The sequence below is a fragment of the Bos mutus genome, chromosome 1 (assembly GCF_027580195.1).
Source record: "Bos mutus isolate GX-2022 chromosome 1, NWIPB_WYAK_1.1, whole genome shotgun sequence".
Classification (NCBI taxonomy): domain Eukaryota; kingdom Metazoa; phylum Chordata; class Mammalia; order Artiodactyla; family Bovidae; genus Bos; species Bos mutus.
The window spans coordinates 52,411,308-52,669,791 of record NC_091617.1 but is presented as its reverse complement, the minus strand read 5'-3'; the positions used below and the strand labels follow the sequence as shown (position 1 = coordinate 52,669,791).

At 38.0% G+C, this 258,484-nt stretch overlaps 2 protein-coding genes across 9 annotated transcripts; one reads left to right on the top strand and one right to left on the bottom strand.

The window, feature by feature from the left end:
- Nucleotides 1-96,989: 96,989 nt before the first annotated feature.
- DZIP3 (DAZ interacting zinc finger protein 3) lies at nt 96,990-228,675 on the bottom strand. Of its 6 annotated transcripts, XM_070368853.1 has the most exons (35): nt 228,528-228,672; nt 224,142-224,209; nt 222,754-223,368; nt 216,344-216,493; nt 214,255-214,356; nt 210,403-210,472; nt 207,881-208,036; nt 200,426-200,542; nt 197,863-197,943; nt 196,509-196,633; nt 193,326-193,440; nt 185,857-185,976; nt 184,421-184,522; nt 182,903-182,995; nt 182,174-182,226; nt 159,855-159,931; nt 157,585-158,202; nt 155,705-155,737; nt 154,522-154,691; nt 153,649-153,693; nt 133,434-133,459; nt 128,601-128,766; nt 126,765-126,857; nt 126,514-126,641; nt 124,318-124,386; nt 121,751-121,847; nt 119,422-119,525; nt 116,978-117,065; nt 114,595-114,696; nt 109,657-109,782; nt 107,518-107,657; nt 103,398-103,518; nt 102,485-102,628; nt 102,304-102,399; nt 96,990-98,722 (listed from the first exon to the last, which is right to left on the bottom strand). In XM_070368853.1, the coding sequence occupies exons 5-35, from the start codon at nt 214,284-214,286 to the stop codon at nt 98,612-98,614; spliced, it is 3,618 nt and encodes a 1,205-aa protein (XP_070224954.1). In that variant the 5' UTR covers nt 214,287-214,356; nt 216,344-216,493; nt 222,754-223,368; nt 224,142-224,209; nt 228,528-228,672; the 3' UTR covers nt 96,990-98,611. The 6 variants fall into 6 exon arrangements, with proteins under 6 accessions (XP_070224954.1, XP_070224953.1, XP_005905981.2 ...); XM_070368852.1 differs by lacking the exons at nt 222,754-223,368; nt 224,142-224,209 and having other exon boundaries at nt 228,528-228,668; XM_005905919.3 differs by lacking the exons at nt 216,344-216,493; nt 222,754-223,368; nt 224,142-224,209 and having other exon boundaries at nt 228,528-228,674.
- Nucleotides 228,676-228,782: 107 nt separating this feature from the next.
- CIP2A (cellular inhibitor of PP2A) lies at nt 228,783-257,279 on the top strand. 3 transcript variants are annotated; one of them, XM_005905920.3, is made up of 21 exons: nt 228,783-229,118; nt 230,895-231,042; nt 232,131-232,243; nt 233,090-233,184; nt 234,426-234,522; nt 235,665-235,787; nt 235,933-236,078; nt 236,453-236,528; nt 239,571-239,789; nt 241,207-241,366; nt 242,603-242,744; nt 244,066-244,165; nt 245,667-245,785; nt 247,000-247,195; nt 247,873-247,947; nt 248,039-248,149; nt 249,532-249,728; nt 251,880-251,993; nt 252,234-252,316; nt 253,268-253,407; nt 254,622-257,279. In XM_005905920.3, the coding sequence occupies exons 1-21, from the start codon at nt 229,017-229,019 to the stop codon at nt 254,790-254,792; spliced, it is 2,727 nt and encodes a 908-aa protein (XP_005905982.2). In that variant the 5' UTR covers nt 228,783-229,016; the 3' UTR covers nt 254,793-257,279. The 3 variants fall into 3 exon arrangements, with proteins under 3 accessions (XP_005905982.2, XP_070224981.1, XP_070224986.1); XM_070368880.1 differs by lacking the exons at nt 228,783-229,118; nt 232,131-232,243 and having other exon boundaries at nt 230,903-231,042; XM_070368885.1 differs by lacking the exons at nt 228,783-229,118; nt 232,131-232,243; nt 233,090-233,184 and having other exon boundaries at nt 230,912-231,042.
- The last annotated feature ends 1,205 nt before the right edge of the window (nt 257,280-258,484 follow it).

Sequence of the window (258,484 nt, the reverse complement as noted above, 5' to 3'; positions counted from 1 at the left end):
AAGAAAGGTCAAGAGAATTTTTGAGTTTGTTCTGACATTCATGAGCCACTCAATAAAGCCACAAACCCATCTCTTGGTTTCTTGCTCTTTGAAGAAAATAACCCCTAATTACTTCAGTAGCTAAAATTGGATATTTTGCCACTGAAAGCAAAGCATAACCCAAACTGACCCAAGTTATATGCTAGAATGATGACTCTTGAAAATATATAGTTGATATACATGTGTGCATGTTTATCAAATTATGTTTTCAATAAGTTGGAAAACACCAAATACTGTATCATTCTCTGAGACTTCACACTGCATATTAGCATGAATGATATTAATTATTTGTATTAAGTATTCTGCCAGGGATAAACCTACTTCAACAAAGTTTATGCTACTTAAACATATTTGACAAAAAGTACCTTTTGAAACTTCACCTGTTCCTATGGAATGGATTGGGAAACATTATTTAGTATGGTTCTGATCTGTCATGATGCATTAACTTGCTCCCTTTTTCTAGGATTATTTTCTGCAATAATATTCCTTGGAACATCCAGTTGAAGTTGAATTAATCAAAAACAGTAAAACATGGTCATATTTTTTCTTATGCTTATGACTAGATTACTCAAGAAGGCAAACTGGCTCAAAAAAATCCATATGCTGAACTGTGTTTTAGGATGTGGTCAAAGCCCAAAAGATAAACATGTGTAGCAGCGCATTTGCAGGTTACAACTAACTTGCAAACTTTGTTTGCTGGTCACAATTAGCATCCTGTGTCTCTCTACCATGGTTATTTTTATCTGGCTGCAGTCAGCCCCCTTTCACTGCTGAGCTGGCTTGCTCATTGACAGTGCAGAAAGAGAAGTGCAGCTTCCCACGCTGGAGAAGGAGGTTGCCCTCTATTTTGAGACAGAAAGTACTGATTGTTGTGGCCACTTTAACAAAGGTCCTGAGTAACTTCACAGCCTGGCCTCTGTATGTGTGTAATGTATATATATCATGACGGGCTTTGGTACACTCCCTCCAAAGCCATTCTAGTGTGAATGACTGCATACTGGCCTTGCCTTTCTCTTTGACCTGGGTCAGCAATGGGCTGTTTTCCCTCAATTGTTATTTATTCAGGTATTCTTCTGTAGGATGACTCAGAGTGTCTCACAGACGTGTCAAACTAAAACTTTCTGAATCTGAACTTCTGATTTCTTATCCATCTTCCATATTCTGAGAACAGCACTATCACCACCAAGAAACGTAAAGCAAATCAGAAACCTAGAGCTCATCCTTGCTGCCTTGACATGTCTCTTACCCTCACATCTCATCCATTTTCATGTCCCAATTTGAAGGCTATGAACTCATGCACACCTTGGCCTGGAGGCCAAGCACCTCCATCTCTTGCCCAGACCACCACAAAGTACCTCCCTACTTCTACTCTGATGGTTTTATGATCTATCTGTTCTCTACACATCATCTAGAATATTTTAAAAACTAAATCAAGCAAAGTCACTCCTTTGCTTAGTGGGAACTTTCAATTGCTTTAGATTGCACTAATGATAAAATTCCAACTTCTTACTATGCCCTCGGCCCCACAAAATCTGGACTCTGCCGTGTTCCAGTTTCAACACATTTCTTTTGCTCTATAGTCCAGACCACAGCAGGGCTTCCCTCATAGCTGTCGGTAAAGAATCTGCCTGCCATGCAGGAGACCTGGGTTCAATTCCTCGGTCAGAAATATTCCCTGGAGACGGAAATGGCAACCCACTCCAGTATTTTTTTTTTTTTTTAATTTGTGAAGAAAGTTTTTATTTTGTTAACCAGAGTTTTCTATTCATTGTATTGTCGTGGGTTTTAACATTTAACAAGATTATCTTTCAGGAATCAAGAGTTAGGATTTACAGCATTGTGGCTCTAAAATTAAATACTGAGCTCCATGCTTATGAAGCGAATTGGCACATAAGGATCGATATAATGACATTTTAGTAATTCCAAATATTTATTTTACTTCATTATTCAAATTCTTTTGTTTGCCTTCAGGCTGAGACTTTACAGACTGTTTTGCAGCCCTCTGTATAAAATACGTTCCAAGATGGACACCTATGAAGGAAACCACAGCTACAAGAAGCCAGTTCTTTCTGATCCAACTGCTATTTTTCATCTCTTCTTTCTAGCTCAAGCTCTGACTCAGAGCTGCTTCTTTCTGAAACTTGCAAGCCTGCTACTTCCCTGGGAGGTGGTTCTTCTTAGGACTTGTAAGTGCCAGACTGTCTGGTTCAGAGAGGTTGTCCTTACTAGGAATTTGGAAAACAGGGCTGCTTTTGATCCTGTGCCACCCCAAATGTATGAACCCAATCAGAGGTACCATAACAACCAGAACTTTGTAGTCTTTCCAGAAGTTCTGAAAGCTCATAGTACTTCAGCATCAGTGTACCTGCCTGCCGGCCGCCACCCACAGCCCCCAAGGCTGCACCTCGAGCCGCCGCAGCTCCCGGAGTTCCACTCCAGTATTCTTGCCTGGAGAATCCCATGGACATATGGTCCTTGGGGTCACAAGAGTCAGACACAACTTAGCGACTAAACCACCACCACCTCCAGACCACGGCAAACTACAGCCCATGGGCCAAATCTACCCCATTGCCTGTTCTTGCCAAGTTTTACTGGAACACAGCCACACTCATTCATGAACGTCTATGGCTACTTTTGTGTTGTAGAACAGAGTTGAATTTTAACAGACAACACATGTCCTGAAAAGCCGAAAATATTTACTGCCAGAACCTTGAGAGAAAAAATGTGCCCACTCTTCCTCTAGAGTCTCATTAGCTTCCTTCCCCTCCCCTTGATCAAGATAAACTTTTAATTACCTCTAGCCTTTGAACTCATCCTCCTTTCTGCTTGGAGAGAGTAAAATGTTTCTTTACAAAGTGTCTTCCATCTTTTCCTCAAGGTCTCATCTCAAAACTTAAATATTCAGAAGAGCTTTCCTTTATAACTCTAAAGGAGGGCACCCATCTCCCCAGGTACACTCTACACTATCATATCCTGTTTCCTGCATTACACATTACAAGAGAAATGGTCTTGCTCATGTTTTTGTTTGCCTCCTTTCTTCCACAAGACACTAAGCTCCAGGAAGCCAGGTCCCATGTCTGTCTTCCTAAGCCCTGCTTCCCCACTGCCTAGAAAGTGACGGCACTTAGGATGTACTCAGCAAATGTTTGTTGATTAAAAAAAAAGAAAAGTAACTAGGATAGCTATCTTTGCTAAATGGCGTTTAGTCATTTAATTCCACATCTAATATAAATTTTCCACAAGAAATACTATGTTTCTTCTCCCCTCAAATCAGCCTAGAATACAAGAGAAGATAACAACAAACACTGTGATTGTAGCTTGAGCAGTTGTCTATTTGCTCTTTGTATTTATTCACACATTTGTTAACCCAGTGAGGCTTCCCTGGTGGCTCAGTGATAAAGAATCTGCTTGCAGTGCAGGAGACCTGGGTTCGATCCCTGGGTTGGGAATTTCCCCTGGAGGAGGACGTGGCAACCCACTCCAGTACTCTTGCCTGGAGAATTCCATGGACAGAGGATCTTGGTGGACTATAGTCCATAGGGTCACACAGAGTCAGACATGACTAAAGCGACTAAGCAGCAGCAGCATTCATCCAGCAAATATAGATTGATACCACCTGTGGGATGTGTGGGGCAAGACATGATTCGGTAGACTTGTCCGTTGGGCAGAAGCATGACTATCATTATCTTACTATGACTAAGAGATTTTGAAAATCAAAGGGATGCCTTCTGAGATTTCCCCAATGCACTACCCTACTTATCCTGAACCACCACCTCAAAGACTCAGCAAGAATTTTTCTGTTAACCCCAGGACAAGAACAGTCAGCACTGATCTTAAAAGCCCCAGTGGAAACTGCTCTGTAGAACTCAGCATGGTTAGATGTAGCTGAAGCATTCTATAGTGGGGATAAAGTAACGGGAGTTTCTTCTAGTGGCTGTGAGTCTGAACTAGGGAGAGGGAGAAGCAGGTTGGAATGGAGGACCTTTTTGGAGCTCAGTGAAATTGTACTTGGGCTTCCCTGGTGGCTCAGATGGTAAAGTGTCTGCCTGCAGTGTGGGAAACCTGGGTTCGAGCCCTGGGTTGGGAAGATCCCCTGTAGAAGGAAATGGCAATCCACTCCAGTACTCTTGCCTGGAAAATCCCATGGATGGAGGAGCCTGGTAGGCTACTGTCCAGCAAAGAGTTGGGCACAACTGAACGATTTCACATTCTGCAGTGGAGAGTTTCAGACAATGTTGTCACTGGGTATTTAATGAGCTAGACCAAATTTCATCTGACAGCTGAAGATAGAGTGAAGAAAAAAACAAAAATATAATTGTCCTCCTTTGAATATGTGTGTGTGTGCGCGCTTGGTCACTCAGTCATGTCTGACACTTTGTGATGCTATGGACTGTAGCCCACCAGGCTCCTCTGTCCATGGGATTCCCCAAGCAAGAATACTGGAGTGGGTTGCCATTTCCTACTGCAGGGATTTTCCCAACCCAGGGATCAAACCCACATCTCTCACATCTCCTGCACTGACAGGTAGGTTCTTTACTACTGAGCAAACTAGGAAGCCACTTTGAATATATGACACTGTAAATCATTTAATCACTTCTCTTTGGCCATGGCCACATCTTGCAGAGACTTACCTTATTTATCTTTGCAGCTCTAGAATGTCCAACTCAGAGATGTTTACACAGAATTTCTTAGATATTTGCTGAAGTAAATAGCAAGTATATTTTGAGAAAAGAGATTTTCCCTATGATTTCATTGGCAATGAATGCACCAGAAGCATTTGTGTGTTTTTGTTTGTTTGTTTGTTTTTTTACTACAGTAAAGTTGGTGTTCCATGCTACTAAATCCAGAGGTGGCTAATATTCAGTTTCTGAAACTTTCTGTAAATTTTACATACAGATAAATTTGCAGTGACAGTATTAAAAGATACTAAAGGTTTCTGGTGTTACAAGATAAAGTCGCCTGGCAGTTGTCATCCTGTTTGCAAATGGCAAATGATGGACTTCAGACTGATTAGCAAGCAGTGATTTCATTATCATGCCCTCCAAGTTAGTTTTACCATGAGCTGCAAGATGGATATCCTGAGGGAAATTACCACTCTACCTCAACCCTTTCTTTCCCACCACTAAGTCTTAACTGACATCATTTTATAATTTTCAAGGAATCTCTGCAGAGTTACTAAATAATAATAAAGTGATTATTTTTAAGCATCTACACTTCTAGACAAAAAGGGGAAAAGGAAGGGATGTATAAAGTTGCTATGTGTTTAGTCTTATTGAAGTATTTTGCATATATTGGTACAAATCTTTTCAATTTTAGCCTGTTCTCACTATAGAAAAGATTGTTTTTAAATGACTCTTTTGGCTATTTTCATTTTCACACTTGAGAGCTGCCCCTTGCTAAATTATTCCAGTAAATATTCATCCATATTTTTCCTATTAGCCACCATCTTTCTTACATCAGTGAGTCTTTGTATTAGAAACATCAAAATTAATCGCTAGCAATGATTATATTAATCCAAGTTAATAATCCTTTTAATTCAAATTAATTAATACAAAAGCTCAATATTGCCCTGTTATTAACAAAAGCAAAATTGTTAGGATGGAAGAGATCATAATATAGGGATTTCACTTTGCTTGGAAATCCAGGTCTTTATTTGATACCAAAAAGCCCAGGTTGAAGCCCTTAAAACCATCCAGATAAAAATAAGAAGCTAATAAATTATTTTGAGAATTGTGGCCAATGATAAATTTTTGTATTTCACAGCTTTTTAAGGAATTTTCATGTATTTGAACAACTGTGAATTAATTCTGACCAAAATAAAAATGAAAAAATAGTTTCCAGATAAGGAAATGCAGATAATTTTTTTTCTTTTTTTTTGATAAATTTTTAAAAATAAAACAATAATAGTATTCTAGCTCAATATCAATTGAGCCATCATGTGGTTGAGAAGAAACAACACTGTAGGCCCCCTTACAGGTGAAACATACAAACTCACTGTCCATCAAAACCTCGCAAGGCAAAGGTCCAATTTATTTCTGACTCTACTGTTATAAAATATCTGAATTTATAGAAAAGCATAAATGTTGCAGAAGTTGTAGTTAAAAAACTTCAGGCTGTATTTTGCAATCTTCTTAGGGCAGACTCTATTTCTTATGTATTTTTGTGATTTTTCCATAATGCCTAAAACAGTTCTACAAATATAGGAGATGCTCAATGCTCATTTATTAACAGAATGGAATTAGTGCTAAATCAAACTGGTAAACCTAGACAGTCCTAAATTATACAGTGACTTATCCACACTTTACACTTAAATATTATGAAAAGCCTCAATTTGTCGTGCATTTAAAACTTTTTAATCCCTCCTGAAAATTCAAATTCATATCAGTTCAGTTCAGTTGCTCAGTTGTGTTCAATATAAATGGATAAATTAACACCAGTTCTTAGTGAACAATAAGCAGATTTTATAGAAGACTAGTTTTTGAATTATTTATTCTATCAGCCTAATATATGGTTATGATTTATCATTCAGAGTAAGCTAAAGAGATGCTGTGATCTTTAAGATGCATATTTCAGAGCAGGTTTTCTTTCTAATTCAAAGATACTTTATATTGAACTGTCTTGCCTTATTTTTCATTCAAATAATTCATTATCCACCTTTTAAAATAAACTTGTAATTTTAGAACACTTTTCAGTTCAGTCACTCAGTTGTGTCCAACTTTTTGCGACCCCATGGACTGCAGCACACCAGGCCTTCCTGTCCATCACCAACTCCTGGAGTTTGCTCAAACTCATGTCCAGCATGTCTGTGATGCCATCCAACCATCTCATCCTCTGTCATCCCCTTCTCCTCCCGCCTTCAATCTTTCCCAGCATCAGGGTCTTTTCCAAGGAGTCAGTTCTTCACATCAGGTGGCCAAAGTATTGGAGTTTCAGCTTTGGCATCAGACCTTCCAATGAATATTCAGAACTGATTTCCTTTAGGATAGACTGGTTGGATCCCCTTGTAGTCCAAGGGACTCTCAGGAGTCTTCTCCAATGCCACAGTTCAAAAGCATCAATTCTTCGGTGCTTAGCTTTCTTTATAGTCCAACTCTCACATCCATACATGACTACTGGAAAACCCATAGCTTTGACTAGATGGACATTTGTTGACAAAGTAATGTCTCTGTTTTTTAATATGCTGACTAGGTTGGTCATAGCTTTTCTTCCAAGGAGGAAGCATCTTTTAATTTCATGGCTGCTGTCACCATCTGCAGTGATTTTGGAGCCCCCAGAAATAAAGTCTCTCACTGTTTCCATTGTTTCCCCATCTATTTGCCATGAAATGAAAGGACTGGATGCCATGATCTTAGTTTTTGAATGTTGAATTCAAAATTCAACATTGAATTTTGAATCTTAGTTTTGAATGTTGAGTTTTAAGCCAACTTTTTAGTTTTAGAATTACAGATTTATAATAAAGACAGGACAGAGAGCTCCCATATGCCCCATACCTGATTTCCCCTATTAACATCTTACATTACACTGGTTACACTTATCACAGTTAATGATGTATTTTTTCCTATCCCTTTACTTTTAACCTGTCAGTGTCTTTTATATTTAAAATGATTTCTTGTAAATCAGAAATACTTGGCTATTTTTAATCTACCCTGACAGTAGATTAAAATGCATCTTCTAATTAATGCATTTAAATTATTCACACTGAGAATGATTATTGATATATTTGGATTAATATCAACTAGTTTTAGAACTTTTAAAATTCATTTTTAATTGGTTTAAAATGTTGTATTGGTTTCTGTCATACATGAATCAGCCATAGGTATGCACATATGCTCTCCCTGTTAAACCTCCCTCCCACCTCTCATCCCATCCCCCCTCTCTAGGTTGTTACAGAGCACTGGGCTGAGCTCGCTGCTGTGTTATATAGCAGCTTATCGTTAGCTAGCTCAATTTCTTTTACATATGGTAATGTGTGTATTTCAGTGCTACTCTCAGTTCGCCCCACCCTCTCCTTCCCCTGCTGTGTCCATAAATCTGTTTTCTGTGTCTGTTTCTCTATTCCTGCCCTGCAAATATGTTCATCAGTTACCATTTTTCTAGATTCCATATATATATATGTTAATATATGATATTTGTTCTTCTCCTTCTGACTGACTTCACTCTGTACAACACACTCTAGGTTTCTCCACCTCACTACAGTCTGACTCAGATTCTGAAGTGTTTTCTATTAATTACTAGAAGCTTCTGTTTCTGTCTTCTCTGCTTCAGTCTTTTATAAGATTCCAGTTTCTCTCCTCTCTTAGCATGCCAATTATATTTTATACAAACAAAATTTACTGTTTGAGCTAGAGTTTCCAATATATATTTTTAACTAAGCCAACCTTCAATGAAACTATTCCACTTTGTAGTTTTATTGAACTACAGGAACTTTCTAACATTCCTCCTCACCCTTGTGACATTCGTTCATGCATTTATCCACTGTTATAATCACCCAATAGACTACCACTATTATTGCTCTAAATAGTTAATTTTTAGATCAACTATTTTTTTTAATTATCTTACCTACACTTATTCCTTCTCTAAAATTTGTCTCTTCTTTACCATTGATCTAAGTTTCTGGCCTATATCATTTTCCTTTTACCTGAAAAAAGTCGTGACATTTTTTGCACAGTAGGTTGGGTGGTGATGAATTCACCTCATTTCTGTTTGTCTGAGAATGACTTCGTTTCTCCTTTACTTTTGAAGGATAATTTCACATAGCATTTCACTGTAGAATTCTAGGTTGATAAGCTTTTTTCTTTCAAAACTTTAAGTGTTACAATTTCCTCTAGCTTGCTTCTTTTCTGACAAATCTGCTGTAACTCTTACACTTGTTCTTCCATAGGTAGGTGTTTTCTTTCCCCTGCTTGACTTCAAGAATTTTCTGTTGTCTTTGGTTCCATGCAGTTTGAAGATGGTCTATCTAGGTGTCCTTTTTTGATATTTATTGTGTTTTGTGTTCTCTGGACTTCCTGTATTTGTGGCTTGGTATTGTCATACTTTTGGGAAGTTCTCAGTGACATTATTTCAAATATTTCTGTTATTCTTTTCTCTATTTTCCTTTAGGTATTTCAATTGCATATACATATACATTGTATAAAAACTATCTTACAGTTCTTCTACATTCTGTTCCATTTTCTTTATCCTCTTTGCATTTCAGTTTGGGGATTTTCTATTGCCCTATCTTTAGGGACACTGATTTTCCAGCCATGTTGAGTTTTTTTAGCATTTCTTGTTGATTATCTTAGAATTTCTCTCTCTGCTTTTAATATCCATCTTTTCTTGCATGTCGTCTATGCTTTCCATTAGAGACCTTGACACATTCATCACGGCTATCCCTTTGTCTGATAACTTCAATGTCTGTGTCATATCTAAGTTGAGTTCTAATGATTTGTTTCTTCAGACTGTTTTTCCTTAATTTTTGCCACAGCTTGTTGATAGCCAGATAAGTTGTATTTGGAAACAGGAAGTCAGATACATAGGTCTCTGGTGGCTAGGAGTTGGGCTGTGTTTAATGTCTGCTGTAGCTATAGGCACAGAGGCTTCAAATTTCTCTAGTGTCCTCATTTTTACCTCCCATCTTACTCTGGGCTTCCTTAAGTATTCCTCTTCAGAGGGAATCAGTGTCCTGTAGGTCTTTCAGAGCTAATCCACTGTGACTGTACTGCTGCTGCTGCTAAGTCGCTTCAGTCGTGTCTGACTCTGCGACCCCATAGATGGCAGCCCACTAGGCTCCTCTGTCCCTGGGATTCTCCAGACAAGAATACTGGAGTGGGTTGCCATTTCCTTCTCCAATGCGTGAAAGTGAAAAGTGAAAGTGAAGTCACTCAGTCATGCCTGGCTCTTTAGCGACCCCATGGACTGCAGCCCAGCAGGCTCCTCCATCCATAGTATTTTCCAGGCAAGAGTACTGTGACTGTACTAGAACCTTGCTAATGTGAAGGTGAGGTGTATATGAGTGTTCATGGTGGGGGTAGGGTTTGAGGCAATTTATATCTTCCCACTAAATCTCAGCCTCTTCATGGGTCTATGTCACTGGGCTATGACTTTCATAAGGATTTTGTCTTTCATAGCTCTTCCCCACCTCCCTTAGGTGAGGCAGGATGGCTAGATGGGGCTGGGGTGAGGGGAATACATTTCTGCCATAGCTCTGGAGCAAGGCTCTGATGACGTCTTTCCCCATGAGAAGTAAGCCTTTGTTATGGGGGAGGCTTCAGGCAGATGAATTTCACAAGGATTACTCTCCTTCCCCCAAGCAGAGCTAGAAGGAATATTTTTTTATACCATCACCATGAGAACTTGTTGGGTTTCCTGGAGGTAAAGCTGACAAAGAGGGTGGGGTAACCTCTAAAGAATGCTCAAACTACCGCACAATTGCACTCATCTCACATGCTAGTAAAGTGTGCTTAAAATTCTGCAAGCCAGGCTTCAGCAATACATGAACCGTGAACTTCCAGATGTTCAAGCTGGTTTTAGAAAAGGCAGAGGAACCAGAGATCAAATTTCCAACATCCACTGGATCATAGAAAAAGCAAGAGAGTTCCAGAAAAACATCTATTTCTGCTTTATTGACTATGCCAAAGCCTTTGACTGTGTGGATCACAGTAAACTGTGGAAAATACTGAAAGAGATGGGAATACCACACCACCCAACCTGCCTCTTGAGAAACCTATTTGCAGGTCAGGAAGCAACAGTTAGAACTGGACATGAAACAACAGACTGGTTCCAAATAGGAAAAGGAGTATGTCAAGGCTGTATATTGTCACCCTGTTTATTTAACTCATATGCAGAGTACATCACGAGAAACGCTGGGCTGGAAGAAGCACAAGCTGGAATCCAGATTGCCGGGAGAAATACCAATAACCTCAGATATGCAGATGACACCACCCTTATGGCAGAAAGTGAAGAGGAACTAAAAAGCCTCTTGATGAAAGTGAAAGAGGAGAGTGAAAAAGTTGGCTTAAAGCTCAACATTCAGAAAATGAAGATCATGGCATCTGGTCCCATCACTTCATGGCAAATAGATGGGGAAACAGTGGAAACAGTATCAGACTTTATTTTTCTGGGCTCCAAAATCACTGCAGATGGTGATTGCAGCCATGAAATTAAAAGATGCTTACTCCTTGGAAGGAAAGTTATGACCAACCTAGATAGCATATTGAAAAACAGAGATATTATTTTGCCCACAAAGGTCCGTCTAGTCAAGGCTATGATTTTTCGTGTGGTCATGTATGGATGTGAGAGTTGGACTGTGAAGAAAGCTGAGCACCGAAGAATTGATGCTTTTGAACTGTGGTGTTGGAGAAGACTCTTGAGAGTCCCTTGGACTGCAAGGAGATCCAAGCAGTCCATTCTAAAGGAGATCAGTCCTGGGTGTTCACTGGAAGGACTGATGCTGAAGCTGAAACTCCAATACTTTGGCCACCTCATGCAAAGAGTTGACTCACTGGAAAAGACCCTGATGCTGGGAGGGATTGAAGGCAGGAGGAGAAGGGGGCGACAGATGAGATGGCTGGATGGCATCACTGACTCGATGGACATGAGTTTGAGCGAACTCTGGGAGTTGGTGATAGACAGGGAGGCCTGGCGTGCTGTGATTCATGGGGTCGCAAAGAGTCGGACATGACTGAGTGACTGAACTGAACTGAACCTCTAAAACTTAGACCCCCCCCACATCCAGGAGTTACTCTTATCCTAATCCATCAGCCATTCATCACAATTACCACTTAAGTTATTTCTATCAGTTTATACCTTCAGGGACTCTGTTCTAGGTAAGCAAATCTCACTGTGATCTTGGATTTACCTATCTCTCCAGATTTCAAGGCAGTGTTTTGCACTGGAAACTCAGTTCTCTAATGGATCAAAGAAATGGTGTTGATTTTTAGTTTGTGCAACTTGTTTTTATGGTAAGGATAGGAGTGATGACCTCTAAACTCTTTAAATATTGGAGCTGAAACCTGCATTAACTTTCACTGGCTGTCTTTTGCAGTTGAAAGTTTCATACTTAAATCTTAAAAACGTTTGTGCTTTTCTTCTTGACAATATATCAACTTTCGTTGATTTAGATTTTTATCACCAGCAGTAAAAAGACCACAGACCATTTTATATCTCCTGCTGCATGTTTTGCATCTACGATGCTTCCTTTTATTTTGCTGAAAATGCCTGGTTTTATATCCTTCAGTCACAAATCTAAAGTGTACAAATGAACATAAATTACTAATACATCAAATAGCCCATTTTGATGTACACATAGATGGCTTCCTTATGTTGCACTTTTTACCTTTTTAGTTTGAAATGGATACTTAAAAGAATGCACAAGACACACATATACAATTTAGAGAATGATTATAAAATCATACCACCCACGTTAAGAACAATATTGCTGGTTAGAAGCCTCTAATACAATGTGAAATAATTATGGAAAATGGGCATTCTTGCCTTGTTACTAATGTTATTGGGAAAGCTTCTGGAGTTTCTCCATTAAATAAAGTGATTACTTTTAAGTACCAAACTATATGCTTTTCATGTTAAGGATGTATCTCAATTACTATTTTATTCAGTGTTTTTCTCAGAAATGAATGTCCATTTATGTTCAAATATCTCTCAATAATGTATGGAGATATGCAAATTACTTTTCTCTTAAGTCTATTAATATGGTGAATTAAAATAACAAATTCCCTCTAATATTGAATAATCCTTATATTCTGGGGGTAAATCCTACTTGGTCATGACTTTTTTTACTGTGCTGGTAAATTCAAGTTGCTAATAGCCATTTCCTCAGTTTTTACAACTATTTATAATTGTTTATTATCAACTCATTGATAATACAGTTTTTAGTATGCTAACTATCAAGTTTGTGCTATAGTTTATCAAGTATAAACTCTGGATGTCAGAATTACACTTGCTTTATAAAAGGAAATTTGATAGCTTTTCCCTCTTTTCTCTGTACCTGGAGACAGTTTCATAGCATTGAAATTATCTGCTCTTTGAAAGGTTTGAACACTCCCTCCTGTGAAACTGTCTGCTCCTGGTATATCTGTGAAGTTGTCCTTTGATAACTTTCTCTATTTCTTCTATGAAAATTGTCCTATATAAGCTCTTAGAAGCAGACAGTAGAATATTTGCAAGGGGCTGACGGGGAGGAAAAAAATCCGGAGTTTCTGTTCAATGGGTATAGAGTTTCAGTCATGTAAGATGGAAAAGCTCTGGAGATCTGTGGTATAACTCTGTGTATATAATTAACAATATTGTACACCTAATATTTTGTTAATAAGGTAAATTTTATCTTATATGACTTTTATCCACAATAAAAATGAGGTTTTTGTCTATTTCTTTTGGCATCTTTTGTTTCTGCTTCATGAAAATGGTTGCTATGTTATCTGGCATATAAATAAATTTGCTGAATTCACTATATAAACAATCCATGTATTGCATTTAAATTTGGGGACTGAAATATATTTTTACCACCACAGCATTTCAAACTGCTTTATTAGTACATATATATAATATACATATATATATAATATATAAAACTTGGTAATACTTTGCCTATCTTTTAATTTTTAGCTTTTCTTAATCACTTTCTTTTAAAGGTAGCTTTTGTATATGGCACAGGGTTTTACCGGTAATTCAGTCTTATAATATTTTTGTTTTGATAGAGAATTGAAACAGTTTTGATCTACTGATATCACCAATATGTTTAATTCTTTCATTGGATTTTTATATTTACTCTTTGCAACACATTTATTATATGTTTTCCCTAAATGATTAGTTTATATACTTTAAAAAATATCTTTGGGGTTTTAGGAAGTTTTCTTTTCCTAGTGTTTAAATTTATACTTATTCCTTTATTTTTTATTTTTCAGAATGCCTTTTGTTTGTACTTTTTGGTGTTCCACTTTTAGATGATACACTTTGAGTCTCATTTATTATCTTTGCAGCAGTTGGTAAAATCACTCCTCTTCCTCCTTCTCTCGCCCTTCTCCACTCATTTTTTCCTTGTCATTTGACACAAGGTTGAATTTTCCAAAGTCTCTGCCTACTACTTTTACACTTTTCCTCTCATGTTGGTGTTTCATGTGGCCCTATAATTAAATGTACCTTTTGCTTACCATCCGTTCCTTTGCCAGTTTTCCCAGTCATCTTGTTGATGAATAATATTAATCCTCTGGCTGATTCTTCAAGTATAGCACCTTAGTACAGTAATCCCTGGATTACTTTATGTTTAAATTTTATTTCCCAGAGCCTTGAATGCTTGAAGAAAAGTTTCAACTCCTTGGCTACATTATTTTTTCCACTTGTGTTTCTTGAACATGTTGCTCCTCTGCTAACTTACATATATGTAGCAGCTGAAGATTAATAAAAATATGATTTTCTTTCCTTTTTAATTGACTTATACTTTTGTCAGATTCTTTTCTTCATCTTATCTATTTTTTCACTGATTTGTATTATTATACATATCATATATATTATACATATGTATATTTAAGTTATCCAGTCTGGGTCAATTTTCTTGCCAATGTGTCTTTTATTATAATCTTTCTGTTCTATTTTTTCCATGTTTTCCCCCCTCAGTGGTTTTTTTTTCTTTCATATCTGTAAATGCTTTTTTAAATGTGTTTAATTTAGGTGTACTGTTTTTACAATTTTTTTCTGCCTCATGTTTGTTATTAAGAAATTTTTTCAAAATGAAAGTTTTTATTCTCCTGGCAATGGACTTGGAACTTGAAAGGACCAAAGGTTATTAAGTTGGCAGAAATGGATTTGCTTTCCTCTTCCTGTGGCCTGGAAGCAGAATTATTCTAATGGAAATTTCTTTCAGCTTCTTGGATACATCATAGTATATTCTCTTTATAATATATTGACATTTGTTTCATAACACAAAAACAATGTTTAAAAAGGTGGCCAGAAGAAAAAGAGACTTTTGTGCACGTCTTCTTGTCTCACAAGTAAAATGCTGTGGCCCTCAGTGGTTCAGTTACTGAAAGCTATGAGTTGAGGAGAGAGAACACTGTGTTTGGAGTTTCCCTGGTGGCTCAACGGTAAAGAATCTGACTGCTATGCAGGAGACAAGGGTTCGATCCCTGGGTTGGGAAGATGCCCTGGAGGAGGGCATGGCAACCCACCCCAGTATTCTTGCCTGGAGAATTTCATGGACAAGAGGAGCATGGTGGGCTACAGTCCACGGGACCACAAAGAGTCAGAACAGTCCATAGAGTTGCAAAGAGTCAGACACGACTGAGCGAGTGAACAACAACAATAAATGAAATGAGTCCTAAGTGATTCATTTCGCTATCATTAAAATTCTTACCCACCTCTTAAACATTTCCTTGTTTGCATTTATCTTGTGCTAATAAATATCCACAGTGTACTCCACATATTATGTGTTGAAGGTTCAACACCAAAGAATAATCTGCTAAATAAGCTAAATTTATGAGTACAAATTTATTCCCAAAATGGTAAGTAAATTCATATGTTTCCCTATTTTACCTTTTGCCATGGTGGATTTTTCTTTTATTAATGAACGAAAAATAGAAATTCAATCTTCAGTTTGAAACTCTGACTAGCAACTTGTCCTGGCTAAGAAAACGTATATCTTTATAGCAAAATACTTTTTTAGAAAGTATGTAACTTTTTTAAGGGCTTTCTCAATGGCTCAGTGGATCAAAGAATCTGCCTGCAGTGCAGGAGACACAGGAGACATGGGTCCAATTCCTGGGTTGGGAAGATCCCCTGTAGAAGGAAATGGCAACCTGTTCCAGTATTCTTGCCTAGAAAATCCCATGGACAGTAGAGGCTGGCTGGCTACAGCCCAAAGAGTCACAAAGAGCTGGGCATGACTGAGTGACTTAACACACACGCTCTTCTTTGAAACTAATTATTTTTACCCCTCTCTTGGACATACAAAGGCAGACTTTGAGGCAAAGTGTCTTGCTGCTACATGTGAGAGATTTAATAGCCATGTGAGCATCCACTCTGGGATTCATGTTTCTTACATATTTGGCACCAATTTTCCCACATCTGTACATACATTCCATTCAATAATGGAATGCTTGATAAAACTGTTGCTAAAGTTTCATCAGTTATTTTACCATCAAGTACATGATAAATTAATCTGACATCAGACATTACTGGTATAAATGTAATTAAAAAAATAAAGTGATCATTCATGTCTGTATTTTCATCCAGCTCAATGATAATCAAGCAAAATTTTAAATCCAACCTTGTCTACAGCACAACGCTTCCTCAGATTTTCTCCCCTTTTACAAGGTCCACCTTCCAAAGTAATCACCAAAACTAAACTTGAGGAAAAATATCAGGCAATTTTATTCTGCTGCTTGATTGTGTGTTTTAGGGTATAATTCCTCATCAAGATTTCTTTTCTTTCTTTTAGTTTCAGAAAAATAGAAATTTTACTAATGAACAATTGACTAATTCATGAACATTCTCAATTTTCATTCTTAAGGATTCCAAAGATTTTTTGCATTTTAAGTCATCTCCTGGGCCCTCCTTGGTTCTAAAGAAATCAGTAATGAGGAGGGAACAGTGAGAAAGACCAATGGGAATTCCTCATTGGCGTGTCTAATATGGAATTAAAATGACACTAAGGTTGTGTACATTTGCTCTAAGAATTGGAGGCCAGTGGCAGTCGAGAGAGTTCAGCGTAAGAGAAAGAAATGAAGAAAACAGACACTTCTTGGGTGGAGGATACAGAGTGGAGAATGATGGTAAAAGAGGGTTTTTGAAGATCCTCACCTTGCTTTAGACTTTCCTCTTACAAGGTCCATTGAGAGACTGATTAAATTATCAAATCTTTTAAATTACCTTTTGGCTGCCAAACCAGACAGTGTGAGCTGCGGTATTGGATTGATTTCTACTTACATGACCTCAGGGCTTTCTAATACAAGAATCACAACAAAGAAGAATGACAAAGAACAAAGTCTTCCCAAGGATATGATTTGCCTACAGCAAGATTTTCTTCACCAGCTGGTTGACCTGTGACTACACCAAACCACCAAATTCCTTACTGTCCCAATAAGAAGATCCATTAGGCTTTCCCTGAAAAGCCTCCTTGGAGAAACCTTAGGAAGAGGTCATCTCAAGTTGGCCTTCCATAAACACTTCAGGGACAAAACAATTTCAACCTGTAGCTTGCTTTTGCTATCATGCTCCCTGTTTATTTTCCTCTTGTTTTGTGTCAGTTTCTTCATGGAAATTCCCATCGGTCACCACCATGACAGAGAAGAAAGCTCAGCAGATAAGCAGGGGATCCACACATGGGAACTGGAGAAGACCTGGCAAAGCACAAGTAGAGAAGTTTCTTCCTGCCTGCTGAGAGTGACAAATCACTTCTCAGAAGCTTCTCCAAACCCAGGGTGCTAGTTGTGACAAGCAAGCATTCAGGAGACGAATTTCCAACCCCACTTCCAGTGCCCCGTCCTCTGTTGGAGAGCAGAATCCAAGCCCAGCACACCCATAGACAGGGTACGCACTGCCCATTTCCTCCGGTGGGGGGCAGGGGGCATGGGGGTAGGAGTGCAATTGGGCCGGTTCATTCTCGGCTGCACAGACTGACTGGGAAGGGGTGTGGGTGGTGCACCTCAAACCACACTGGCTCATAAAGCAGAGCTGCCTGTGCCTAGAGGCCCGAGTGGCTTCTCTAGATACCGCGTTTTACTCAGGAGTGGGAATAACACCTTACCTTGTGGTTGGGCCTATATATATCCTCTCCTTGTCAACCCCAATCTTGAAATATCTTGAACCTACTTTGTTCTCCACTGTTGAGTTGCTTTTAACTTTTCTCTCTGATGCTATTTCCCTCACAGGTGGGAAATGATAGAGCACTTGAGGTGAGTGTATTGTTTTGAGAAGGAGTTAAATCATCTCAGTGTAACGGCTGCTACCGCCTCAAAGGGCCAGCCACTGCACAGACTGTGGTTTCCCTCAGCTCCGCTTCCCCTCCATTAATGGGCTCTCACAGATGGGAGAGACTATTTCCATTGCTGCCCCCACTTATACTGATAAAGTGGGCTGTACTCGCATTGCATTACTACCTTTTCTTTCACCACAGCCACCATATATTGTGCTAATAATGAGAATACAGAGATGAGATTACTGCTGCCTCTCTGATCTACCAGAACCCAGGCATGAACATAACCAGTCATACTAGAACATGCAGTGAAATAAGTGTAGGACAAAGGCATTTATAAGATGCCATGCTTAATCCAGGTAACAAGAAGACATCAATGAGAAATTGGCATTTGAGAAAGGACTTACAATGAGTAAATGGAGAAGGCAGGAAGGGGCTTTGTCACCAAATGGAACAGTATAACTTAAACCAGAGAGACATCAAAGAGCATGGCATCTACTTTAAATCACTTGGGTTAACTATTTTTCAAATCCTTTATATCCTTGTTATTGTCATTATCATTATTATTTTATCATTTGAAATGCTAAGCTCTGTAGAGGAGTTTGTCTTCTACTCTATTTTTCCCAATTTTCCTTTTATTTGTATTATTTTTTAAATTTCCTGTATTTTATGCTCTGTTAATCAGGATCTAAACTTTCACCACTATTTTATCTTTCTGATTGATTACATTTTTATTAATAAATTAAATTGTCATCTTTGTCTTATTTAGTGTTTGGGGCCTAAAGTTATACTTTTTTCTAATATATTACTTTCATTAAATAAAGTAGTTGAGTCTATAATAAAGGGACCTCAATCTTCTGCCTGGATCTTGAGAAGGAATAAAGCAATGAGAGATGATCCTAATTTTTGATATTGCAGCCTTGAGGGCAGTGATCAGGAAGACATGGTTTTGGTGTGTAGGAACTTGGGAAATAGCAGAAGGAAATTTTGTAAGAGTTCTGAGTCCTGGACATACACCAAAGCCAATACAGTTAATGTGACATTCATTTCTTTTTGGAAACCCAAACTGACTCCAACTCTTCTCATTTTAAGAGATGTAAGGCCCTATAGACTTGAGCTGTTGTCAGAGAGAAACCATTAATACTTCCTGGATGCCTGGCAACCTGCATGTTCTCTCCAGGGGAAAGAAATGTTCCTTCAATGAAACCATTCTACCATGGGACTAGAGGTGGGAAAATGGGAGGGAAGGTAGTGGGTTACATTTTATCTTTGTTCATAAATAAATAAATCCATTTATCATTTTGGTGGAATCACCTGAGCTAAGGAGGAGTGTCATTTATTTCAACTGGGCTGGAAGCCACTAGTCATTTTAACTCCTGTTCAAGAGACTTGGCTAGGAGGGCGATGAGATACCAGCAAAGTCAATCTGCAAGAAGCAGATAGCCCAGACACCACAGCTGCTGTCTGAGGAGCTCAGAATGGGAGCATGAAGACCCCGCCAAGTGCACACAGAGAAAGAGCCAGGTCCAGAGAGGACAAGTGTTCTTAGGACTGTGTTAAATGAAAACAGCCTGTCCCATTTTGCCTTTCTCCCCACCTGCATTGCCACTGCAGAGCGCTTAGGTGAACTTCGGGGGGAGGGCAGCAGTGGGGTGGAGGATATGGTAGAGTAGCTAGAAAAGGAGATCTGTTTTCAAGGAGTTGTACTTAAAGAACTGCACCCAGAGCTGAGGAGACATCCTCCCCTCACTGGATATAATGACAAGATCTGGATTTGGGGCTGATGAGACTTTGGAAGTAATTGTACGTCACATGTAAGAGTGATGTGAATTGTTGTATCTGGAGATAAGACTGTGACAATTTGTATTTTTCAAAGATGGATGTAATAAGATCTGTCTTCTTCCTAGGCACCTCTTGCTTCCTTGGTCCAGTCGCATGCTCAACTGTAATGTGACCTTGTCACTCCCCATCAGTTTTCCTCTGCTTGAATCTGATTTGACCTTTGTTACTTATTTTCCCAATAGAAGGTGGCAGGAGTGATGTTACACATTGCAGCTTCCTCCTCAGTCTCTTATAATACTTGGTTTTGTGAAACCCTTTTTACAAATCCAGCCACCATACTGAAGGAAGCCCAAGCTCATGAAAAAAAGGTACTGTCACAGTGAACAGTCCTATTTAAGCTCCCAGCCAATGGCTAGCAATGTGCGTGAGCCCTCCAGACCACCAGCCCAGCTGAGCCATTAGATGCCAACATCTGGCCACGAGTGCTTGAGTAACCCCAAGTGAGAACCATCCAGCTGAATGTGGAAGATAATAATAAATATACCTGGTATTCTTAGATTGTTTTAGTACTGAGCTTGTGGCCCCACAGATGATGAAACAATCTGCCTTTCCCTTTCCTTTTATGAACATCATAGATGCTCAAAATAAAAATGGCCCATCCCTTTTTGTCCCGCCTTCCTTCCTTAGAAAATTGATTTCTGCTATTCAAAGATTGTTTTCACTATCTGTGGTTTCTATTTACCTTTAGATTCTTGCTTAATTTCACTCTGATTCTAGGAAGTCATTGAAGATGTCTATTTCAATACAATATTATCATATAGGTTTGCAAAGCTCAAGAATTGAGCCTTGTAAACTCACTTACTTGTCAGTAGTGCAAGGATGAAGGGACAGCAGTTAAGTGGAATTATTTAAGTTGAAGTACTGCTTTTTAACAAAGTTTATAACATCCACTATTTTTTGATAGAACAAGCAAAATTTAATCCACTACAAATAATATGCCTATGCATGTACCATTAACTAATCATTCATAGGTTTAATTTAATGTAAAGTACTGCAGGAGTTGCCTCACTGTTCTTACCTTATTTGAAAATCCCTTTTTTTATTTTTATAGTGACAGGTAGAAGTTGGGTGACTTTAAAAATCAACTTTGAAGAAATGTTGATTGGCATTTTGAGAAAGCAGTTGAAAGCATATGAATTTTTCAACTAAATCCATCTGGTTGCGTAGTTTTCACGTGGACTTGAGTAAATCACAGAACCCTTTGAGACTGATACCTCCTTTTTAAAGTGGGGAATGAGGCCAGGCCTACTGTGAGTAATTCACTGAAGTACAAAGCATGCTGCAAGTTGTGAATCCCCAACCCCCTTTACATAGCTGGATTAGATGTCTCTCTGTGTACTTCCTCAGCCCCTATAACAAACTGTTTTTTGGTATTCCAGTTTGTCTGAGTTATTAGCTCTTATGCTCCTCAATGGCAGGGACTGTATATTGTTCACCATTATATGTCCAGTTCTTAGACACATTATCTAGGCCACACTGGGCTCTTAGCTAATGTTTCAATGAATGAATGAATGAGATATCCAAGCTTGCTCACTTCTCAGAATTTGTGTATTAGTAAAGGTATTTTGGGACAGTTCCATCATCCCAGAAACCTCTATTGGATGGTGCTGCAACAAATGCAGTATTAAACAGTAACCAGAAATAGTTCTGAGTGAAGAAGAGATTTTTACAGGAACAGTGCAACACTGCATGTTCTATTTATTTAAATATGTAACAATTATCTTCTGGGCATGTTGCAGACCCATTTATGTGACTTACTTAAATTCACTAACATAATATACAAACCACACCTATTTAATGCAAGTAACAATAAACTGTCTTTACAATGAATGTTAAAGAGGCTTCTTAGGTTTATGCAGGGCAATATATGTGACCAGACCAGGATTTTCTAGAACAAGTTGAATTGTAATACAGACACAATAGTAAATGTGACTGGGTGATAAGACTGCTCCAGCTGATCTCCTAGAAAACTCTACTTGTGAATAATTTTAAATCAAGGAGAAGGTTGGCCTAAATCTTCAGTGTCCTTCCTTCTTGGGGGAAAAAAAAAAGATTCTGTGATTACATTAATTAAATGTTTTAATGACAATCCTCAGGAGGACTGTATGATATGTGGCCAGACGAGAGATGCAAAGATGAGGATTTCCCAGTTAGGGAAAGACATACCAAAGTATTTTTCTAGGAGAGGAGGCAGACACTGAACCTGACCTTCAGATGTCTTGCTTGTGTTTATTCCTTTTAAGCAGTCAGAAAAGTCTATCCCACAGATTAAAGGATGTGAGAGCATTTGAAACTAATTTGGAATCTTTTTTCAGTTTTTGAGGATACTGTTTGCAACAGAGGGCTCCTAACTGCCCCCTCCTATCTCTGTGTCAGTATCCTCATATCCCTGTACGAGTGCTGTGCTGTGCTGTCCTTAGTCCTCAGTCATGTCTGACTCTGCGACCCCATGGACTGTAGCCTGCCAGGCTCCTCTGTCCATGGGGATTCTCCAGACAAGAATACTGGAGTGGGTTGCCGTGCCCTCCTCCAGGGGATCTTCCCAACCCAGGGATCGAACCCACATTGCAGGCCTCCCACATTGCAGGTGAATTCTTTACCATCTGAGCCATGAGAGCTACTTGGGTTGAAATTTACAGGCCACCACTTATTAAGCATAAATAGTTCATTATTTTATCTTCAAATTCTTGAAGTAACAGTGAAAGAATGCTTATGTCAGCAAATAAAGCACTCTTCTAATTTACTTTTCCATCCCAAAGCAACCATTGTATCCCTTTGGACATCCAGCCTGTTTGCTATTTTTGCTGTCCTGGTCCTGCAATCAGAACAAATCTTTATATATTTTTATTAAAGTATCTCATTAAACTTTATTACAGTGCATTATGAAAAAAGATGCCTCCTTCAAAATGTTACATACTGAGTTGCTTGCCTGGATAGCTCATCTAATCAATAGTAACTATGAATTTTTAATAAAAACACATTTCCTCCTGCTTTCCTCCAATAAGTTTCATGGACTGAAATCATATGTTGAAGTCCTCAGCCCCCAGGACCTCAGCATGTGACTGTATTTGGAGACAGGGCCTTGAAAGAGGAACTTGAGGTAAAATTAGACTATATGGGACTGGCATCCTTATAAGAACAGGAGATTAGGCTGTAGACATGTCCAAAGGAAAGAACATGTAAGACAGAGGAGAAGATGGCCATCTACCAAGGAAAGAAACCTCAGGAGAAACCCACCTTTCCTATTACTTTATCACAGACAGCTGGCCTCAAACTGTGAGAAAATCATTCTTGTTGTTTAAGCACTTTGTTATGGCAGCCTGAGCAAACTAATAAAGGCGTCAATCAACAGAAACACATTATTTCTGATGGCAGAGCTGAGACCTAGAGTGGAACTAAACATGTGAGCTCGAATTTAAAACTCAAATTCAAACCCAGGAAGCAGACTGAGGAGAGTGCATGACTTTAATCTTTTTCTCTTCCCCTGTGTTTGCTGCTGTTTCCTCATGACAACGAGGAGTCTAGAAACATAAAGAAATTCATCTGAGAGAAGCAGGGAAGAATAAGACCAAATGAGGAGAGTCTGGTTTTAACTAGGGAGTCTTATGAATAAGACAAAAAGCTAATTTTTAAGGTGACTAGAGCAATGACAGAAAAACTGAAGTAGGAATCAGCTTAATGACTGCCATTTCCAATACTGACTAATGCAGTAAACAATATGCGAGCGCGGAGGAAAGAGCTAAAAGCTAAATACGTGACTAGATTCTCCTGTTGTTTACACCGCAAGAATGTAAATACTGGGAACATTTTGTTTTAGCAATAATTTCTGAAACGAAAGACTGTCTTTGGGTATGAGGTTATTATTTCACTATAAGTTTGGGTGTGATTTATTAATTATCTCAGGCCTAGAGACATACCAGAATGAAATAACATTCTGAAGCTTCGTCTTTCAAACAAAGCTAGTTGCCTTGACAATGAAAAGAATTTGTTTCTCTATATTCAAAATAAGCCCATTCAGGTCCAAGAGCCTATTAACCAATATTTAGCTTATTGAAATTTGATTCAGAGGAGAAAAATAATGCACTAATATAATTTATTACTGGACATAATAATAACTAACAAACCACTGTAATTTTGTAAACATAGCCCACTTAATCCTCATCACAGCCCTTGAACCATTGTTTCCTCATTATGGTGAGGAGGAAACTAAGATCCTAAGCAGTTAAGTACCCCTTGTCTCACAGCCAGGAGAGTAGGAAGTGATGTCATCTCTTGAGGTTGAATTGAAGGTTATTTTGAGATTTGAGGCAGTGCAGGGAATTTAGGGCAGTCTTGAGGGACATGCCATAATTTACCAATAAGAAACAACTAAGAGCTCCAGGAAGATCAATAGAAGTTATTCAGCTTCAATATTTAGTAGATGAAGCAGCGTGTTCTTTTTTCTTTTTTTAATTTTGTCCAAAACCATCAGCAGCCAGAGAGAGAGACTGAGAAACACAAGACTAGAAATTGGCTAGGCAGACAGAATGGTCAGAGTGGGAGGAGAATGATGAGAAAGTACATGGGAGAATGGGAAACTAGGAAACAAATTTTTTTCATAGAAAGAAGTTTTGTGAATGTGGTATACTGGAAGATATACTGCAATGGCGTAGGAGCATGGCTGAGAGGAGCTACCCCACGTCCAAGGTCAGGGGCGGCGGCCAAGAGGAGCTACCCTACGTCCAAGGTAAGGAGCAGCAGCTGCACTTTGCTGGAGCAGCCACGAAGAGATACCCCACGTCCAAGGTAAGAGAAACCCAAGTAAGATGGTAGGCAATGAGAGAGGGCATCAGAGAACAGACAAACTGATACCACAGTCACAGACAACTAGCCAATCTGATCACATGGACCACAGCTTTGTCTAACTCAATGAAACTAAGCCATGCCATGTGGGGCCACCCAAGACAGACGAGTCATGGTGGAGAAGTCTGACAGAATGTGGTCCACTGGAGAAGGGAATGGAAAACCACTTCAGTATTCTTGCCTTGAGAACCTCATGAACAGTATGAAAAGGCAAAAGATAGAACACTGAAAGATGAACTCCCTAGGTCAATAGGTGCCCAATATGCTACTGGAGATCAGTGGAGAAATAATTCCAGAAAGAATGGATGGAGCCAAAGCAAAAACAATACCCAGTTGTGGATGGGACTGGTGATAGAAGCAAGGTTCGATGCTGTGAGAGCAACATTGCATAGGAACCTGGAATGTTAGATCCATGAATCAGGGAAAATTGGAAGTGGTCAAACAGAAAATGGCAAGAGCAAACATCAACATTATAGGAATCAGCGAACTAAGATGGACTGAAATTGGTGAATTTAACTCAGATGACCATTATATCAACCACTGTGGGCAGGAATCCCTTAGAAGAAATGGAGTGCCATCATAGTGAATAACAGAGTCTGAAACACAGTGCTGCTGCTAAGTCGCCTCAGTCGTGTCCGACTCTGTGCAACCCCATAGACGGCAGCCCACCAGGCTTCCCCATCCCTGGGATTCTCCAGGCAAGAACACTGGAGTGGCTTGCCATTTCCTTCTCCAATGTACGAAAGTGAAAAGTGAAAGTGAACTCGCTCAGTCGTGTCCGACCCTCAGCGACCCCATGGACTGAAGCCTACCAGGCTTCTCCATCCATGGGATTTGCCAGGCAAGAGTACTGGAGTGGGGTGCCATTGCCTTCTCCGCTGAAACACAGTACTTGGATGCAATCCCCAAAATGAGAGAATGATCTCTGTTCATTTCCAAGGCAAACCATTCAATATCATGGTAATCCAAGTCTATGCCCCGACCAGTAACACTGAAGAAGCTGAAGTTGAATAGTTTTATGAAGACCTACAAGACCTTCTAGAACTAACACCCCAAAAAGATGTCTTTTTCACTATAGGGGACTGTAATGCAAAAGTAGGAAGTCAAGAAACACCTGGAGTAACAGGCAAATTTGGCCTTGGAGTACAGAATGAAGCAGGGCAAAGGCTAATAGAGTTCTGCCAAGAGAACGCATTGGTCATAGCACACACCCTCTTCCAACAACACAAGAGAAGACTCTACACATGCACATCACCAGATGGTCAACACCGAAATCAGATTGATTATATTCTTTGCAGCCAAAGATGGAGAAGCTGTATACAGTCAGCAAAAACCAGACTGGGAGCTGACTGTGGCTCAGATCATGAACTCCTTATGGCCAAATTCAGACTGAAATTGAAGAAAGTGGGGAAAACCACTAGACCATTCATGTGTGACCTAAATCAAATCCCTTATGACTTATACAGTGCAAGTGAGAAATAGATTTAAGGGACTAGATCTGATAAGAGGAGTGCTTGATGAACTATGGATGGAGCTTTGTGACACTGTACAGGAGATGGATCAAGACCATCCCCAAGAAAAAGAAATGCAAAAAAGCAAAATGGCTGTCTGAGGAGGCCTTACAAATAGCTATGAAAAGAAGAGAAGCTAAAAGCAAAGGAGAAAAGGAAAATATACCCATTTATATGCAGAGTTCCAAAGAATAGCAAAGATAAGAAGGCCTTCCTCAGCAATCAATGCAAAGAAATAGAGGAAACCAATAGAATGGGAAAGACTAGAGATCTCTTCAAGAAAATTAGAGATACCAAGGGAACATTTCATGCAAAGATGTGTTCAATAAAGGACAGAAATGGTATGGAACAAATGGTTGGGACCTAACAGAAGCAGAAGATATTAAGAAGAGGTGGCAAGAATACACAGAAAAACTGTGCAAAAAAGATCTTCACGACGCAGATAATCACAATGGTGTGATCACTCACCTAGAGCCAGACATCTTGGAATGTGAAGTCAAGGGGGCCGTAAGAAGAATCACTACGAACAAAGCTAGTGGATGTGATGGAATTGCAGTTGAGCTATTCCAAATCCTGAAAGATGATGCTGTGAAAGTGCTGCACTCAATATGCCAGCAAATTTGGAAAACTCAGCAGGACTGGAAAAGTCAGTTTTCATTCCAATCCCAAAGAAAGGCAATGTCAAAGAATGCTCAAACTGCCACACACTTGCCCTCATCTCACATGCTAGTAAAGTAATGCTCAAAATTCTCCAAGCCAGGCTTCAGCAATATGTGAACTGTGAACTTTCTGATGTTCAAGCTGGTTTTAGAAAGGGCAGAGGAACCAGAGATCAAATTGCCAATATCTTCTGGATCATCGAAAAAGCTAGAGAGTTCCAGAAAAACATCTATTTCTGCCTTATTGACTATGCCAAAGCCTTTGGCTGTGTGGATCACAATAAACTGTGGAAAATTCTGAAAGAGATGGGAATACCAGACCACCTGACCTGCCTCTTGAGAAACCTGTATGCAGGTGAGGAAGCAACAGTTAGAACTGGACATGGAACAAGAGACTACATAGGGAAAGGAGTACATCAAGGCTGTATATTGTCACCCTGCTTATTTAACTTCTATGCAGAGTACATCATGAGAAATGCTGGGCTGGAAGAAGCACAAGCTGGAATCAAGATTGCTGGGAGAAATACCAATAACTTCAGATACGCAGATGACACCACCCTTATGGCAGAAAGTGAAGAGGAACTAAAGAGCCTCTTGATGAAAGTGAAAGAGAGTGAAAAAGTTGGCTTAAAGCTTAAATTCAGAAAACTTAGATCATGGCATCTGGCCACATCACTTCATTCAAATAGATGGGTAAACAGTGGAAATAGTGTCAGACTTTATTTTCTTGGGCTCCAAAATCACTGCAGATGGTGATTGCAGCCATGAAATTAAAAGATACTTATGCCTTGGAAGGAAAGTTATGCCCAAGTTAGACAGCATATTAAAAAGCACAGACATTACTTTGTCAACAAAGGTCCATCTAGTCAAGACTATGGTTTTTCCAGTGGTCATGTATGGATGTGAGCATTGGACTATAAAGAAAGCTGAGCACCAAAGAATTGATGCTTTTGAACTGTGGTGTTGGAGAAGACGCTTCAGAGTCCCTTAGACTGCAAGGGGATCCAACCAGTCCATCCTAAAGGAGATCAGTCCTGGGTGTTCCATTGGAAGGACTGATGTTGAAGCTGAAACTCCAATACTTTGGCCACCTGATTAGAAGAGCTGACTCATTTGCAAAGACCCTGATGCTGGGAAAGATTGAGGGCAGGAGGAGAAACAGACAAAAGAGGACGAGATGGTTGGATGGCATCACCGACCCAATGGACATGGGTTTGGGTGGACTCCGGGAGTCGGTGATGGACAGGGAGACCTGGTGTGCTGCAGTTCATGGGGTTACAAAGAGTTGGACACTAATGAGTGACTGAATTGAGCTGATACTGGAAGTGAGAGGGATTTAACAGGACAAGAGGAAAATGTGTAGAGATGTTACGTAAAGAGAAAGGTAAGAGATATACCTACTCTTATTTCCTATTTCCCACCTCTGAATCTCTGAGTTATTCCAAGTTAGGAGAAACAAAGTTACTGCAGAGATCCTGGCTTCCCTAGAACCTCAGGGTCTATCTGTAGCCTGAGAGAATAAAACACACCTATTTACGTGTTCAGCAGTCATGAGAAAGCCTTCACAGACCTCCCCCTCCAAGGAGTGGAATAGGAGAACCCCATTCACTAAGGAAATCCATCAGTGTGTCAGAGGTATCCTAAGTCACAGCCACCACCACCCTCACCCAGCTACTGGTCACCTCCCTGTTTCCTTTCCTCAGGCTTTGCCCCTAATAAAATCCTCATGACTGTATACCACAAAGTGTTTTCAGTTGAGTTCAGTTCAGTTGCTCAGTCACGTCCGACTCTTTGCAACCTTATGGACTGCAGCATGCCAACCTTCCCTATCCATCACCAACTCCCGGGGCTTGCTCAAACTCATTTCCATCGAGTCAGTGATGCCATCCAACCATCTCATCCTCTGTCGTTCCCTTCTCCTCTTGCCTTCAATCTTTCCCAGCATTAGTCTTTTCCAATGAGTCAGTTCTTCAGATCAGTGGCCAAAGTACTAGAGTTTCAGCTTCAGCATCAGTCTTTCCGATGAATATTCAGGACTGATTTTCTTTAGGATGGACCTGGTTGGATCTTCTTGCAGTCCAAGGGACTCTCAAAAGTCTATTCCAACACCATACTTCAAAAGCATCAATTCTCCGGTGCTCAGCTTTCTTTATAGTTCAACTCTTACATCCATACATGACTACTGGAAAAACCATAGCTTTGATTAGATGACCTCTGTTGGCAAAGCAATGTCTCTGCTTTTTAATATGCTGTCTAGGTTGGTCATAGCTTTTTCTACCAAGGAGCATGTGTCTTTTAATTTCATGGCTGCAATCACCATCTGCAGTGATTTTGGAGCCCAAAAATATAAAGTATCTCACTGTTTCCATTGTTTCCCCATCTATTTGTCATGAAGTGATGGGACTTGATGCCATGATCTTAGTTTTTCAATGTTGAGTGTTAAATCAACTTTTTCACTCTCCTCTTTCACTTTCATCAAGAGGCTCTTTAGTTCTTCTTCACTTTCTGCCATAAGGGTGGTGTCATCTGCATATTTGAGGTTATTGACATTTTTCCCAGCAATCTTGATTCCAGCATGTGCTTCATTCAGCCTGGCATTTTGCATGCTGTACTCTACATATAAGTTAAATAATCAGGGTGACAGTATATAACCTTGATGTGCTCCTTTCCCAATTAGGAACCTGTCTGCTGTTCCATGTCCAGTTCTAACTGCTGCTTCTTGACATGCATACAGGTTTCTCAAGAGGCAGGTCAGGTGGTCTGGTATTCCCATTTCTTTAAGAATTTTACGCAGTTTGTTGTGATCCACACAGTCAAAGGCTTTGGCATAGTCAATTAAGCAGAAATACATGTTTTTCTGGAATTCTTCTTGCTTTTTTGATGATCTGGCCGATGTTAGCAATTTGATCTCTGGTTCCTCTGCTTTTTCTAAATCCAGCTTGAACACATGGGATTTCACAGTTCACATACCATTGAAGCCTGTCTTGGATAATTTTGAGCATTACTTTGCTAGCATGTGAGATGAGGGCAAGTGTGTGGCAGCTTGAACATTCTTTGGCATTGGTTTTCTTTGGGATTGGAATGAAAACTGACCTTTTTCCAGTCCTGTGGCCACTGCTGAGTTTTCCAAACTTTCTGTCATATTGAGTGCAGCACTTTAACCGCATCATCTTTTAGGATTTGAAATAGTTCAACTGGAATTCCATCGTCTCCTTGGGTGTAATTGCAAAGTGTTTTAGTATTTTTCAAATGTGTAAGGGTAGTGATATAACAAACACAAACTCTAAAGGTATCACTAAATTCCTAAGAAGTTTCTGTTATTAATATTATGTATGTAGGTTTGCATCTCATATGTCTGCACTTCTTTCCACCCTCCTGCTGTCACCTTCCTCCAGACTTCATCTGTCCCCAAGGTTACTCTTCCTCCTAAGGGTCTCCCTGAAAGGACCCTTGCTCTTTTCTAAGCCATTCTCTGGGTGGTACCCAGGGAATGCTCCTTGGACGCAGATATTAACAAACAGAATCTTTCCTAATTCTTTTAGTGAATGAGTAGGAATTGACAAGCTAAAATCATCATGAAATTCTATTCTTTCTCCTGTGAACTGTCAACTCTGCTTTCTGTGCCTCAATGTTAGGAGGAAGTCTCAAGCAGGTCCTGTAGGCTTTCTGGTTACTCTTGAAAGAACCAAAAAGGCCCTTTGCTTTGGCATGTAAAATCCAGTTCCAGCCAATGGTTTCCTAACCAGGTGAGTTACATTTGAGTGAGTTTCCCTCCCGCCCCAGCCTGGCCTTCCCTGTGTGGAAATCTCTTGGGGGGAGGGGCTGCTTCCTGCTCTGGGCCTTTGCCTTCCCACCCCAGGACTAAGTTATACTCATCGTCAAGTCACACAGATGTCATTTCCACAGGGGAGATTCCTCTCTACTTTCTCATCCTGACTCCTAAATGGTGAGTATGTAGTTATTTCTGTGAGTCATTCTTTGAAAGTTAATGTTTTTATCCCCCACTAGACTATAATGTCTATGAAGGCAGTTGTTGTTCAGTCAACTCAGTCGTGTCTGACTCTTTGTGACCCCATGGACTGCAACACACCAGGCTTCACATTCCTTCACCATCTCCCAGAGCTTGCTCAAACTCATGCCCATTGAGTTGGTGATGCCATCCAACCATCTCATCCCTTCTTGTTGTCCCCTTCTCCTCCTACCTTCAATCTTTCCAAGCATCTGAGTCTTTTCTAATGAGTCAGCTCTTCACATCAGGTGGCCAAAATTTTGGAGCTTCAGCATCAGTCCTTCTAATGAATATTCAGGACTGACTTCATTTAAGATTGACTGGTTTGATCTCCTTTCAAGAGTCTTTCCCAACACCACAGTTCGAAAGCATCAGTTCTTTGGGGCTCAGCCTTCTGTATGGTCCAACTATCAGAGACTATGTTTATTTTGTTGGCAGTCCATATCCTGGACTCTTAATAGTCTCTCAATAAGATATTTTAAAAAATGAATACAAAAAACTTTTGTTACTGGATACTGGGAAGTCTGACCACTATCATGGAAGTGTAAGTGATATTTTAAAAAGGGCTCCTTTAAAAAATTTTTTGGAAAACCTGTTCTGGTTTCCCTACAATGGTGACACTAAGGTCAAACGTGGGCTTTCAAACATTATTTCTCCACCAAGATCAGGCTCAAGAGTGTGACTTGGAGGAAGGATTTGGGGGGGCAAAAAAATCATAGTATGAAACAGAAGCAGCATTAGAATGTCAGATAGTATTCTGTTTCTCAAGTTCTAGTCTTTGATTTAAATAATGAACCATTCCTCAGGAGAAAACTCAGAGGAAAGGATAATGTGTGTCCTATGTACTCCACCTCATGCTTTGTGAAGAAAACGGAAAATGAAGACCAAGAAATGCACACCTGAAATGAACATTTTCCTCTGGGATGAGCTAAGTGGTTGGAGAGAACTCTGGATGGGATTGTCTTACCTTCCCTGGGCCGGAGACCTACAGGGTGCTTCAAGAGGAGATGGGAATCTAGATTTGAAAATAAAATACCCTAGGGTTAAATGTGAACTGATTTAATTTTTTTTCAAAATGTTGTACAAGCCAAGCTCTTTTGCCTAAATTTGCCTTCTTTATATTATTAGATCTTCTTCATTTGCTCCTAGTCTTGTTCTTTTACCATTCACTTTTTCCCAGGGTCTGCTAAACTGCTGACCTCCTGGGTCCTGACTCTTAAGAACTGTGAACTACTGTCACATGCCCAAACCTGGCAGTTGTGTCTGTAGATTACAGTCAAGGAGTTGGTTCTGCTGAGGGACCCTCCTATTTCCTGCTTTACTTCCTCCCTGGTGTGAAGAATTTCTGGCCCAGAATTAAGGGGCCAGAATTTCTTGACCCTGATAAAAAAACAAACAAACAAACAAACAAAAAACTCTCCAAAAGCAAGGGTCAGCTTAGATTAGCAGGTTGCCAGCTCTTGATTCACATATTGCCCAGATCTCCAGACCTAGGCCCAGACCTCCAGGCCAGACCCCACAAAGAGCAAGTGGAAGGGCTCCATATCAACAAAGAGTGACAGCCGCTCCCCTACAATACATACAAATATTCTAGGCCCTTGCCAGATTTATGCAAGCATGAACTGTTGTCTTGCTGGCTGGCAGAATAGTGAGATGAGTGAGAAATAAAGGCTGTCAGGACTAAAGAAATCTCAGACATCACAGAGCTTTGTGCCAAACTTGATGCCAGTAGGGAGTGCTGAGGTGACACCCCAGATGTCTTGGTTGGCATCAGAAAGCTTCAGAAAGAGCTGGTGGCTTAAATTCTTCCCTTAATTCTGGGCCAGAAATTCTTCACACCAAGGAGGAAGTAAAGCAGGAAAGAGGAGGGCCCCTCAGCAGAACCAACCCCTTGACTCTAATCTACAGACACAACTGCCAGGTTTGGGCATGTGACAGTAGTTCATAGTCCTTGTATTTTCTGATATAGCTTTGAAACCTCGTACCTAGCACAGGGCTCTTGGGCAGGGCTTCGAATGGAAGAAACAAAATGATGATAACGGAGGTTGATAGCAGAGGAATATGTCAGTGAGTGTGACATCCATGAGGATTATGCCTAGGGGAGATGAACTGAGAAAAAACTGAATATTGAAACTAGCAGTTGTCAGAATTATTTTTCCCACATGCTCCTGCTTAGTTTTATAATAAATATCAATTACCCAGTAGGAGAGGAGAGAGACAACATCCATCACCAGGCATCTGGCTTTGGAAATACTTTGCTGGGAACACAACCTGTGAAACTGAAGCTGTGGAGTTTCACTCTCTGCTGGTCTCAGGCAGTCTTGCATCCAGAGAAAGAAACCCCTTTGCAATTTTATTTGATGGTTATATTTACAGGACTGCATAAAACTTTTTGGCTGCATAACTTTTTGGACCCCCATCTTTTATGACCTACAATCCCACTGAAATGTGAAATGTTCCTAAAATTAGCAAAGGCCACGTGTTTTATCCTACCTCTCAGATTTCACTGGGCTGGAATAAGTGGGACAACATCATATAAAGTGTAATGCAGAGGAGCAGAGAGACTTGGGTTTATTCCTAGCTCTTTGCCTGTGAGGTCACTTATTTATGACCAGAAGTAAGCTACCACAACTGTCTCAGTTTTAGACTGAGCTCTCTTTTGAACAGTGGGGTGAATTTGATCATCTCCAAGGGCCCTGGAGAGGGTATTTATTTCTATCCCTCTGGTGCTGAATTCAGGCTGACTTCTGAGACATTCATTGGCCTCATCCTTGAGCTTTCATTCCTGTAATGTATGTGGATCCCTAGGGGGTGGAGTGTTGGGAAGATATCTTGAAAATTTCCCCAAATAGACTTCAGAGGAACTAGGTAACAGAGATCTTTCTATCATTTCTGCTTAGTATTCCTAAGTATTACTATTCCTAAGTCATACTATTCTATTCCTAAGCATTACTATTACTATTCCTTAGTAATACTATTTCTTAAAGTATTCCTATTCATTTTGCTGGACAAGAAATAAAGACATTAAGAGTACCTACAAAAATAGTCCTTCTATACCCCTGGAGGCTCCAGTAGTAAGAAAGTTCTAAAGGAGACAAGGGAATATGGCCAGACACCCCCTCCAACAGCACCCATAGATAGGAAGGAGGATCCACGGAGTGAGCTGACAGCCAGGCCGAGGTGGGGGAGGAGTTGCAGCAGTGGGGGTAAGGGAGGGATCCTGTCCTGAGCCATCCACAGGCACTTTGGAGAAAGTGTGCTCTATCAGTGAGGAAAAGCTGCACACACACAAAAACATACTCACTCCTATTTGCTGGCCCATCATAGACTACCATCATCTTTTCTCACCAGACAACCTTTCAAAACACAAGCTGCACATGACTGCCATGAAGCTTCTATACAAACATCCGAGGTAATATTTTCAGGAAGTTATGGACAACCATAGCCAGCCTCAACTTCCTTTTTAAGATTAATGTTTATGCCACTGTTTCCGTGATCTCTTTCTGAGTTAACACCCCAACTGGTGCTTGAAACAACAGTATTTTTTATTTCTCACCTTAAGGGGTTGATGGGAAGGCTCTTTTGCCAGACTCACCTGGGCTCAGGCACCTCCCTGCATGCAGCTGGAGAGTTGACTGGCCTGGAAGGTCCTTGATGCCTTTCATGGTGTCTGGCACCTGGTCCCGACTGTTGGCTGGGGTACCTTGGTTCTCTTTTGTGAGGACTCCTTCCTTCCAGTAGGTTAGACTGACTTCCTTATGCGGTGGTTTCATGGCAGCACTTCAAGGGAACAAAATGGAAGCAACAAAGCTTCTAATGGCCTAGCCCCAAAAGTCGTACAGCATTATTTCTGTCACACCCACTGGTCAAATCAAGTCACAAGGTCAGATCAGATTTAGGAGGTGGGGGAATAGACTTTGCTATGTTTCCCATCAGTGAATGGACTCTAAGACAATTATACACAGAAATCAGAGGCCTGGTTGAATCCCTCTTCACCTCCATCTGTCACAGACACCTTTTAATAAGAGAATGAACCATTATAATTGTAGAAAAAGTAGAATATATCAATAATTATAAGTAAGAAAATGTCCAAAATCACCCTTAATACCACCACCCCAAGAGAATGACTGTTAATCTGATCAGCATAAGAACTCCCAGAATTTTCCTATACCTGTCTACATCAGGTCAAAAAATGCATACTGTGCCCTGATTTTCATAATGTGACAACAAACCCTAAATATAATATTATAATGTACATAATATCTCATGTATGTAACATGCTATAATTTATTTAAATATTTCAGATATTTTTACTACTATAAATAGTAATGAACTTTAAAAATATAAATCTTTGTGCATGTCTCTGATTTTTTTAAAAGATTAAGCCCATAAAGTGGAACTTCTAGGTCCAAAAAAATACATATTTTAAAGCTTTGAGATATTTTGCCAACTGACCTGCCATGAAAATGTACTAATGATTTCATGTTTTCAGCAGAAAAATACCCCAAGGAATTCTTGCTTTCCTTGTTTTCTTAACCCTGGAGAATCTGAGAGGTAAAAATTGATGTTCATAGCAATTTCCATTTGTATATCATTATTAATTAATAATGTTAAACAATTTCTTCACTTTCATCAGCTGCTGGCATTCTCTCACCCACTCAGTCTACCGCTTGCCTCTCCCTCTGGAAATATCAAGGAGAGAAAATGGAGAAGAAGATGTCTTAATGGAATGTCTGTCCTTAATTGTCACTATATTAGTCTCTTTTTCCTGTAGACAAGTAGTTAGCTATAAAAGTGCATGTTTAAAAGTGATAACAAGAACTATGGCTCACTAGTCAAAGAGACCAGAATTGGTGTGGCAGGGAGAAGAAAGAAGGAAGGGAGAAAAGTAGGATTGAAGGAAGCAAGGAAAATGAAAAGAGAGGGAGGGAAAGGAAAAGAAAGAAAAAAAAAGTTATTTGCTCAAAAGTCAGAGAAAGGTGGAAAAAGAAAACTAGAATTCATTTTATGAGCAGAGATGGATCAGAGAGGTTTAGAAAACTGCTTGCTAGATACCTCTATAGCGCTAGATGAAAATAACATGTAGTATAAGAATCAGGGAGACTGGACAACCCATTTATGCATCAGAGGAATGGTGGGGTTGACCCTTTTCAACCCAAACTTAGTGATTGTCCTTTAAAAAAAAATGACAAAGCATATGTTGGTATACTTCAACAGCATGAAAGACTCTAACTTGGCCCTCAAGTTGTCTCATGATAGAACCAGGGTCTATGGCCATACCACCCTGAATGCACCCGATCTCATCTGATCTCGGAAGCTAAGCAGGGTCAGACCTGGTTAGCACTTGGGTGGGAGAACCAGGAAGAAATATATAATAAGTTCTTAGGCCAAAATTCATCCACTTATTTATTCAACTAACCAACCAACAACTACTGACATCTGCCTTGTGCTAGACACCGTGAGTAATGGAGATAGAGAAGAATTAAGTAATGCTTCTGGCTTTTAAGCAGCTTAAAAATCTAGTAAGTCATCAACATTAGGGAAAAGAAACAAGTGAGCAGGGAAGAGATACCTGGTGTCTAATTATTTAGGCTTATGGATCTACGATGTGTTCATAGTTAGACCTTTAAACTCATTTGTGGCATTGTTTGTCTTACCACTAAGAATAAATGAGTCAGAAACATGATTTTGCTCCAAACTATATCTTAAACTTAAGCACCCCCAATCAAGAATCTCCCAAGTTTCTTATTATCAAATCACAGGCAATAAATACCAAAGAGGATTCCAGGCTTTTCCAGAACTAGTTTCAACTGTGAGCCTCTGATCCCTGGTGTGGAGCCCAGGTCATCCAGTCTAGACTCCCTCCTTCCTAATGGGCTCTCATTTGGGATCTTGGTGTCCTTTTGTGTTAACAGAACTCATTCACAACCATCTGAATCCTCAAACTTTGAGTCAAAAGAATCATCTTTGTCCTAAAAGTATGATTCTAGACATAAGGTTCTACAGAGTTTGAACTTGAAAGTGAATTGTTAGAGGCTCTATCCCTTTTCTCCCAGTAACCTCTTTGGCCCCTTTATAAACTTGGCTCCCTTCTCCCTGTGACCCAGCTCAGCACTCCAGGAATCTCAAGAAAAGAGTGAGTCAAATCCTAGCCAGATGTTTCCCAATCCCATGTTTTATTCCTGGGTACCTGAAGATGACTTATCAGTTAGGATTAAGCCAGTGATTATGATGTGAATTAGACAGAATCTGGTGTAAAGAAATGCTATCAACATGGACATTTATTATAGGTGGCCAAATATACAGAAAGTAAAACCATAAACCTGATTGGGCTCTGGAAAACCATATGTGTTAGTCATGTATGTCCACTCCTTATCATATATGACCAATTACCACACAGCACAACAATAATAATGTCATTAAAATGCATGTTAATCAATATTGTGGTAGATTTTTCTGTCTCTATATACATATCACTAAAGACAGAGAGAGATAGAGATACATGGACATGCTTAGGCCACCTAGCTTGTCCCTGACCAGCTCTGATCTCCTACACCTTCAAAGAATTAAAGGAAACTGCCTGAGTTATGGTGAATCTGCCTTCACCCTAACCCCCATTTTACTGGCAGAACAGGAGTTCTTTCACAACAGCAGCAGTTGGAGAGTCAAATGGGTAGGCATCCACTCGTAGGAATATGGCATGAATAATCCTACCTTTTGACCTTTTGACAACCCACTACTTCCTATTGCCTCCACTGAGGAAAGGGGCAGTTTCCACAGGTCTCTCTTCTTTTCAGGGGCTCTTGTTTATCTCCCCCTAGATCTATCTCCTTCCTGAATCATAGCCCTGGAATCCTCCATTACTTCTCTCTAGCCAGCAAACAGAGACAGAACAAGTGAGGAAGAGAGCACTGAGCTAGGATGGCTGCTATGGCACATGGTCCTAAGGTGAATTTGACCATGCAGACTTAATCTATGTCATCTTTAAATGACTCCAAGAAATGCTGTCTACTTCCAGAAAATCCATGTGCCTGTACCTCTTCTAGCCTCCGCCATGCTTGTCTTCTTTCTTTTGAATTCCTCTTCTCTATTTTCTTCCCTGGATGCTCTTCTTTCATTATTTCCTCCCCAGTGACTCTCTCTGTAATTATTCTCCACTCAGTATTTCTGTCTCTCTCCACAGTTCAGTCTGTTACCTAAGAGTGCCACAACTAACTTGATGATAGATAATGCCAAAAACATACTGCTGTCTTTATCAGAGGGACAACAGCTTTGGAAAAATCAATCCATCCAGCCATTCTAGGATATTTTTATATATTCTTTTTGGCCTCCAGAATACAAATTCTCTTCTTAGGGATGACTTGCACTTGATTGGAACCTTGATGAGAAGAGAAACTTTATGGTTTCACAGCTAATTGAAGGCATCAGCTCATCAAGTTTCACAGAACAAATTTTCCCCCTGCTTAATGATGTAGAACTCTGCAGTCTTACCTCTGCAGTGGTATCTCTGCAACCATTGAGCAGATTCCAAGATCATTTTTAAGGGACATTTTGCCCTATCTACAAGCAAATCTATGACTAATCTCTATTCACTGTGGATCAGCCTCTCAATTTTGATCAGCATCTCAGTTTTTAATCTCTAATATTGACTTGACTGATTTATCATGTCATATCTGAAGTATATGAATTCACAAGATGAAACTGCAGCATTTAAATGCCTCATCAGAGAGCTCTCCAACTCTAGCCAAAAATGGAGCTGAAACTTATCCTTGAGACCTGCAAACTTCCTGTGGTTCTTGGTATTTTTTTTTAAATACACCATGAGTTTTTAAAAATTAAGCATACATTTAAATGCATTTTAAAACTATAAACATGTAGTAAGATTATCTTTACCCTAAAACATATACAGACTGAAAATGTTTAAGATTGAGAATAAAATAAATATAGAAGCTCTGTTGTTTACTTCTTATAACTCAGTGGGTTATTTGGTATCCCTTTAGGGTTCTATATTCCACACTGAAAACTCCTGCACCCAGGTGAAAGGGGAGTCATAGGGAATCAGTGCTGTGCCTGAGTCCAACCTGTAACAGATGACCCTGTCTCAGCACCATCTTTCCTACCTTTACTTTTCCCAATTGTCCAGTTACACTTACTCAGATTTATGCCCCTGTTCTTTGCAGCCTCTGTCCTATGCTACCAACTTTTGCAACTTTTCTTTGCATTCTGTTTCATTTTATGTAAGTTCAGTTCAGTCGCTCTGTCATGTCCAACTCTTTGCGACCCCAAGGACTGCAGCACATCAGGCTTCCCTGTCCATCACCAACTCCCAGAGCTTGCTCAAACTCATGACCGTTGAGTCAGTGAGGCCTTCCAACCATCTCATTCTCTGTTGTCCCCTTCTCCTCCTGCCTTCAATCTTTCCCAGATCAGGGTCTTTTCCAATGAGTCCGTTCTTTGCATCAGGTGGCCAGCTTCAGCATCAGTCCTTCCAATGAATATTCAGGACTGATTTCATTTAGGATTGACAGGTTGGATATCCTTTAAGTCCAAGGGATGCTCAAGAGTCTTCTCCAGCACCACAGTTCAAAAGCATCAATTCTTTGGCACTCAGCTTTCTTTATAGTCCAACTCTCACATTCATATGTGACTACTGGAAAAACCATAGCTTTGACTAGATGGGCCTTTGTCAGCAAAGTAATGTCTCTGCTTTTTAATATGCTGTCTAGGTTGGTCGTAGCTTTTCTTCCAAGGAACAAGTGTCTTTTAATTTATGGCCTCAGTCACCATCTGCAGTGATTTTGAAGCCCAAGAAAATACTCTCACCGTTTCCATTGTTTCCCCATTTATTTGCCATGAAGTGATGGGACTGGATGCCATGATCTTAGTTTCTTGAAGGTAGAGTTTTAAGCCAGCTTTTTCACTCGCCTCTTTCACTTTCATCAGGAGGCTCTTTAGTTCTTCTTCACTTTCTGCCATAAGGGTGGTGTCATCTGCATATCCGAGGTTACTGATGTTTCTCCTGGTAATCTTGATTCCAACTCGTGCTTCATCCAGCCTGTCATTTCACACGATGTACTCTGCATAGAAGTTAAATAAGCAGGGTGACAGTACACAACTTTGACGTACTCCTTTCTCAACTTGGAACCAGCCCATTTTTCCATGTCCAGTTATAATTGTTGCTTCTTGACCTGCAGACAGGTTTCACATGAGGTAGGTAAGGTGGTCTGGTATTCTGTTCTATTTAAGAGTTTTACACAGTTTGTTGTGATCCACACAGTCAAAGACTTTAGCATAGTCAATGAAGAAGAAGTAGATGTTTTTCTGGAATTCTCTTGCTTTTTCGATGATCCAGCAGATGTTGGCAGTTTGATCTCTGGTTCCTCTCCCTTTTCTAAATCCAGCTTAAACATCTGGAAGTTTTCAGATCACATACCATTGAAGCTTCACTTAGAGAAATTTGAGCATTTCTTGGTTAGCATGTGAGATGAGTGCAATTGTGCACTAGTTTGAACATTCTTTGGTATTGCCTTTTTTGGGGATTGGAATGAAAACTGATCTTTCCAGTCCTGTGGCCACTGCTGACTTTTCCAAATTTGCTGGCATATTGGGTGCATCACTTTCACAGCATCATCTTCCAGGATTTGAAATAGCTCAGCTGGAATTCCATCACCTCCACAGCTTAGTTTGTAAGTGGCACTTCCTCAGGCCCACTTGACTTTGCAGTCTAGGATGTCTGGGTCCAGGTGAGTGATCACACCACCGTGGTTATCTGGGTCATGAAGATCTTTTTTGTATAGTTCTGTGTATTCTTGCCACCTCTTCTTAATATCTTCTGCTTCTGTTAGGTCCATACTGTTTCTGTCCTTTATTGTGCCCATCTTTGCATGAAATGTTCCCTTGGTATCTTGAAGAGATCTTTTTTCTTGAAGAGATCTCTAGTCTTTCCTATTCTATTGTTTTCCTCTATTTCTTTGCACTGATCACTGAGGAAGGCTTTCTTATGTCTCCTTGCTATTCTCTGGAATTCTGCATTCAGATGGGTGTATCTTTCCTTTTCTCCTTTGCCTTTAGCTTGTCTTCTTTTCTCAGATATTTGTAAGCCCTCCTCAGACAACCCCCTTGCCTTTTTGCATTTCTTTTTCTTGGAGATGGTCTTTATCCCTGCCTCCTGTACAATGTCAGAAACCTCTGACTATAGTTCTTCAGGCACTCTGTCTATCAGATATAATCCCTTGAATCTATTGTCACTTCCACCATACAAACATAAGGGATTTGACTTAGGTCATACCTGAATGGTCTAGTGGTTTTTCCTACTTTCTTCAATTTAAGTCGAATTTGGCAATAAGGAGTTCATGATCTGAGCCATAGTCAGCTCCTGGTATTGTTTTTGCTGACTGTATAGAGATTCTCCATCTTTGGCTACAAAGAATATAATCAATCTGATTTTGGTATTTTATATAAATAAACAGTGGAGAATTAAATAGATGGGGAAATCTGATAAGACAGATTAAAAATGTACCTCAAACTTTGAGCCACTGGGAAAGGAGTAAACTCTTAGGAAGAGGGTAGCTCTAAGGAGAAAAGAATATTAAAAGACTCTACTTAGTCTATGGATTGTGAAGGAGCAAAAACCTTTCTTCTACCCTCTCTGTGTATGTAGCATCTTCTGCCATTTTCCAAGAATGCTGAAATGGAAATTCTACCTTGTGGTGGCTGATTACAAGTAGTGTCTTCATACTATTAATATAAGCCATGAGTATCAAAGGTAGAGGCACAGGAAAGAAGCAGGATGCATTGTCTATAGAGAATTTAAAAACACTAATAAATCTCAATAAAAGTCAACTCAACTTCTGTTATCACCATATACATGCAATTCTAAATAGTCAGTGGTAAAATACTCCTCCTCCAACACATAATTTGTTAGGCTAAACAATGTTATGATTACTGTTGCTTTAATAAAATTTATGTAAACTTCAAATTAGCACAGTCTTATTACATATCTTTGAACAAGTGTTGTATTCTACATGGAAGTTAGTTCAGAGTACTTCCAATTACATCGTTGGCCCCATGTGTTGATACTTGGCTTCAGCTATATGCCTTCATTTTTAAAGTCAATTTGTAACAGTTAAAAAACATTTAAAGTTTGAGTGTGTGTCTACAATTCCTATCCTTCTATGTATTCCAGCAGGTAAACAGTAGAATCTAAATAAGCAATGACAGCCTGGTGATTGTTAAGACAAATTAAACAGAACTTGAATTATATCAATTTGGTTATTCTATATGATTATATTGAGTTTAATTGTGTTTTAAACTTAAATTCAGAGAGTGAAAACTGGGAGGTATAGTAATTTTGGTAAGTACAAATTTTAATTCACACAAAAGTACATACTGAATTTAAATAGCATCTTTAAAACTGACATTTGCTCCTCTTAATAGGTTTTGTTTTGTTTTAAAACTTTAGAATAGGTCAAGAAATAATGATTATTACTGATCATTACATAATTATTACTGGAAGTAATTTTTTATATAAAAAATGGGAGTGTTAAAGAACGATCCCCTATGGGGAAGGGTGTTGGGGGAAGGGCAAATGGGTAAAGGAGTCAATGTATGTTGATGAATGAAAAATAGGCTTTTGGTGGTGATCATGCTGCAGCATATTCAGAAGTCAAATTATAATGTCATATACATGAAACTTACATAATGTTATAGACCAATGTCGGAGAAGGCAATAGCACCCCACTCCAGTACTCTTGCCTGGAAAATCCCATGGACGGAGGAGCCTGGAAGGCTGCAGTCCATGGGGTCACTGAGGGTCTTCAGTGACTGAGCAACTTCACTTTCACTTTTCACTTTCATGCATTGGAGAAGGAAATGGCAACCCACTCCAGTGTTCTTGCCTGGAGAATCCCAGGGACGGGGGAGCCTGGTGGGCTGCCGTCTATGGGGTCGCACAGAGTCGGACACGACTGAAGTGACTTAGCATAGCATAGAGGAAGGGGATGGAAACTAGTAATAATGTAATATTTTTGACTATTAAATACAAGATTCACTTTATTTTTTTCACTTTAAAATCTATTTTTAATTTAAAAAATTGTGATAAGATACACATCACATAAAATTTACCACTTGAACCATCTTTAAGTGTACAGTTCAGTAGTGGTAAGTACATTCACACTGCTATGCAACCAGTCTCCAGAACGCTTTATCATACAAAACTGAAACTCTATACCCCATTAACAATTTTTAATCTGCCCCTCCTGCCAGCATCTGACCACTACCCTTCTACTTTCTGTCTCTTAAATTTGATCACTCTACATAGCCCACATAAGTGGAATCATACTGTATTAATACAAGCTTTACTTTTCCATTTTAAAAATAGGTGGTAGGTGTCAAATTGCCATGACAAATAGATTTCATTGCATATATTTTTAATAAGTGTTTTATTTTAAACTGATAAGCCTTTTGCTACTATTTACACTGATGACTTAAATTTCTGAAAATCAATTCAAAAGGTATAAGGCAATACATAGTTTTCTAAATTTCATTTAGGGAGTATGTGAATAGAAAAGATGCCCAGTGGTCCTAATTTGGTCTTTTGTGTTATACATGTGAGATTAAGTGATTTGCATACAGAGATCTAGTGCAGCAGAAGGAATCTAAGACCCCTGACACCTAAGAGCTCCCTGCAAGCCAAGATTCTGTTGTCCACAAATTTTATACATTTGTTTCCATTTTAAGGCCACTATTCACATATAATCTTATTTGTGAATACCTTGAACAGCCAAGAATCTTTTTAAATGAAAAGTAACCTATATCTTGGATTTCCCTGGTGGCTCAGTGGTAACGAATCACCTGCAATGCAGGAAATGTGGATTCGACCCCTGGGTTGAGAAGATCCTCGTGGAGGAGGAAATGGCAACCCACTGCAGTATTCTTGCCTTGAAAATCCCATGGACAGAGAAGCCTGGTGGGCTACAGTCCATGGGGTCACAAAGAGACATAACTTAGTGACTAAACTCTGTATCTCTAGTATGTCTGATTTTTATATAATAAACACAAATAGATAAACCTATATTTGGTAATATGGTTAATATTTTGTTTCAAGTAATATTAAGTATATTATTCTGGCTCGGTGGTAAAGAAACCACCAGCAATGCAGGAGACTTGACTTGTATATGTTGGAGAGGACCCAGAAGTCAGAAAATTACAGAAGAATACACTAAGGCACCATGCAGTAAATTGCCCCAAATAGCCTTCAGGGAATTCTGACCCATATTAAATGTTAAAGACATGAATTCTGTGACTATTCACAAATATTTCTTAGTCTTTTAAAAAGAGATCCTTTAAGAAACTTCAAAATACATGAATGGAATAAAAAATTACTAACTCCTCTGGGTGTCAGATGCACTCAACATGCCAATGACTGCAAGTGTTGCTCAGAGTGGGTGGTCACTCTCCCTGTTGTCAGGGCTCAACTTAACCCAAGAGCACTCTTGTGATCCTGGGTTCTCTTTTTTCCTCTGTCACTCTCAACAAACCCACTAGTCAATGCAATTCATATCATTAAATCAATGTTCGTCTGGGCAACCACTTTTCAGTTGCTTTCTTTACCTGATTCCCTCAAAAAAAAAAAAATCAGATTTCTCTTCTTTCATTAGATTATGCTATTATAGGTGGCACTAATGGTAAAGAGTCCACCTGCCAGTACAGGAGACGCAAGAGATACGATTTTGATCCCTAGGTCAGGAAGGATCCCCTAGAGTAGGAAATGGCACCCCATTCCAGTATTCTTGTCTGGAAAATTCAATGGGCCCAGGAGCCTGGCAGGCTACAGTCTATGGGGCAGACCTGACTGAGCAACTGAGCACATGCTCTTATATCATCTGTGGACTGATTACAGTCAGATTTGTATTTCTGACTCTCACCTTTCCTCTGAGCCCTAGACTTGTATTCCTGACTCCTTATACCAGAGCTCCACCTGAGTGTCTAATAGAGATATTAAATTGATCATAATCAAATATGATTGAATGTTTTGCTATACCTACTCTTCCCCCCAGGGGTCCTCAGTGCAGTCAAAGGTATCACTCTTCAACAAGTTGTTAAGAACATAATCTTGATCTTTCATTTCCTCACACACAGTCCATCAGGAAATCCTAAAGAGGCTCAACCTTCTCTGTATAATCAAACCCACCCAATTCTCACTCCTTCCTCAACCACCATCTGAGTTCTAGAACTCTGCTAAAGCCTCCTGCCTCATCTCCTTGTTAACCTGTTTTTCCTCCAATCTCTTTTCTACAACAATGGCCTTGGAAAGCTTTATAAAACATAAATCATCTTGTGCCACTCCCCTGAGCAAAACACTCCAGTAATTTCCTGTCAAATTTACAGTGAAACCCAGAGCCCTTACTTTGGCTCAGAAGTGCTGTATGATTGGGACTGGGCTGGGTTTTAGACTCTAATCTGACATTGCTTTCCCTTTATCATTTCACTCTCTTCAGTCACACCACTTTTGCTGCTAATTCCTTCAACACAACACCCATCTCCCTGCCTTGGGCTCTTGCTTGTCCCTCAGCCTGGAACATTCGTCCCAGCTCTGTCTATGGCTCACCCACACTTCTGTGGGTTTCTGTTTCCTGAGATACTTTGCCTGAACACACTGCATTGTATACAACAGCACAGAGGCACACTCAATTGTTTTTCTTTCTTTAGTTCTTTATCACAAAAAAATTTCAAGCATATTCAGAAATAGAATAATATCAACACCGAACTTCAGTACTCATCAGTACATGACTAATCTTATTCATTCATATCCATCAGCTCTTTCCTGCCTAATAGATTGTGTGTGTGCTCAATCCCAGCAGATTATTTTGAAGCAAACCCCTGATATTATATGATGTCATATTTCAGTGTGCATCCCTAAAAGGTCAAACCACTTAAAACGATTACAGTGTCATTATGATACCTAAAATAATTATCATAAATATTAGCAAATATTCAGTCAATATTTCCCTAATCGCCTTCTAAATTTTTAATGGCATTTTGTTGTTTAAATGAAGATCTATATAGGATCCATATTTTGAGAGTGGTTGAAATTGATTTCTTTTTCTTCAAGGCATTGTCCAATATCTGACATATTATATCTTTACCTCCCACATTAGAATGTCATCTCAAGAAGGCAAGGACCTCGTCTTCATTGCCCACTGATGAATCACCAAAGCTAAAGTTGGTACAGAGAAGCTCTATAAATAGTCACTGAATTAACAAATGAGTTAATCTACCCAACTTCAGACCAAATCTAAGCCTGTGCTCTCTCTTGCTCTCTATCACTTTTCCCTTTTCTCAAATTTCTGTCTGGTAATAAGGAAGAATCTCTGCCTCTTGCTGGCATCACTGAGCCCCACTCTCAAAGTTGCCTGAGAGGGAGAGATAAAGAACAAACAGCTGCTCACTAGAGAGCATCTCTAAGGAAGGGGCACTGAGGCTGGCCACAGTGGAAGCAGGGCCAGGCTTCCCCTCCTGACTGCCTCCAGTAGTTGTCATCCAACAGCCATTCTCTGCTTCTTCATCTTGCTCTTGAATCATGGGATTCCTCACAGTGATCATGTGCCGCATCTTGGAGGATGAATCATAGCACTCCTGCTCCTCTTGGCCATATACAAGTCCTCAACCACTATTCCAAAATCTAAAGGGCTCTATAAGCCTAAAGATGTTCCCCTGAGTTTGAGAATAATTCATTTGACAGCAAAACCTGCTATGGCCTGGTGTCAAGCTATTTATGATCTTTTCCCCATGTATTGTGAATATTCATGTTACTGCAGCAGAATATTAAGATGTTTCATTACAGGATGTTGCCCCAGATCCCTTAGTAATAAGTACAGCATAATATACAGAATTTGCATTCTCTTTCCTTCTAAAATCTGAAAATTTTTGGATTCTGAAACATGTCTGGGGCCCACTGATCTTGGATAAGGGATTGTGGAGCCTTATTCAATTGCTCAGCCACATAGGGTGGGAAGAGATGTCATGTGACCCAAAACTGAACAATGAAGTATAACAGGAAATCTGCTTGATCTTCTAGAGGAAATTCTTGCTTCTAAAATAAAGATGGAAAGCCTCCAAAGAGCATGGGCTTACCCTAATCCCTTCTTCCTGCTTTGGGTATCAGTGGAGGATGTGAGTCCTGATTTATGAACACGAGAAGACAAGATTAAGGATGAAGAGCCAATAAACTGAAGATGGTAGAGAAAAGGGGGGAAAGATCAGGCTGTTAATAACTCTGAGTTTCCTAAAGAACCCTGAACCAAGCACAATGTTTCTGGTGAAGTAAATAATAAATTTCTTGTTTATAAACCAGTGTTAAGCAGGTTTTCTGTTACTTTCCTACAGATGAGATTAGCCAAGGACAATAAAACAATGTCTAAACAGGTAACAAGTAGGGCCCTCACTTGGCAGACCATAAAGCCACCACTTCCCAATGAAGGATTAAACAAGAGGCCTATAATATGGGCCTCTCAACAAAGGCCCTGGTGCTGGCCTTGTCAGGTTGCCAAGAAGAAAGGAGAAGAAAGAACAGAAAGGCAGGAATTCTCTTCTTGGCAGAGAACCAGCATAAAGGAAGTCATTGCTCACCTTGGGCACACTGAAGTTATCAGTTTGTGTGCCACACCCCAGCAGATAGTTCTTTGAAAATTTACCAGGAAGTGTGTTTGTATGCGGGTGCAGACTTGTGTGTTAAGGGGATAAACCAGTCAATACTGCTATGCATAAAACATCTCTGCCTGACCAGTCTTTTCAGAACTTTTCTGACCTTTTTGGTGAGTGAGTCTGCTCTGCAGCTGTGCTCCCTGATTCTCCAAACTGCCTAGAGAGCCCCAGGCTCCTCTATCTTGACACGGACATTCTTTCATCTGTTCTCTATGGAGACTCCACATTCTCTCCTTTCTTCCTTCACAACCACAGCTCTGAGATCTCAGTTTCTTTCTGTCTTTCCTTCCAGGCCCAGGACACTGCCCTTCTACAGGATGAAGCCAACCTCTTGCTTCCTTCTCATCACCATCCCTCTTGAAGTGAAGTGAAGTGAAAGTCGTTCTGTCATGTCCGACTCTTTGTGACCCCATGGACTCTCCATGGAATTCTACAGGCCAGAATACTGGAGTGGGTAGCCTTTCCCTTCTCCAGGGGATCTTCCCAACCCAGGGATAGAACCCAGGTCTCCTGCATTGCAGGCAGATTCTTTACCAACTGAGCCACAAGGGAAGCCCAAGAACACTGGAGTGGGTAGCCTATCCCTTCTCCATGATAATCCCAGGGGGTGCTCCATACCCCTTAGACTCCATTATTGATAAAAATATAAAAAATGCTCTCATTGGTAACTGACTGGGGTCAGGCAGTCAGAGGGAGGGGCTGGGAGAGTAACCCCTGATTATAAACCTTAAAAGTTAGTGGGAGGCCTGATTATGAACACAGTGACACCTCTGGGTAGAAGGGGATTATGGGAGACAGAGATTATGGATAATGTCCCTTCTCCCCTGCTCAGAGCTCAAGCCTCTGCCACAGAGAAGATAAGCTCATGCTTCAGTGTCAAGAACTCAGGCAAACTGTCCTCCTGCCTTCCTCCCTCTCCAGGGAGGAATGGAGGGTGTGATGCCCCCATGCCCTCCCCTGTCTACCATAAGCACCTACCTCTTCCCTGATCTTGTGTTTCTGTTATCCTGGGGCTGATACATCACTCAGCTCCCAGAGATCCCTTCCCATTCTCATTTCCTGTGAGGATTCTACTGAGCGAGCTTGGGCATCTGCCTCTTCCCTTCCTGCCTCCCTTTCATGGCTGCTTATACCAGCCCTTCCTCTCTTCAGTGGTCCTGCTATGCTCATGCACTACCTCTCCCCTGTCTTTTGTCTTCCTTTCCCTGTTCTCCTGCTTTGGTTGTTAAAGGCCAGCACAGAGGTGTCTTTACCATGACCCTAAGAAAACAGAAATGCTCAGGCCACTCACTTTCACAGTCCTATGCCTAAATTTGTTTTAGTAGTTTTTATTAATTTTTTTTTCTTAAAGAAGACTTTCAACATTGAATTAGTTTTAGATCCCACAAACCCTAGATCTACCTCTGGGATGCATATGAATGAAAGGTAATTATGAGCGGACCTCCCCGCTCTCAAAATCAAAGAAATCTGATGTCTGTGTCTCATGTGCCCACACAGGGTCTGTTGTCACTGGCTGTAGCTTGTGGCAATACCTGTGGCTCCTGGGACACCTGGGGGAAATCCACGTGTCACAGCCAGTGCAACCCAGTAGACTGGACCCACTGCCTGCTGCTGCCATCTGACCTGAGAGGGAGGAGAATGAAAACCTCACTGTTTTGACTGTAATGAAACTATGATCCCAAATAGGACATCTGGGACAACATGTGATGGACACTCCAACCCCTAGTTCCCTCTTTATTTAATAAAACTTTGCTTGGATTGGAGGTACAAAGAGATGAAATAACAAATATGCTTTTATGAAGCCCAATGACTAGAATAGTGGCCAGACAGGCTTTGCAGCAAGTAGGCAGGCAAGGACAGCTTTGAAATAATCAATTTCTACATATAGACAGTGAAATATTACTAAGCAGCAAAAAAAAAAAAGAATAAAATAATGCCATTTGCAGCAACATGGATGGACCTAGAGATTATTGTCTTAAGTGAAAAAAGCCAGGGAAAGACAAATATCATAAGATATTGTTTACATGTGGAATCTAAAAAGATAGTACAAATGAACTTATTTACAAACAGAAACAGACCCACAGATATAGAAAATACACTGCTTACCAAAGGAGAAAGTGGGAGTGGGGAGGGATAAATTAGGAGTTTGGGATTAACATATACACAATACTGTATTCAAAATAGATAACTAAGAAGAACCTACTGTATAACACAGGGAACTATATTCAATATTTTATAATAACTTATAAATGAAAATAATTTGGAAAAGAATATATATATTTACCTCAACTACACTTTAATTTTTAAAAAGGAAAAAGAAAAGGCATCAATTTCTAGATTTTTGGCTTGCATGTGTACTCTTTCCTAAATTTACATGCCAGGCATCTGCTTTGTTCATAATAATGATTTGCCGTGTCTTCTCCCTTGGAAAAGCTATGACCAACCTAGATAGCATATTAAAAAGTAGAGACATTACTTTGCTGATAAAGGTCCATCTAGTCAAAGCTATGGTTTTTCTAGTAGTCATGTATGGATGTCAGATTTGGACTATAAAGAAAGCTGAGTGCCAAAGAATTGATACCTTTGAACTGTGGTGTTGGAGAAGACTCTTGAGAGTTTCTTGGACTGCAAGAAGATCCAACCTGTCAATTCTAAAGGAAATCAGTCCTGAATATTCATTGGAAGGACTGATGCTGGAGCAGAAACTCCAACACTCTGGCCACCTGATGCGAAGAACTGACTCATTTGAAAAGACCCTGCTGCTGGGAAAGATTGGAGGCAGGAGGAGAAGGGCATGACAGAGGAAGAGATGGTTGGATGGCATCACTGACTCAATGGACATGAGTTTGAGCAAGTTCTGGGAGTTGGTGATGGACAGGGAAGCATGGCATGCTGCAGTCCATGGGATGGCAAAGAGTCAGACACAACTGAGCAACTGAACTGAACTGAACTCCATTGGAACAAAAGAGAAACTCAGCCCTTTCCTGTCACTGAACCATTGCCCTGGAGTTTACAGCTTGGTAAACTACACTGGATGTTCGGTTCAGTTCAGGTCAGTTGCTCAGTCGTGTCCGACTCTTTGCGACCCCATGAATCGCAGCATGCCAGGCTTCCCTGTCCATCACCAACTCCCAGAGTTCACTCAAACTCATGTGCATCGAGTCGGTGATGCCATCCAGCTGTCTCATCCTCTGTCATCCCCTTCTCCTCCTGCCCCCAATCCCTCCCAGCATCAGAGTCTTTTCCAATGAGTCAACTCTTTGCATGAGGTGGCCAAAGTACTGGAGTTTCAGCTTTAGCATAAGTCCTTCCAAAGAACACCCAGGACTGATCTCCTTCAGAATGGACTGGTTGGATCTCCTTGCAGTCCAAGGGATGCTCAAGAGTCTTCTCCAACACCACAGTTCAAAAGCATCAGTTCTTGGGCACTCAGCTTTCCTCACATTCCAACTCTCACATCCATACATGACCACTGGAAAAACCATAGCCTTGACTAGATGGACCTTTGTTGAGAAAGTAATGTCTCTGCTTTTGAATATGCTATCTAGGTTGGTCATAACTTCCCTTCCAAGGAGTAAGCGTCTTTTAATTTCATGGCTGCAATCACTATCTGCAGTGATTTTGGAGCGCCCAAAAATAAACTCTGACACTGTTTCCACTGTTTCCCCATCTATTTCCCATGAAGTGATGGGACCAGATGCCATGATCTTCATTTTCGGAATGTTGAGCTTTTAGCCAACTTTTTCACTCTCCTCTTTCACTTTCATCAAGAGGCTTTTTAGTTCCTCTTCACTTTCTGCCATAAGGGTGGTGTCATCTGCATATCGGAGGTTATTGATATTTCTCCTGGCAATCTTGATTCCAGTTTGTGTTTCTTCCAGCCCAGTGTTTCTCATGATGTACTCATGTGGCCTCCTCTAAATAGAACCCCTATCCTTAAAAGTAGCATCCTTACATCCTAATAGTCATAATAATAGCTGTTTTAATTGTATGAAATACACATAATTTATGAAGACATTACAAGAATTTACTGATGTAATATTTTTTCAGTTCAATCAATACATTTTTGCTCTTAGTAATAACAGCTAGCTCTTCATTTTCTCATAGTTTCCCCACCCATTGAATTAATGGAGTCATTTCTTATATTTGAGTCTGAAAGCCAACTTCTTTGAATCCCTAAGGAGGAAATAATGTTTAAGATCAGGGTTCTCTGAAAGAAAAAATTTGAACTAAACTCAAAATTTTCCTTTTATAAAGAAAGCCAAAGTCTGATACTAGAGTCTTAACACAAGCTGATGTTCCATGAACAAGTTGTTCCAGAACAAGTCTGTTCTGCCATGGGAAAATCAAGCAGATACTGGTCTTATGGTTTAGGACATTGTCTAGTTGCTGATAACACTGATGTGTAAATCACATCATTCAAAGAACAAAGTTTCCACTAATAAAGTGCCAGTCTTTTCTTACACTAGGAAGAACTAGAGTGTAGGTTTGGGTCTGAGGACATCATCTGAGGGTTATCAGTTGGGGAGGGAAGTTATGACTGACTTCTCGTCTTTGATCTCCTCTCAGATCTTTTAAGGCATTTGTCCTTCCTTCTCTCTCTCATCTTCTGAACTCCTGACCATCGTTCAATGCCCTCTCCTCACATATCCCTCTCTTCCAGGTTATATTAGAAGTAGAGGGTTTAACCATCATAGAATTATTTCCTCCAAAAAAACAGACAGAAAACTGGGGATCTAATTCTTTAAATAACCCATGTCACTTAATAAGTCAAAACATTCTTCTAGCTGGGAAATAACCACCAACACAAAGTTACCCTGGGTTCATGATACATTTGGGGAATTATTAGGAATTTCTTCAGAAAACAAAAATCCTCAGTAAAGTAGGATTTACTTTAGACTGACTTGTTTTTCAAATCTCACCTATACATTTCAGTAATTATAAACATAAATTTTAAACATATGGTATAAATCTCTATAATGTCCTGATTTTGCTAAGGTCTCATAGAATGAAGACAGAGGATGAAGATTAAATATGAAAAAGTAAAAGTGAAAAAGGAAACCCAGGAAAGGAGTAAAAATATAGGTGGTACTTCTGGTCTAGACAATATGGCAGACTTATTTTTTTTCTGCTAAGTGAAGATATCAAGCCTGGAAATAATGTAAGAGGCAACTAAAGGAGAGCTCTTAATAGTAGAAACAGAAACTATGCCATGCCTGTGTGCTTAGTCGTGTCTGACTCCTTGCGACTCTTTGGACTGTAGCCCATCAAGTTCCTCTGTCCATGGGGTTTTCCAGGCAAGAATACTGGAGTAGGTTGCCATTTTCAGGGGGTCTTCCTGACCCAGTAATCGAACCCAAGTCTCCTGTGTCCCCTGGATTGCAGGCAGATTCTTTACCTGCTAAGCCACTGGGGAAGAGGAAGTTAAAACAGTTAGGAACCCCAGAGCTGGAGGAAACATGTAGTGGCAGTGTGTCTTACAACTCTCTCCTAACAGAAAGTCATGGACGTCTGGCATTTTTTATCTGAACCCAGTGATAGCAGGTGGTGTATGTAGGCTTATTCTTCTTCCCTAAAACTCTGGACAAGCCCAGCATCCTCAGCAAAAGGTATCATTTGGGAACCCCACTGACAGTAAGTAACCAAGGGGAAAACTTCTTTCCCCACTAGATCTGAGATGCCCCATCCCACAGAGAGACATCAGAAAACCAAGCAACAGTAGTAAGAGGGTTCCTGCCACAGGTAGCCCAAGTCAAGGCTACTCTGCCACAGTTACAGGCTAAATCAAATGGCTCAGTTGAGACACACTCCTTCTGTTCTCTCAGGCAAAACAGGCAGGGACCAGGAGGAGCGCCAGTGGCACCAAATGTGCCAAGCAGACCTAATCATCACTGTAAAAGCTCTGAAAATTAAATTTCATCAGAACCACAGCCCACAAAATAGGTCAGCATCTGCTTACAAAATGTAAATAGTGCAACTAACTATTATAATGACAGTTTTAAATGATATAGGATTTCTCACCTTAAACCAAGGAGGTCAAAAGGAAGTGTCACATTTTACCAGTGCTGAAAAAAGAGAACTGTCAACTTCAATCTCTATATCCAGAGACATTATCCTTCTGGAAACAAAATCATTCTCAGGTGAAAGAACATAAAAAGAATATAGTACTAGTTGACTACCCTTGAAATAATAGCTAAAGGAAGTTCTTCAAACAAAAGAGAAATGATAAAAAATGAATCTTCAAGCATCAGGAAAGAAGAAAAAAATGGAAAGAGCAGAAATACTGTATATTTAAAATAGACTATCCTGCCTATGAGGTTTATAAGTCTTATTTGGCTAGTAAACAAAAATTATAACACCAGTTGATACTTAGAACAATGATATTTTAAAATAAATGTACTACATGAAAAATATTCATACTTCATTTATAAAACATTAATATCAAAAGATTATAATGAATTACAGATATAGTGTAATATTCAGAGCAATCAGAAAGAAACTATGCAAAGAGATACATACAAAAACAATAAATAAAGATAAAATTTTAAAATATGTGTTTCAGTAACCAATAGGAAAATAAGAAAAGTAAAACCCAAGAACAAAAATATAGGAAAAAACAGTAAATAGTAAAATGGGAAAATTAAGTGTTAATTAACCACATATTTACCTTAAATTTTAATGGTCTAAATATAATTAAAATTAAGACATAACCTAACATAAAAAATACAACTCAAATGCTGTTTATAAAAAACTTACTTCAAATTCAATAGCATAGTCATCTTAAAAGTGTGGATAACAATAAATCATGTAAATACTAATTTTTTAAAAAGCAGGAGTTCAGTTCAGTTGCTCAGTCATGTCCTACTCTTTGTGACCCCATGAACTGCAGCATGCCAGGCTTCCCTGTCCATTACTAACTCCCGGAGCTTGCTCAAACTCATATCCATCGAGTTGGTGATGCCATCCAACCATCTCATCCTCTGTCATCCCCTTCTCCTCCCGCCCTCAATCTTTCCCAGCATTAGGGTCTTTTCCAATGAGTCAGTTCTTTGCATCAGGCAGCCAAAGTATTGGAACTTCAGCTTCAACATCAGTCCTTCCAATGAACATTTAGGACTGATTTCCTTTAGGATGGACTGGTTGGATCTCCTTGCAGTCCAAGGGACTCTCAAGACTTATCTCCAACACCACAGTTCAAAAGCAGCAATTTTTCAGTTCTTAGCTTTCTTTATGGTCCAACTGTCACATCTCACAACTCTCACATCTTACATCACATAAAACAGGAGAATCTACATTAATATCAAAGTAGACTTCAAAGCAAAGAAAATAATGTAAAAATGGCCATCACATAATGATAAAAGGGTCAATTCACCAGGAAGACACTAACTCTGTATATACCAAAAGAAAAAAAAAAAAAAAGCCCTAATATATGAAGTTAAAAATACAGGGGAAATAAGAAAGTATATGCTGCTGTTGCTAAGTCGCTTCAGTCCTGTCCGACTCTGTGCGACCCCATAGACGGCAGCCCACAAGGCTCCCCCGTCCCTGGGATTCTCCAGGCAAGAACACTGGAGTGGGTTGCCATTTCTTTCTCCAATGCATGAAAGTGAAAAGTGAAAGTGAAGTCGCTCTGTCATGCCCGACTCTTAGCAACCCCATGGACTGCAGCCTACCAGGCTCCTCTGTCCATGGGATTTTTCAGGCAAGAGTCCTGGAGTGGGGTGCCATTGCCTTCTCCGAAGAAAGTATATATCTAAGGCAAATTTTCAAAACCTAGTGTGCATACTCTATACACACAAGTGTTTGTCTTTTTGTAAGTTTAGAAGGGTATATTCTCCTGGGTTTTGGATTATAATTGGGGCTTCTTTCAGAAGGTACATGCACCTTTTCTCAGCACAGATACTCAAGAAGTATCAACAGAAGAATGTATTACCCTACTAGAACCTGCTGCCCTTTGACTTGTATATATAACCACAACTTCAATATTGGCCAACATTATCATGGTAGTAGCCATACCTATGCTCACCTGACTTTGGAAATCTAGCCACTAGTTGATTTTAGCATCTTTTCTCCACGTAACAGTGATAAGAAGAGTGATTCTTCACCTGTTTAAACAAAATTAAGTGTCTGGAAGCTATTTTGAGCAGTAGTATCCAGACCTCCAAGAACTATAAGTAATAATATCAACCTGAACAATTCTCTACTTGGCATCTCCAGAATATCATGAACTATAGAGTCATATATTTACTCCAGCCTCTAGCTTTACCTTCTTATTTGCTCTCTGGAGTTCAGAAGCCTTAAGAATTTCAATCATTTAGCAGCAACACAGAAAGTACTTAACAGAGCCCTGATAAGCCCTCTACCATCCATTGTGAGGTTCTAGTTTCCCTGGTGGCTCAGAGGTTAAAACATCTGCCTCCAATGCGGGAGACCTGGGTTTGATCCTTGGGTGGGGAAGATCCCTTGGAGAAGGAAATGGTAACCCACTCCAGTATTCTTGCCTGGAGAATCCCATGGACAGAGAAGCCTGGTAGGCTACAGTCCATAGGGTCACAAAGAGTCGGACACGACTGAGCGACTTCACTTCACTTCACTTTACTTCACTTCTTGTGATGTTCTATCTCCAGCTGACACATATGTCTATATTTTAATAAATGTCTTTTATGTTAAATATTTCTCTCTTCTTATTGAAATTATAAATAGTTGGATCTGTTGCTTTATCTTTTGGCAAGTCCTTAAGGAAGTTAATGGACATGGTCTGCAGGGACAGGAATATATATAAGTGACTAAGACCAGGACACAATTCCTTAGGTGCTAGTGAGAAATTAGAAGAGAAATCATTGTTTATGATGAAGCTGTCCTCTACAGTTATTGATGAAAGAGGCTACTGAAAAATAGCTCTCCACCTCCACAGTGGCAGCTCTTCTCTGAACAAAGATTAGTTCATGATCTTCCTTTAAGTGTTCTTATGTTTCATGGTAGGAATACAGCCGTTAGTTTAATTTGGCTAGGTCTAGAAGTCTCTGAGCCCTCTTAATTAAATACACATATCTACTTCGAACCTTATCAAACAACAGAATGTGTATAATAGGAAGGGTACTGGAATGCAACTTGAAAAAAAACATGAAGGTAAATTTTATTTATGTCACTATGTACTCTATTGTTTGTCATGGAGATGACCCTGGAGGGGAAAGGGAGAAAGAAAGAAAAATATGTCTATTAGCATAAGCTTCCTAAGAGGAGGTGCTCTAACAAAGGAGCCAATGAGAAGAAAAGGAAGGAAGTAAGGACGTGTTTCAGAGAAAAAGATTGGGGTAGTCAAGGTGCATTTAATGCTCTGGGGACTGACTGAGACTAAGTGTACATAAATGAATGTACCTAGATGAAAGGGTAGCTTTCCTCTACATACACGCTGAAGAAAACGCTCTACAGGAAATAGTCTGATGAGTGAGACTTATGTGAGGATATACAAAGCTTGAAAAATCATCAAACTCTATGAAGTCCCAAGTATCAGTGGGACAGACTAGAAATAGTACTCATGGGAGAAGGACCAGTAGAAGCTAAGTCTATACTCATCTGGAAGTAGACGTTTACTGGCAAAGGTTTAAAGTAAAAGTACCCTGGGAGACATGAGAAAATTCAACACTGGAATGGTAATTATGCAGATTTTTAACTAATCATAGAAACAATGTTTACACCTGAAAATCTTCCAACCTAGGTGTGAGGAACTTGCAGCCTTGGAACAATCTCTCACCTTTGGGTTACAAAACTGGGATCTGGGATCCATAGCGAGGCAATACACTTGAGGGCAGTATTTACTGAGCAAGATAAGAGATTTTCTATTGATACATTCTAAAACATTGACTTTACATGATAACAACAAAGAACATAGAGATTTGCTTTAAATCATAATGCTGTGAAAGCACTACACTCAATATGCCAGCAAATTTGGAAAAGTCAGCAGCGGCCACAGGACTGGAAAAGGTCAGTTTTCATTCTAATCCCAAAGAAAGGAAATGCCAAAGAATGTTCAAACTACCACACAATTGCACTCATCTCACACACTAGCACGGAAAAGGCAATGGCACCCCACTCCAGTACTCTTGCCTGGAAAATCCCAAGGATGGAGGAGCCTGGTAGACTGCAGTCCATGGGGTTACCAAGAGTTGGACACGACTGAGTGTCTTCACTTTCACTTTTCACTTTCATGCATTGGAGAAGGGAATGGCAACTCACTCCAGTGTTCTTGCCTGGAAAATCCCAGGGACAGGGGAGCCTGGTTGGCTGCTGTCTATGGGGTTGCACAGAGTCGGACACGACTGAAGCGACTTAGCAGCAGCAGCAGCAGCACACACTAGCAAAGTAATGCTCAAAATTCTCCAAGCCAGGCTTCAACAGTACGTCAACCATGAACTTCCAGATGTTCAAGGTGGTTTTAGAAAAGGCAGAGGAACCAGAGATCAAATTGCCAACATCTGCTGGATCATCAAAAAAGCAAGAGAGTTCCAGAAAAACATCTACTTCTGCTTTATTGACTATGCCAAAGCCTTTGACTGTGTGGATGAGAACAAGCTGTGGAAAATTCTTAAAGAGATGGAAATACCAGACCTTCTGACCTGCCTCCTGAGAAATATGTATGCAGGTCAAGAAGCCATAGTTAGAACTGGACATGAGACAACAGGCTGTTTCCAAATCAGGAAAGGAGTCTGTGAAGGTTGTATATTGTCACCCTGTTTATTTAACTTATATGCAGAGTACATCATGTGAAATGCCAGGCTGGATGAATCACATGCTGGAATCAAGATTGCCAGGAGAAATACCAACAACCTCAGATATGCAGATGATACCACCCTTGTGGCAGAAAGTCCTGAGTGTTCATTGGAAGGACTGATGCTGAAGGTGAAACTACAACACTTTGGCCACCTGATGCGAAGAACTGACTCATCACAAAAGTCCCTGATGCTGGGAAAGATTGAAGGTGAGAGAAGAAGGGGACAACAAAGGATGAGCTATTTGGATGGCATCACCAACTCAATGGACATGAGTTTGAGTAAGCTCTGGGAGTTGGTAATGGACAGGGAAGCCTGGTGTGCTGCAGTCCATGGGGTCGCAAAGAGTCAGACACAACTGAGCGGTTAAACTGAACTGAACTGATCTGTCGGGTAAGATGCAGGATTCATGTGCCCTTCACCTTAGCAAAGAAGAAGCCCTTTTGTACTAAGAAAATCTTGGAGAGATTCAGGTGGGATAGAACTTATACTATCTGCATTCCCAAGAAAAATGCCTATTATTAGGTATCATTAGATTGTCCTTATTACCCAGGTGGAGTAAGGATCTGTGTCCTGCCATGGTTCTGACAGGTGTACTCACCATTAACAAGTCCATCCTGCCCCTACTGCCTTGTATTCAGGAAGCACGAAGGGTTTAAAAACTTCATCAGATCAGATCAGATCAGTCGCTCAGTCGTGTCTGACTCTTTGCGACCCCATGAATCACAGCACGCCAGGCCTCCCTGTCCAACACCAACTCCCGGAGTTCACTGAGACTCACGTCCATCGAATCAGTGATGCCATCCAGCCATCTCATCCTCTGTTGTCCCCTTCTCCTCCTGCCCCCCATCCCTCCCAGCATCAGAGTCTTTTCCAATGAGTCAACTGTTCGAATGAGGTGGGCAAAGTACTGGAGTTTCAGCTTTAGCATCATTCCTTCCAAAGAAATCCCAGGGCTGATCTCCTTCAGAATGGACTGGTTGGATCTCCTTGCAGTCCAAGAGACTCTCAAGAGTCTTCTCCAACACCGCACTTCAGAAAGCATCAATTCTTCGGCGCTCAGCCTTCTCCACAGTCCAACTCTCACATCCATACATGACCACAGGAAAAACCATAGCCTTGACTAGACGAACCTTTGTTGGCAAAGTAATGTCTCTGTTTTTGAATATGCTATCTAGGTTGGTCATAACTTTCCTTCCAAGGAGTAAGCGTCTTTTAATTTCATGGCTGCAGTCACCATCTGTAGTGATTTTGGAGCCCAGAAAAATAAAGTCTGACACTGTTTCCACTGTTTCCCTATCTATTTCCCATGAAGTGGTGGGACCGGATGCCATGATCTTCGTTTTCTGAATGTTGAGCTTTAAGCCAACTTTTTCACTCTCCACTTTCACTTTCATCAAGAGGCTTTTGAGTTCCTCTTCACTTTCTGCCAAAAGGGTGGTGTCATCTGCATATCTGAGGTTATTGATATTTCTCCCGGCAATCTTGATTCCAGTTTGTGTTTCTTCCAGTCCAGCATTTCTCATGATGTACTCTGCATAGAAGTTAAATAAACAGGGTGACAATATACAGCCTTGACGAACTCCTTTTCCTATTTAGAACCAGTCTGTTGTTCCATGTCCAGTTCTAACTGTTGCTTCCTGACCTGTATACAAATTTCTCAAGAGGCAGATCAGGTGGTCTGGTATTCCCATCTCTTTCAGAATTTTCCACAGTTTATTGTGATCCACACAGTCAAAGGCTTTGGGATAGTCAATAAAGCAGAAATAGATGCTTTTCTGGAACTCTCTTGCTTTTTCCATGATCCAGCGGATGTTGGCAATTTGATCTCTGGTTCCTCTGACTTTTCTAAAACCAGCTTGAACATCAGGAAGTTCACGGTTCACATATTGCTGAAGCCTGGCTTGGAGAATTTTGAGCATTACTTTACTAGCGTGTAGATGAGTGCAATTGTGCGGTAGTTTGAGCATTCTTTGGCATTGCCTTTCTTTGAGATTGAAATGAAAACTGACCTTTTCCAGTCCTGTTGCCACTGCTGAGTTTTTCAAATTTGCTGGCATATTGAGTGCAGCACTTTCACAGCATCATCTTTCAGGATTTGGAATAGCTCAACTGGAATTCCATCACCTCCACTAGCTTTGTTCATAGTGATGCTTTCTAAGGCCCACTTGACTTCACATTCCAGGATGATTATCCTTCATTTCAGCCCTGACTGCTCTCTGTTGATGAAAGCTCATGTTAATATCTTCATTTCTATTCCACTGCCACATCCAAGCTCAGGCCCTTAGTCCTTTGAGGAGAATTCACACTAACTGACTAGCCCCTATGTCGGAAAAGGCAATGGCACCCCACTCTAGTACTCTTGCCTGGAAAATCCCATGGACGGAGGAGCCTGGTAGGCTGCAGTCCATGGGGTCGCTAAGAGTCGGACATGACTGAGCGACTTCACTTTCACTTTTCACTTTCATGCATTGGAGAAGGAAATGGCAATCCACTTCAATGTTCTTGCCTGGAGACTCCCACGGATGTGGGAGCCTGGTGGGTTGCCGTCTATGGGGTAGCACAGAGTCAGACAAGACTGAAGTGACTTAGCATAGCATAGCCCCTATGTGCCAGGTGCTTCAATAGGCATCTTACACATGGTATATTACTGAGTGTCACAAGAAGGGCAAATCCACTCATCTCATTGCTCAGGCCAAATATTTGGAGTCATTCCTGACCCTTCTTCTTTCATTACCTGGCATACAGGTAGTACTCAAATGTTTTAAAGAAGTCAAATAAATAATTCTGTGGTAAAGGTGTTATCTACATTTTACAGAACCAACTGAGCCTGTGGACCACTGAGGATCTTTCCTGAAATAACACAGTTGAGGAGAGCCAGAGTGGGGGGTCTTTAACTCTGGTTTGTGTTAACTCCAAAGCTATCCTTCCCCAGACCAGGCTACGTCCCATTGTGGACCTCCCCATGAGCCTCTGACTACTCTCTTTCTGACCTGGCCTCACCTGCTGTACCCAACTCTGCTCATCTGTATAAGTTCTTTCCTGAACTTGTCTGTTCAAATCACTCCCCTATGCAAAATGTTCACTGCCCCCATTGCCTACTGGACCCAGCTTACCATCCTCAGCTTTGCTCTGGTGCCCTCCACTATCATTTCCAATCTACCCTTCCAACCATATCCACTGCTATTCCCCTACAGGACCTTCATGCCATCATATGTTCCATTCTCAGCTCCCCTAGTTCACTCTCCAAACTTTTTTCCCTCTGTGCTTTGTTTCAATCCATTTCCTCTACCCAAAATGCCAGCCACACAGTTTCTTCCCCATATCCAAGTCCTGCCTATAGAAAGCCTACCTGTCCTTGAAAGTCAGAAACAGAAACCCTATCCCCACTGACCAACCTCAGCCCACTGTGACCACAACTTCCTCTTGGCCCCAGTATCTGTCTAAACCTTCATTTCACACTTGCAGGTTTCTTCCTGTGTTGTTGATTATCTCTTTATGTGTTGTGTCTCATTTCTCTTCTACTAGATTTTAAGTTTTCTGTGCAGCAGAGATTATGTCACATCCATCCTCCAAAGTGCTTAGGACAGAATTTTACATAGTGTAGTAGTTTAATTTCTGCTTCTTATAAGTATTGCTATTATCTGCCATTTAAATGATATATAACGAGATTCTGGAGTGAGCTACTCCATCTTATAGCTTTATTTCAGAGGTAGGAAGTCCATGCTGTGTACAGAGCATTGACTTTGTATTAGACAGATGGATCTTCACATCTCCTCACCTTCAAAGTCTGCATTGCATGATTTTGTCCTCTCTCTTCATGAGATTCATGATGTCTCTCGAATAATCTCAGCCTGAACTCAGTGAGTTCTCGCAGGCACTTGAGTGGATTAGGGTCTTTGATTCATCCCTCATTCTTTCCCATATAGGGTGTGTGACCCCAAAGTATATCTTTCCCATATTAGCATCAAAAGTCTCAGCTGACTATTCCTCACTGAGAATTTATCTGAAAGACCTCCTTCCCCCCAGTTCAGGCTACTCTGCCTTCCCCAAGCGCCTGTTTCACTGAGCACTAGCTCAGTGATCTGAGTCACTGTCCTTAACTCCTGTCCTCTCACCTCTGTTTCCTTGGAGGATGATGCTGATAGATTGCTGGTTGGTATCCCTTTTCTCTCCTGGCTATTAAGGCCTCTTCCATTCTTTCCTTCAGAGATATTTTGTCACTTGCTTATTTACAAGTCCATCCTTTCTGTCCTTTGGCTCCTCCTCACCTGCCTCTTATATGACACTTTCTGAACTGCCAAAGGTTTTGAAAGGATAGTCACAGGGTGAGGAAGGGTGAGCAAGAGTGAGGTAGAGTAGGTAGACGTAAGAATTCCTCCCTTTAGAAATTGAAGGACTCTGTCATTTCTGTCCCATTTACCATGCAAGGTACCTCATTACTGGTTGTACTTGTGTCTATGATGGTGGTTCGTGAATGTTCTATGGAAAACCATCTGTCACTATTCGTATGCCATCATAGGCTGGATCACTACTTGCTGCTGTAAAAGAAGAGACCTAAAGACGTTGCCCTTGTGAGCCCTAAGGAAACCTCAGCCCCAATCAGGAAACCTCACTAAGTAATCTGTAGTATGTCTTCTCCAGCCCAGTCCCCCCTGACAGTGACATCTGTTCCAAGAAATAATGGTCTCTGCATTTCTCTGCCTCTGTGTTTACCATTCCCCTAGGGAATAGTGGTTTAAAAGTGAAATACTTATTTCTATTTTCCCCATGCTTTTCCTCTCCTTTTATTTCAAACTGGTAGCCCAGTCTTACCAATCCTTGCTTCAGGGACTCTGGCTAGATAGAAGTAGTGCCAAGCACACAGCCTTTCCTGTGCCTATAGTGGTAATGTGTCATTGATGGGCAGGAGAGAAAGACACTTTCTGATAGTAAGGACAAGGAGGAGACACTTCCCTGGGCTGGCAATTGGAGAGAAGTCTAAGGGCTCTCCTAGTAGCAGGGCTGTTCATACCTCATCTTCATCACTCCATCTGAATGAGGTGAAAACACCTTAGAAGATGAGAACCCCATAGTTCTATATTCCAGCATCCAGAGTGCTCTGAACATAGTAAGGAAAGAGTAGAACTGATGTCCCCAAAGGGGCCATGGAGTTTGGAGAAGAGGGATCTCTGGTAAATGGCGGATCAAAAGGAATTTTCCTATTCCTTAGCTTTGTATAAGATGCTTACTCTAATGTGGATACCCCTGCAAAAGAATGAAGCTGAATTTCTTAAAAGCCTGGAAGAATGGGGACTATGAATCAAAATTCATAAAGACATATGGAACTTCTTACACAGCCCAGCTTGTGATCATGTAGAATGCCTCCAACCACACCTCCTGATTCCCAAGTGTTCTCATCTCATCTCAAGGGGAGTTGTGCTGTGAGAGCCAAGACAGACACCAGAGTCCCAGTCCCCTCATTATCCCAGAAACCTTTATTGGACTTTGTTCTGAGCACTATCTAGGCTTCAGAGGCATGAAGAGGCATATGAACTAGCCTTGCCCATTAGGTTCATGAAACTCAGTGCATCAGGACTTGTTTTATCACAGCTTTTGGCCTCCTGGTTTTGTTTGTTGCTGGTCACATCTGTGGCCTCATCATCACTTGCTTCCCTTTTTCAGACAGTCCTGGTCACAGGCTGGCTCATATTCTTCAGGGGAAGTCATGTGCCTGTCATCAGCTCACCATGTAGCCCTTTGGAAGGCACATAATTCTCATGTTGGGAGGATTTGAAAATGCCAAAAACACACAACAAAGACTCATCTGCCTCATCCTCAAGGATCAGAGTTTATCTCATATGTAGGAGGGACAAAAACAATGAAGAGACAGCCAGAAGAGGATGGGTAGCATTTTTATATCCTAGACAAAGAAAAAGTTGACCCAAAACAGAGATTATTTTCCTAACTTTATTTTTTTCCTTTGTGGGGAATAATTGAGACTTCATCCCAGGAAGCCATCATGAACTTTTAAAAGATTTCTTGATTAAAATATTCCTTAGCAAGCATTAATTTAGCAGCTATGGTGTACTCGACATTTTGGCAAGTTCTAGGTATGCAACTCAGCAGTAGCCATGAGACTGGGAAAGGTGGGACTCATTTCAATCCCAAAGAAAGGCAATGCCAAAGAATGTTCAAACTACCACACAATTGCATTCATCTCACACACTAGCAAAGTAATGCTAAAAATTCTCCAAGACAGGCTTCAACAGTACATGAACCATGAACTTTCAGATGTTCAAACTGGATTCAGAAAAGGCAGAGGAACCAGAGGTCAAATTGCCAACATCTGCTGGATCATCAAAAAAACAAGAGAGTTCCAGAAAAACACCTACTTCTTCTTTATTGACTATGCCAAAGCCTTTGACTGCGTGGATCAGAACAAACTGTGGAAAATTCTGAAAGAGATGGGAATACCATACCACCTGATCTGCCTCCTGAGAAATCTGTATGCAGGTCAAGAAGCCACAGTTAGAACTGGACATGAGACAACAGACTGGTTCCAAATTGGGAAAGGAGTCCTTGAAGGCTGTATATTGTCACCCTGCTTATTTAACTTATATGCAGAGTACATCATGGAAATGGCAACCCACTCCAGTAATCTTGCCTGGAGAATTCCATGGACAGAGGAGCCTGTCAGGCTACAGTCCATGGGGTTGCAAAGAGTCAGGCATGACTAAGCAACTATCACTCACTTACACATCATGCAAAATGCTGGGCTGGATGAAGCACAAGATGGAATTAAGATTGCCAGGAGAAATATCAATAACCTCAGATATGCAGATGATACCTCCCTTATGGCAGAAAGCCAAAAAGAACTAAAGAGCCTTTTGATGAAAGTGAAAGAGAAGAGAGAAAAAGTTGGCTTAAAACTCAACATTCAGGAGGGCGATCCTAAGATGGCAGAGAAACAGGATGGGGAGACCACTTTCTCCCGGACAAATTCATTTAAAGACGATTTGAACGCTGAGCAAATTCCACAGAAGAACTTCTGAATGCTGGCAAAGGACACCAGGCACCCAGAAAGGCAGCCCATTGCCTTCAATAGGAGGAGATACTTCGACAAAGTATAAAAGATAAAAAGAGAGACAAAAGAGTTAGCGACAGAGACCCATCCTGGGGAGAAAGTCGTGAAAGAGAAGTTTCCAAACACCAGGAAACCCTCTCACCAGCGGATCTGTGGGGAGTTTTGGAATCTTAGAGGGCAAGATACTGGGAGGGAAAAAATAAATAAATAAAACCTAGGTGCCTAACTGCAACTCCCAGTGGAGAAGTAGCCCAGATGCTTGTGTCTGCCACCAGCAAGCGGGGGCTGAACAGGGAGGCGCGGTCTGCATTGCTTAGGGTAAGGACCAGCCTGAATGCCCTGAGGACAATCTGAGGGAGCTAACATAATATAGCAACCCAAATTGTGGGATGGCCAGAGAGATAGAAAAAAAAGAGACAGAACTTTCCCACAAAAAGCTCTAACCTAAGGCACTGCCGCCCGCTCACAGAACAAAAGAGGACTGAGCAAACACCAGGGGAGAGCTAGCCGGCTGCAGACTGGCCCATCCCCCGCCGGAGGCAGAGAGGCAGGCGGGCGACAGGCAGAGCTGGAAGGCGAGGGGAAATTTTGGCCCCAGAAACGGCATTTTCCACCAAACTGCGAGCAGGCTCCCAGTTGCTAACCAATACTTCCTGGGACCCTGGACGGTTGACAACCGCCAGGAGGGTCTCAGCCAGAGATTAGCTCCCCAGAGGAGACACACGGCACACCTGAGATGGCGCTCCTGCTGCACACCCAGGAAACCAAGAGGCTGGGACCAGGGAAGTGATAAGATGCACCGCCCACCTGGGGAGAGTGTGCTCACCAAGCACTAGGTCACCAAAGCTGCTCGGACCTGGGAAGGGCACAAAACGCAGGCCCAATCAAGTCTGTGCCTTTGTGGAGTACCTGAGAACCTGAATCTGAGAGTCTTAGACCTGGAAAGTGCACACAACCCAGGGCCCGCTTTAGATGGTTCCCCTGCAGAGCAACCTGGAGCCTGAGCAGTGTAGACTAGGAAAGCACACACACCATGAGTGCAGGCAAACCCAGTGTGTCCCAGACACTGAGAACACTCCCCACACGCCAGTGATATTTGTTTGCAGTGTTCCTCCCTCCCCACAGGGCAACTGAGCAAGTGAGCCTAAATAAGTGACCACCTTCGCCCCCTTGTGTCAGGGCGGAAATTAGACACTGAAGAGACTTGCAAACAAAAGAAGCCAAAATAAACAGAGGGAACCACTTTGGAAGTGACAGATGCAACAGATTAAAACCCTGTAGTTAGCACCACTACATTGGAAGGGGCCTATAGACCTTGAGAAGAAGTATAAGCTGGAACAAGGAACTGACTGAAACTGAACTGACCCCACACTGTCCGCAACAGCTCCAGAGAAATTCCTAGATATAGTTTACTATTATCATGTTTTAAATTTAATTTTTTAATTTTTAAGTTTTTTTATTGCTCCTTTAATTTTCATTTTTATAACCTATTACCTTGCAAAAAAAAAAAAGACCGATTTTAAAAGCAAATTTCATATATATTTTTTATAATTTTTGTGATTTTGTTTTGTTTTTTAATATTGTATTTTTGAGAGTCTAACCTCTACTCTAGATTTTTAATCATTTGTTATCAATTTTGTACCTTTGGGAATCCAATCTTCAGTACCCATTTTTACTTGGGAATGTGATTACTGGCTTGATTGCCCTCTCCCCCTTTTGACTCTCCCTTTTCTCCCCCAGGTCAGTCATCTCTATCTCCTCCCTCCCCATTCTCTTCTCTACCCAACTCTGTGACTCTCTTTGTGTGTTCCAGGCTGTGGAGAACATTTAGGGAACTGATTACTGGCTAGCTCTGTCTCTCTCCTTTTGACTCCCCCTCTTCTCCACCTGGTTACCTCTATCTCCTTCCTCCCTCTTCTCTTCTCTATGTAACTCTGTGAACCTCTCTGGGTGTTCCATGCTGTGGAGAGCACATAGGGAATTGATTACTGGCTAGATTGTTCTCTCCCCTTTGATTCCCCCTCTTCTCCTCCTGTGGAGAAGGCGATGGTACCCCACTCCAGTACCCTTGCCTGGAAAATCCCATGGACGGAGGAGCCTGGTAGGCTGCAGTCCATGGGGTTGTGAAGAGTCGGACACTACTGAGTGACTTCACTTTCACGCATTGGAGAAGGAAATGGCAACCCACTCCAGTGTTCTTGCCTAGAGAATCGCAGGGACGGCTGGGAGCCCAGAGCCTGGTGGGCTGCCGTCTATGGGGTCGCACAGAGTCAGACACAACTGAAGCGACTTAGCAGCAGCAGCAGCTTCTCCTCCTGGTCATCTCTATCTTTCTCCCTCTTCTCTTCTTCATGTAACTCTGCAAACCTCTCTGGGTGTTCCTTACTATGGAGAATCTTTTCTCCATTAACCGAGATGTTTTATCATCCGTGCGGTATGGATGGAGAAGTCTTGAGGCTATTGTAAGAATAAGACTGAAGACCAGAAGCAGAAGGCTTAAATACAAAACTTGATAACACCAGAAAACTCCTGACTCCAGGGAACATTAATCAACAAGAGCTCATCCAAAAGCCTCCATACCTACACTGAAACCAAGCTCCACCCAAGAGCCAGCAAGTTCCAGAGCAACACATACCATGCTAATTCTCCACAACACAGAGGAAAACATAGGCAAAACACTCTCTGACATGAATCACAGCAGGATCCTCTATGACTCACCTCCCAGAGTAATGGAAATAAAAGCAAAAATAAACAAATGGGACCTAATTAAACTTAAAAGCTTTTGCACAATGAAGGAAACTATAACCAAGGTGAAAATGCAGCTTTCAGAATGGGAGAAAATAATAGCAAATGAAGCAACTGACAAAGAATTAATCTCAAAAATATACAAGCAGCTCCTGCAGCTCAATTCCAGAAAAATAAATGACCCAATCAAAAAATGGGCCAAAGAACTAAACAGACATTTCTCCAAAGAAGACATACAGATGGCTAACAAACACATGAAAAGATGCTCAACATCACTCATTATCAGAGAAATGCAAATCAAAACCACAATGATGTACCATCTTATGCCAATCAGAATGGCTATCAAAAAGTCTACAAACAATAAATGCTGGAGAGGGTGTGGAGAAAAGGGAACCCTCTTACACTGTTGGTGGGAATGCAAACTAGTACAGCCACTATGGAAAACAGTGTGGAGATTCCTTAAAAAACTGGAAATAGAACTGCCATACAACCCAGCAATCCCACTGCTGGGCATACACACCAAGGAAACCAGAATTGAAAGAGACACGTGTACCCCAGTGTTCATTGCAGCACTGTTTACAATAGCCAGGGCATGGAAGCAACCTAGATGTCCATCGGCAGACAAATGAATAAGAAAGCTGTGGTACATATACACAATGGAGTATTACTCAGACATTAAAAAGAATTCATTTGAATCAGTTCTAATGAGGTGGATGAAACTGGAGCCTATTATACAGAGTGAAGTAAGCCAGAAAGAAAAACACCAATGTAGTATACTAACACATATATACGGAATTTAGAAAGATGGTAACGATGACCCTATATGCAAGACAGCAAAAGAGATAGAGATGTAAAGAATAGTCTTTGGACTCTGTGGGAGAAGGCGAGGGTGGGATGATTTGAGAGAATAACATTGAAACATGTATATTATCATATGTGAAATAGATCGCCAGTCCAAGTTTGATGCATGAGACAGAGTGCTCAGGACTGGGGCCCTGGGATAACCCTGAGGCATCGGATGGGGAGGGAGTGGAGGGGGAGGGTTTCAGGATGGGGAACACACGTACATCCATGGCTGATTCATGTCAATGTATGGCAAAAACCACTAAAATATTGTAATCAGTCTCCAATTAAAATTAATTAATTTTTAAAAAAGCATCAACATACAGAAAACTAAGATCATGGCATCTGGTATCTCTTCATGGCAAATAGATGGGGAAACAATGGAAACGGTGAGAGACTTTATTTTGGGGGGCTCCAAAGTCACCGCAGATTGTGACTGCAGCCATGAAATTAAAAGACACTTGCTCCTTGGAAGAAAAGCTATGACCAACCTAGACAGCATATTAAAAAGCAGAGACATTACTTTACCAATAAAGGTCCATCTAGTCAAAGATATGGTTTTTCCAGTAGTGATGTATGGATGTGAGAGTTGGACTATAAAGAAAGCTGAGCGCCAAAGAATTGATACCTTTGAACTGTGGTGTTGTAGAAGCCTCTTGAGAGTCCCTTGGACTGCAAGGAGATATCCAACCAGTCCATCCTAAAGGGAGTCAGTCCTGGATATTCATTGGAAGGACTGATGCTGAAGCTGAAGCTCCAATACTTTGGCTACCTGATGCGAAGAACTGTCTCATTGGAAAAGACTCTGATCTGGGAAAGATTGAAGGTGGGAGGAGAAGGGGACGACAGACGATGAGATGGCTGGATGGCATTACCAACACGGTGGACATGAGTTTGAGTAGGCTCCAGGAGTTGGTGATGGAAAGGGAAGCCTGGCATGCTGCAGTCCAGGGGATCACAAAGAGTTGGACATGACTGAATGACTGAACTGACTGACTGAGGTATACAACAATGATAAAGAAATTGCTTCTGCTTTTTTAAGTCATCAAGTAGCTGGGAGACATCAATATAATTTCAAAAGAACGCAGTAAATGCTGGGTGGAAGGGGTGTCCCAGGTACAAGGACAGCAGGATTGCAACGTCTAACTCAGCATTGAGTTCACTACCTGAAAGGCATTGTGAGAATGAGAAGCAATTTCAGTCTAGGCACTGGTATAAAGCCTCTCATATGGTAGGCAGGTTCTCAGTGGACAGGAACACTTATTTTCTTATCAGATGGGCGGACTTGTGGGCACATGGGCCCAGATTTCAGATGATACTTGAAAATGGAATTTGTGCTTCCACTTTCAGTGCCTCTGTTATTCTTTTAAAGTGTTTTTAAAAATATTTGTAAAAGATTTTCTGTTTATTGATGAAAATGTAAATAGTCTCTGTGACACTTGTTTCCAAAGAAATGAGAGCTTTTGCCTTTTCTTGGACATTTTGGGGGATTTTGTGATGAAGTAATAGACAGGCAAAGGAGAAGTAACCACCATTTGCTTTAGTGACCAAGAACTAACCATTTTCCTCTGTGCTTTTTCTTATGTTCCTCTGTTCAGCAGTACTACCCAAAACTACTCTATAGCCAACATGAAGATTAAAAATCAAACATCTAAATGTTAAGAAAGAACATAAACATGAGATAGTTGCATAATGTCTCTATGGCTGTCTCATGTAGAAAATGGGCATAATAATACACAGCTCAGAAAGAAGTTGAAAAAATTAAACTATATGTAAAATACTATGTAAACATTAGCTTCAGTTATTTATATAATTAAATATATTTGAAATAAAAATTTCCAAAGTACCAGTTCAGGGCCTTGTATATATGAAGTGCTCTAGAAAAAAAAAAAAAAGTGCTCTAGAGTATTATTTATTTTGCCAAAGGTGTCACTTCTCCTCTGCTATTGACATTAATCTTTTCTTTCTTGTCTGCACCAGATCATTGCTTTTTCTACTACAAACAGTAGTGAATCTGGCAGAATAAGGGTTTCATCAAAAGCAAGGAGATCAAGCAAGGAGATGGGGAGCTGAGCCAGGGATCTGCCCATTTATCACTCTGGAAAAGATAAAGAAGACATTTCTGAAGCATTAACTTATGAGCCTAGAATTCTAAATTATATCACCTATAAATCTAAGCTCCCCCTAAGTGAGACTTATACCTGAGCTTGAGAGCTGAAGAATAATGGTGTTATTTATCTCCTAGGGCCCACTGGATGGCAGAGATCCCAGAATTAACATTGATAATCAAGACCACTGAAGAAGCCCTGACCACTCTAAATCAGTTCTGAGTGTTTTATCTGGTAACAATCTGTCTTATCATTCAGACAGGAAGTGAGGGTGCCATGGATGGAAAATTCTCTGGTCACAGTCTGTTTGTTGGCTTTGGGTGGTTCTCTGGGGATGAGGGCGGTTTTAGAGGGGAGTGGTATTTCCCCCCCTCCCCCTCAGGAAAAGTAAGTGTGATTATCAGGATTTTCTCTTTCCTCCTTCTTCAAGAATTTAACATTTCATGGTGGGTTAAAAGTAGGTTCTATTGTGTTAGAAGAATATTGGAGTTGCTTGCTAGTGTTGGTTATGCTACAAAAAAATTTTTTTTCATTTTATTAATAGATTAAGCAATTAGTGACTGGAAAGGAATGAGGTTTTTGTTTTGTTTTGTTTTAAAGCCATTGCTCTCTAAGGAGAAATACTATAGACTTTAATGATGGTAAAAGTAAAAATTAAAAAATCACCAAATGAAGCTCAGAACAAATTGAGTGCACTCCAAGTCACCTAGTGACTATTGAATGCCTCAACAGAAGGATAGAGAACTCATTTCCTTTAAATTTTAAAATAAAGCTATAGCATATAACAAATAATGTCCTAATGTTCTGATTAGAGAGGTTCTATGCAATCGACAAGGGCACAAACATTCTGAAACAAGATAACTGGAAATGTGCCTGACTTTTTATACTTTAAAAAGCAACCAGCTAGGAGATTTGTGAAGGGTCTCCCTCTATAGCCAGAGCAGAGGACACAGACACAGCGCCCCCCACCCAGGTTCCCCCCAACCCACCCCGCCACCCCCTCTCACTCCACTACCAGGCAAGTATTTATCAAAGGTTCTAGCCTGGAATAGCTCATTAGGCACAAGAGAAGGAAGGATCAGCAGAGGACAGCATGATTCCTTTTCTGGATGCACAAAAAATCAGTCCAACGGCAGTAATTACAGTGAAAAGTCAAGAGCAAGTTCAGAAATAAAGCCTTCACTTGGGTTCAGATCTGAGGTGACACAGATTATAGGAGGTAACAACAGAGTGACAGGAAGAGAGAAGACCCAAGTTCTAGCCTCCCACTCTGCCAACTAACTGCTTTCTGGCTTTGAACAAGTTACTTAAACTCCCTGGGCTCCTGGTCCCCGTAGCAGAGGGGTACAAGGTGGGAATGAAGCATGCGCACACCTGATGAAAGCAAATGTGGTCATCCTGCCGGGTGCCAGGAACTCTCTCCTCTCTTTTGATGTATTGCAAGCCATCCACACGTGACGATATACATGTCTTAGAACCTGAAAGAAAGCGGGACTTTTGGACATGATGAACAAAGTAAAAATGTCTCACCTAAGAGTCCACTGTCTTGTAGACAAGAAAAATGGTTAACAGTGAAGCACACTGAAGATGCATAACAAATGTCGAATTGAAAGTTACGTTGTGATTCATCCGAGTTCATTTCTGCTGCAATTGATGTACAAATAAGAATTCTGAAGAAATGACTACAAAATGGAAAAATACCTGCTTTGACAACAGGATTTCGGCCTCACTAATAATTAAAAGCAAATTAAAATACGATTTTGATTTACTAGACTGACAAAGATTAAAAGAATAAGATGATCTGGTGTCAGTGTGGTTGTGTAAGGAAACAGGAATCTTCATATAACTGCTATTAGGAGTGGGACTGATTTTGCTTTATCCAGAATAACAGTTTGGCAATTTAAAAAAGCTCTTTAAAAAGAGCTTTAAACCAGCTTACATTTTATATTCTTTAAACCAGCAGTCTGACTTCTAGAAATTTCTCCAGAGGAAAAAAATGGACAAGAGCCTCCAAAAATATGAGATTGTTCTGTAACACTATCTAAGGTAGTGGAAAATATAAACCTAAATATCCGTTAACAGATAATTGAAATAAGACCATACAAATACCACACACACAGACACTAAAAATAAAGATCAACATTAAATTATTTACAAGCCAACCTAGGTGCCTCTGCATTACTAAATTTGGGGGTGATTATAGATTTTTTTCCTTCTCAATTTTTTTAAATTTAATTTTATTTTTAAATTTTACATAATTGTATTAGTTTTGCCAAATATCAAAATGAATCTGCCACAGGTATACATGTGTTCCCCATCCTGAACCCTCCTCCCTCCTCCCTCCCCATACCATCCCTCTGGGTCATCCCAGTGCACTAGCCCCAAGCATCCAGTATCATGCATTGAACCTAGACTGGCATCTCGTTTCATACATGATATTTTACATGTTTCAATGCCATTCTCCCAAATCTTTCCACCCTCTCCCTCTCCCTCTCCCACAGAGTCCATAAGACTGTTCTATACATCAGTGTCTCTTTTGCTGTCTCGTACACAGGGTTATTGTTACCATCTTTCTAAATTCCATACATATGCGTTAGTATACTGTATTGGTGTTTTTCTCTCTGGCTTGCTTCAGTCTGTATAATAGGCTCCAGTTTCATCCACCTCATTAGAACTGATTCAAGTGTATTCTTTTTAATGGCTGTGTAATACTCCACTGTGTATATGTACCACTGCTTTCTTATCCATTCATCTGCTGATGGACATCTAGGTTGCTTCCATGTCCTGGCTATTATAAACAGTGCTGTGATGAACATTGGGGTACATGTGTCTCTTTCCCTTCTGGTTTCCTCAGTGTGTATGCCCAGCAGTGGGATTGCTGGATCATAAGGCAGTTCTATTTCCAGTTTTTTAAGGAATCTCCACACTGTTCTCCATAGTGGCTGTACTAGTTTGCATTCCCACCAACAGTGTAAGAGGGTTCCCTTTTCTCCACACCCTCTCCAGCATTTATTATTTGTAGACTTTTGGATCACAGCCATTCTGACTGGTGTGAAATGGTACCTCATAGTGGTTTTGATTTGCATTTCTCTGATAATGAGTGATGTTGAGCATCTTTTCATGTGTTTGTTAGCCATCTGTATGTCTTCTTTGGAGAAATGTCTATTTAGTTCTTTGGCCCATTTTTTGATTGGGTCATTTATTTTTCTGGAGTTGAGCTGTAGGAGTTGCTTGTATATTTTTGAGATTAGTTGTTTGTCAGTTGCTTCATTTGCTATTATTTTCTCCCATTCTGAAGGCTGCCTTTTCACCTTGCTAATAGTTACCTTTGATGTGCAGAAGCTTTTAAGGTTAATTAGGTCCCATTTGTTTTATTTTTCTTTTATTTCCGATATTCTGGGAGGTGGGTCATAGAGGATCCTGCTGTGATGTATGTCAGAGAGTGTTCTGCCTATGTTCTCCTCTAGGAGTTTTATAGTTTCTGGTCTTACGTTTAGATCTTTAATCCATTTTTTGAGTTTATTTTTGTGTATGGTGTTAGAAAGTGTTCTAGTTTCATTCTTTTACAAGTGGTTGACCAGATTTCCCAGCACCACTTGTTAAAGAGATTGTCTTTAATCCATTGTATATTCTTGCCTCCTTTGTCAAAGATAAGGTGTCCATATGTGCGTGGATTCATCTCTGGGCTTTCTATTTTGTTCCATTGATCTATATTTCTGTCTTTGTGCCAGTACCATACTGTCTTGATAACTGTGGCTTTGTAGTAGAGCCTGAAGTCAGGTAGGTTGATTCCTCCAGTTCCATTCTTCTTTCTCAAGATCCCTTTGGCTATTCAAGGTTTTTTGTATTTCCATACAAATTGTGAAATTATTTGTTCTAGCTCTGTGAAGAATACTGTTGGTAGCTTGATAGGGATTGCATTGAATCTATAAATTGCTTTGGGTAGTATACTCATTTTCACTATATTGATTCTTCCAATCCATGAACATGGTATATTTCTCCATCTGTTAGTGTCCTCTTTGATTTCTTTCACCAGTGTTTTATAGTTTTCTATATATAGGTCTTTAGTTTCTTTAGGTAGATATATTCCTAAGTATTTTATTCTTTCCGTTGCAATGGTGAATGGAATTTTTTCCTTAATTTCTCTTTCTGTTTTCTCATTATTAGTGTATAGGAATGCAAGGGATTTCTCTGTGTTGATTTTATATCCTGCAACTTTACTATAGTCATTGATTATTTCTAGTAATTTTCTGGTGGAGTCTTTAGGGTTTTCTATGTAGAGGATCATGTCATCTGCAAATAGTGAGAGTTTTACTTCTTCTTTTCCAATTTGGATTCCTTTTATTTCTTTTTCTGCTCTGATTGCTGTGGCCAAAACTTCCAAAACTATGTTGAATAGTAATGGTGAAAGTAGGCATCCTTGTCTTGTTCCTGACTTTAGGGGAAATGCTTTCAATTTTTCACCATTGAGGATAATGTTTGCTGTGGGTTTGTCATATATAGCTTTTATTATGTTGAGGTATGTTCCTTCTATTCCTGCTTTCTGGAGAGTTTTTATCATAAATGGATGTTGAATTTTGTCAGAGCTTTCTCTGCATCTATTGAGATAATCATATGGTTTTTATTTTTCAATTTGTTAATGTGGTGTATTACATTGATTGATTTGCGGATATTGAAGAATCCTTGCATCCCTGGGATAAAGCCCACTTGGTCATGGTGTATGATCTTTTTAATGTGTTGTTGGATTCTGATTGCTAGAATTTTGTTAAGGATTTTTGCATCTATGTTCATCAGTGATATTGGCCTGTAGTTTTCTTTTTTTGTGGGATCTTTGTCAGGTTTTGGTATTAGGGTGATGGTGGCCTCATAGAATGAGTTTGAAAGTTTACCTTCCTCTGCAATTTTTTGGAAGAGTTTGAGCAGGATAGGTGTTAGCTCTTCTCTAAATTTTTGGTAGAATTCAGCTGTGAAGCCATCTGGACCTGGGCTTTTGTTTGCTGGAAGATTTTTGACTACAGTTTCAATTTCCGTGCTTGTGATGGGTCTGTTAAGATTTTCTATTTCTTCCTGGTCCAGTTTTGGAAAGTTGTACTTTTCTAAGAATTTGTCCATTTCTTCCACGTTGTCCATTTTATTGGCATATAATTGTTGATAGTAGTCTCTTAAGATCCTTTGTATTTCTGTGTTGTCTGTTGTGATCTCTCCATTTTTGTTTCTAATTTTATTGATTTGATTTTTCTCCCTTTGTTTCTTGATGAGTCCGGCTAATGATTTGTCAATTTTATTTATCCTTTCAAAGAACCAGCTTTTGGTTTTGTTGATTTTTGCTATGGTCTCTTTTGTTTCTTTTGCATTTATTTCTGCCCTAATTTTTAAGATTTCTTTCCTTCTACTAACCCTGGGGTTCTTCATTTCTTCCTTTCTAGTTGCTTCAGGTATAGAGTTAGGTTATTTATTTGGCTTTTTCTTGTTTCTTGAGGTGTGCCTGTATTGCTATGAACTTTCCCCTTAGGACTGCTTTTACAGTGTCCCACAGGTTTTGGGTTGTTGTGTTTTCATTTTCATTCGTTTCTATGCAAATTTTGATTTCTTTTTGATTTCTTCTGTGATTTGTTGGTTATTCAGCAGCGTGTTGTTCAGCCTCCATATGTTGGAATTTTTAATCGTTTTTTCTCCTGTAATTGAGATCTAATCTTACTGCATTGTGGTCAGAAAAGATGCTTGGAATGATTTCTATTTTTTTGAATTTACCAAGGCTAGCTTTATGGCCCAGGATGTGATCTATCCTGGAGAAGGTTCCCATGCGCTTGAGAAAAAGGTGAAATTCATTGTTTTGGGATGAAATGTCCTATAGATATCAATTAGGTCTAACTGGTCTATTGTATCATTTAAAGTTTGTGTTTCCTTGTTAATTTTCTGTTTAGTTGATCTATCCATAGGTGTGAGTGGGGTATTAAAGTCTCCCACTATTATTGTGTTATTGTTAATTTCTCCTTTCATACTTGTTAGCATTTGTCTTACATACTGCGGTGCTCCCGTGTTGGGTGCATATATATTTATAATTGTTATATCTTCTTCTTGGATTGATCCTTTGATCATTAGGTAGTGACCTTCTTTGTCTCTTTTCACAGCCTTTGTTTTAAAGTCTATTTTATCTGATATGAGTATTGCTACTCCTGCTGTTTTTTTGGTCCCTATTTGCATGGAAAATCTTTTTCCAGCCCTTCACTTTCAGTCTGTATGTGTCCCCTGTTTTGAGGTGCGTCTCTTGTAGACAACATATGTAGGGGTCTTGTTTTTGTATCCATTCAGCCAGTCTTTGTCTTTTGGTTGGGGCATTCAACCCATTTACGTTTAAGGTAATTACTGATAAGTATGATCCCGTTGCCATTTACTTTATTGTTTTGGGTTCGAATTTATACACTGTTTTTGTGTTTCCTGTCTAGAGAATATCCTTTAGTATTTGTTGGAGAGCTGGTTTGGTGGTGCAGAATTCTCTCAGCTTTTGCTTGTCTGAAAAGCTTTTGATTTCTCCTTCATACTTGAATGAGATCCTTGCTGGGTACAATAATCTGGGCTGTAGGTTATTTTCTTTCATCACTTTAAGTATGTCTTGCCATTCCCTCCTGGCTTGAAGAGTTTCTATTGAAAGATCAGCTGTTATCCTTATGGGGATTCCCTTGTGTGTTATTTGTTGTTTTTCCCTTGCTGCTTTTAATATTTGTTCTTTGTGTTTGATCTTTGTTAATTTGATTAATATGTGTCTTGGGGTGTTTCGCCTTGGGTTTATCCTGATTGGGACTCTCTGGGTTTCTTGGACTTGGGTGATTATTTCCTTCCCCATTTTAGGGAAGTTTTCAACTATTATCTCCTCAAGTATTTTCTCATGGTCTTTCTTTTTTTGTCTTCTTCTTCTGGAACCCCTATGATTCGAATGTTGTAGCATTAAATATTGTCCTGGAGGTCTCTGAGATTGTCCTCATTTCTTTTAATTCGTTTTTCTTTTATCCTCTCTGATTCATCTATTTCTACCATTCTATCTTCTAATTCACTAATCCTATCTTCTGCCTCTGTTATTCTACTATTTGTTGCCTCCAGGGTGTTTTTAATTTCATTTATGGCATTATTCATTATATATTGACTCTTTTTTATTTCTTCTAGGTCCTTGTTAACCTTTCTTGCATCTTCTCAATCTTGTCTCCAGGCTATTTATCTGTGATTCCATTTTAATTTCAAGATTTTGGATCAATTTCACTATCATTATTTGGAATTCTTTATCAGGTAGGTTCCCTATCTCTTCCTCTTTTGTTTGGTTTGGTGGGCATTGATCCTGTTCCTTTATCTGCTGGGTATTCCTCTGTCTCTTCATCTTGTTTAAATTGCTGAGTTTGGGGTGTCCTTTCTGTATTCTGGCAGTTTGTGGAGTTCTCTTTATTATGGCGTTTCCTCACTGTGTGTGGGTTTGTACAGGTGGCTTGTCAAGGTTTCCTGATTAGGGAAGCTTGTGTTGGTGTTCTGGTGGGTGGAGCTGTATTTCTTCTCTCTCCTTTCGAAGAGTTGGGTTGCTTTTCTGGGTGCCTGATGTCTTCTGCCGGCATTCAGAAGTTGTTTTGTGGAATTTACTCGACGTTTAAATGCTCTTTTGATGAATTTGTGGGGGAGAAAGTGTTCTCCCCATCCTATTCCTCAGCCATCTTGGCTCCTCCTCCTCCTTCTCAATTTTTGAAATTTTCTAGTGGTTGACTGTGATCAATCATTAATCTAACCCCCCAAAGAGCTGTTTGATGGGGAATAATTTAAGGTGAGTGGTATAAAACCTTCCTTGTGGTAGGCTATCAACTGGCAGGAGCTCTTACAAGCATCTCATCAGTTAGGTGGACTTGAAGGCGCATGGGCGAAGGTCTCAAGAGATGATCGAAGATGAAATTTAAGCTTCCACTTTCAGTGCTTCTATTAAAGCATTTAAAAATATTTGTAGAAGATATTCTGATTATTGATAGAAACTTAAATAGCCTTAAATGTGATTATTGTTTCAAAGGAAATGAGAGCTTCTGCCACTTCTTGAACTTTATTTTTCTTCTTTTTGTAACGGGGTTATTGGCAGAAAAATGAGAGAACACCATCATTTGTCTCAGTGACCAAGAAATAACCATTTTTCTTTGTGTTTTTTCTTATCTGCTCAGATTCACTACCAGAAAGTCCTCTCTAGTCAATGTGAGGAGTACAAAGCACACACCTGAATGTTAGGGAAAAGCATGGTATTTGAAACTTACTTCCCTCTGTCTTAGAACTTTTATTAAGGAAGTTAAGAAACCACAAGTTTTTGTGTGATACATGAATCACATTCTAGAAATCTGTAATCTTCTGATAAAAATGGATTCCAGTGATATTTAACAAGGCCAATAGGTCACAGGACCATCATCTTTCTGCCTTCATCTGAGTTTCTTCAATAATCTGAAGGCAAATTATTATAGACAGGAGTATTAGCTTCATAGTCATTAAGAATCATTATGAGGGGTTGAATCTGTATCTTAAGTTTTCAAAGAATTGGATTCTACCCTACATTGCTCTTTCCTTCTTCGATTCTGTTACCTCTTTTCCTTTCTCCCAGCTCCTTCTAGTCTCCTAGTAAAGTGACCTGCAGTTGAGCCTACTTCTTTCTATGCAGTTCGCATATACAGTTGTCAGATAAGGACTGCATCATAGGTCATTCTTCACATCTGATCAGTCCTAGTCCGCCAAAATCACTGCAGATAGAAACTGCAGCCATGAAATTAAAAGATACTTGCTCCTTGGAAAGAAAGCTATGGCTTTTCCAGTAGTCATGTACAGATGTGAGAGTTGGACCATAAAGGGTGAGTGCCAAAGAATTGATGCTTTCCAACTGTGGTGCTGGAGACGACTCTTGTCAGTCCCTTGGACAGCAAAGAGAACAAACCAATCAGTACTAAAGGAAATCAACTCTGAATATTCAGTGGAAGGACTGAGGCTGAAGCTTCAACATTTTGACCACCTGATGTGAAGAGTCAACTCATTGGAAAAGATCCTGATGTTGGGAAAGATTGAAAGCAAAAGGAGAAGGCAGAAGCAGAGGATAAAATGGTTAGATAGCATTATCAACTCAATGGACATGAATTTGAGGAAACTCCGGGAGTAGTGAAGGACAGGGAAGCCTGGCATGCTGCAGCCCATGGGGTTGCAAAGGACACAACTTAGCAACTAAACAACAACAATTGATATTTTCTTTCCACCTAAGTAAAACACGTTAGTCATTAAAAAACTACAGTCAAGCAAAAATAGTGAAAATGAAAAGCATAAGTACTCTACCACTCAGAAAACCACAGTTACAGTTCAGAATATATCTTTTCAGTGTTTTGCTATGCATTCAAAAGAAATTTTTTACTAAAACTGGATCATAGTCTTACACGGTTTTCTAAACTGATTGCCTTTTTGATTAGCCACTGTATGAATCTTTCCATGTTAACCAAAATCCTAGGGCTTTTTTTTTCCATTTCAATTTAATAAACATTTCTTTAGAATGATACACAAGCTTACATTACCTGATAAAGACCAGAAGTGACCAGACAGGGACAACTTTGCTTGCAAGCACAAAACAAGCACAGATCAGGTGAGTGTAGGGAGGGGACGGACAGGGTGTTATAGAAGTAAATACCAGGAAATTAAACTTTGACCAGAGGCTGGGGAAGCGCTCCCAAGGAAGCACGTTTACCTCATAATCAGAATGCAGGTATTCCAAAATATAGCTGCACCAATAGACTTATCTGCTCATATTTGAGGTCTTCTCACCTGGCTAGGTCTACCAGATGTTTACAATGATTACAAAATTATGCTTCATAAATCCTATTAGCCATCTGTGTGTGGATGGTTTTGCTTCTTTGCTTCTGTCAATCAAGAGGGTATATGCATCAGTGGAAGCCTGGTGTCTCATAAATTCTCCAAGGGTGTCTTCTAGCCTGTGATTAAAAAAGGAGTCAGTTCAGTTCAGTAGCTCAGTTGTGTCCGACTCTTTATGACTCCATGGACTGCAGCATGCCAGGCTTCCCTGTCCATCACCAACTTCTGGAGGTGGCTCAAACTCATGTCCATCGAATCAGTGATGCCATCCAACCATCTCATCCTCTGTTGTCCCCTTCTCCTCCTGCCTTCAGTCTTTCCCAGCATCAGGGTCTTTTCCAATGAGTCCATTCTTTGCATCAGGTGGCCAAAATATTGGAGTTTCAGCATCAGTCCTTCCAATGGATATTCAGGACTAATTTCCTTTAGGATTGACTGATTTGATCTTCTTGCTGTCCAAGGGGCTCTCAAGTCTTCTCCAACACCACAGTTCAAAAGCATCAGTGGAAGCCTGGTGTCTTATAAATTCTCCTAGTTTCTAAGTGACTAGTGCTTTCCAGTCACCAAAGTGGTTTCCAGTTTGTTCCTAGCATCTCTTGATGGTGGTACCACCAACACAACCACCTCAGAGGCACAGGGTCACCTCCTGTCAGATTCCATACCATTTCCACCACCTTAAGGTTTTCCTTCTGACAAGGAACACTCAGGATAAAAGCACCAAGTATTCTTGACTTTAAGGAAGCCCTGGAATCCCTTACCCAAACCAGTTCTTTCACTATATATCCTGTTTGTTCCCTCCCTCTTCTTCCAGAAGAATCCAGGCCCATGATCTTTTTTCCATTTCTGCTGTTAGAGGTTGGGGCATCCTGTTTACATTATATATTTTCTCTGACAAAATTTGTCAGAGATACCGTTGTTTTTTTCTGTTTACTAAATATCCATCTTTGGTTTCATATTTAGAGAGAAAGTGTAGAATGAGGAAAAGAGTGATTTGCAATATTCAATTCAGGATAATATTCAGGATACCAAACTATATAGAAAGTCCCCAATGAAATATGTGAGCCAGCAAATCCTCTTACCTCTTTAAAAGGGAAAGAATATATTTGTAACTGTGATCATTAGAGTAAATGTTTTCCTGCTTTGATATGGAGATTTGGGAAAGCAGAAGAGTAGTTTTTAAAGAAAGTATTTTCTTGAGCAGCAAACAGCATATGCAACTTACAGTGTGGTGAACAATGCATCAAATAATATCTCCCAACATTACAGAAATGTCATAAGGTTCACATAATATTTGTGAAAGTAACTTACAAATGTTGAAAGTTCTGCAAAAGTTTATGAAGAACATATTAAAAAGCAGAGACATTACTTTGCCAACAAAGGTCCATCTAGTCAAAGCTATGTATGTATGCATCATGTATGCATGTGCTGCTGCTGCTGCTGCTAACTCACTTCAGTTGTGTCTGACTCTGTGCGACCCCATAGACGGCAGCCCACCAGACTCCGCCATCCCTGGGATTCTCCAGGCAAGAACACTGGAGTGTTCTCCAGGGTTGCCATTTCCTTCTCCAATGCATGAAAGTGAAAAGTGAAAGTGAAGTTGCTCAGTCGTGTCCAACTCTTTGCGACCCCATGGACTGCAGCCTACCAGGCTCCTCCATCCATCGGATTTTCCAGTCAAGAGTACTGGAGTGGGTTGCATTGCCTTCTCCAATGGATGTGAGAGTTGGACTATAAAGAAAGCTGAATGCCAAAGAATTGATGCTTTTAAACTGGGGTGTTGGAGAAGACTCTTGAGAGTCCCTGGGACTGCAAGGAGATCCAACCAGTCCATCCTAAAGGAAATCAGTTCTGAATATCCATTGGAAGGTCTGATGCTGAAGCTGAAACTCCAATACTTTGGCCACCATATGCGAAGAACTGATTCATTGGAAAAGACCCTGATGCTGGGAAAGACTGAAGGCAGGAGGAGAAGGGGACGATAGAGGATGAGACGGTTGGATGGCATCACCGATTCAATGGACATGAGTTTGAGCAAGCTCCGGAAGTTGGTGATGGACATGGAAGCCTGGCACTCTGCAGTTCATGGGGTCGCAAAGAGTTGGACACGACTGAGGGACTGAATTGAACTGATTATTATTTTTAAAATGAGCAGCGTCTTAAGTCAGTAAATATTGGGGAAGGAAAACATTTTCCTTCACCTCTTCTGGGTTCTTGTAGCTGGTCTAAGAATTAAATTGCTGTTAGACAGATGTACAGGAAAATATCAAATTTAGTTATGTATCTACAGGGGTCTGAAAGAAAAAAATGACACACTAGGACAAGTTAGAAAATTGAGGCTTATATGCCATCTGAGAGAAGAAGGGAGTAGGGTACTGGGACTTCAGAGGTGAGGAAGTAAATTCACATGCAGATGGAAAAGCAAAAGTTTGGTAACAAATATGTGCTGGAACACAGACAGGATTTGGGGCTCTAGGTGCTGCTGAGCTCCTCACACCACACGTAGCCCATAGTCTTTGTAGGTATCTCTGGGCATAGCACTCCTCCTGAACCAGGCTCTTTGTGTAAATTCTTTTAGGTAGTTAAGGCAGAGGTAATAAGGAAGACCTGCAACTACGATTCCTTAAAAAATAATCAGTCTAAAATAATCTTCATGCTAGAGAGACATATTTTGGGACAGCAACTTTGTTTCTCTAAGTAAGGCTGCCTTCAACAAAAGTAACAAATAATTAGGAAATAAAATATATTCTTTTTGAATTCATTTCATGTATTCCTGTTGCCAATTATTTCTAAGAAGTATATAGTAGTTACAAATTGATTTCACACAATTAGCTAAGAATATTGCAGAGATTTGGTTTCACTCATCAATGAAAGAGAGTTTCTGTGGGTTTATTTTTTTCAACCTTTCACGTTTTAGCATGAGTACTTCTGATGTTTCTCTGCAGAGTCAAGGCTGGGCACAGAAAGCAGATGGTGGGTACAACTGCTAAGAGCTGAAGTCTGGTGTCAGCAAAGCTGGAGTTATGGTGACAGCTCACTTCCATTGACCTGCAGGTGCTGCACCTGCTCTGTGAAAGCATTGTAGTGAAACAGGAGGAGCATGGGCTTTTGAGTCAGAGTGACCTGATTTTAAGGATTCAATGAGTCTTTTAACTTTAGTTTTCTTATCTTTAATATGTAGATGGTAATTCCTACCTTGCAGCATGTTTGAGGACTAAATAAGGTGAAGAATATTAAGTTCTGTAACAATCCTGGAACTTGAGAGATTAAAAAACAAAAAAAGATTCTTCTTCGGCTGATGCTCTGGTGTCTCTAGATGAGTTCCAGGTCACCCTGCTGCAGCAGTGATGGGGCAAGCTGGCACCAAGCTCAGTTGCAGCACATCCTTTCTCAGGGAAGGACCCTGAATTATATGACTGTTTCCTAGGTATGGTACTAATTGCTTGGCCTTATGGTATGTAGAAAAATGAATTCAAATCTGTGTCTTGATGAATGTCTGCTCATTGAATATGCACCTATTTATCACACGATGGCAATGACAATTTTTTCCAGAAAGAAATGTTTCTGATTTACATATGTGTGGCTGATGCATGAAGTGGGTTTTATAAATCACTATGTCATCATCACAAAAAAATGCCCTCTAGCCATATTAAAAAGAGCCCATGACAAGGAGCCTATCAAATTGAATGGAAAGGCCATAAAACCATCAGTTCATTTGACATAAAGCTGATATATTATGTGATAATGCTTCAAGTAGAACCTGGGACCCCATTCATCACACAGGCTGCTCCTCGGCTAGGTTCTGAGCTGTGTGTTAATGAAACCGTCACGCTCAACTCATGCTGCAGATTGCAGTTCCCAATCAGCACTGGAAACCTACACACCAGAAAATGTTTCTGTTGAATACAGGTTTCATTCAGTAATGAACTTTCCCGGCAGAAAGTTACATCAGGATAGAGGTCACACAGCTTCCTGGGGGCACAGTGTCCTCAAGTGTAAAAGGTCAACTGGATCCATTGTTCTTAGTAAGAGAAGCACATAGACTCATCTGGCTGACCTATGCAAGTGCAGGGGCTGGGGCCCCATCCCAGGGCAGGACCTGGGATTCCTCAGCTTTAAAAGATCCTTAGGTGATTCTGATGCTCAGCCAGAGTTCAGCCTCTTTATTCAAAGTGTCATCTGAGGATTAACAGCATCAGCATCGCTGAAAGCTTATTAGAAATGCAGAATCTCAAACCTTCAGAATAAGAATCTGAATTTTAACAAGATCCCAGGTGATTCAATGGACATTAACATTTGAGCAGCATTAGAACAGTGTTTCACAAACTTGGCCCCTTCTTAACATCTCTTGGGAAGCTTTTAAATATCCCAGTGCCCAGCTGCACCATAGAGTCAAATCAGAGCTTTTAGGGGTAGAACCCAGGCATCACATATTTTGCTACTTTTAATATCTCCCCAGAAGATTGTAATAAGTAGCAACATTTGAGACCCACTAACTTAGAACCTCATTTACAGTTTACACCTGAGGCTTTAGCTGGTGTCCCAAAAACACGTGATGATGCAAGCGCAGAATCACTGGCTTAAGGAGGGGGCTTCAAACAACAGCAGGAGGGCGAGGTATTCCATATTCACTTCTCTTCTGGCCAGGCACTGTCTCATCCTTTCATATGCGCCTTCAGGACAACCCTGACAGGTAAGAACTGTTACATATTTTTGAAATGAGAAAACTGCAGTTCAGAGAGATAAATTGATTTGCCTGAGGTTATGTAGCTAGTTCTGGAGGAGGGCATGGTGACCCACTCCAGTATTATTGCCTGGAGAATCCCCATGGACAGAGGAGCCTGGTGGGCTGCAGTCCATGGGGTTGCAAAGAGTTGATTATGACTGAGCAACTAAGCAGTCATGCATGTAGGTAGTTATGGGGCTTCCCTGGTGGCTCAGTGGTAAAGAATTTGTCTGCTAATGCTAGGGACATGGGTTTGATCTGTGGGTTAGGAAGATCCCCTGGAGAAGAAAATGGCAACCCACTCCAGTATTCTTGCCTAAAGAATCCCATTGCAGGAGTCTGGCAGGCTACAGCCCATGTAGTTGCAAAGAGTTGTATCCAACTCAGCACACACACACGTAGTATGTAGCTAGTAACTGGTGTTCATCCCATTTTGAAATTCATGCTCTGTTATAGTGCTGCCCGCATCTCAGGTACCATTGCCACCGCCCCCCACCCACCCTGCTGTGCCTCCCAGGGTAGATCAGATTTTTTTAAGTGAGAGCAGTGTCAGGAGTGATAGGTAGAAACAGGGTGATTGCCAATCCAGGGTCATTCTATGAGTATATTCAGAATGAAATGTGAGGAAAGATCCAAGAAGGCAACATAACCGGGAGAGAGAGAAAAAAAGAAAACAACAAAAAAAACCCCACAGAATACACACCTAACTACAACTGCAGAAAGGAGAATTTTCCCACGAAAGGCTCTAACTTAATAACCTAATGCATAGCCTGGCCATCTCACAGCACAGAACAAAGGATTGAGCAAATACCAAAGGAGAACTAGCCGGCTACCTACTGGCCCCTCCCCGCCCAGTGGCAGAGAGGCAGGCTTTCAACAGCCAGAGCCAGAAGGCAAGGGGCTGCTACTATCTCAGCCCCAGAGAGGGCATCTTCCACCAAACTGGGAGCAGGCTTGCAGCTGCTAACCATGTCTTCCTGAGATCCTGGATGGTTGACATCCACCAGAGGGTCATAGCCTGAGATCAGCTCTCCAGAGGAGACATGCTACACACCTGAGACAGTGCTCTCATGGCACACCGAGGAAACAAGTGGCCAGGATCAGGAACGTGATTAAGATGCACAGTCCACCTGGGACAGTGCGCATGCAAAGCACCTGGTCACCTGAGCTGCTCAGACCTGGAAATGGCATAAAACAAATGCTCAACCCACAGAGACTGTGCCAGAACTGTGTCTGAGTGTCTCCTATGGAGGTATGGGTCACCAGTGGTCTGCTGCAGGGGCTCTGGGTACAACAGACCTGGGTATGGCATAAGCCCTCTTGGAGGAGGTTGCCATTAACCCCACCATAGAACCACCAGAACTTACACAGGACTGGGGAAACAGACTCTTGGAGGAACAAACAAAACTTTGTGCACACCAGGACCCAGGAGATAGATGCAGTGACCCCACAAGAAACTGACCCAGACATGCCCATGAGTGTCTAGCAGCCTCCAGTGGAGGCGTGGGTCAGTGGTGGCTTGCTTCAGGGTCAGAGGCACTGAGTGTAGCAGTGCATGCATGGGACCTTTTGAAGGAGGTCTCCATTATCTTCCTTACCTCCACCATAGTTTGGCCTCAGGTCAAGCAACAGGGAGGAACACAGCCCTGCCCATCAACAGAAAACTGGACTAAAGATTTACTGAACATGGCCCCGCCCATCAGAACAAGACCCAGTTTCCACCCCCCCACCCCCCCAGGCAGTCTCTCCCACCAGGAAGACTGATAAGACTCCCATATACCTCTTATCCTTATCCATCAGAGGGCACACAGAATGAAACCACAATTACAGAAAACTAACCAAACTGATCAAATGGACCACAGCCTTGTCTAGCTCTATGAAACTATGACCCATGCCATGTAGGGCCACCCACGATGGAGGAATTATGGCCAAGAGTGCTGACAAAACGTGGTCCACTGGAGAAGGGAATGGAAAACCACTTCAGTATTCTTGCCTTGAGAACCCCATGAATCGTGTGAAAAGGCAAAAACGTATGACATTGAAAGATGAACTCCCCAGGTTGGTAGGTGCCCAATACACTGCTGGAGAAGATTGAAGAAATAACTCCAGAAAGAATGAAGAGACAGAGCCAAAGCAAAAACAACACCCAGTTGTGGATGTGACTGGTGATGGAAGTAAAGTCCGATGCTGTAAAGAGCAATATTGCATAGGAATGTAGAATGTTAGGTCCATGAATCAAGGCAAATTGGAAGTGGTCAAACAGATGGCAAGAGTGACCATCGATGTTTTAGGAAGCAGCGAACTAAAATGGACTGGAGTGGGTGAATTTAATTCAGATGACCATTATATCTACTATTGCGGGCAAGAATCCCTTAGAAGAAATGGAGTAGCCATCATAGTAAATAAAAGAGTCCAAAATGCAGTACTTGGATGCAATCCCCAAAATGACAGAATGATCTCTGTTCATTTCCAAGGCAAACATTTAATATCACAGTAATCCAAGTCTATGCCCTGACCAGTAATGCTGAAGAAGCTGAAGCTAAATGGTTCTATGAAGACCTACAAGACCTTCTAGAACTAACACCCAAAAAAGATGTCCTCTTCATTACAGGGGATTGGAATGCAAAAGTAGGAAGTCAAGAGATACTTGGAGTAACAGGCAAATTTGGCCTTGGAGTACAGAACGAAGCAGATCAAAGGCTAACAGAGTTCTGCCAAGAGAACGCACTGGTCATAGCAAACATGCTCTTCTAACAACACAAGAGAAGATTCTACACATGCACATCACCAGATAGTCAATACTGAAATCAGATTGATTATATTCTTTGCAGCCAAAGATGGAGAAGGTCTATACAGTCAGCAAAAACAAGACCCAGAGATGGCTGTGGCTCAGATCATGAACTCCTTATTGCCAAATTCAGACTTAAATTGAAGAAAGTGGGGGAAATCACTAGACCATTCAGATTTGACTTAAATCCCTTATGAATACATAGTGGAAGTGACAGATTCAAGGGATTAGATCTGATAGAGTCTGAAGAACTATAGATGGAGGTTAGTGACACTGTACAGGAGGTAGTGATCGAGACTATCCCCAAGAAAAATAAATGCAAAAAGGCAAAATGATTGTCTGATGAGACCTTACAAATAGCTGGGAAAGGAAGAGAAGCTAAAGGCAAAGGAGAAATAGAAAGATACACCCATTTGAATGCAGAGTTCCAAAGAATATCAAGGAGCGATAAGAAAGCCTTCCTCAGTGATCAGTGCAAAGAAATATAGGAAAACAATAGAATGGGAAAGAATAGAGATCTCTTCAAGAAAATTTGAGATGGTGTTGGAGAAGACTCTTGAGAGTCCTTGGGCTGCAAGGAGATCCAACCAGTCTATTCTGAAGGAGATCAGCCCTGGGATTTCTTTGGAAGGAATGATGCTAAAGCTGAAACTCCAGTACTTTGGCCACCTCATGCAAAGAGTTGACTCATTGGAAAAGACTCTGATGCTGGGAGGGATTGGGGGCAGGAGGAGAAGGGGACGACAGAGGATGAGATGGCTGGATGGCATCACTGACTCGATGGACATAAGTCTGAATGAACTCTGGGAGTTGGTGATGGACAGGGAGGCCTGGCATGCTGCGATTCATGGGGTCGCAAAGAGTCGGACACGACTGAGTGACTGAACTGACTGAAGGGAATATTTCATGCAAAGATGAGCACAATAAAGGACAGAAATGGTATGGACCTAAAAGAAGCAGAAGATATTAAGAAGAGGTGGCAAGAATACACAGAAGAACTATACAAAAAAGATCTTCAAGACTCATAACTATGATGGTGTGATCACCTAGAGCCAGACATCCTGGAATGCAAAGTCAAGTGGGCCTGAGGAAGCTTCACCATGAACAAAGCTATTGCGGGTGATGGAATTCCAGTTGAGCTATTTCAAATCCTCAAAGATGATGCTGTGAAAGTGCTGCACTCAATATGCCAGCAAATGGAAAACTCAGCAGTGGCCACAAGACTGGAAAAGATCAGTTGTCATTCCAATCCCAAAGAAAGGCAATGACAAAGAATGTTCAAACTACCGCACAATTGCATTCATCTCATACCCTAGTGAAGTAACGCTCAAAATTCTCCAAGCCAGGCTTCAACAGTACATGAACCGTGAACTTCCAGATGTTCCAGCTGGATTTAGAAAAGGCAGAGGAACCAGAGATCAAACCAGTATCCACTGAATCATTGAAAAAGAAAGAGAGCTCCAGAAAAAAACATATACTTCTGGTTTTTTGACTATGCCAAAATCTGTGTGGATCAGAACAAACTGTGGAAAATTCCTACAGAGATGGGAATACCAGACCACCTGACCTGCCTCCTGACAAATCAAGGTCAAGAAACAACAGTTAGACCTGGACATGGAACAACAGACTGGTTCCAGATTGGGAAAGGAGTATGTCAAGGCTCTATATTGTCACCCTGCTTATATAACTTATATGCAGAGTACATCATGAGAAATGCTGGATTGGATGACGCACAAGCTGGAATCAAGATTGCCGGAAGAAACATCAATAACCTCAGATATGCATATGACACCACCCTTATGGCAGAAAGTGAAGTAGAACTAAAGAGCCTCTTGATGAAAGTGAAAGAGGAGAGTGAAAAAGTTGGCTTAAAACTCAACATTCAGAAAACTAAGATCATGGCTTCTGGTCCCATCACTTCATGACAAATATAAGGGGAAACAACAGAAACAGTCAGAGACTTTATTTTGGGGGGCTCCAAAATCACTGCAGATGTTGACTCCAGCCACAAAATTAAAAGACGCTTGCTCCTTGGAAGAAAAGCCATGACCAACCTAGACAGCATATTAAAAAGCAGAGACATTAGTTTGCCAGCAAAGATCCATCTAGTCAAAGCCATGGTTTTTCCAATAGTCATGTCTGGATGTGAGAGTTGGACTACAAAGAAAGCTGAGCGCTGGAGAATTGATGCTTTTGAACTGGGGTGTTGGAGAAGACTCTTGAGAGTTCCTTGGACTGCAAGGAGATCCAACCTGTTAATCCTAAAGGAAATCAGTCCTGAATATTCATTGGAAGGATTGATGCTGAAGCTAAAACTCCAATACTTTGGCCACCTGATGCAAAGAACTGACTCACTGGAAAAGACCCTGATGCTGGGAAAGGTTGAAAGCGGGAGAAGAAGGGGACGATAGAGGAAGAGATGGTTGGATGGCATCAGCGACGCAATGGACATGAGTTTGAATAGGCTCCAGAGTTGGTGGTGGACAGGGAAGCCTGGCATGCCAAAGTCCATGGGGTTGCAGAGTCAGACACAACTGAGCAACTGAACTGAACTGAAGCTTTTTGGGGGAGAACATCAATAGAATATTAGTGGAGCTCAGATCTGCCCAGCTGGGTAGTGGTCCTTAGGAGGTCCTGGTCTTACTGTCTTACTCCAGTTGGCTAATGCAATCTCCTTAGGATGTAACAACCATAGTACTGTGTGAAATCCAGGACTCAAAAAAAAAAAAAAAAAAAAAACCCACACAGCTTAATTGAGATATAACTGACATACAATAAACTGTATGTATTTAAAGCATACAACTTGATAAGTATTGGTATAAATATGCTCTCAGGAAACTGTCATCACAATAATGATCATATTTTCCACCTCCCAAAGTTTTCCTTGTGTTCCTTCCTGTTCCTCCCTGCTCCCAGGTAACCACTGATGTGTTTTCTGTCAATATAGATAAGGTTTGGGGGGGACTTCCCTGGCAGTACAGTGGGTAAGACTCCATGCTTTCAATGCAGGGGGCACGGGTTTGATCCCTGGTGAGGAAACTAATATCCTGCATTCCACATGGTATGGCCAAAACAAAAAGTAGATGTTTTCATTTTCTAGAATTTTACAAGAATGGAATCATATAATATGTATTACATTTTTGTCTGGCTTCTTTCAATTAGCAGAATTATTTTGAAATTATCCAAATTGTTGTATGTATTATAAGATTTGTCCTTTTTATTATTATTTTTCTATTTACATAGTGAGGGGTTGTGATATAATGAGATATATATGTTTGGTCTTTGTCTCCAGGTCTACCCTGAGAATTGTCTGAATGATAAATTTCTCAGCATGCTAATGAGATGATTTGGCTGAGGGGTCCCTGGATAGCTTCAAGATAGGAGCTGGTCACCAGAAAGACATGTTGGAATTCTCAGTGTCCTGATCTCATTTCTTCAGGATGGGAAAGGGACTGGAGACTGAAGTACTCACCAATAACCAGTGATTTAATTAATCATGTGCATATAAAACCCCTTAAATAATAGGTTCAGAGAGCTGAGTTAGTGAACACAAGGTGCTAGGAGGGTACCACACCCAGAGAAGGCAGAGAAGCTCTGTTCTCCTCCTCCATGCTGCTGCTGCTAAATCACTTTAGTCGTGTCCGACTCTGTGCGACTCCCAGAGACGGCAGCCCACCAGGCTCCCCCGTCCCTGGGATTCTCCAGGCAAGAACACTGGAGTGGGTTGCCATTTCCTTCTCCAATGCATGAAAGTGAAAAGTGAAAGTGAAGTCGTGTCCGACTCTTAGCAACCCCATGGATACCTTGTGCTATTCATCTCTTCCGTCTAGCTATTCCTCAGTTGTGCTCTTTGCATCAGGTGGCCAAAGTACTGGAGTTTCAGCTTTAGCATCAGTCCTTCCAAAGAACACCAGGACTGATCTCCTTTAGGATGGACTGGTTGGATCTCCTTGCAGTCCAAGGGACTCTCAAGAGTCTTCTCCAACACCAGTTCAAAAGCATCAATTCTTTGGCACTCAGCTTTCCTCACAGTCCAACTCTCACATCCATACATGACTACTGGAAAAACCATAGCCTTGACTAGATGGACCTTTGTTGGCAAAGTAATGTCTCTGCTTTTCAACAGGCTATCTAGGTTGGTCATAATTTTCCTTCCAAGGAGTAAGCGTCTTTTAATTTCATGGCTGCAGTCACCATCTGCAGTGATTTTGGAGCCCCCAAAAATAAACTCTGACACTGTTTCCACTGTTTCCCCATCTATTTGCCATGAAGTGATGGGACCATGATCACTATTTGCCATGAAGTGATGGGACCAAGATGCCATAATCTTTCTAAATGTTGAGCTGTAAGCCAACTTTTCACTCTCCTATGGTGACTGTGCCATGAAATTAAAAGACGCTTACTCCTTGGAAGGAAAGTTATGACCAACCTAGATAGCATATTCAAAAGCAGAGACATTATTTGCCAACAAAGGTCCATCTAGTCAAGGCTATGGTTTTTCCTGTGGTCATGTATGGATGTGAGAGTTGGACTGTGAAGAAGGCCGAGCGCTGAAGAATTGATGCTTTTGAACTGTGGTGTTGGAGAAGACTCTTGAGAGACCCTTGGACTGCAAGGAGATCCAACCAGTCCATCCTAAAGGAGATCAGCCCTGGGATTTCTTTGGAAGGAATGATGCTAAAGCTGAAACTCCAGTACTTTGGCCACCTCATGTGAAGAGTTGACTCATTGGAAAAGACTCTGATGCTGGGAGAGATTGGGGGCAGGAGAAGGGGATGACAGAGGATGAGATGGCTGGATGGCATCACTGACTCGATGGACGTGAGTCTGAGTGAACTCTGGGAGTTGGTGATGGACAGGGAGGCCTGGTTTGCTGTGATTCATAGGGTCGCAAAGAGTCAGACACGACTGAGCAACTGAACTGAACTGAACTTTCATCAAGAGGCTTTTTAGTTCCTCTTTACTTTCTGCCATAAGGGTAGTGTCATCTGCATATCCGAGGTTATTGATATTTCTCTCGGCAAACGATTTCAGTCCTTAGAATTTCCAAATCAAATTTATAATCAGCTTGTAGATTTCTATGAAAAAAGTCTGTTGGGATTTTAACTAGGATTGTCTTGAATTTATAAATCAACTTGGGGAGAATTGAGACCTTGTATCAAGTGTTTCAATCCCCGAAGATGGTAGTTTTCTTCATATATTTATGTCTGTGTACTAAAAAGGTTTCACTTTTACCTTTCCAAGCTGAATGTCTTTCACTTCTATTTTTTTTTAAATTTCACTGGCTAGACCATTTAATACAATATTAAATTGAAGCTGTGATAGCAGACATTCTTGCCTCATTCCAGAACACAGTGGGAAAGTATTTAGTCTTTCACCACGGTTTTTAAAATAAGGTCATGTTGTGCTTTAGTTGCTCAGTCATGTCTGAATCTATGCGACCCCATGGATTGTAGCCCACCAGGCTCCTCTGTCCTGGGGATTCTCCAGGCAAGAATATTGCAGTGGGTTGCCATGCCCTCCTCCAGGGGATCTTCCCAACCCAGGGATTGAACCCAGGTCTCCCACATTGCAGGCAGATTCTTTACTGTCTGAGCCACCAGGGAAGCCCTAAATAAGGTTAGGTTCTTTAAGATTATTCTTATTTCCTGAGGTAAGGCTGTATTTAATATAAACTCAAAACTAACTGCTTTTGCTGCATCCCATAGGTTTTAGATAACTGGGTTTTTTGTTGTCATTTGTTTCTAGGTATTTTTTTATTTCCTTTTTGATTTCTTCAGCGACCCACTGGTGGTTTAACAACACATGGTTCAGCCCACATATGTTTGTGATTTTTACAGTTTTTTCTTGTAGTTGACTTCTAATCTAACAGTCTTGTGATCAGAAAAGATGCTTGATATAATTTCAATTTTCCTAAATTTACCAAGGCTCACGTTGTGGCCCAGTATGCAATTAGTTCCTGGAGAGTGTTCCATGTGCACTTGAGAATGATGTATATTCTGCTGCTTTTGGATAGAATGCTCTATAAATATCAGTTAAGTCCATCTGGTCTAATGCATCTTTTAAGGTCTGTTTCCTTACTCATTTTCTGTCTGGATGATGTGTCCATTGATGAAAATGGGGTGTTACAGTCACCCACTATTATTGTGTTAGTATTGATTTCTCCTTGATGGCTTTTAGCATTCGCCTTTTATATTGACATGCTCCTATGGTAGATACACACATATTTATAGTTGTTATATCTTCTTCTTGGATTATTGATCCCATGATCATTATGTAGTGTCCTTCTTCATCCGTTAGTCTTTATTCTAAATTCTATTTTGTCTGATGTGAGTACTGCTACTCCAGCTTTCTTCTGATTTCCATTTGCATGGAGTATCTTTTACTCTCCCCTCACTTTCAGTCTGTATGTGTCCTTGGATCTGAAGTGGGTCTCTTATAGACAGCATATATATAGGTCTTGTTTTTGTATCCATTCAGCCAATCTGTGTCTTCTGGTTGAAATATTTGATCCACTTTTGTTTAAGGTAATTACCAATTATATGTTCCTATTGCCATCTTATTAATTGTTTTGGATTTCTTTTGATAGGTATTTTATCTTCCCTCCCTCTTTTGTTCTCTTCTCTTGTGATTTGAGGATTATCTGTAGTGTTGTGTTTGGATTGCTTTTTTGTTTTTCATCTATTGTATATTTTTGGTTTGCAGTTACCATAAGGTTTTAATGTAGCAGGCTATATATAAAAATACACACACACACACACACACACACACAAGACTGTTTTAAGTTGATGGTCTTTTCATTTTAAATGCATTTCCAATATCCTGCACTTGCACTCTCTTCTCATGATTGTTGCTTTTTGTATCATATTTGCGTGTGGATGGTTCCCTACCTGAGAGGCTGTGTGTGTGGGTGATTCCTACCTGAGAGGCTCTGTGATAAGGGATTAAGGTATTCCAGGAGCATTTTATAAATGTAGAGTAGTTTTGCTAAATTTTGAATCTAGTAAAAAAAATTAACTATACAATAAAATTAATCATCTGTACTAGGACACTGTTGAGAGTAAAAGGGAGGACTATTAATATGTCAGGACAACAGGCATTAATTGGAACCATCCCAAGCAAACCAAGACATCTGAGGGAAAAGTCAAACTTTTCTTACCATATTGTATCACTATTACATATATTTTTATGTATTCAATACCATGTTCATAGCCCAAAATAATCAGATTTACCATTTGTTTCATTTTATTTTGAAGCATATTATTTAAAATAATTTGTGTATTTAGTCAGTCCAGAATGGGGAGACCACTATGAAGAACTGAAAGAGAGAACACCAGCTAAGGCACAGAGATTTGCATTCAAATCCCAGAATGCCACTTCACAGCTGTGACCTCAGACAAAGTATACCCTCTTAGTTGAGCCTCAGTTTCATCCTCTGCAAAATAAAAAGGATAGTATCCACTTTAAAGTTATTAGTGGATCAAACAAAGTAACATTTGGTCAAGGAAGGTATCCCATAAAAGCTGGAGAATGTTATTATACACATGGACAATGAATATAAAGGGAAACACTACAAGACATATCTGACAGCAGTTGCAGTGATGTTACATTACAGGAGGTGTACAGATTGTTTGTAAAGTAAATATTACTACTTCTCTCACTGAATTTATGTGCAGTATGGTGTTCTGGGTCTTTCAGCAGCCACAGGCATGACGGCAATCATTGTTTATCAAAGAATGAGCACTATGCTGCTGCTGCTGCTGCTAAGTCGCTTCAGTCGTGTCCGACTCTGTGCGACCCCATAGACGGCAGCCCACCAGGCTCTGCCATCCCTGGGATTCTCCAGTCAAGAACACTGGAGTGGGTTTCCATTTCCTTCTCCAAAGTATGAAAGTGTAAAGTGAAAGTGAAGTCACTTAGTTGTGTCCTACCCTTAGCGACGCCATGGACTGCAGCCTACCAGGCTCCTCCGTCCATGGGAGTTTCCAGGCAAGAGTACTGGAGTGGGGTGCCATTGCCTTCTCCGAATGACTGCTATAGTTGTCTTTATTGTTAAACATCAAAAAGAAAAAAAAATCCCATTACCTTTAGCATCTGCAGAGTTGGACATGACATTCAAGAGCATGTTCCCATTACATTCTCACTATGTATCAGCTACCCTGTTAAGTTCTCTGGCCCCATCTTTGGAGCTAAGAACAACAGGTCAGCACCAATACAGCCTTGCAGCTTGAGTTTATGGAGGAAACATGTGACTTACTGAGTATCAGGACTCTCTCAAGAATTAGGACTGGCTTAGCCACTATTTAACTGCATGATCTAGGGCAAACTGTTCCTATAAAATGAGGCAACAGACCAGAGGATCATTAAAGACCCTAAAAACTCTGACATTTTATGATTCTAAGATATTCTTGGTATTTTACAAGTATAAATGACTGACTTCTTGGATATTTTCCTCCCCTTTCTCACAAGAAAAGATAAAGTTTGAGCATAACTAAACAGAAAGAGATGTTTGAAAGAGATTTCAAGTAGTTTTAGGATACAGTTACAGTGATAAACACAAGTAAAATAATAGGCATTCAATTAAGAAACATTTATTCTTTCCCACATGAAAATGTAAATACAATTGTAAACATACACTAAAAAATGTTTTACAAGGTAATCTGCTATATGACCATGATCTTGAGGTGTTAGACGAGATAATTATTAAAGACCCTGTAAGTTCTGAACTGTATAATTCTAAGACTTTTTTGGCACTTAACAAATCTAGATGACTGCCTTCACTTTGGGGTATTTTCTTTCACATTGTCCAGTCTATTCTCATTACAGAAGAAAACAGCATATAATTTCAGAAATAGTAATTTTAAGTAGAGATTTAAAATAACTTCAAGATACATTTATAGTGAAATATAAAGGTAAAATAGTTGCTGAGTCAGGAAACACTTATTCACAGAATGAATTTCATTTATGGAAAATAATACGAACCAAGTAACATTTCTCTTACAAGATAACTGAATTCTTTTATTAATAATTCTGTAGCTAGAGACATGTATAACACAACATTTACACAGTACTAATTTCAAAATAATATTTTTGACCTCTAAGAATGAAAGTTCTCAGTGACAAGCTTTAAATGTGCCACTTAGCTCAGTGGGTGTCAACTCTGTCATAAGAGACAACTACACACAAACAGGGCACCACCCATGCGTGAGAAAGTGAAATTAGAAACTTTCAAGGCTGAAAAAAAAAATTCCTCCAAAGCATAAATGATTATGGTCCAAAGAGCATGTTTACAAATAAAGTTATTCAAATGAGCAAGTGACTTAATTTGCATGCTAATTTTCTTACTGCTTCCTGATTTCTGATTTGGAGGGCTATTTATGGTGTTATCTACTGTGCAAGACATTGAGAACAGTAAGAATCTTCAGGCACGGTCCCAGTGGTATGCTGGTAAATCTTTAATAACAAGCTCTTGGGGGGAAGGGAAAAAAAGCCCTTATCTATAGCATTCACCAATTTCTGTGGTATAAAATAGTCCCACTATACCAGATTTCATGCTAACAATAGTTTGAATAACTGTTTCACAAAATTCCTAAAACTAAGAATCATCTTTCACAAACCAGTACAGTATATAAGCCAGCTCCAAGACATCAGTGGTTGGTCCTCACCCTCATGTAGCTTATAATCTATTCACAGGTACATATTTTAGAGAATAGGAAAGAATGGGGAAGATAGAGATAAAATATAAATAAATAACATATATTTTATAAGTAATTTTAAAAGTTAAAAGGAACACTAAAATCTGAGGAATTTTCTTACTCTTGTTTACATTTAGTTCAGGAAATTAAAGTGTAGCATATTCAAGAGAAAGTAAAGGATGAGTGGAATAAGGAAAAGAGAAGACATCCTAAGATATATGGTAACAGTAATCACGTTTAAGTTGGAAGAAAATATCTACTAAAATAAGGGCAAATCTAATTTAACTTTCAAAATTTTTTCTTCTTTAAACCCTTTCAATTCAGTTCACAGTCCTGAAGATTTGTCCTCTCCTCTTTGGCTGCAGCTTTGATTAGATTAACTAGCTTATTTTGAATAATACTGAAGAACATACCACTTCACATCACTCATACTATCAGCTCAAATAAGTGGAAAACTAAATTCTGGAGTCTGAAAATTGAACTTCCTTTGCATAGTCACCCTGCTGAATCAGATCTTGGGCAAGTGCCGGCTGGGGTGACCTGGAAATTCTTCTGGTAGCAAAACGTGGAGTCTGCAGGTTGGGCAGGTCCCCTGTTGTATCAGCCAAGGTCTAATGCACTAAGGAGCAAAAAGATTCATGTCAGTCGCTCAGATTTAGCCTAGCAGAGGCAGGTGTAACTCTATACATCAGGGCTGCTAACCCTTCTGATGGATCTTAGAGCCTTATTTGGTGGATTGCCATGAAAACTGCTGCCATCAAGGCACTTTGTCCATGGTTTGCTGAGCAATATAGTTAGTAACAGGACAACACTTTTCAGCCAGTTTATTCTAATAAGTTCCTTTCTCCAACCCCAATCTTCAGGTAGATTAGCACTTCTTCCTAACAAGGACGTTAGGAAACCTATATTTTTTTTTCTATTTATTATCTATTATTCTAATTGATAATCTAGAAAAAGTCATATCTAAATATACAAATGTCACAAATATGTTGTATCAAGTACTTATGGTGTTTGAAGTTAAAATCTTTAGATAATGGGTATACTTTTAAGATCACCTTTCTTTGGTGATAATGGTAGTACTCTTTGGCTATGAACTATCTATTAAGTTATTTGCTTGAATACTGACTCTCCAAAAACAAATCATTTTACCTGAATGAATAGTGGAGAGCCTAGCCAGATGAGAGAGTATTAAGAGTATGAAGAATAGGCAGTAGACATGAGGCCCATTACCTCTATCCCTAGACAGTAACCCAAATGAATTACTTGCTTTCTATTCAATGAGCGATGGCAAAGAATAAAATAAGTTTATGAAACATTTATTTTCTAAATAGATCTTTAGGAAAATCAGACTGGACATGGAACAACAGACTGGTTCCAAATAGGAAAAGGAGTACGTCAAGGGTGTATATTGTCACCCTGCTTATTTAACTTGTATGCAGAGTACATCATGAGAAATGCTGAGCTGGATGAAGCACAAACTGGAATCAAGATTTCTGGGAGAAATATCAATAACCTCAGATATGCAGATGACACCACTCTTCTGGCAGAAAACAAAGAAGAACTAAAGAGCCTCTTGATGAAAGTGAAAGAAGAGATTGAAAAAGTTGGCTTAAAGCTCAATATTCAGAAAACTAAGATCATGGCATCTGGCCCCATCACTTCATGGGAAATAGATGGGGAAACAGTGGAAAGAGTGAGAGACTATTTTTTTGGCTCCAAAATCACTGCAGATGGTGACTGTGGCCATGAAATTAAAAGATGCTTACTCCTTGGAAGGAAAGTTATGACCAACCTAGACAGCATATTAAGAAGCAGAGACATTACTTTACCAACAAAGGTCCATCTAGTCAAGGCTATGGTTCTTCCAGTGGTCATGTATGGATGTGAGAGTTGGACTGTAAAGAAAGCTGAGTGCCAGAGAATTGATGCTTCTGAACTGTGGTGTTAGAGAAGACTCTTGAGAGTCCCTTGGACTGCAAGGAGATCCAACCAGTCCATCCTAAAGGAGATCAGTCCTGGGTGTTCATTGGAAGGATTGATGTTGAAGCTGAAACTCCAATACTTTGGCCACCTGATGTGAAGAACTGACTCACTGGAAAAGACCCTGATGCTGGGAAAGATTGAAGGCAGGAGGAGAAGGGGACGACAGAGGATGAGATGGCTGGATGGCATCACCGACTCAATGGACATGAGTTTGGGTAAACTCAGGGAATTGGTGATGGACAGGGAGGCCTGGTGTGCTGCAGTCCATGGGGTCACCAAAAGTTGGATACAACTGAGCGACTGAACTGAACTATCTATCTGGAGATCATTTAGGATTAGTCATTCTATGCATATCTCTTAACAAGGCAGATGAAAAAATATAATTCTGTACCAGGTATCAGATTATCTTTGAAACGATGTTTTACAGATATGGCTTGATTGTTCATTTCCCTGAGAAGCCTTTCTTGTATAAGATTATCTTTTCTTGTGTCATGTTACACTTCCACAACAGAAGACTTGGATCATAAATAGTATATCAATAGCACTTGCACAGCAACAATGTCAGAAGTTAATCTATGTTGCCAACAAGTCAATTTATGTTGCTAATCTATAAATGCCAAGAATTAACAAAAGATATGCCAGCCTCACATTTTTCTAAAATCAAAGGAAAACTATAAACAAGATGAAAAGACAACACTCAGAATGGGAGAAAATATTTGCAAATGAAGCAACTGACAAGGGATTAATCTGCACAATGTACAGACAACTCATGTAGCTCAATATAAAAATGAAACAGCCTAATCAAAAAATGGGTGGAAGATTTAAATCGACATTTCTCCAAAGAAGATATACAGATGGCCAAGAGGTACATGAAAAGATGCTCAACATCACTAAGTATCAGAGAAATGCAAATCAAAACTACAATGGTGAAAAAAAAAACTACAATGGTGTATCTATCACCTCACACCAGTCAGAATGGTCATCATCAAAAAAACTACAAACAATAAATGCTGGAGAGCGTGTGGAGAAAAGGGAACCCTCTTGCACTATTGGTGGGAATAAAAATTGATACAGCCACTATGGAGAATAGTATGGTGATTTCTTAAAAATACTAGGAAAAAAACTACTATATAACCCAGCAGTTCCATTCCTGGCATATACCTGGAGAAAACCATAATTTCAAAAGATACATGCATCCGAATGCTTATTGCAGCACTATTTACAACAGCCAGGACATGGAAGCAACCTTGATGTCCATCAACAGAGGAATGGATAAAGAAGATGTGTTACATACATACTATGGAATATTTCTCAGCCATAGAAAGGAATGAAACTGTGCTATTTGCAGACACATGGATGGACCCAGAGACTGTCATTCAAGTCAAGTAAGTCAGAAAGAGAAAAACAAATATCATATATTAATGCATATATGTGGAATCTAGAAAAATGGTACATATGAATCTATTTGCAAAGCAGAAACAGAGACACAGACGTAGAGAACAAACGTATGGACACCAAGGGGGGAAGGGAGGGTGGGCTGAATTGGGAGAGTGGGATTGAAATATATACATTACTATGTATGAAATAGATAACTAATGAGAACCTACTGTATAGCACAGGGAACTCTACTCAGTGCTCTGTGGTGACCTAAATGGGAAGGAAATCCAAAAAAGAGGGGATATATGTATAGCTGATTCAAAGATGTACAACAGAAATTAACACAACATTGTAAAGCAACTATACTTCAATATAAATTAAAAACAAAAAACTCAAGGCTTAGCATCTTCAAAAGCAAGTACAGAAACCTGGACAGACTGTTAAGGTAATTCTTCTGTGTTGTAACAGCAGTTGGCCATCATTAGGTGTGAACAAAGAACACTATTCATAACAAGTCAAGGTGAAGTGTCACTTTGCTAAATGGTCAACTGTCATATCAATCAACATTCCTTCCAGTTCTGTTCATCTGTTCAAAGGAAATGCCACTCTGCCCATTAAATTTCATCACTGTCCCCTTCTCCTGCTAGGTATATCAAGACCTGAGAAAACACAATGCAATCCATGGCTAGGTATGGGCAAACATATAAACGCTATCCACTATGTGAATAACCAGTGAAATTCATGACACAGTGGATGATCATACGTGTATATGATTTCAAGAAATGTAGCATGAATTTCACTTAATTGATTAATGGTAAAATATTAAACAGATAAGTTTACCTGAGAATGGAATTTATGCGCACAAGGCAAAACTGAGAGGTTATCTGGAGAGAGATTCTCATGACAGATCACACAAGGCTCTTCTTCCTCATTATCCTAGGGAAAACATACATATGGTTAAATTCAGCTCATTCTCTCTCCTAAATTTAAATGTATTTAGAATCAACAGTCTCAGTCTTACCAAATGATTGGCTCCTTCCTGTGTGACAGAGCCTTGTGAACCAAGGGGCCTCCGGGCTGGTTTTGAGGGCTGGGCAGCATTAGCCTGTGGTGGAGTATGGCTAGGTGAAACACGATTACCATTTGGCACTGATTTTCCTTGACTCTGAAAATAAGAATATCATACTTATTTTTTTAGAATTGCATAAGACAGGAAGAACTGACAGACTACCATAGAATAGGCTACAGTGGAATTTAGCAAAAGGGGAAATCAACCCTGAATATTCATTGGAAAGACTGATGCTGAAGCCGAGGATCTAATACTTTGGCTGCCTGATGCAGAGAGCTGACTCACTAGAAAAAATCCTGATGCTGGGAAAGACTGAGGGCAGGAGAAGGGGGTACACAGAGGATGAGATGGTTGGATGGCATCACTGACTCAATGGACAAGAGTTTGAGCAAACTCTGGGAGATAGTGAAAGACAGGGAAGCCTGGTGTGCTGCAGTCCTTGGGGTCACAAAGAGTCGGACACAATTGAGCGACTGAACAACAACAGAAAGGTTAATAATCAGGTTCATGAGAAATCTTGAAGCAATTATGGCAATATAAGAACCAGGTAAAAACAAAAGTAACTCTAGGTGCTTTTGTAATTAAAATAAGTCTTTGCAGAAAATTAGGAAAAAAAAAAGTTTCCTTTATGAAATATCCAAAATAACCTAAATTTCAAAAGCCTCAGTTTTATTCTAGAATGATCAGGTGGTGTTTCCAATGCCATTGTCAAGTTTAATTGTTTAATGTTAATATATGATTTAATATGATTATAATTGATTTCCTGATCATGTTATGGAAATAATTAGTATAGCTAAATAAAGATAAGGGTCAGGAGATAGTTTTAGTTTTCTGTTGTTTAGTTGCTTTTTTTTTTTTTTTTTACCTGAGATCTCTTGGGGTCAATAAATTGGGAAATCTTGAGAACAATTTCATCAAATGTCAGTCCAGATAAGGACTTCCCATGAGTATCCTTCAATTTCCGTAAGAAATCTGTAAGCTCCTTTCTGGAAAAGATCAAGGAAAGAGTAGTGGTCATTCTCCTACTGCCCTGAAGATGTGCCCTCCAAAGGAGATATAAAATCCTATCATAGGATAATATCCACCGTACAGACGTGACCCTTTGGATCTCTGATCTAAAAACGTGATCATGGGTCCATCTGCACTTATCTTAAACCAGAATGAAAATTCCTGCTAATGTGCTCATTAAGGATACTTAATGTGTTCATGATTGGTGAAGTTTAGTATTTATTTTCTTCCCCTAATGATATTTTAACTGTTTATAAAAGCTCACTTGTGAAAATGAAATTTGCTATCTAAATACTTATTTATGTACTGAGCCTCTTTATATTGTACTTCTCAATGTTCTCTTACTTGAGAGAGACTAAAATATTTCTTTTCAATTATGTTACTATCAGTCTCTATCATTGTGCTATGAATTCTACTTTCATAAAATACATAAACAGAAAATAAAGATTTAACAGAAGGAGAGCAAAGACTAAAAGACACATTATGTGATAAAGACACCTAGGAGTATTTTAATCGACATGTTATTTTTCAGTTCCCATGGCCCACTGACCCAAAGTCTGCATACACATTTTGGTAGGACAGGGTAGGATGATAAAATATTTTTTCTCAAATGAAATGTCATGTCACCAGCCTTATAAAACTATCTTTGATTTACTATTTATTTTCTATAAACATTTTTTACCAACTATATTTACCAACTATAGTTTTACCAACTATATTAAATTTCTATTTTCATTTTCTATTCATCATTATGTTTACAAAACCATAATATAACCACGAAACATAATAGTATTAGTGTTAAATAAAAGCATTGGCCTTCAAATGAAAATGCTGGTGAAAACCATAATTATTTGATACAATCAGATCAGATCAGATCACTCGCTCAGTCGTGTCCGACTCTTTGTGACCCCATGAATCGCAGCACACCAGGCCTCCCTGTCCATCACCAACTCCCGGAGTTCACTCAGACTCGTGTCCATCAAGTCAGTGATGCCATCCAGTCATCTCATCCTCTGTTGTCCCCTTCTCCTCTTGCCCCCAATCCCTCCCAGCATCAGAGTCTTTTCCAATGAGTCAAGTCTTCGCATGAGGTGGCCAAAGTACTGGAGTTTCAGCTTTAGCATCATTCCTTCCAAAGAAATCCCAGAGCTGACCTCCTTCAGAATGGACTAGTTGGATCTCTTTGCAGTCCAAGGGACTCTCAAGAGTCTTCTCCAACACCACACTTCAAAAGCATCAATTCTTTGGCGCTCAGCCTTCTTCACAGTCCAACTCTCACATCCATACATGATCACAGGAAAAACCATAGCCTTGACTAGACAAACCTTTGTTGGGAAAGTAATGTCTCTGCTTTTGAATATGTGATCTAGGTTGGTCATAACTTTCCTTCCAAGGAGTAAGAGTCTTTTAATTTCATGGCTGCAGTCACCATCTGCAGTGATTTTGGAGCCAGAAAAATAAAGTCTGACACTGGTTTCCACTGTTTCCCCATCTATTTCCCATGAAGTGGTGGGACTGGATGCCATGATCTTCGTTTTCTGAATGTTGAGCTTTAAGCCAACTTTTTCACTCTCCTCTTTCACTTTCATCAAGAGGCTTTTGAGTTCCTCTTCACTTTCTGCCATAAGGGTGGTGTCATCTGCATATCTGAGGTTATTGACATTTCTCCCGGCAATCTTGATTCCAGCTTGTGTTTCTTCCAGTCCAGCGTTTCTCATGATGTACACTGCATATAAGTTAAATAAACAGGGTGACAATATACAGCCTTGACGTACTCCTTTTCCTATTTGGAACCAGTCTGTTGTTCCATGTCCAGTTCTAACTGTTGCTTCCTGACCTGCATACAAATTTCTCAAGAGGCAGATCAGGTGTTCTGGTATTCCCATCTCTTTCAGAATTTTCCACAGTTTATTGGGATCCACACAGTCAAAGGCTTTGGCATAGTCTATAAAACAGAAATAGATGTTTTTCTGGAACTCTCTTGCTTTTTCCATGATCCAGAGGATGTTGGCAATTTGATCTCTGGTTCCTCTGCCTTTTCTACAACCAGCTTGAACATTAGGAAGTTCACGGTTCACATATTGCTGAAGCCTGGCTTGGAGAATTTTGAGCATTACTTTACTAGCGCGTGAGATGAGTGCAAGTGTGTGGTAGTTTTAGCATTCTTTGGCATTGCCTTTCTTTGGGATTGGAATGAAAACTAACCTTTTCCAGTCCTATGGCCACTGCTGAGTTTTCCAAATTTGCTGGTATATTGAGTGCAGCACTTTCACAGCATCATCTTTCAGGATTTGGAATAGCTCAACTGGAATTCCATCACCTCCACTAGCTTTGTTCATAGTGATGCTTTCTAAGGCCCAGTTGACTTCACATTCCAGGATGTCTGGCTCTAGGTCAGTGATCACACCATCATCATTATCTGGGTCATGAAGATCTTTTTTGTACAGTTCTGTGTATTCTTGCCATCTCTTCTTAATATCTTCTGCTTCTGTTTGGTCCATACCATTTCTGTCCTTTATCAAGCCCATCTTTGCCTGAAATGTTCCTTTGGTATCTCTGATTTTCTTGAAGAGATCCTTAGTCTTTCCCATTTTGTTGTTTTCCTCTATTTCTTTGCACTGATCGCTGAAGAAGGCTTTCTTATGTCTTCTTGCTATTCTTTGGAACTCTGCATTCAGATGCTTGTATCTTTCCTTTTCTCCTTTGCTTTTCACTTCTCTTCTTTTCACACTATTTGTAAGGCCTCCCCAGACAGCCATTTTGCTTTTTTGCATTTCTTTTCCGTGGGGATGGTCTTAATCCCTGTCTCCTGTACAATGTCACGAACCTCATTCCATAGCTCATCAGGCACTGTATCTATCAGATCTAGGCCCTTAAATCTATTTCTCACTTCCACTGTATAATCATAAGGGATTTGATTTAGGTCATACCTGAATAGTCTAGTGGTTTTCCCTACTTTCTTCAATTTAAGTCTGAATTTGGCAATAAGGAGTTCATGGTCTGAGCCACAGTCAGCTCCTGGTCTTGTTTTTGCTGACTGTATAGAGCTTCTCCATCTTTGGCTGCAAAGAATATAATCAATCTGATTTTGGTGTTGACCATCTGGTGATGTCCATGTATAGAGTCTTCTCTTGTGTTGTTGGAAGAGGGTGTTTGTTATGACCAGTGCATTTTCTTGGCAAAACTCTATTAGTCTTTGCCCTGCTTCATTCCGTATTCCAAGGCCAAATTTGCCTGGTACTCCAGGTGTTTCTTGACTTCCTACTTTTGCATTCCAGTCCCCTATAATGAAAAGGACTTCTTTTTTGGGTGTTAGTTCTAAAAGGTCTTGTAGGTCTTCATAGAACCGTTCAACTTCAGCTTCTTCAGTGTTACTGGTTGGGGCATAGACTTGGATTACTGTGATACTGAATGGTTTGCCTTGGAAACGATAAAAGACACTTCATTTCTGGAGGAGTAGAATTAAATAGCTTTCTGTGAAAGTCAGAACTGTGAAAAGCACAGTAAAATAATGATTTCTTGCATTTAACTGTGTTCCTTAACAAAGAAACCATAAAAACCCTCAATAAATTAAGGAAATCTGATTATGTTTGCGCTTATATAGCATACAGTTCACTTAAAATTCACTTTGGAAATAGGTTATTAAGATAATTATTGTAGCTAGTGGCATTAAAACTGGATAGGTTTATAACTAGCCATACTTGCATTAAACAAGCAAACCTAAATTCAAAAGTTCATTCCCTCGTGACTTAAAACTAATAGTTTTCGTGGAGATATTTAGCATTTATACTGAAAACTATCCCTTCTTAATGAATTTCATTTTCCTTACCAAGGTGATGGTTAGGAAATACCTGTACCTTCTGTGTGGTGGGAGGAGGGAGGGTGAGTGTTGTTTCTCTGAAATGTTTCACTGGCATAATTATGGCTATGGAAACTGTAGTATGATCTGTTCACAACACTAAAAGAGACTAAGCTACCTGGTCTGCTGTGGAAAGGCAGTTTTCAGCCTCTCTGTAATCTTCTCCCAATTCATCATAAGGGGATCACTTCCTAGACTTGCACTGGGAGGCATAGCTTCTCCCACAGGAGCTGGCAGTGTCCAGGCTATGCTAGTCATCTGTAAGAAACACAGTTATGTCATCAGCTTCAATTATGGGGAAGCAAAGTTCCATGTCAACATGACATCTCCATACCTCAGAAAATGGGTATAATAAAGAGGAATATTGATATGCATGTTCCCTTTTTAGAAGTTTTTTTTTCCTTAACCAGCACAATATTTCTAATTATTTATATATGTTTACCTTTATTTTTAAAATGGCACATACTAGTCTCAGTAATTGCAAACATAAACAGAAATACAGAGTGTGCATTTCTGACAGCAACCTAGTTTGTTAATAGGGGAATAAGTAAATAAACTGTAGCATATCTAATCAAGTCCTTAAAAATAGATCTATATGTCTGAGCATAAGAGATATCCATAATATAAAAAAAGTCTATGGCACAGCATTTATGGTAGAACTCATGTTATATTAAAATATTGTTCAAATGTGTATGCATAGAAAAAGGACTGTAAGATATAAAATAACCCATAAACTGTGATTATTTTCTAGGATTCAACAGCAAGGTAGTTTTGCTTTCTACTGTATATAGTATATATTTTGTATATACTATGTGTATTGTATTTTTCTAATTATAAAAGTAATTAATAAAATTACTAATTACTAATAATAAATATAAGATAAAATTATTAATCATAAAAAGCAAATAATAAAGTTTAATTTTCAAACAACTGAATAAGGATGAGAATACTATTAAAATATCTGCCCAATGTCTCAAAACGTCACATAGGTGATATATGGAAGTTGTAGTGACAACTCAAGAGCCATGAAACCACCAAACAAAAATTGCCCCATATTTTATGATAGTTCTTTCTTAGAACCATTAAGTTTCTAATTAATTAATATCAATATGTGAATATTTTTAATTGCCTTATCTGATTATTAGGATAATTATAAACAAAGTATCTTCTATCTAAGATTACAGATTATTTTAAAATAGAAGGTTACTACTTATGAAAAACTAGCAACTACTAACAGCCACTGAAATTACTCATACAAAGCCTGGTAAGTCAGAGAAAGAGCAGAATATCCCCAGAAATCTGGGTTTGCCTCAGTGTCCAAGCTTTTTCAGAGGAATCAGAAAGTAATCCTATTAGAAGGCTGAGGTACTTTAAAATTTTACGGATCCTCATAGAATGTTGCAGGAGCAAAACACATCAGCAACACTGCAATATCAAGGTGATAAAAAAAAATGTGGTGCTTAATAAACATGTTAAAGCTTAGATACATATTTGCTTGTAGAGAGGCCTCTATACAAGTAAGTAAATCTATTTGACTATACATTTCAAAGGGAGTCTGTCAGCAATATACAGGTATAGAATAAACCTCAATTCATTAGAATGCAGTTATGACAAACTCAAGATTAGAGACTTTTTCATTAATTATATTAAACATCAATCTTCTGTGAGGTTTTTTAATAAAAAGTATACCTTGACCAAGATTACAACTAATAATCCTAATCATTTTAAACTTCTCTACTTCTTCTCTAGGTTCTGATAAAGCTTATCTGGCTCTTTGTAACTAAGAAAATTTGTAACTTTGCAGTATAACATGTTTCAGGGTGATACTATTTATATTACCTGTTTATAGATAAACAATGTCCTACAATATACACATATGTATCTATGTATAAAAATTTTTTCTTTTGCTTTGTGGCATAATGTGACTTGGCTTCTTTGCTTTTCAACCTACCCAACAACCATGCTAAATATAAACTATCTCTTAAAAATATCAATCTCACTCTGTTTCAGAAGCAAAACTAAGAATTCTCTACTATAACATCAGATTTATCTTTGTATCTAAAAACTAAACTATTATCACTTAATGAAATAGTTAATATATGTAATGCACTTAACACAGTACCTCATGGACATAGTCATTCAATTATCATCATTATTTACTTTATTAAATAAATGAACAAAGAGAACACATTCATTCTGAGAGTCTACTGTGACAATGGACTAGTTAATGTCTATTCTACCAAGAGGGTTTTTTTACCAAGGGAGATCTAGATTGACCAGTTGCAGAGACGATTCCAGAACAAACGGCAGGCATTTGAGGAACAGTGAGTATGGGTCTAAAGAAAGATTCTTTCACAATGGGTCTTCCCAAGAATTGCTGCATCTAAAATGGAAAAGATAGAAAATAAAAACAAACCCCCCACATGATTATGTAGTCAATAATATAAACTCATAGAGCAATGAATTTTTTTTTGGGGGGGGGAATTGATTTGAAATCCAGATACAAAGCATATTAGAAACAGTGCTGTTATAACACTAGTGAAATATATGAATATTTGAAAAAGGCAGGGAGCAGTAAAATACACTAAAGAGCACAGAGAGAGAAAAGAACTTGATTCTAGTCCTGCTTTCTTTCCATCTTGCTGGGAAGCCTTGATACCAAGTTATTAATCTATAAATTAAGAATTGAGATTAGATGATCTGTAAAGTTCTCTGCCAAATGGAATAATGCAAAGGACTGTACAAAGGAGTTCCTCAGTGAGTACTCGCCATACTGATAAACAATATTGACACTCAGAAATTCACTAAAGAATCAAAGTTGTCTATAGAAAATACTACTTTTGCTGTTATGTATTGAAAGGACCTTTTACCACCTGGTGGAGTTCTGAACTTATGTTTAGTTTCAAGGATAGTAGAAAGCTAAAATGGGGTGGGCCAGGGGGATAAACCCTCCTACAGTGACTTTTAGACATGCCTGTGGATATTACTGAATTTCCCAGGGATTCATAGAAAGCTAGCCCTTCTTAGCACCTACCAATGGGATGGATACCTTATTGGCTTGACTACAAAAGAAGACAAGTTTATGGGACATCTACTATGTGCCAGGTCTAGCACTGGCATAAAGTAGAAGTTCACCTATTTTTGAATTTAAAAAATGAACATCAGTATAGCTCTTAAGTAATGATACTGAAACCAGAAAGGTGACAATTACTGGGGAACTTTATAATGGAGACAAGAATGACATTTGACTCCTAACATCAATAAATGAGAGACACTGTGCCTTCTAATATGCATATACTTCACCACCTATAAGGTACTCTTGCTAAAAATACTGACCCTGATTCTAATTTAACCCTCTAGACCAATGAGCAGTTTATAGGAAATAACAGAACACGTATAATGACATTATAAGGATGTAATCAGTTACATCAATAATACAGGAAGTAAGTTTTTCAACGAATAAATGATGTGAATAAGAGAGAGGGTGTTGGGTACCTGTTACAACTTTAAGGAAAAATAATCAGCCAAATGAAATTATAAAACTTGTTTGGATTGCTTTTTTAAAAATAAGAGTTTTTAAAGTAATGGTAATTATAACCAAATTAGAAATATTGTTAATCTAGTTAAGAAAAAGATATTTTTGAAACAATTTGGGAAATATGAATTTTAATATCAGATATAAAAATTATAATTTTCTTAGGAGAATGGTGGTGTGATTATAGCCAATAAGAGTAAGAATCTTCATCTTTTAGGAATGCATACTAAACTATAAATGGATGAGATTATACGATATATAAGGTTTACTTTAAAATGTCCCAGTGGGGAAGAAGGAAGGAATAACATGAAACAAGATTGATAAAACTTGATTATGATGTTGAAGATGGCTCTTGGGTTCACAGAGGTTCATCATTCTATTTTTATGTATGTTTCAATATATTCATAATATAAAGTTCTTAAATAACAAATGGTGATTCTGAATCAGTGGTCCTGTTCTTTTTGAGGACAACAATTACCTAATATTACTTTGAGAATTAGACAGCCAGGGTATAAAAATCAAAATATAATGAAACACATAAAAATACTGGGTTAAACTGGGAAGAGTACCCATTATTCCAGACTTCCCAGGTTAGACCACTATATTTATCTGAAAAGCCTGGTGACCATTCTTTACAATACTAGAATTTCAGAGAGACAGACGTTAGTGATCAGATCATCCAGGGCAATTTCTTGATTTGTCAATAGGAAAACCAAAGTCTGAGACAGCTGAGTTTCCCCAAACCAACACAGTTCTTCACAGTTAGGACCTGAACCCAGACCTCTAGTGTATTCCCATTGTACAATACCGCCTCAATTTATACTGAAAGAATGGTCACATTTCTAGCATCTGTGCTTTCAAACTGTTCCATAATGCTCAGTGGTCACTAATGCCTATACTTTAACACAACAGTCTTAAAGTGACTCTCTGATCAAGCACAGCAGTGACTCTCGTTAGGAAGCACAAAAGATACACATGCACCTCTTAAATGTTTGCAAAGGATGCTTATGAATTTTACTGAGCCTAAATGCCAGTGGGTTTTTGCCCAACGAAGATCATGGCATCTGGTCCCATCACTTCATGGGAAATAGATGGGGAAACAGTGGAAACTGTGTCAGACTTTATTTTGGGGGGCTCCAAAATCACTGCAGATGGTGACTGCAGCCATGAAATTAAAAGACGCTTACTCCTTGGAAGGAAAGTTATGACCAACCTAGATAGCATATTCAAAAGCAGAGACATTACTTTGCCAACAAAGGTCCGTCTAGTCAAGGCTATGGTTTTTCCTGTGGTCATGTATGGATGTGAGAGTTGGACTATGAAGAAGGCTGAGTGCCAAAGAATTGATGCTCTTGAAGTGTGTTGTTGGAGAAGACTCTTGAGAGTCCCTTGGACTGCAAGGAGATGCAACCAGTCCATTCTGAAGGAGATCAGCCCTGGGATTTCTTTGGAAGGAATGATGCTAAAGCTGAAACTCCAGTACTTTGGCCACCTCATGCGAAGTGTTGACTCATTGGAAAAGACTCTGATGCTGGGAGGGATTGGAGGCAGGAAGAGAAGGGGACGACAGAGGATGAGATGGCTGAATGGCATCACTGACTCGATGGACACGAGTCTGAGTGAACTTCGGGAGTTGGTGATGGACAGGGAAGCCTGGAGTTCGGCGACCCACAGGGTCACAAAGAGTCGGACATGACTGAGCGACTGAACTGAACTGAATTCAAACCTGGAAAGCCACATCAGACATAAGCAAGTCTCTGAAAAGGATGAGGATGTAGAGGTCAAGGTTAGATAATGTTTGTCAGTTACAGTGTCACATGTAGCTTTCACAGACAGCTGATGCCAGTCTGATTCCAGAAAACTCCAAAGAACAACTCTGTATCTAGCTTCCAAGTCTCTGGAGCCATTTTATGTTTAGAGTCATGGGAGAGTTTACAACCTACAGGCAAAAGGCAACAGGGTTTTTAGAAATCCTACTATGTTACTTCCCATAGAACTAAAGGGAATCTGGGATTTGTCATCTATGCAACACATTCCTTATCAGAATTGGCAAAGATGTTGTTCAAAGCCTAGAATAAAAATATCCGTAATACAAAGCTCCTATAAAACTTGAACTAATCAAAAATATAAAGGGCAATCCTCTCATTCTAAACTAAAGCCCAAGCATATCATAGAATACTTTCTCAGCTCTAAATTCTGCTTTTGAAACACAGTATTGCTGCTAAGTCGCTTCAGTCGTGTCCGACTCTGTGCGACCCCATAGACTGCAGCCCACCAGGCTCTGCCGTCCATGGGATTCTCCAGGCAAGAACACTGGAGTGGGTTGCCATTTCCCTCTCCAGTGCATGAAAGTGAAAAGTAAAAGTGAAGTCACTCAGTCGTGTCCGACTCTTAGTGACCCCATGGACTGCAGCCTACCAGGCTCCTCTGTCCATGGGATTTTCCAGGTAAGAGTACTGAAGTGGGGTGCCATTGCCTTCTTCAAAATTCTGCTTTTGAAACACAGTGTAACTCCACACAATTCACATATTAACAATTTTTAAGTTCTTTGATATACTGAACTAGTATTTGTAGAAATAATATTTTCAAAGTTCTATTACAAGCAGAAATGCTAATGTCAAAAGTGATCTACCCCTAAATATATCACAGCTTTTTTTTTCTTATCCTCAGATCTGTTATCATAATAAAAGCTATCATCTAGTGGTTCTGTTCCAAAAGGTCTTTTGGAAAGCTGTATGAGTTTATTGGGCTAAGGTACTATGTTTCACTTTTTTCACTTTTTACCCCACTATGTTTCCCAGAAGGCTAACATAAATAGTATGGCATAGAGATTAGTTTGTCTGATGAAGACCCATTTATCCCTAGCCACAATCAGGGAAGGGACCTAAATGAAAGCTGTCTTTGATGTTTAAAGGTAAGAATAGAAGATAAAAGTTAAGGAAACAAGGTCTGAAGTAGAAGTGGAGGAGTGAAGTCCAGCCTGATAGGGTATTATGCTGAGAGGTTTCAGTAGTCTAGTGGTAATTTGAGAGCATTTGGGAATTCTGAGCATTCATCAGTTTTCTCCCACCATGTAAATGTGATTGACAAGATGAATGAGCATACATTACCTCTTTAGATATCAAACGCATTACTAAAATCCAGTGATACAACCTATCTCTTGGCCTCAGCTGAGCCAACAAACTAGTCATGCCATCTGTAGATGATACAACAGGAATGGACGTAATTACAAATGATACGCACATGTGCCCTATCCACTTTGAAGACACATGAATGTACTGCTCATTAAGTGTTTTACAGTTCTCACCATTTTATCAAGATGAGGATGGTGATTGTTCAAAATCATATGCAACTGATTCTTGAACAACACAGGTCTGAGTTGTGTGGGTCCACTTACATGCCTATTTTTTTCAACAAATATAGTCCCTGTATTTTCATTTTATAGATCTTTAAATGCAGAGAGAGTTTGCATTTGATACATGGAATAAAAAAACTAGGGTTTGAGTCTTGATTCTATCCAAACTGTTTCAGCTTTCTACTCTTGGGTAGTCATTTATCAAATCATTGTTTTCGAGTAGAGCAGTACTCAGATTCCTGACTGCATGGGGGGTTGGCACCTCCCAACCCTTGTGTTGTTCAAGAGTCAACTGTATTTCTTACCAGTATCTCAGGACTGGGAGGTGGTGGAGGAAGCTGGATTGGAGGCAATGTACTCAAGGCAAACCCTTGCTTCACCTTGCTAATTTGTTCATTGTATTGTGTCTAATATAAGAAAAGAAACAATATTTTACAGAAAAATCAACTTCAAAGGAAAAGCATATGGAAATACTTGATGTAGTTTTGAATAGTACAACACAGGTTAGTGATTCTCAATCTAGTATGCCAAAAATAATATAAAAATAATTTTTGATATAAAACAACTCTATACATCACTCTCCATAAATGTAAATATTAATAGTTGTGTCTTTAATAGTGTCTATTGAGTGACAAGGTATGACACATAATTCACAGATCTCTGTGATAATTCCTCAGTGTTTCCATAATTTTTAGCCCCCAAATGGTAACCACTGATTAAAGTAAACAATGTCTAAAGATCAAGAAGATGTAAATAATATACTAGCTGATCAATATGGGAAAAACGTATTTGTAACAGCTTGCTGCTGCTACTGCTGCTAAGGCGCTTCAGTTGTGTCCAACTCTGTGCGACCCCACAGATGGCAGCCCACCAGGAGCTTCACTACTTGTAAATGTTCGTTTTGGAAATGGAGGGAAAGGTTTAGAAAAAACTGATTAAATGTCCACATTTTTTTTATCTTAAAAGTTATACCTTTAGCTTTCTCCAGTTCCCCATATAGCTTTGTTTTTTTCCTCTTGGATTCTGCCAAAAGTAAGACTCCCAACCTTGAAGTTTAAAAACATACTTTCTAGATTATTGGCATTTTGGTCCCCATTTTGCTTTCCATATTACTTTGTAAACAACCCACAAGAGTGGAAATAAAAAATTTTAAAACATTTAGAAACTTTCATATACAGGACATGTTCTTAGAAGAAAACAATGATAGAGAACAAAGGGCAGATCTTTTGAGGCCAGAACTTTTAATAAACCCAATTAAAATGCTAGGCATCACTAAAAGCTGAGGATGAAAGAAACAGGGAAGACCAACAAGGACAAAGCTAGACAAGTAGATAGTGCTTTGAAGCAGCTCTTTATAACTGAATGTCATTGTTTTCCTGGCAGTATTATGGAATCACAAAACATTCAACATTATATATCAACTATAATATATAAATATGAAATTATTCTAAAAACAAATGAATAAACTAATAAATATTCAGTGGTTTACCTCTTCACAGATTACCTTTAGCACAGTCCTAATTCTATTACATGAATAATTAAGAATTTATTACTTTGCATTAGGGAGTAATTATTTATACATAAGAAGTTTAACATTGAAAACTAATATAGGTATTCTTGACCTTCCTTTTAATTCTATAAACATATAATTACTCAGACAAAGTTAAAACATCCAGTTATGATTGGAGCACAGTTAGCTTTGGAATTCTATGAAAATTAAGTGTGAGGCACAATTTTTGAATGTACCATTTACTAAACCAAGAACCTGAAAGAAGACACGTGAGAGTTAGGATGCTATCTACAATCAACTACATGGAAGTAATCAAATTTCAAAAAGGCATACTTTAATAATTGCAATGAAAAACATGTTTTCCTTAAATTTCTGTTGTCGTTCAGTCATGTCCAACTCTGTGAACCCATGGTCTGCACCATGCCAGGCTCCACTGTCCTTCATTATCTCCCAGAGTTTGCTGAAACTCATGTCCATTGAGTCAATGATGACATCCAACTATCTTCTCCTCTGTTGCCCCCTTCACTTCCTGCCCTCAGTCTTTCCCAGCATCAGGTCTTTTCCAATGAGTTGGCTCTTTGAAACAGGTGGCCAAAATATTGGAGCTTCAGCTTTGGCATGAGTCCTTCCAATAAACATTCAGGGCTGATTTCCTTTAGAATTGACTGATTTGCTCTCCTTGCTGTCCAAGTGACTCTCAAGAGTCTTCTCCAGCACCACAGTTCAAAAGTATCAATTCTTCAGTGCCTGGCTTTCTTTACAGCCCAGCTCTCACATCTGTACAAGGCTACTGGAAAAATCTACTTTGACTATATGGACCTTTGTTGGCAAAGTGATATCTCTGTTTTTTAATACACTGTCTAGGGCTTCCCTCATAGCTCAGTCAGTAAAGAATCTGCCTGCAATGCAGGAGACCCAGGTTCGATTCCTGGGTCTGTAAGATCCCCTGGAAAAGGAAATGGCAATCCACTTCAGTATTCTTGCCTGGAGAATCCCATGGAGAGGAGCTTGGCAAGCTACTGTCCATGAGGTCACAAGAGTCAGTCATGACTTACTGACTAAACCATCACCAGGTTTGTCATAGCTTTTCTTCCATTTGTTTTTAATATTAGATTTTTTTTTAAGTGTATACCATCTACACCGTTGAGTCAATTTACTCTAAATACTTCATGACTTACCCTGAGGAATGCAATCTTGTTTCTAACATCTGTCACAATGGCATTCCAACTGTCTACTGCAGCCTTTAATTGAAGTGATTTTAGGTTGCTGGTACAAAAATGGAAACACAAAAAAAAGTTCTTTGTATATGCCACTTAGATTTCCAAAAGTTTCTATTATGTTCCCTAGTATATATGTAAATAAAACAACAAAATTACCTCTATCACCAGTTGCCTCAAATGGGAAGAAAGTTGTATGGAAGGACTTGTTATTAAAAGTTTTAAAAAAGACTAGGAAACAAAGACAAGATGTCTTTTTTGAACAGTGGATATAACCTCTGCTTCCAGAACACTAAGTTTTTTCTATCTTGGCAATATTTTTTAGGATATACTATAAAACCTTTGTACATGAATCCCTCCACTGAAGAAGGCAGGCAAAGAAGACCAAGTAGGGAAATTGCCCTAGCCATCTAGTTTGGTTTCCCAGGTGGGTAAAGAACCCACCTGCCAATGCAGAAGATATAAGAGACGCAGGTTCAACCCCTGGGTCAGAAGATCCCCTGGAGGAAGGGATGTCAACCCACACCAGCATTCTTGCCTGGAGAATCCCATGGACAGAGGAGCCTGGCGGGCTACAGGGCAGAGTCATGGGACATGACTGAAGTGACTTGGCACTCACACGTGCATCAGTGCACGAGCAATCTCAAAGATGTTGACTCATCTTGGAAGCAGGTTTTGGACCATTTTCACATTAACCTTGACATCACAGGGCCATGGTTGGCCTATAAGGCTCTTTTGTAAATTAGAAAAAGATATTTCCTACAAAAAGGCAAATCACAAAGAAGTACCTCTTTTACAAGGATGAATTATAGATTTCTGTCTCTATAAAATGTATAAATTGCACAGACACAGCAGCTCTGCCAAGCAGCCCACCAAATGATTTAAGTAAAACAGTTTTAAGGTGTTTAGGGTCTGGTATCTCTAGAAGAGAGATTTCATGTGGCCTTTCAGAAGGTTCTATCTGTTGTAACATCCCCACCCCAAAATCACCCAGCACAATAACTTTAAAAGAGCCTAACAAGTTATCACTGAGATCATCTCATACAAAGAAGCTTGCTGCTAAGCTGCTAAGTCACTTCAGTCATGCCCGACTCTGTGCTACCCCAGAGGTGGCAGCCCACCAGGCTCCCCCGTCCCTGGGATTCTCCAGGCAAGAACACTGGAGTGGGTTGCCATTTCCTTCTCCAATGCATGAAAGTGAAAAGTGAAAGTGAAGTCGCTCAGTCGTGTCTGACTCTTCTCGACCCCATGGACTGCAGCCTACCAGGCTCCTCCATCCATGGGATTTTCCAGGCAAGAGTACTGGAGTGGGGTGCCATTGTCTTCTCCAACAAAGAAGCTTGATAATATTCTAATTTATAGAGCATCATTTCCCCCTTGAGGAAGCACAGACAGACGGATCACTTATAACGGTGCTTCCCTGACCTGAATGTACATCAGTATATCCTGCTGCTGCTGCTGCTAAGTCGCTTCAGTCGTGTCTGACTCTGTGTGACCCCAAAGATGGCAGCCCATTAGGCTCGCCTGACCCTGGGATTCTCCAGGCAAGAACATTGGAGTGGGCTGCCATTTCCTTCTCCAAAGCATGAAAATGAAAAGTGAAAGTGAAGAAAGTGAAGTCGCTCAGTCCTGTCTGACTCCTAGTGATCCCATGGACTGGAGCCCACCAGGCTCCTCCTCCCATGGGATTTTCCATGCAAGAGTACTGGAGTGGGTTCCCATTACCTTCTCCACAGTATATCCTAGGAATCTTGTTAAACATCAGAGATTCTGATTCTTCAGAACTGAAGAATGATGATTATATTGAAATAATAATCGTTAAAAATAGTGATGCATTGGTCCCAGAGATGTTTAACTCAATTAATTCCTTAAGTTTAAAGGTGTACCTGGTAAAATTACAAATTAAAGAAGAATCCTATGCAACCTGCCCAAAATTTGAAAACCATTCATTTGTAGCACAGTAGCAAACTGCCTTTAACACAGTTTTTTAGGTATTAATGATGATTTTTCCCTCAGTGCATTTTTCCAAAGGCATTTCAAATCAAGCATTAAGAGAAAAGAATTAGAAAAAGTTTTCCAGTTGGAATCCACCTTGTTTTGTAAATATCTGGTCTTTATGCATGTCTCTGACTGAGACTTTCTATCTGCTTCATTGCTAGAGGATGGGAAAAATCTGCTAGCAGCTATTACTGCACTTAATAGACTTCTCCGTGCTACAGCAGGATCAACAAAGTAAAAGCTCAAAGTGATTAAATGACATCTGAGGGTTTAAAAAAAAAAAAGGCTTCTTCATTCCAAAGATTCTGATGTCATATATGTAAAACACAACACAGATTATGTTCAACCTTGGAGCCACCTGTGAGATCTCAGAGCTCAAGACACATTAAGGAAGAGGGAGAGGTTACCTTGCTGCCATATGAGTCGCCCTGGCAAGCTGACTGAGGCATTCCTTTTCAGTCTGCTCTAGATGAAGCAAACCAAAATCTCTACGACACTGTAAGAAATATACCTACAGATTTTTGAGAGAAAGAGAAAGAAGTGAAAGGTGTCCTTATAGAAGAACACATTTTTCTTCAAACATTTCAAGTAAATTTAAAGCTATTTTAAAAGATCTCTTCTAATAGTACCTGAGCTTCTTTCCTGACCATAACACATTAAAGCTCTTTGATCAATCCTGAAGTTCTACTATTTTTATTCAAAAGTTACTCGGTTGGTAAACATTTCAGAACATTAGTTTTCAAACTTGCATATGCAATGGAATCATCTCAGAAACTTTAAACAATGGTGCTTTGGTTCCAGAGATTCTAATGTAATTGATTCTAGGTGCAGTCTGGTAAATGGGGTTTTTAAAAGCTCTCATATTATGCAGCAAAGTTTCAGTTCAGTTCAGTTCAGTCACTCAGTCGTGTCTGACTCTTTGCGACCCCATGAACCACAGCACGCCAGGCCTTCCTGTCCATCACCAACTCCCAGAGTTCACTCAAACTCATGTCCATCGAGTCAGTGATGCCATCCAGCCATCTCATCCTCTGTCGTCCCCTTCTCCTCTTGCCCCAATCCCTCCCAACATTAGGGTCTTTTCCAATGAGTCAACTCTTCGCATGAGGGGGAGAAGTATAGGAGTTTCAGCTTTACCATCAGTCCTTCCAAAGAAGACCCAGGACTGATCTCCTTTAGGATGGACTGGTTGGATCTCCTTGCAGTCCAAGGGACTCTCAAGAGTCTTCTCCAACACCACACTTCAAAAGCATCAATTCTTCGGCACTCAGCTTTCTTCACAGTCCAACTCTCACATCCATACATGACCACTGGAAAAACCATAGCCTTGACCAGACAGACCTTGTTGGCAAAGTAAAGTCTCTGCTTTTGAATATGCTATCTAGGTTGGTCATAACTTTCCTTCCAAGGAGTAAGAGTCTTTTAATTTCATGGCTGCAATCACCATCTGCAGTGATTTTGGAGCCCAAAAATATAAAGTCTGACACTGTTTCCACTGTTTCCCCATCTATTTGCCATGAAGTGATGGGACCAGATGCCATGATCTTAGTTTTCTGAATGTTGAGCTTTAAGCCAACATTTTCACTTTCCTCTTTCACTTTCATCAAGAGGCTTTTTAGTTCCTCTTCACTTTCTGCCATAAGGGTGGTGTCATCCGCAAAGTTTAAGCACACTCAAAAGAAGTCCTGCTGTTTGACTTTTGTTTTAATTGATGAAGGAGTAAGAAAACAATGAGACCATATAGGACTATGCCATCCAAATGTGGCTTGGAGATCATCTAGTCTGATGTCTCTCCATGTATTATTGATGCATGGTCGTTTGGCCTTTGTTTTTTTCTATGGATCACTCAATATTCACTGAAGGTAGCTTACTATACTCTTGGACAGCATTAAGTGTTTCTAAAATTAATAGCTGAAGTAGAAACTTTCCAATTAAAAGCAGTGAAAAAGTCTATAAACTTGAGTTCTTAAGGTAATCTGAAGTCATTTTCTTTTTCCAGTTAAATTTAGTACTCCAATACATCACTCTCCAGGGATTTTTGGTGCAGATATCAACCTTTGATTGTTGAGCTCTGGATTTCAGAGTACTCTGTTAAAAATAGACCTTACCCATGACAAAGGTGAGAAGGTTTGTGATGATTTTAATGTCAACAAGCTCTCCAAAAATTTGAATTTTATTTTACATCGTTTGGTTATCTACAAATAAAAATTATACACATACATAAAATCATATTTCTTTTGAGAAATCCTAGCTGTGGTGTTCAAAAATAACTTAGGAGAGACTGGATGACTTTCTAGGGGAAGAGGTAAGTTAGTTTTTGACTGGAATGTATGGTGTGTGTGTGGTTTTGAAATATCTATACAGTTAAACGGAAAAGAAAGGATTTATTATAGCAGCAGTGAAATATTATTCTTAGACATTTGGCTTAGTCACCTGGTTTAATAAGAATTTTCCAAAATCAGTATGATATATATACTGAAGCAAACCAATTTCTTGGAGTCATTTGGGGGAGAACAACATAAGATCATCAACCTTCAAGTAAACATACAAAACGCCAATGAGTCAAAAGAAAAGCACAAGAGTTTGAACTGGGTTTTTCTGGCTGGTCCTATGATGTTTTAATTCTGTTTATTCAAAAAACAATCTTTTCAAAATTCTTTAGTATTTTAGTATTTACTAGTACACAAGTAAAACTTCCTTCCCCAACTCCATCTCTCTCTCTCTTTTTTTTTTTACCTCAGCTGTTAAAGCCCTGCTAGTTTCTGCATTCAGTTTGTTTAAGTATGTTTTAATCGTGCTTTCCAGATTATGCTTCTCCATTTCCCACTGAGATCTGAAATATATGATAATTAAAGAGTCAGTAACATTGCAGCAAGGTCAGACTCTTCCACTTTATTCAGGAGGCACACAGATACAAGCTATTCAATGAATAGGAAATGATTTCCTGAAAACTATACGGCACATAGAAGCAAGAAGAGACACTGCTTAACCCTTAGTGTTATCCTTTACTATCATGAGTGTGGAAGGTTTAAAGTTGTCAGTACAGAGGTTATGATTTAAAACTTGGCTCTGAAATCAAGCTGTCTGAAGATGAATCTGACCTTCATAACTTATTAAATGTGAAATCATGGCGGATTCATTTCGATATTTGGCAAAACCAATACAATATTGTAAAGCTTAAAAATAAAATAAAATTAAAAAAAAATGTAAAATTAAAAAAATAAGATCATTAAACTTTCAATTGCATCTAAAGAAAAAGAAATCATGAACAAGTTACTTCTCTATACCTCAGTTTCCTCACATAGAAAAATGGAGAAAACTATATTACTTACCTCAAAGAGTTGTTGCGAAACATTCATTCGGATAATATATTTCAAGTACTTGCATCTGGCACACATTTAGTACTAAGTAATAAGCTATTATTATTAACAAATTTTACATCAAATAAAGTTTCTACAAGCCTTTTTATGTTACAACAATAGCAACCACCCCTGTAATAAAGCTACATTACTGTATTAAAATATTTTATTGGTTATCTCAGTGCTCATATTCAGTACCTCAGAATGAAAACAATTCCTGTAGGTTGAGAAAGAGAGGAGGAGATGCTGATAAGGATACTATTTATGAAGGACATTATGGAAAATGGCTACCTATGAGGTTTCTCTTTTTCCTAACCCATTTCAACTTCCTACACTTGAGCCCCAGAACACTAGACCATACATACCAAATTATATTCCCAATGAAAGCATTTAATTGGACATATAGCATTGTAATAGGAACTTTTTCACAAGGCTTTCCTCAATGCTTTATTATTAGAAACATCTGGATGCTTTGTCAATACCTGACAAACATTTATGAGAGGCTTGATAAAAAATATGTTGTTAATATCCATTAAGGCCAGAGTATTTTGAGGGGAAAAATCATAAAATATGGAAGAGTCAACAAAAAGGAATTACAATGCCATTGAATGTTGTGAAGATTTTGCCTATGAGAGAAAAAAATTAATTGGATTTCATCAATGAAGTAAAAACACAATCCACAGAATGGAAGAAAATATTTATAAATCATGTATCTGACAAGAAACTTGTGTCCAGAATATACAAAGAACTCTTAATAGTTATAAGAGAAAAAAGTGAAAGTGAAAGTCAGTCACACAGTCAAGCCCGACTTCGATCCCATGGACTGTAGCCTGCCTGGCTCCTCTGTCCACGGAATTCTCCAGGAAAGAGTACTAGAGTGGGTTGCCAGTTTCTTCTCCAGGGGATCTTCCTGACTCAGGGATCGAACCCGGGTCTCCTGCATTGCGGACAGATTCTTTACCAACTTAGCCACTAGGGAAGCCCAGTGAAAGAGAAACAATCTAATATTACAAATATTTAAAGGAAGTAAATGGACATTTCTCCAAGTAGATACACAGACAGACAGTAAGCACACGAAAAGATAATTATTAGGAAAATGCAAATAAAAACCACAAAGATACATACCACTTCACAAATACTATGATGGGTGAAACAAAAACAGGTAACATAAGTATTGGTGAGAATGTAGAGAATCAAAATACTCATACATTGCTGGTGGGATTGTAAAATGGTATAGTCACTTAGAAGACAGTCTGGCAGTTCCTCCAAAAGTTAAACACAGAGCTTGCTGCATGTCTTACCAAGTCTACTCTTAGGTATATACCCAAGAGAACTAAAAGCATATGTCCACACAAAAAATTTGTACACAAATATTCTTAAGAGCATTACTGATAATAGTCAAAAACTGGAAACAAACGAAATGTCCATATAATGGAATATTATTCGTCCATAAAAAAGAAATGAGTATTGATACCTGCTGCAATATGGATGAACCTTGAAAACATCATGGTAAGTGAAAGAAGTTAATCAGAAGAGGCATGTATTATATGACTCCATTTAATGGACATGAAATGTCCAGACCAAAAAAAAAAAAAAAAAGAGTAGTGGTTTCCAGAAGTTGGGGGAAAAGAGAATCAGTGATTTCTAATGGATCCAGGGTTTCTTTTTAGGGTGATAAAAATGTCCTGGAATTGGATAGTGGTGACAGTTGTAATCCTCTGTGAATATACTAAAAACCAAGTAATTGTATACTTTAACAGGGTGAATCTTATTCTATATGAATTAGATCTCAAAACAATTATAAAAAAAATGTATGAATCAGAACAAAACTTAGCCAGTTTCATAAAGCAGTCACAGATAGCAGTAATGATTGCAATAAAGGGAAAAGAACTCATAAGCCCTAGTCTCTGACAGTAGTCTATTGTAGGACCAGCTGTTTGTTACCTTTTCATAGAAAGTTGCTCTTTAAGGTTCTTGATTTCATTATCTTTAGCATGGCTCTGACGCTGTAATCTAAGAAGAAAGAATGCCATAAAATGTTAGAAATCATTTGTTATTAATAGTCAGAACAATTCCATTTGTGGCTGAGGAGGAACCAAGTATGTCCATCTTTTGTCAGAGTGCAGCACCTGTGTCCGGGGGGAGTGGTGTGGAGCTACTGGTGTTTGGCTGGAGTAAATGTGTAGTGCCAAAAAGGTTTCATGTTATTCTATCTTCCTTTCCCTCATCATTTGGTTAAAGGGAACAGACTTTTCTTGGTGCTTTAGTGCTCCCCTCCCCTCCTCCCCTGTGCTTACTAGCAATTCTACGTTGGAGGTTTCTGCAGTGCCCTGTCTAGTATACATGGAAGGCAATAAGAAAAATCACTGTCACATCATTCTTCAAGTTCCAAGGTTTCTAGACAGTCACCTTTCTTCTTCTACCTTTCAGAGTCTTCCTATGTTCGCTGTGTTCTATCCAGGGTGTTTTAGTTTTAAGGAGGACCTGAAACTCAAGAAGCTACTACCTGTTGGTGAAGTGGTGGTCCCTCTATTGTATGTAATTTTAATCCTCTCATATTAATCTATATTTTCCACAAGCTCACAGTTAATATCTGATACATCTTGGCATCTTTTACATGTCCTTGCATAATTGTTTGCACACCGTGGGAACCTGATAAATGTTTGATGTCCTCACACAATGAACACACAAGCTAGAATTTTTCATGAGAACACTTGATTAGAGAATTTGATGGACTCAGCTTTTTATAACTGGTTGCTTACACTGGGTAAGGTATCAGAATTGAAGAGGAACATCTTAGATAGTGAAGGAGAAAGGCAGCTGCATGGGTGGCATTGCTTTTCTGATCTCTGATGCTATGTAACATACTCATGGATTGGTCATTATCTTCCAGGCTAAAAGACAAAGTTTTGAATCCTGAAGTGTGGTTTCTTAAGTGATGTCAGCCAGTTTAGTTTGCCCCACCTATTTTAGGTCCACAAACCTGAAAGTGTTTGCAAGTGATATCATGTTGCCAGAGGTATGGCATCCTGTTCTTCCTTAAAACTCCTTCAGGTTGAATGATATGTTATGTGGGAGAAAATTTAAGACCAAAATCTCTGTCAAGCATTTTTCCAATTTTCCAATTGGCATCATGGGTTCCTTACACTGAGGTACTCCCTAGAACCTATTTTCATTATTAGCAGTCTAGGAACTGCTGCTGCTGCTGCTAAGTCACTTCAGTCGTGTCCAACTCTGTGCGACCACAGAGATGGCAGCCCACCAGGCTCCCCCATCCCTGGGATTCTCCAGGCAAGAACACTGGAGTGGGTTGCCATTTCCTTCTCCAAAGCATGAAAGTGAAAAGTGAAAGTGAAAGGTCGCTCAGTCATGTCCGACTCTTCGCAAGCCCGTGGACTGCAGCCTTCCAGGCTCCTCCGCCCATGGGATTTTCCAGGCAGGAGTACTGGAGTGGGTTGCCACTGCCTTTTCCACTAGGAACTGCAGTGGATTTCAAATCAGATATCATGAATGACTGGTATTTTGTGGTATCACTGTTTATCAAAATAATATGTTACAAATTATACTACTATTTCACTCAATAGTGGTTTGAGCCAGTGGCTAGATTAAAAAGAACGGAGCAGGATACTAATTTTCCATATTAAATCAGAATTTTTAGTCTTAGGCATTTAATACTTAAGGTTGTAAGAGATATGAGATTGATAGGGGAGAAAAGATTCTCCAGGAATTTGATTTGTTTTCAATATCTTGTGCTTAAAACACACTCTCAGAAACCAACATTAAAAAGTATAAAAGTGAGTCAGTGATGTCTTTGAGAAATGTAATTCTCATATGCTATAAACCAGCCAATCATTAGTCACATTTTTACAAATTAGAGCCATGACCTGAAAGTTAATTATCATTCTCATGTAATTCTATTATCTTCACACTTATTCAGCCAATATATGAAAAGCTGATATACAGAGTGAGCAGTTGCTTATTTCTCAATCCAGCTGGCAAAGCAAAAATACAGTGGGTTTTTTAGCAAGTGCAGTCCTTGTGGTTGGCAGTTCCTAATGTGCAGTCACAATGCCACCTAGTGGCTACATAGGGATTATCTTTTAACACAGGATTTTCTTCTATCAACAGATTTGCACTTACTTGGACATCTTACTGATTCCAAAAGCCACTTGTTGGTTAAGAGATGCGATGATTTTATCTTTCTTTTTAATCTGCATTTGGTTTTCTTGCCACCACAAAGTCACTGTTTTCAACTGTCTTTTGAAATCCTGATTAATGAAAAATATTATTTCAACTAATTTTGTTCAAGTCTTCAGAAATTTAAAGAAAAAAATTGGACTCTTCAAAAACTATCTCTAACTTGCCTCAGATCTAAGGGCAAAAGTACTTACTTCACACTGATAGTGCAATTTACAAAGCTGCTGTTGTCGAGCGAGCTTTTCCTTCTCAGTTTCTCCATATTCTGTAGTTATCTTGGTTGAGCCCTATTGAGCAAATGGAATATGAATGCTTTATTTTTCTCTTTAAAAAAGCACTTAGGGGACTTCCCTCGTGGCTCAGTGGTAAAGAATCCACCTACCAATGTAGGTGTCATGGGTTCAATCCCTCTCCTGGAAGATCCTATATTCTGTGGAGCAACTAAGCCTGTGCTCCACAACCAGAGAAGCCACCGCAATGAAATGCATGCATACCGCAATGAGAGAGCAGCCCCCACTTGCCACAGCTACAGAAAAACCCACACAGCAACAAAGACCCAGCACAGACAGAAATACATAAGTAACTTTAAAAAAAAGCACTTAATATGACAGTTGTTTAAAGGAAAAGCACTACTATTTTAGTTATTTGGTGGGTATTTAAGTTGCTAACTCACGCATTATAGCTTTCAATGCAAACATCATTCTCTGATTAGTTTACATAAATCTACCTCTCTCCAATCACAGCATTCACTGAACAGTACCAGAGTTATTTGTCTGCTGCTGCTACTCCTGGATAATGTTAACTGCAAGCTCACCATTTTTAAAGTTTTTTTCATAATGCTTTTGTTGTCACAAGATCATATGAAGAAGGTACTTGATATTCCTGTTTTAGAGATGATAAAACTAGGTAACTTGCCCAAGGTCACACAGTAAGTGAAGAGCCAGAATTCTAACTCAGGCAATCGTGATTGCTCAAGTCCCTAATTATTACCTTAGGAATTATCACCTTAGGTTAATGTTCAATTTCTCCACTGGATTATAAACACTATCATCACAGGGACCATATCTTGGCGTACCTCTTGACACAAAGTAGGTGCTAAGTAATTTTTGAAAAAATGAATGAATAAACATTTTTCAAAATGTGTGTGACATTTTGATTCTGAGTTCTCATAGCTGTTGAATGAAAACTAAAGACCCCATATTTAAACCTTAGTGTGACATCCAAAGCCTAGAAAATGTCATTTCAGTTAAACTTTATGTATTTTAATTGGAAAGGAGACAGAAAGATATGACAATCATACTAATGTACTATCAGTCAGAGAATCATTTGCACTAACTGTTGCCTTAGACAATCAATATTATCGATACTATATACTATATATTATTATACTTAAACCCTGGAACAGGTTATCATAAAATTATCTCAGTATAAAATTCTCATGGGTAAGTAAATCCTGTGGTTTTTCACACACACAAAAAAAAGCTTTCATAGTTTTGTCTCATTAAGTGCTCTGTTAAGCACATAGATCATGCTCACGTGCACCTTCATATATGTATGTCATCACCAGCACTGACTACTAACAGGAAAGGAATCCAAAAAAGTGTTGTTATTAATATTTTTGTAGATATTTCTTTGTAACAGCCAAGTTTAATTATCTAACAAGTGAAAGTAGCTTTGTTTTATAAAACTATTTTCCTAATGAAATTTAATCCAATGGGATTATGCTAGGGTATTTTTTCTTCCTTGGGTTATTTGAAAACTCTTTATAAAGTATGCATCTGTAATCAACTCTGCCCAATACTTAAAACCAGGAAATGGTTTGAGGACTGAAGTGAAGAGTTTCTAGTTCCTAGAGTTCTTTTTTATGTCAGCCATCCCTCTGTCCATCCTTTCCTACTTTTTCTTTTTCCTCACAAACACAACGTAAATCACTAGGTTAATATGATGTTCCAAGAGTCATGGGGAGAAAATGGTTAACAATTATTCTGGAAGAAGGAAGGCAGGACTGTACCCCCTCCAATCAGGCTTACCTGCTGTATCATGTCCAGAATATGCAATTCATCCAGACTACAGAACTTGTCTTCAGTCGTAGAATCTTCTTGAATATTGCTTGCATCATCTTTCATAAATCTACTGACTGCATACAGATTTGCTTGTTCCTTCTTCAACTGCTCTTCCTTTCCTATCATATTTGGGCTATAGTGGTGACATAACCAATGTGACTTTTTATAACTGTATAGTGTTTTTCATCTAAGCCATTATTTCCCAAATTAATATTGTACTGGTCTTATGAGATGCTTAGATCAGAAAGGTTCAAAGTTTGGACAGTGCCGATACCATGTATTTCTTTTGGAGACTCACAATCAATTTTAGCGTATTTGAGATAGCACTCAACTGAGGTACCTATTCTGTTCATAGTAGTGCTTCTAAGAATTATGAGACCATGGAGTTCATTTTTCAAGTTATAATTATGTTAATTATATATCAGTTACTTTGAGAAACAATACTTTGGGAAATATTGACAAGCATTTCCACATCTGCCATATTATTTAATCATTACAGTATTCCTTACAGGCAGGTTGGTTTGATCAACTTCAGTGCTTAGGTCTCATGTATATTTAAATAGAGGGCTCCGAATAGTAACATACATAAAGCAGATTTAAGATGGAGGTTTGTTTTTTAACAGGGTTTTTTTTTTTTGTAACAAGATTTTATTCAAAAAAAAAAAAAAAGCCGTAGTAATAATGAATTTCAGTAACTAGAAACCACTGAGAAAAGAAAGGAAATACTATAAGTACAATGGCAATTAACTCATTTTTATGCATATGTCTAAAATTTAAATGCATGCTAGTATCATTTCAGTTGGCCTACTATTTAGTAGCTATGAATTTCCTTCCTAATCTCACTGAATAATAACAAGAAATAGTACTTTTACATATAGCATGATAAAAATTACTTGACTTTATTAGCAAATAGAAAGAAAATAGATGCATTAGTACTTATTTTAGGTCAATGAGATCTAGAAAAAAGGACATATTATGCTTGTAGAATAACTTGTAAAACACTATAGAACAGTCATTACATATCACTGAAGTATTCTAGACTAACTCAAACATTTTGGAAAGTTCAGTGAAATAAATTACTTGTTTAGACCACAGTTCCAAAACTCAGTTTTCCATATTACTTCAACAGTTTTTTAAAATTTATATTCTTCCTGAAACCACAACAGATGCAAAAATATGAATTTATACTTTTGAAAAGCTAGAAAAGGTTACTTCTAAATTTTTAAAGTATGATAATAGCATTGTGATAATATAGGAAAATATTCTTCTATTAAAGAGATGCAAACTGAAGCATGTATAGATAAAATTATACAGTTTTGAGACTGAAAACACTCAAAAAATAAATATGAAGGGAAGAATGAAGCAAATGTGGGAAAACAATGAAAACTGTAAAATCAGGATGACAGGTATACCTACAAACATAGATATACTGTTATACTGTTATTATTCTCTTTACTTTTGTGTGTTTTGAAATTTTTCATTTAAAACAAAGTTCCCTGGGTGATTTGATGATCATCCAGGTTTGGGTCTATGGTATAAGTGAAAAGAAGCAAAATGACTGATTATACTGTTTCATCCTTTAATAATTTACATTTATGGTATCTAGACATAAACTTACTTTTTCACTAGTCATAGCAAACACTCTTTTCCAACAACCCAAGAGACAACTCCACACGTGGACATCACCAGATGGTCAATAATGAAATCAAACTAATTGTGTTTTTTGCAGCAAAGATGAAGAAGCTCTATACAGTCAGTAAAAACAAGACCTGGAGCTGGCTGTGGCTCAGATCATGAGCTCCTTATTGCCAAATTCAGTCTTAAATTGAAGAAAGTAGGGAAAACCATGAGGCCATTCAGGTATGACCTAAATCATCCTTTATGATTATACAGTGGAGGTGAAGGAAAGATTCAAGGGGTTAGATCTGGTAGACATGAGTGCCTAAGGAACTATGAACAGAGGTTTATAACACTGTACAGGAGGCCTTGATCAAACCACCCCAAAGAAAAAGATGTGCAAGAAGACAAAGTGTTGTCTGAGGAAGCTTTCCAAACAGCTGAGGAAAGAGGAGAAGTAAAAGGCAAGGGAGAAAGGGAAAGATAGACTCAACGGAATGCAGAGTTCCAGAGAATAGCAAAGAGAGGTAAGAAAGCCTTCTTAAATGAACAATGCAAAGAAATGGAGGAAAACAATATAATGGGAAAGCCTAGATATATCTTCAAGAAAATTGGAGATATTAAGGGAACACTTCACGTAAGGATGGGCATGATAAAGGATAGAAATGATAAAGATCTAACAGAAGCAGAAGAAATTAAGAGATGGTGGCAAGAATACAAAGAAAAACTACACAAAAAAGGTCTTAATGACCCAGATAACCATGATGGTATGATCACTCACCTAGAGCCAGACATCTAGGAGTGTGAAATCAAGTGGGCTTTAGGAAGCATTACTAGGAACAAAGCTAGTGGAGGTGACATAATTTCAGCTGAGCTATTTAAAATCCTAAAAGATGATGCTGTTAAAATGCTACACTCGATATGTTAACAAATTTGGAAGACTTAGTAGTAGCCAGAGAACTAGAAAATGTTAAGTCTTCATTCCAATCCCAAAGAAAGGTAATGCCAAAGAATGTTCAAACTACTGTACAATTGTGCTCATTTCACATACTAGCAAGGTTATGCTCAAAATCCTTCAAGCTAGGCTTCAGCAGTATGTGAACCGGGAACTCCCAGATGCACAAGCTGGATTTCAAAGAGGCAGAGGGACCAGATTATTGGATCATGGAGAAAGCAAGGGAGTTCAAGAAAAACATTTACTTCTGCTTCATTACCTACGCTAATGTCTTTGACTGTATGGATCACAACAACTATGGAAAATTCTTAAAGAGATGGGAATATCAGACCACCTTTCCTGTCTCCTGAGAAACCTGTATGCCAAGAATTAACAGTTAGAACTGGACATGGAACAACTGACTGATTCAAAATTGGGAAAGGAGTACATCAAGGCTGTATATTGTCACCCTGCTTATTTAACTTATGTGCAGAGTATATTATGTGAAATGCCAGGCTAGATGAATGAATCAAGATTCATTCATTCATACCTGGAATCAAGATTGCCAGGAGAAATACCAACGACCTCAGATATGCAGATGACACCACTCTAATGGCAAAAAGTGAGAGGAACTAAAGAGCCTCTTGATGAGGGTGAAAGAAGAGTGAAAAAGTTGGCTTAAAACTCAACATTCAAAAAACTAAGATCATTGCATCTGGTTACATCATTTCATGGCAAATAGAAGAGGGGAAAGTGAAAGCAGTGACAGACTTTATTTTCTTGGGCTCCAAAATCACTGCAGATGGTCCAGTGACTGCAGGCATTAAATTAAAAGATGTTCACTCCTTGGAAGGAAAGCTATGACAAACCTAGACAACATATTAGGAAGCAGAGACATGAATTTGCCAACAAAGGTCTGTATAGTTAAAGCTGTGGTTTTTCCAGTAGTCATATAAGGATGTGAGACTTGGACCATAAAGAAGGCTGAGTGCTGAGAATTGATGCTTTCAAACTGCAGTCCTGGGGAAGATTCTTGATGGTCCCTTGGACTTCAAGAACATCAAATCAGTCAATCCTAAAGAAAATCAACCCAGAATGTTCTTTGGAAGGACTGATGCTGAAGTGGAAGCTCCGATACTTCGGCCACCTGATGTGAAAAGCCAACTCACTGGCAAAGGCCCAGAAGCTGGGAAAGATTAAAGGCAAAAGGAGAAAAGAGCAGCAGAGGATGAGATGGTTAGAGACCCTCATCGACTCAATGGACATGAATTTGAGCAAACTCTGGGAGATAGTGAAGGACAGGGAAGCCTGGTGTGCTGCAGTCCACGGGGTCACAAAGAGTCAGACAAGACTTAATGATTGAACAACAACAACAGACATAACCTTAAAAAGACACAGACATACACTATCAGTTTAGTGGCTCAACTTGTTGACAGAGAAAGTGAAAACCCACCTTAGATGATGAACTACTAATGTACCAAGTGGATCATGTCCATTATCAATGAGAAAATATCAACTACAAGATGCTTTAAAGCTAACAAAGTATGTTCTTGTTACCATTTTAAAGATAAGTATGTCCTTATAGAGAGTTCTCTATAGCTACTTAACAAAACTTTTAACTGATCTCTTCATAGGATGTCTCCCCTACTTCCTTCCTCTACTACACTGTCATTAATCATGTTGCTGGAGAATATAGCTCACAATTATCTTCAGACATTAAAAGGTGTTCAGTAAAGGTTCAAAATTCACTGTTAACAACTGGGATTATAAAAAAAATAAGAGATTAATTAAACAAACCAAACCACATGAAACTCTTTTTGTAAAAGGGGTTACTGGGACAAAAGATAATCTGTCTTTAAGGTTAAATGTTATTTCATCTACATTGGCTAACTGTAATCTAGACTGTATTTTAAAAGATTTTATGCTGGAAACAAATTTAGTCCTTGAATAAAGCAGTAGGCATTGGATGACTCTTGAGTAGCCACACAGAAAAATGTAAGAGATTCTATTCTCCCAAAACAAGTGATAATTTAACTTTCTGTCACTTTCAATAAAAAACAAGTGATAATTTAACTTTCTGTCACTTTCAATAAAAAACCCGACAACTTATTAAGATAAAAAAAACTGTCTTTTCTTCTCTTAAGAATATTACCATATTCTGAGAATATGTACCAAAGCAAGGTTGTGTCATACTGGTAAAGCACACTTGAAAGTACTAAGAAAAATTTTAAAATGAAATAAATACTTACATTTGCTCTTCTTTTGATTCCTTATTCTGAAAAACAACATCAAGAATTAGTATTATATATTAACTATGTTGGTACAGTACCTAATCTAACTGAATTTAGACATTTCTCAAGTTTTGGGGGGATTCTTGGTGGCTCAAAGGTCTAAAGAATATGCCTGTAATGCAAGAGACGTGGGTTTGATTCTTGGGTTGGGAAGATCCCCTGAAGAAGGGCATGGCAATCCCACTCTAGTATTCTTGCCTGGGAAATCTCATGGATAGAGGAGCCCAGCAGGCTACAGTCCATGGGGTCACAAGGGCTGGACACAACTCAGTGACTATACCACCACCACCACCAAGCTTTCTGACCACAACCAAAATAAATATATTTTACATTATGACTTAAATGCACTTACATAGCTATTTTTATACACAAGCATGAAACTGAAACATAAGTTCCATGAAACAAATCTTACTCATATTATGTGTGCTATGGACTACATGCTTGTGTGTCTCCAAAATTCTTACATTGAAACCCTAACCCTCAATGTGATGGTAATTGGAGGTATGGCCATTGGGAGGTAATTAGATTTACACGATGTGGAGCCTTGATGACAGGATCAGTGCCATTATAAGAAGAGATCAGAGAGCTAGCTTGCTTGCTTGTGCATGCTCACTCACTCTTTCTTCAACATGTAATAATATAGCAAAAAGGTAGCTATAAGAAGAGGGCCTTCTTCTGCATATTAAGAAGAGGGCCTTCACCAGACACTGAATTGGCTAGTACCTTGATCTTGAATTTCTCAGCCTCCAGAACTATGAAAAACAAAAATCTTATTTAAGCCATCCAATCTATGGTAGTTTGCTATAGCAGCCTAAACTAAGATAATGCGTGAGGAACTCTAGAATTTTTTTATTCATACTAATTATTTTCCTTTTCTAAAATTATAGCTGTGGCCTACCAAATCGATTTTGTTATCTAACCACTGAGTCATGAAACACACACACAAATTCAGATAATGGAAATGAGTGTTGAGGTTGAGTTTGTACCTATTGCTATATCTTAGGACAGGGTATATGTAATTCTCATTTATGAAATCAGACACTAATTACAAGCATTCTTGAAAAATCTACATGTAAAGAGAAAGCAGACTGATATACTAAGAATCTTACAGGGAAAAAAATGCTAGGGAGATCACAATTGGGAGGAAAAGTTAAATAGCCCTAAATTTTATTTTCATTAAAACAAAACTATAAAGGCAACCTATTAAATAAAGGTAATATCAATGACACAACATATCAATTATTCAGATATCACCCTTCTACTAAGAGTATCAATTATTGTCATGTAAATTACAGTATTAATTTCTACTATCATCTCTTGTTTACAAAAAAATTCTGGTCTCTTTCCCCACAGATTCTATGATAAACTTACTAATTTGTTTTGCTTTATTGTCTGCATACTAAGAGGATTTTTGCATTTCATTGTCTGATCAATGTCCAGTGCCAATTTGATTCTACAATTTAGAATTATCGACTCCTGCCTTGAGTGTACCTGAATAACTAAATTGAAAACAGCTTTGGTTGTTCATAATGAATACATCTTGGAAGGAAAGTTATGATCAACCTAGATATAATATTGAAAAGCAGAGATATTACTTTGCCAACAAAGGTCCGTCTAGTCAAGGCTATGGTTTTTCCAGTGGTCATGTATGGATGAGAGTTGGATTGTGAAGAAAGCTGAGTGCCGAAGAATTGATGCTTTTGAACTGTGGTGTTGGAGAAGACTTTTGAGAGTCCCTTGGACTGCAAGGAGATCCAACCTGAAGGAGATCAGTCCTGGGTGTTCTTTGGAAGGACTGATGCTAAAGCTGAAACTCCAATACTATGGCCACCTGATGCAAAGAGTTGACTCACTGGAAAAGACTCTGATGCTGGGAGGGATTGAGGGCAGGAGGAGAAGGGGACGACAGAGGCTGAGATGGCTGGATGGCATCACCGACTCAATGGACATGAGTTTGAGTGAACTCCAGGAGTTGGTGATGGACAGGGAGGCCTGGCGTGCTGTGATTCATGGGGTCGCAAAGAGTCGGACACGACTGAGCGATGGAACTGAACTGAACTGAACTGAATGAATACATCTAGTATAATCAGTTCCCCAGCTACCCAAAAGTACATCATTTTTATGACACCTTTCCAAAGCTGAAATGGCATGTGTTAGTTACTTAGTCGTGTCCAACTCTTTGCAACCCCATAGACTGCAGCCCACCAGGCCCCTCTGTCCATGGGATTCTCCAGGCAAGAACACTGGAGTGGGTTACCATTTCCTTCTCCAAAAGGAACTATACAAACTGAAGAAATAATTACAGGCATACCTTAGATGTAATGAAGGTTTGGTTCCAGACAACCTCAATAAGGTGAATATTGCAATAAAGCAAGTCATATAAATTTGTGATTTTCCTGGTACATATAAAAATTATGTTTATACTATATTGCATGCAAGTAAGTGTGTGATGATAACATTATGTCTTAAAAAAAGAATGTGTATAATTTAATTGTAAAATACTTTATTGTTAAAAATACTAACCATCATCTAAATTTTCAGCAAACTGCAATCTTTTCTTTGGTATATGGTCTTGTCTTGGTGTTGACGGCTGCCGACTAATCAGGGTGACGGTTGCTAAAAGTGGCAATGGCTGTGCTAATTTCTTAAAATAAGACAACAACAAAGTTTATCACGTTGATCAACTCTTTCTTTCACAAATGATTTCTCTGTAGCATGCAATGCTGTTTTGATAGCATTTCACCCACAGTAGATCTTCTTTCAAAATTGGAATCAGTCCTCTCAAACCCTGCAGTTAAGTTTATGTCATCTTCTAATCCTTTGTTGTCATTTCAACAGTATTTATGGAACTATCACCAGGAGTAGATTTCATCTCAGGAAACTACTTTCTTTGCTCAACTGAAAGAAGCAACTCTTCACCCATTGAAGTTTTATCATGAGATTGTAGCAATTCAGTCACATCTTCAAGCTCCACTTCTATTTCTAGTTCTCTTGCTATTTTCACATCTGCAATTACTTTCTCTACTGAAGTCTTAAATCCATCAGTGTCATATGAGGGCTGGAATCAGCTTCTTCCAAACTCCTGTTAATGTTGATATTTTTACCTCTTTCCATTAATTATTAATATTTTTAATGGCATCTAGAAAGGTGAATCCTTCCAGAGGTTTTCGATTGACTTTTCCCAAATTCATCAAAGGAATCACTATTTATGGCAACTGAAGCCTCTCAAAATGTATTTCTTAAATAATAAGACTTGAAAGTTGAAATGACTCCTTCATCCACAGGCTGCAGAATGGATGTTGTGTTAGCAGGCATGAAAACAATATTAATATCATTGTAGATTTCCATCAGAGCTCCTGGGTGACCAGATATACTGTCAATGAGCAGTAATATTTTGAAAGAAATCTTTCCTTCTAAGCAGTAAGTCTCTAGAGTAGGCTTAAAATATTTAGTAAACCATGTTGTAAAGAGATGTGTTGTCATCCAGATATGTTGTTCCATTTCTAGAGGGCAGAGTTGATTTAGCACAATTCTTTTTGCTAGGATTTTCAGAATGGTAAATAAGCACTGGCTTCTACTTAAAATTACTAGCTACATCAGCCCCCAACAAGAGAGTCAGCCTGTGTCTTGGAGTTTTGAAGACAGGCATTACTTTTCTTCTCTAGCTAGATGAAAGCCCTAGATGGCATCTTCTTCCAATAGAAGGCTGTATTGACTACACTGAAAATCTGTTGTTTGGTATAGTCACCTACATTAGTTATATTCGCGAGGTCTTCTGGATAACTTTCTGCAGCTTCCACATCAGCACTTGCTGCTTCACCTTATAATCTGAAATGATAGAGATGGCTTCTTTCCTTGAACCAACCTCTGCTGGCTCCAAACTTTTCTTCTGCAGTTTCCTCACCTCTCTCAGCTTTTACAGAACTGAAGTGCCTTCCTCTAGATTAGGCTTTAGTTTAAGGGACTGTTGTGGCTGATTTAATATTCTATCCAGAACACTAAAGTTTTCTCTATATCAACAATAAGGCTGTTTCACTTTCTTATCACTCCTGTGTTCACTGGAGTAGCACTTCTAATTTCTTTCAAGTATTTTTCCTTTGCATTCACAACTTGGCTAAGTGTTTGGCATAAGAGGCCTAGCTTTAGGCCTATCACAGTTTTCAATATAACTTCCTCACTAAGCTTAACAATTTCTAGCTTTTGATTTGCAACGAGAGACCTGCAACTCTTCCTTTCATTAGAACACTTAGCGGCTATTAACTTAGCAAGGTTATTAATTGCTCTATTTCAACAACTGTTGCATCTCAGGGAACAGGAAAACCCAAGGAGAGGGACAGAGATGAGGGAATAGCTGGTTGGTGAGTGAAAGTCGCTCAGTGATGTCTGACTCTTTGTGACCCCATGGACTGTGCAGTCCATGCAATTCTCCTGGCCAGAATACTGGAGTGGGTAGCTCTTCGCTTCTCCAGGGGATCTTCCCAACCCAGGGAATGATCCCAGGTTTCCCACACTGCAGGTGGATTCTTTACCAACTGAGCCACCAGGGGAGCCCTGGTTGGTAGAGAAGTCAGAATACACACATTTATCTTTTAAGGTCACCATCTAATATGGGCATGATTTGTACCAGCCCAAAACAACTGCAATATTAACATCAAAGCTCACCGATCACCTCAAGTGGGATTTAACCCAGGGATGCAAAGATGGTTCAATATTTACAAATTACTCAATGTAATATACCACAATGACTGAAGAACAAAAATCATATGGTCATCTCAATAGATGCAGAGAAAGCTTTTGACAAAATTCAATATCTGTTTATGATAAAATTTCTCCACAAAGTGGGTACCATTTCTGTCCTTCATTGAGCCCATCTTTGCATGAAATGTTCCCTTGGTATCACTAATTTTCTTGAAGAGATCTCTAGTCTTTCCCATTCTTTGGCCACCTGATGTGAAGACGTAACTCATTTGAAAAGACCCTGATGCTAGGAAAGATTGAGGGCAGGAGGAGAAGGGGACGACAGAGGATGAGATGACTGGATGCCATCACCGACTCTATGGACATGGGTTTGGGTAGATTCCAGGAGTTGGTGATGGACAGGGAGGCCTGGCGTGCTGTGGTTCATGGGGTCGCAAAGAGTCGGACACGACTGACCAACTGAACTAAAGCACAGGAAAGAAAAGCAAAAGTAAACAAATGGGACCTAATTAAAAACTTTCGCAGAGCAAAGGAAACCACTGACCAAAATGAGAAGACAACTTACTGAATGGGAGAAAATATTTGCAAACAATATGACTAAAAAGGGGCTAATCTCCAAAACAAACAGTTCATACAATTCAGTATATAAAAAAAAAGAAAACCCAAATAACCTGACTAAATAATGGGCAGAAGACCTGAATAGACATTTTTTCAAAGAAGATATACAGGTGGCCAAAAGGCTTATGAAAAGACGCTCAACACTGCTAATCATCAAAGAAATGCAAATCAAAACCATAATGAGATCACCCCACATGTAGCAGAATGGCCATGATCAAGAAGACCACAAATATATGTCAGCAAGAATGTGGAGAAAAAGAACACTGTACACCATTGGTGGGGATGGAAGCTGGTGTAGCCACTATGGAGAACAGTACAGAGGTTCCTCAGGAAACCAACAGTACAATGACCACATGATACAGCAACTCCACTCCTGAGCATACAGGAAAAGAAAATGAAAATGCTAATTTGAAACTATACATGCACCCCAATGTTCACAGAAGCATTATTTATGATAGCCAAGATATGGAAGCAACCTCAATGTCCATCAAGAGATGAATGGATAAAGAAACTATGGTTTATATACACAATGGAATACTACTCAGCCAGAAAAAAGAATGAAATTCTACATTTGCGACAACATGGATGTATCTAGAGAGCATTAGGATTAGTGAAAAAAGTCAGAGAAAGACAAATACTATATGTTATCACTTACATATGGAATCTAAAAAGTAAAACAAATGAATAAATATAACAAAATAGAAACAGATGCAAATATATAGTGGACAAACTAGTTGTTACCAATAGGGATAGGGAAGTGGGGAGGGACACCACAGGAAGAGAGGGTTAAGATATACAAACTACTGTGTATAAAATAAAGTACAAGGATATATTATATAGCACAGGGAATATAGCCAATATTTTATAATAACTTCGAATGGAGTATAACCAATAAAAATTTTGAATCACTATGTTGTGTACCCCAAAATAATATAATACTGTAAATCAACTATACCTAAAAAAAGATAACTGATCACAGATCACAATGACAAAATGATAATAATTTAGAAGTTTGAAATATTGTGAGAATTACCAAAATGCAACACAGAAACAAAGTGAGTAAATGCCATTGGGAAAATGGTGCCACTAGATTTGTTTGATGCAGAGCTGCCACAAACCTTCTATTTGTGAAAAATTCAGTATCTGCAAAGTACAGTAAAGCAAAGTGCAATAAAACGAAGTAAGCCTGTAACTTTTTTTGTATAAGCAAAAATCCTCTTCAGATTTCTTTTGGTTAGCATAAACAGATATTAATGCAGGTCTTTCATAAAGACAAAGTGGTATAAAGTGAACTTCAGAAAGCAGGAGATACCTGTCTTTCTAAAATTCCTTTTAAGCTCTTTCCAGGATAACTTTATGCCAACTTTATGTATCAGCCTGTCTTACATGCATCTCAGCAACTTCCCTTTAGAGAGGACATCCACTTTGAAGAGCTTATTTCCTGCCATATTTTTTTCCCTCAATGCTTCTATTCTTTTGCCATCTGCTTTACCTTCCTTTTCTACTTCTAACGTCAGTTCCTCTGAGTCGGGAATAAAATTGGGATGAAAGAAAGAAATAACTAACTCTCAAGAGTTATTTACAATTTACTACTATACATACTAGTTAGAAGTTATTTTATTATCCCCTCTATTTGCTACATAAATTATTCTTTTTGTCATCTTTATCCAGAGAATCCCTCATAGGTGTTTTTAGTACCTCAAATATTGTTAGGTAGACATGCTGAAAATCAAATAATTAACAGAGGATATAATTTCATGCATAAGGATTCTGTAGTCACTCTGTATCACACAAATTTCTACATACTAGAATTTTTCATGTGGAGAACACGTGATTAGATAATTTGATGGACTCAGCTTTTTATAACTGGTTGCTTACATTACACTAGACAATTCTTTCCTACTATAACAGCAATTGAGTATAACAGGACTACTGTATATGAAATAGTCATATGAAAAATTTTCAGCATTTTTTAGGTTTATACTTCAAAATTTAGATAAAGGATATGATCTCTCTTCTAGTGTCCAAATTTTTTCTTGATAAACTTATTATTTTATTTTCAAGGTATCTCAATTTTTTAATAAAATAAATTGGAAATAAACTAAGAATGTTTTATAAAAATCCATAAATAGGGGAGGAGCCAAGATGGCGGAGGAGTAGGATGGGGAGAACACTTTCTCCCCCACAAATTCATCAAAAGAGCATTTAAACATCGAGTAAATTCCACAAAACAACTTCTGAATGCCGGCAGAGGACATCAGGCACCCAGAAAAGCAACCCAACTCTTCGAAAGGAGGTAGGAAAAAATATAAAAGACAAAAAAAAAGAGACAAAAGAGGGAGGGACGGAGTTCCATCCTGGGAAGGGAGTCTTAAAAAGACAGAAGTTTCCAAACACCAGGAAACCTTATCACTGCCGAATCTGTGCCAAGCTTTGGAAGCACAGAGGGCAACATAACAGGGAGAAAAAATAAACAATTAAAACTCGCAGATTGAGAGCCCTACGGTAACTCCCCCAGCGGAGAAGCAGCGCAGACGCCTGCACACGCCATTAGCAAGCGGGGGCTGGGCAGGGAGGCGCGGCGCGGGCTGCATCGCTCAGAGTAAGAATCTGGCCTGAATACCCTGAGCGCTATCTGAGCGAAATAATTTGGGCTAGCAAACCAGACTGTGGGATATCTACCACGCCAAAAGCCAGCCCCAACCTAAGACACCACCAGGCCCGCGCACGGAACAAAGGACTGAACAGAGATAGTCGGCTGCAGACCTTCCCCCTCCGGTAACAGGCAGCCAGAGCTGGAAGGGGGCAATCGCAGCCCCAGAGAGACATTATCTATAAAACTGTAAGCAGGCTTCTTTGCTAGCTAAAACTGCTTGGGGGTCTGGACGGTCAACATCTGCCTGAGAAGGTGCGCCGGTTTTACACCCAGATAACCGAGTGGCGGGGAGGCGATAAGTTGCAGCATTGGCGTTCGCCAAACACCTCATCACCTGAGCTGCTCGGACCTGGGAAGAGCACAAAATGCAGGCCCAACAGAGTCTGCGCCTCTGAGGACTACCCGAGTGCCTGAACCTGAGCGGCTTGGACCTGGGAGGTACATGCAGCCCAGGGCCGGCCTCGGATTGTTCTCGGCGAAACAACCTAGAGCCCGAGCAGTGTGGGCAGGGAGGCTACATGCGCCGTGAGTGGGGGCAGACCCAGTGTGGCTGAGGCACTGCGAGCGCACACCAGTGTTATTTGTTTGCAGCATCCCTCCCTCCCTCCCCACAGCATGACTGAACAAATGAGCCTAAAAAAAAAAAAAAGTTTCCCCCACCGTCCCCTTTGTGTCAGGGCGGAAGCCAGACACTGAAGAGACCCGCAAACAGAAGAAGTTATAACAGAGGGAAACGCCTTGGAAGCTACAGGCAATAGATTAAAACCCCATGGTTACTACGGACTACATAGGAAGGGGCCTATAGATATTGAGAAATATAAGTTGGACCAAGGAACTAGCCAAAAATGAACTGAACCCACCATACAACAAAACCAGAGAAAGTCCTAGATATATTTTTACTATTTTTACGATCATTCTTTCTTTCTTTCTTTTTTAATTAAAAAAAATTTTTTAAGTCCTCTATTGTTCCTTTAATTTTCACTTTTATAACCTATTACAAAAAAAAAAAAAAAAAAAAAAAAAGACCCTATTTTTTTCTTCTTCAGCAAACTTCATATATATGTATTTTATAATTTTTTGACCTTTTTTTTTTTTCCTTCTTCTTTTCTTTAACATTGTATTTTTGAAATTCCAAACTCTACTCTAGTTTTTAAATTTTAGCTTTTTGGTATATGTTATCAATTTTATACCTACAGTTTTTTTTATAATTTCTGTGATTTTTTTTTTTTTTTCTGTTTAATTCTCTTCTTCTTTTATATAACATTGTATATCTGAAATTTCAAACTCTACTCTAGATTTTTAATTTATGCTTTTTGGTATTTGATATCAAATTTGTACCTGTATTTTCTTTATAATTTTTGCGACATTGCTTTTGTTTGTTTCTTTTCTCTCTTTATGTTTCTTCTTCCTTTTTTTTAACATTGTATTTTTGAAATTCCAAACTCTACTCTAGATTTTTAATTTTTGCTTTTTGGTATTAGTTATCACTTTTGTACCTGTATTTTCTTTATAATTTTTGTGACCTTGTTTGTTTTTCTTTGTTCGTTTTTTCTCTCTTTCTTTTCCTTCTTTTCTTTAACATCGTATTTTTGAAATTCCAAACTCTACTCTAGATTTTTAATTTTTGCTTTTATGTATTTGTTACCAACTTTTTACCTTTAAGAACCCAATGTTCAGGACCCATTTTTCACTACGGAGCGAGATTACTGGCTTGACTACTCTCTCTCCCTTTGGACTCTCCTTTTTCTCCACCAGGTCGCCTGTGTCTCCTCCCTAACCCCTCTCTACTCTACCCAACTCTGTGAGTTTATGTGTGTTCCAGATGGTGGAGAACACTTAGGGAACTGATTACTGGCTGGATCTGTCTCCCTCCTTTTCATTCCCCCCTTTTATCCCTCAGGCCACCTCTGTCTCCTTCCTCCTTCTTCTCTTCTCTGTGTAACTCCGTGAACATCTCTGAGTGGTCCAGTTGTGGAGTGCACATAGGAAGTGACTACTGGCTACCGCACTCTCTCCACTATTGATTCCACCTCATCTCATTTGGGTCACCTCTAACTCCCTCCTCCCTCTTCTCTTCTCCATGTAATGCTGTGAACCTCTCTGAGTGACCCTCACAGTAGAGAAACCTTTCATCTTTAATGTAGATGTTTTATCAATGGTGCTGTATAGAAGGAGAAGTTTTGAAACTACTGTAAAAATAAGACCGATAACTGGAAGCAGGAGGCTTAAGTCCAAACCCTGACTCCAGGGAACTCCTGACTCCAAGGAACATTAATTGACAGGAGCTCATCAAATGCCTCCAAACCAACACTGAAACCAAGCACTACACAAGGGCCAATAAGTTCCAGGGCAAGACATACCAAGCAAATTCCCCAGCAACAAAGGAGCACAGCCCTGAACTTCAAGATACAAGCTGCCCAAAGTCACCCCAAAATCATAGACATCTCATAACTCATTACTGGACACCCACCAGAACACCGACACAAGCTTCCCTAACCAGGAAACCTTGACAAGCCACCTGTACAAACCCACACACAGCGAGGAAACGCCACAATAAAGAGAACTCCACAAACTGCCAGAATACAGAAAGGACACCCCAAACTCAGCAATTTAAACAAGATGAAGAGACAGAGGAATACCCAGCAGATAAAGGAACAGGATAAAAGCCCACCAAACCAAACAAAAGAGGAAGAGATAGGGAATCTACCTGATAAAGAATTCCAAATAATGATAGTGAAATTAATCCAAAATCTTGAAATCAAAATGGAATCACAGATAAATAGCTTGGAGACTAAGATTGAGAAGATGCAAGAAAGGTTTAACAAGGACCCAGAAGAAATAAAAGAGAGTCAATATAAAATGAATAATGCAATAAATGAAATTAAAAACACTCTGGAGGCAACAAATAGTAGAATAACAGAGGCAGAAGATAGGATTAGTGAATTAGAAGATAGAATGGTAGAAATAAATGAATCAGAGAGAATAAAAGAAAAACGAATTAAAAGAAATGAGGACAATCTCAGAGACCTCCAGGACAATATTAAACGCTACAACATTGAATCATAGGGGTCCCAGAAGAAGAAGACAAAAAGAAAGACCATGAGAAAATACTTGAGGAGATAATAGTTGAAAACTTCCTAAAATGGGGAAGGAAATAATCACCCAAGTCCAAGAAACCCAGAGAGTCCCAATCAGGATAAACCCAAGGCGAAACACCCCAAGACACATATTAATCAAATTAACAAAGATCAAACACAAAGAACAAATATTAAAAGCAGCAAGGGAAAAACAACAAATAACACACAAAGGAATTCCCATAAGGATAACAGCTGATCTTTCAATAGAAACTCTTCAAGCCAGGAGGGAATGGCAAGACATACTTAAAATGATGAAAGAAAATAACCTACAGCCCAGATTATTGTACCCAGCAAGGATTTCATTCAAGTATGAAGGAGAAATCAAAAGCTTTTCAGACAAGCAAAAGCTGAGAGAATTCTGCACCACCAAACCAGCTCTCCAACAAATACTAAAGGATATTCTCTAGACAGGAAACACAAAAATGGTGTATAAGTTCGAACCCAAAACAATAAAGTAAATGGCAACGGGATCATACTTATCAGTAATTACCCCTTAAACGTAAATGGGTTGAATGCCCCAACCAAAAGACAAAGACTGGCTGAATGGATACAAAAACAAGACCCCTACATATGTTGTCTACAAGAGACCCAACTCAAAACAGGGGACACATACAGACTGAAAGTGAAGGGCTGGAAAAAGATTTTCCATGCAAATAGGGACCAAAAGAAAGCAGGAGTAGCAATACTCATATCAGATAAAATAGACTTTAAAACAAAGGCTGTGAAAAGAGACAAAGAAGGACACTACATAATGATCAAAGGATCAATCCAAGAAGAAGATATAACAATTATAAATATATATGCACCCAACATGGGAGCACCACAATATGTAAGACAAATGCTAACAAGTATGAAAGGAGAAATTAACAATAACACAATAATAGTGGGAGACTTTAATACCCCACTCACACCTATGGATAGATCAACTAAACAGAAAATTAACAAGGAAACACAAACTTTAAATGATACAATAGACCAGTTAGACCTAATTGATATCTATAGGACATTTCATCCCAAAACAATGAATTTCACCTTTTTCTCAAGCGCACATGGAACCTTCTCCAGGATAGATCACATCCTGGGCCATAAAGCTAGCCTTGGTAAATTCAAAAAATAGAAATCATTCCAAGCATCTTTTCTGACCACAATGCAGTAAGATTAGATCTCAATTACAGGACAAAAACTATTAAAAATTCCAACATATGGAGGCTGAACAACACGCTGCTGAATAACCAACAAATCACAGAAGAAATCAAAAAGAAATCAAAATTTGCATAGAAATGAATGAAAATGAAAACACAACAACCCAAAACCTGTGGGACACAGTAAAAGCAGTCCTTAGGGGAAAGTTCATAGCAATACAGGCACACCTCAAGAAACAAGAAAAAAAAGTCAAATAAATAACCTAACTCTACACCTAAAGCAACTAGAAAAGGAAGAAATGAAGAACCCCAGGGTTAGTAGAAGGAAAGAAATCTTAAAAATTAGAGCAGAAATAAATGCAAAAGAAACAAAAGAGACCATAGCAAAAATCAACAAAACCAAAAGCTGGTTCTTTGAAAGGATAAATAAAATTGACAAACCATTAGCCAGACTCATCAAGAAACAAAGGGAGAAAAATCAAATCAATAAAATTAGAAACGAAAATGGAGAGATCACAACAGACAACACAGAAATACAAAGGATCTTAAGAGACTACTATCAACAATTATATGCCAATAAAATGGACAACGTGGAAGAAATGGACAAATTCTTAGAAAAGTACAACTTTACAAAACTCGACCAGGAAGAAATAGAAAATCTTAACAGACCCATCACAAGCACGGAAATTGAAACTGTAATCAAAAATCTTCCAGCAAACAAAAGCCCAGGTCCAGATGGCTTCACAGCTGAATTCTACCAAAAATTTAAAGAGCTAACACCTATCCTGCTCAAACTCTTCCAGAAAATTGCAGAGGAAGGTAAACTTCCAAACTCATTCTATGAGGCCACCATCACCCTAATACCAAAACCTGACAAAGATCCCACAAAAAAAGAAAACTACAGGCCAATATCACTGATGAACATAGATGCAAAAATCCTTAACAAAATTCTCGCAACCAGAATCCAGCAACACATTAAAAAGATCATACACCATGACCAAGTGGGCTTTATCCCAGGGATGCAAGGATTCTTCAATATCCGCAAATCAATCAATGTAATACACCACATTAACAAATTGAAAAATAAAAACCATATGATTATCTCAATAGATGCAGAGAAAGCCTTTGACAAAATTCAACACCCATTTATGATAAAAACTCTCTAGAAAGCAGGAATAGAAGGAACATACCTCAACATAATAAAAGCTATATATGATAAACCCACAGCAAACATTATCCTCAATGGTGAAAAATTGAAAGCATTTCCCCTAAAGTCAGGAACAAGACAAGGGTGCCCACTTTCACCATTACTATTCAACATAGTTTTGGAAGTTTTGGCCACAGCAATCAGAGCAGAAAAAGAAATAAAAGGAATCCAAATTGGAAAAGAAGAAGTAAAACTCTCACTGTTTGCAGATGACATGATCTTCTACATAGAAAACCCTAAAGACTCCACCAGAAAATTACTAGAACTAATCAATGACTATAGTAAAGTTGCAGGATATAAAATCAACACACAGAAATCCCTTGCATTCCTATACACTAATAATGAGAAAACAGAAAGAGAAATTAAGGAAAAAATTCCATTCACCATTGCAACGGAAATAATAAAATACTTAGGAATATATCTACCTAAAGAAACTAAAGACCTATATATAGAAAACTATAAAACACTGGTGAAAGAAATCAAAGAGGACACTAATAGATGGAGAAATATACCATGTTCATGGATTGGAAGAATCAATATAGTGAAAATGAGTATACTACCCAAAGCAATTTATAGATTCAATGCAATCCCTATCAAGCTACCAACAGTATTCTTCACAGAGCTAGAACAAATAATTTCACAATTTGTATGGAAATACAAAAACCTCAAATAGCCAAAGCGATCTTGAGAAAGAAGAATGGAACTGGAGGAATCAACCTACCTGACTTCAGGCTCTACTACAAAGCCACAGTTATCAAGACAGTATGGTACTGGCACAAAGACAGAAATATAGATCAATGGAACAAAATAGAAAGCCCAGAGATAAATCCACGCACATATGGACACCTTATCTTTGACAAAGGAGGCAAGAATATACAATGGATTAAAGACAATCTCTTTAACAAGTGGTGCTGGGAAATCTGGTCAACCACTTGTAAAAGAATGAAACTAGAACACTTTCTAACACCATACACAAAAATAAACTCAGAATGGATTAAAGATCTAAACATAAGACCAGAAACTATAAAACTCCTAGAGGAGAACATAGGCAAAACACTCTCTGACATACATCACAGCAGGATCCTCTATGACCCACCTCCCAGAATATCGGAAATAAAAGCAAAAATAAACAAATGGGACCTAATTAAACTTAAAAGCTTCTGCACATCAAAGGAAACTATCAGCAAGGTGAAAAGACAGCCTTCAGAATGGGAGAAAATAATAGAAAATGAAGCAACTGACAAACAACTAATCTCAAAAATATACAAGCAACTCCTACAGCTCAACTCCAGAAAAATAAATGACCCAATCAAAAAATGGGCCAAAGAACTAAATAGACATTTCTCCAAAGAAGACATACAGATGGCTAACAAACACATGAAAAGATGCTCAACATCACTCATTATCAGAGAAATGCAAATCAAGACCACTATGAGGTACCATTTCACACCAGTCAGAATGGCTGCGATCCAAAAGTCTACAAATAATAAATGTTGGAGAGGGTGTGGAGGAAAGGGAACCCTCTTACACTGTTGGTGGGAATGCAAACTAGTACAGCCACTATGGAGAACAATGTGGAGATTCCTTAAAAAACTGGAAATGGAACTGCCTTACGATCCAGCAATCCCACTGCTGGGCATACACACTGAGGAAACCAGAAGGGAAAGAGACACGTGTACCCCAATGTTCATCGCAGCACTGTTTATAATAGCCAGGACATGGAAACATCCTAGATGCCCATCAGCAGATGAATGGATAAGAAAGCTGTGGTACATATACACAATGGAGTATTACTCAGCCATTAAAAAGAATACATTTGAATCAGTTCTAATGAGGTGGATGAAACTGGAGCCTATTATACAGAGTGAAGTAAGCCAGAAGGAAAAACACCAATACAGTATACTAACGCATATATATGGAATTTAGAAAGATGATAACAATAACCCTGTGTACAAGACAGCAAAAGTGATGCTGATGTATGGAACAGTCTTATGGACTCTGTGGGAGAGGGAGAGGGTGGGAAGATTTGGGAGAATGGCATTGAAACATGTAAAATATCATGTATGAAACGAGATGCCAGTCCAGGTTCAATGCACGATACTGGATGCTTGGGGCTAGTGCACTGGGACAACCCAGAGGGATGGTATGGGGAGGGAGGAGGGAGGAGGGTTCAGGATGAGGAGCACATGTATACCTGTGATGGATTCATTTTGATATTTGGCAAAACTAATACAATTATGTAAAGTTTAAAAATAAAATTAAATTTAAAAAAATCCATAAATAGTTGCTGACTTTATAAGAAATTTTTAATATTACTAGTGTATAAATTTTGAAGTAGTGATTACATTATTTCTGCTTGTGTTTATTCCGTTTAATTTCAATTTGACACAGGAGTGGGCTTTCCATTTAGCTAAAATTGACAATCTGAGTATTATCATATTTTAATCCTTTGGAAGTAAGGAAGATATACACTGTAACTCTTGGAGTTTGGATCAGTGGTCTGATAGCTGTAGATATATTTGATCAGTCTTACACTGTATTAGACCTGGAACTTACCAATGTTTTGGCAAAAATGAAAAACATCAGCTAAACCAATTTACAAGGCTGTGTTTTACTAGATAAGAACTGTCTAAAAGCAAGGAAAAAATATTTATACTCATGTGTTTTAAAAACATAATTTAATTTTTAAAATTTAATTTTAAGATAACTTTCAATAAATATGAAAATGATATTGATATTTTACTGATCCAATTAGCATAAAAATCTTTATCTTGTTCTTGACTTTAATAAGTATTTTGTAAATTTACCTTCATTGTGTAAAATTTCATTTATGACTAAAGTTTGTGTATATACATAATGTAAATTCATGTATAATAAGATGAATTTGCAGTTGGGCAAATACTTTCACTCTGTTTATAATTTAATCTAGACTTTATGTTTCAAGCCAGAAATAATAAAAAAATCATCTTGAGTCCAAATCCACTGAAATGTACAAGAGTGAACCAAACTGTAAAGTATGGACTCTGGGTAATTATGATCTATGGATGCAGGCCCATCAGCTGTAACAAATGTAACACTATGCAAGGGGATGTTGGTTGTGAAGAGGCTACATGCATGTTTGGAGTAAGAAAGTATATGGGAGATCTCTGTAACTTTCAATTTTGCTCTGAATCAAAAAATTGCTCTAAAATTATTAATACAGTCTTGATTAAAAAAATTAAGCCAATAAAAAAATACTCTTGACTTTCTCTTGTAATTTTTTAAGCTATTAAGAGACTTCTTGCTAAAACTGCTACAGACTGTAACTTGCTCATTTTACAACTCTCAAACAACAGGAAGAGGCATAAAAGAAGCTTCTTGGGTTTGTACCATTTTAGTACATTATTGCATTGTTGGCAGAGTCTTAGATACAGAGGAGAAAATCAAGATTTCTTAGGATTTGAAAAATGCTTCTGAACTTATCTGTAGAAATATGAAAAGAAGCTGTTTTTAAAACAGAGTAGGTATTTTTAAAATGAAAGTGATATGCAGAAATTAATGAAATTTCAAAGTGATTAATTCAATTTATTTATTTATATATTTAAATGTATATATTATGATTTAGAGAAGTAAAATAGGGTATATTATAAATTTAAATCATTTTCAGAATCTAACATATATATACTTCTCTATAATCATATATTCAATAAGCTATGAACATTTATAAGTCATTTGTGCTACTTGTCTACTTGAACTAGTTTTAAGTTCTATTAACAGTAGAACCAGGTAGATTCCCTATCTCTTCCTCTTTTGTTTAGTTTGGTGGGCATTTATCCTGTTCCTTTATCTGCTGGGTATTCCTCTGTCTCTTCATCTTGTTTAAATTGCTGAGTTTGGGGTGTCCTTTCTGTATTCTGGCAGTTTGTGGAGTTCTCTTTATTGTGGCTTTTCCTCGCTGTGTGTGGGTTTGTACAGGTGGCTTGTCAAGGTTTCCTGGTTAGGGAAGCTTGTGTCGGTGTTCTGATGGGTGGAGCTGTATTTCTTCTCTCTGAAGTGCAATGAAATGTCCAGTAATGAGTTATGAGATGTCTATGGTATTGGGGTGACTTTGGGCAGCTTGTATTTTGAAGCTCAGGGCTGTGTTCCTCTGTTGCTGGAGAATTTGCTTGGTATGTCTTGTCCTGGAACTCGTTGGCCCTTGTGTGGTGCTTGGTTTCAGTGTCGGTTTGGAGGCGTTTGATGTCAAATAATGTTCCTTGGAGTCAGGAGTTCCCTGGAGTCAGGGTTTGGACTTAAGCCTCCTGCTTCCAGTTATCGGTCTTATTTTTACAGAAGTTTCAAAACTTCTCCTTCTATACGCACCATTGATAAAACATCTACGTTAAAGATGAAACGTTTCTCTACTGTGAGGGTCACTCAGAGAGGTTCACAGCGTTACATGGAGAAGAGAAGTGGGAGGAGGGAGTTAGAGGTGACCCCAATGAGATGAGATGGAATCAATAGTGGAGAGTGGGGTAGCAGTAGTCACTTCCTTATGTGCACTCCACAACTGGACCACTCAGAGATGTTCACGGAGTTATACAGAGAAGAGAAGAAGGAGGAAGGAGACAGGTGGCCAGAAGGATAAAAGGGGGGAATGAAAAGGAGGGAGACAGATCCAGCCAGTAATCAGTTCCCTAAGTGTTCTCCACCATCTGGAACACACAGAAATTCACAGAGTTGGGTAGAGTAGAGAGGGGTTAGGGAGGAGATACAGGCGACCTGGTGGACAAAAAGGAGAGTCCAAAGGGAGAGAAAGCAGTCAAGCCAGTAATCTCGCTCCCTAGTGAAAAATGGGTCCTGAAGATTGGGTTCTTAAAGGTAAAAAATTGGTAACAAATACATAAAAGCAAAAATTAAAAATCTAGAGTAGAGTTTGGAATTTCAAAAATACAATGTTAAAGAAAAGAAGAAGGAAAAGAAAGAGAGAAAAAACGAACAAAGAAAAACAAACAAGGTTGCGAAAATTATAAAGAAAATATAGGTACAAAATCGATAACTAATACCAAAAAGCAAAAATTAAAAATCTAGAGTAGAGTTTGGAATTTCAAAAATACAATGTTAAAAAAAAGGAAGAAGAAGCATAAAGAGAGAAAACAAACAAACAAACAAAAACAAACAATGTCACAAAAATCATAAAGAAAATACAGGTACAAAATTGATATCAAATACCAAAAAGCGTAAATTAAAAATCTAAAGTAGAGTTTGGAATTTCAGATATACAATGACCCACCTCCCAGAATATTGGAAATAAAAGCAAAAATAAACAACTGGGACCTAATTAACCTTAAAAGCTTCTGCACATCAAAGGAAACTATTAGCAAGGTGAAAAGACAGCCTTCAGAATGGGAGAAAATAGCAAATGAAGCAACCGACAAACAACTAATCTCAAAAATATACAAGCAACTCCTACAGCTCAACTCCAGAAAAATAAATGACCCAATCAAAAAATGGGCCAAAGATCTAAATAGACATTTCTCCAAAGAAGACATACAGATGGCTAACACATGAAAAGATGCTCAACATCACTCATTATCAGAGAAATGCAAATCAAAACCACTATGAGGTACCATTTCACACCAGTCAGAATGGCTGCGATCCAAAAGTCTACAAATAATAAATGTTGGAGAGGGTGTGGAGAAAAGGGAACCCTCTTACACTGTTGGTGGGAATGCAAACTAGTACAGCCACTATGGAGAACAGTGTGGAGATTCCTTAAAAAACTGGAAATAGAACTGCCTTATGATCCAGCAATCCCACTGCTGGGCATACACACTGAGGAAACCAGAAGGGAAAGAGACACGTGTACCCCAATGTTCATCACAGCACTGTTTATAATAGCCAGGATATGGAAGCAACCTAGATGTCCATCAGCAGATGAATGGATAAGAAAGCTGTGGTACATATACACAATGGAGTATTACTCAGCCATTAAAAAGAATACATTTGAATCAGTTCTAATGAGGTGGATGAAACTGGAGCCTATTATACAGAGTGAAGTAAGCCAGAAGGAAAAACACCAATACAGTATACTAACGCATATATATGGAATTTATAAAGATGGTAACAATAACCCTGTGTACGAGACAGCAAAAGAGACACTGATGTATAGAACAGTCTTATGGACTCTGTGGGAGAGGGAGAGGGTGGGAAGATTTGGGAGAATGGTATGGAAACATGTAAAATATCATGTATGAAATGAGATGCCAGTCCAGGTTCGATGCACGATACTGGATGCTTGGGGCTGGTGCACTGGGGCTGACCCAGAGGGATGGTATGGGGGGAGGAGGAGGGAGGAGGGTTCAGGATGGGGAACACATGTATACCTGTGGTGGATTCATTTTGATATTTGGCAAAACTAATACAATTATGTAAAGTTTAAAAATAAAATTAATTTAAAAAAAAAAAAAAAACAGTAGAACCAGGCTTCCCTGGTGACTCAGTGGTAAAGAATCTGCCTGTCAATGTAGGAGATGCGAGTTTGATCCCTGGGTTGGGAAGATCCCCTGGAGAAGGAAATGGCAACCCATTCCAGTATTATTGCCTGGGAAATCCCATGGACAGAGGAGCCTGGCGGGCTACAGTCCATGGGGTCAGCAAAAGAGTCAGGTACAACTTAGCAACTAAACAACAGTAAAACCATGTATTAAACCTAACTGTTCATAATCAGACATTCCTTCATTTTAATGCCACTTACCTTTTTATTCTTGGTCTTTTTCTTTTTCTTTGGTTTACTCTTAACCTGATAGGTAAGAAATACATCTATTTAATATGCAATTCAAACTGTACAATGGATTATTTTGCAAAATGTATTTCCTCTAACCACTTGGAATTTTATCTTCTAAAATAGATCATAGTTTCCTCTAGATTCTATGGAACATTAGTTTCATTTTAATTTCAATCTCAGTTTTCTGCTTGAGAAATCACTGATGTATAAAGGAACAATATATAACATTGATGAGTAGGCCACTGAAAAGAGCTCAGAGGTCTTCACTTGCACATGTGCATGTATGACTAACAAAGGTGTGTGTGTGTGCATGCATGTAAGACTAACAAAGGAAGAAGGCACCTTAAAAAATCAACATATTCAGGTCCATAAGATGAAAAACTAAGCCTAAAAAGAATTTAGTGACCACATATTAACTGCTACCACTTATCTGTAAAGAAATACATCCTGGATGATTTTAATTCTACCTCTGTGTAAATAGTATTGAAATATCCCTGTTTTCTCTTCCTTTCTCTCTCCTTCTATTCCCTACTATGCTTTCTTCTACTTTCTGCTAACCTTCCATATTCACTCCACCATTTAGGATGAATAAACATGTTCGGAAATCTAGCACAGTGCCTGGCACATAATAAGTGTTCAATAAATGCTGTCAAAAATACATGATTAAGGCAGGGAAGATTGTAGAAGAAAGTACTGGGAAAAGAACTATTCCAATTCAAGCTCTGCATAAACAATATGATAATATAAAGTAAGACTATCTAGGATTCTTTAAGAACAGAACATGTAACAAACTAAAAGCCTTGATTAAGTTCTTCTAATTCAAATATTAATGAGAGCTTATACTTCCTGGAGATCTTTAATAGATTCTGTTGAAGATTCACTGAGTATCGATGCCCCATCTTTATTCATTTCTGCTAACTGTATTTCAGGGATTGATTTCACATTTATATTGTACTCCATAAGAGGTGGACTTAGTTCTTCTTCTTCATTTGGTAACTCTTCTACTTCAATACCTAAATATTAAAACCAAAACATTCAAAATCTGTATGCACATAATTTTATCTTTATCACTATTTTAAATATATTTACTCCCCCCATAACACCATCCCAGAAATAAAAATAGAAGACATCTTACTCTGTTCAAGTACTAAATGAAAATAAAATGTCTATTTATCAATGACCAAATTATAATAGGTACATATACTAGCCTGAAACCAATCAGTATGAACACATTGGTAAGATATTTTACTTTTATCTTAAGAAGACTATAGATATTAGATAATCTAGAACTTAAGTCAACCCTAAATATTAGCTTTTGAGTATCCTGACACTGACACTGTTAACACTGCAACTAGTATTATTTTAGGGCATAAATTTGAAACATAAAGAAAAGAAGGAAAAGTTCGATTTATTTTTTTCCCTTTTTTCCTTCTTTTTCATAACCAAAGGTTGTTAAAGGGTATCAGCCCCCTATTATGTAACTTCTTCTTTGACACCATGCTCCTTGATTGTGCTCCTTCCTTTGACTCATCACAATTGGTTCAAACAAAAGGCATGGTATTCCTTTCTTAAGTATAATTTTAGTTGCAGAATTTGAATTACATTTAAAAAAACCAACAGTACATAAATGAAAATCAAATAACTAGCAACTCATTACCTGGCAAAAAGTATATAGCTTAACAATGGATAGTTAACCAAATAAAAGCTACATAAGCTAACGAGTAGCATATATGATCAGGCAGAGCAAGCAAGCAAGCATTTTTGCCTGTTGAAGTGTCCTTTGTGTCAGAAGTTAAAATACTCTGTTAGGGTAAACTTCAGGGCACATATACTAAGAGGAAGGCAGGGTAAAAAGGCTCATACTAGATTCAGTTGATCAGTAGTGATTTGATCATATAATTTTCCAAACTTATAGTAAACACAGTTTATCATACAGTTTATTTGGGCCAAGTAAAAATCTACAGGTGCCCCTTAGCTACACAGGGTTGAAAGGTCACTTAGGTATTTGGTTTCTAAACATACTTACGTTGACTGCCTGTTATTGACTGTAGAGCAATTCCTATGATACATAAAGAAAAATTTTAGATGTATAATTGAAAATGCAACCAACAAATATCAGACTGAGAATAAGAAAAACCATAAAGTTTTTTTATATTGCACCAATAAATATAATTAAAAATAACCTTCACTCATGAATCCAGTTTAAACAAAGTATAATTTTTAGATTAAAACATAAATTTTATGTTATAAAGCTTATCTAATCCATGATTAGAGAAAGGAAAGTTAAAAAATATAGTTCATAATAATGTCTAGAACACCAGTACTTTAAACCAAGAAGCAAATTCTTACAATTGACAGTCTAAGGTCATGAAGTAATAATAGGTAATTATGAAGCAAATCTCCATTTTAAGTTTGAGCCTTTTTTTAAGCAAAATCCTGATAAGCAGCCCCTCTCCTTACCCATTAATATTTATTAAGCACCTATGATATATGAGGCTGTATTAGGCTCTAGAGTTTTAAAGGTGAAGAAAAAAGATAACCTTTATAGAGAGTTAGTGGGGACAATGGATATTAATCAGATACACAAAAGAAAACTACAACTGTAGTAACTACTAGGGAAGAATGATAAGATTCTAGGAAAGCCTCTATTAAAGAGACTTGACCAGTAAGCTCTACAGACTTCCAGAGTGAGAACTGAAATGCCTTGAATCTATCACTCAAAGCTCTTTCCCAAATATTACCTTTATTTTCTTAAGTTATTGTTGTTTAAAATCTTAACAGAATAAATGCAAAAAAGAAAGCCTCTAATTTATAAGTTAATTTACAAGTCAAGGGTTTTTGCCTGACTTTCTTGTATCATCAAACTCAGCATTCTCTTCTTTCATGTTCAAAAACAGCTTTTAAAGGTTAAGCAGGAAAACACAATGGTATCCCAGAGCTTTAGCTAAAGGACTGGGATGGGGTCTAGCAATTATTTCTGAAGAAAATCTGGACCAGGTCAACAATTACTAGACTTGCAAAGCTGTATGTTTAAATAGCATCAGTGTAATCATCAGTTGCTCACCAGGTAGTATGACTAATAACTTGGGACCAGGAAAATGCAGCCAGAATAGCACAGTGAGGGTTTCAGTGATGCTGACATACGTTCACCTTCACCTTCCATGACAGCTGAGAAGCTATCCTGGAATGTGGAAAGGTGGTCTAAAGTCTTTCCCATAACAGACAGTGTCTGAGCATGGCCACTGTTGACTTTAGACACCTTGCATAAATGTTATCTGATTTTTAAGATTACCTATGACCAATGGAGAGCTAAACTTCTAAACTAAAAGTCACAGTTCTGATAGAAAGGTGAAACATGCACTCATGGTATTTACAAGAGCATTCTTGAAACACGCAGTACCTGTATTTCACGGTTTTAGGCATCCTTAATTTTGTAGAAGTGATAAAACTCCTCTACTTAAAAATCTTCAACAATTCCTTTATGAAAACACAAACTCCTCAGCGTGGCAAGAGAAATCCTCTTGAATTTATTCTATGAACTCTCCCCTATGTTAAACTCTGTATTGCCAAACTTTTTGTTCCTTGAATTATATTTCTATGTTTCTATACCTTTGTTCTTGTTTCCTTCTGAAATGTCCTTCTCCATCTTCTTCACTTGGCTAACTTTTACATTTAAGAATTCCTAAGATATTATATTCTCCAGAAAGCCTTTTTGGATTCTCTTAGACTATAATTTCCCATGGTATTTTGAAAACATCTCTAGTACTGTAATTACTACTAATGTCTTGATGAGTCTATTCTCTCAAGAATGTGAGCTCACTGAATCTCCTGGCCTTAGCAGTGTGTCTGACACATAGCAGACACTCACTGAAGGTTTACTAGCTTAGGTAAATAACTATTTTGTACCTTGCTGATAGCAGGATAACATCCTCTGGATGATTTCTGGTACTGGTATGCCTAGATAGATGGACAGTTGATGGTAATCAAGGGAGATATTCTCAATGGGATTCTCCTTCACTTTGTCAATATCTTCTTTTTTCATCCCAAGGCGCAGAAGAATATCTGAAACTTTTTTCCAAATTGAACTGAATTGTGACTCAGTGAGACCATTCATCAAAATCTCACTAAGGAGGATATCTCTGTATTTGCACAGCCTCAAGATGTCTGCAGACTTAGAGAGATCAGAAGGTGGTGGTTCCATATTCCAGCCTTTTTTGGGTGCAGGGAACACATTCAAATGTTTTATGAGAGCTAATAGAAGGTATAAGTCAAACTGTTTGGACTGTGGTAGCTCCTTGTTTGGGGGATAGAGCAGATGCCATGCTCCACCCAAAGGGTGATTGGTCCAAAGATGGTTGTAGTAGGGTTCCAGTACATTCTTGTGTATAAGAAGCTCTTTTCTCAAAAGAGGGGGTGGCAGAGCCTCATCAAATATTTGCCGAACAATGTCAGTACCAGAAACAATAATTATATGAAGCAGATGATAGAAATAATTATAATCAAGTTTGAAGATAGGCATTTCATCTGAAAATGAATTTTGAGAAGTCAAAAGATTCCACATTAATGTTCTTTTTCTATGTGGTTTCAGGTATTACATCCTAAGTTCATGTAGGACAGGCACTATTCCAAAAGAATAAAGTATATACTACAGAGCTTTGCCACAGCCAGTGCTCAATAAGCATGCTGCTATCTGTCTAGCTGTCAAAAAGTCAAAACAAAAACAGTATGTTCCAAGCAAAAGAAATCACAAAAACTCATCACCACAGAAGCCTTTCAACCGTTCAGTGTTTTGTTCAAATAAATGATCTGTGGCCACCAAATGGCATAAAAGTATTAGGCCTTTGAATATTTTGAAGACTGTCAAGAATGGTAATTGCCGGTGTTTAATTATACTTTATTTAGGCAATTACGTTTTACCTTAATCAGCATTGTCCAATAAAAATTTCTGTGGTGAAAATATTTTAAATTTCTGCTGTCCACTATCCAGTGAGAGTGGAAATGCTGCTTGTCTGACATAGGAATTGAATTTGAAACTTTATCTAATTTTAACGAGTTTAAATTTAAATAGCCACATATGGCTAGTGGCTACCTTATTAGAAAATGCAGAACTATATTAAGAAACGTAAAATGATTTAATGCCTTGCTCCTCAAAGTATAGTCCATTGACCAGCAACAGCAACTTCCACGTGGGAGCTGGCTAGAAATATAGAATCTCAGGTCTTAACCCAGAGTTACTGAATTGGCACCTACAGCACCTATAATTTAACAAAATCACAGATAGTTCAAACATATATTAAAGTTTGAGACACACCAATCTAATGAATCTCTTACTCTTATCTTCCCAAAAAATAAACTAATGACTAAGTAGGTGTTTCATCAATGAAGTGGAATGAGGCATGAGACTGAACTATTTGATATTTGATATTTTGAACTATTTGAACTATTTGATATTTTTTCTGGTTTAGTAGCACCTCCAAACGAGAAAGCAGACTGAGATGAATTAGAAAGTAATAAGAATATGGTATATGACAGTATATTTTTAAACTAATATTTATCATTATCCTTAATGAATGTGTGTTTCAAAAGATTTTTAAAGTAATATACTCTTGCTTGATATACTTGACATAAACTGTGGAGGCAAGCATGGTTACAAAGCAAATGACTCAAGGAGGAGCTTTCTCTGGGCTGCCAAATAAGCAGCTGGCTAGAATCAGGGACATCCCCAAACAAGAAGGAATGCCACGAGACTACACTTCCCTGGGGCCAGGAGACCTTAAGGTCTCCAAATGCTGAGCAGCTGGCATTTGTTAGCACACTCCTGAAGAGGTGGCACCATTTGGACTTTGAGCCCAAAATGTTCATTCTTTCCATTTCACCCTTTAACAGGGAATGCAGCAAAGAAGGAGAGGTTGGTAAGAAGATCAGATGAAGCTCAATCTCTATAGCCACAGTTATGCACTACCTCTCTGTAGAGGCAAGGTAATGTGATACCCGTACACCTGATATTTCTGTCAGTGAATTCCAGCCTAGACCAAGTGATGCTTGTTAGTATAAACCCAAGCCCATGAACGGCAAACATAAATAAACATATGGTTGTTAATGGCATGATACTTTACATAGAAAGTCAAATTTTTTAACACAGTTCTTAATAGCAGACATATGAAAGTAAAATATACCTTTTGTACCAAGTTTTAAACTGATCTTCGGTCTTATATCAGTATCAGTTATTTTCAGATGCATCAACTTTTTATAGCTGCAATTGGAAAAAAATAAGTTAAAAAAGTCAGTGAAGATTTTTGATATCAGCATGGCTAAGTCAGTGAGCACTTTCTTCTTCTACTCCTGGAAATAATTTAAAAGCAAAGGAGAAAACTGAATGAACAAATAAAAACACCAACAATAACAACCCTACAAGGCCATTTTCACTGGAATTCAGAGGCAAGTAGAATTGTTAGATTTCATACAAAAAGAATCACATGACTAACTTGTTTGCAAGAAGACTGTATGGTAGCAAAAAAATAGAAGTCTTTGCATTATAAAAAGTCAGCAAACCTGGAACTCCTCCCATATCCTCTTCCACCACAGAATCTTCTTACCAATAACTATTCTTAAAAAATTCATTTAATTAATTACTGCATGCATGCTCAGTCGCTCAGTCGTGTCTGACTCTTTGCAACCCTTTGGCCTGTAGCCCACCAGGCTGCTCTGTCCATGAGATTTTTCAGGCAGGAATATTGGAATGGGTTGCCATTTCCTCCTCGATGAGATCTTCCCTAACTAGGGATCAAACTTGTGTCTGCATTTCCTGCATCACTGGCAGATTCTCTACCATTGAGCCATTGGGGAAGTCCCCCTTTTAATGACTAGCAATTAAAAGAGACACAAAGAAAGAAACTGGTATAGTGTCAATACGAATAACTAGGAAAAAAAGAGAAAAAAAGTAGCAAGATTTATTAAATAGACTAAGTAAATGCTGCCATGAAATAGCTGAAAAAACTTGGCACTTGACTTCGAAAAGAACTCTCCCACAGAAAACAATACCAAAAAAAAAGGCAACACTAGAATGTATGCTTAGCTTAAAGGACAGAGATGGTGGTGGTGGTTGTTACTGATTTTATCTCTAGCACCAGCATAACACTGCCAATCATCTGCTACAAAGAAAACATTTTAAACTCTTAACAATATATAGTAACAGCAAAGACACTGAGTAAAAGGAATTCTACATTGCCAGCCAGCCAGAGTGTAAATTGGTAAAACCACTATGGGAAACAGTTCAGCAAAATCTAGTAAAGTTGAAGATATGAATAGATGGCCTAGCAATTATACTCCTAGGAATACACTCTGGAGAATTTTTTGCACACGTACACCTGGAAACATATATAAGAATGTACATCATAGAACTGTTGTTACAGTCTAAAACTGGAAATAACCCATATGTCTATCAATGATAGAACAACTAAAGTAGTATAGCTATAAATGTCTCCAAAGGATTCTCCAGGCAAGAATACCGGAAAGGCTTGCCATTTCCTTCTCCATGGGATCTTCCCAACCCAGCAATCGAACCCAGGTCTCCAGCACTGCAGGCAGATTCTTTACCGACTGAGCTAAGAGGGAAGCCCCATAGCTATAAATGAAATAGACCAGTGAAATGAAAAACTATAATAGGAAAAAAATTTCAATGTCTATTTAAAAGCATAAAAATGAGTGTTTAAATGTATATAAAATTCAAAACAGAAAAAAATAAACTATACTTATAAGCAACAGTATATTATGGAATCAAGGAAATATGTAGAAGTAAAATATATGATGCACAAAAATGGGAAGAAATCACACTATATTATTGTAATGCTCATACACTATATATGATGCATTATTTAAAAACAGATTTTTATAGGTTAAAAATGTGTATCATCACAACATTGTAAATCAACTATATTGCAATAAAATCATTTAAAAATGTGTATCAAAGGTTTCAGAGCAGTCACTTACTATAACAAAAATAAATATAATAAAAAAAAAACAAAAAACTGCTATCGGGAAACAAAAAACAAGGGCAGAAGGGAAAAATTGAAAACAACCAAGAATATGGTAGATTTAAATCCAACACAATCAAGAATTATAGCAAATGTATGTGGAAATGACCATCTAATTTAAAGACAGACATTGTCAAGCTGGATATAAAAAAAAACAAACAACCAAGACCTATGTTATCTCTAAGAAACCCTCTTTAAAGGTAAAAATATATATGTGCTGTGTGCTAAGTCACTTCAGTCGTGTTCAAGTCTTTGCTACCCTAAGGACTGTAGCCTGCCAGGCTCCTCTATCCATGGGATTACATAAATTGAAGTAAATGGTTGCAAAAAACTATGCCGCACAAACAGTAACTAAAAGCTGGAATAGTTATACAAATATCAGATAATAAACTTAAAGCAAAAATATTATCAGGGATAATCAGGGATATCCTTTTACATAAGGATAAAGGATTCAAATCATCAAGAAAAAAAGAAAGTAACCCTATATATGTGTGTAGTATCTAATGAAAAGAGTTTAAAAATATACTAATAGGCAATAGAAAAAGACAATATATAGACATCAAACTTCAACATTTCCCTCTTAGTAATTGATAGAAAAAGTAAACAGATAATCAGTAGTGATACAGAAACACTGAAACAAAACTAATAAATCAACTTGGTATATTAATAGAACATGGTACTAAACAAAGGCAGATATAGTTCAAATGCAATGAGACACTTATCAAAATATACAATATTTAAGTGTCATAAAAGAAGTCTCCACAATTTTTAAGGCTATAATGCTTGAAAATATATTCTGTGACCACAGGGAATGAGATTGGAATTCATATATAGAAACATAGTTGAAATATCCCCAAATATTTGGCAATTATTTAACACACTTCCATACTTATACACACACACAATTAGAAAATAATTTGAGTTGAAAAACCTAAAAACAACTTACATATTAAAATGGATGGGACACAGCAAAAGCAGTGATGCTAAAGGAAAGCTATATATTCTATAAAGAAAAAAAAGTCTCAAATCAATCATGAAATCTTTCATTCTAAAAAATTATAAAAATGTGAGAAAGCTGAACCCAAAGCAAGCAGAAGCAAGGATGTATAACAAAAGTTAAGAACAAAAGACAATGAATTGAAAACAGAAAAATATTAGAGAAAATCAATGAAATGAACTGATTCTTTGAAAGGATCAACAAAATTGATAAACTTCTAGTCATAATGATCAAGCAAAAAAAGACACAAATTTCCAACATCAGAAATTAAAAGGGTGACGTCACTGTAGAATCTACAGATATTAAAAAGGGATCATATGGGAATATTATAAATAACTTTATGCAAAGATATATAACTTGAATGAAATTGACAAACACCTTGAAAAAGACAAACTATCAAAGCTCATTCAAGAAAAAATAATCTTAATAGCTATGTGTCTATTACACAGAAGAACTATACAGAAAAGATTTTCATGACCCAGATAACCACAATGGTGTGACCACTGACCTAGAGCCAGACATCCTGGGATGCGAAGTCAAGTAGGACTTAGGAAGCATCACTACGAACAAAGCTAGAGGAGGTGATGGAATTCCAGTTCAGCTACTTCAAATCCTAAAAGATGATGCTCTGCAAGTGTTGCATGCAATATGCAGCAGATTTGGAAAACTCAGCAGTGGCCACAGGACTGGAAAAGGTCAGTTTTCATTCCAATCCCAAAGAAAGGCAATGCCAAAGAATGCTCAAACTACCGTACAATTGCACTCATCTCACGCGCTAGTAAAGTAATGCTCAAAATTCTCCAAGCCAGGCTTCAACAGTACGTGAACCGTGAACTTCCAGATGTTCAAGCTGGATTTAGAAAAGGCAGAGGAACCAGAGATCAAATTACCAACATCGCTGGATCATTGAAAAAGCAAGAGAGTTCCAGAAAAACATCTATTTCTGCTTTACTGACTATGCCAAAGTCTTTGTGTGGATCACAGTAAACTGGAAAATTCTAAAACAGATGGGAATACCAGACCACCTGACCTGCCTCCTGAGAAATCTGTATGCAGGTCAAGAAGCCACAGTTAGAACTGGACATGGAACAACAGACTGGTTCCAAATAGGGAAAGGAGTACGTCAAGTTAAATAAGCAGGATGACAAGGCTGTATATTGTCATCCTGCTTATTTAACTTACATGCAGAGTATATCATGAGAAACGCTGGGCTGGATGAAGCACAAGCTGGAATCAAGATTGCCGGAAGAAATACCAATAACCTCAGATATGCAGATGGCACTACCCTTTACGGCAGAAAGTGAAGAACTAAAGAGCCTCTTGATGAAAGTGAAAGAGGAGAGTGAAAATGTTGGCTTAAAGCTCAACATGCAGAAAACTAAGATCATGGCATCTGGTCCCATCACTTCATGGCAAATAGGTGGGGAAACAGTGGAAACAGTGACAGATTTCCTCTTCTTGGGCTCTAAAATCACTGCAGATGGTGATTGTAGCCATGAAATTAAAAGACACTTACTCCTTGGAAGAAAAGTTATGACCCACCTAGACAGCATACTAAAAAGCAGAGACATTACTTTGCCAACCAAGGTCCGTCTAGTTAAAGCTATGGTTTTTCCAGTAGTCGTGTATGGATGTGAGAGTTGGAGTATAAAGAAAGCTGAGCGCCGAAGAATTGATGTTTTTGAACTGTGGTGTTGGAAAAGACTCTTGAGAGGCCCTTGGACTGCAAGGAGATCCAACCAGTCCATCCTAAGGGAAATCAGTCCTGAATATTCATTGGAAGGACTGATGCTGAAGCTGAAACTCCAATACTTTAGCCACCTGATGCGAAGAACTGACTCATCTGTGAAGACCCTGATGCTGGTAAAGATTGAAGGCAGGAGGAGAAGGAGACGACAGAGGATGAGACGGTTGGATGGCATCGCTGACTCAACGGACATGAGTTTGAGTAAACTCCGGGAGTTGGTGATGGACAGGGAGGCCTGGCGTGCTGCAGTCCATGGGGTCTCAGAGTCGGACACGACTGAGTGACTGAACTGAACTGATCTCTTAAAAATTTTTAATTAATATGTAAAAGAAAATTCCACAAAGAAAATTCCAGTCCAGATGGCTTCTCGAGTAAACATTCAAAACATTTATAAAATTGTTGTTGTTGTTCAGTCGCCCAGTTGTGTCTCTTTGTGACCCCATGGACTGCAGCACGCCAGGCCTCCCTGTCCCTCACCATCTCCCAGAGTTTGCCCAAGTTCATATTCATTGCATCGGTGATGCCGTTCAGCCATCTCAACCTCTGCCACTTTCTTCTGCCTTCAATCTTTCCCAGCACTAAGGACTTTTCCAATGAGTCCTCTGTTTGCCTCAGATGACCAAAATACTGGAGCTTCAGCTTCAGCATCAGTCCTTCCAGTGAATATACAGGGTTAATCTCCCTTAAGATTGACTGGTTTGATTTCCTTGCCATCCAAGGGACTTTCGGGAGTCTTCTAAAGCACCACAGTTAAAAGGCATCAGTGTTCTGCCTTCTTTACAGTCTACCTCTCAGAACCATATGTGACCACTGGGAAGACCACACCCTTGACGATACGGACCTTTGTCAGCAGAGTAATGTCTCTGCTTTTCAACACACTGTCTAGGTTTGTCATCGCATTCCTGCCAAGAAGCAATTGTCTTCTGATTTCATGGCTGCAGTCACTGTCCACAGTGATTCTGGAGCCCAAGAAAAGGAAATCTGTCACTACTTCCACCTTTTTCCCCTTCTATTTGCCATGCAGTAATGGGGCCAGATGCCACTATCTTAGTTTTTTTAATATTTAGTTTTAAGCTGGCTCTTTCACTCTCCTCCTCCATCCTCATCTAGAGGCTCTTTAGTTCCTCTTTGCTTTCTGCCATTAGAGTGGTATCATCCACATATCTGAGGCTGTTGGTGTTTCTCCCTCCTATCTTGATTCTGGCCTTTAATTCATCCAGCCTGGCATTTCTCATGATGTGCTCAGCACATAGGTTAAACAAACGGGGTGGCAGCAGACAGCCCTGTCATACTCCCGTCTCGACCTTGAACCAATCAGTTGTTCCATATAGGCTTCTAACTGTTGCTCCTTGACCCACATACAGGTTTCTCAGGAGACAGGTAAGATGGCCTGGTATTCCCATCTCTCTAGGAGCCTTCCACAGTTCGTCATGATCCACACAGTCAAAGGCTTTATTATATTTCAGGAAACAGAGATAGATGTTTTTCTGAAATTCCCTTGCTTTCTCTATAATCCAGCAAATGTTGGCAATTTGATCTCTAGTTCCTTTCCCTTTTCTAAACCCAGCTTGGACATCTGGAAGTTCTTGGTTTGCATAATGCTAAAGCCTACCATGCATGATTTTAAGCATGATCTTACTATCATGGGAGATGAGTGGAATTGTCCAATGGTTAGCACATTCTTTGGTACTATCCTTCTTGGGAATTGGGATAAGAATTGACCTTTCCCAGTCCTGTTGGCCACTGCTGGGTCTTCCAGATTTGCTGACATAATGAATGCAACACCTTGATAGCACTGTCCTTTAGGGATTTGAATAGTTCTGCTGGAATTTCGCCATATCCACTAGCTTTATTAACAGTGCTTCTTAAGTCCCACTTGACTTCACACTCTAGAATGTCTGACTCTGGGTGACTAACCATATCATCGTAGTAATCCAGTTCATTAAGATCTTTTTTATACAGTTCTTCCATGTATTCTTTCCATTTCTTCTTGATCTCTTCAGTATCTGCTAGGTCTCTACCATTTTTATCCTTTATTGTGCCCATCTTTGGCTGGAATGCTACCTTGATATTTCCAATTTTCCTGAAGATATCTCTAGTCTTTCCCCTTTTGTTGTCTTTTTCTATTATTAAACACTGTTCATTGAAGAAGGCCTTCTTTTCTCTTCTAGCTATTCTTTGAAACTCTGCATTTAACTGGATGTACCTTTCCCTCTTTCCCTTGCTTTTTGCTTCTCTTCATTCTTCCACTATTTGTAAAGCCTCCTCAGTTAACCACTCTGCCTTGTTTTTTTTTTTTCTTTGGGATAGTTTTGTTCACCGCCTCCTGTACAATATTAGAGGCCTCTGTCCATAGTTCTTCAGGCACATTGTTATCTAGATCTAGTCCCTTGAAACAGTCCCTTATCTATTCGTTACCTCTACTGTGAATTCATACAGCATTTCAGTCATACCTGGCTGGCGTTGTGTTTTTCCCGGTTTTCTTTAGTTTAAGCCTGAATTTTGCTATGAGGAGCTGCTGATCTGAGCCACAGTCAGCTCCGTGTCTTGTTTTTGCAGACTGTATACAGCTTCTCCATCTTCGGCTACAAAGAATGTAATCAATTTGACTTTGGTATTAACCATTTGGTGATGTCCATGTGAAAAGCTGTCTCTTCTGTTGTTAAAAAAGAGTATTTTTATGACTAGTGCATTCTCTTGGCAGAATTCAGTTAGCCTTGCCCTGATTCATTTTATTCTCCAAGGCCAAACTTGCCTGTTATTCCAGGTATATCTTGACTTCCTACTGTCACATTCCAATCCCCAATGATGAACAGAACATCTTTTTTAGGCGTTACTTCTAGGAGGTCTTCATAGAGCTGATCAACTTCCACTTCTTTGGCATTGGTGGAAGGAACATAGACTTGGATTACTGTGATGTTGAATGTTTTGCCTTGGAAACAAACCAAGATCATTCTGTCATTTTTGAGGCTGCACCCAAGTACTGTATTTCAGACTCTTTTGTTGATTATGAGGGCTACTCCATTTCTTCTATGGGATTCTTGCCCACAGTAGTAGGTATAATGGTCATCCAAGTTAAATTTGCCCATTCCCATCCATTTTAGTTTGCTGATTCCTAAGATGTTGTTTATTCTTACCATCTCCTGCTTGACCACATCCAATTTTCCTTGATTCATGGACCTAACATTCCAGGTTCCTGTACAATACTTTTCTTTGCAGCACTGGATTTTACTTTTGACAGCAGACACATCAACAACTGAGTGTTGTATCTACTTTGGCCCAGCCACTTCATTCATTCTGGGGCTATTGGTGATTCTCTTTCATTCTTCCCAGTAGCAGCATATAGGACACCTTCAGATCTCGGAGACTCATCTTTTGGTGTCCTATCTTTTTGGCCTTTTATACAGTTCAAAGCATTTATAAAATAGTATCAAGGCAGCATTCTGACAAAATAAAAGTAGGAAAATTTTCAAACTCATTTTAGGAGGCTAGCATTACACTGATACCAAATCTAGACAAAGATATTACAAAAACAAACAAACAAACTTTGGATCAATTTCCCTTAGGTGCAAAGGGCAGAAATCCTTTAATTATACTAGAAAATTGAATCAAATGACAAAGATTCTCTCTAAGACCAAACTCTAGTCAGTTCCTTTTAAACGCTTTTTCAATTAGGCCCCATGCCTGTTCAGGTGCTCAACAGCTCCAAATTAGGATGAATTCTGCTATGTCAATTTTAGCCAGAATCCGCTACTGGTTATTTGGTCACTCTTGATATCAGACCAAATTCCTCTCCTCCGTATTCCCTCAGGTAACATTGATTATCCTGGCCTGACTTCAGCAAGAGTCCTATTAGGTAGGTTTAACAAAGAATTACCCTTGATGATTCTTAGTAATTTTTCATCCACTGATTCCCACTCTTCTCCCTGACTATAAATTCCTACTTGTTCAGTCTCACTCCCTACTACAAAACCCTTAGCAGTAGTCTCTATGCCTCTCATGAAAGTTCTGAATAAAGCCTGCCTTATCATATTAAAACTCATCATGAATAATATTTTGAACAACACCAATGAAATGACATCATCAAGACAGCAACATGAACATTCCAGACTTCAGTCTCCCTCACAAAAAAAAGACTAACGAGTAACTCTCCAGAGACAAGACACCTTTATGAAAATCCAAGAACCCAACTGTGAGGCTGATGCATCTCCCTGGACAACAGAGACAAAGCAGAGCTATCTTAAAAGGATTAGAAAAGCAGTCCTTCTTTGACCACATACCCGTCTCCCAGGCTGGCACAGCACTGAACCAAGAGGGTCCCTCTGGGTCTACAGTTTCTCCAGTGAGAAAAGGAAAACTCAATATAGGCATCTGGCAACCTAGCACTGTCGGAGGCTTACTAGGAGGCTTACATTTGGGTCTTGCCTCATAGGGATCACTGAGGCAAATCTATTGAGCGCAACCACTGAGTATCAGATAAACAGAGAAGAGGGGTAGAAATTACAGCAAGCAGTGCTTGTATCTTGGCAGACTACATTCCTTCTTGCAGTGGCTCCTGAAAAAGGCACAAAGAATGTAACAAATAAATAAAGCTTAAGGGATTTATAGGACAATGATAAGAGAAACAATATCAGATCAGATCAGTCGCTCAGTCGTGTCCGACTCTTTGTGACCCCATGAATCTCAGCACGCCAGGCCTCCCTGTCCATCACCAACTCCGGGAGTTCACTGAAACTCACGTCCATCAAGTCAGTGATGCCATCCAGCAACCTCATCCTCTGTCATCCCCTTCTCCTCCTGCCCCCAATCCCTCCCAGCATCAGGGTCTTTTCCAATGAGTTAACTCTTTGCATCAGGTGGCCAAAGTACTGGAGTTTCAGCTTTAGCATCATTCCTTCCAAAGAAATCCCAGGGCTGATCTCCTTCAGAATGGACTGGTTGCATCTCCTTGCAGTCCAAGGGACTCTCAAGAGTCTTCTCCAACACCACAGTTCAAAAGCATCAGTTCTTCGGCGCTCAGCCTTCTTCACAGTCCAACTCTCACATCCATACATGACCACAGGAAAAACCATAGCCTTGACTAGACGGACCTTTGTTGGCAAAGTAATGTCTCTGCTTTTGAATATGCTGTCTAGGTCGGTCATAATTTTCCTTCCAAGGAGTAAGAGTCTTTTAATTTCATGGCTGCAGTCACCATCTGCAGTGATTTTGGAGCCCAGAAAAATAAAGTCTGACACTGTTTCCACTGTTTCCCCATCTATTTCCCATGAAGTGGTGGGACCGGATGCCATGATCTTCGTTTTCTGAATGTTCAGCTTTAAGCCAACTTTTTCACTCTCCACTTTCACTTTCATCAAGAGGCTTTTGCGTTCCTCTTCACTTTCTGCCATAAGGGTGGTGTCATCTGCGTATCTGAGGTTATTGATATTTCTCCCGGCAATCTTGATTCCAGCTTGTATTTCTTCCAGTTCAGCGTTTCTCATGATGTACTCTGCATAGAAGTTAAATAAACAGGGTGACAATATACAGCCTTGATGAACTCCTTTTCCTATTTGGAACCAGTCTGTTGTTCCATGTCCAGTTCTAACTGTTGCTTCCTGACCTGCATACAAATTTCTCAAGAGGCAGATCAGGTTTGATTGTGATCCACACAGTCAAAGGCTTTGGCATAGTCAATAAAGCAGAAATAGATGTTTTTCTGGAACTCTCTTGCTTTTTCCATGATCCAGCGGATGTTGGCAATTTGATCTCTGGTTCCTCTGCCTTTTCTAAAACCAGCTTGAACATCAGAAAGTTCACGGTTCACATATTGCTGAAGCCTGGCTTGGAGAATTTTGAGCATTACTTTACTAGTGTGTGAGATGAGTGCAATTGCACGGTAATCCCAGAAGGAGATAAGAAAGAAAAAGGGACAGAAGAGTATTTAAAACAAATAATATCCCTTACCTAAACTTCAGGTGCAAAATGGACATTCAGATACATAGGGCTCAAAGAACCACAAATGGGTTGAACCTTAAAAAGATTGCACTGAGATGCATTATAACTTATTTAACAAAAGTAAAAGACAAAGAGAGACCTTTGAAAGTAAAGAGGAAAGCAACATTGCCAATGATTTTGGCAATGATTTTCTGATATGACATCAAAAGCACATATAAAAAAGCAAAAATAACTAAGTGGGACTACATCACACTAAAAAGCTTCTGCACACTGAATGAAATAGTTAACAAAATGAAAAGGCAACCTAGAGACTGTAAAGAGTCTGCCCGCAATGCAGAAGACCAAGGTTCAATCCCTGGGTTGAAAAGACCCCCTGGAGAAAGAAATGGCAACCCACTCCAGTATTCTTTCCTAGAGAATCCCATGGATGGAGGAGCCTGTCAGGCTACAGTCCATGGGGTTGCAAAGAGTCAGACACGACTGAGTGACTAACACTTCTTCATTTTATGTGTCCAAAGGAAATACAATTTCTGTCTCAGAGACATCTACATCCCCATGTTCACTGAAGTATTATTTACAGCAGCCAAAACATGGAAAACAACTTAAGTGTCTGTTAATGGATGAATGGATAAAGAAAATTTGGCATATATATACACTACGGAATACTACTCAGCCATAAAAAGGGAATACCACCATTTGTGATAAATGGGTAAACTTGGAAGGCATTATGCTAAGTGAAATAAGTCCAACAGTGAAAAACAAATACTGTACAATCTCACTTATATGTGGGAGCTGAAAAATCCTGAACTCAAAACCACCCCTGGTGATTGCCAGGGGTGGGAGTGAAGAGAAAAAGTTAAAATTTTACATAACCTCCTACTCCTTCTGCCTCTGTAACCCAGCTTGCTCCTTGCAATGTCTAGATCACATAGGTCACAGAAAGTAGGGACTCACAATACTAGGAACTGGAGCTTATCTCACTCACCTTTGTCCTGCTCTTTGCAATCACCCTAGCCCCTGCAAACCCGTAAACCCACTTAATCATGCCTGTCTGGGTATAAAAATCTCTGTAACCTCTTTGTTCAGGGTTCAGAGCTTGGAGTGTTAACTCTTCTGGGCCCCCCAGCATAATAAACCTGAGTTCTCCAACTCTCCAAGTGTGGTGCTTGGTTTCTTGAGTACTTATTACTGCAACATTTCTGGAGGCCCCAGTCAGATTCCAACCACACTGGCCCCTTGGGCCACTAGACTGGTGGCTCGGCCATGCTGGAGGCAAGGAACCCAGAGATGAATGTGGCAGTATGTTACCTGAAGGTATTCCAGGTTCTCTTTCAGACCGGTGTTCCAAATCTCCAGACAGCCGAGCCCCGACTGGACTCATTGGAGGGATGGACTAACTCACCAGGAATGGCCACAGGATAAGGTAAGGCTCTGGGGTCGCTCCCCAGGCAGGAACCTACCCCAACGGGTAGAAGAGACTAATCACCTCCTTGGGCTCCCAGGAAGGGAACACTAGATAGGAAGAACTGGGGACTTGGGAGTAAGGGAGGCATTGTAACTGATAACCTCCTTGGGGCTCCCAGCAAGGGAGCAACAGTTAAGAAAACCTGGGGACTCAGGAGAAGGGAGGCATTGTGATAGCCTCTGAATGGTTGTGAGTGCGTGATTGCTGACTGAACTGAGTGAGAGAAACTTTTTTTGGAAACTGCAAAGCCAATTCTTTTTGCATATACAGTTAAAAATAACTAGCTTGTTAAAAGGCCTGCCAAGGAAAAAGCTTGAAGTTAACCCTTTCCATGTCCTTGAGATACACAACCCACTCTGCCTGAGACCTCAGTCTTGGGCAAATTAGAACTTCATGCAAAGAAAAAAAAGGGGTCAAAGAGATATTTTAAATCTCAAACAGAAAACTATAAGATCTCTGTCTGTCTGTCTGGATTTATGTATGTCTCAGTGTATGTCTTTTTACTGATATATTAAGTTGTAAATGCATTCTAATTTAATTGAGCTAAAGAAAATTGAGTGCTTATAAATTAAACAATTCTAAGTACAAGAAAAATTAACCTAAATAAATTTCAGATTCACATAAACTGGGAAATATTCAATATTAAATATCTAGTATTAATGTTTGTTTGCTAATCTAATAAGGAAGTAAGGTGTATGTTTTTAATAAAGAAGATATAAAAAATAAAATTTTATTTTATAAAGGGAAAACAAAGTAGGTCTGACTTACAGATGGCTGTTACAGAGAGTGATTAAAAGGTTTGTGGAAAATGGACCCTAAAAAGTCTGTGCACCTAAATGAGTTTAAAGTAAGCTGGTACAAAACTTGAATTTGGCCTTTCTCTCTGTTAACAGGACATACTTTCTTGAGATGCTGAACTACTTTCAATAATAGATTTAAGTTTCTTTACCTCTTAATTGATCTGTTCTAAATTTACCTTTAAAATCTTTTGTTAACTTTGGCTAAGAATAACTATTGTGACTTACACGATTCTACCTGACTATTATAAACCCTTTTGATATTTATTGATAAAACTTCCTAAACAACTTGACTTCTAGATAAATTTGGGATGCTTCAGAGGGCCCCTGAGACATCCCAAAGAGCTATTAAGCTACCTGGGTTCATTGGACATGTTAAATTACATAGGAAGTACTGTTGAAGTGAAGTGAAAGTTGCTCAGTTGTGTCCGACTCTTTGCGATCCCATGGACTATACAGCCCATGGAATTCTCCAGGCCAGAATACTGGACTGGATAGCCTTTTCCTTCTCCAGGGGATCTTCCCAACCCAGGGATCAAACCCAGGTCTCCTGCATTGCAGCCAGATTCTTTACTAGCTGAGCCACAAAGGAAGTACTGTTGAAGGGGTAATAAATCATTTCAGATTATACTGTATGGTTGATGTTAGTAATATAGGTATCCTAAAATTGTGTAAAATTCATATAGATCTGATATGTCCTGATAAAATATGGTCAATTATAATTCTAGTTATCATATTAAAATGTTATGACCAGGTTTCCTTGTCAATTGCTATAGAATCGGATTTTAAACATGCTTTCTATGGTTTTATTCTCATGCCTTTAAAAAAATACTGCTAGTTCTTCAAGATTTATAGAAAAGAGTTTCTAAGATTAAGCAAATAAACAAATTTTGTTACTAACAGTAAGCCGGTACCAGACTGGAATTTGGTCTTCTTTCTATTTAGAGAACAAAGTTCTTAGAATGCAGCTTTAAATAACAGATTATGAATTTCTTTGCCTAAAAATTTAAGTGAGTTATATTTGTTTTTAAAATATTTTTGTTACTTTGATAAAGTAAATAAACATCATTTAAGATTATGGTACATGTAGACAAAGTTCATTCTGCTTCAACAACAAAAAAACCCTCACAGTTAAGATTTTTGCTGTCCTGATGTCCTTAAAACATGGCAATAGTCTGCTCCTAAATCAGGAAATTAAAAATAGATAAACAACAGCTCAAAATCAAAGAGCCAGGGCTAGGGGAAATCCAAGATGACCTCTTGGCTTTTCCCAGCTCCCTGACAGACTTCATTTTTATTTCATGGGTTAAAGCCTTACCTGGCTACAGTGTTAATGCCCTCACAGTGAGTTCTCCAAAAAAAAAAAAGAAGAAAAATGTTTCACTGAATATTAAGTGTAGTGTTGTTAATTAAGGTCTATGCTTCTAAGACTCACTTCTGAGATAGTTCCTTGTTATGGTATATTGCCAAAAGTTTTAATTAAGTTATTAAAAAGGACACTCTAAGATTGTTTCTAAAAGCTTATCTCAATAACCAGTCTTTGCATAAAGATCAGATGTTCCATGATATACAACCAGGAGATGAAAACTTGGCTATAATCATTTAACTGAGTCAAATGAGCTGGGGTACACCAGGCTATACCCAGTGAAAATTCTTGACTTAAATTCTTGCTTGTGACCTTACTAATAACTGCTAACTATATTATTTTCTATGTAGCTTGCTTCAGAAGAGTATCTCTTATGTTACCAAATGTGTGACTAAGCCTGTGATAAAATGCTGATATGCAGTTTCATATGAGATCAATAATTGTAATAACGTAACTCTAGATATGGATAGAAACAACAAGAGAAAATATTTTCCTGGACCAAGAGGCTAGTAAGACAGATATGGTCCAGAGACTTTTGCTACTTACAAGGCCTGGTCTAGTGACAACACATTCAGTGGCCTTTCAATGGAATCTTTGTTAGATCTGGGAATGAACCTTCCCAGCTAAGTGGGACAGAATGACCATGAAATGCCCAAAAAATATGGCCAAGTATGTGGCTATGAAGGGACCTTGCTGACTGGAAGGTGGCCCTTGCCAGCTGCCTCTACAAAGATTAAATCATGACCACTACAAAATGCTGACCTTCAACACACCCTTGAAAGGAGTTCAGGATGGAGACAAAAAAATAAGGCACTCTATGCTCTGGGAAAAACCCAGAAAACAGGCCTTCAGATAAGTCAGATGTTTTTAGGTAAAGATTTTTATGAGTCCAAATTCTTGCATCTTCTCATGCCTAGAGAAGCACTAATGTCACAAACCAATGTCTGGATGTGGTTCTCCTGGCTAGCCCCACAACAGCTTTCCTAATCTATTAATCTTTGGGCTATATATCTTTAACTTTCTTGTTAAGTTTGTTTCTCCAAGTAGTAGTACAACAAGAATATCCATCCACCCAGCAAACACCCAGACAATGCTAGAACAAGCTGCCTTATCACTCTGTGGGCTCTCCTCTCCCTCCATAAATGCACCCTGAGGTCCCCAGGCTATTCTCCCTTTGAGATCTTATACAGGAGACTGCCCCCAGTAATAGAAAAGCTCAAGGGAGACCACCAACAACTAGCTGACCTGGAGATGTCCTGACACCTCCAGGCCCTGGAAAAGTCTTCAGCCATATCGCCCAAGAAACCTTAAAAAGGATACCCATTCCTTTGGGCAACTGGGTTTATCCCTATCAGTCAGGAGATGAGATATGGGTTAAAGATTAAAGAAGGAACCACTTCAGCCAGTTTGAACAGGCCCTCACATGGTCATCCCGGCAACCCTTACTGCTGTTAAAGTTACAGATGTCATCCCTTAGAGTCACTACACCAGAGTCAAGAAATCTGCAGCTTCCTTGATGAGGACACCTGGAAAACAGTTTGGGACCCCAAAAAACCTCCTCAAGGTCTGGTTCCAAAGACAACAGCCCTCACCCATGAAGGACGCTGAGCCCTGCTCTAGTCACTCCAGAAGCTGACTAGTCAATGCACAGCAGAAGCTTGAGGACTCTTCAGCCTTGCTCCAGCCACACTCTGGCAGCTGGCTGGTCAACGCACGGCAGAAGTTTGAGGATCTTGCTATCAAAATATCAATGGATTTTCATTGTCAACTCTGGCCTCTATCCCTAATCAGTATTATTGCTGTGCTTTTCATTACAGGACCAACTAGACTCCCTGGCTGAGGTGGTTTTACAGAATAGGAAAGGGCTAGACCTATGACACCACCCTTATGGCAGAAAGTAAAGAGGAACTAAAAAGCCTCTTGATGAAAGTGAAAGAGGAGAGTAAAAAAGTTGGCTTAAAGCTCAACAGTCAGAAAACTAAGATCATGGCATCTGGTCCCATCACTTCATGGCAAATAGATGGAGAAACAGTGGAAACAGTGTTAGACTTTATTTTGGGGGGCTCCAAAATCACTGCAGATGGTGCATGCAGCCATGAAATTAAAAGACGCCTACTCCTTTGAAGGAAAGTTATGACCAACCTAGATAGCATATTCAAAAGCAGAGACATTACTTTGCCAACAAAGGTCTGTCTAGTCAAGGCTATGGTTTTTCCAGTGGTCATGTATGGATGTGAGAGTTGGACTGTGAAGAAAGCTGAGAGCTGAAGAATTGATGCTTTTGAAGTGTGGTGTTAGAGAAGACTCTTGAGAGTCCCCTGGACTGCAAGGAGATCCAATCAGTCCATTCTAAAGGAAATCACTCCTGGGTGTTCATTGGAAGGACTGATGCTGAAGCTGAAACTCCAATACTTTGGCCACCTGATGCGAAGAGCTGACTCACTGGAAAAGACCCTGATGCTGGGAGGGATTGGGGGCAGGAGGAGAAGGGGACGACAGAGGTTGAGATGGCTGAATGGCATCACCGACTCGATGCACAAGAGTTTGGGCAAACTCTGGGAGTTGGTGATGGACAGGGAAGCCTGGCATGCTATGATTCATGGGGTCACGAAGAGTCAGACACAACTGAGAGACTGAACTGAACTGAACTGAGACCTACTGACAGCTGAAAAGAGACGACTCTATCTCTTAATTGAAGAACGCTATAAACCAATCAGAAATAGTCAAGGGCAAGGCCCAACCACTAAGGGAATAAATCATACAAAGAGAGAAACTAGCTAATTTCTGGGGTAATTAGAACAATATCTGGAGCTGGGCATCTTGACTTCTCCCTTTAACAGGTCCTCTCTTCATGTTCTTTGCAGTGCTCTTCTGTGGTCCTTGTATTCTCAATGTAATTGTCAGTTCATAACCTCTTGGATTAAATCCATAAAGTTACAAACGGTAATAGCTCAATATAGCCCCCTAAATGATGGGGAGCTCTGAATGTCCTACCAAAACATGAGATGATGCTTTCTACAATAAGTGATAGAAGCATCAAGAGGGGGTAAATGAAAGGAAAAAATTAAAATTTTACATAACTTCCTGCTCCTTCTGCATCTGTAACCCAGCTTGCTCCTTGCAAAGTCTAGATCATGTAGGTCTCAGAAAGTAGGGACTCACAATACTAGGAACTGGAGCTTATCTCACTCACCCTTGTTTTGCTCTTTGCAATCGCCCTAGCCCCTGCAAATCTGCAAACCCATTTAATCATGCCTGTCCATGTATAAAAAACTCTGTAACCCCTTTGTTTGGGGCTCAGAGTTCGGAGTGTTAACTCCTCTGGGCCCCCCAGCATAATAGACCTGAGTTCTCCCACTCTCCAAGTGTGGTGCCTGGTTTCTCGAGTACTGGTTTCTACAACAGAATGGGTAAAGGGGTCAAAAGGTACAAACCAGGGATCCAAAATACATCATGTGACTATAATTAACAATGCTACAATGTATACTTGAAAGTTGTTAAGACAGTAGATCTTAGGGACTTTCCAGGCAGTCCACTGATTAAGACTTCATGTTTCCAATGCAGGAGGTGCAGGTTTGATCCTGAGTTGAGGAACTAACATTCTACATGCTACAAGGTGCAGCCAAAAAAACAAAACATCTTAAAAATTCCCATCATAAAAAAAATGTATATGAGGTGATGGATATAGTAACTAACCTTACGGTGGTAACTGTTTCATATATATATATATACATATATATATGAACATATATATGTGAATATTATACATATATAAAAGCTTCACACTGTATAACTTAAACCTACACAATATTACATACCAGTTATAGCTCAATAAAGCTAGAAATTAAAAGACAAGCAGCAACATGAAATAAAATAAAGATCATGACAATTACCTATTTGCTCCTGTAAGGCACATATGATTCAACATTTGAAAATAAACTGATGTAATTCAACAGATTAACAATAAAGAAGACAAAACCATATGATTATCTCAATGCATGCTAAAAAGCATTAGTTCATTATTCATTCATTATAAAAATTTTCAGAGAGGTAGCATGAGAAATGAATCTCTTCAACCTAAACAGGAACACCTGTAAAAATTCTACAGGTAACCACATACTAAATGGTGAAACACTGAAGGCTTCTTCCTAAGATCGGGAAAAGACTAAGATGTCTGTCTGCTCTCACAAGTGTATTCAACACTGTACTAGAGAACTTGGCTCATGCAACATGTAAAGAAAAATAAACAAAGAGCAAACAGATTGCAAAAAAGAAATAAAATTGTCATTATGCACAGATGGTATAATCATTTACAGAAAACCTCAAAGAATCTACAAATAATATTAGAATTAGTAAGTAGCAAGTCACAGGATATAAGTTCAATAGACACAAATCAATTCTATATAATAGAAATAACTAGAAATTGAAGTTTTATAATTATCATTTACAATAGCATAAAAAGTCAAATATACATGGATAGTCTAACAAAATATTTATAAGCCTGTACACAGAAGACTACAAAATATTTCTGAGCAACATCAAAGAAGACTCAATTAAATGAAATTAATTATACACCATCTTCATGGATGGGCGTTCTCAATATTGCTAAGATATAAATCATCCCCAAACTGACCTACAAATTCAATGCAATCAAAACCTCAGCAAGAAGTCTACAGAAATTTATAAGGTGTTTCTGAGATTTACCATGTAAAAGCAAAGGATCTAAAATAGAAAACTAGTTTTGAAAATTTAGGCAAATGCAAATTAAAACCACAATAAGATACCATTACATATCTTTTAACATGGCTGAAATTTTTAAATTTAATAATACCAAGTGCTAAACAGAATACAGAGAAACTATAATTCTCTTACAATGCTGGTGAAAATAACAAAATGTATAGCTACTTTGAAAACAGTCTGGCAGTTTCTTGTAACATTAAACACATACCATATGACTCAGCAATCCTGCTTCTAGGAATTTACCCAAGAGAAATGAAAGCATCTCTTTCTACAAAGAGTAATCCATGAATATTTATAGCAGCCTTATATATAAAGCCAAAAACCAGAAACAATTCAAATGTCACCAATTGTTAAATGGATAAATAAGTTATGGTACATCTATACAAAGGAAGACTACTCAGCAGCAAAGAAAACTGAACTACTGATACATGCAGTAACTAGGAAGAATCTCAAAATCATTACACTAAGTAAAATAAATCCAGATGCTACAGGTCTTCCTACTAGAGGATAATCAGCAAAAAGCAGTATTAATCAGAATGGAAATCATATCACTGGTTACCAGAATTTAGAGGTTGAAGAGGAATGACTATGTAATAGATTTTATAAAGACTAGGGAAGACGAAGAGCTATTGATCATGGTAGTGGTCACCTGGTTGTATATAAAGAAACTCACTTAAACGTATATTTTTTTAAGTGAATTTTACTGTATATGAACTATAGCTTAAAAAAGCCTAACCTATAAAAAAAATTCAGTGTTTAGAAATGCATTTATATTAATAAAGAAAGTGAAGAGATGATTACTGTGAAAGTCAGGTCAACAGTTACCTAGGAAGAGGAGAACTGAGTGCTTCTGGAGCACTAACAAAACTATTTGGTGCTTTCGGTAAAGCCACAAGACTGTATGCTTCATAATTCTTTTTTAAACTCTGTATTTATATTTTGTGGGCTTTTCTTCAAGCATATTTTAATAACAATAAAGCATTTTGGGGCTTTTCTTTAAGCATGTTTTAATAACAATAAAGCATTTTAAAGTTAAAAAACAACCAAATATTTCTGTCATTCATTCATAAAACCTTATGAGGTAGTTCTTCCACTTTTGATAATAAGGTTCAATTATTCCAGGGTTTTCCCACAGAAAATAACTATAAAACTTACACAAATTTCAAAAAGCAACTCCTTGAAGACACCAAAGAGTGGAAGAAACAAACCAACCAAACAAACTGAACGTAGAGGGTATACATATATGCTGAGAGAGAAGAGAAGAGAACTACATGAAATTAAGTTTATCACTTTTAGAGCTTTTAGTCTGAGGCTAAGTATAACATTCAGTTCAGTTCAGTTCAGTCGCTCAGTCATGTCTGACTCTGCGACCCCATGGACTGCAGCACACCAGGCCTCCCTGTCCATCACCAACTCCCGGAGTTTACTCAAACTCATGTCCATTGAGTCAGTGATGCCATCCAACCATCTCATCCTCTGTTGTCCCCTTCTCCTCCCGCCTTCAATCTTTTCCAGCATCAGGGTCTTTTCAAATGAATATTCAGGACTGATTTCCTTTAGGATGGATTGGTTGGATCTCCTCGCAGTCCAAGGGACTCTCAAGAGTCTTCCCCAACACCACAATTCAAAAGCATCAATTCTTTGGCACAAGTATAACACAGAGGAAAACAAAGGTCTCCCTGGTTAAAGGAACCAAAAAATTGAAGCCATGGAGCCATGGCTGTTGAGTGTGGGGGAATTCCAGAAAGGAAATAGAGAAGAGATCCCCCAATTTTTTTGGCCATGTCTCTGACTGACAGCTGAACCATACATGTGGAACACTCATTCACAGCAGCTCAGCTAAAGACAAAAGATCTGAATTGAAACTGGAACCACTAGGCAAGAAAAACAGCCTTGCAGTTCAGTTCCAAATAAGTTAATTGCCTATCAAAACAAAACTAACACACTCATTGCAGAATCTCCACATCTGTCATGTAACTATTGGGTACTAGCTATATGCCAGGCATTATGCTACATTCTGGGAATATACCAGTAAGCAAGTTAAAGTTCTTGCCCTCGTGGAGGCTATAGTCAAATGGAAAAGAGAGCCATAAAAGTACAACAGAACTTAGTAAATGTTTTAATAGGAGAAAAAAAGGGACTATGTCATTGAAACACCTAATGCAAAGTAAATAGGACTTTCTAGAAGTTTTAACCAGCCAAATTCAAAGGAGTGGAGTATCCTGGGCAAATTCTAGAGGTAAAACAGATGGCACACTTAATAACTAAAACAAGTTGAGTATAGTTGCTGCATATATAGTAAGAAAAGAATGACAAGAGACACCAGTGAGTATAGCAGGGTCCAAAGTGTCTTAAAGAACCAAGCTAATAAGTCTGAACTTAACCAGGAACAACTAGAAGTCTGTTAAAAGATTTTCAAGCAGAGAAGTGAAGTATTTCCAATTTTCTTTTAAAAAAGCTATTTTAATGGCTGAACAGACAGTTCTATAGACTGTTGAACAGTCAGACTGAAGAAAGGTAAGACTGAGCCAGAAAGACAAGTATAGAAGCTATTTCAGAATTCCAAATGAAAAATAACTTTATTTAGCTTAATAGAAGCACAAGGGCAGAAGGAGGCATGTACAATATATTTAAGAAGCTGAATTAATTGGACCTAAAAAAAGTTACATAGCAGTGTTGGGAAGAAATATTGTGAATCTAACTGTGGGCATATTGAACTATAGATCTTTTTGAAAAATAAAAATGGAAATATTTAGCATTCAGGTAGATAGACCTAGAGTTTTGAGAGTGAGATCTGAAGCAGAGATAAAGATTTGCGTTTCATTAGCTCACAGGGAAAATTGATGCCTCAGGTATTAATGTCTAATCCTGGTAGATTAAAAAATGGTAGACATTTTAAACAAAAGAAAAGAAAATCAATGGATTAGGGTAAGTTTTATATTGAAATTCCTAATTTCAACAGAAACAATTTATAGCTCAGTGAATTTCTGCTTATATATGATATATGAGCAGTATATACAGTAACAATACAGCTTTCTCATCTAAGAAACAGAATGATTCTAATTCTCAGATGAGCCTGGAGGCCTGGATGAGTTGTGAAAGCTAGAAGAAAGTTTTTTATAACAACCTAATTTAAATAACTTTAAGAAAAATATGTTTGGTTTTCATGAAGGGATTCTTTTCATACTTAAGGTAAAAGCATCCATATAATTTTCTTTTCCTCTTTAGAATTTAAGTGTCTACAAAGAGATGGGGAAGGGTAAACAAATGTCAATTAGATACAGTTTTTCACACAACTGATATTGTCTTTCAATTTAATGAAGCACCAAAAAGTAACAGAAAACACAGAAAGAAGCAACTGAAAAATACATACATGCTAAAAAAAAAAGTAGAATATTTAATTTCAAACTTACCTTGCTCCTAAATTTTCAATGGTTATATATTCATCCTTTCTCACAACTTCAAACTGCAAGTGATGGGAAAAAAAAAGCCCTAAAGTAGTTCAATTTTCAAAATTCTTTAGTGTTACTTCTTAGCTTTAATGTTTGAAAGAAGACAGAATGAAACTATAGTGAATATACAACAAATAAAACAGAAGAAACAAGCTATAAACAACCTCAGTCAAATAGTAGAGCTGATCTTAAAAACCAGTTCTACTTTATATGGCCATAGGATTTAAATGCCAAATCTAAAAGAGAAGATCACACCTAAACATAATACATACATACATTTTTTAAATTTTGGTTTACTTACTGATAAACTAAAAAATCAAGAAGATATTTTATTAAAATGAAATAGCAAAACCAAGACTATAAAGGGTTCAGAAACTCTGAAATTTTTTTTAACCATATGTGGAACAGAATTAGATTATCATCCTCTGTGCATGATAGACTTTCATCACTGGTCATGGCCTGTTTTGTCAGTTTCTGTGTGTGTGTGTTTTATTTTTTAAATTTTTTTTTACTTTTAAGTACCACTTAAATACTACTTTAGAGAAATCAACACAACAAAATGTTAGAGAGCTCAGTCACCATCAAAGAGAATATGACTAGGCTACTATTATTATAATTCCCAAATCTGTTCCAAGTCAAAAACATCATTCCAGTGAAGGAAAGCAAGAAAAACAAGAGAAAGATACTCACCAAAATTTTGACAATTCCAGGTACCTCACATTGCAGCATCCTTACCATGTCACCCGTACATCCTTCCTTTAAACATTTTTTTCCACTAAAACTCTATAAATTTTACCAATAGAAAACAACAATAAATTATCAATAGATAAAATAATATGAACAATAAAAATAGAAAAAACCCACTGATGTGCAAAACTGATTATATTTATATAAAGTTAGAAGCAAATATTGCTAAACAGTAAAACAAAAGATGTGAACAAACACTTGAGAGTTAGCTGTTCAAAGATAGTCCATTACTTGTACCAATGGATTTCCTATTTAAAATGTATGATCACACTTTTCTCTCTCATTTCTATTAATATTTCAAAATCTTTACATAGTTACATTATAAACTAAAATGAATTTGCTGCTCCTAGTGAAAGCAACTTCAAGCAACATACACAAATTCAATAAGTGCAAAAAGAAATACTGAATTTTTATTAGATAAGTGAAGATTTCAGTGGAAAAGAAAGAATAAAAATTTGAGTCCTCTGATCCTGATCTTGCCATTTCATCTGGTTAACTTACTTAGTTTTCTTTTACTGGTCTTTCTAAAGTTGAGCACTACCGATTGCCCTAACAATCAAAGAAAGTGAGAAGTATTTACATACTGCTTAAAAAATGAATAACTGTGCCTTATATAATGATTTTTACAATGTACAATACAAGTTTATCTGTTAATCTTCACAACCTTATAAAGTAGGTATTACTATCCTCACTTTATAGCTTAGAAAAATGAGTTTCAGCCTAGTGTAAAAAAAACCTAGTAAGTGGCTCAATCTGGACTTGAACTCAGAACACTCAACTCCATATACAATTGCTTTATAAGTATTTTCTGTGGTTTGCACAATGTAAACACTTTAGAATTAAACATTATAGACCCAACTTATGGCTATTACCTCATTAAAGAGTAAAGAGTAAGTAACAGACTCAGGCAATCAATTTCTATTTTAATTTCAGTGGAAAAAATTCAATTTTGTTATATGATTTTAGGCAAATATAAGTAATACAAATATATTTTGAAGGTTTTCTGTTGGTTTTTTTTTTTTGCCACACCGTGCAGCTTGTGGGATCTTAGTTCCCTAAGCAGAGATTGAAGCTGAGGCCTGGCAGCGAAAGCACCAAGCCCCAACCACTGGACTGCCAGGGAATTCCCAATGACACAAATATATTTTTGAAGACTATAAAATGTATCACTGTTCTCTACCCTTAAAACTACACAGTTGTCCTTTCTTTTTATTAAACACTTCTATTCTTTGATTTTATGTCCTTTATGTGAATTTCCTACAAAGACCTGTTTAATAAACGGTAATGATGACCAAATAGTGAGGAGAAAAGTATCAGAGAGAATAGGGAAAGAAAAATGGAGCGAGAAAGGAAGAGGAAGGATGTAAACAGAAAGGAATGAAGGGGAAAGAATAAAAAAGCAGGAAAGAGTAGAAGAGGATATGCTCTAGTAAAGTTTTAAAGGAAGTACAAATATAATACCTGATCATTTTCACCTGGATATTTTAAATTCTTGAACTTTTTCCAACAAATTTTATGGAAGTAAACACAGCAGCTCTTACTGCACATTAACTGAAAAAATCCCTGGAAAAGAGTAAAAACTGTTGATAAGAAATCATGTAGATAAAGAAAATATCACCTTAGGTTACTTTTTATTATTCTATAACTAGATGAGCTTGGCATTGAAAATTTATCAACAGATCACTGGTAATCAAAGAACTATAAAAATCATTTTTATATCATTAAAGACAAAAAATAGGCAATAATTTGAATAAGTTAATATTTTTCATATGCTGTATACAATATTTTGTTGATATACAACAAAATATCAGAAACTCAGTGAGTGACCTTTGTAGCTGAACATGCTATCTGCCCCACTTCATCAGAACTTTTATATTTCTCTTTTCCTTCAGCCCCAATTCCATAGCATTAGTCCCTAAAACTTCTTTGTCATCAATCACCAGACCTTAGATTGGTGATAAACAGCTCCTGAGCTACTGTACTTGTGAATATTACAAAAGCACTAGCAAAGCCAATTCATTTTTTTAAATTTATTATTGAAGGATAATTGCTTTACAGAATTTTGTTGTTTTCTGTCAAACCTCAATATGAATCAGCCACAGGTATACATATATCCCCTCCCTTTTGAACCTCCTTCCCATCTCCCGCACCACACCACCCCTTTAGATTGATACAGAGCCCCCGTTTGGGTTTCCTGAGCCATACAGCAGAGTGAAGTAATTCAGAAAGAGAAAGATAAATATCATATTCTAATGTATATATACAGAATCTAGAAAAATGGTACTGAAGAATTTATTTACAGGGCAGCAATGGAGAAACAGACATAGAGAATAGACTTATGGACATAAGAGGGGAGGAGAGGGTGAGATGTATGGAAAGAGTAACATGGAAACTTACATTACCATACGTAACATAGATAGCCAACGGGAATTTGCTGTATGGCTCAGGAAACTCAAACAGGGGTTCTGTGCTAATTCATTTTTTTATTGACTCATGGGATATAAATAATTCCTGATCACAGTGAATCTAAGCTTTTGAGATTTTTGAGAGTCAAACAACTTCTCAACTGCATTGCTGTAATTAAATGAAGTACTTTAAAAAAATTAATTTATTTAATTGGAGGCTAATTACTTTACAATATTGTAGTGGTTTTTGCCATACATTGACATGAATCAGCCATGAAAAGATGCTCAACATCACTCATTATCAGAGAAATGCAAATCAAAACCACAGTAAGGTACCATCTCATGCAGGTCAGAAAGGCTGCTATCAAAAAGTATACAAACAGTAAATGAAGTACTTTTTAAAGAGTATTTTGATGAATGATAATATAACAATTTTCACCTAAGTTTAATTTTACATTTTTAAAACACTCAGTTGATTGATAATTACAGTACCTTATAATTGGTGTTCTTTAAAACGTCAGCTTCACAAGATCGCTCACAATCTAAATAACTGCAAATGGTCTGCTTCATTATATTACCCTCAGTTGTCTTGATGAAATTATTAAGAAGGTCCTAAATTTTAAAAATAAAAAATCTTATGAATCAGTAATAAAAAGACCACACATTTATATTAAGGTATAGGTTCATTTCATGTCCTTTATTTGAAGGTGTTTTATGTTGTTGTTTTTTTTAGTCATAGAACCTATTTCCCTCATTCAAAGAAAACAATACACAGAAGGGCCCTAAACATGAAATACTAAATTTATTCCTGAATACAAACACAGAGAAAGTGGAAAAAGTCTACATTTGAAGCTATACGTCTATTTTCCATTCTAACTCATAACAGCCAGCGGGTTCCTAACAAGAATTACTTTCTCTGAAACAGATACAGGGAAACAACAAATTGTTGGAAACCCAAGAGAGTCCTTGCTAGAACTGGCCCCCAAGCACCGTGTTGGCAGTGGGACTACTGTAGTGGTGCAATAGGCTGCTCAGTTAAAATGGGCAGAGGCAGGGCCAGAAATATGTTTCCAGTGTTCAGAGTTACAATTTTGAATGCAATTTCCGTATTTTAAAATGCTGGCTAAAGGTTGTGAAACATATTATCAAGTCTAAGCTAAACAAGTCCTTAATACTGCCCCTTAGAGAGACATACCCATATATACTGAGGGTATATGACATGATAAAGTATACCTCTATAGACTATTTTATGCATCAAGTCAGCATTCATAACATTTGTTTAATGACATTCAGAATTTTATGAAGAATAAAAATGTTTTAACCAAATCAACTAGAAATTTTTAAATGTCAAAAAATAAAGAAGCAGCATCCAAGGACCTATACATATGAAAGCAGTATATCCTATGAGGATAGCCAATAGGAAGTGCAGATGCTGAAATAAAAGGACAGGACTCATAGTGTGTATATAGCTACTGTTGTTTCACATATCTAATGCTTAATAGTTCAATACTGATCTACTGAGTTGCCCACCAAATCTGTTCCTTGTTCCTTTCTTCTTATTTTCTGTGCCAGTCATTGATACTCACTCATTCAACGAACATTTACTGAGTGCCTGTTTCGGGCTAGGTTGTTGTGAATGCTAGGAAATGTTAGATGCTAAGGATACGTGAACTTAGTGAACTTAGAAGGTCAATATATACTTAGTCCTCATGGAACTTACATCAAGCACATCTACCACAATCTATTTAATTTCCAACCAGCAGGCTTGAAGTCATCCATCACATAGTTATTCCATCACCCTTTACATGCAATATATTAGCAAATACTGTTGAGACTTCTCCCAAATTATACTGCAAATTTTTCTAATTCTCTCTCCATTAGTACCATTCTACGTCTTACCTAGATTACTAACTATAACAACTGCCTAACTGGTCTCCCTCATCCCTGCCTACTATGTTCCAAAGCACTCTATAAAGAAGCAAAAGATAATGTCAGTTTCTTGCTTAAAACTCTTCAGTGGCTTCCCACTACCTTAAGACTGACTTCAAGGTTCTGCAGAACTTGCAGCATCTGAACCCAGTACACCTATCCATCGCTGGCCCATCTCTTCAAATTCATCTCTAGCCTCACTCCCTATAAAATTCATATGATTTTATACTTCCAGTTCCTCAAACTTGCTCTTCAAGGCCTGTAGGCCTTTTCCCACTCAATTCCATTTACCTAGAAAGTTATTCCCTTACTTTTTACAGAGTTAGTTCCATTAGCAGTCTTGGGTTTCCAACTTAAATATCTCCTCCTGGAAAGGCCTTTCGTAACCACATAGACACACATACACATTTATGCATATATACATATAAATATGGATACATGCAGGTATATGTGTCTGCATTTCCTCCATTTTCTCTATCCCAGTCCCTTGTTTTTCTTTAAAACACTGATTACAATTTGCAACTATTTTACTAACTCCTCCTTTATCATAAATATAGAAACCATTAAAGTCCTAAATTCTATAAACCATCAGATCACATCAGATCAGTCGCTCAGTCGTGCCCGACTCTTTGCAACCCCGTGAATCGCAGCACGCCAGGCCTCCCTGTCCATCACCAACTCCGGGAGTTCACTGAGATTCACGTCCATCGAGTCAATGATGCCATCCAGCCATCTCATCCTCTGTCGTCTCCTTTTCCTCCTGTCCCCAATCCCTCCCAGCATCAGGGTCTTTTCCAATGAGTCAACTCTTCGCATGAGGTGGCCAAAGTACTGGAGTTTCAGCTTTAGCATCATTCCTTCCAAAGAAATCCCAGGGCTGATCTCCTTCAGAATGGACTGGTTGAATCCCCTTACAATCCAAGGGACTCTCAAGAGTCTTCTCCAACACCACACTTCAAAAGCATCAATTCTTCGGCGCTCAGCCTTCTTCACAGTCCAACTCTCACATCCATACATGACCACAGGAAAAACCATAGCCTTGACTAGACGGACCTTTGTTGGCAAAGTAATGTCTTTGCTTTTGAATATGCTATCCAGGTTGGTCATAACTTTCCTTCCAAGGAGTAAGTGTCTTTTAATTTCATGGCTGCAGTCACCATCTGTAGTGATTTTGGAGCCCAGAAAAATAAAGTCTGACACTGTTTCCACTGTTTCCCCATCTATTTCCCATGAAGTGGTGGGACCGGATGCCATGATCTTCGTTTTCTGAATGGTCAGCTTTAAGCCAACTTTTTCACTCTCCACTTTCACTTTCATCAAGAGGCTTTTGCGTTCCTCTTCACTTTCTGCCATAAGGGTGGTGTCATCTGCATATCTGAGGTTATTGATATTTCTCCCGGCAATCTTGATTCCAGCTTGTGTTTCTTCCAGTCCAGCATTTCTCATGATGTGTTCTGCATAGAAGTTAAATAAACAGGGTGACAATATATAGCCTTGACGAACTCCTTTTCCTATTTGGAACCAGTCTGTTGTTCCATGTCCAGTTCTAACTGTTGCTTCCTGACCTGCATACAGATTTCTCAAGAGGCAGGTCAGGTGGTCTGGTATTCCCATCTCTTTCAGAATTTTCCACAGTTTATTGGGAACCACACAGTCAAAGGCTTTGGCATAGTCAAGAAAGCAGAAATAGATGTTTTTCTGGAACTCTCTTGCTTTTTTGATGATCCAGAGGATGTTGGCAATTTGATCTCTGGTTCCTCTGCCTTTTCTAAAACCAGCTTGAACATCAGGAAGTTCACAGTTCACATATTGCTGAAGCCTGGCTTGGAGAATTTTGAGCATTACTTTACTAGGGTGTGAGATGACTGCAATTGTATGGTAGTTTGAGCATTCTTTGGCATTGCCTTTCTTTGGGTTTGGAATGAAAACTGACCTTTTGCAGTCCTGTGGCCACTGCTGAGTTTTCCAAATTTGCTGCCATATTGAGGGCAGCACTTTCACAGCATCATCTTTCAGGATTTGGTATAGCTCAACTGGAATTCCATCACCTCCACTAGCTTTGTTTGTAGTGATGCTTTCTAAGGCCCACTTGACTTCACATTCCAGGATGTCTGGCTCTACGTCAATGATCACACCATCGTGATTATCTGGGTCATGAAGATCTTTTTTGTACAGTTCTTCTGTGTATTCTTGCCATCTCTTCTTAATATCTTCTGCTTCTGTTAGGTCCATACCATTTCTGTCCTTTATCGAGCTCATCTTTGCATTAAATGTTCCTTTGGTATCTCTGATTTTCTTGAAGAGATCCCTAGTCTTTCCCATTCTGTTGTTTTCCTCCGTTTCTTTGCATTGATTGCTGAGGAAGGCTTTCTTATCTCTTCTTGCTATTCTTTGGAACTCTGCATTCAGATGTTTACTATAATTTAATTATAACACCCCACTGTTTATAAAGCCTTAAATGATCTGGCTAACATTTACCTTTAACATTTACCTCTCAAGTGCAAGAAAAAAGGACAGGATATTATTTTTTTTAAAAACGAATATTCATAACAAGAAAATTCTTGGTAGATGATAGCTGAAATAATCATGGAAATTAAAAATTCAACTGAAGGACAGAAACAAGAATCATGTTGAAAATAATAATGATATGAAAGTCACTGCTCTACAAGGGTGCCAGTATCTCTATAAGTATGATCTTCTTTCAACAGGGTAAGTTCATCTCAGGAGACACATGAGGATAGGAGCAACTGGGGCAGCACAGGCCTCTGGTGGTACTCATCTGGAATTTGTCAATGCCAGATAAAGGGTACAGGCCAGCCCTCTAAGTTTCCTTTAGAAACTAATCACAATGTCTGGGAAGTAGGACTTTTGGTGGGCCACAGGCATAGGTACCAATTAAAACAGATAAGAACATGATGGCCTAGAGCAAGAGCAGGATCATGGACACGCTCTGCTCTATTGTACATTAAACCTTTAGTTATTGAATTTTAGAGAAGTATGGCGAGAGAGGGCTGGAGGACAGAATAGGGCACCTGGAATGCAGCTGGTTACCCAAATTATTTTTGAGGCAGAAACTATTTTCCAAGTAGTATGGAAATATTTTAACATTATAATAACTAGTATGATAGCACTAGTGTATACTGGCTGAATACTAGCTCTATGCAAAAAGATGAAGTTACGAAAATCTCCTAGAAAGTAGAAAAGACAAAAAATAAAAATTACCATAGAAATAACAAAGTCAGAAATTCAGTCCAGGATGTCAAGCAGCTGAATAGCAAACATCTCAAAAAGAAAGGAGAAAATGAAGAAGAAATCATCAAATTAAAAAAATAATAATAAAATGTCCTAGCACCAAAAATGGAGAAGGCAATGGCACCCCACTCCAGTACTCTTGCCTGGAAAATCCCACTGATGGAGGACCCTGGTAGGCTGCAGTCCATGGGGTTACTAAGAGTCGGACACGACTGAGCAATTTCACTTTAACTTTTCACTTTCATGCATTGGAGAAGGAAATGGCAACCCACTCCAGTGTTCTTGCCTGGAGAATCCCAGGGACAGGGGAGCCTGGTGGGCTGCCATCAGTGGGGTCGCACAGAGTCAGACATGACTGAAGCAACTTAGCAGCAGTAGCAGCAGTAGCAGCAGCACCAAAAAAACATATGTTCAGAACACTAGGGATATACAGAATATCCTAAAAATTCCCAGAAAGAAAAAATAAAACAGGTTACAAGCAAAAGATTGAGAATCAGAATGACATCAAATATCTCAAAAGTACTACTATTGGAAGCTAAACGATAATAGAAACATAATTTTTTAAATTAAAGGAAAATTATTTTCAACCTATAATTTTACACCCAGCCAAGATACAAGTAAAGTGTACAAAGGATAAATTATTTTGAGACTTGAAAGGTCTCAAAAAATTTAACTCCCATGTAAATTCTCTTTCTAGGAAGCTGCTGGATGAAAGCTACTCCCCCAAAACAAGGGAGTACACCTAGAAAGAGGAAAACTTAATCCAAGAATAGGGGATTTACACAGGAGAGGGGTAAGGGTATTCCCAGGAATAAAGGGAAACTCTAAGGCCACTTTAATAACAATGTGTAACTATTAAAAGAATGGGGACTGGGAAGTGTGTGTGTGAAGGAGATGTATAGGGAAGTTACTAAACCCTCATCTCCAACAGTAGGAAATCAAAAGACGACACCTAAGATGGAGAATTTTTTTTAAATAGTGATACAGCTTTTTAAAAGTACGGGTTAATATCAAAGGAAAATGCCTAGAGGGTTCAAATAAGTTATCTATAGTCAGAAACTACAATTAGAAATGATGAACCACAGACTGTTAAAATCTTTTAATATACTTAACAAACTGTATATGTGTACTAGCTTGCATAAAACAAAAATAAAATTTGGATAAGAAAGAAAAATATTTTAAAAGGAGAAGGACTAGGAGAAAAACAATCAAGACCAAGTAGGAGCTGCTTCAGGTAAACACAGAAATTCAATATTTTTTTTAATGCATAAAATTACTACTTAATATATTAAGTCAAAGTTAAAAGACATATAATCATCTCACCAAACACCAAAGATTATCTTTCTTACTCTATTGATTACTGAGAGAGGTATATTAAAATATTCCACTGTGTCTGGGAAGTCTTCTAGTTCTCCTTTTAGTTCTACCAGTTTTTGTCACAAGTATTTTGAGGCTATATTATTAGATATATAGAAACTTTGAGTTGTTAAAGATTCCTAGAAAAATTGAATTTCTTATTTTTATGAAACATCCTTTTTAATCTGAGGAATGCATTTGGCTTTAAAGTCAGCTAAAATGTAAGGATCCAGAAAGGTTTAAAGCAAAAGTTTGGAATAAGATACCTCACTCAAATGTTAACCAAGAGAAGCCTAATGTAGCTATTTTCAGATTAAACAACTAAAAAGTGACCAATATGGCTTATTAGATGGGTAAAAATTACCCAAAAGGTAAAGAATATCCAGAGAGTGTGGGCTTCCCTGGTGGCTCAGATGGTAAAGAATCTGCCCGCAATGTAGGAGACCTGGGTTTGATCCCTGGGTTGGGAAGATCCCCTGGAGGAAGGCACGGCAACCACTCCAGTATTTTTGCCTAGAGAATCAAGCCTGGGCGGCTACAGTCCATGGAGTCACAAAGAGTTGGACACAACTGAGCGGCTAAGCACATGAGGGCAAAGAGCAATTCTTACACTCTGTCTTGAGAATATAAATCAGGACAAACTTTCTGGGAGGAAATGTGGAAATATACATGAATAACTTATATAAGTGTGTAAACACTTCACAATTCCACCTCTAGAAATTTACACTAAGGCAATGATGTGAGAAATTAAAAAAGATCACTTTCTGTAATACTAAAAAACTAGAATGTTTAGGATAAACTAAATGTTCAATTCAAGGGAACTGGTTAACCAAATTAAAGCACAGTTTATGATAGACTATGAGAAATTATACTTTCAATATACAATAATCTACTTGCTGGCAAATTCACAATAATACATTTTTATACTATAAATCAATGTATATAACATAACACCAATTTACTAAAAATAAAAGTGTTTATACATGTGTGTATGGAAATACATAAATGAAAATTCTAACAATAGTTTGCCATTTGAAGGAATATATTGATGAATTTTTTATCTTTGGCATTTTCACGTTTTTCAAGTTTTCTAAAATGATCATTTAATACTTTTAAATTTTAAATCAACAACAAAACAATGGCAAATATAATTAGAAAAAATAAGTTAACTTACATTTATCTCTAGCCATGTGAACTAGTACAACTTTTAATCTTCTTGTTATCTGGAAATGCTAATACATCCACCTCACTTCTCTCTATTTGTTGAATCATACTCACATTCTGTACCAGATAATGGAATCAAAGTTTTCTCATACAAAAAGCTAATGTCCAATAAAAGAATATGTTTTCTATAGAATGACATAGCATAAACTGCACTTTATCAAAGATGATTCTGATTAGCCATAGATTAAATAATTTCTTACTTTAAAAGTTGTAGGTAAATCTTCATCTTCTGTAGGATCTATATCAAACCAATGATCATCTGTGTCTCCTATTTCTTGTAAGCTTTTATGAAACTCTAGCAGTCCTCCATTATATCTGCAAGGCATTTTAAAAGGTTAATTTGAACAAGACTCTGTAACTAGCTTACCAATTAGACAACAGGCAACCCATTTGTGTGCGTGTGTGTGTGTGTGTGTAAGTAGGATGATAATGTCTAGCATGCTACAATACTAGGATTCTCATCTATAATAGACTGAGATGAAATATAGGTAGAAAGGGAGGTAATAGATTATGTAGTAGCTCAAGCTTGAACAGTATGGGGGCCATGGTAAATCAAAGGGGTTGTAGGGTTGGCTGGCTTTTGTTTACTGTCTTGGAAGCCTTGAAGAAAGAGAAGGACTGGCACAGGTCAGCCAATGATTGACTCAGGACACAATGAAAGACAGAGGCCTCTGAAGGCAGCATTTAAAGAGACCCTCAGCTCTGACAGCCGTAAAGATAACTTGTGCTAAAATCAGGCCCAGATTTAACCACAAAGTGGGAGAAACTGGCTACTACTATCAACTAAGGGTACTCCGTGAAAGTTAAAAGGCCTCTATGGTAACATTTAAAGAAATCTGACCAACTCTAAACATAAAGGCAGACCATGCTGAAAATAAGACCCAGTATTTAATCACAGGGATATAACAGCAGCAAAAACCAAAAGCACAGCCTCAACAAGACTATTATACTATCAGGACTCTGATATGGAACAAGTAGCCCATGCAAATATCTGTACATTATCTGAGGTACATGTCCCAAAAGATGATGCTCTTCTTCCTTCTCAAAATCCTCCCCGATCTCTGCTCATTGCCTAAATACTGAAAAATCTAGGATCAGGTACAAGCAAAGCCCAAGTGAAAAAAGAGGAAGAAAAGGCTTGTTCACCATAAGCATTGCAGACTTCACTACTTTCACTACTGTGCAGTGGCAGGAATGTGTCTGGGAGTGGATCCTAAGAGAGCTAAAGTGAAAGTGAAGTCACTCAGTCATGAAACTGAAAGTGAAAGTGAAGTCACTCAGTCGCAAAGCCCGACTCTTTGCGACCGCATGGATAGTAGCCTGCACCAAGCTCCTCCATCCATGGGATTTTCAAGGCAAGAGTACTGGAGTGGGTTGCCATTTCCTTCTCCACGGAATCTTCCCAACCCAGGGATTGAACCCAGGTCTCTCACATTGTAGACAGACGCTTTACCATCTGAGCCACCAGGGAAGTCCAAAAGAGCTAAACCAATGATCAAGTATATAGCTGGATAGGGAAATGTATACTGATATGGGGCAACTCTCCCATAATTCAGCATTTACTGAATGTAAGGACATGCGAAGCCAATCCCAACATGTTGCTGAGGCTACTTGAAGCCTGGACACAACCAATGGCCTCTATAATAGTAATTGAGATGAAAACGTTGAAAATTTTCTTGGCAGAGTATTCAAGAAAGCTCAGGGAGGAAAAGATGGTAGAATGGACATAACACCATTGAATCCATTACCAGACAGGGTACCCTAGAAAGGTCCAGAGGACATTCCATTTTATTAATGCAGTAAGAAATACAGAGTAAGAAGGACATTTTGAGCAGCTCAGTGGTGACTGTTCTCTATAGGCCAGGGATGAAAGGAAATGCTGCTGCCAGACGACTGGGTTTTCTAGTGTCAATGATTTGGAAAATGGATTCTCGATGTCCATCAATAAAGAAAATAAACAATAGGTAGTTCACATATCTGAAGAAAGGACAGCAGTCCAGATTCTTTGACTCAGAGCTATGCTAATTCTCTCCACAGTATTAAAGAGATTTTGATTATCCTGACTTTCTGTGAAATATCACAGTGGCAAACTACATTGAGAACATCATGCTAATAAACAGGAAGTAGGACTTCTTCTGGATAATAAAAACCAAGCACACCAGAGGATGGACGATCAGCCTTTCAAAGAATCAAGGAACTACCATATTAAGTGATGCTTTTAGGGATTCAACAGTTGGGCCCAGCAGTAATCCTTCATAAGGATTTGCATAAGTACATTTTTCCTAATTCATCCTTCAGATTTCAACCAAACATTAATTCTTCAAGGAGACTTCTGATTCCCAAGAAACCCACTGAGGTTCCAATAAGGACTTTAATTCTTTATTATATTTTCCTTCATAGCTCTTTCTCACATTTCATAATTGATTATTTAAATAACTGATTATTTTATTAAGGTCTATAAACCTTCACTATACTGTCAGTTACATGAGGAAGGAAACTGTTTTGTAAACTATTTTACCCCTAACACCTAGAACAGTCTCTAATATATAATAAATGCTTAGAAATAAAATGAATGATTGATTCTACAAATGGCTAAGGATACACATATTGGAGGGCTTCCTTGTTGGCTCAGTGGTAAAGAATCTGCCTGTAAAGAAGGAGATTCAAGTTCAATCCCTCAGTTGGGAAGATCCCCTGAAGAAGGAAATGGCAACCCACTGTAGTATTTTTGCCTGGGAAATCCCATGGACAGAGGAGCCTGGCAGGCTACAGTCCATGGGGTTCCAAAAGAGCTGGATATGACTTTAGTGATTAAACAACATACATATGGGAAGTGAACAGATAGCCCATGTACATTCCTCTGTACCTAACTGCGTAATACCCAATACCCCTGGACTCAGAACTGGGACCCTTTCAATGTGTTATAAGCTCATTTATAACTTAAACACCCATTTCAAGTGGTAATAATATTAATAACTATAATTATTATTTATTAAGAATAGTATTTTTGTGTCCTGAGCACTGTGTTAATTACCTTAATAGGTGGGCACTGTTATTAGTTCCAAAGATTAGGCTTAGCAACATTAAATTTCCTAGGGTCGTATACCAGGAAGTGATATAAAATGTATTTGAATCGGCCTATCAGACTCCAAAGCCTATGTTTCTAATGCCTATGCTATACCACCTTTTATTGCCATGGCCTGTTAAATTTGATATTTAATATTCTCAAGTACATTAATGAAATGATCTACACAATCAGTGACAGAAAAAAGAATCAATGGAGCACAAATGTCATGATCCCTGGTATATTGTGCAAACTTTATTTCCATTACATAATACTGAAAGTTAACAGGCAAGAACTACCCATTAATTAAAATTCTTACCTCTTCTGAGCACATCGAAGCAAACCACGGCCAAAATAAACTAATGACATAAAGTTTTCACAAATTTCGTTTTCTTGGATTACCATCTTCATCACTAGAAATTTATTCTCAGCTTCTATATAATCCTGTAGTAACATAAAACTAGGTTTGGCTGATGTAAAAATTATTTTTTCCTTTTACAATAAACAATTATTTGCTAAACTAGAAAAGACAGAGCAGCTTTAATACTGATTCAGTCATTTGGTCATTTATTCACATCTCTATTTGTAGAATCTCTGCATATGATCCCATAAAAAATGTACTCAGCGCTTAATAAAACAGTTACAAAAGAACTTAAGGTCTTTAGTGTTTCAAAGTGAAACATTAAAATAATAATCTTTATGTCTAAAACTGACAAATATTACTAGCAAAAATAAGGGCTCTTCTAATGACTATGGGAATATAATTCTTCCTATTTTTTTTTTCTAATTGGAGCACAAATCTTCCTAATTTTTAAAACAGGAAATAAGTGACTTTTTGACCACACATACAGTCTCTTTTGGGGAAGGATCATCTTGATTATAAGCAATATAGGTATAGAAGTAAAGGTCAGTTCTAATAAATGTTTCAGTTACTATTATTAGAATAGGCACAATAGCCCCAATCTCCCTGAGGGAAAAAAAGTACTACATGGCCTCATTTTAAAACATCCTCTAGCACAACACACTAAACAATAATTAGCATTATGTGAAATTATTTAAACTGGAAATGTTTTCAGTTTGGCACTTATAAATTCTACTTCACCTAATTAACAAGTTAGACTTATTTATGAAACCAAGAAGAGAGTATAAATTTAAGAATACAAAAAGTAAAAGAAATATCAAGGCTGAAATTGAGAAATCATTAAAAATAAGCAAAAGAAAATGTTAAATTTGTAAGGACCCTTAGAGATCACCTAGTTAACTCCTAGATTTTTACTTTTGTACTTCACCTTATTTAATGAAGAACTGAGGTCAAATTCATATTTTACGTAAGAGGGTAAGATAAAAACCAGAGAGATTAAACTACACTACTACACTAGAAAATGGATTAAAATGTATATATGAAACAAGCAAAACAAAATTTTCTGTTTTATACAAATGGTAGTTATTTCAAGGCTATACGCTTACATTAAGTTTATCTTATCAATATTTTTAGTTTCACAAAATAGTCTCTGGCACAATTACTCTGTATCTTAAAAACATGACAGAAAAGTCATGGAATGGTTTCAGTTTTTAGAGAATTTTTTTAAAAAGCAAGATTTTAACTTTCTAAAATGAAGTTAAAGTATGTGAAAAGATTTATTTGTAATGGACAAATAACACATACTACATACCTCTTTCTTTCCTCTTTCAGTGAGTGCTACTCCATACATAAACAGTAATGTCAGGTAATAACCAATATTAATCTGATGTGCCTAAAAAGATAAAATATACCTTAGTTGATTATTTAGACTATGCTACTTCTCAGTATAGAAAGCTAATTAAATACCCTTGGCCTATTTAATAACTATTAAAAGGAGCTAAATTATCATTTTATTGTCAATCATCTAATAATCATGACAGAATTCATTTTAGATGTATTTAATAATTAGACCCAGAAGAAAGACAGTTAATAATCTCAAAATAAAACATTAGAGTTTGAGCAAAGAAAATAAAAGCAAATGCCATCAATATTTATTATACTAAAACTTTTCAAAAAATTCTAATTCTCCATTTTTCTCATTGTATTTTAGGTGAAGAACACTCTGTTGTTGTTGTTGTTGTTGTTATGTTAATGGCTCAGTTGTGTCCAGCTTTTTGCAACCCCTGGATTGTAGCCCACCAGGCTCCTCTGTCCATGGATTCTCCAGGCAAGAATACTAGAATGAGTTGCCATTTCCTTCTCTAAGGGATCTTCCTGACCCAGGGATTGAACCCATTCCTCCTGCATTACAGGCAGGTTTTCTACCATCTGAGCCACGAGGGAAGCCTCTAGAAACACTTTAGATAATAACAAATACCCAAGTATCTACCATCCAGCTTAAAAAGCACAAGGATCTCTTAACAAAGTCTTTTACTGTTCATGGGTGCTTTTGTTATAATACTGGAGTGGGGTGCCATTGCCTTCTCCGTTATGAACCAAACTTTGTCATAAACAAAGTTTATCACTTATTTAATGAAAAATTGAAACACAACTATTTCCTTCATGTCCTCCTTCAGAGGACCTTCCCGACCCAGAGCTCAAACCTGCATCTTTTGTCTCCACCATTGGCAGGCAGGTTCTTTACCACTAGTGCCATCTGGAAAGCCCTTATTTAAAAACAGCCTATGCCAAATTAGAGATGGAGAATATAGATTGGGCATTAGGAAGAGTGAAGATGGTAAAAGGTATATGTGACTGTAAAGGGGCAGCAAAAGATTTTCATAGTGATGATACAGTTCTTTTATCATGATTGCAGCAGTGGTTATAAACATATACACTTGTGACAAAATGGCAGAAACCAATACACACCTGTACATAAAAAACCTTATCATATCTGGCCTGAGAATGCTATCCTTTGAAACACCTGCTTTCAAGTCTGACCCTTGGCTGGTGTCTGGAAATCTGGATTTCAAGAGTGTTACCATTGTTCTCCAACAGGGGTGGCTCACTGTACTTAGACTGTTTGTGCCAAAGAAGCAACTTATGCTGAACATCAGGAAGTTTCTTCTGTGAGTCCAGAATTTTGTTACATTTTAGACAGAGGATCGCAGAAGGCAATGGTACCCCACTCCAATACTCTTGCCTGGAAATCCCATGGACAGAGGAGCCTGGTAGGCTGCAATCCATGGGGTCGCTAGAGTTGGACACAACTGAGCGACTTCACCTTCACTTTTCACTTTCATGCATTGGAGAAGGAAATGGCAACCCACTCCAGTGTTCTTGCCTGGAGAATCCCAGGGACAAGGGAGCCTGGTGGGCTGCTGTCTATGGGATCGCACACAGTCGGACATGACTGAAGCAACTTAGCAGCAGCAGCAGTATATATCATCTCTTAGAACCTATCCTGAAAGTCCTAAAAAAAAGATCATTTTTCCATCTCTGTGTACACCATTATAATATGGGAGTGGTGTCTTCGGCTACTTTGTTTGATGTCTGGGTAGTCCTTGCTTGAAGATAACTCTAATCCATCTTCTACACGTATGCAAAACTTAGCTTACTTTACTGACCCAATTATTCAAAGAACTGCCTTTTCCTTTTATGTCCTGTTCTATTGGTTCTTATTTTTGAAGCAATGTTTATGTTTCCTCAGATTTTTCTCTATTTCTAAAGTATCATTTGACCTCAAATGTATGTCTTGTCAATTGTATCTCACATGATTACACAGATAATAGAAGTTCCAATTTTTACAAATACAGAAATATCAGTAGAATTATGTATAGAAAGGATAAACAAAAAGTCCTATTGTATAGTAAAAGGAACTGTATTCAACATCCTGAGATAAATCATAATGGGAAAAATATTAAAAAAGTATATATAACCAAATCATTTTGCTGTACAACAGAAATTAACACACTTCAATTAAAGAAATATCAGTAAAAAGAAGAGATGTCTATTAATCAGGAGGAAAGGAAGAAGTAGTTCTTGAAGTTCATAACTCATGTCTGACTGGGAAAGCCCATTTATACTAGTTCAAAGTTCTCTATTTAAGATGAACAATTTTATGGTAGGAAAGGAAACTAGAATAGGCTCATTAAAGAGATGAGGTCATGAGAAAGTACAAGACAAATGCAAGAAATCAATTTATATGTATTTCTAGAGGTAAGTAAGGAAAATACAAATTGGCCTACACCTTAAAATAAGCATATACTGGATGCTCTCTCACTGAAAAATGTTGTCAAATCCACTATTTCAAACTTCCAAAAGAAAACACTTACAGTATAATTAGTAGCTTGAATGTTCTTAAGTGCTGCTTCTAGTCGTGTTATTAAGAAACGTAAGGTCAAAGCAGGAACAATTTCCTCCCCATTCTGGCTATTGGCTGCAACTTCTCTCTGTGAAAAATAATTTGGTCAAAAATTTCCTTAAGTTACAACAAATATCAACATTTATTTTTATTAAACAAATAATATATGCTAATCATAGAAAATCTAAAGAATAAATAGGCCTTAAAAAAATCCACACAACCTAGACAAAACTGTTCTTATATTTGTTTGTTTTTAAGGATTTGACAAATCTTTATAACTACTTCCTCAAAATACTAAAATACCAACTTTGCAAAAGAATTGGTAACGTCCACTCCTACTTCAGAGGAAAAGTCATAATCCCACTTCCTTCTGATACCTTCTATTCTCTAACATAGCTAAAAACTTCTTTCCAGCCCTAAAACTCTAGTAAGCAGGAAGGCTGGCTTTAAAAATACCAACACCAGGGCAAATCATCTTATGCTGTCATCTAATTGAAACCAAGTTAATATATAAATTATGTACCATAGTTTGTTACTTACATGGATGAAATAAAGGAAGACCTATGTCTTATCTCTGTGTCCATTCCCCAATGCCTTGTACCCCAAAGTGCTTGGCTTAAATTACATTCGGAAATTTAATCTATACTTTAACTCAGTTTCCAGTTTCCAATATTCTCCAGTTCTTCTCCTAGGTTAACTACATACTTTACTTCAGTCTCCATAACATTCAATTTTCTCTATCAAAACACATCCCTAGATAAAGTAATACAGCATCATCTTTTTAAATAGTGTCTACACATTGACATTTTCCAAATTTATATTTTGAGCTCAGAACTATCATCTGAATTTCAGACTCATCTAACTCATATACTCAAGAATATCTCTTGAATCTGAGAAGGTATATAAAATATAACACTGAAGCTTTACCTTTGCCAAACAGTTTAGGTAGTTTCAGAGCAATCCTCTCAATCAGAACTTTAAAAAGCTGAATAAAGTACAATTTTTTTTTTTAATTTTGAAAGCAATGGACTACCAAGGCATTAAAATCTATGGGGCCAACATGCAAGAGAGAAGGAAGGCCCAGAGACAAGAGACTGATTTTGCAGCCACTTTTTTTTCTTAATGCAACTGCTGTATTCAGTTGTGGCTGAGAGGTTGAAATGCTAGGCAAAGCTTTCAACAAAGTTGTGGAGCTGGGAGGGAAATTGGGAGTGTATGACCTACCAAGGAACAGGGTCCCTGGTAAACACCTTATTCTTTTGGTTAGAATCCTGAAGAAATTTACCCTTAGAGTAAAAGTGTCTGTTTTGGTTCCAATTGGAAGCAGACCCTAACACAAAGATATGAATGCAAGTACTTTATTTGACAGGTGCAGAGAACAATGGTAGTGGAGTGAAGAAGGGAATCAGGGAAGAGAAAGCAGGCTTTAAATTAACAGGTGTGTTATTAAGCTAGTTACCACAGTGGCTCACTACGGTTAATACAACAGAAACCATTGAAAAATTCAACCTCAGTGTTATTCAACTTAAGGAGAGAGAGAACTGGGATTTTTTATATAGTAATTCCCAAGGCTTATTGATGCTGTGCTTTCTGAGGTCAGGGAGAGTACTAATTCCTTGAGATCTCTAAAATTCTGTGAGAATTATAGCTTTCTGCAGTTCCAGGTGGCACAGTGGTAAAGAATATTTTTGCCAATGCACAAGACTCAGGAGATGTGGGTTCAATCCCTGGGTGGGTAGATCCTAGGAAATGGCAACCTGCTCACAGTATTCTTCCTGGAAAATCCCATAGACAGAGAAGACTGCTGGGCTACAGTCCACGGGGTTGCAAAGAGTTGGACACAACTGAGTGACTAAGCATGCATGCATACAGTTTCAGAAAAAAAAAAAAAAAAAAAGCCTGAAGCATAGAGATGTAGATACTGAAAATTAGAAACTGTCCAGAGCATACTGAAATGATTCAAGGGACCAAGGAGTATGGGCAGGGCACCAACAGTATCTGCTACAAAGGGTAAGCCACAAACAGACAATTTATAGAACAGAAGTGAAACTTGGAATCATCTCAATCCCTAGCTGAATTAAGTGATCTGTAAGAAAAGCACAAATAATCATTACTAAGAAAGATTCTGCCTTGTTTTTCTAGTTATTCTCAAAAGAAGGTTGCCTGAAACCAACCCAGGCAGCCATTGTAAGTACCAAAATTCTGTATTGACTTATAATAAACATATTTCAGGTGAAACATGGTGATTTGACATTTTTCTTATGACATCCTCATAAAATGACGACTGCAATACCACCAGTTACCATTCATCATTATACAAACTTGTTATAATATTATTGACTATATTCCTTAGGTGTATATTATATCCCCTTGACTTATTTATCTTACAGCTGTAAGTCTGTATCTCTTAATCCCCTTCAGACAAAGTAGATGACTATGGAATTTGTATTGAAGCTTTCATGTTCATTTATTTATGAGTTTGGTTATTTTTGCCTTTTTTCTTAACATTCTTACCAGGCATTTGTTTTATTCTATTTCATTAGATTTGGCTATCTTTATTCTTTTTTTAAACTCTGCTTTTAATTTGCTGTTCTTTCTTTAAACTCTTGAATTTTGTTTAGATGACTGGTATTCAACCTTACTTCTTTTTCTACTATATGCATTTCAAGCTACAAATAATCCTTGCAGCACAGCTTTTATCTAACAACACAAATTATGATACATGTTTTTCATATATTTTAGTTCTAAAATGTATCTAATGTCCAATGTGCTTACTTGACCCCTAGATTAACTAGATTAGAGGTATATATCTTAATTTAGGAACAATGATTTTCTAGTTTGTATATCTGTAACTAATTTCTAAATCAACTGTACAAATGTTAGAGAACATGCTCTGCATGTTTTGATTCTTTGAAATTTGATGAGACTTGCTTTATGAACTAGCACACGGTCAATTTTTGTAAATATTCTATGTGTATTTAAAAAGAATATATTTTTTGTCACTGTTGGGTTCAATGTTACACATATATAAATGAATTAGACCAAATAAATTAGACTACGTTTGCTACAGTTCTACTAGCTTCGTGTTCATGTTCTATCACTTATTAAGACAGCTGTGTTAAAATCTCCCTCTGGGACTGCTGATCGGTTCATTTCCCCTTTAGTATTATCAATTCCTATTATCTTATACATAAAATTCCTGAATATATTTGGGTCTACTTCTGGAATTTCTCTTCTATTTTCCAGACTTGTCTGTAGAGTCAAGAGCAAGTAACACAATCTTTTAGTTATTAGAGCTTCACGGTAAGTTTTAACATCAAAGTGGGCAAACTCCCAGCCCTTTGTTTCTACAATGCTTTCATAATTTTCTTGGCTATTCTTCCTTTAATTTCTGATTTGAACTTTAGAATTAGCTTTTAATAAATAGAAAACCCTCTTGTTATTTTTCTTGGAATTTTGTGATATTTGTAAATTTTAATTTCAGGAAAATTGGCATCTCTATCACACTGTGTCTTCCTATATCTATTGCTTCCCATTCAGGTCTTCATACCTTACTTTTTAATAAAGTCTTAGAAATTTTTACATATTGTTTTAATATAGTATTTATTTCTAAACACTAATAGATGGAGAAATATACCATGTTCATGGATTGGAAGAATCAATATAGTGAAAATGAGTATACTACCCAAAGCAATTTATAGATTCAACGCAATCCCTATCAAGCTACCAACAGTATTCTTCACAGAGCTGGAACAAATAATTTCACAATTTGTATGGAAAAACAAAAAACCTCGAATAGCCAAAGCGATCTTGAGAAAGAAGAATGGAACTGGAGGAATCAACCTACCTGACTTCAGGCTCTACTACAAAGCCACAGTTATCAAGACAGTATGGTACTGGCACAAAGACAGATATATAGATCAATGGAATAAAATAGAAAGCCCAGAGATAAATCCACGCACATATGGACACCTTATCTTCGACAAAGGAGGCAAGAATATACAATGGATTAAAGACAATCTCTTTAACAAGTGGTGCTGGGAAATCTGGTCAACCACGTGTAAAAGAATGAAACTAGACCACTTTCTAACACCATACACAAAAATAAACTCAAAATGGATTAAAGATCTAAACGTAAGACTAGAAACTATAAAACTCCTAGAGGAGAACATAGGCAAAACACTCTCCGACATACATCACAGCAGGATCCTCTATGACCCACCTCCCAGAATATTGGAAATAAAAGCAAAAATAAACAAATGGGACCTAATTAACCTTAAAAGCTTCTGCACATCAAAGGAAACTATTAGCAAGGTGAAAAGACAGCCTTCAGAATGGGAGAAAATAATAGCAAATGAAGCAATGGACAAACAACTAATCTCAAAAAATATACAAGCAACTCCTACAGCTCAACTCCAGAAAAATAAATGACCCAATCAAAAAATGGGCCAAAGAACTAAATAGACATTTCTCCAAAGAAGACATACAGATGGCTAACAAACACATGAAAAGATGCTCAACATCACTCATTATCAGAGAAATGCAAATCAAAACCACTATGAGATACCATTTCACACCAGTCAGAATGGCTGCGATCCAAAAGTCTACAAATAATAAGTGCTGGAGAGGGTGTGAGAAAAAGGAACCCTCTTACACTGTTGGTGGGAATGCAAACTAGTACAGCCACTATGGAGAACAGTGTGGAGATTCTTAAAAAACTGGAAATAGAACTGCCTTTATGATCCAGCAATCCCACTGCTGGGCATACACACTGAGGAAACCAGAAGGGAAAGAGACACGTGTACCCCAATGTTCATCGCAGCACTGTTTATAATAGCCAGGACATGGAAGCAATCCTAGATGTCCATCAGCAGATGAATGGATAAGAAAGCTGTGGTACATATACACAATGGAGTATTACTCAGCCATTAAAAAGAATACATTTGAATCAGTCCTAATGAGGTGGATGAAACTGGAGCCTATTATACAGAGTGAAGTAAGCCAGAAGGAAAAACACCAATACAGTATACTAACGCATATATATGGAATTTAGAAAGATGGTAACAATAACCTGGTGTACGAGACAGCAAAAGAGACACTGATGTATAGAACAGTCTTATGGACTCTGTGGGAGAGGGAGAGGGTGGGAAGATTTGGGAGAGTGACATTGAAACATGTAGAATATCATGCAAGAAACGAGTTGCCAGTCCAGGTTCGATGCGCGATACTGGATGCTTGGGGCTGGAGCACTGGGACGACCCGGAGGGATGATGTGGGGAGGGAGGAGGGAGGAGGGTTCAGGATGGGGAACACATGTATGCCTGTGGCGGATTCATTTTGATATTTGGCAAAACTAATACAATTATGTAAAGTTTAAAAATAAAATAAAATTTAAAAAAAAAAAAAAAAAAGAAAAAAAAAAAAACTTAAATGTGAAAAAATAGGTGTTTCATGGTACCTGCTACAATGCAGATTCCCAGACCTACCCCCATAGATTTTCATTCTTTGAGACTAGTATCAGGGTCAGAACAGGTTCATGGAAGTGGCTTAGAAAAAACTTTGAGAAACACCAATTTATTTCTTGTGTACTTCTTAAGTGTTTTCCTGGGTACTTTATCTTTTTTGTTGCCATCAGTAGTACTTTTCTTTCATTCTTACCTTCTAATTAGCTATTGTTTATATAATAAGGCTACTGATTTCTATTTCATATTGTGGTTTCTAGGTGATTTTCAAAAGATGAGAGGGAAAAAGTGGCATTATTCCATCAATTTCAATCCAGAATTCATATTTGTGGTATATTACCTCAGTTAAGGTTATAATTGTACATAAAGTCTTTGGATATTTTTAGAGCTTTTTTGAATTTTTAATCATAATAGTATTAATTTGTTTCATGGAAATAATTAATAATATATTCTTGCACAGAAAAAATAAATGTGGCCTTTTCAGGACACCTATGGTGTTGTCTCCTTCCCCCAATTAACTGTCACAAAGAAGACTAGATAATCATTTTCTTTAACTTTGGGAAATTTCATTAATTTACAAACTAATGGCTATCTTGTGTCAAAAGCTTCACAAATTATCTAGAAAAACTATAAGATGCAAATCAACAATCTATTCTCTAGAATATTTATCTCATTAAAAATCCAGAAGTCTTATTATTTTCTTTACATTTTATATTTTTAAAAAGCCATCAGCATTTTACAAATTTGGAAAACTGAAAGCAGTTCCCTCTTCCAGAACAGTATGTTGCCCATTATTAGAATTCAACCCTAGACCTTATAAGCTAGTAATAGCTTATAAGCTACTAACCCACATCCTTACTATTACTCTTGAAAGCCTAGCATCAATTTTATTTAATTAATAAAAGTCTAAGCTGAAACCAAAGCCCTTCATAAGATGTAAGATAGTTTCAAGAACTTAGTGTCACTGTTATAGTAAAGAAAGAAGGAAAGAAAGAAGGAAAGAAAGGGAAGGAAGAGGACAGAAAGAGGAAAGGGAGAGAGAGAATGAGAATGGATGGGAGGGAGGGAGGAAGGGTCATTGTAAAGTAATAAGAAATACAAATATTGATCTGTCCCCAGTTCCTGCCAATATTTGGTCTTTGACTCTGGTTCTAGGCACATAGCTCCTAAAACCCATGGAATTTCCTGGATGACAGGGAAGACAGTGTCTTTTGTTCTAAAGTGGTAACTCTTGGTGGACTCCTGGATGGACACTTGGGCACCAGAAAGATCAAGCCATGATTAGAAATTTGGAACTTTTAGCACCATACCCCTAAAGAGGAGAGGGAAGCTGGAAGATAAATTAATAATTAATACATCAACATACCTACATGATGAAGTCCCTGTAAAAATTCTAAGATTATGGGGTTTGAAGAACTTCCCGTTTGTACATGCCAGGAGAATGGTGAACCCGAACTCCAAAAGGAGAGAAGTTCCTGAACTTGAGACCCTTCCTTGCCCTATGTATCTCTTCATGTGATTGTTCAGCTGTATCCTCTATAAATCACATCCTTTATCATGTAATTAACTGGTAAATGTGTTTCCCCTAGTTTTGTGAGCTGTTCTAGCAAACTACTGCACTCAAGAGGGACCATAGCTGAGTATACAAGTGTTCACTGACTGGCCAATGGATAGCCAGCCTACTGGGAAAATTGAGGACAGGTGATTGGCATCTGAAGGGGAGCAGTCTTAGACTGGGCTCTTAACTTGTGGGATTGGATGATAACTCTAGGTAGATAGTGTCAGAACTGAAGTGACTTGTAGGACACCCAGAGAATGCTGGAGAATTGACTGGTGTGGGACTAAAGCCACATATTTAGTGTCAGAAGTGGTGTGAGTATGACAGTAGTGTGACAGTAAAGGAACACAGTGTGTCATATATAGAGAGCTATACTTCTGCCCCAAATACCAAATTATTATCTTACCTGCATAGTTTGGAAGGAAAAATCTTCTTGTAAGAACTTCTTGACGTGAGGAACCACACCTTTTGGTAGAGTGTTAATTGCATTCAATAATTTCTTCACTTCTAATAGTAGGTTACCAGGGATAAGATCAGTAGGTGTGTCATTTTCCTGTTTGTCCTAGACAACATTTTTTAAAATTTACACCATTATTCATGATCTTATTTACTCCAATATTAAAACCAGTTGACATATTTTTTTTTAAAGTACCTTTCCATGCTATATGTGATCACTTTGACAGACTACAGAAAATCCCCATAAGACATTCTCTCTGTTCTCAAGGAATGTAAAACACAGCCAGAAGTTTAAGATCAAAACTCTAGAAGGTTTAATTTACGGAAGCCCATTATAAACGCATTTATAAGTTATAAACAAAGCACAGATTCAAAGATGGGAATAATTATATCTTTTTTTATTGTGGCAGGATGGGAAACATGAATGATTTTAGGCTTAAATGTGAATTAAGCCTCAAAAAATGATTGCCCTTGAGAAATACACAGCATGTAGTGAATTGGTCCATTTAAAGGCATAAAAAATGCTAAGTTTAAAATATTAAATAGGTTATTCTACAAAATAATATGAAAAGTATCTCCAACAGTGCTTTTTACATTATGTGACTAATGCTTCAGCTACTACATACAGCAATTTGAAAATGAATGCAGTTGTAATACTTTAAATTATAATTAATTAGCACAATATAATCTATACCTAACCTCAATTCAGTCAGAGCTGAATAAATAGTAATAATCTTGGGACTTCAGGAACTGATCCTTGTAGACTTAATAAAGCTGTAATTAATGGTTAACTGATAGCTATATAGTCAAGTCTTGCTGAATTTTCTATTAACATTAATTGTGAGAAACGAGTGGGCAACAGAAATGAATAAATGTCCTGGAACGGATGGATGATGGCCTTCCTTCAAACCTTAACAAGATACCACAGTTCTTACACCCTGCTGAAACTTTGGGATTATGAATATGTAGCCACTGACCTATGTATATAAAAACATTTTTACTGCAGAGGCCATGTAGAGTCACTGAGAAGGCAAAACAGTCACTGGTATGGGGTGACTCTGACTGCCAGGTTTCTAATAGACCTGGAACTACCCAGAAAAAAATAAGGTCTAATGCAGGACTCCTCCTCCTCCTCCTCTCCCCTTCTGGGTTTGAGTCTTAAATTGAGATTCCTTCACCACCTACAACACCAAACAAATACATCTTGCATTTTATGGTACACTTCATTATATTTACATGCAAAAATGTAGGAAATGTTAACAGTTTGCTAAATCTCAGTAAGGACTGTATGTGTTCACTGTATTCTTACAATTTTATTGGTAGGTCTGAAATATTTCAAAATGTTAATTAAAAAGAGCTTCTAAAAAATAACCAAACAAACTTTTACAAAGAATGATCATTGTCAACAGTGCATGTATTTCAAAGTAAAGATCAATTCTGCAGTCAAAAGTCATTGCAGAATCATCTAAGACTAATTATCAAATTGGTACACAAGTAAGATCATGGCATGAATAAAATGTTTTCAACAGGAAATACTATAAGCTTCATGTTTGTTAAATAATCTTATTATAAACACAATTTAAAGTTGTCAAAATAGTTGGTACTCAATCTATTTTTGCAAAATAGATTTAGCATCTAAGCCAAAGTCAACTTAAACTTTCTACCTCCTTTGCCCATGTGTTCTGAAATCTATATCTAGAAATGGCTTTTCTGGATCCAGTCCCCCTAGACCAAGTGTACATCCCTATGTATATTTGCACATGTTGTATCTTCTCTGCAACATTATTTCAATAACCTTATGCAGGTGAATACTATAGTTATGTTATGTTTATATATTTTTCTAAGTTACTAGACAACTTTTATAAACTTTATTAACAAGTGGACATCATTCATTGTATAAAACTATGTCGAAAGTAAAAACTGCATTAAAAAGAATCTATCAAACAAACATCTCTCATCAAGGCTTCACTAAATATAAATACATATGGCATTCACAAATGTATCTTTTAATCTACTATAAAGTCTATTGTTGCTGGTAACAAGCACTTTGTATTAGTGTATAATTAAGTTATTCATTTAGAACTGGAGGTTCTGATAGTAAAAATAAAAACAGGAAAAAGAATTAACTTCTGAAACACATCAACGAAATTTCTTACTAAATAAAATTCTTTGTGTATGTTTTCTTGCTATGTATATAGTGTTCATCTTGTTTGAATTTTGCTTAAAAGGATAAATAAGAGATATCTTAAAACTGATTATTGTGATGTTTATGGGCAAGTCAATTCACTTATCTACTAATTTTAACTTACAGTGAGGATGGATGTTTATAATAACTTTGAGACACAAATATCAATTATGAAAAAAAGATTTAGTGATGACCACATAGGTAGGAAAACTTTTAGCAGATAATTAAACTGATTAGATTTAGTATTCTATTCTTACACAACATTAGTTAACTAAATTTTCTCTTACCAGTTGATCAGTTGATTTGTCTATCTTTTTCTTGGTTTCCTCTGTAGCCTGCTCTTCCAGAGGAAGATGCCTATTTTAAATGAAAAAGAAAGGTATATTCAGAGCATCTCTTTAGAAAGAACACAATTAAAAATTTTTGATGAATTTTTGCCTGTATTAGTAAAGACTCTAACATATGAATTTTTGCCTGAAAGTTTCAAAAGTGTAAACAATACGTACCAAAGCCTGGTAATAGTGGTACATGCTATCTCTCTTTAAGGACTCACGACAAAGAAAAGAAATTATTCCAAGTCCTTACTGGATGGTGGCAGAGAGAACAGAAAACTGATGTAAAAAAAATTTTCATCTTTAACAAACACACAATATATCAAAATAATGGGAAAAATTAACTTTATAGCACTGTTTCAGTGTAAAGGAAAAAAAAGATTGATATTTTGTGTGTGCAGGTGTGTGTGTGTTTATGAAAATAATTAAGGTTTGGGAAGTGTCTATCTTACACAGTTTTTTTTTCCAGCTTCTTAGCATCAAGATTATCTGGTTTTCCAAAGTGGCTTTTGTAACTGAAATAGAACAGTATCATATTTAGAAATTATTTAACTATTTCTGTAGAAAGGAATAACAAGTTTTGCTTTTGACATGTACTTGAAATGTGAACATATGCAGTATTGTTTATTGAACCAAAAATTTATTTATAAAATTGCTTTTGCCTGCATACAGAACCATGACACAAGATCTGAGAACCATAACATAGGGTCATATATGATTTATATAATCTGCTTAATTCTATATTCTAGCAGAGAGAAAACTGAGGGAGAAACCTCAACTGATTTATTCAGAATTGTACTTTGTACAATTGATTTATTCAGAATTGTACTTTGTAAATATCCTATTTCACTTTACATTTATATACTCATTTGACTGACAATCATTTATCATCCACTATGTGCTAACTGATTTTGTCAGGGAAAACTGGGACAGATAAACAGTATAGAACTGTCTACACAGTGAACATTACAACAAAAGCTGATTTATACACACAAACAATATTTCACAACAGGAGTCAGTGCCCTTTAAAATGTCATGGTAAAAAGAAACCTGTTAACCATTTTTTCCTGCACTTCTAAGCCCCATTCCAAAGGGAACACAAGGCATTTGTGTTATCAAGGAATGAAAAATACTAAGCAGTCTTCCGAAGCCTGTTAAGGTTTGAGAGAGTACAAAATGTTCTTGAAAGGTATATTATACCTGTTGACTCCACTTCAGGATCATTTATTCCTTAACCCAGTAGTTCTCAGTCCCAGATTTTAATGCATATTAAAATTATCTGTGAAGCTCTGGAAACATCCAGATGTCCAAACCCTACTTCAGAACTTCTTAAACAAAAGTGTGGAACATGAGCTTCGATATGTTCCATCGGTTCCATAACAAATTTTGATGTGAAAATTTGACTAATCTGCACTTGCTCCACAACATTAAAAGTGCTCTAATAAAAGTTGCTAATGAAATTCTATTTGCTACTCCAGTAGCTTTGTCTTGGGTCCTCATTTAGTGACCCTTTCTGTATTATTTAACATAATACATCATATATTCCAACCCTCCTTGAAAACCTCTACATCCTTTGCTGCTATTGTTTCTTCTCCTAGCCCCTCAGCTGTCCACTTATCAGTTTGTACCACTGGCTAGCCCTCTTCCTTTCATTTACCTTAATATTATTTTAATAATATTTACATAGAACTGCATATGTTAACACTATCAAACCATGCTCCCCATGTCTTAGATCAGGACAGTACCCCAGTGGTCATATATGGCATCTACTTTATTCTATTGATGGGTAAATTAATGCCCAGAGAAGTCATACACTAGAAAGCAGCAAAGCTAAAACAAAGTGCAAGACTAGTATTTTTTTTTTTTTGCTCTTCTGCTACTTCTACCATCTGTGTACTTTACTCTGCTGCTAGGAAAAGCTGAAATTTTGCTATAATAATAAACCTGAAATATACATATATAGCATATAGTAATGTTCCATATTTAGCCCTCTTTCTTCTTACTACATTTTCTATTTAAATCAATCTCATTTATGCCCATGAATAAACACCCTCAAATAGGAATCAGGTTCTTCTTATTCACTATTTTTACCTTCAAGTCTCCAGCTCAACATCTGATATAAAGTAGGTACTCAAATATTTATTGAATGTATGAATATACCAACAAATAAGTAAGCAAACTTCCATGAATTCAAATAATAACCCATTCCAATGATTCACAAATCTGTATCTGCAACCTTAATTGTTCTTTGATGTTACAGCTACATATTTCCATCCACCTATTTGACAATCTCCATAAGACTATCTTAGCAACACCTCAATCTGTTCATAGCTAAAGTTGAACTCATTATCTGTCCTCACTTACTTTCTCAACACACATTAAAACTGTTCTCCTTTTGTGATCTCCATGTTACTTAACAGTACATATTTCCTTGTGATCATTACAAACCTTCAACCTATCTTTACTTCTCCTCTGCCCCTTTTCTCATAACTCTGAACAAAATAAAGCTAACTCATCAGGAGTCAAACTCCTCCCCAATAATTTATCTTAAATACTTTTTTCTTGCTGTTTCCTCAGCTAAACAACCTCCCATGTGCCCTGCTTCTACATTCATCAAAAGCTATCTTTATCCTTTAAAGCTCAGTCCAAATGTCACCTTGTAAAAACCCACTGAACCCCCCCATCAATTAGTGTTTCATTCTATATACAGGCACAGCATTTCTACTATAATACTTATGCATGCATTTTGCCTAAATATAAAACAACTTTTTATATATCTTCTGACTATATTATAATTCTAAGTTGTTGTTCAATTGCTAAGTCATGTCCAACTCTTTGCAACCCCGTGGACTGTAGCACACCAGGCTCCTCTGTCCTTCACTATCTCCAGGAGATTGCTCAAATTCATGTCCATTCAGTCAGTGATGCTATCTAAGTACAGATATTTTATTTTAGTCTTATTCCCTAAGTGTCAAGGAGGTAATTAAATATTTGCAAAAACAACACATTGCTTATTATATGAGATAGGGCAAGGTGAGAAGGAGACCTCCAATACTAACCAGCTCTTTGCTATTTTATGGGAAAGGTCTAAGCAGGATGAACTTTCCCTAATTGGAGGGGAGAGATTGACATTTAGCCTAGGCCCAGTTGAACCACTTAGTAGTCTTCTGTGTTATACTAAGGATACTTTATATAAAATGGAAAAAATAATAGCATTCCCTCTTAGAGTTGTTATGAGGTTTATATGGGTTAAAGTTTGTAAAAGCATTCAAAACAATGTGTGGCAGAAAGTAAGTCTATTTAGTGTTTCTTTCTCAGTCGTGTCCAACTCTTTGCGACCCCATGGACTATACCCAGCAAGACTCCTCTGGTCATGGAATTCTCCAGGCAAGAATACTGGAGTGGGTATCCATTCCCTTCTCCAGGGGATCTTTCTGACCCAGAGATCAAACATAGGTCTCCCACATTGCAGGCAGATTCTTTACCATCTGAGCCACCAAGGAAGTCCCAAATCTATTTAAATGCTTGTTAAATGATAAATAAAACATTACTTTGTTGTGAATGTCCCCAGTGTGGCAAGCTATGGCACATCAACTCTTAGCTATTGAGTCAGGGTCTAAGTCCTTAGAGAAATCTTTTAAAATTAGATTTTACCCAGTTTACATCCTCTACTAAAAAACTGTTAAGTTGTCTTGAAATATAAGGGTATCTCATTCACACTAGCTTCTCAAAATTTTCTGAGAAAGGCAAATGTTGTGTTTTTAGAATGTAACACCTACAGTCAGTTTTTGTCAGCCCATCTCTTACCTCACAAAAAATTCTTCTGGTAGAGAATCCATGCTGCATAATATTCTTATGCAAATCTTATTCGAAGGCTTGAAGACTGACTTTTATGACTGCTGTTTAAAGCTGTAAGGAAAGTAATGTTTTTAGTAGGAGGGTAGGAGGATTTCATTCTTTTTCCCCACTACTTAAATAATATATAATCATTAAAGAAAATTTTGAAACTGCTATAAAAGAAAGTGAAATTATATATTTTCATCATCTAAACATAAATAATATAAATCATTGCCTATGTTTTAATATACAAGCATATGTATATTTTACCAATTTATAATCATATTGAATATGGAATACACCACAGTAGCTTCTTCACTGAATTATATCAAAAGCACTTTTCATGTTATTTTATACTCCTAGTAAACATTCTCAATGGCTACATAACAATTGATTGACTGCGGTTTCCTTAGCCACTTCCGGATAGTCGAACATTTAGTGTTTCCCATTTTTTCAATAAATAATTAGTACTGTGATAAACTCCATTGCCTGTAATGGGATTAATTCCTTACTATAAATCCTCAGAAATAGATTTCCTAGGTCAAAGACACAAATATTTTAAGCTTCTAGGTGCATATTGCTAAATGGCTTCCCAAATGGTTTGTAATAATTTATTTCCCAGTTATAAGTACCTCTTTAACACAATCTTTTTTTTTTAATTGAAGGATAACTGCTTTACAGAATCATGTTGGTTTCTCCCAAGCCTCAACATTTCTCTTAGTCTAAAAATAATATTTTGGAGAAGGAAATGGCAACCCACTCCAGTATTCTTGCCTGAAAAATCCCATGGATGGAGGAGCCTGCAAAGCTACAGTCCATGGGGTCGCAAAGAGTCAGACACGACTGAGCGATCTCAAAGAAAGACAGAAAAAATAACATTTAGCTACTTTTCTTCAAAATTGTATGAGTCTCCATTAATAGGAGACGAGAGACGTGAAGAACTCTTGCATATTCTCTGATTCAAATATCACTGGATGTTGTGGGTGTTTCCTGAAAGAATTAAAAAAAAAAAAAAAAAAAACTGGCAAAATAAATGAAAACTAAAGGGGAATAAAGTATCATTAGCGTATCTACCGGAGAAGGCAATGGCACCCCACTCCAGTACTCTTGCCTGGAAAATCCCATGGATGGAGGAGCCTGGTGGGCTGCAGTCCATGGGGTTGCTGAGGGTCGGACACAACTGAGCAACTTCACTTTTACTTTTCACGTTCATGCACTGGAAAAGGAAATGGCAACCCACTCCAGTGTTCTTGCCTGGAGAATCCCAGGGACAGAGGAGCCTGGTGGGCTGCCGTCTATGGGGTCGCACAGAGTCGGACACGACTGAAGTGACTTAGCAGCAGCAGTAGCAGCATATCTACATCTTTTATTATTACTCTCTAATTTAACTATCCCAAAGCCAATTCTTCCAAAGTCAGTCCCATTTGATCTCTTTTACTGAGGGTTCAGGTCTCCAAATTCTATTGCCCTCTGTTACGCTGGCTTCCCTTTCTGGTCCCACTGTACACAAGCTGAAGAAGAATTACAGTAAAAGTATATAACTATTGCATGGTTCAGTTCAGTTCAGTCACTCAGTCATGTCCAACTCTTTTCGACTGCATGGACTGTAGCACACCAGGCCTCCCTGTCCATTACCAATTCCCAGAGATTACTCAAATTCATGTCCACTGATTCCGTGATGCCATCCAATCACCTCATCCTCTGTCGTCCCCTTCTCCTCTCACCTTCAATCTTTCCCAGCATCAGGGTCTTTTCAAATGAGTCAGCTCTTCACATCAGAGCATGGTGCTCTGGGACAAAGAAAGAAATTATTCTATCTATATTCTGTATTTGACTTAGCTTCTCTGTTCCCTGGTGGCTCGGATGGTAAAGTGTCTGCCTACAATGCAGGAGACCTGAGTTCGATCCCTGGGTGGGGAAGATCCTCTGGAGAAGGAAATGGCAACCCACTCCAGTACTCTTGCCTGGAAAATCCCATGAGAGGAGCCTGGTAGGCTACAGTCCATGGGGTCTTACAAAGTCGGACACAACTGAGAGACTTTACTTCCTGTTGGCTCACCTGGTAAAGAATCTGCCTGCAATGCGGGAGACCCAGGTTCGATCCCTGCGTCGGGAAAATCCCCTGGTGAAGGGAATGGCAACCCACTCCAGTATTCTTGTCTGGAGAATCCCATGGACAAAGGAGCCTGGCAAGCTACAGTCCATGGGGCTGCAAAGAGTCAGACACGACTGAGCCAGTAACACATACCAGTTCTAAGTTACACAAAAAGGCTTGAGAAACAACGATAATTCTCTAACAATTCAATGCTCGCTGATATTTCTTAATCAGAGTACAAATGCAAAGATTTACAGACTTCCACTAAACTCCATCATTTACAATGGAGCTTTCTAACACCCATTTCCTGCCCATACCTAATAAAACACTTCTTGCTGTCAGTATTTACATAACTCGCCTATACAATATAATTCTCCTAGGTATATTATTTTCTACTTTTAGTCTTATTTCAAAAACTCAGTATACAAAGTCATATGTCTATTAAAATTTGTGTTCTCTATTCAAATACAAAGATACAAACTAAAGCCAATAATGAAGCAGAGAAAGGTTGGATAAAACTTGCTATTCTTTCACACAAACTCAGATCTGCTTTATCTCTTAATAAAGCTGTACAGAAAAGGACATGGCTTTGAAAATTGTAGGACTGTGATCAAACTGTTTTTATGGTTTCTTTAGCCTCCCTGTTATTTTAATTTAAAAAAAAAACAAACTGACATTTCATAGCCAGAGCATACAAAGTATGCCTCTCCCAGACAAAATAATCCTCTCATTTTCTGAATTTAAAAACTCAGGCCTGGATATTCCCCTTTATGATAAGCTCTCCTTCAGTTAGTAGCTGTTTGCATAGATCATAGTGAGGCTGAAAAGGAGGAAAACCCTCTGGCAATAAGGCAGAGAGAATGGAAGGCCTCTACTAAGCTATTCAGTGTACAGTTTGAAAAAGAAAAGATTATAAAATTAATCAATAAATTAAAATGTATTTGGATCCTAAATTAAGAGTTTAAAAAGGCTAATGGCTTTCTTTTTCAGCCTGCTTTAAAATACAACCTGATATCAATCTCTGTGGTGAAAGGTTTTCCAGGAGACAGGATGATTCAGTTAAGTTCACTTGCTCAGTCGTGTCTGACTCTTTGCGACCCCGTAGACTGCAGCACGCCAGGCTTCCCTGTCCCTTCACCAACTCCCGGAGCCTACTCAAACTCATGTCCACCACATCGGTGATGCCATCCAATCATCTCATCCTCTGTCATCCTCTTCTCCTCCTGCCTTCAATCTTTCCCAGCATCAGGGGCTTTTCCAATGAATCGGTTCTTCACATCAGGTGGCCAAAGTATTGGAGTTTCAGCTTCAGCATCAAACTTCCAGTGAATACTCAGGACTGATTTTCTTTAGGATGGACTGTTTGGATCTCCTTGCAGTCCAAGGGACTCTCAAGAATCATCTCCAACACCACAGTTCAAAAGCATCAATTCTCCAGCACTCAGCTTTCTTTACAGTCCAACTCTCACATTCATACATGACTACTGGCTAAACCATAGCTTTGACTAGATGGACCTTTGTTGGCAAAGTAATGTTTCTGCTTTTTAATATGCTGTCTAGGTTGGCCATAGCTTTTCTTCCAAGGAGCAAGCATCTTTTAATTTCATGGCTGCAGTCACCGTGTGCAATGATTTTGGAGCCCAAGAAAATAAAGTGTGTTTCCATGGTTTCCCCATCAATTTGCCATGAAGTGATGGGACCAGATGCCATAATCTTAGTTTTCTGAATGCTGAGTTTTAAGCCAACCTTTTCACTCTTCTCTTTCACTTTCATCAAGAGGCTTTTTAGTTCTTCCTCACTTTCTGCCATAAGGGTGGTATCATCTGCATATCTGAGGTTATTGATATTTCTCCTGGGCATCTTGATTTCAGTCTGTGCTTCATCCAGCCTGCCATTTCACAGGATGCACTCTGCATATAATGAGTAGGGTGACAATATAAAGCCTTGATGTTTGATGTACTCCTTTCCCAATCTGGAACCAGTCCGTTGTTCCATGTCCAGTTCTAACCGTGGCTTCCTGACCTGCATACAAATTTCTCAGGAGGTAGGTCAGGTGGTATGGTATTCCCAGCTCTTTCAGAATTTTCCACAGTTTGTTGTGATCCACACAGTCAAAGGCTTTGGTATAGTCAATAAAGCAGATGTTTTTCTGGAACTCTCTTGCTTTTTCGATGATCCAGCAGATGTTGGCAATTTGATCTCTGGTTCCTCTGCCTTTTCTAAAATAAGCTTGAACATCTGGAAGTGCACGGTTCATGTACTGCTGAAGCCCGGCTTGGAGAATTTTGAGCATTACTTTGCTAGTGTGTGAGATGATGAGTGCAATTGTGTGGTAGTTTGAACATTCTTTGGCATTGCCTTTCTTTGGGATTGGAATGAAAACTGACCTTTTCCAGTCCTGTGGCCACTGCTTTGTTTTCCAGATTTGCTGGCATATTGAGTGCAGCACTTTCACAGCATCACCTTTCAGGATGTGAAATAGCTCCACTGGAATGCCATCACCTCCACTAGCTTTTTCGTAGTGATGCTTCCTAAGGCCCAGTTGACTTCACATTCCAGGATGTCTGGCTCCAGATGAGTGATCACACCATTGTGGTTATCTGGGTCATGAAGACCTTTTTTGTATAGTTCTGTGTATTCTTGCCACCTCTTCTTAATATCTATGGTGAAAGGTTTTCCAGAATTGATCCTTAATCCCATCATTTCCCAGGAGCTGAGCTGCCATGTGGCAAGCCCCACAGGCAAAACCGGCAGCAGTAGCACTTTACAGCCTTTCTTGGGAAGGAAGGTATAAATGCCTAGCAACAGAAAGGAAGCAGCCGGCCTGCAAAGTTACCACTGTACTTCTGAAATAATCAAAAGTTCTCACTATTCTAGAAGAGGCTAAAGGATACTTTTAAAATTAGGGTTGCTGCTAAGTCACTTCAGTCGTGTCTGATTCTGTGTGACCCCATAGACGGCAGCCCACCAGGCTCCCCCATCCCTGGGATTCTCCAGGCAAGAACACTGGAGTGGGTTGCCATTTCCTTCTCCGATGCAGGAAAGTGAAGTGAAAGTGAAGTCGCTCAGTCATGTCCGACTCTTCGAGACCCCATGGACTGCAGCCCTCCAGGCTCCTCCATCCATGGGATTCTCCAGGCAAGAGTACTGGAGGGGGGTGCCAGTGCCTTCTCTGAAAATCAGGGTTAACATGGGGGAAAGGGTGAATCCAGTTTCCCCATGTGTATTCATTTCAGTAGACTTTCCTTGTCAGCAGGAAATGAAACATTTACTCTGCCTTTTTGGAACTGAGGAACTGCCCTTCAACAGGAACTATTCAGGTCTGGCTGGCTGACCACAGGGCAAGCTAAAGTTTAGTGTCGATTTAAAGCACACCTTTATCCACTAACCAAAATGATTTTACCTGCATGTTGCTTTACTGGTTGAAAATAAGGTACTGCCATTCATATCCTGAGGCAGCAAAATATCTTTTTTACTGCTGCCCCTTTCTGAGCTTCCATCACCCACTTTTCCTCTCATGGAATTATAACAAGTTTTTTTTTAATTTAAGAGTTTCCTTTCCCTATTTTTAAAGCTGTGCTATTCACAAAAAAGTAGGCACAACTATTGTTTATAATTTTTTAATCATTCAAACATTCACCTTGTAGCACTGTCACCTCCTTAAACTGTATATATTTACATTGTCTTTATATCCACTTAAATGCTCATTTTAACTCTTGTTACTTGACCAAGTTAGAGGCTCCACCTGGCCAACAAGTTTACATATCAATGTATGGGTGGATGTCCTATGGTCCCATGAATTTGCTAGCCTTATCAGTTGTGGCACTTACAGATAACACATTGCCAGGTGGGAAAAGTGCATAATAACAGTGTAAAAAAAGCAGTAAAAATAAAGTTCATTTTTCTTAATGCTACTAGCTTGAAAAAAAAAAATATTGGGCTGGGTAAATCTTGGTTATGAGAAGTTGTCCTATGCATTTTTAGCATGTTCAGAAACATGCCTAGCTAGCCAGTGTATGACAGTAGCAACTCTCTCTCACCTCAGTCCCATTGTAGCAATCAAAAACATCACCAAACACTGCCAGATGTCCTTCAGGGGACAAAATTGCCCACAGCTCAGAACTACCTATTAAATGAATTAAAATGAAAAGGCTAACTAAATGAATATAGATTGTTCTCAGCAATTAAAAAAAAAAAATCCTGTGATTAGGTATCATGAACGTGTGTGTGTGCTCTGCCACATCTGACTCTATCACCCCATGGAATGTAGCCTGCCAGGCTCTTCTGTCCATGGAATTTTCCAGGCAAGAATACTGGAGAGGGTTGCCATTTCCTACTCCAGGGGATCTTCTGGACTCAGGTATCATGTATAAACACAACAAATCATTTGTCTACAAAAAGGAGAAATGATAAAGTATCTCATTTAGTTTCCATCAGTGTGAAAAGTTGAGAGGTTGCACAGGATTCGTAGCTCAGAGCACAAGAGACACTGCAGCCAGTTTACAAGAGTGTACAAGTCAGCTTCAACACATTTAACCATGAAACCTTAAGTGGAATGAACATCTCCGTACTTTAGTTTCCTTATTTGAAAAATAGGGGGAAAGTTGATCCATGATTCACAGGGTGGTTGCAAAGAGTAAATGTTTTAAAACATGTAACTGAACATAGTAAGGACTATATTTGTTACTATCATCATCTTCATTTAATTTAAATTTATGGCAAAATCAGTTCACTTTCCTTCCAATTCTCTACCTTGGAGAAAAGCTATTATATGAAAAGGAATAGTAATAATGAGACTTAAGAAAATGGGTCAAAAACATCTTTCAAATATATCCTACATGATAACAATTGGCAGTTTAATCTGCATATATTTGGCACCTTGCAGTTTTCATATCAACACATATGAATCTGCCATATTCTTTAAACTGCATGATATCCCATTGTATAAATGAAACTATTTACCAGACCACTACTGATAAATACTTCAATTGTATCCAGTTTGTGTTTGTATGTGGGTTTTATATATATATTTTTTGGTATTATAAACAATGCTGCAATAAACAATCCTGAACATGCAACTTGGTCAAATTTTGAAAGCTACTTTACAAAGCTGGATTTCTATTTCAGCACTGAATTAAATGTATTTCAGGTCTGTTACTAAAGCAAATTCTGACAATGCTAGTTATCACTTCTGCTAAACTTTACCAAAAGAATTCTAAAACACTCCTGTAAATGGAGATGTGATATGTTCTGGCCACATATAGTACAGTAACCACTCCAAGGCTGAAGAAACTACAAAGAGGACACTTTCTAGGAATAACTCAAGACATTTTTATGGGAGTTTCTTTGAACCAAAATTTTAACTATTAATCTGTCTGTCAAATAGAAACAGTCATACTTGGTGGCTTTGAAAAGAGTAAAGCAGGAGTTTTGTGGCTTCAGCACTCTCACACGTGAGACAGTAAACAACAAGGGCTAAAGACATCAGTTTAAACTCAAAGAATAACAGATTGTACAATTAATTTGTTATTAGCTGTCTGAAGAATGGCCAAAATATACTGATTATTTGATTTTCTAATTTTCCATTTATTTCTTCCATTTTGTATTAATTTAGGTTCTTGGCAAAGACTCAAAATGAACATCTGCAAGACATAAAGAACCCATTGCAATGCTGGAGACCCGGGTTCAATCCCTGGGTTTGGAAGATCCCCTAGAGAAGGGAATGGCTACCCACTCCAGTATTCTGGCCTGGAGAATTCCACGGACAGAGGAGTCTGGGGGGCTACAGTCCATAGGGTCACAAAGACACAACAGTGACTTTCACTTTGGCAAGGCCTCAAAACATACCTACAAAAGGGAAGCCAAAATATCACTTTCCCCCAAGGAAAAAATATATAGTTTGCTTAAGTAAACTCCAAGACTGATTGACCATGGTTGGAAAATGTATGCAAAAGTTATCAGAAACCAAAGATTTAATCTGTCCCCAAAGATCAGGGTACTACTCAGCTCTAGCTATTTAGCAAAGATCATTGTTGGCACTATCTGGCAGATCACACCAGGACACAAGAAAATAGCAATGCACACCCAAGGCCCAGAAAATAGCAATGCACACCCAAGGCCCCATCCTTACAAATCTGCCAATATGGGGAACATCCTTGCCAAAATTAGCATCTTGTCTGAAGAAGGTATTTAATTCTCTTCAGATCTATTCAGTCATTTATTCCTGAACTTACACAAGCAATTTTTGTATATATATATATATATATATATATGTTATAAATATTTGGAATGTATCTATTATAAATATGCACAGGTTAGACTTCACCTGAAAAAAATCCAAATATTAAACAATCCATCAGTTTCAGGTTACTTACAGGTAGCACTGCGAAAACCATGCTACTCAAAAATGCAGCTAGGACTGTTGGAAGGACCATTTGTTCAGGAAACGCTCCAAAAGTGGGATATTTCCAGTCATTTAAAAATATTACATTGTCATTACAGTTGTTAGACAATAATGAAAAAAAAGGATATGACAGACTGTTAAGACATGACTCAAATCGAGATGACAATCAAGCAGGGAATAGAGAATACAATATATACTTGATTCTCCCACCACCAATGACCCTACCCAAATCCAATATTATTCTCCATCAAGGTTAAAGATTTTGGAGAAGTCTCCAATTTTTTGGATCACATACTTCTAAAGAAGCAAATCTGAAAATACAATGAAAATATATGGCTAGCAATTCATTTATGCTATTAATGCTACTGTAAGTACTACTATAAAATAAAAAGAGTAAGACTAAAATTGGTAAAAAACAAAAGTTCTAATATTTATTGAACTGAACTGAACACTGTAATAGTCAGTTTCACATACCTAAGGTGTGCATACTCTACTTTGGACTCCCGTTTCAGAAAATGACTTCACATTTTAATTCAGGAAACATATACCCCTTTCCTGATCTTGATAATTTCTATTTCCTAAAAGACTAGAAAATTTTAAATGAGATATGCAGAAGACACTGCTCTGCACAGAGGCTTTCAACAAATACTAGTTATAATTAAAAATGATTACTGTAACTTAAAAGTGCGCCATTTCATGTTTGCTGCTGCTGCTAAGTCGCTTCAGTCGTGTACGACTCTGTGCGACCCCATAGACGGCAGCCCACCAGGCTCCCCCATCCCTGGGATTCTCCAGGCAAGAACACTGGAGTGGGTTGCCATTTCCTTCTCCAATGCATGGAAGTGAAAAGTAAAAGTGAAGTCGCTGAATCGAGTCCGACTCCTAGCGACCCCATGGACTGCAGCCTACCAGTCTCCTCCGTCCATGGAATTTGCCAGGCAAGAGTACTGGAGTGCGCATTTCATGTTTACTTATAAAATCAGAGAAGGCAATGGCACCCCACTCCAGTACTCTTGCCTGGAAAATCCCATGGACAGAGGAGCCTGGTAGGCTACAGTCCATGGGGTCGCTAAGAGTCAGACACAACTGAGCGACTTCACTTTCACTTTTCACTTTCATGCATCGGAGAAGGAAATGGCAACCCACTCCAGTGTTCTTGCCTGGAGAATCCCATGGACAGGGAAGCCTGGTGGGCTTCTGTCTATGAGGTCACACAAGAGTCGAACACGACTGAAATGACTTAGTAGTAGTAGTAGTATCTATAAAATTCGATTCAGAAACAATGGATAGCACTTTTAAAAAAGTCAAAAGTTTTGGGGATATGAAATTAGATGTGAAAATGCAGGACAAAACATTTACCCAAATTATCCATTGCTTGTATTCTTAGAGTTGAAGTCTGTGAAATGTACATTAAATAAAATCAGGAACTGTTTGAAAAGTGAGAACATTAATTTTTTGGTTTGGTAAGTCATTTACAGATTAGCTTAATCATATACGGTTGGGAAAGAAACCAGGATGAAAATAATCGTAAATGGAGAATAATTTTGGTTTATTTAGGTTTCCTGGCTTTGTGATGGAAAGTAAACTGTTTTGAAAAAATGAGAGTTGACATTAACTGTACAGACTGTTTTCTGGCTCTGTATAAAGGCTAAAATCAATTTAATATCAGTACATATTTAAATTATTTTAATCGTACTGGGGACATGGTATCCAAATGACCTCATGTTTAGACCTCTGCCAATTTTCTACCATTGATTTGTCTTGTATCTTTGGAACCTGGGCCAATAGGACTTTTGTTCTACCTGCTGTTTATGCCTATTGAATAATCTCTCAGCTTTAGTCTTGGCCTCATGCTCTCACTATCATGGAAGTCCCACAGAGTTACACTTTTTTTTTTTTTCTTTTTATAAATCCCTTGCTACATCCCCAGTGCCTAGTACCTGGCATACTTCAAGCATTCAATACTGATATAAAGAATAAAGTCACCAATCCTTCCTCATACTTCAAGTCCTCTGAAGGCAGAAATAAACAGTGAAACCTGTATATAGATAAAGACTTCCTTCTCTGTCGACCTAGAGTCCACCTTCACAAGCTGAAAGCAGCCCAAATGCTACAGTAACAGGAATCCCAACAGACAACCACAGGGTCAACATAGGTCCCCTGTCCTCTGGCAACTACTTCTCAGTGTTTTTGTTTTTCCACATCTCTCCAACCTCTAAATATTTTAGTTCTTCGAGGTTCAGTCTTTTCTACCCTACTCACCCCATGTCATTTAGTCTTGAGGCTTTACATTTTTATCTCTGGCCTTGACCACTCCTTTGATGACAAATAATATATTGAAGAGCCCACTCAAAAGCTTCCAGATGTCTAGTTGATACCTCACCATAACTGAGCTTGACTTCTGGATATCTCCCCTTCCCCAGAAAACAGCTGAAGTACCCTCTCAGCCAAGTCAGGCCTTGATCAGACTAACTGCAGTCAACCCACAGACCAAGAAAGAAATTTTCAGTTTCACCCACTGAATTTTGAGGTGATTTGGTATGCAGCAAATATTGATCAATACTTCACCCTAATTAAAAATGCAATTCTCCATCTTGACTCTTATATTTCCTATCTCCCTTCTCTTTCTTTTCCTATATAGCACTTATTACTAACATTCATATATTTTACTTATATCTCTTTTTTTTCTTTGCTATATCTCCCATTAAAATAAAAGCTCTACTTGGACAGACATTTTTGTTTAATTGATTCACTACTCTATCCCCAGAACCTAGAAATGAACCTGCTACTCAAGCACTCATTAAATATACGGAGATTAAATGAATTACAAATTAGCTCTGTATTCACACCTCCGATATAATTCCTCTATTACAACATTCAGTACACTGCACTTTTGTCAAAAAATACAGTTAATATCTCCATTCAATATGAGTCATCTAATACGACTTAAACCCTGGTCATGACATTAAAAATTTCCATTTTATTATTTAGCTTTGAAGATATGCTCATTAAGTTTTTCCAGAAGATATAAAGGAGTTTAACAGCCCTTGAGTTGCAAGCTCCTAGGCAAGTTTTAACTCCCTTAAATGTGTTAAGACAAAATACCAAGTATCCAATTCCTTTATCAGGGATTGGCATGAAATCTCTCCATAAAATGGTATTGCTGTCTGTTCTTTGTATTTGATGGAGATATTTTTCCTAATTTATAGATCAGGAAACACATTTAAGGGAGTTAAAACAATGAGCATATCTTCAAGGCTAAATAGTATCATTATGATTATTCCATATTTTAGAAATTACACTGATGAAATAAAGTAAGACAAGAAATATTGGAAGGGATTCAATTATTATTTTCTGGTGATACGTAGCTAGAAAATTTATGAGAGAAAGCAAAACTGAATCAATAAGGATATTTCAGTCAGTAAACTGAGTAAAAGACATACTACAAATCAGTTTCTCTTTTACCAGTAGCAAAAACAAACTAAAAAAATTTAGGGGAAAAAGAGAACCCACTCACAGTAACAAAAATTATATAATATCCAGGAATAAATTTAATGAGAATGGTACAAGACTACATGATAAGCTATACAATATTTCACTGAACATAAAATACAACGTGAATACTTAATATTGACTACCTCAGCAGTTTCTATATCTTCTCTATCAGCCAGACTAGAAACTTGGAATCCTATCCCTCTCATTCTTCCATTTGAAGTCATTCAGAGTCCTACCTATTTCACGTCATATATATTTCTTAAATTTGTCACCTTTTTGCTAACTCCACTTCAATTATCTCAGCCATCCTTTGGAAAGACTCCAGTAAAATAAATATTCTCCCTACTTCTGGGCTTATCTTCCTCAGAGTGTCAGAGTAATCAGTCTAAAACACAAACCTAACTATCAGGACCCAGTTTGAAACCAGAGATCACCACTTAATTCAAGATAGAGTCCCAGCTCAAAGGCTAGTACAACCTTCAGTCATCTGGACCCAGCTCCATTTCCTCCTCCTCCTTTTCCCCTTTTGGGTCTTAAAAATATGGCTGTGTTTCTCATATTGGGATACACGAGTATCTCTGACAAAAGATGTCAGACCTTTTCACAGCTCAATTTTTGGTGAGGATTTTCTTAGAAAGATGTTATTTTACATTAAAATAAATATGGAGATGCAAAATGTGTGCGACTGCTCAAGTTAAAATGCAAGATTTCAAAGGATAGCACTTTTAGCACACAGCTTTGACCCTTTCCCTCAGATCTAAATGGGGACAATCGTGAGACAATTGTGAATGAAAAGTCTAATGCTGTCAAACTGTTATCACCTGTATTGCCAAGGACCTAAGATGTGACTGACACTTGCTGAGAACATAACTATGCCAGACAACTGTTCGTCATTGGTTAGCTCATTTTATAACCTGACATGACTTCATCTCTACTACTCTCTCTCACCCTCGCTTTCTACTCCAGCCATAGCAAGGTCCTTGCTGTTCTTTATATTATCAGGCTCCATTTCAAAGCTTTCCCCCTTGCTATTCTATCTAGAAATATTTCCCCTTAGAAAGCACAGGTCTTTTTCGACTCTTCAAGTATTTTTCAAATCATGCTTTCTCTATCCTGACCTCCCATTTCTCTTTTTTAAACCATTACTCTAGAGGAGTAATTCTCTTTTTCTCCATCTCCCTTTCCTTACTGTGCTTATTATTTACTGTTTTTTTCCCCTATCAGAATGTAATGGTAGGATTTTTGTTTCATGACAATAGGATTTTTAGTTTACTGAATCTAGTGCTTAGACCAATGCCTAGCACGCTGTAGGCTCCAGCTATTTATTCAATGAGCAATCGTATGAAATAGATGCTACTGTTACTCAGATTTTACTTCAAGATGAGATCGAAACAGTGAGAATTTGTCTACGGTCACACAGTAAAAAGGTAGACTTAGGATTTGTAAGCAAACAGCCTGGCTCCGCTCCTTACCATAATCGCATTATGCCTCTAACTGGTGACTTTTGTACCTACTATTATCCTCTACATTTAATTCCTTCCCAGCAGGGTCCCTAACTAGCAGGATTAGCCCACTTTATACACTCGATAATTGTTTACAGAATGAATAAATGCATAAACACATTAATTACCCAATGATTTATGCCTCATTTTTACCTTTCAGAATTAAACTGCTTTTTAATATAAAAATAATTCGTCTTTAAAAATGTAGTGACGCAAAATAGGCTTTCTTTGAATTGACAAAACATAATTTCTGACAGATGGTTTAATAAAAAGGATGTGTACCCAGTTCTTAACATTTTCTCCAAACTGGCTTTTAAAGCTTCATTCAACAATACCGTACAATAAGCAAAAAAGCTCCAGAACCACTCTGACTCATTTCATGATATTCACACGCATAATACTATTTCTGAACAAAAACCGCGAACAGTGCCATTTCCTTAGACACCAAGATTTATAAATCCACCATGCCAAATAAAAGCAGACACCTTCACTTACAAAACTGACGCTAATAAGAACAGCCTTCGGAACAACACCTGGCACAGGAGTCACCTGGGCCAGCTTTCTTAAATAAATTGACGACTATCATAAGCGCATGACTAACTTGCCACCGAATCCGAACGGCCATAGGTTTACTCAGAAACCAACATTCCTCAGTAGAAGCGGTGGACAAACAAGCGATTTTAAAAACAGGCCTCTCCCGGGCCGCCTCAAAATCTAGAACCCAAGATTCCTCCTCAGAGCTCCTCACCGTGTCTAGACTAGGGGAAAGCGACCATTTCTCAGGAAGAAGATGACGCACAAAGAAACAACTGGCCACCCACGGTGAAGGCCAAGGAAGGAAACGCAAAGAGGGCCCACAGACGAACAGGGACCCCATGCTACCCCACCGCCCCCTACGCCAGTGGAGCCGCAATTGACTTCTCGCGAGATTTCTCAGCTTCACGGGATCTCGAACTAAAACCTCGCGGCTTTTCAGATCGGGGGTCTGAAAGGACAACTACTAGCCCGCCTTACGGACTCATACTGGGCCTCGACATCCCCCACCTCCACCACTCCATCCCAGCCCTCCCTTTCCTTCGTAGGGTGCCATCCTCAAGTTGCCAAGGGACTTCCGGAGCTCAACCAGAATCGGAAGCTTCTGGGAGCGAGGGGGTGGAGAAGAAAAATCAAAAAAAGCGCGGTAAAAGCTGGAGGACGGTGGTGGTACCCGCTCCAAGCGGCCCTGCGGCGGGTCCGGATGGACTCCACTGCCTGCTTGAAGTCTTTGCTTCTGAGCATCAGTCAGTATAAAGCCGTTAAGTCCGAGGCGAACACCGCTCAGCTTTTGCGGCACTTAGAGGTAAGTAAGGGGCTCCGGGGATGGCGGACGAGACGGACTTCCCTGTAGCCTTCGTTCACTTGGTGGCCGAGACTGTAGCGGTCTCAGCTTCGAAAACAAAGGGCAACTCCTCGCTCCCACCGCTGTCTTTTTGTATTGCTATAGAAAGCGAGAGATTGTCACCTTTGAATTCCCACCCAACTCCAGGCCTCTCCGCGTTCAGCTGACTGCAGTGAGAAAGAGTACTGAAAGCCCTAGGAAGCGGGAGGGTGAGACAAAAGGGGGAGGAATTTCAGCGTATTTGGAGTTGGTAGAGGAAAGAGCTCCGAGCTGTATCTTTTCCTTTGCTGCTTATTTTCGTTTTTCCATTGTAACAGGCCTTTTCAGAGGTACAGCAATTCTCGGAGGTGGGAGATGCTAGAGAATAAGGATTAAAATTTGATTTATCTCTTGTTCCTTAGGCATTTTGCAATCTGAACCTGTTGCTTATTGCTTTTATTTGAACTCACGTTGATCTCGAGCTTGAAAATTACTATTTCAATTTACTCTGGATTGAGGACCAATCTTCTTTACTAGTAATCATAATCCTTTTTTCTTTACCAAAATGTATTGCTCACAGTTTTTCAGTCCTAAAATGCTGAATTGTTGTCACTTTTCCCGTTACTTGCCAATGATTTGCCTCTAGAGTGTGCTTATTTTGTGTTAAAAGATATAACCACAGCTTTCTGTGATCCTGTTTGTTTTTAGACTCTTAAACTCCGGCTGTCATTTGTTATACTTTAATGGAATTCCAATTAATATTGACATCAGTTTAATAAAAAGTAATTAAGCTCAAAGTTACTCTTAATTCTATGTTGCAGCTTCTCAACATAGAATTGAACATAATTTTAAAATATATCCTATTTGTTATATTAATCCTATGATAAAAGGCTAAATTTGCAAAGATTAGAAACTGCTGCGAAGAAGGCATTGTGAATGGCCCAGCAACATCAGCCTTTGCTCTAACTGGTGTACACTCAAGGTTACTTGTGTAACCTTGAGAACTCTCAAGGTTCTGTGGTGCTCCTCTTCTTACTACTTGAGCTGCCTGTCTCCTAAGAATACTTGTTTTCTTTAAGAATTAAGAATTTTAGATTGTAATCTGAAACATTATTTATTTTTGAGAATAAACAGGTATGTTATGAATCTGAGCAGAGTGTTATCAACAATTGAAAGAGACTTCAAAGAAATTTGAGGCTTAGAGATTGACTTCTATGTACTCTGTTCTCACACTTTTCAAGAGGTTTACCAAAAACACTTCTATCATTTAGTTGAAATATAACACACGTGCATTGCATGAAGTGCATTAATGTTAAATGAAGAGCTTGGTAGTTTTATTTATTTTTAAACCAAAGTGTACTCTCAAGTAGCTACGACCTGTTATCATGAGGTAGAACATTTCCAGCACCACATAAATTGTCCCTTACATGGATTGTTCAGATGTCCCTTGTCCAGATAAGTGGATTCATGTGTACTTTTTATAATGCCCTATAGGATAGTGTAACAGGCAAACCTAACCTAATTAGTGGAAGAGAATTAGAGAAAGCTTAGTAGAGGAAACAAAACCGAGACTGGAATAATTACATTAGTTAGTGAGTGAAGGGATAGGTGATCTTCCATGTAGAGGGAACAGCGTGTATGAATTTTCTAAATTGGAAAAGTGTGGCAGTGCCACTTTGGAAAAACTGGGTTATATGTAAGATGGAGAAGTGAAAATTGCCATTTCTTACCTAACACGTTTTAATGACTGTTTTCTAGGTAATTTCTGGACAGAAGCTCACTCGATTATTTACATCAAATCAGATACTACCAAGTGAATGCTTAAGTTGCCTTGTAGAACTACTTGAAGACCCAAACATAAGTGCCCCACTGATCTTAAGTATCATCAGTTTGCTGTCTCAACTAGGTAATGTATTTAGTTTCTCTTTTATTTTTTAGAAGATGCATGAATTTAGTATTTTCTTAAAGGGCAGGTTCCATTACAGAATCTTTTGGAGGATGATTCACATTTGAAAGATGTCTTAGAAAAAAAAGATTTCTTTGCTGCAGGACCTCTTTGAACTATCTTGTTGTGGATCTCCTGTAAAGGGAATATTATACGCATCCTTTTTTAAGATTATTGGAACAGAATCTGAAGCATATCAAGGGTTCAATGGTCTACAGAAAAGAATGTACCTTGGGAAATGTACATTTCCCTGCTGCTGCTAAGTTGCTTCAGTTGTGTCTGACTCTGTGCGACCCCATAGATGGCAGCCCATCAGGCTCCCTGGTCCCTGGGATTCTCCAGGCAAGAACACTGGAGTGGGTTGCCATTTCCTTCTCCAGTGAATGAAAGTGAAAAGTGAAAGTGAAATTGCTCAGTTGTGTCAGACTCTTAGCGACCCCATGGACTGCAGCCTACCAGTCTCCTCTGTCCATGGGATTTTCCAGGCAAGAGTACTGGAGTGGGGTGCCATTGCCTTCAAATTTTAAAAAATACATGTACAAATGTCAGTATGAACAGTATTGGAAAATCATAACTAGTGATCAAAATATCATCCTTTTTTTGATAGACTATACTAAACCTAGAGCTAAAAGCTAAAAATGCAAGTGTTGCTTTTTTTGTTTTTTCCCTGCCTTGTCTTAGTTTTTAGATTTTAATTCACTGGTTACTTATTTTCCTGATTTGTGTTTGGGGGTACAAGGGAGATATTTCTGTGTGTGGTTATAAAATTAGTACATGCTTATTTAAAAAAAAAAACTGATACAGAAGTGGTAACAGATCATTTCAAATAGACCATAAAAATGTTCAATATCTGTGTTGTCCAGTATAGTAGCCACCATGGTTGAAATTCTGAATTGGGAGGTATTTGTAAATAACATAGCCACATCATATTTTATATTTTTATATAATGGTAAATTTAATATGAAGTAAGTTTTAAATTATTTGTCTTTCATCCATGAAGGCCATATATAAAGATGATCTACTTCGTGTCATTTTATTTTAACTTACAGCTGTAGACAATGAAACTAGAGACTGTCTTCAGAATACATACAACCTAAATAGTGTGCTGGCAGGAGTGGTTTGTCGGAGCAGTACTTGCCACAATGATTCAGTGTTTTTGCAGGTATACACACCTACTTTCCACTTCATGCTTATTCTTCCTTATTTTCAAATCAGAATTGATAGTATCTATTATGAAGTGCTGACGTACAGTGTACTGCATGCTGGCATTAATACTGCATAGTTAGGCACAGTTCTCACCATCATTAAATTTAAAAACTGGTTATTCACATGTGCTACCACTTAAGAGATTCTAAAGAAGAAAATTTACATCTAGCACTATTATTGAAGGAAAATTCACATAACTATTTTGACAGATTTATAAACATAGATGTCAGCCTTTTTAAGATGTAAGCTGTTCATTTTAAAATTTTAATTTAAAGTTAGTATCTAGGCTCATACTGTTGAGGAAACATTCTATAAAAATTGAAGCTATATAGATTTAGTCTTCTTTAACATAGGCTCAATGCTCTTATACCCATATTTCTCTGAACCGAAAATGCCATCAGTTGTAAGAAAGAAAAACATTGTAAATTAAACTGACATGCAATTTTAAAGATGATAAAATATGAATAATATATATCTTAGAATTGATAGAATATATTCTCAACTTGTATATAAGTTTAAGATGGTTAAGTAAACCAGGTTGCTGACACAATGCTATGTTTGAGATAGAATGTATAGAAATGTGTGAATCAGGAGGTGAACTTTTAAAGTCTCATTAATTGTGTATGTTTAAGTAAAATCTCATTACTTGCATGTGAAAATAGAACCTTTCTAAGATATGGAAAGAGTTTTACTCTAAATGCCTCCTAAAATGCTTACATGCTCAGAATATGTGTAGGAGTTCATTTTTGTGATCATGCAAATATATATGTGTTTATATTCATTGCTATTTTCTTATTCTCAGTGCATTCAGCTTCTGCAGAGGTTAACATACAACATCAAAATTTTGCATTCTGGTGCCAATATAGATGAATTAATTACATTCCTGATAGATCATATGTGAGTATGCAACCACACATGTAACCAAATAATCTACTGGTTTATGTTTTTTTTTTTAATGTAGAAGAACTGTTGATTCCATTATAAGCACTTACAAAATTAGTCATAGAGAGTAACAGGCCTGCTGGTGAAACAAGTCACCTAAAATAGAGGTGGTCTCAAACTAGCGGTCAAGGACTAACCCCTTTAAAAAAACAACAACAACAACTCTTATCCAGGATTAATTTAACTTTAAAAACAAATATAAGCTATCAATTGACTCTTTTCAATTTAACTAAACAGTCTACCTAAACAATCAGGTAAAGACATACATCCGTACAACTTGTAATCCCAAGTTTTCTTTTTAAAACCATTTCACAGACAGGAAAAAAATAATATGAAACCATTCAAGAAATACAATGACAAGCAAAAATACGTAGGGAAAGAGGAACACATTGAGCTTCCCTGGTAGCTCAGTTGGTAAAGAATCTGCCTCAATGCAGGAGACCCTGGTTCGTTTACTGGGTTGGGAAGATCCACTGGAGAAAGGATAGACCACCCACTCCAGTATTCTTGGACTTCCCTTGTGGCTCAGCTGGTAAAGAATCCACCTGCAATGTGGGAGACCTGGATTCAATCCCTGAGTTGGGAAGATCCCCTGGAGAAGGGAAAGGCCACCCACTCCAGTATTCTGGCCTGGAGAATTCCATAAACTGTATAGTCCATAGGGTCACAAAGAGTTGGATGAGACTGAGCAACTTTCACTTTCAGGAACACATTGTGTTGACTTACTGGTTTATTTTTAACTAAAATATGTAATAATTCAATTTTTCTTAAATAATTTTTTCCCTAATTTTTAAACTGAGATAATGACTCCTGTTTATTCATTGGATGATTTCAAGGATCAAATGGTGTTTTTGATCAGTTTTTATAACAGAAACTTATGAATTGATTGAGACAGAAAAACTTATTGAAACTGAAAATTATGTTTATATTTAATCTTGAAGGAATATACTGATGAGATAGCATATGATTGCTCTGATAATTATTTCTATATTTTTATGCTAAATTGAGTAGGATCATTGACTTTCAAAACATGAAATAAATGATCAGTACTGTTCAAAACTTGGCAGTCTTCACATGTTAATCAGATTTTTCTTTTTGCTTATAATAAGGAAGGAATTTAAATGTGTAAATGACTGTTTTTGAGTAATTTAGAAGGAACTTAATATTTTTATCTTTTATTATTTTTCTTAAAACAGTCAGTCTTCTGAAGATGAGTTGACAATGCCTTGTCTAGGATTATTGGCAAATCTTTGCCGGCACAATCTTTCTGTTCAAACGCACATAAAGACTTTGGTAAGAAGTTTATAAAATGTTTCTTTTGTTTTGTGGTAGGTTCACCTTTTTCTTTAAAAAGAAATTTAACAAGAATTTGTGTTGTCTAGCTGACTTATCAAAGTTAACAAAGCATCAGATTGACGTAAATAACTTGAAGTACTCTAGCCTTCATATATGTTTAATTAAGACGAGTTAATACAAATGTTAATTTATATACTAGAAGTTTTTCTTCTGTAGCATCTCATTATTTGTCGTGTTGAATAATATAAGAAATGCTGAGTTTTGTGCTAATAGAGAGGAGACATGCCATTGGCAGTTGCATTTACCTCAGTCTTGTATTTCTACACAATCAATTACAACTTTCTCAAAAAGATTTATAAGTGCCTAGCACCATTACCCGGAGAAGGCAATGGCACCTCACTCCAGTACTCTTGGCTGGAAAATCCCATGGGCGGAGGAGCCTGGTAGGCTACAGTCCATGGGGTCGCTAAGAGTCAGACACAACTGAGCGACTTCACTTTCACTTTTCACTTTCATGAATTGGGGAAGGAAATGGCAACCCACTCCAGTGTTCTTGCCTGGAGAATCCCAGGGACGGGAGAGCCTGGTGGGCTGCTGTCTATGGGATCGCACAGAGTCGGACACAACTGAAGTGACTTTAGCAGTAGCAGTAGCATCATTACCAGTACTTGTGAGAAGTGAAGGAACTCAAATGAGGTTTATCTGAACCACTGTTAGAAATATATTAAATCAGGAAAGTTCATTGATTCTTTAAGTTTCTTTATGAACAGTTCGCTTGCTGTACAATATTCAGTATTACTTGTTTAGTTTTAAATTTAACAGTATCTCATTTGTTCATGTGCTGGATTTTTCTGGCCTCATCCTGTTTTGTTGGTGGAGGTTATTTTGAGCCATGAAACTGTTTGAGAAAGGTAAACATTTGCTCATAAACTCAAACTACACACTGCTGTTTACTCAGATTGTACCTGTTCATACTACTGTAAGCAATTTGTGAAAGTACCACTTACACCTTGATCTCTAAGTTGATAATAATATTTTAAAAAGTTTACCTATTCTGTACAAGACAAACTTTCTAAAACAAAATATAAGACTCATAATTTTTTCATTCTAATCTATTTTTAAATTTTTTTCTTCCTCAGAATAATGTGAAATCTTTTTATCGAACTCTTATAAGCTTCTTGGCCCATAGTAGTTTAACTGTGGTTGTGTTTGCACTTTCAATATTATCCAGTTTGACGTTAAACGAAGAGGTTGGGGAAAAGGTAAAAATTTTTTTGCAATTTATGAAACTAATTCTAAAGTTTATATTCTCTGATAATTTAAAAGTTGTTGAGACTCTGAGTTTTAGTGTGGTGTCAACGTAAACTTTTTTTTTGTATAACATCCTTTTCCTGATTTGTTTTTAAGCTGTTCCATGCACGAAATATTCATCAGACATTTCAGCTAATATTTAATATTCTCATAAATGGGGATGGCACACTGACCAGAAAGTATTCAGTTGATCTACTGGTGGATCTTCTTAAGAATCCTAAAATTGCTGATTATCTTACCAGGTATGGCTATCTGACAAACTTAGGATGTTTTTTAAACCAAAATGTATTTGTAATAAAACTGCCTTTTTACACTTAGTAAACTTGGACTGTACTTACTTACAATAGACTAAAATCAGAATGTTTTCATGTGCTTTATGTTCCTGTTCTTTTTTGTTTTTCTGACTTGAAATATGAAAGTATAACAAGGGTATGTGTGTATTTTTTACTTTGTCTTAGGTAAATAAGGTTGTACCATTCTCCAGAATATACATATCTTGATTAATCTTTGCAAAACCAGTTTTACCTCTGAACAGTATGATTATCTTACATATAAATCCTTTTAATGTATCAGTTTCATACTTATCATTTGATGTGTGTTTTTATTTTAAATCTAGGTATGAGCACTTTTCTTCATGTCTTAATCAAGTATTAGGTCTTCTTAATGGAAAGGATCCTAATTCTTCTTCAAAGGTATATATAGCTTTTTGTTTTTAAAGTTTTTAAAAACTACAATATGCAGAAAAATGTAAGTGCACAGATCTCTGAATCTTTGCAAAATGAACACAGCCATGTAACCAAGATCTCAAGCAAGAAACTAGATATTACCGGTATTTAGAACCCTCCTTGAATCCTCATAAACTGGCATAATCCTTTTAGGAAACTGTTTTCACGGTGCCTGTCGAACACATGTAAACCCTATGACACAGATTCCACTCCCATCTACATAGTTGAGAGATATGTCAGTAAGCTCACAAAAGACGTAGAAAGTGTTAAATGGAAAGTGAAAGTTTAAAACTGGTACTATTTACTGATTTTTTTAAATGCAGATCCTAGGGTAAACCCAACAAAACATGTACAAGGCCTCTACTCTGAGATTACAAAACATTAATAGAAAAAACCTAAGTAAACACAGATATAGCAAGTTCATAGATTGGACGAGTTTACCATATTAGGTCAGTCAGAATTATAGCAGGCTTTAGGTTTTTTTTGTTTTTGGTGTATATGGAAATTGGGAAGCTGATTATAAACACTATATGGATATGCAAGGGTCTAAAAATAGCCATGACTATTCTGAAAAATGAACAAAGCTAGAGGGCTTATAGTACCAGATATTGAAGTGTAATGCAAAGCTCCAGTAATTAAAATAGTGCAGTATTGTCATAAGGATAAACAGCTAGCTCAGTGGAACAGAGTACAGTACAGAACAAACCCACAGAATATAGCCTCCTGATTGATAACAGTACACTCTTAAAATTATGATCATTGCAGTAAATGATACTGGTCAATTGGATATCCATATGGGGAAAAGCTGAATTTTAACCCTTACCTCACACCAGATGAAAAAATCAGTCTTATAAAGATTGTAGCTCTCAATGTGGAAGGAAAATAGTGAACTTTAAGAAGAAACACCTAGCAGAATATCTGTAGCCTTAGGATGAAGATTTTCTTAAACAGAAAACAAAAACATAAACTATGTAGGAAAAAATGTTGGTAAGTTAGATTACGTTAAAATTAAGAGCTTTTCTGTTCATGAGAGGCCACTAATAATTTAAAGAGTGAAAAAGTTGCTCAGTTTTATTAATCTTCAGGGAAATGCCAATTTAAATGGTAATACAATACCATTACACACCCGCAAGATGGTTAAAATTTAAAATACGGATACTATCAAACATAGATAATGTAAAGAACGTTGAAATACTCATGGGCTGAAAATTGGTAAAAGCTTTTATGAAAACTGGTATTATCTACTAACATAGGATACATGTATAAACTCTGACCCAGGAATTCCACTCTTTTATTTACCTCAGAGTTGAATACATGTGTTCACCATGTACAAAACGCAGCAGTGTTGTTAACAATAGCCAGGAATTGTAAACAACCTAAATGCCAACAACAGTGGAATGGGCAAATAAACTGTGGTATGTTGATACGCTGAAATACTATACAACAGTGAGAATGTATGAGGTGAAGCTGCATGTGAAAATATAAGTGAATCTCACTAACATAATGCTAAGCTAAAACAGATGTGAAAGTGTACACTGTAAGATTGTATTGGTATATAAAGTTCCATGTGAGTTTTTTATATAAAATGGCAAGCTGATTGAAAATTTTATATGGAAATGCAAAGATCCAAGAATAGCTAAGGTAAAATTAATGTCTGGTGTCAAAAATCTGATGTCAAAGTAGTGATTGAGGCATTGTCTGGAAGGGGACTCAAGGGAATTCAGGAGTTTTGATGGAATTCTCATGATCTAGTTGCTAGTTATTCAGGTAATTCACTTTGGGGAGAACATCTAGCTTTGCATTAGCTATTGATATTTTTATTTCCCTCTATGTTACACTTATAGAGAAATTGTAAATGAGAGTATTTGCTTCTATGTGCAGTACATAATCTCTGGTTAGGTAAATAAGAAACTGGTGATAGTGTCTGTTGCTTCCAGGGAATGTTAGGTAGAGGTCAGGTCAGTACCGACTTTGGAACCAAGTGAAAGTATTATCTATTCAAAAACAAGTACTACAATTTGTATTTAAAAGAAAGTAAGTCAAAGTTTATCATTTGTAACATAGTAAATGCTAATGAGTTGAATTCTATTAAAATCAGACACTGTCAGGTTGATTAAAACACAAATCCCAATTGTATGTCATTTACAAGGAACAGATAAAGGTGGAAATAAGTACACAAAGAGATACCAATACTTTTTTTTTTTAATAATAAGTTGGTAGTATGTTAAATAAGGTAGAATTTAACTTAATAGCTAATAAACAAGTTGATGTGGAATGCTATGTAATGGCATAAGGCTTAGTTATGAAGCACAAAAGAAATGTGGTAGACCAGGGAAGCAGGCTAAGGGGCGTATTGCCAGCATTACGTAAACTGTGGAAATAGCCATCCTTTAAGTTTTAAAGCTTTGGGATGCCATTTTTAAATATTATCCTGAAGTACACTTTATAGCAGTTCATAACTCTTGCCTGGAAAATCCCAGGGATGGAGGAGCCTGGTGGGCTGCAGTCCATGGGTCACTAAGAGTCGGATGCGACTGAGCGACTTCACTTTCACTTTTCACTTTCATGCCTTGGAGAAGGAAATGGCAACCCACTCCAGCATTCTTGCCTGGAGAATCCCAGGGACGGCGGAGCCTGGTGGGCTGCCGTCTATGGGGTTGCACAGAGTTGGACACGACTGAAGCGACTAGCAGCAGCAACATGAGACACATGTTTGTGCTGAAGAAAAATTAAGTACTATGGAAGGTATATAACATTAGTTGAAGTTGCCCTTCTTCAGTTCCCATAGTCCTCTTAACTGAAGTAACTACCATTAACAAGTTTATTTGTAACCTTCTGGAACCTAATGACACGTTTTGAGAAATAATACTCTGAGAAAAATGGGAAGCAACTTTTAATTTTTATTTTATTTTATTTAAAAGTAAATATCATTTCCAACTTCATCTTTTGGTTGCTTTGTGCATTGAAGTCTAATGAAATAGACCTTAATGAAGACTTTATATTGCACAGGTTTTAGAATTACTTCTTGCCTTCTGTTCAGTGACTCAGCTGCGCCACGTGCTCACACAGATGATATTTGAGCAAACTCCATCTGGCAGCACCGTTCTGGGAACCCGTTCTAAGTGTTTAGAACCTACTGTAGCTCTACTTCGTTGGTCAAGCCAACCTTTGGATGGATCAGAAAACTGTCCTATTTTAGCGCTGGAGTTGTTCAAGGAAATATTTGAGGTACTAGAGTGACTAACAAATTGACTTTTCCACTCTTATGATTCTCAGTAGACAGTTTTCTAAAATGTTTATTATATGTTTATAATAAATTTCCAATTGTTCATACCCTTTAGGAACTTAGCAATTACTGGACTCCCTGCCTCTAGTAGTAAATCCCTAGTTACTGAATTTCGTTTTTCTGGCCAAGTCCCCAAAATTAGTGAGACTCCTGTGTTTTCACTAAATAACTTACATATACTCCTTTCAGAATAATAAGTAAAGGTATGACTAAGATTTGTATGGTTTGTGGTGTATGACTGTACTTGGCAATAGTTATATTCTGTCTCTCTATCTCAGTAGATACTGTCTGCTGTTTTTATTGAGTGGATATATAGTAACATTGAATTAAGTCAGTCAGATGGAGTGGAACATGTCAGGTATTTAAGGATATAAACAAAAATCCTTTACTGGGAATTCCCTTATAGTATAGTGGGTTAGGGCTCTGCTCTTCTTCTGCAGGGGGCATGGGTTGAATCTGGGATCCAGAAACTGATCTCACATACCATGCAGTGCAGGCTGAAAAAAAGCCCTTTTCACAGAGGCCATTAAATTCTGATAGATTCTGTTATCTAGGTCATTATGTTTTCTCTATTGTTACCCTATTTTTATACCCATTCTGTCTATACCAGCATTTTCCTAGAATGTTTACCCTCTCATGACTGTCATGACTAGATCCTATGCACAAACCAAAATGTGTATGAGTGATTAAATATATTTGTTAAGGATTATCCACAAATTATTCTTTATGTTTCATGTTGATCTTGACTTAACAATCAGTTTTAGCTTTGAAAAAGCCCTGTGAGATTCCTAATGGGAATTATTTGTGGTTGTAAAGTGTTAATACCAGTGTCTCTTGTTATTGTAATTGCATTTAGCATCTTAACGATATTTGTTTTCAGTACATACTTAGAATAATTTTTAAGTCACAGAGTCCACTTTGAAAAGTCTTGTTTGAGACTGGTCCATTTGATAAAAAAGTCATCATAGCCCTCAAAACTGGATGAAAGTGTAGATTTTAAATAGGAGACACAGGTCAAGAATATCTGAAGTAATTACAAATGACCCTTGAACAGCATAGGTTTGAACTACTTGGGTCCACTTATATGTAGATTTTTTTTCCAATAGTAAATACTACAGTACTACACAGTCTGCAAGGTTAGGTGAATCCGTAGATACAGAATCACAGATACAGGAGGCCAGGGCCAATTAGATTATACTCAGATTTCAGCTGCATGGTGAGGTTGGCACCCCTAACCTTCACATTGTTCAAGGACCATCTGTATAAGAAATATAAAGAGTGTTGCAGTTCAGTGATGACTGTGCCTTCTGTATTTTTTTTTTTTTTTTTTTTAATCTTTGGTGGTGGTGAATTCTCCAGGATGTCATAGATACTGCTAACTGTTCCTCAGCTGACCGTTTTGTGACTCTTCTGCTGCCTACAATCCTTGATCAGCTTCAGTTCACAGAACAAAATCTAGACGAAGCCTTAATAAGGAAAAAATGTGCAAGAATGGTCAAGGCCATTGAAGTTTTGTTAAATATCCTTCAGTTTAACCATGGAAACTAACTGCTTATATTTTTTAGAATTTATTTTCTGCATTTTTACTGTCTTTATGTCTTTCTTTATAATTTTACACCTCTCATGCTTGAATCTGTACAGAATTACTGAACTCAAGTTTAAATTAAAGAACTGATACTCACGGAAGAGTCTCTTAGAAAAAGTTACCTAGACTTTTTTCCCATGTTTTTCTGTATAAAACTTTCAGACATTTTTAGAAATGCTTTTTAAGTTTGGTTTGTACGTTTTTTATCATAATTTGAGGTTAGTAGATACATAAATAACTACCCTGATATTCTCTTTTCATGCTGATTGCTGCCCCTGGATGATGTATGTTGTGATGGACTATATCAGAGAAGAAAAATACATTGGGAGTTATTATTGTAGCTTAGTTTTTCAGCCTGTCAATAAGGATGACATCACACTTACTTATAAAAAAGATAACCTTGTATTTCAGAGCAACAAGAATGTAGTCAATTTTGTCCTGCCCTATAGCAAACTCAACATCTTTTTAATTTCTTCTCTGAACTGCTCCTCCTTAATTTTCTTCTTTCTTGATGGCAGTGATTCTCAATTCTGGCTATGTATTAAAATCATCTGGAGAACATTTAAAAATACTGATGCTTGACTCCTACTTCCAGAGACTAAATAATGTGGAACCTTGGGATGTGAAGGCATATTTGTGACTGTTTAAACTATCCAGGTGATTCTAACATGCAGCCAAAGTTGAAAACCACTGCTGTAAAGGCAGGATTATTTTGCTTGACCTTGAGATACTCTCTAAAATATTTAGGCCTCCTCTCATTGAATAGTACCAAACTTAACCCCTTTTTAATAATAGATATTTAAATTAACTTACAGAGAAATGAGAAAAAAACAAATGAGAAAATAACTTCCTTTATTTCAACAAGTATTTATTGACCCATTGTGAAACCCGTTAATAAAAACTAACATCCAGTGAAAAGCAGATCCTTTCTCTGTTTTACTTTTGAGTCAGAAACTTTGGTGGCAGTCCCATCTCTTGCCACTTGTCAGTCATTTAAACGGCTCTGAGCTCCTAAATTCCTAATCTGTCATTGAGCTAATGTAGCAATAATTACACCAAATTGCAGTGACAAGAATAATTTGTTTGAAATCATCCTAAATGCTGTAAAGTGCTATACAAACATAAGGGGGTTTTTTTGAGAATTTTTTGTTTTTCTTAACAAAACTTAACCTCTGTGTGGAGATGACACTCTAAAAATGCATGTTGCAAAAGTTCTCACTACTATCAAGTGTACCACTCTGATAGAACAACAGTTTACATATGGCAAGATTGATATGGGCTTTGGAACAAAGGTAGCAGATTCTGAATTATGGTGAGTATATGAAATACAAATGGCAAAATGGTAAGTCCAAACTTAATAAAAATCAAAAGATGTAGTAATTCTCATTCGTTTTAGAAGATCATCCTTGGGTATGTTCTGTTAACTCAAGATATAGAAGAAAATTAAAAATATATTCATAATGAATTTTTTTTTTAATTTAAGTCATAGATTACGTGCTTCTGAACAGAGATATTAATATCTGTTATTTGTTTTTCATTGTTTAGGTTTGTTTGTCTTGTTTTAATTTATTGTGATTATCTACGAGTCTTTTATGCTTCGGTGCATTTTTTTCCCCTAGAGTTCCTTCCTGACTTTGACTCAGTAATTATTTTATATTTAATTTTATATTTTGAAATGACAAAGCATGAAAAAAACATTTTTATTTCAAAGAAGCCAATCACTGCTGAAAGTTTCTAGTAATAAAGACAACTCTTCTTTAGCATGTTAAGGCTTACAGTTAAATGTGGATTTTCACTGATAGTAATGAGATTATTTTATCCCTGTCCTCCCCTATGAATTAAGTTCATCTAACAAGTGTTTGTTGAGAACCCACTGAATGCTAAACACTATAATTTGTTCCAATTTTCATAAATGTCATAATTGTCAGTGATTATACTCCTCAAGAATAACAATGATCTCTTTTTTACTTTTTTGTACTCCTTTTCAATTAAAAGGCTGTGAAAAACAGCTTAGTATAATTTGTTCAGTAAATGTTAGATACTCTAGATTGCTGAAGGTTGCCCTCTTAGGCTTCCCAGGTGGCGCTAGTGATAAAGAACCCGCCTGCCAGTGCTGGAGACGTTCGAGACGCCGGTTCAATCCCTGGGTCTGGAAGATCCCCTGGAGGAGGTCATGGCAACCCACTCCAGTATTTTTGCCGGGAGAATCCCATAGACAGAAGAGCCTCATGGGCTACAGTCATAGGGTCACAAAGAGTTGGACACACTGAAACGACAACACCCACACACGCAGAATTGTCCTCTACTGTTCATATTCTAGTGACAAAACTAAGAATTAAATGAGTCCTATTGCTAATACTACTAGTAATTTCAAGCAAAAGTTGAAACATGTTGGTATTTGAGATTAGAAAAAGAAACACTGTCTAAACTTAAACTGTTAATACCAGTTCTCTTTGGATCTTGAGTTATAAGGATGTTGGTCTCTGATATTTTTACTTCTCATGACAAACAGTGGTTAATCTTGAGGTTTAAGAACAAAGGTTTTGAGTTTTTATTTTCTTCAGATTTATGGACAGAAATAAGCTGTAAGCAATTTTTGAGTTATCTAAGTTAAATATGACTTATTTTTAAAGCAAACTTGCTGCTGATGTGATTTTGAAAACTCTTGATTTGATGAACAAACTTAAACAGTTGGTTCCTGGTATGGAAGTAAGCTTCTACAAAATCCTTCAGGTGAGTTTAAACTTTTAAAATATTGAAGTTGATTTATATATAAATGTTTCCTAATATATGTTTCTGTTTTAATATTCTTAATCTTTAGAAGATTAATGTTTTTCTTAGAACTGGCCATTGGAAAAAATTTGAAAATTGTTCATTGATATAACAATATTCTCACTACAGTTATTTTATAGAGTTTCACAAGGATTAAACCTAAGTGCTTCCTATTCTGAAGTATGGGATATTCATGATAACCGTGCTTCCACAGCCTTTTCCTTTCTTGTGTCATATTTCTGGTTTCTTCATTTGTTTCTATTGGCTTTATGGTAGTGGGGAATGGTATTTATTTTGGAGTGTTTGTTTTTTGTTAAGGTTGATGAGGTAGAGTATTAAGGCAGGAAGAAGACATCTGGAAGAAAAGAACTTGATTGTGAGTGATAATTTGATAGCTGTGCAGAAAATAGCTAACTCACCGACTTTATTGACCATTGTAACTAAACACGAGTTCTAGATGTTTTCCTTGACAGCCACAAAATTTGGCTTATAACAGATATTTAACAAACATGTGTGAATTAAGTTACTGTAATAACACAAATGTCTCCAGTGCCTGTGTAGACAGGGTAGAAGCTAAAACTGGAACCTACTTGTATACTTTGAGAGCACGGGGCTTAAAAGATGGGGTTCGGATTTTGACTCCACCATTTCTTAGTACAGACTTGAGCAAGTTACTTCACCTCTGTGAGCTTGTTTTCTTGATTACAAAGTAGAAATAATGATCCCCCTTCATGGACGAGATATGAAGGGTTACCATGAGGGTTTTGGAGGTAAAAGCCATCTCCTATGGTTCTGTGGCATTAGATTATATTTGAGTACCTATAAAACACTTAACCTTTTTTTTTTTTTAGTTTTTTTTTTTCCAGTTTTAAATATTTTTATTTTAAAATGTTGATAATTATAAAGAATTTATATTGTAATATTTTTCTCTGTTAGCAACTTACTCAAATTTTAAATTGAGTCACAGTGATTTTATGTCAATAAAATTTTTTTCACAACAGATTTGAGGCTTAAAGTACTAAATGGAAATATTTACTGATATGAAGGACTTATACTTTAAAGTATAATTATTTCATTCACTAAATTAAAATATTGTATGAAATTAATTTGAATTTTATTTTTTTTACTTTAATTTGGAAATGATTTACCATTTTTCTTCTAGCCAGTTTTTCTTTTAAATGATAGCTAGAAAAAGAAAACAGTAACTCAAAACATCAATCAGTTGTAGATGATATTTTAAATAAATCAAAACATTTAAGACATGATTTTCTCAGGCACAGTAAAAGCATTCAAAACTTTTGCCAGAGTTTTTTAAACTAACATTAGGTAAAGACTAACAAATACATTCAGACATCAGATAGAAATTTTAGAATTTGCCTAGAATTTTTTATGATTTAGGTCTATTTATTCACCTTACTCTGAAAGACCTGACTTTTTGTTTTCTGGTTTCTGATTTGCATAGGATCCTCGCCTGATTACTCCCTTGGCTTTTGCTTTAACATCAGATAATAGAGAACAAGTGCAGTCTGGATTGGGAATATTATTGGAAGCTTCTCCACTCCCAGATTTTCCTGCATTAGTGTGAGTTATAATCATTTGCAGTATATCTTGTATGGTACTAGAATATCCTGCCAGTTTCTTTAATAGTCTTCAGTATGGACAAATTGGAAAATTAGTGAATTGAAGACTTCATTGTAATAGTAATTCTTCAAATAAAAAAAACTTTCGAACAAATCAGAAGACCAGATGTACACTTATTTAGAAAACAGCTAGATCCATTCAGGTGATTAAATTTATTATTCAGATGCTATACCTGTCTCAACACCTCTGTTTAATGCAGTAGCTTCTGTACTAAGCTTACATCCTACCAATTTAGTTTCTCCATAGAAAGAGCTTTTCCTTCGCAGCTATTTGATTACTAAATCTGAGTATTGCTTTCATTGACTAGATCTGGGTCATTTACCATGGGAAGGATTCCTAAAGAAAAATTCTGTCGTTAAAGAAGGTAGGATAATGGCCAGACAGAATTATCTACTGTACTCATCAGTTTCAACCATTGAGATGATATTTTCAGAAGCAGGGGCAGAATGGTGGTAAGGTTGGTAAGAATAATATTGAGTGAGAAAAGGAAAGGGTAAAGGAAAACTAAAGGCCAGGTGTTATTGCCCATGGTTAGAAGGATGTTCTTACCAATAACAATAACTTTAATTTTTACAAATAATCCATACTCACAAACTAGTTCTAGAGGCTCCAAACCAGAGGTGGAGTTGTCATTGTAAAGGGTTGCAAGTAGAAAAGTTTTCCTCTGGCAAATTTTGGGTATTTCCCCAAATTCTGCCTCATCATCAGATCAGATCAGTCGCTCAGTCGTATCCGACTCTTTGCGACCCTGTGAATCGCAGCATGCCAGGCCTCCCTGTCCATCACCAATTCCCGGAGTTCACTCAGACTTATGTTCATCGAGTCAGTGATGCCATCCAACCATCTCATCCTCTGTCGTCCCCTTCTCTTGCCCCTAATCTCTCCCAGCATCAGAGTCTTTTCCAATGAGTCAACTCTTCGCATGAGGTGGCCAAAGTACTGGAGTTTCAGCTTTAGCATCATTCCTTCCAAAGAAATCCCAGGGCTGATGATCTTCAGAATGGACTGGTTGGAGTCCAAGATTATTTCAGAAATATTTGAAGACTTAATTCTCAAAAGACCCATTCTAAATAAGTCCTTAGTTCTATACTAACTCTGCCTTTTGCTCTATTTTCGTATAATTATTTCTCTTTTTTATTTTGATTCCCACTCAGACTTGGAGAAAGTATAGCAGCAAACAATGCCTATAGACAACAGGAAACAGAACATATGCCTAGAAGAGTGCCTTTGCAGTCATTAAATCACAGTTTTCCAACATCAGTAAAATGTTTAACTCCTCCACTTTTGAAAGATAGAGTTCCTGGATTGAACATTGAGGAATTAATAGAGAAACTTCAATCTGGAGTTGTGGTGAGTGATAAATAGCCATGAAAAGTGGGATTCTGCCTGGTCATACCAACTAAAGTGAAAGTGAAAGTCACTCAGTCATGTCCAACTCTTTGTGACTCCACGGACTGTACAGTCCATGGAATTCTCTAAGCCAGAATACTGGAGTGGGTAGCTTTTCCCTTCTCCAGGGGATCTTCCCAACCTAGGGATCAAACCCAGGTCTCCTGCATTGCAGGTAGATTGTTCACCAGCTGAGCCACAACATACCTGCTAAATATCAACTCATATTATAACATTTACTTAAGCAACCTTAGATAGAGATTTGATCATTGAAACATTATTTAATATAAAAAGTAGCAATATTCTGGAAAGTTTGGAAAGGGGAAAAACTCAGTCATAAAATTCCAGTGTTTTAATACAGCTATAAATTTTCTCTTAGTCTTCCCATACGAGCCTACCTTCCTACCCCCCTACCCCCATCACCCCCAGTTTAAATGTACTTTAAATTCCCACAAGCAGATCACCAAGATATTCTTCTGCAATAGTCAGGTTAATGGAATGTTTGTGACCTGCCTCATATGACATCCTTTTTTTCCCTTTGTTATTGAGTTTCAATTATTTGGTTTTGGTAGGTGTTTTCGTTTTTTTTTTAATTGAGTGCTAATGATTTATGATTTTTTTTACTTTATTAAAACCAGGTAAAGGATCAGATTAATGATGTGAGACTATCTGACATAATGGATGTGTATGAGATGAAACTATCCACATTAGCTGTGAGTACAACCGTATTTTAATTATGTATATCAATTAAACCCTAAGAGATATTTTCCAGCAAATGAAGATTTATGATATGTTTTCTTACAGTCCAAAGAAAGCAGGCTACAGGATCTCTTAGAAGCAAAAGCTCTAGCCCTTGCACAGGCTGATAGACTGATTGCTCAGTATCGCTGTCAAAGAACTCAAGCTGAGACTGAGGTGTGTACAATATAAAGACATCTGATTAGTAGAAAAATAAATAAATAGAACATGTACAAAATATTAGTTTTACCTTCATTACTCTGATTGAAGTAAGTTATCCTTAGCATTTGGCACAAATACTTCCTCTGTCTTAAGACTATCTCCCTTTTAATTTTGGTTACACAGTTATCTTTTTTCTACCTTAATGTATATTATTTTCCTAAATCTTTTTTTATCTACTCATCCTTTAAATGTTGAGTGGGATTATGTTCTAAGCCCTTTTCCTTTATTTAGGTGATTCATGGTTTCTACTTATTACCAGAATGTTAATTCACCAAATTTTTTATGCTGAGCCAGATCCTTTTCCTTAAGCACTAAGTATCTTCTGTGTAGCTCCATTTAAATACACAGCAAATACTTCAGACTCAATAGAACCAGTAATGAACTCATCACCCTCGCTTTTTAAAAAATGTATTCTTTCTTACGTATTCCCTGTACTATTCTTAGAGTTTTCCAAACAAGAAATCTGGAAATCATAGTTTACCTTCTGTAGTCATTCATTCATCACGTTCAGTTGATTCTACTTTCTACATAATACTTTTTGCCTTGTCTCTGTTCTTATGGCTGTTTGTCACAGGCCAGGTCCTTTTTATTTTTTCACATGAATGACAGCAGTCTCTAATTAGTCTTCCTACTTGAGTCTAGTACCCTCGTCTCATCCACCCTCTACATACAGTCACTGGCTGTGTTTGGATCTACCCATCCTCTTTGCTTTTCCTTCACAGTCATACCTGAGGCAGTACTCTGATCCTATATACTCCTTTACCGAATATCCTTCAGTGTCTCACCTTTTAGCTCAGAAGAGAATTTAAATTCCTAAGAACTTACTGCACAGGGATTTTAACTACTTCTCATTCCCCATCTCCTTGCACTTCTTTGCGTTCTTTCCAGTTAAATAAATATATTAGATTGCTTTGCAGTTTCTGAAACTTGACATACTTCTATGTTTTCCTGCCCTTGCACTTGCTCTTCTGTATCTGGAATACCTTTTCCTCTCTTCTCTTTTAATAATCCTTTAGATTATTAAATCTATTAAATAAATTAAATCTATTAAAAGCTTCCTCCATTTCCCAGGAAGCTTTTCTCTGGTCTTCTGTTGCCCACACTTTTGGTGACCCTTCCTCCCCGTGCTGCCTTTTTTAGAGTACTTCTCACACTGTGTGAAAATTGTATGACCCCACTGTCACCCTTGATGATGTTCGAGAGGAAAATTTTTCCTCTTTCACTCTAGACTGGCCTAATAATTGACAATAAACAGATTTATTTCATTAATTTTTTAAATTATAGAAACTGAGCATATTATATAAATGATAGTAGAAAAGTATTCCATTTTCTTTTAGGCTCGGACACTTGCTAATATGTTGAGAGAAGTTGAAAGAAAAAATGAAGAGCTTGCTGTGTTGCTGAAGTCACAGCAGGTTGAATCGGAAAGAGCCCAGAGTGATATTGAGCATCTCTTTCAACATAATAGGAAGTTAGAGTCTGTGGCTGAAGAACATGAAGTTCTGACAAAATCCTACATGGAACTTCTTCAGAGGTAAATTAATAAAGTAAAAATTCCTGTGTAAAGTTAGAATTTAGAATGAACACACAGCATTTCTCTTCTCTGTCCCTAAAGTTCTTTTCTGAACATTCATATGTTCTAATAATACTGTTAATATAAGATACGTAGTTAGCAAGAAACTTATGTCATAGTGAAATGAAGTATCGCTTACTCAAATTCAGTACCACAGTTGGAAACAGAATATAAGTGTCTCTTTCCAGTTTCATTTATTCAGTCATCAGTCATCTGGGATCTTAGCGCCACAAGGACAAATTTGACCTGTTTTATTCCCTGACAGATCTCTAGAGCCTAGAACAGTGCTTGATGCATGGTTAGGCACAGCGTAAGTAATTGTTGAATGACCTTAGTTGTCACAATTCATACTAGGTTGAACCATATGAATTGGCCATTTCTGCAGATCAAAAGTGGTTGAATATTAACAGTTGTCATATCATCAGCCTAATAGCATAGAAATTTGGATGTTAGTATTTAACTCACCTTGGAATTTGTAGTCAGTATTTCTCTTTAAAGTCCTTGAGTATAGTTTACTTATATGTATGACTATATCTGGAAGATAAATTCTTACAGGTGAATTGCTGGTTTAAAGGGTATGTGCTTTTAAATTTTTGATTGATTGTCCAGTTTACCTTCAGAAAGGCTATGCCAATGCCAATTTATACACTCACTAACAAAGTATGAGAGTGATTATTCCCCCCCTTGTCACTTTTTATCTTTTAAGCCAGTTTTAACTTATAAATTATAAGGAAGATCAGTAATAGTTATTTACTTCTGCCAAACAAAAATTACACTCTGGTTAACTTGTTTCTTGTTTTTCTTTATATATACTTTAAGATAGGTTAAGACTTGAAAAAATGTCCTTCTTTCTCTGGTATTAATATAGAGATACAGAAAAATTTAACTTTACAAGGTCCATGTGCTTATTTTATTTTTTTAACTTCTTTTTTTTTTTTTAGCAAGATAATGTTTCTTTTTATTTTTTATTTTGGCCTCACTGTGCAGCATGCAGGATCTAGTTCCCTGAGCAGGAATTGAACCAGTGCCCCTGCATAGAAAGCACAGTTTCTTTACCACTGTGCCACCTGGGAAGCCCTTATTTTATTTGCCCATCAATAAAAATGAAGGGTGGAAATGTATAGCATCTACAAAATTTGTGAGGACATGGTGATTTTTAAATAGGATATTCTCCTCCAGCAACTTTAAGTCTGATTGTTTGAGGCAGCCCTGATAATGTGGACTATTAGTGTTCAGTTAGAGTGTAAAAGAAAGTAGGCAGTGGTCCAAGAGAAAATAGGCTTTCTAGGATTTGCTTATGTTCCAGATAGTGAGGGGTGGGCCAGAAAGTGAAACTCCAGCCTTGAGGGGCAGGTGGATAACAAATGAAGCTGGCTGGGAAAGTTTGTTTGTAATGATAGGGATACCTCAAGGCATTCAAATTTCAGAATTTTACAAACTCTCTGTGGGATAAATAAAACTTCTGCTGGCCACATTTGGCCAATGCACCCGTTTTGTTTATCCTCTGAAAGGACATTTTATCCTTAAGATAGTTGGGTGTCAAAGTATCACTTTGGAAAGGATTTTTTATATGTTTACCTTACAGGTAAAATAAGCACAGGACTATATGATGCAGAACTATAAAGAGGCAAGAGAAACTTAAAATCTTCAACCACTTAATTCATTAATTTGATGTTTTTCCTTGAACATGTATTATGCCCAACAGGCTAGTGATGATAGGTGTAAGTTTAATTTTTTTGTTGTTTTTAATACCTTATCCTTTAAGAGAAATTGTTTCAGTTTCTGGGCTTGACTATAAAGAAAAAGACATGTATTTTATATTAATAGCAAATTTTGTAGTGTAGCATTCTGTAAATAAAGCTGTTTATCAATAAATATGAAGTTAACGTCCCACATGTTTCCATTTCATAGTAATTTTTTACTTCTTCATCAGCCAAAACATATCTTTATTGTCTTTTACAGTTAACCTAACTGTTTATGTCTTGCTTGTTCACATAGCATTCCTCCTCTTCTGCAGTATATGCAATTTAGTCAGAAGAGGTAGTAAAGAAGACACTCAGTTTCTTTTTCTCTGTGTTTTCCTCTACTAAAAGTATCTCCTTGTCTTTTCAGGAATGAAACTGCTGAAAAGAAGAACAAAGATTTACAGGTCACTTGTGATTCTCTAAGTAAACAAATTGAGACTGTGAAAAAGCTGAATGAGTCACTCAAGCAGCAAAATGAAAAGTAAAATTTACAGTTTTTAATTATTTGGATTTTTCAAAAAGAATGATTCCCTATATATAGAACATTATTTTTTATATCTAAAATTAATAGAATTATTACTTATAGATATAAAGTACATATTTGGCAGAATTTTAAGAGTGATTACTAGTCTTAGAAATTTCTTCTTAAAATACTTGTTGGAGAGAAAAAGAAATTATATGGTTCACTAATGTTTTCTTCTGTATTGTCTTATAACTTCAGAACTATTGCCCAATTGATAGAGAAAGAAGAACAGAGAAAAGAAGTACAGAACCAACTAGTAGACAGAGAATGTAAGCTAGCAAGTAAGTAACTTGTTTAATAAATTATCTATATTTTAATAAATCTTATGTTGGAAGAAAATCAAAGCATGAGTGGTTTTTAGTTTGCTGTTTCATTTTCTACTTCTCTCATTTTTTTTAATCCTTAAGTCATATCTTAAAAGTTCTCCTTTTCTTGCCACAAAGCAGTTTAGTTAGACTAAAAAAGCAATACATTTTTTCTGAAATCAGGAGTTATAGGAAATGATTGCCCTTTTTAAAATAAAATTTTTTTTAAAGAAAATAACAGCAGGTGGCAGTGCTAGGTAACTTATAGTTGCTAGCTTCTCAATGGTAGTAACTCTAAAGTGATCTACAAAAATGTTTTTGTTCTGACTCACTTGCCTTAACGCACAGAAATCTACCTATATAATTGTTCATAATTTTCTCTTACCCTTTCTTTTCTAACCCTTAAACTCTATAAGGATTATCCTTCCCCTCAGTACTATATGTTGTATTTAGAACAGAGGAAAAGGGAAAGACATGGTAACATTTTCTATAGAATCCTGGACTTCCCTTGTAGCTCAGTTGGTAAAGAATCTGCCTGCAACGCAGGAGACCTGGGTTCACTTCCTGGGTTGGGAAGATCCCATAAAGAAGGAAATGAAAACCTACTCCAGTATTGCCTGGAGAATCTCATGGACCAGAGAAGCCTGGCAGGCTACTGTGGGGTCGCAAGAGTTGGACACAACTTAGCGACTAAACCACCACCGTAGAATCCTGGCATAGGAGAAAAGTCTCGTGATTTTTTTTTTTAATTCATCAAATGCTATATAACTTATGTGTAGCAAGATGTTTCTTTTTTCTTTGTAATTGTCTTTTATAACATAATAGCTTCTAAACCTTTTCAGGGTAATGTCAGTATAGGACCTTTGAATATAACGCTGACTGTTTGTTTTAAGACCTTTGAGTATAAAGCTGACTATTTGCTTTAAGACCTAGAACAAAAAATAAAAGTACAGGAAGAAAAGATTAAAGTCTTACAAAGAGAAAAAGAAGACAAAGAGGAAACCATTGGTGTCCTTAGAAAAGAATTAAATAGAACAGATCAGATAAGAAAAGAATTGAGCATTAAGGTAAGAATCTACTGCATTCTGATTTGCAATGAAATGATAAAATCTTATTTTGTGAAAAAAGGTAAATCTGTATAAATTAGTGTTCTGTTTCTTCAGTAATTTTGCTTAGAAGATACCAGAAGCTCAAATTGATTGGACAGACAGTTGTTTGTTATGAGGACTATCATAGTGTGAAAACTTGTATTTTCTAAAATTGTTACGCATTGATTAAATGTATACTGTGTTCCAGCACTTGCTGCTTTCAAGAGGGTAAAGAATACAGAAGGAGATTCTCAGTTCATAATGGCATGTACAGATAGCTACCTGTATATATATAACCGTATCTCTTTGCTTACAAGGCTGGTCATAATAATAGAAGTTTGTATATGTGTAAAATTTCATAATTTACAAAGGACTCTGAAATATTTTTCTTAATCTTTCTCACTTTAATAAATATACTAATATATAAGTATTTATAAATATTTTCATCCTACAAATGAAACTGAGTCTTAAGTTACTTGCTCAAGGTTGTCACATAGCTATGTGAAATAGTAGGCATATATTCTAAGTTCATTGCTCTTTCTACATTATGATTGTTTGAGTGTGGGCTATTTAGGTGGCTCAGACAGGAAAGAATCTGCCTGCAATGTAGGAGACACAGGTTCAATCCCTGGATCGGGAAGATCCCCTGGAGAAGGGAATGGCTAACCATTCCAGTATTCTTGCCTGGAAAATCCCATGGACAAAGAAGCCTGGCAGGCTACAGTCCATGAAGTCACAAAGAGTCACACACAACTGAGCGACTAACAATTTCACTGAGTGTGGTAGCTATGAATAATGCTTTCTGGACCATCTACTACAAGGAAGATGAGAACAGACCAAGATTAAAAAGACTGAACAACTATAGAATATAAGTGACAGGAGAGGCATACAAGTTAGCTTTAATATGTTTATCTTAATAGTAATTCTAAATAGTAAATATGTAGTATTTTCTGCAGAAGTCCAGGCTTAAAAAGACAAATTGAATCATGTCTTCCCAGTTTGTTTACTATTGTTTAACAGTTAACAGATCTTAAACTTAGCATATAATTGTTAAGTAAAGCATATTACATTAATGTGCCTTGATATGGTTGTCTTACAAATAAAACATAAGGACATCTTAAAGCAGGTTTCTGTGAAGAGAAAACATGCTAAGTTGTTTTCTTCAATTTCTCTCTCCCACCCCTTTTTTTCAGGCTTCCTCCCTGGAAGTTCAAAAGGCTCAGTTAGAAGGTCGTTTGGAAGAGAAAGAGTCCCTGGTAAAACTTCAGCAAGAGGAGTTAAACAAACATTCTCATATGATAGCAATGATCCACAGTCTAAGTGGTGGGAAAATAAATCCAGAAACTGTGAATCTCAGTATATAGACACTATGTGTTTATCTACTGGCAGGGTTGGGGAGGAAAGCTAATCTGTGACTCCAAAAGAGCAAATTATTATCTAATTATTAGTAAAGAACCTGATCTGACACATGTTTTTATTTGGTCTTAAATTTTTACTTCCTGTTTCTATATTTTACTGCTTAAAACTTACTTTAGTTCTTCAGAATATTCTTCTTAACCTTCCTTATTTTTTCTAAAGTTTTTTTTTTTTCCCCTTTTCCTTAGTTGCTTTCCACTGTCTTCTGCTTGTTTATTCTCATTTGTGATTAGGTTTTTAAAATCAGGCATCAGTGAACTTTTCTTTCTCCTTTTATTGAAATATAGTTGACACATAGCACTGTATAAATTTAAGATATACAACATAATAATTTGCCTTATGAGCTGATGACCATAATAGGTTTAGTGAACATCCGTTGTCTTACATAAAAACAACATTAAAGAAACAGAAAAGTTGTTTTTCCTTGTGAAGATAACTTAGGATTTACTCTCTTAACAACTTTAATATGTAAGTCAAAGAAAGCAGTGTAAATTGTCTTTATCATGCTGTATGTTACATCTTCAGTACTTACTTACCTAAAGCTGGAAATGTGTACCCTTTGATCACCTTCATCTGAGTCTCCCTTCACCCCCATTCAGTGAATTTAAAATAACTTTATTACTGCATGTAAAATGTAGTAAGATACATGGTGTAAGTTCTAAATTTTTTAAAAAATACAGTGAATATTTGTAGAAATAATGTATAAATATTAAAAAATAGCTGTTGTATTAAGTGACTATATTGTCACATAAAAACCTGTAGTAACTTAAAGAATTATTTATGGATACCTTTAGTTTTATTCTTTAAAATGTTACATGTTCACCCACCAGTATCATTTTCAGTCAGTTATGAATTTCTTATTAACATACAGATAACTTGGATTCTACCTTTGCCACATTATTTGTTAATTCTGAAGTAAATTTCATTTAATATATCATCTTTTATTTAAATAGTTTTACATTAGGCCATTTAATTTTAAAGCATAACTTTATCCTCATTCATGTATTTCTTTTATACAAGGGAATTTTTTAGTACTTTATTTTGAATTGAATGTTTTAAGTAGTCTTTAAGAAGAATTTGTATATTTGTATTTTGGTTGATTTTATTGCTATGCTATTACAACCATTGATTTTATTTGGTGTATTCCTCACTATTTGTATCTCTATTTGACTTAGGTAAACTTAGATTTACTTCTGTTTTTTAACCATTGTATATCTGGATTTATATTTAGAAAATACATTTTTTGTAATTCACTAGTTACACTAAACAATATCAAACTAATAAGTTTCATATGTTTGTATGCATTTTGTACAGTTCTGAAAATTTTTCAAAAAGCATCGTGTCATATATTACATTTTAAGTTGCTACGCATTCCTTAAGGGACATATTCTATTCAAGATACTGAGCCTAGCCCAGTGCTACCCAGTAGAATTTTTGTGATGATGGAAGTGTTCTTTGTCTGCACTATACAGTACTGTGGCCTTGAGCCACGTGTGGTTAATGAGCACTTACAATGTGTCTAGTGCAGTGGAAGAATTGAATTCTTAATTTTATTTAATTGATTGTAACTTTAATTTCCATCCAACTGCACAGTTCAGATCTAGTCTATTCTTGCAAGTATGCGTTTATTTAAGCCACTCAATTTGCCTATTCTTAAAAGCCTGTGTAGGCAGAGACTGCATGTATTTTTCAGCCTTTTTTTTTAATACAGTAGTTTTAATCTATTAATCTCTTCTCTCTAAAGAAAAAAAACCCATATTTCAGATTTAACGGTGAGTACTAATTGTCATCCATCTTCATTTCTGTTTTTTCCTAGTCTTTCTGTCTCTTATAGCATCTTTCATATTCCTATTGTTTGTCTTAACCTTAGTATATTGGATACTTTTTTTTTTTTTTTTTTTTTTCTTTTTGGTTCTGTATACACCTCAATCAAAAACCAAGTGTGTGTGTTGATGTGTGTGTATGTTCTTCTTTTGTAAAAATATTAATAATATTTATTTTAAGCAAATTTGAATCTCTAGTCAGAGTTTTACAAATGATTCCTATGTGTTTATGTCCATTTCCTGATGGAGAATACAAGTAAGTAAATAAATATATCATATTGGAGTTGTTCATATTCTTTAAGAATTTTGCTGTGAAGTTTGAATTCAAGTATACATTAACACAATTCCTTGTAACCATTTACATTTGTTACTTGAACAAATAGAGTTTTCTTAAAATTTGGCTGGTTGGAGTTTATACTAAACTGTCACCCATTTAATGTCAGGGCAAAAAATAAGTCATTAAAACCTAATGCTCTGTTTTACAGAAACTGTCAGATTGGTATCCTTTTAGTTTCATTTATTGTATGTTGCAAAAACTAGTTGTCTGTGTTAAAAATATATTGAGGTTCTTTCTTGAGCTAGGACTGTTAATTAAATGAAAATATAACTGAATTTCAACTTCTGCTTGAGGCTTATTCTTATATTTTTGTTACCTCTAATCAAGGTATATTCCCTAAAACACAAACCTTATTTTACTTTGATTTTTTTCTTTTCCTCTTTTCAAATATTATTAGTTATGAATTGTATTTACCACTTTACTTTTGACTTGCCTCCTGTTAGATAAAACACATGTCCTGTTTATGACTTAATTCCTTTGCAGAAATCAGCAAACATTTTCTGTAACAGGGCAGGTAGTGTATTTTAGACTTTGTGAGACATGCAGCCTGGTCTCTTAAAACCACTAAAATCTGCAACTGCAGCATGAAAGCAGCTATCCACAGTATGTAAATAAATGTGTGTGGCTCTGTTCTGATAAAATTTTATTTACAAAAACAGTCAAAACTTTGCTATTGAGTATTTTATCTTCCTGAATAATTTGACCCTTTTAGCATTAAGAAATGTACCACTGTCTTTGGTGATCTCTGTCTTAGTATTAATATAGCCTTTATATATATAAAATGCATGACTTGTAGACAGTATATAGTTGGGTCTTGCTTTTTTTTTTTCTACCTGTTTTGACAAATAAGTCCTTAACTCTCAAAGTCCACTTGGAGTTAATATTGTATTACTTAATATAAAATGTAGAAACCTTACAACTGTATGTATTCTTTTATCCTCATTTTAATTGACACATATATGTACATTATTGACCCCCAAACAATGTTGTATTTTTTTGTTTTAATCAAATATGTATACATACCCTGGCTTTCAACATCATAACATATTTACCTCTCTGCACATGGTAATATACACAAGATAGTATCTTCAATGTATCATTACTAGTTTTCCCTCTGGAAATGATTTATTAAGTAACTTATGGGAAGACACTGCAAATACCTGTTTCTTCTAAGTTTCATCTACTAGTTTTAGTGTCCATTGGGATTCCCTGGTGGCTCAGAAATAAGAATGCACCTGCAGGAGACATGGGTTCAATCCTTAATCCAGGAAAATCCCACATGTCACAGAGCAGTTAAAGCCTGTGCACCACAACTGTTGAGCCTGGGCTCTATAGCCTGGGAGCTGTAACTACTGAGCCCATGTGCTGCGACCACTAAAGCGCACATGCCCTAGAGCCCATGCTTTGCAACAAGAGAAGCCACTGCAGTGAGCAGCTCGGGCACTACAATGAACTTGTCCCTACCGGCTGCAACTGGAAG

Coding starts and splice junctions, on each gene's coding strand:
- CIP2A (XM_005905920.3), top strand. CDS start 229,017: ATGGACTCCACTGCCTGCTTGAAGTCTTTGCTTCTGAGCATCAGTCAG. Junction 231,043..232,130: donor CAGTTTGCTGTCTCAACTAG/GTAATGTATTTA, acceptor TTTAACTTACAG/CTGTAGACAATGAAACTAGA. Junction 252,317..253,267: donor CAGAGAATGTAAGCTAGCAA/GTAAGTAACTTG, acceptor ATTTGCTTTAAG/ACCTAGAACAAAAAATAAAA.
- DZIP3 (XM_005905919.3), bottom strand. CDS start 214,286: ATGGATTCTCTACCAGAAGAATTTTTTGTGAG. Junction 210,473..214,254: donor CCAGAAGAATTTTTTGTGAG/GTAAGAGATGGG, acceptor CATTTAAAATAG/GCATCTTCCTCTGGAAGAGC. Junction 98,723..102,303: donor CGCATAAATTCCATTCTCAG/GTAAACTTATCT, acceptor TTTGCTCCTTAG/TGCATTAGACCTTGGCTGAT.